The sequence below is a fragment of the Vulpes vulpes genome, chromosome 11 (assembly GCF_048418805.1).
Source record: "Vulpes vulpes isolate BD-2025 chromosome 11, VulVul3, whole genome shotgun sequence".
NCBI classification, from domain to species: domain Eukaryota; kingdom Metazoa; phylum Chordata; class Mammalia; order Carnivora; family Canidae; genus Vulpes; species Vulpes vulpes.
In genome coordinates this window covers 5,259,622-5,511,566 of record NC_132790.1, presented here as the reverse complement: position 1 = coordinate 5,511,566, position 251,945 = coordinate 5,259,622, and the positions used below count along the sequence as shown (strand labels likewise).

The 251,945-nt window shown below is 39.8% G+C and overlaps 4 protein-coding genes and 1 pseudogene across 9 annotated transcripts; 2 read left to right on the top strand and 3 right to left on the bottom strand.

Annotated features, from left to right (window-relative positions):
• Nucleotides 1-29,402: 29,402 nt before the first annotated feature.
• On the bottom strand, nt 29,403-32,315 carry FANCF (FA complementation group F). The gene has a single exon (XM_072725379.1). The coding sequence runs from the start codon at nt 32,300-32,302 to the stop codon at nt 31,283-31,285; it is 1,020 nt and encodes a 339-aa protein (XP_072581480.1). The 5' UTR covers nt 32,303-32,315; the 3' UTR covers nt 29,403-31,282.
• Nucleotides 32,316-49,750: 17,435 nt separating this feature from the next.
• On the top strand, nt 49,751-184,596 carry GAS2 (growth arrest specific 2). Of its 6 annotated transcripts, none has more exons than XM_072725384.1 (9): nt 54,918-55,027; nt 63,423-63,587; nt 74,965-75,086; nt 103,173-103,314; nt 115,369-115,432; nt 124,309-124,450; nt 131,326-131,433; nt 134,629-134,686; nt 183,401-184,596. In XM_072725384.1, the coding sequence occupies exons 2-9, from the start codon at nt 63,443-63,445 to the stop codon at nt 183,409-183,411; spliced, it is 792 nt and encodes a 263-aa protein (XP_072581485.1). In that variant the 5' UTR covers nt 54,918-55,027; nt 63,423-63,442; the 3' UTR covers nt 183,412-184,596. The 6 variants fall into 6 exon arrangements, with proteins under 6 accessions (XP_025873972.1, XP_072581481.1, XP_072581485.1 ...); XM_072725383.1 differs by lacking the exon at nt 54,918-55,027 and adding an exon at nt 56,418-56,660 and having other exon boundaries at nt 183,401-183,543; XM_026018187.2 differs by lacking the exons at nt 54,918-55,027; nt 134,629-134,686 and adding an exon at nt 49,751-52,233.
• Nucleotides 184,597-187,374: 2,778 nt separating this feature from the next.
• On the bottom strand, nt 187,375-196,196 carry SVIP (small VCP interacting protein). The gene is made up of 4 exons (XM_072725385.1): nt 196,010-196,196; nt 194,327-194,377; nt 193,744-193,857; nt 187,375-189,793 (listed from the first exon to the last, which is right to left on the bottom strand). The coding sequence occupies exons 1-4, from the start codon at nt 196,061-196,063 to the stop codon at nt 189,779-189,781; spliced, it is 234 nt and encodes a 77-aa protein (XP_072581486.1). The 5' UTR covers nt 196,064-196,196; the 3' UTR covers nt 187,375-189,778.
• LOC140594502 (glyceraldehyde-3-phosphate dehydrogenase-like) lies at nt 196,062-215,857 on the top strand (annotated as a pseudogene).
• A 162-nt stretch (nt 215,858-216,019) lies between these two features.
• Nucleotides 216,020-218,063, bottom strand: CCDC179 (coiled-coil domain containing 179). The gene is made up of 3 exons (XM_026018199.2): nt 218,019-218,063; nt 216,971-217,020; nt 216,020-216,134 (listed from the first exon to the last, which is right to left on the bottom strand). The coding sequence occupies exons 1-3, from the start codon at nt 218,061-218,063 to the stop codon at nt 216,020-216,022; spliced, it is 210 nt and encodes a 69-aa protein (XP_025873984.1).
• Nucleotides 218,064-251,945: the final 33,882 nt, after the last annotated feature.

Sequence of the window (251,945 nt, the reverse complement as noted above, 5' to 3'; positions counted from 1 at the left end):
TTGGGGTCGAAGCCAGGTTGATCCAACTATAAAATCTAAGCTCTTAAAATATTGCTGTAAGATCTGACCTTTCTAAGACCTAGTATATAGACACGTGTCTCACATGCTTACACTGAGCCTGCACAGACAATATATAATTTTTAGACTGAGTACTCAGATAGCCACTTTATGATCCTCCCAAGTCTCACAATGTGAGGGAAATGATGGTTTGCTTCACAAATGAATTTTAAAAATGGTTACAGATTATATTAAATATTTTCACACTATGAATGACTTTGAATGGATGTTAAGAATAATTTTTGGGGGGGGACGCCTGGGTGGCTCAGTGGTTGAGCATCTGCCTTTGGTTCAGGGCATGATCCTGGGGTCCCAGGATTGAGTCCCACACCGGGCTCCCTGTGGGGAGCCTGCCTCTCCCTCTGCCTAGGTCTCTGTCTCTCATGAATAAATAAAATTTTTTAAAAAAGAATAATTTTTTTCCTCTCAGATTAAATCCAGATTGTTAGGGCAGCCCAGGTGGTTCAGCGGTGTAGTGCTGCCTTCAGTCCAGGGCCTGGTCCTGGAGACCCAGGACTGAGTCCCGCATCGGGCTCCCTGCATGGAGCTTGTCTCTCTCTCTCTCTCTCTCTCTCTCTCTCTCTTTCTATTTCTGTATCTCTCATGAATAAACAAATAAAATCTTTAAAAAATCCAGATCATTAAAATAATTTGGTTTTCCAAAAAATTGCCTATGGTTTACACTACAAAGTACCAGCATTTTGATAGATCAGATTTTTCTCCCACTTTCAATTTTTCTAAGAAATTAGCTATTCAACCTGTCAGTTGTCCTTTTTCTGAGGTATCATTAAAAAATACTTTATAGAATTCTCCAAATCATTTTCTTCAGCATCTAAGGTACTTGAAATGGGAGTTGATATTTAGAGTGATGACCTGCAACACTATAAAATCACCATCATCAAAGATTTAATGATGCACCTCCATTTACTAATGCAGCGCTTGATCAAAAAAGAAAATCCATCCGATGAAAACACCTCATAATCTGGAAAGCATAACTATTCTGTTAGAAATTTAATAAAATTATGAGTAATAAAGATAAACTGGAAATGGGTAGGCAGAGAAAGCCATAGACGTGGAACCCAAACTCAACAATGGAGAATCAATCCAGGGTAAAATGGAATGTTCATTGCTTTGGCCAGAAACATCACGCAGGAAAAATAATCACTGTTATGAGAAAAGTGGAACCTAGGGAGCGAATTTTCCAAGCTTTACGCCAAGGTCTATAATGTTACTATTATTTTCTGTATAAATATATATTCTGTAAAATTGACCTAGAATGATTTGATATGAAGACCTGATTCATTAGCAATATCCAATAAATCACAGCTGTGACACAAACCCTCACAGAGTATCTAATCATGAGGCATATTTTATTTGCAACTTTGGCTCTAACCAGAAGTGTCAAGTTATTGGTTTTGAGATTTTATAGACTGGTTTTAGCAGATTCAATATAGCCAGGGGATACAAGTTGGTATTGGAACAACCCTATGGAATTTTCCATTGAAGCCTGAGGATAATCCTGGCAACTACATATTATAAATTCATGTGTATGAAGGTGTATGTGTAAAGCTTTCACAGAGAAAGTGAGAGCACCTGGCTAAAGATTCATGTATTCATTCATTTGAGGGATATTTATTGAGTGACTACTGTATGCCACACTTTGTTGTAGGCCCCAGAGAAACAAATGGGGAACAAGAGAGACAAAGCATCTGTGCTTAGATAGATAATGTTCTATTGGAAGGAATTGGATAATATACACCTAAGCAATAAATGAATAAGAGAACTGCTGACAGTGCTAAGGTATATGAAAAAATAAAACACGATACAATATAAAGTGGTCAATGTATGAGTAGCTTACTTCTGGAAGAGCTCGCTGAAGTGAAGACTGAAGTGAGATCTAAATGTTGAGGAAGAGCCAGATATGCCAAAAGCTGGGGGCATAAATTATGCATACTTCTTTTTTGCTCCACCTCTGCTTTTATGTTAGCCTTTTACCATTTTATTTTTCATGTAACAGCCTATGACTCTCTAAGTCTTGAAACCTCATGATGCCTGGATCTGGTGGTCATCCTTTCTAATTCCTTGCCTTAATAGTTAGGTTCATCCCCATAGCCAAGTTCCATATCTAGCAAGCCACCTCAAGGAATCAAGCAAGGGCACCTAGAATCTTCAGGGCAGTATACATCTTAGAGTGTGACTACGTGACTGTGTGACTTGATCAAGCTTCAGTTACATCCTTTGAGAGTATGATACTTTTGCCTTACCACCATGCTAAGCTTATAGTGAATACAAAATTGTAGGAAATAGTAGGGCACAGCTTCTCTAAAGAGGTGAGGAACCACAGATTAAATAATCCAGCTAGAAGAGCACTTCATTTTTCACATAGTAGAACATGGATGCCATTTTATCACAGGGGAACAAAGTGAATTGCAAATCCATTTTTTTTTTGCTTCCTTAGAAATCTGCATAGGATACAAAGAATTTTTAATTAAAGGAAAAATGAAAGCTTAATAGGAAAAAAATGAAGACATGATAGTTTTATTAAAAGATTCAGTTTAGGTATTCATGGCTATACCATATATTTCAGAACTGTGGAGTAAGGGTGGTTAGTAAGGGTGTTATCTGAGAACACAGATTCATGGCTCATATTTGCATCTTAAAATATGATCCACATTTATCCAGCATTGCCAGTCATTAAGATAGTTGAAATTCCTGCTCAGATAGTTATTACAGAAATCATTAAATCATGAAAAATGAAAAGATGTTCCCAAAAGCCCAGAACTCATCATGGAAAGTAAAATGAATAAAAAATATTTTTATTAATCATTCATACGCTTTTCTATAATGACTAAGGAAGCAGTATACTTAGAAGTTGAAACATGTTTCTTATTCTTGGTTTCTATAGTTTTGTCACTGACAGTTTCTGTAGCTTTTATTTTGGTACTTAAATTTCCCATGCTGTGTGTTTTTGCCAGGTATCTGAACTTTAACTTAATAATTTGCCATTTTCGGGGTGAGCACTGGGTGTTATTCTGTATGTTGGCAAATTGAACACCAATAAAAAATAAATTTATTCTTTAAAAAAATAATAATAATTTGTCATTTTAACTTCCTTTATAGTAAATGAAATAAGAAAAAAATAAACATAGAAATATTACATTTTAGTCATTAAGACATTCTTGGTTTTGTAGCAGCAGGGTTCTCTAAGCCTGGAGTGGACCACGTCCTATTCTCTAGATTGACTTACTCAACACCTCTTCTTTTTATAGTGTTTTCTTGTAGACAGAATCTGGAAAGGTGAAAGTGGAACTTCCCAGCCTCCCTTGAGGCTAGGGTTCCATATGTGATATTGGTTCTGCCGAACAGGTGAACCCTGAAGAGAGAATCAGGACCTGGAGCATCCATTTTACAGGTGCAGACCAGCAGGTAGAGAGCATGCATGGGAAGCCCAGAAGCCAATCTTTCCTCCAGGCTCCTCCCGACATCCATATCACTGCTGAGAAACAGTTTCCTGGGACAATGATGTAGTAGGTGTAGCACCTTCCTGAATGGATTGTGGATGAGGTAATGTAGTGCCAAGGCCAATAGTTGATATAACGGTTTCCTGATTCCCCAGCTTCCTTATTGTGGAAGAGCTAGCAATTCCCATAATAAACCAATCCTGTAGTTCATTCTGGGAGTCCTTCCTATGAGATCAAGGCTAGAGCTTGCCCCTCTAGCCCTTGTAGTGATTTCATAAGCACCTAAGAGGCTGGTTCAAATCTTCTGCTCAGAGACCAGGTAGCAGTAAATTTTCAATTTGGATGAAGATGAAAGATGGAAGCTCCACTGAAGCCTGTTAGCTCAAAGTAAACTCAATATTCCTGAACTTTTAAAGGGTGAAAGCAGAAATAGAATCCTAAAACAGGTAGATATTTATAACTTTAAGGGTAAAATAAAATATTTTTCTCCTTATTAAATCATTTATAATAATAATAGTGATTATAATAATAATAATATAATTATCATCATCATCATTATTATTTTAATTGTGGGAGGGGTCACTTTAGAGCTTCATGGTTAAGTTCCTACTCGATATCCTTGATTCACCTACTGATTTTGGTGGAGTTGATCAAATGGATGTACTCTGGATAAAGATGTCAAAAATTCTACTTGAAAAAGGTTGCTGTAATCCTTGAATGGGGAGGGAATTCTCTGCTGTCCTCCCTGCCAAGAAAAATTCCTCACTCTTCCAAAGGAATGTTTTCTATATAGATACAAATACAGTTACAGACACAGACAGAAACAGAAATAGGTGGATTATGGGTACTAATTGGGCTCATTTGCTACTTACTGGCTACTGGCAGAGTTAAGGGCACACGTGTGCATGTCAGGCCGGGGGGGAGGTAAACTGAGTCTGGTTTTGACAGCAGTTTCAACCATCTCCCCTGTGCTCTCTGCTAAATGCGCCAGTACTGTCACTTCTTCTGACTCAGAGGCCAGTTGGGGTGAGTTTTCAGCTGAACTAAGATGAAAGATAGAGATTCTATTTCAATTTCAAATCTAAGCTGATGACCCAACTGAACTACATTTAGTGATTCCAGGTCGTTGAGGAGTTAATAAAAAAACAATACCTATCCTGCTATTATTTGAATGTGGACGTTTCTATGGGGCTTCTTGGGTCATGGACAAGGCAATAGTCAGTTATTCACAAATTCTTGGTGATCATATAAAAAAGTTCGCCTTCAGTCCTAGACTGAGGAGTAGGGAGTAGAGGGCTTTTTTTTTTTTTATTGCTCTTCTGATAATCTAGTCATTTTCTGGACATCTGGCATCCCATGCCTTAAAACTATAAAATGGAAAGAAACAGTCTGTGTCCAAAATAAATATTCACACCTAACAAGATAATATTTGCATAAATCCTTGACCTACTTGGGTAAAGATAGTTTTAGAACTGTCAGGTATTCCGTTTAAACCACAAGGGAGTTAGTAAAAGCAAGCACCGAAATAACTTAGGACAACCTCACTTCTTGGGGAAAAGTACTGTTTTATCAAGTTCTCATTATTTTTAATGTTATTCTTCCTTCAAAATAGATACCGAGTTTCCACTTCCACCTCAAGGTAGCAACAAGTTCCCCCACTGGTAACCTAGGGTACATACCTCATAGGACAAGTACATTTTATCAAGTGTAAACAAATGCCAAAATGCTAAAGTCCTTTAAAACATGGTAGTTTTGGTCTAGAATCCAAGATCAGATGTATCATTCATTGATTGTTTTAAGATATTTTATAGATAGTAGATAGATAGGTGATAGATAATAGATGATAGATGATAGATAAATAGATAGATAGATAGATGATAGATATATGAGAGATAGTTAAATAGATGATAGATAAATAGATGATAGATAAACATATAAATAGATGATAGATGAGAGATAGTTAGATGATAGATGATAGATAGATGATAAATAGATGATAGATAAATATATAGATAGATAGATGATAGATAGATAGATAGATAGATGATAAATAGATGATAGATAAATATATAGATAGATAGATGATAGATAGATAGATAGATAGATAGATAGATAGATAGATAGATGTTAAGTGAGGTTAAATCTTGGGCTTAAATATTGCCAAGTTAGACTCGGCCAACCTCATGCAGAAATTGATAGCAAATGCAGGAGGCCTAGGGTTGAGAGGTAGATCTAAGTAAAAAGTGAGCCTAATGAAGATCAGGGTCAAACCTTTCTAGATGCTAGACTTCCCCACTCACTGTGACCAACTCCATAGTTTGCAGTGTTTCGCACACTGGTGCTCTGGCTGAGACTCCTGCTCCATCTCAGCGGTTGACTCATTTGAATCCCAGTTCATCCATAAACACCTTAAAGACAGGGATCCATCAATCTTAGCATCTGCCAAAGACGAAGCCTTGCTCGGCCATCGTAAAATGTCAATGGAAGTTTGTGGAATGAATTTAACTATTTGCCTTCCACCTAGATTGATTGCGTCAAGAGCTGTAGCCAAGTGCCTCTCAAAACAAATGTGAAGGATTACTTGAATTATGTCACAATTCAGATTCTGATTGAGGAGATGGAGGGTAGGGCTGGGGTTTCTGCACTTCTGAGAAGCTCCCAAGCTACTTAGGTGCTGCTGTTCTTCAGCCCGGACTTTCAGAAATGAGGATCTCACTCACTCCCGAAGGGTCTTACTTCTGTGAAGCGATGCTGCATGACAGTTAAAACTGGAAATGGAGTCAAAGAGACACGAGCCTAAGTTTTACTCCTGTACTTCTGAACTGAGCAAACCCAGGAAAATTATTAATTTCCCCACGCCTTAATTTCTTTATACATAAAATTTTTGATCAATATATCAAATTTTGTGGGCATCATAATAGTTTAATGAAATAATGTCTGCAAATGTTTAGCAGAGTGCCTAGCATGTGGCAAGCACTCAATGTGCATTCTCATGATTTTTCTCCCTGCCTGGGCCTAAGATCGTACTTTCAAAACGTCTTTGCAGGCTAAGTGAGGTTAAACCTCAAGCCAGTCTTGCCAAATTTGATTCCCCTGGCCCCCTGCAGAAATTGATAGCAAATGCAGGAGGCCCAGGGTTGTGAGGTAGGTCTGAGTGAGAAGGCAAGACTAATGAAAAGCAGAGACTTCGAGACACCGGACAGTAATGTGGAGTTAATTATTGGAAAACAGTGTTTTTATGGTAAAATAAAGAAGGAAAAGGGGCTAGAGAAGAGACATACAGAGACACTCTGTTTTATGGGGAAGATGGGAACTGTGTACACAACATAAAAATGGCATTTGATATGCTTTTATTTCCTGTCATCTTGGGTCACGTTGGCCACCAGAAAGATGGTGAGATGCATGAAGGTGGTTTAGTAAAGAAGCTGTTCTCAGGGAAAACAGGGAAGAGTGTGGGAAGCAGATAAGGGACAAGGAGAAAGCCAAACAGAGATGGACCAGCTCGCAGGCAAAGTCTCACAGAAGGAAACCAGCCAGATCTTCGGGAAATTCCTGAGTGTAACTTCGCCTCAAAGATGTCTTGACTTGAGGAGAGCGAGCTGGCTTTTTATTCACTGGTTTCAAGCTACCCCTGAGAAGTGCAAGACATAAATTTAAATCTCCACACATCTCTGTTTCTCCACAAGCACTGACAAAGCAGGCCCCGCGCCTGAGAGCAGTCTTTCAATAAAGAACCACAGGTCCTTGAGGTTTGAAGATAAACCCTACAGAAAGATGAGAGAGGACACAAAATGATAGATGCCAGACCACTGAAAATCAAATTATAAAGGCAACTTTATTGTTTATACCTTCCCAGGACAACTGCTAACAATGAAAGTAGTTCTTCTTCTCTGATTCTTTCAGTGCCTACGGCTTCTTATTAGGAGACATTAAACAGAAATGCCACTGTTCCCTGCAAGTCCGGTTGATTTTTCAACATTAAGTCTTGTCTTGTTTTATTTTTTTTTAAATAACTCTTTAGAACCAGAACTAGTGAAATCAAGCAAGATGAAGGAAGTGTTAGTAAGCACCAACGTACAGAGAAATTGGGATAAACATATACATCGCATATAAAATTTGGCTCAAAGATTAGCTGTAGTCAAGTTGCTTAAAACCTAGTGGTGTAGACCAGAAAGGAAAAAAATTTCCAGAAAGGACGTACTACGATGAAACAAAATATGGCACCAAAAAATATGGTTAGTCTCTATGACTTTAAAAAATTATTTCCTTCTTTCGCTTGCATTCTCATTTTCTGAGACGAGTAAGCTATCATGACGACTACGGAGCTGGACCAGCGATAGAATGAATAATGTCTAAAATAACTGTGCTGTTTTAAATTTCATAACTTGATTGGCAGGAACTTAGAGGTTGAACGGAGAACCAAGTGTCTTAGGGTAAAAATAAACTGCAGTGTTCTGGTAATGCAAGCACTCCTGTCTAACCCCATATTTCCCATTGCACACGAACTCAATCTGAGGTGAAAAACTAAAAATACTTGAATGTATTTTTTTGCACTTGTTACAGAAAATACTGAAACTGGAAGAAAAGGAAGAGTTGCCTTTTTTCAAGGACAAGAAATATAGAATATTTTCTTCTAAAATTTGGAGAGTTCAGTTAGATAAGGCAACCATTCGTTTAATACTCAAATAACGAAAATTTAAGAGATCAACAAACATGAGTATGTGGGCATATGTGTGTATGTATGATATAAATATATTTGTTGTCTCTACATGTATATAATGATATTTCTCAAATAAAAGATTTTATACGTAGTAAGATAAGAATATTGACTATAAGAAGTGACTAGCAGAAGTAAATGCCTCTTATTTAGGGTCCTTTCAAGTACTTTAGAAACAAAAAGCATTTCAAAAGAGCAACAAAAACTATAAAATAACTAGGAAGAAACTTAATAAGAAATGTCCAAGATCTATGAAGAACAAATTAAATAATACAAATTAAAAAAAAAAAAGCCCAAATGAAAGAAGAAAGATACAATTTCCCCAGATGGTAAAACCCAAAAATTATAGAGATGTCAGCCTAAATCAATATGTAAATTCTATATAATCAAAAGAGAAAGTCATTAAATTTTTAGATGGAAATTGGCGGGGTAATTCTAAAGTTCACCTGATTAGAAAATATGTCAGAATAACAGAGAGATTCTTGGTAAAAATATTGCAAGGAAACGTATCGGATATCAAATCTATAAAGACACAGATATTAAAAGAGTGGTTGTAATGAAAAGCTAGATTAGTCAAACAGAATATTCTAGAAGTATTTGCATGGGGATTTTAGTATGTAACAAGTTAACAAATCAGTGGGACAAATATGCATTACCTAATAAGTGGTGTTGGGATAATGGGATCGCCACTGTATTTACTAAAAGCAAAATATGCTCCATATGGAATACAGATCCATTTTAAATGAATTAAGTATACACAAGAAATATGCATAAGAAACATAAAAACCAAATACTATAACACTGTAAAAGAAAATAGAGGGAAATTCTTTTCATAATATTAGGGTAGGGGAAATTTTCCTAAGTGAGCAAATTAGAGACTGTTAAAAAGAAAAAAAAAAAAAAGCAGAGGTGGCTTTAAACACTTAAAACATCACTGTGATTAAAGATGGTATAAAAACAGTTAAAATTGGGTGCCTGGGGGCCCCAGTCGGTTAAACATCTGTCTTTGGCTCGGGCCATGATCCTGGGGTACTGGGATTGAGCCCCACATCAGGTGCCCTGCTCAGCGGGGAGTCTGCTTCTCCCTCTGCCACTCCCCATGCTTGGGCTCTCTCGCTTGCTCTCTCTCTCTCTCTCTCTTTCTGTGTCTCAAATAAATAAATAAAATATTTTTTAAAAAACACTTAAAATAAGGGTGAGTTTGGAGAGAAAGTATTTGTAACATTTTTAACATATAAAATACTAACATCTCAAATATATAAGGAGACCAAAAACCTACAAGATAAAACTAGAAGTAAAGAATAGATATTTCACTGAAAAAGAAATACCAATGGCCAGTTACCATATAAGAAATCCTCAATGTCACTGATAATCAGGAAATACATTATAAAATGAGGGGTGAGCATGTAAGATAAGAAGGAATTCATAAGACACCTGGTAGGGCAAATTATATATTTTTAATTAATATTTGAATAGGTAATATTGCATGTGGGGCAAAATGCACAAGTACAAAATGCTATATAATAAAATTCTTCCCACCCATGGCCCCTGTCAGCAGTTTATCTCTTATAGGCAATTAATTCAATTAGTCATCTATGTGTTTTTACAAAAATACTGTATGCAAATAAGCAAATACACAACACTTGCACTTTAATTTTCACATAAACATAGAGAGCTTTCTTTCTTTTTCATAGAGAGCTTTCTCATTCTTTTTTATGCCTTTATAGTATTCCATTGTATAGGTGTGACATAATTGTTGGCTATATAGGTTGATTGCAATGCTACCATAAACAAACAAACAAAAGAAAAACCCTGCTATACATAAATTGTATCACAAAGATGTGAATAGTTATGTAGGATAAATTGCTAGGAGTACAATTGCTGAATCAAATAATATTTGTACATTTGCAAGTGAGCGTAGCCTTTTGAGGAGGCAATTTGGAGACAGCTTTAAATTTTAAAATAGTTATGCCTTGGGACCTAGAACCCATCCTGTAGAAATACTTTTAATGTTACAAAATGATGTTTGTAGGGACTCCTGGGTGGCTCAGTGGTTGAGCGCCTGCCTTTGGCCCAGGGCGTGATCCTGGAGTCCTGGGATCGAGTCCCACATCAGGCTCCCTGCGTGGAGCCTGCTTCTCCCTCTGCCTGTGTCTCTGCCTCTCTCTCTCTCTCTCTGTGTCTCTCATGAATAAATAAAATCTTAAAAAAAAATGATGTTTGTGAAAGGATTCATACTGTAGTATTCTAATAGCAATAAATTGGAAATCTAAACATCCTTACTTTGGGAATGGTTTTGTATATTTAGAAAATATATATAGTGACCTATTCACATTCCCGAATAACATGCAGCTATTAGAAGAAATGAGTTACGTCCGTGTGAACAAAGCTGGAGATATCACCAAGAGGTATTTAATTAAGTGAGAAAAAGCAAATGACTGAACAATTTGTATCATGTGATTTGGTGTTGTTGTTTTTTAAATTATCCCTTTGGAAAATAAATAAATAAATAAATAAATAAATAAATAAATAATCTCTTTGGTCCGAAACAATACACACCGAGTTGTTAAAACTGATTATCTCTGAAAAATGAAGAAGAGACCAGGGATAGGTGATGAGGCAATGCGAAGGGGAGTATCATTATTTTTGCTGTATGTCAGGAATTAAATTACTTTATTACTTTTCAAATAAAAAAAAAATGAAAATGTTGACACCATATGAGTTGTGAGAGGCAGGGGGCTGGGTAAGCTCTCTACGTAAAGTCAGCCTCTCAAATCCTTCACAGGGCAGCCCCCCGAGATGCTGAGGTGCAGACTGCAGACTGCAACAGATGAGAAAGGTGTGTCCGCAGGGGTGACGGCCAGCCAGGCCGGCAGGGGCACGAAGGTAGCAGGGACATATGGCATTGCCATTAGAAAAGTGCCTTTTCAGCTAAAAGTCATAAATCTCATTTTAAACTCAAAAACAAAGAAAACATAGCCACAACCTTTGCAATTTTTAAATGATGAAATGCGATCACTTTGGCCGTATATATAAAATGCATTTTATGTAAAAAGGAAAATGTGGAACCAATATAAATAAATCACGTTTTACAAGTTATTTGCAACTGACTGCTTTATATGAATCTACCATATGAGCCTATACTTACACCTTATAAACATGAAAAATAACTAAATCAGCAGGAGGGATTCCTTTCCCTCAATAAAAGAACCATATGCCAGGTAGAAAGTAAAGTAATCACATCCACCAAATGTTGTTTCTGAACCTCTCGGTCCTTGCTGAGCAACAGTAAACAGCTGAACCTTGCTTACCATCCATCTCACATAATGACGTAATCTTTACTTGTGATGTGAATCCGAGGAACAGCTAAGTAGGGGGACTTTGTGTTCCTGATTCAGTCATGACAAATTACACGTAAAAATGTTCTTTTTTAAAGAAAGATTGATTGATTGACTAAATGATTGATTGATTGATTGAAGAGAGGGAGAAAGAGAGCCTGAGCAGGGAAGGGGCAGAGGGAGAAGGAGAGAGAGAACCCCAAGCAGGTGCCACATTGAGCCCATGAGCTCCATCTCACCACCCCAAGCTCACACCTGAGAACATGACCTGAGCTGCAACCAAGAGTCACCCAGGCGCCCCCACACAGAAATACTCTTGCTGAGACGTTGGACACAGCCCCTCCTAAAGACCTGGGATAAATGCCCCTATCCCATATCCTAGCGGGGCCCAGAGAAGGTGACCAGCAAGGCTGTGCCCAAGGTAGTCTCAGAATCCTCCGTGCAGCCTTCATGAGGGACAGCAGTCATGACCAATCAACCAAGATCATCCCCAAGCCACATGAAAGTCAAAAAATTCCACTTTTCCATTTGAATCTTTCTATTAAAATATTTGTGGTCGGTCAAGATATTCTGCTGTTGATTTCGCAAGGTTAATACTTTTGATCGTTGTGATGGTTGATGAGAGTAAAAAGAGAATCTGATCCAATAGAGGAATATTTTCACTGCTACTGACACAGGATTTTGTCCGTACACCTACTCTACCGTGTGTTCAATGGAATGTCAAGAATCTAAGGATTCGCCCGGTACTGGTTTTAGTACTCTACATTGGAAAACTAAAAAAAAAAAAAAAATACATTAATTTCTTTAAAATTTGTCTTATTTATACTCTCGAGGCCAGAAAAACCAGTCTTTTCCTCACTGTATTGAAACAAATCATTAGTTAATTTTTAGCATGTAACGTCACCTGCCTTCCAAGGCTCTCGACGGGGAAACACCATCCATAAATACCTCAGTACAAAAGCAAAGTTTAATATGAGGCTTCTACTTCTTCTGGCCTTTACCATTTCAGAGCTGGCCCTTAGGTATCCCCCCCCTTTTTTTTCCCTTTTTTCCTTTGTCTTTATAATAGCATTTATGCCTGCTTTGACTTCATTCTCAATATTTCCAGATAGAAAAAAATAACATTAAAGATTTCGGTACATTCTATTTATTACTTCTGCAATAACAAATACGTTAAGTCAAATTTTAAGAAAAGGAATAGATCAAATAAGTAAAACCTTACTTGATATAAACTTAACACTTCGCTAATCTACAACTTAGAGTCCTGGTTACACTTTCATTGTCAAAACTAATCAATTATTAAATTCTCTTAACCCTCTTAGTTTTAAGAGGGTCAGGAGTGGGTGAAATCGCTTTTTATCACTTTTTGTAACAAGCAACTCTAAATTTCATAGCTTAGTATCCATGCCAGAATTTAAGGTGATTTGAAGATTAATATAGTTTCGGTAAGTGAACAAGTCCCACAGTACAGAGTGGAAGTGTTCATCTTATTGTTGTTCCTTATCATGATCAGAGCCTTACCTAGTAGGAGTTACGGCAAGGTGTCAACTAACTGAAGAATTAAGTATGTGAATCAGAAAATGAATAAGGAGGACGCTCTTTTGATAAACAGGTGCTACGTATTAAAGTATACATTTATAGTCACTCAGTGGAAGATTCAGTATAGCATATTATGCATGATTTGTAAAATGTGTGTACTTATTATGCATATTGATGATGGAGTTACACCTCTCATTCTTTGTTGCCAACACAGATGCTCAGCAATTTGGAGAATCTTAACTGTTTTATCAGTGAAATAAATAAGACTAAAAAAAGTTACATATAAATAAATTCTAGTAAGTGCTAACTGTACTTCCTTGATTTAAAGTCACGTATTTCCCATGTGTAATGTGGTGGGGAACCTTTCAATTAATGGCTGATGTAGATCAGAAAAGAGATTATCTATGGAACCTGTCTCTGTCTTATAGTACTTCAAATATTCCTCTTTAGCCACCTCTTTATCTTAGAAACGTAAAAATGTGTCCAGAATTATGTGTAAACACACTCACACTCAACATTGAATCAACGATGAATGGTCTGCATGGCTTCATCAAAGAGCTGTTCCGGCAGGTAAAATATGAAGAAATTTGACATGTGGCATAAGTCACTAGAGATTTGGGTCCAAAAAGTTTTCTCAAATTCTATGCCCTGTATGATTCATATATACTCAATAGAAATATATCAACTCTCATGTAATCATTGTCCTTTCCTAGAAAAATAGACATATTAACCAGAAAAACCATTCAAAAGCAAAATATGTACAGAATAGGAAAACAACTTTTCTTAATGATGATCTGAAAAACTAGGACATATGTCCAAATGGTTTATTCTGTTGGATGTATTTTAATAAGCACTTAAGCTTCATCTTAAATGTTATCATTTACATTGTTAAAAATGACTTGATAATCTTTTCTAGACTCATAGGTATGTTAGGAGCACAATTAAACCATTGCAGTGGAATTTCACTGCCATTAATTTAATAAAATTTCATTAAAGGTAAAGTTTAAAAGATAATATATTTTTTAAAGATTTATTTATTTATTTATTTATTTATTTAAGAGCCAGGGAGAGAGAGAGCATGAGTGGGGAGCAGGGTAGTGGGAGAAGAAGAGGGAGAAGGAGAAGCAGACTCCACACTAAGCCGGGAGCCCCCCATGGGGCTTGACCCCAGGACCCGGGGATCATGACATGAGCCGAAGGCAGACACTTAATCGACTGAGCCACTCAGGTGCCCCCAAAAGATAATATATTAATCTACAAAAATGTGCTTCATATGTAATCTAGGATATTTATCATATTAAAACAAACAAAACCATAACAGCTTCATTTTAAGGATTTCCTCTGTGAATTTTTCACACCTGTGAATGGTTGCCTACATACATGTGTGTATATTTATGTGCTTATTTCACGTCTTTCCCATTAGTCTACGAATTCCACCATGGTGGGATTCACCTGGCAAAGATTCTCCTTGACAAAACTTTAGGCAGGCTCCTCTGAACTCACTTCTCAACTGAGCCCTGACGCTTGGGCTTCCTTGTTGGTCTCTGCATAGTCCAATTTTAAAAAGAATCCTGTTAAGTCAATTTCAGCAGAATCTCCTGCCCTTGATCGAGATCTGATCACACTCAAATCTGATCGGCTTGCTCATCTCCCATCACCCCTCAGGAGATGTCTGGTCAGCCTGGCCTGTACTCAATAGGAACCGGTTGGTTCCTATTAATCGGTTGGTTAAGCCAGAGTCCCCCTCACCCCTGATGCTTCCTCTCAGTAACTATCCACCCACTGACCTCTCCACCCTGCTCCTTGGCTGTAAAGTACTTGCTCTTCCTTGTAAGTTGGAGTGTCCTCAGGTTCTCTCCCCTACTACCGAAGTCCACTGCCGTGGCCCTACACCTTTCGTGATGCTGCTGACCAAAGTCGGCCTTACTGTCTTTACCAAGAATAGTTTTTTCCTTGACATAACAAAGAGTAGGCCCTCCACAATATCTTTCAAAATTTTTAAATAAAATTAAGATGTCCCTCAGTTCGAAGTCCATGATGTACACCACCGGATTACAAGTTCGGACGGACTCTTCAGTAAGGGAGACTGTGGAATTCTTAAATTTCTGTTTTGCAAGTTGCTGACATCCTTTGAATCCTGGAATTCATTTTGGGAAAGTGAAATGCTAAGCTAGTTGTGGCTTTCCAACTCTACCATGTAATGTAGTAGAAATGAAATATAAAGATAAGAAAAAAAATGGTTATGAGGATAGATACCTAAATCAAGACCTATATTTAAGGCAGAACTCATTTTGTAAACTATTGGGGCATTAAGCAAGCTGTGCTGCAAAAAATTATTATTATTTCCTATGGATTCAACTTGATTTTTAGTTACTTGAATCCCACACACATTGCTATGTATACGTCGGCAAGATATTGCCTTAATATTCTCTTATTTGTATATTTTTCCTGTGCATATGTATCTAAATTCTACTACATGAGCCATATTAGGTACTAGGCTCTCCCGCAATATTAGTAACATCTGTATGATAACTGATATATAGATATGATAATAACTTTCTTGTGTAAAGTTAACACATCATATTCCTGACTGAAAGTCATACTTCTCATTTGAATAACTTGTTTTTATGTAGGTTCAGCCACAGTCTTAATATTCTAGACGTTGAGATGAAGCCATTTTTAATAAATGATGTATATAATTATACATATACAATAAATACATCATAATATATGTGTAATCTTTTGCATTTTAATTTTCTACATCTACAGGTATCTTTCACATATTTTTCTAGTTTCTAGCCCAAACTGCTACTGCTACTAAACATATTTATTTGTATTGCTTAAAGTATAATTCCCAGGAGCAAAATTCTAAGAGATAATGCAAAATATTCTTTCAATGTTTCATCAGAATCTATTCAGTGGATATGTCAGTCAAATCAGCAAATCCTCCAAAGATAAGAATGAATCATTTCCCACAAAGTCAAGAAGTCTAAATTAAGTTAATTCAATCATAAGAAAATTCTCTGTGCTTTTAAGAAATCATATTCTTTCCCACTTGCATGAAAAATATTACAGATGTAGAAAACGTATATTTTGTATCATAATAAAAATAAGCTACTTATTTCTGCACTATTAAGTCTCTTATGGGAAATTAATCTTTGATTCTTTTTGCATAAGTCTAAGAAATTGAAGTTAATGGACTACTTAAATATTTCGTACACATAAGAGTCTCAGCAGATATGAATTCTTATCTCTCCATGTTTTATAATTCTAGCATGATCATTTGTATAACACCTTCATGGTTAGGAATATATTTTCTGTTTGCCACCTAAAATTTTATCAGGATGTCTCAATTTGAATTAATCTTGTCTTTCTCCATACTTTCTTACATGCCTTTTATTTTATTTTATTATTTTATTTTATTTATTTTTTAAAGATTTTATTTCTTTATTCATGAGACACACAGAGAGAGGGGGCAGAGACACAGGCAGGGAGAGAAGCCAACTCCTCGAGGGGAGCCCAATGTGGGACTCAATCCCAGGACCCCAGGATCATGCCCTGAGTCAAAAGTGGACACTCAACCACTGAGCCACCCAGACGTCCTCTTCTATGCCTTTTACTATTCTTATATAAAATTACTTATGCTATTTTCCCTATTTGATTAGATGTTTCTGGAAGCAAGAAAATCGCAAATATTACAGTTGCATCAATCGGTATATGAACCAGGATAGAAATATATCTGAATAATTTTTTCTCTGACCCCTACTCTCCGCTGCTGATATCTTACACTGAAACTATTTCTTAAACTTCAATACATAGTGTACGATTAAAATTATATGCGTTAAATTATCTTCAGTGATTATAGTGGTATTGATAATAGTTGTCCCCTTTAATTTCGAATTCAGAGATTTATCATTTTAACTTAAACTGGAAATATATGGCAACATTAGTATATGTAACAACAATTAGTGCACCTTTGCAAACAAATTAAAATTGCAATAGAATCCTAGTCGTTTTACCTGTTCTTAGATTATTATCTATACCACCCACTTGGATTATCTTGAACATTGCATGTATGATTTTAGAATATCACTAGATGAATAAAATACATATGGTGTAAAGTTGTACTGTCCAATACAGTAGCCACTAGTCAAATATGACTATTCAAATTTTACTTAATTAAAATTAACTTTTCACAAAATTAAAACTTCAGTTCCTCATTTGTGCTAGCATCCTTCAAGTACTCAGTAGACACGTGTGGCTGCCATACTGGACAGCACAGATCATGCATGCTAAAATTACCTTTGCCATTATAGAACATTCCATCATCCCAGAAGTTCTATTGCTCTGCTCTCGTCTAGTGAGTTGAGATCAAATCAGCTGGAAGAACTAGAAGGTATTTTTTCAGAAGTCATAGTCTTGCATATAAATAATTCAAGATTTGCCTTTTAATCTTCTCAATATTTCAATGGCAGAGGCAGCCAGTAAGTAATGTTTCCTGCACCTTTCTTACAGATGTGACATGGATGTGATTATTTTTCTGTTTCTTTAGGGCACGTCATGCTTGGAGTTTACTGTGGTACTAATTCCCAGGATTTCATTACTCTTTTACGCTCAAACATTTTACTGTGACTGAAAATCTAATTTTTTAACTTGGTTAATGTAAAGTAATTACTCTTCATCATCACTTGCTGCCAAAGAACCTGGATTAGTTGAGGCTCACTGATACTGGGAGGCTTTATCATAAGAAAAAAAAAAAAAAACCAGCATATTCAGTGCTCTCTCCCCTATGATTTAGTATGAACTTTTCCTATCAAGGCCTGAAAATTCTTCTAGTTTTATAAGTTCTCTCTTTCCAAAAGATTCCTAATTATGGTTCACACCTTCTTTCTTCCTAATGCCCTACTTCCTTTCCTCTGTCCTTAGAGCAAGCGACTACGTAATGTTTTCTTTACTGGGGTTAAGGCTACCTATCTGTGCTTCTATAAGCAAGCTCTCTCATATGTTTTGCACCCATACAATCTTGTCTACAGCTCTGTTCTCTCCCCTCCCTGATGTTGTAATCCTCTGGAAAGAGAGCCTACCTCGGCTCCAAAATAACTTTTCCATCCACTGTCTTTGACCTCTACCCACTCTTGTCCTTTCCCTAACGTCTTAAATCTCTAACTCCTTCCTGGTTCCTCTTTATATCCGATAAGATTATATGGTCACAAACAACAGAGATTATCCCCAGCCAACCTATGAAAAAGAAAATTTATTGGGAGTATATAAATTCCTTACAGACTTACAGGAATAGTTGGGAAAAAAAAAAAAAAAAAAAAAAAAAAAACAGGAAAGGGCCAGAAACTAGAGAAGCTCTAAGGATCCAGACGATGAGTTCAAGTCGGGCAGGACACCATGATTAAGATGAATCGATTCCAACCACGTGTTTCGTGTTTTGGTCTAGGGGAGAGCAGAGCACCTTAACCAGAGTGCTGCTGGGCTATATACAGAGGGTCAGTATAGTTTTCCCAAAGCAGAAGCAGGATGTTGTTCCTTGAGGGGGGCACTGCACGTTAGGAGGCATAAACTACAAATCTCCATTACACTTCCCTTGCAAACATGAACAAAACCACTTTAAATACACATGTGCACACAAATGCACACCCTAAAATATTATATCATTGGCCTCTTAAAATAGTCATTCCACAGTGATTTATACCATTCATTGGCCATTTACCATATGCAAACAGTATTCTAAATATTTTTCAGACGCTGTATTATTTGTCTTTACAAGGACTCTGCGGGTAGGTGCTGTGATGATTCTCATTTCTTTCAGGTGAAGAAACCAATTCTGTTGCTCCATAGGGTCCAGCTTGCATCTTTCTGATTCCAAATACTGGGTTCCAAGCAAATATGCTGGAATATTTCTAGTTGCAATGAGTTTTTCAAATCAGTCAGGGGTCTGTGGTCTGTTTTCTATGTTTTTCTTGCATTAATAACTTCCTTTAGTCTTCTGAAAACTGCCTTCTGTTCCTTTCAATCTTTGATAAACTACTGAGTCTCAGTGTATCAAAAATCTTCTTTTAGTCAAAAGCAAGGCAATTTCAATTCCTCTCAGCCTTCTGTTTCCAGATGACACCATGGATCATTCTCTTGTTAAAATATCCTTCAGTTTTTATGACATCATGCTCCTATTGTCCTCCTCCCATTTTCCTCTATGTCATCTCTGAAGATCATACTTCCTCCTTTTGCCCCATAACTGAATGACTTTCTCAGTGCATAAGGCATGAGCTCCAAAGACAAAGAGCCCAAGGCCAAGGACAGAAATATTATGCCAAATTTCTTAAAGAGCGAATCAAATCTTAGGGCCATCATTTCTCAATGCTATTTATGCCAAATGCTGTATACTAATTTCTAACTCTTTAAATTCTAATTTAATATTTGTAGCTGTCTGAAGACCATTAGACTTTCAAACCTCTACTTTTAAAGTGTATCTTAACTGGCCAACTTTTGGAACACGTCTATTTCTGTATTAGCACCATTAGGCCACTAAATCCTGCCAACTATTTAAATTATTTTAGGATTTTTGCCTAGACCACTGAAATTGCCTTTTAGATAATGGAATGATGATTGTTTAATTAATATTAGTCTTGTATTTTCTCCAGTCATCTGATCTCCAGAACCCAACACATCGAAATAGCATACCCTCCTCACTTACTTCCCCTGCTAATCCTCACCATGGAGCAGAGCTTGAGAAGAGATTTTAGTGGTCATAAACTTAGTACCGGCTACGCCTTTTTGAGTCATAAACATCCAACCTTGTGCCCATAAAACTCAACATCTTCGATTCCTGCTAAGGAAGGTGGTATTATGAAGCAGTCATAGATATGTAACTTGGACTGAGTTATTTAATTTTCTATTCCTCGGTTTCTTTATAAAATGAGGAAGATAATGCCACCTACATGGTGGTGTGAAGGAATATCAAGTAAATGAGCAAGAACTCCCAAACAGTGATAGGTGCTATGGCAAATATAGAACAAATTTATATAATAGAGTAAATCAAGTCTGTAGAGTGTGGATGGGGGAGAGAGGACTACTTCATACAATCAATGGACCCAACCAACAACCACCCAGCTCATGTTCCTCTATCTGGCACACAAAGATACCATGAAATATTTTGTCAAATATTTTACCCAAATCATGATACGTTTTGACTATGGCATTTCCAAGAATATTAGCCTAGTAAGCTTCACTTAAATAATTTTTGTTTCATGACTTTCCTTAGCGAATCTTTGCTGGCTGCCATTGGTTCATCAAATCATCTGTTCGATTATGGTTATGAATTTTAAAGTAAAAAGCATAACACTTGTTTCTATATTGTCTTACCTATGCTCAGACTACATAGAAAACCCTAGAAAACTACATCTTTAAGTCTGATTTGTCTTGCCATTGTGAATCTGTTGGAGAAAAAAATTATTCTGATGCTTGTTAAAATGGTAAGAAATACTTCACTTAATGCTATTGCAATAGGAGAGATGTGAGGCTCAACTCTGAATACAGCAAAGACAACCAGGGATCTATAGCAAACCAGCAGAGTGAGGGGGAAGTAGGTGGAAAATGACTAAGAGAAGACATCGAACACAGGGGGATTCTTGCTAAACTGGCCTTACGGTATTCTTGCTAAAGACAGGCCAAGGACCTAGACATTTAAAGTGGGAGATGAAGAACTTTATCAGATATCAAGGGTGATCAGATATCAAGGATGGGATTATTTTGCAGGATTATTTGCTAAGACTGGGCTGAGCAGGCCAAAGAGAACTGGACTGTGGTCAGGTTTGAAGATTGGTTGAAGAGAGAGTTCAGAGGAGCCTAACTAAAGTTTAGTTGGGGAGAGAGTGTTTATCTTCTTGGAGACACCCATTTTAGTTGTTAATTTCTCTGATATAATATGGGTTGGAAATTAAAAAGAAAATGAATCCTATTGAATGATGGCTGGCTAAAAACTGAATGAATGGCACTATTGTCAGTGACTTTTAAAAAATCGCTTCTTACCAATTTCTGGACTTAAAGCTTAACAACACCCAACTTTTGGAATAGGCTGAAGAAATCATCAGGGGGACAAATAATATCCTGTCTTCAAAATGTTATGAGTGTCCATTTTTTTGAAAGTTAATCTGTAACTGTGTTTTTGTTTAAATTATTCACCATGCATAAATATAACTTCAAGGAGCCATTGCAAAGCAAATATTGTTTACTCATACCAGAAATCTCAGAATAGAATATTTAAAGCATGATAAACAAATTTCTATTTATTCAATTATGTAAAACAGGACATTTGAGTAATTATTATGCTCTTCTTTCTTTCTTTCCTCTAAGCTTAATACTATAGATCTTTATGTATTATCCATAATTAGGATATCAAAAAAGCTAGAGATTTACTTGATAACAAATAAACGAATTGGTTGTTAACCTATGTGTTATCTTTTAAGACATGCCAGGGTGTCTGGGTGGCACAGTGAGTTAAACATCTGCCTTTGGCTCAGGTCATGATCCCAGGGCCCTGAGATTGAGCCCCATGTGGGGAATCTGCTTATCTCTTTCCCTCTGCCCCTCCCCCCTGCTTGTGTTCTCTCCCTCTCCCTCACCCTGTCTCTCAAATAAATAAGTAAAAATCTTTAAAAAAATAAGACATGCCAATAGTTTGCAACTTCTAGTTGCAGAAAAGTTATAATCATTTCCAATGTTCTATCAATATTTTCTGACTCAAAAGAAAGTTTATTTTTTTTTTAAGATTTTGTTTATTTATTCATGAGAGACACACAGAGAGAGAGGCAGAGGGAGAAGCAGGCTCCATGCAGGGATCCCGACATGGGACTCGATCCCAGGTCTCCAAGATCACACCCTGGGTCAAAGGTGGTGCTAAACCGCTGAGCCACCCAAGCTGAACTGGTTTGGTACCTCCATCTGAAAGTTACCAACAAATCATTTTCAATTAAAACATCTAATTATAAACAAAGTCTGTCATCCCTCTTAACTTCTTAAAAAGAAAAAACAACTTCTGGCAAAATAATTAATGATAAATAAATGAACAAGTAAGTTCAGTTGTTAATTATGTCATTTGTAATTTTTATAGCAACATACACACATTTTGTTTAATCATTTAGCCAATTGTCTAGTTTCTCTGAATTCTCTCATCTTTGTGCCTTCTGCTGTTATGTTATACATTAGTAGTCCAGTGAGAAAATATACCTGATTGCTGCACAATTGCTTTCAAAGAAGACATAAGTCAATTCCATAGAGTCTACAGATCCATTTAAAATTCTTCAAATCAATGCTCCACTGATAAGTATAAAATTAATGTGTCTAGTCATCTTGGCAATGGTTACCAAATCAATTGGATGGCGGCTATATTGACATATTTCCTTAATTGCATTCATAAAGATTATTTTTAAGAAAAATATTTGGCACTTTTATTGTCTATAAAAATTTTATATGCTTACTACTTTAATTCAACAAAAGCACAAATTAAAAAGTAAAAAATATTTCCCTATCCTACTACTTAGCAATAACAATCATTAAATTCAGCTGAACCGCCAGATACTTTTCTATGCATAGATCTACGTCTATATCCATGTTGATACCTGTGTCCATACCCACTTCTGTATAGATGTATACATAGTGAGTCAGGTAGGCAGATAATCAATAAGCAAGCAGATAGATAGTAGATGGTATCTACTATGTAGTAGACAAGTAGGTAAGTATAAGTAAGCAAGTAAATACTTTGATTCAGTGATTCTTTTATTGAATTAGAATTTACATACATTACAAAATAATAACAATACAAAAAATTGAATTTAGCAGAAAAATTATGGTGAAAGCCTCTGATCTTAACATCACAAATAAGGTCTTCTACTAGGCACCTAACTTTCAAGGGGCTACATTTTTCTTTCTCTTAGGTAGAAAAAATAAATCTGTCTCATCAAAATATATCCTTGAAAATTGAGAAAATACAATCAGTAGATACTACAACCAAAATGACACAAATGCTGGAATTACCTGACACGGATTTTAAAGCATCAGTCATATAAATGACTGAAAAATAAAAGTAAAATAAAATAAATGATAATAAAATATAAATAAATAAATAAATAAATAAATAAGCAATCACAAGCACTTAGAACAAATGGGAAAAAAGGAGGGGTCTCACTAAAGAAATAAAAGATATGGGATCCCTGGGTGGCTCAGTGGTTTAGCACCTGCCTTTGACCCAGGGCGTGATCCTGGAGACCCGGGATCGAGTCCCACGTCGGGCTCCCTGCATGGAGGCTACTTCTCCCTCTGCCTGTGTCTCTGCCCCTCTCTCTCTCTCTGTGTCTCTCATGAATAAATAAATAAATAAATAAAATCTTTAAAAAAATAAAAGATATAAAGAAGAACCATGTGAAAATATTAGAACTAAAAAATACACCCGAAATAGAAATTCAATGGAAGGACTCAACAACAGAGCAGAGGGACAGAGGAAAGAATTAGTATACACAAAGATAGAATTATAGATATTACCCAACATGAACAAAAGAGAAAACAGACGGCAGGGGAAAAAATTATGTGCAGAGCTCAGTGACCTGTTAAAGTAAAACAATATATTTAACATTATGTCATTAGATTCAAGGAAAGGGAGGAGAGTGTGGGACTGAAAAGTGTTCTAAGAAATAATGGCTAAAGTTTTTCCAAATTTGGCAAAAGACATAAGCCTATAGATTCAAACACGGATGGACCTCGAGGGTATTATGCTAATTGAAATAAGTCAGACCAAGAAAGACAAATATCATATGATTTCACTTATATGGGGAATCTAAAAAACAAAACAAGTGAAAGAACAAACAAAAAACAGAATCAGATTTATAAATACAGAGAACGCACTGATGGTTGTCAGAGGGAAGGGGTTGGGGGACCAAATGGGTAAAGGGGAGATTAAGAGATACAGGCTTCCAGTTATGGAATGGACTAGTCTGGAGAATAAAAGGCACAGCACAGGGAATGTAGTTCATGATATTATAACAGTGTTGTATGGTGACAGATGGCAGCTACACTTGCGGCAAGCACAGCATAATATAGAGAGAGTTGAATCTCGATGTCGGGCACCTGAAACTGATGTCATATTGTGTGTCAACTCCACTCAATTTTTTTTTTTTAATTTCAAAAGCTGAGCCAATTCCAAATGGGGTAAAGCCAAAGAAATCCACAAAGACACACCATAATCAACTATAGACAAAGAAAAAAATCTTAAAAGTGGAAAGAGAGAAATGACATTTTGCCTCTAGAGGTAAAACTATTTAAGTGACAGATTTGTCATCATAAAACACAAATGCCAAAGGAAAGTGGCACATTTTCAAATGCTGAAAGAAAAACATGTCAGCCCCACATTCTGTATCTGGTCCAAATCATCCTTCAGGAATTAAGGGGAAATCAAGACATTCTCAGATGAAGAAAAATGAAGAGAATGTGTATCACCAATAGACCTGCAAGAAGTTCTTGAATATCCATGCGTGCCCTTGATGGTTTTACTGAAGGAAGATGTAATCATTCTTACCCAAATTATATAAATGGAAAGTTGGAAGCTCAGAGCAATGAAAGAACGTATCCGAAGTTGTCCAGAGAGAGCGTTTTATGATTCAAAAAAAAAAAAAAATCAGTCATAAAGGAAAACCCATTTAACAAGGTTTTCATTTCCCCCTTTCTGTGTCCTGTGTTACACTTTTGTTGTCTCCCCATAAAAAAGTCGTTGTTTTCTTTAATCTTTTAAAACTCTTAAATGGAATTACAAATGTCTTCTTAATTGTAATATAAAGTGTAATAGTCCATTCATAGATCTAGACTATAAAAATGGGTATAATACCTTAAACAAATTACAGAGACCATATTCTTCAAATATCCTGCCTTAGCTAACGTCTATAATGACAAACAGTGAAATCATTTTGAATCTACTGGGGCCAATTTACTGGTGCGGTGCACAGGGTCCAGGGCTTCCAGCTATAATTAGAAAACGGCGCCGGCCCTCGATTAGTTTCGGTGACTATAGTAATTCCATATGCAACCTATGCCTGCTGACTAGTGAACTAGATCGTGTATCTTTTGTAAATTGCTCTTGTTAGTCACTTGTAATTTATTTTATGTTTCCAACAACAATTTCAAACCGGCAATGTCAGGAACACATGTTTTTGCAATTATTGGAAAAACAGACCAGAGAATGTGCGCCTCCAACCATATCCCCACTATTGGCTATCAATATTTACGTAAACTACTGAATATTTTTGAAAATCAACAAAGATTGTGAACATAGTTTCTCGTTTAAAATACAGGATAGAAAACATACTTCCTGTCTGGCTCAGGATATTTGTTTCAAAACTATGAGGTTGCTTTATCTCCAAAAGACACTATAATTTACAGTCTGCGCTGCTTTCCCTATTCTTTATTCTGATAGTCAATATATTCATAATAGATTACTTGAAACTTTATCTTAACATCCATTGTGGCTTCAAATTCAGTTGACATTTTTGAGGTGCCTAATGTTTCTAAGACTAGCAAACACCTTCTACCCATTCTTGTCCATGGCTGCATCTATAGTCAGTGAAAGCGAACAGTGTGCTGTTTTCTTATTCCATTTTGGCGTATTGTCAATGCTCATAAATGTATGCATAGTCTCAAACAGAATATTTTACAAAATGAGTATTGATAATGTGTCAGATGCTTGGTATAATAATGAATATTTCAACAGCTATCTCACAGAGTTTTGAACAATTATGGAAATAAAATATCCAATATTGATTTACACATATATCCATACATATTGCTTTCCAGACGTATCTTTTTAAGAAATAAAAAACTCGGTTCATAACATAAAAATATGTAAGTCAAATAAATTGGTTTGTAATCAATTGAATCACAGACCGACATATAAATAGGTGATCAAATGCTATTTAAATAAATAAATGAGTAAAAATTTGAAACACGTATACGAAACTGAAGGTTATAGTGAGGAAGCTTTGTTTGCAGTGATAAATAAATATGCCTTTAGGATAAATTTAAATATTGAATATGAAACCCACACCTTAGTACAAATTTCAAACATGTCCCTAACATTGAGATTATAATAGGCCTCATTCAGAAGTTGATAATACTCTCTGTAGTACATGTATAAATTTAAAATACACACTGATTATTCACTTTTTATATCCCTATGCTTATGCTTTTGAATTGCTGAATATAAAAATTTTCTAAGATTTAAGTCCCGATCGTCCATGAGATAAAAAGATAAAACCACAATGAGACTTTAAAACACTGGAAGCTCTTTTGAACTCAAACCTTTACCCCAATATTAAGAGTAATGGAGCTTCAAGAGACAGTTGAATACACATTAATTATTGTAATTATTCAAGCTGCTTTCCCTTAGGGCCATCAGATTTCTAAGCTGAAAGGGCATTCTTAGCCCACCATGACAATTAGCACCTGATAAATGATGCTACTGCCACACTTCTAAGATAGTGATTGATCATTTCCAATTAATTCCTAAGAGAAATCAATGCTTCCTTCCTAGAGCATTTATGTTAACTAATTTATGTTAATACAAATATTCTATATCCACAATTATCTAGGGAAGATGGGCCATTCTGTTCATAACGGGCTACTACTTTAGGGCATCAGTATACTGTTTCAGAGCTCCAAAAATGTGTAAAAGAGTTATAAAATCCAAGTGAAATTGAGCAATTTAACCACAGCAACTGAATCTTGACATTAATGAAGGTTGATCCATATCAAATGCAACAAAGAAGTTTTAGATGATTATTTAGGGACGCCTGGGTGGCTCAGTGGTTGAGCGTCTGCCTTCAGCCCACCCGGAGTCCTGGGATCAAGTCCCACATCTGGCTCCTTGCAGGGAGGCTGCTTCTCCCTCTGCCTGTGTCTCTGCCTCTCTCTCTCTCTTTCATGAATAAATAAATAAAAATATTTAAAAAAATAAAAGATTTTGCAGATTGTTGGGTTACAATTTGAAAATGCTACCACGTACTGAGTTCCCCACTCTTCTTGTTTAGATTTGTCCTCCCTGTAGCCACTAGAAAAAATATTTGTGTTTCTTAGAGATGTGATGCAAAGGGTAACTCTAATGAAATGTTCACTCCATTCCTATTCCTACCTTATTATGTGCTCCATTCTCATGCATTCATAAATAGTCATCAACTACTTAATATGCTAGTTTGTCTAACGTTATGGAGAGGACAAATAACTTGATACCATAAAACTATCCTTTAAAGTTGGCATCGAGTATTGAGAGCAGAAGTTAAGTGGTGTGGGTTAAAGGATAAAGGAAGACTTCCACTTCTGGCAAAGCCACAACTGTATTTTAGGTAGGACTCAACTGCTACAAACATTTAGATTCTCAACAAAACATACTTTTTTAATGCTTTGTTGGAATTTTAGGAAATAAAGGAAATTTCCAAGTCACCTTTCTTACCTTTCCTCACCCTACCCCCCTCCCCCAGCCCTCTGCCAAACATAGATCTCCAAAGGCAGAGAGATGTGAGTAGCATTCAAACATGGGGCTTCATCTTTAAGCCTATAGCAGTTGTTCCAGTCGCCTTCAACCATATGATTCAAAATAGCTCACTAGCATTGTACTGACATCCCAGGTCTTTGGAAGGGAGAAGCAAGGCCTAAGAGCAAATTAATTTCATATTCTTAGAGTGTGAATCTTAAGCTGTATGTATCAATTCTGCTTGTATACAGCTGGTCAAAACCTAGTGTGAGGACCATACCTAACTGCAAGAGAAATTGGGAATTTACTCTCTAATTGGGTGGCCATTTCTAGCTGAAATGTGGGGGTGAGATATTATTTTTTTTGAGATATTATTATATCTCAAAAAATATATATGTCAAAACATGAGACTTGCAGTGAAAGCAGAATTCAGAAGACAATTTAAATGTTATATAATAATACAAAAAGGAGCTACACATAGATTAAATGTTCTCACTTAAGAAGGAAAGGACAGAATAAAACAAAATAAGAGCAGAAGCCTTTGAAAAGGAAAAAATGTATAAGGTATTAATTCATTGGTAAAAATTATGTAACATTTAACATCTGAAGAGACTAATAAAAAAAGAGCATAAACAGGCTAAGTAAAAAAAAGAAACAGAACTTTATATAGATACTTATGATGAAAAAACAAAGAAATATTAGTGATCAAAAAAAATAAACCACTTTGTCCCAATAAATTTGAAAACTTAGATGAAATGAACTTTGATAGATGTAACTTACTAAAACTGACTTAAGAAGAAATAGAAGTATGAACGGCTATTACAACCATTAACAAAATTTAAATTTTAGTTAAGTAATTAAAAAAAAAAAAACATTCAGCTCAGATTGTAGTAGAGAATAATTCTACAAAACTCTCAAGGAGGGACGCCTGGGTGGCTCTGCAACTGAGTGATCCTGGAGTTCCGGGATTAGGTCTCGAGTCAGGCCAGGATTAGGTCTTGAGTCTGGCTCCTTGCAGGGAGCCTGCTTCTTCCTCTGCCTGTGTCTCTGCCTCTCTCTGTGTCTCTCATAAATAAATAAATAAAATCTTTAAAAAAACAAACTCTCAAGGAATTGGTCATTCCAATTTTATGAAACTCTTACATACAATAAGAAAAATAGAAACAGTCCGTAATTCAATTGTGGTATGGACAATATAATCTTAATTTCAAACAAAAGAATAAAAAATAACAGGCCAACCTCACTTAAGAATTGAGAATCAAAAATCTAAACAAAATATACATGGAATTAAGCAGAATATTAAAAAAATAATATATCTAAGTTGAATATCCCAGAAATGCAATAATTATCATTAGGAAGGTTAACATAATAAAGGTGGAAAAGACCTCAATATTCTCACCTCATTAAATGTATTCAACTGATATTTATTTAGGACTTAGTCTATACATTTTTTTTTTTTTTTTTTAGAGTATTTGTGTATTTGTTCATGAGAGACCCAGAGAGAGAGGCAGACACAGGCAGAGGGAGAAGCAGGCTCCATGCAGGGAGCCCGATGTGGGACTCGATCCGGCGACTCTGGAATCACGCTCTGAGCCACCCAGACACCCCAGACTTCGTCTATAATTACTGCAGATTTTCCTTATTTTATTTTTAAAGGCTAAACATGAGAATGTTTGATAACTTTATGAAATCTAGAAATGCTAAGTACATTTGCTATAGCTATATAAATAGTGGAATGTGACCAAAAGATGGAAAGGAATACAACACAGACATTAAAATAGTGCCAAGGTGACAGAATATTCCTTTAATATTGTTAACATATTATTTATACAACAAAACATATTACTATATTAAACTCTCAACCTCATTTTAACCGCATCTTATTTTTAAATTCATTTTAATGGTCAAATCTAAGTTTCATTCTTGGTCCTTGCTATATGGTCATGTATAGTTGCTTTTCACAAATTCTAATGGGTTAAATGTAGATCATAATTTACAGATATATATTTATGTGTATCGATCTAAAGAAGAGAAATGCCCATTTATAACTTGACATCACTTTCATACGCATTATCATTTTTATCTTTTAATTATGTTAAGTAGTAGAAAAGGTAGCATTTTTCCACTTAGCGGATGAATAAACTCTCATTCAGAGAGTGAAATAACCTAGTAAAAGTTACAGCAGGTGGTAATAACCCAAACTTAAAGAACATTGAAAAAATAGAGGGAACACACTGAGGAGGGGAGGTGGGTGGCAGTTTGGGGTAATTGGGTGATGGGCATTAAGGAGGGCAATTGATGGAAGGAGCACCCGGTTTATACACAAATAATGAACCACTAAATCCTACCCGTGAAACTAATAACACACATTAACTAAATTGAATTTCAATTAAAAATGTATATAGATACATATATCCCAATGTGCTAGGCCTTGTGTAGTTTGGAGTATACAATGATGATACAGACCTTACAACTGAATATTGGTTTCCAAATCAACAATCACCTAAAATCACCCAGATTTGTGGAGCAGTTTAAGTCAGAAAAGATCCAGGTGCATTGGCTTTACCAGTAGGAGCCATACAATGTTGGACAAATTGCTACCCTGATACTCAATCTGGAGTCTCAACTAATACAATCCAGAGCTCACAGCACACTGCCCTGCCTCAGAGACTCTGCTAGATGATCTGACCCTCAGACTTTGTAAACTATAGGACACCATAGATATGACACCATACATGGACCTTATTCTCCAAAAGCCAAAACTAAGGCATTTTCCATTAGAATCAGAACATTGTAAGTAGCCAGCACACAGATCAAACTTTCTAAATCGTCCCTACAGGGCAGCCATGAGAGGAAAAATGAGGAAACTCGGCTATTTTTAAACACTTCATTCAACAATTGAGGCAAGTGTAGCACCAAGATTGTGATTTATTAACCCAGTCCGTGGCTGAAGCACCAAAATCTGAGTCTTCGATCCATGTGGGGTTTCTTTTACCATCAAACGCTGAATCCAAGGGTGTATGTTTGCCGTTTACTATACTTGAAGCAGTTTTTTCTCTCTCTCATTCTTAAGTCCGTGCTTTAAAATACCGTTTGGGAAAAATGAATAAATAAAAGTACCGTTAGATTAAAAAAAAAAACAAACAAACATGTATACTCTTTGGTCTCTGGATTTCGGAGGGTAGTGATCTGCAGAAATAGGAAACAAACTGAGCATCCCGGGGCGGCTCAGCGGCTTGGGGCCTGCCTTGGGCGCAGGGCGTGGCCCTGGGGTCCTGGGATCGAGTCCCGCGTCGGGCTCCCTGCGTGGGGCCTGCTTCTCCCTCTGCAGGTGTCTCTCATACATAAATAAATAAAAATAAAATGCCTTCAAAAAAAGAACAAAAAAATAATAAATAAGAAAGAAACTTACTGAACGACGCAACCTTAATAATACATGTGGAGGCTGTTTAACACAGGTTGGGCCAAAAAGGCCAAAAACCCCAGCTTTGAACTGCAAATAGGCCGCTTAGCTTTCCAAACGAAGGGCTGTTGCTGTTTCTTTTGAGCACACCTGTTCCAGGTGACAAGCAGCAGTACCGAGAGGAGGTGCTGGCGGGAAGACCTACACAGTAAGGCACGGCGGTAGCAAAAAACAAGACAAAACAGGCGTTTACAGTCACTTTGGCAAGTGCGCGTGTTCGGGGCTGCGGGCCGGGCCGGGCCAGGCCACCCCCGCGGAGGCCGCAGCCCCCGGGCCCAGCGCCAGCAGCAGGTCGGTCCAGACGCTGAGGCCGCGCACTCGGAAGGCGCCGTCCCGCGCGCTCCAGGCCTCCAGCGCGGCCAGGGCGGCGTCCTTGAGCGGCGGCGGCGCCCGCGCGAGGCTCAGGAAGCGGCCGCGCAGCTCGGCCCAGGACACGTGCGCGGCGTCCTGCGCGGGCGCGGCGGCCTCCCAGCGGCCCGAGGGCAGGTCGTAGCGCAGTCGGCAGCCCCAGCGTGCGAGCTGGCGCAGGTAGGCGCGGCGCAGCGCCGGGTGGCGGGCGGCCAGCGCGGCCAGGCGCGCGGCGGGGAGGTCGCGGCACAGCGCGGCCAGGGCGTCGGCGCGGCCCAGCAGCCAGCGGAGCAGCCCGCCCGGCGCGGGGCCCGCGGGGTCCAGCAGCAGCGCGGCCGCCGCGGCGCGCAGGAAGGCGGCCCGCGGCGCGCGCGCCCACAGCCCGTCCAGGAGGCCGCCGGCCGGCCCGTCGCGCAGCCGCCGCAGCAGCAGCTCCGCCTGCGTGCGCAGCGCCGCGTCCTCGGCCGGGCCCCCGCGGAGCAGCAGGCGGACGGCGCCGCGGCGGCGGGCGAGGCGGGCGAGGCGGGCCTGCAGCGCGGCGGCGGGGGCGGCGGCGGGGGCGGGGGGCGCGGCGGGGCCCGGGAAGAGCAGGCGCAGCAGGCAGCGGTGCGCGGCGGCGCCGAGCGCGCGGTTCCCCAGCAGGCGCGCCGACAGCACCACGTCGCGGCCGCCCCAGGCCCCGAGGCGCGGCCCCGCCCGCCGCCGCCCCTCCAGAGCCGCGCGGAGCCGGCCGTGCGCGCGGCGCAGGTAGCGAGCCCACTGCACGGCCCTGCGCACGGCGGCGGGGCCCCAGGCGCTGACCGCCGCCGTGCGGGACACGGCCAGCACCTCCGAGAAGCGCTCCAGCTGCTGCAGCAGCGACTCCATGCGGCCGCGCGCGCTTCCGCTTCCGCGTCCGCGTCCGCCCGGGCACGCCGCGCCCCCGCGCGCCGATTGGGGCGCCCGCGGGAAGGCTCCGCCCCCCGTCCGGCGCCATTGGGCCCGCTCCCTGTCAATCGCACGGGGCTTCCATCCGGGCATCCTGGGCCCTTGAAGGCGGGAGCTGGGGGGAGCCCGCCGCTCTTAAGGGGGCCGCCGCCCTTAAGGGGGCGGTCGGGGTCGGCGGACAATAAACCCGGGGCGCCGCAGGTGGGGGCGGAGCATCCCGGGGAGATGCTCGGGGTCCCCGGCGTCTGCGCGCTTCCTTCCAGTTGGGAAGCAACCCCCGGTGGAAATTTCCTGAGCTCTGCCTGAGACGGTCTGCGGCGCGGGTAATGCCAGGCATGCTGCTCCACAGTGGACGAAATCCGTAGTTGATTCAGTTTAGTTTAAAAAAAAAAAAAAAAAAAAAGTGCTGACCTCCCATTAATTAATTAATTAATTAACTAACCAACTGTCTTCGATTCCGGGCCTTCATGTTGATGGTTCGTTGTATTAGCACTGGAGGCCCAGGTTCCTTGAAAGAAACCAGGAAATTTCAACCATTGATGCTTCATTAAAAATCTTTAAAAAAGAGCTTAAATTTTCTTTTTTTTAATTTTTTTTTATTTTTTATTTTTATTTATTTATTTTTTTTGAGCTTAAATTTTCATTGCAATATTGCACTTTTTTTTTTTATCGTTTTCATTATTTCCATGGCAAGGCAGCTTAGTGGAATTTTATTTCACGCAAACGACTAATGGAGCATAATGACAAGAGGGGTGTTTGACTAAGACTGGGGCAGGGCAGGGGGGAGAGGAGGAAGGATCTGTTTCTGGAGGGTCCCCTGGATTCTTCACCCATTCATGCACTCAGCAGATATGTATTTGCCACCTTCTAGAGGTTGCACTTTTTTTTTTTTTTTTAGAGGTTCATTGTAAATGCCCACAAGAATTTGTCACTTCCTGATGTTGGCGACATGGCTCAGGTGAGCAGAATTGACAGGCTTGAAGACACGGGCCAAAACTCTAATTTAAGCCGGCGCAACTGAGGTTTTGTCTCAACAAAAGGGAAAGAGAAATTTAAAAGGGGGAAGAAGCATGTTTCATTTATTAGAATGAGCATTCCTGCATCTTTTTTTTTTTAATGGACAAATAAAGCAGTGATGCTTATGTTGTTAATTCATTTTTTTTTTTTAAGATTTTATCCATTTATTAGAGAGAGCATGGGTCGAGGAGGAGGAGGAGAAGGAGGGGAAGAAGCAGGCCCCTGGCTGAGCGGGGAGCTCAAGGGGGGGACTTAGTCCAGGACCTGGGCCCACTGGGCCACCCAGACGCCCTTCAGTGTTTGATATTTATCAACCCACACTCATTTCGTCCTGTGGTATTACTTGATTATGCCCAGGATACCATATACCCTAAAATTCTTTGTATTGACTCCTAGACACTTTGAGCCCAACGTGCAGCCTGCCTTTGAGAAATGTACAGCCGTCACTCATTCGTTCATTTATTCCTTTATCGATCACTTATTATGTCTCCTCATGTAGACACTAGGGATTTAGTGATAAATGTAGCTCTTGTCCCAGTGGAGGGGTTCACCTCCTGACATGGAGGAGAGACCTTAAACAAATGGCCTGAAATGTGATAGGAGGATATAATAGAGACAAGTCAGGAAGACCTACCTGGTAGGGAGGCCTCCTGAAGAAACTGGCTCTTCACCTGAAAACTCAAAAGATGAGGGTTGAGAATTGTTTTCATGGCCGAGGGAACCGTTAGGTCGCAGGTACCTGAACTGAGAAGGTCTAATCCATTCGAGGAGGTGAAAGAAATTCAATAAAGATGCCTTTAGGGATCCCTGGGTGGCGCAGCGGTTTGGTGCCTGCCTTTGGCCCAGGGCGCGATCCTGGAGACCCAGGATCGAATCCCACATCGGGCTCCCGGTGCATGGAGCCTGCTTCTTCCTCTGCCTGTGTCTCTGCCTTTCTCTCTCTCTGTGACTATCATAAATAAATAAAAATTAAAAAAAAAAAAACAATTAAAGACGCCTTTAGTTCAGGATGGAGTGAGATGGCAAGTTGTGTTCATATTAACATTTCCAGTCTCCCACCTTTCCACTTACCTGTTTAAAATGCTATTTTATTGTAAGTCCTTACTTGAGCATTAAAATGTGTAAATTTATATATATTTCCCATTAGCCTATTTTCAGTAATCAAGGTCTAGGAAGCTTTCCCCTTTAGAAGAAAGAAAAAAAAAAAAAAACCTGGGGTTTAGAGCTTCTCTTTAATGTTCCGCTTAATTCAACAACCTTCAGTGAGCATTTACTGAACTTGTACGAAATGCAAAGTGTTGGGGATTGGAAGATGATGATGATGACAGGGCTTTCACTTAAACATACAGTCTTGAGGCAGGAGTGGGGAGGGACACGAAAACACACTTAACGGTAATGCAAATCACATGTCCTATGTTTTAAAAATTGTAAGAATGGTTCTGGGAGAGGCCAGTTGTAAACTGGGGAGTTTGAGGAAAGCTTTATAAAGGACCAGTACTTCATTTAGGCCTTAAGCTGTTTGAGCAATCATGGAATAAGGGAAAATTCAAATGAGAGAAATAGTAAGGTAAAACAACGTGTACAGTGTGGTCTACAATTACCAGGAGCAATCTCCCACTTCCTGGTTCTGATCCCTAAATTCCCAGGATAGCCGTAAATTAGGACAGCGGATAGAAGGCCGAGTTTCAGATTTTTGTTAAAACGTGGTAATCATTCAAACCGTGGCGGTTAAGCAACATCAACAGCTGAGGTTCAGAAAAGAGAGGCTTCCAGGAAAATCCTACCTCATGGGGTCTTGGGGAAGACAAAATGAGATAGCGAATGCAAAATGCCATACTTGGTTTCTTGACTGTCTCTTAATATCCATTCTACAGTCACTCCCACCCACTTTTTTTTTTTAAGTTTTTTTAAAAATTATTTATTTATTTATTTATTCATGAGAAACACACAAAGAGAGGCAGAGACACAGGCAGAGGGAGAAGCAGGCTCCATGCAGGGAGCTGGACATGGGACTCGATCCCGGGTCTCCAGGATCAGGCCCTGGGCTGAAGCCAGGAGCTAAAGGGCTGAGCCACTGGGGCTGCCCGGAAGTGGCAACAGGCCGAGCGTATACAAGGTGAGTAGCAGGCACGCTAGAGTTTCTGTCTTCCTCTTGATATTGTTATAGATTTATATGGAGCCCAAAGCTGCCACAGCCATCGACTTCCCAGGGCCTAAAGAATCTCAGAATCACAAAGACTACGTTGGATCACAACAATGCTAAGACTAACCCTGTTTGGGATCATAGCCCTAAATGTTCCCAGTTGTGGGGTTGTGTGGGTGTGTTATTTGTTTGGTTGTTTGGGTTTGTTGGTTTGCTTTTGGCACGTGTGCCAGTTTTAGTTTCCTTTTTGTCACTTTCAGCTACCTGCACCCAACTAGTACAAGTCTGCAGAACAGTGTATGACATATATAAACAACAAACACTGGCACTTGTTATTATATAAGCCTCCAAAGTATACATCTTCCCACATCTTCCCTAAATTCCACTCGTCCCAAATGTAAAAGAGCGACCACCGACACTGGTATGGGCAATGGTGAAGAAGACTTGATTGAAGAGAGATGCATCTTGCTGCTGCAATATTTACTCTTGGTCCCGCGAGTTTTCTAATACAATGTTGTTCAGTGGACTGTAAAGACTAGAAAAGTCGAATTGGGTTTAGTCTCTAGGTCAGGTCTACATTTTTGGTTCTTTTAAGCTATACAATCTGCCAGAAATTACAGGACACAGTGCAGCTGAGCAACCAACAGAAAAGAAATACTCTGATATCTCCTTATTCTACTCTGGAAAATGCCATATTTACACATCACCATATTAATTTCAGCTATCTGGTTGTTGAGATAATCTTTGTCTATATAAATAAGTAAACCTGGATGCCACATCTTCAGGCAAGACAGACATAGAGGGCTTTTCCTTCATCCAGGAACCTGCTTCATGGGAGGAAAGTGTTTTGACCTTTTTACAGTCCCTGGGGGGTAGGGGGGGGCAGATATGCTGGGCAATGATTACACCTCATCCTGACTCCATGACCTCATTCAAAAACAGGGGTAAGAATAGGTCTCTCTGTATGCTTCAGTAACAACAATAAATAACAAGCTGGCACACCTTTTAAAAAAATTTATTATTGAAATACAGCCGACATATAATGTTATATTAGTTTCAGATGTACAACTTAGGGAGCTGACAATTCCATACATTGAGCAGCGCTCACCACAATAAGTATAGTTACCATCTGTCAAGTTGGCACAACTTTTGAAGAGAGATCTCTCGTAAAAACTTTGCAGACACATTTGTCATTTTTTTCCAACAATGCAATCCATCTTTCTCGGGAAAACTGTCCCGGGTGAGGGGCCCAGGAAGTCAGCGGAAGGGTTCCAGATGTCCAGGAAGGACAGGGCGTCCTAGTGAATTCAGGGGAGTGTGTTGGAGAACTCACCTCGTAGGCACAGGTGTAGATGTCCACTCCATATCTCTTTTCCCACAAATTTGAGACACTCCTTTCCACTTGCACCATATGTGGCTTTAAGCAGCCTCAAAGCTGACAGTAGAAAGACCACTCTAACAATGCATCTATGTTCTGAAAACGGAACTTCCAGAAAAATTTTGAAATACTTGATACGAGAAATCTTCAGATTCAAAATTCATTTGCATCATCATAATAAGGTTTAACATTATGTTGCCTTTATAAGGAAAGAAGAGCTTTTCTTTAAAGACTGTCTCATTGTGGGGGTGCCTGGGTGGCTCAGCCCGTTAAGCGGCCAACTGTTGGTTGATCTCAGCTCAGGTCTTGAACTCAGGGTTGTGACTTCAAGCCCTGCACTGGACTCCACGCTGGGTGCCTATTAAAAAAAAAAAAAAGACTAAATATATCTCATTTCTTACAAATTTTGATTGGCCATAAAAGTGGTTTATCTGTTTCATTAACATTTTTAGTCAGTAGTGACTCTCAAGAATATGAAGAGAACTTAACGTCTTAAGCATTGTGACTGACCCTGCAAAACAAAACAAAAAATCATGGAATCAAGATTTTCTTGCTAAAAAATTTCAGAATTTTAAATGTCAGAAGTTTCACATAAATTTAATATGTAGGGATCCCTGGGTGGTGCAGCGGTTTGGCGCCTGCCTTTGGCCCAGGGCGCGATCCTGGAGACCCGGGATCGAATCCCACATTGGGCTCCCGGTGCATGGAGCCTGCTTCTCCCTCTGCCTGTGTCTCTGCCTCTCTCTCTCTCTCTGTGACTATCATAAGTAAATAAAAAATTAAAAAAAATTTAATATGTAGAATCATCTCTGTACTAGCGTTCTAAGATAAGAAAGTGAAAAAAAAAAAAAAAAAAAAAAAAAAGCTTTTCCCACCCAGTATTTTATGCATGGCTCCCGAACCCTCTTTGTTGACTGCTAGGTGCCACCATGTGAATAGGGTGGAAAAGATTGTTGCCCATAGGCATTCCAAGGCAGTTAGCTAAAGAAAGGGAAACAAAGAAGGGACATTGCAATTCTGCAATTCAAATTAGCCTTATGTTTTTGTAAATAGAATGGGGAGAAAGTTCCTTGGCTCCTTATTTTCCTTTTGTACTTCCCATTTCACTGCATCTGTTTTCTCTTCCTTTTCTGTGCTCTGCACAGAGGACGGGTCTGACCCTAGACTGTGTCCACCTGTCTCCTACCCTCTTTTTGCTGCTAAATTGACCAGTGAGAGGCATTAGCAAGCAGTCAGAAGGAGAAGAGACTTTTCTTTCTCTGCTCTCTGCGAAGGCCTCAGGATTCTTGTTCCTTCCTCTGAAAGTTCTAGAAGTGCCCCCTGAGTTTTGATAGCAACTATTGTTCCCTACGGCCCTGGGTACTTCCTGCTGCTACTAATCCCTGGATGCTTCCCCATGCCTTATTGATGCTCTTATCCCTGGCCATATCTTTGTAAATATTGCCCTGTTAGATTATTTTTTTTTGTTTGTTATTTTTTTTTCTGTTAGATTATTTTTAAAATCCCTGCTGACTGTGCCTGTTTCCTGCCAAGACCTTGATGGACACAGTTATTTGAATTCTCGGCCATTCCTATAATTAACAGAAGTCTGTGAATCCTAATACCATCAAGCAGTATATGTTTAGGGAACACTGAGTAGTCTAGCACCATGATTCCCAGATACCTTTCTTTGCCATACACTGCTGCTAATCTATGACAAAGTCATCATTATGACAGTGATACATGAAAAATATGACAGAAAATGTGAAATGTTTTCATAAACATAAGCAAAGGGGGGGGAAGCATTTCTTTGTAAAGCAGTGGTGATATTAAATGGTAATTTTGTGTTTTCGTTCTTTGGAAAGATTAAAGTTTGCCTCTATTATCTCAGAAACCTACTTTAAAATATATGTGTGAAAAAGAAAAAATAATAAAATAAAATATATGTGTGTGTGCGAATAGATGCATGTTTACATCTGGATACATAGACTATAAATCTGTGAAATCCAGAACTCCAAAAATCGCCTGTCTGGTGTAGGAAATGGTAGCAGAATTTGTGAAAACCTTGGATAGGATCTGTGTTCAATTGGCAATCAAATGCTATTGATAGTTTTGGAGCACAAGAATGCTCATGAATGCTCTAACATAATGTAGACAATTGGTGGTAGCCAACGGGGGCAAACGTCCAGTAGAAAAATATTGCAAAAGTCTGTAAAACGACAGTTTCACTAAGGAAACAGCTGAGGAAACATGAAGGAGGGGTGGGGAGAGGGTGGTAAATAGATTGGAAAATTCTTTGTGAAGAAGAATCAATTCCTTAATGGAGAGGAGAATCAAAATTACTAGGCATATTCTCTTGTAAGTGACTGGCGGAGTCTCTTTACCTTTGCAATGGAATGCTTGGACTGGTATTGATTTTGACTGATACAGTTTTGAGAAAAAAAAAAAGAGAAGAAAATAAAAACTCATAGCCAAACATGGCTAAGCAGAAATTTTTATGAACTTGTTATTTAATCCTAGGCTACTGTCATTCCTTACCCTTTTTAGGATCCCCTGGATTACGTATATTACGTAGTAGAACAAATGATTTTTGAGTAGTGTGATAACTCCAGGAGACATCTTGATTGCCTGAGGATGGAGTTATTGAAAACATGGGTTGAATTATGCAAAAAGAGGAATTTAAACCAGAATCTCTCTCCCCTTCTTTAAATAATCTCTACTGCAACTCCCAGAATCTGAACATTTACCTTGATATGTCTTGCATTCAGAAACTACTGAAATAATTGAATTAATCACAGTGGAAGAAGCTCTCTAGACTTTATCATTTTTTTTTAATTTATTTATGATAGTCACAGAAAGAGAGAGAGAGAGAGGCAGAGACACAGGCAGAAGGAGAAGCAGGCTCCATGCACCGGGAGCCCGATGTGGGATTCGATCCCGGGTCTCCAGGATCGCGCCCTGGGCCAAAGGCAGGCGCCAAACCGCTGCGCCACCCAGGGATCCCGACTTTATCATTTTTATATTTTGTCCACTGATTGACACGTTTTTGCTTTTGCTTTTTTTGTTTTTGTTTTTCCTTGGCACATGTTTTGAAAAGAAATTCTATCTGTAAGGGTCAGTGATGAAACTCATGTTGGCATTGGTTGAATATATCATTTAATATAAATATATCATTTAACACTATATGTTAATAGATTAAACACCCTTCTCTATTTTCTCTATTTATATGTGTATTTGTATAGAAGTAAATGAGATGAAATTTATTTTTTTAAAAAAGATTTTATTTATTTATTCATGAGAGACACACACACACACAGAGGCAGAGACCGAGGCAGAGGAAGAAGCAGGCTCCATGCAGGGAGCCCGACGTGGGACTCGACCCTGGGACCCCGGGATCATGCCCTGAGCCAAAGGCAGATGCTCAACCACTGAGCCACCTGGGTGCCCCCTAGATGAAATTTCTAGTAAGAAGATGCTTGAGCCAAATAATTGAATTACATTTATTTTTAAGATTTTTCTTTTACAATTGGTGATTTTTTTTTTCTAATGTCCAAACCAGAAAGAAAAAAAAAAATATGAATCAGTTTCTCTACTTTCGAATTAGGAGTTTGATTTCCATGCAGGAGAGCTCTGTAGTAATGTCTGGATGCCTGTATTCTTATCCCACAGTTATCAGTCTCTTGCTATATAACTACCTGCCAGGAAGGGCTTTTTTTTTTTTTTTCTGGTTCAATAACTTTTTAAATGTCTGTTGTTCCCATTTTCAAGTCTCCAAAACTTTTATGTGAATTCTTTCAGCACATTTTTTTCATTATTTCCCAACCTTCTTTTTTTTTTTTTTTTTTCTGGATGGCTGAAGTTTCCAGACATATAACCTGAAATGTCCTGAGAGAATTAACATATAAAAAAAATAAAGCTAAGGAAATGGAAAACAAAGTATACATGTATAATACATGCATATAGACACATAAAATCATTTTAAATTTTCCTTGAAAAAGCAATAGATAAATCTGATTTTTCTTATTAATATTCTCTCCACTGAGCAGCAAATATGGTAAAAAAGTCATCAAGAAACCTTCTTGTTTTTAATAACTTCCAGACCTAATCTTAGTTCTTAGATTGGGCTAGTCTGTTAATATCATTAATGTCAAGAAATGTTTTCCCCAAAGATTCCTAGCATTGCAAAATAAACTGGCTGAAATAAGCCAAATAAGTGATTAAAACAAAATTCACAGTATCACAGAAACGTTTTATTGGAAGGTAAAAATTCTTTCTGGTAATGCTTTTATCAGTAAGTTACACAATTTTAAATATAAAGGGAGGCTTTAAAGGGAATATTCCACCATCAGATTTGAGGGAAACACTCCATTCTGGGGGGGGGGGGGGGGGGGGGACGTTTGAAGCAAATGTGCCGTAGCTGATATTTCTTTTTTCTTGATTCTTTTGAATGGATTAATGAAAGTCATAATTTTCTACAGGTTGTGTATCTTTACTTACACCGACCCAGTGAGTAAAGGCCCCTACTTCTCGGTATCTTAGAGTATCATGAGTCTTCTTCACCTTTTCTCTAGTTGATGTATTTTGATGTTCATCTGTTCTATTGACACTGGGCATAGAGGATGAGATGTACACATCCGAACAGCATCTCTTCTTCCAGGATGTGTTCATAATACCTGTAGCCACTTAAAGACATTTCAGTATTCCTTAGACAATCCGGCATGTCAGAAAATGCCAAGAGTTCAGAACAAGACAGAATTGCTGAGGGAATTGTAGGGTAGGAGGAAAAAAGTAGTTATAATAATAAAGGCAAGGTTTCAGAAAATACATGTAGCAACTTAAATTTGACTATATAATGGGAAACATTGCGGAACGTTTTCTTCCAGGGAGATTTTTGCCTAAACGATAACGTTACTGAGATTCTACAAAGTCAGGGATTTCAACCAACAATATAATTTTTGAAGATTTTGAAAATGTCAAATTTTATAGTCAAAACTTTTTTTTTAAACTTTTGTTGATTAAACATTATAATTTTTAAAGCATGTCAACCTAAGTAAAGAGATAAACTGAGGCAAGCTCAAGTTCCCAGAAATTGAGTTTATTCGGGAATAGCAGAGGAATTACAGCTTGGGAAGGGGATGCTGTAGCAAGCTACATACAGGTGAATCCATTGGAGGTTTGGAGTGGGCTGCGTTTATGGCCCAGGAGCGCAGAGTGGGGAGTTCACTCATCGTCCAAGCAGTAAGTGCATTGGCTTGAAGATGGAGAAGGAGTCTTAGCAGATGTGAATTGGTCAGGAGGTAAATCTTCCTCTTCTGTAAAGCAGGCATTTATGGGAAATCAGTCTCTCGGCTCTTATTTTTTTTTTTTTTTTAATTTTTATTTATTTATGATAGTCATACAGAGAGAGAGAGAGAGAGAGAGAGAGAGGCAGAGACACAGGCAGAGGGAGAAGCAGGCTCCATGCACCGGGAGCCTGATGTGGGATTCGATCTCGGGTCTCCAGGATCGCGCCCTGGGCCAAAGGCAGGCGCCAAACCGCTGCGCCACTCAGGGATCCCTCTCTCGGCTCTTAAATTGGGTTCTTCTGAGGGTGCACTCGTGAAATTCCCCATTTCCTATTTCCTGGCTCCATTGTTGATTGGAATTCGTTCACCAAGGTATAATGTTCTTAACTTTTTCTAGCATTTTCTGTCGATGGTATTCTTGGTTGTAAAAATACAAAATACACATGATTTTACTCATCTAAGTGAGTAAAAACAATTTGATGTTTTTATCCTCTGCCCAACCAGGAGAATATCTGTGAATATTCACAATTCTGTAAAAGGAGAAATGATTGAAGTGAACTCTGTGTTCTCCTCTAACTTTGTAATGTGACAGTTCTAATTAGTTTTTTTTAGATAGATTTGAGTAAAAAGGAAAAAAAAAACGTAATTCAAACAGGATGCCTGAATATCTCTATAGCGTGCATGAGGATGGGCTTGCCTTCTTTTGCCTATGCCAGCTGCCAGGTTTTCCTTTACTTTCCTCAACTTTTTCAAACTTAAAGGACACTAAATCTAGCACTCAAGTTCTAGCAGTTCAAGTATTTCCAACTTTGGACCCATCGATGTGTTCTTGAATTTTGTAATCTCTTAAGGTATATATGGTTGAGGAACCTAAACTATGAATATTATTAATCTGATACCTAGGTGATAGGAAATTGGAAGGACTCCCCACACACCATTAAAGGAAATAAGCAATTGGAACTGCCAAAAGAAAAGTCTGTTTTGAGAAAGGTGGGGTGTTTGGGAAACACAGTCATAAAACATCTGACTGACTGTGTTAAATGGGTTTTGTGTGGCGTCTCTTTTAGAAGGTAATCCAGAAATCAAAAACCTCCTTCACACACCAGCTTAGTGAAGTAGTATGAGCACACTGCCAAGTTTGTCTTCTCTTTCTAAATTTTCTTCCCTCACTTCCTCTTCCTTCCCTCCTTTTCTTTTTGATATTGCTCTTGTTTCATTTCTTTTGTTCACTCCTTTGTTTTTATATATGGTCAGAGAAAGACTCACCAGCTTCTCTGAATACAAAGCACTCAGAAAAGGGAGGTAATACTATTTTGTGCAAATTGGAGCAGTGAGAAATACATGCAGACTTTATTTTATGATGTTCCCCCCCCCCCAAAAATGCACCTTACCTCTATCTTGACCAAAGTAATCTTATTTCTATTCCACAGCAGTCTTGTTCTTTCTTTCCTCAGCCACTATGGGACTAATGTTTCTTGCACCTGGAATCATCGTCTTCCCTTCTGCTTTGCGTGAAACACTCCCTACCATGCTACACAACCTAAGTCCAAGCCTCCCTCCTTTATGAGTCTTTCCTGATAGCTGCAGCTGAAAGTAATCTGTTTCACTTGCAGATTCCTATAACACTTGTGGTCGGACTGTTAATTTGTCATTTGCTATTTACTGCCTTTTACTACAAGCTAGGTTCCTTTTATGATGCAAACAGCATAATAGTTTAATGACATGAACCTCCTGGATCCATTACCAAGCTCCGTATATTGCTGCTACAAGGATTCAATAGTCCGGGTTCATCGTGTAGGGACTCTCCTCCACAAAAACGGCACAAATACACAAGCTGATCACATTTTCAAGCGGATGTGTGCACCTCAGCTCTAACTTTCACCTTTCTGAATGGGATGACTGTGTCTTAAGGACGTTTTTTAAAGTCCACAATAATGTTTATAGTACTTTGCAGAATGCAGGAATGCAAGATGATGGACTGGAAAGGATGTGCATTTTCTTACATGGTAAGACTTCTTTTCAACAGACGTTGAGCATCTAAGGAGGAGGGACTAAGGCTTTGAACCTCTGGTTCTTAGCATAATCACTGTTACATAGTTGGTACCAGTGTTGCTTTTACATTAGCCTTGGACAAGTTACTTAACTTTTCTGAGTCTGTTCCTTCATCTATAAAGAAAAGATAATAATATGTGTCATAAGGTTGTTAGGAGGACTCAGTAAAATCATGCTGCAAGGCTTCTAGCACGTTACTAGTACACCATCTACGTACAGTTCCTATTAGAGAGTTCTCTTTCCCTTTCTCTAATATATATATTAGAGATTTATATAAATATATATATTAACTATATATATTAACTATATATATATAATATATATATATTAATATATATATATATATATATGTATATATTATGTGGCAGTTTTCAACAAGATCCCAGGAATCTTTGACACTTCTCCTATTGAAAGGATAGACCAGTATTGCACAACTAAAAGGAGGCTCTGTGCCTCCTGAGGCTAGACCTGAAAACGCCGTGCAGCTTCCATGGTTCTCTCAGATGGCTTGCTCCAGGACATTCCTCTAGCAACACTCCCTCTAGGAATCTGGCCACCATGCTGTGAGCAGGCCAATTCACATGAAGAAGCCTTCAGTCATCCAAGCTCAGACACCAGATGTGTGCGAGTGGCCGAGTCTGCAGGATATTCCAATCCCTGAGTTTCCCTACCTGAAACCCCAGGCATCTTGGAACAGAGATAAGCCATCCCTGCAGTGCTCTGTGTGATATTTTCCATAGGGTTTGTGAGCAAAATTATGGGTGGTTGTTTTACATCGTTAAATCTGGGGTGGTTTGTTACACGGCAATAGAAACTAGAGCATGAGGTGTTACCTGGACGAAGGTGCTTAATTCAAAACCAGGCTAAAGACTATGAGGTCATTATCACTTAATGGTTCAATAACATTTTAAAACCCCTCCAGTTAGAATTATTTAAATACTTTCCTTCCTAAGTAAGTGTAAAATAACTTGTAAAGTAACTCATAGGTTCAAGTGATAGGAAATAAATAATAAATAATGTAAAAGTTGCCCCCCCTTTTTTTCTGATAAAAAGGGACATTTTTCCCAATGTGTAGTATCTCCCTGGACCTTTATTATGAAACTAATAGATAGATAGACTGTAAAGAGTTAAATGGTTAACTGTTTATTCCTCATGGTTAGAAAATAAAAATTTTCATTAGAGAAAAAAACCTATTGTGTGATGCGTACGTCTGAATTAATAACCACATCTGTTAGAAAATTAATTGAATCGAAACTTGAGTTATGTGTTTAAGAGTTCAAACTTTTAAATTTCGTATCCAACACTATCTAAAATCTGGTCAGAGCCTCATCCCAGCTTCTATAAACTGAACACCCAGACTCTCCAGACTCCTCTCATTTCCTGAAGACTGTACACTTTTGCACTTCTACTCCTGGGCTCACCTCCCCTCTATTATCCTGAAAGTCACCCCACCATGTCGCCTGCCCTGATTCCCAGAGACATGCTGCCCTTTCTTCACTTCGTTTTCCTGTAGATGGTCATTTGTATCAATATTTAGCATTTATTTCATTCCACATTAGGCTCGTTCTTCATGTCTGCTTCCTTCACCAATGGAAGATTTTTCAAGGGAAAGATTCATCTTTGCATTCCCACAGGACCTATCTTATGTACTTAATAAAGATTTCCTAAATGATAAAAAATACAGATAGAAAAATATTCAGAAGTAAGTTTATGTAATATGGCAGGAAGCCTTCCCAAAACACTATCCGAATCTCCATCTGTTCTTTAATTCCAAAATTTGTTCAAAGAACTTGAAAAGCAAGAACAACAAGAAAATTACTGAGCTTTGTTGGAATCATAAACTCCAAATTGTAAAAATTGCCAATTTGCTTTGGAAAAAATTAGTGTCTCAGGAAGACGTCTGTATAATTCCCATACATAACGTGGTTCCACAAGCTCTGCCTCAGTGAAAAAAATTAATGTACGGTTTGGCAGGCCTCACAAATGCCTCATCAGCTCACTCAGCAGAAGAAAAAAAGTTAAACCAAACCATAAAATGTAAATAATATTCCTTCTTGGTACAGAGCCTAGCTTTATTCCCTTACCTTCTGTGTGCCTGGCACAAATATTTAGGTTAAATATTAAATTTTCATTAGGAAAATTAGTGCAATCATTAAAGGTGAGTATGTGAGATTTTATAAGTCATTTAATAATTCCAAGGAGGAGTGTTAAGTAAACTTTTTGTCTGTAGCATGTTTTTGTACTTTCTGTGCCTCTTGGATCATACTTTTTCCCCTATTATTTCATAGAAATATTATTTAGTAAAAAATAAAAATATCTTTATGTGGCGTCATATTGTCTGAATAAGACTGCAGACCAAGGTTATTCATCAATAAGGAATGAAAAATGTTTCAAAACAAGTTGGAAATTTCTTATTTCAGTCACATCTATAATTTCTACAAACCTTAAACCAGAGCATATACTAGTTGTTGATGTCTCCTCTGATTCTTGACTTAGAACTTGGGTCTTAAACTTGGCTATATTTCCTGAAACTTGAAGCTTTCCCTAGTCTCCTTATGAGTTGCAGCAACATATGTCATTAATGAAGGGAGTTGGGTAACCTTCCTGCTATTGTTCTTAATTCAGCACATGACAGACACCAACCACCAATTAAGGCGGTCTGCCTAAGGCATAGAATGTTGAAAATAAATATCTGATGAAGCAAAGAGAATGATGTAAGAAAAAGAAAAAAAAATAGAATATAATCATGTAAAAAAGAGAAAAAAAATGGAATGAATGTGAAGAGAATGTTCACATGTTGGGGAAAAAAACCCAACAATGTATAATCCAGGTAAACTTTAAAAAAAAAAAATTACTGGAATTTAAAAAAAATAAATAAAAAGCACCGAGAAGGAAACCTTATGCTTTGACAAATCCACAACCAAGTGGTAAGGCAAGATTAACAAATGAAAATCATCCCCGTTCTTTGTTCATAGGCTGCAAGATATATGAGCTAAAGAAAATTGCTGACAGTGGAAATGGTCACAGGCAGTTCAAGTTACAGTGGATATCATGCAGAGGTATTGCTTATTACTTTCCCACCGGAGGTGTCGGTCATGAGTGTGTGTGTGTGTGTGTGTGTGTTACTTATAGTGCTTACATACATTTGTACTCTACACTGGGTATTTTCATTTTTATTCTATCAAAGCTTTAATATATTTTTTTTACTCTTCTTTAGTTTTCACTTTTAGAAAGTATTTTGAGATGACTTACAAATATTCATATGACATATGATTAGTAGATTTCTATGGAAAGGAGATAGCGGGAAGGAAGGAACAGTCTAAGAGAGGAGGACAACGAAGCACAAAGAATCTGGATATCACATAAGAATAATTCTGGAAATTGGAACAAGGTGAAGAAAGGGAAGTAGGATAAAACCAGAGTTTTCCCTCTCCTCCATCCGATTTTATAAATTTAACTTTTCATGGCAGGACACATCAGAACGTGGTGACCCTAGATGAAAGTCATAACTCTCTGTTACAATCCAAAGGAGAGGAGGGTGCTGGGCAAAGCCCCGCCAGGGCTTGCACCCTGGGACACGGTAAAGCAAACTGTTACGCGTGGAGGATGGCTGTACGGCAAGCTCAGTGGCTTTACAAAGCTTTTCAGAGCTCCCAGGGGACTGGATATTTGGAATAATTTTGCAAATGTAAGGTAAAGGGGCTCTGCTAATTGTCTGATACCTGGCCCCAGGGAGATTAGGGCAATTGTGGGTGGATATTTCCTCATCACCTCTTTCTCCTGTAATGGTTAATTTTATGTGTCAGCTTGACTAGGCCCAACTGTTGATCTGACATCATTCTGAGTGTTTCTGTGAGAATGTTTTTAGACGTTTTAAATGTTTTAATATTTAAATCGGTATATTGACTTCCCTACTGTGGATGGGTCTCGTCTAATCAGTTGAAGGCCTGGTTGACTAAAAAGAATGACTCTCTGTTGAGTAAGAGTGAATGCTTGACTGATCTTGAACTAGAATATGGCCTTTCTTTCTGCCTTCCTGGGTCTTGAGACTTCTGGACTTCATGTTGGACCTACACCCTCAGCTCTGCTGAGTCTCCAGCTTGCCAACTCAGCCCGTGGGTCTTGGGACTTGTCAGCCTCCATAATCACAAGAACCAGTTTCTTATAATCATCTCTTTCGGTCTCTGGGCTATTTGGCCTGCTTATGCTGTGGGGCCTAATTAGCAAGAAGCCTTCCCTAACTTACATCTATCCTCTCCTGCAGCCAAAGCCAAAAGGAAGGAAACTATTTCTAGATAGGGTTTGAAATCTTCTCTTGACTTTTCTTGGTTAGAAGCTTTATCATCGTATCTTCTGTGTTCCTTCAGTGAGTTCTTTATATTGCTATAGAGTATTTGACTTAATTCTTTGTGACGTGGAGCCCTCAGCCCCAGGGGAAGCTCATCTGGCCTTGAGTTAGGACACCTGACACAGATGGTCTCATCTTTTCAAAAATGATTCTGTTATTTTTCTGAGTATTCTATTACCGTATTTTAAAATTTGAACATCGGTTCATTCTAATTTTATCTCAGAAGTAAAACTATTAATGTATGGGCTCTTCCCTCTCTTTAAAAAGAAAGAAAAAAGAAAGCATGGTCAGAAGGAAAGAAGAAGAAAGGAGGAAAAGAAGGAAGAAAGGAAGGAAGAAGGAAGACATGAGGTCAGTCCCACCCCTGCTGTTCACTAGACCATCTTCCCTACTAGGTTGTGAGCTCCTGGAGAGCAGGCCCTGCAACTTCACGTTTATATAACAAGTGCACACACAAGGCTGGAGGATGGATGGATGGAGGGATGGATGGATGAATGGATAAACCATGAAGCCATTGGTATAAAATGGTATAAAATGGGAAGCCATAAAGTGAGGGGGAGAGAAAGATTCAGAGAAAGGTTCATAAAATTTTTCGATCTTCTGTGTATCTAATGACAGTAACGTTCTTATCCCGGGGTCGGGGAATGGATTGTTATCATGAGTCAATGAGATGATTTAGGGGCTCAGTAATAAAATACCTAACATTCACTTGACACCTGCTGTAGGTCAGACAGCAAACTAAATGCTTTATGGGAATTATATAGCACCTGAGTCATGCCTATGAGTGAGGAGCTATTTGATATCCTCACTTCATGGTTGTGGAAACTGATAACTCAAAAGGTTAGGTGATTTGCCCATAATTTTTAGGAACTAAGTGAAGACACTAGAACTTGACCTGGACCCTTAATTACAATGCTAACTATAATGACTATTATTTTTACAATTTAGCATGTCTCCTTCCTTGACAGCTCCAGTGGGGACAATGACTAGTGAAAGCTCTTTGCAAATCTCTTGAGTCCTTGTGGCCACTGTGACAGCAACAGTATTTTCCTCTGCCAGGAGAAGCCCCTGACCCCTTCCTGCGCTGCTCTCTCATTTTGGGGCTGTGACACCTTTTGTGACCTATTGCCTAGTCTAGAAAAGCCCTTCCGTGAGATAACTTTAAGAGCCATTTCTCTAAATGTTTGCTGTAAATCAGAGATTGGCAAAGATCCCATGTTCGTAAACTACGTTCTAGTTACAACAATGGAAATTTCAGCAAGTTTTCTCATCCCCCAACAAAGTACTCCTAAGTTTGTCATTATCGGTGTTCTTAAAAATTAATGGATAGCTCGACCAAAGTCTACCTGCGAGAGAGTCCCAAGGAAAGTGATTGTAAAATGTCACTTGTAAATTTTTCTATCCATGATGACGCAAAACCAACAGCTGCCACCATCTCTGCAGAATTTCCATTTAATTCTCTTTTGATGCACACACTTTTATCCGTTCCATCACCCAGTGAATACCACTTCTTCTCTTTCAGCTATTCCATGGTTTATGGCTCACTTATTCATTCACTCCATCATTCAACAACCTTTGGTTGGTACTGTGTTGAGTACTTGATATGCAAAGATGGATTTAACTGCTCTCAAGGGACTCACAGTTTAGTGGGGGGGTGGGGATAGAGATGCATAAGAAAATCACCGTGACTCTACATCATAAATGAGATACAAGAAATGGAAAAATTCTCAGAGCACAGCAATATTTCTGCCAGAGAGATCAGGAGAGCGACAAAAAAGACGACTATTAAGCTGGTCCTGGAAGAATGAATCTGATTTCTTCCAAGGGAGAAAGTAAAAGGTAAAAGATCATTCTAGTCAGCATGAGCAATGGCATGGAGGTGTGAGGGTGTATGATGTTTGGGATATTGTGACATGACGTCATGTCAAGTCCACTGCTCACAATATATACGCACATCTGGTTTGTAGTTTATAATGAAATCGTCTGTTCACTGATACCCTATCTTCATTTTGACTGATAGTTTAGTTTCCAGGTCGTTTTTTTTTTTTCAACTGTGGGTTGTGAAATATATTTAGCAGTTCTTCAACAGCATTTCTTTTCAACTGAATGGCATAGAAAGACTAGAATAAAGCCAAGTAGAAAAATATCAGAATAAAATTTTAAAAAAATATCCGAGTGCATTGATAGAGGAAGGTAAGTACTGTTCTGTGAAACCTGTTTTGGTCGTGGGTGTCTGAGTGTGTGTCTATGTGTCTGTTCCATAATGTATTTTTTATTATGGGTCACAATAAAAAAAAGTTTGAAAGCCACTGAGGTAGTAATTTTTTTCTATTACTTTTCATTGCACTCATATTATATTGGTTATGATTAAACCTTGAGTCCAAATCAACCTTGGGTTTTAATGAAGTGACAAGTGACACAGACTGACCTCATTTATAAGCCTGGCACACAGGCAAGCATCTGTTTTACTGAATGCTAGTTACATTTTACCAGATGAAATGATTCTAGCTTGGGAATGAAACCATCATTTATGATGTTATTTTAACATTATTTTTCTATTCTGAGTTCCAAACTACTAAATTAAAGACAATATATAAAAATCTAACCAATTAGTCGTAAGTTTCCTAAGAGACTGGCTTTTAATGTAATGGTCATTTTTTCATTCAACAATTATTTATTGAGTGCCTACTATATACCCATTGGCATTCCAGAAAGACAAGATTATCCAAATAAAAATATTTTACATTAAACACTCATTATTAAATTTGAGCTTGCAATTAGGATGGCATGATATTTTAACAGAAGTTTTAGGAACAAACCATAAGAATATTTAACGAAGGTAAAATAAAAAACCCAATTCCAACTTGAACGAGGAAAATCACACAACAGTATGTACTGTATAGGGGACTTAAAACTAGATGAGATAAATGGCATATTTCATGAAACGATTTTAATCTATCCCCTGTGTAAAAATGAGAAGACATGGCCTTATATATAGCACACATTTTGCAAAAATATGAGTCTTGAACAGTAGGGAACGAATATCGATGCTACTGTTGTGCTGTGCTTATAAAGTTTAAAGTTCTCCATTGAGAGTAAAGCAATAGATTTTTTTTTTTTTAAGTAGCATGTCAAACTGAGTAAACCTTGAACTTTTCCCATGAAATTTCTCACTTATTCTTTGTAGTTTTATATATGAGTGGTGATGAAAAGTCACAGCCTTTACCAGTTATCCCTAACAGTAGCCGTAATTACCATATTAGGACTTCTGTCTGCCTTAAGACATTAAAACATTTTATTTCAGTATATATCAATGGAAGGCCTACCCTGTGGGCCAAGCTGCTAGGGAGGGAAATATAAAGATGTTCGACATCACTGATAAAGGATTTCAGTAAAATGTAAGTGCTTTCACTTATTCCATCGCTTCATGTGCTTTCCAGCCCCTCTGCACGTCTTTATGCTGCTTCAGCATCATCATCCTCACTTGCTTCTCCAGCCATCATTTGCCACCGTTAAATGCCTTTCGCAGTTATTTAGAAATATAAGAATGCCTTGGTCACCTTTGCAAATTTATTTTACCCAGTATCTCTCCCCACGTGATTTAACGTCTTCCAACATGCCGACGGATCCCCATCATCCAGTGAAAGTTTGCCCTACGTTACACAATAAGTGAGTATTTATTATTTCTATGGGGGAGAGAGAAGAAGGAGAAAAAAGGGAGGGGGACGTGGAGGAGGAAGAGAGGCTATCCTAAAGACGAGGACAAAAATAATTGTATTGTTCATTTTCTGCATATATATTTTTTAAGAGAAAAGGTCCAGTTCATATGCGAGACAATATTGAAGGTTTAGAGTGCCCAAAACACATATTAACCCCTAAACTTTCAATATGAGAATCCTCTAAGCTGTGATAACTTACAAAAGAAAACTAAACTGAATCTGGCTTGACTTTTCTTCTTTATGCTGTCAAGCTTCAAGAATGTATTTAGACTTTTTTTTTTTTTTTACCTTGTTAGATGAGGAATTTATTTCCTTCACTTTCACACTGCAGAAGTTATAGTTGAGTCCGTTGGGCCATGGTTTCCCAAGATGAATACGTTCAGATTGAGACCAAGGCAGGAAAATTCTTGGACAAAGAGTGTCTGACAAATGTACCAGTGGCCAATTGGAATACATAAACAGAAATCTGATTTTGTAAATCACAAAATGAAATCAAACAGGAGTTGTTAAAAATGCTGAAAAAATGTCAAATGGAAATATTATTTTCATGCCTCTTTAGAAATATGTATTATTTCTCTTTTTTGAAATATTTTATTTATTTATTCTGAGAGAGAGCAAGAGTATATGAGCAGTGGGAGGAACAGAGGCAAAGGGAGAGAGAGAATTTCAAGCAGACTCCACAGAGTGCAGATCCCTACACAGGGTTTGATCTTACAACCCTGAGATCATGACCTGAGCGGAAATCAGGAAATCAAGAGTTGGTCGCTTAACTAACGGAGCCCTGTATTACTTCTCTTTTGACATCAAAAGAATATTCAACACAATGGTCAGATGTTAAGGGGGAAAAAAATGCATATTTCTCCTCCGCTTTTCCTTGTGGCTCTTGCTAAAAGGACAGAGGATCTGCTATAAGGCCAGTACTAACACTAAAAATACCCGGAAAGGAGGGCCTTGGAGGAGTCATTTGAATGACTATGCTTTCCCCATGCCTCTGTAAGCTTCCTTATTTTCCTACACTGGGTTGAGCATTGCTCCTAAACCAACAAAAATATTGCTTTTTATATTATCAATATTGAACAATGTGACAACAATATTTATATCTGCAGAAAAATAGGACATACAATTTTCAAAATTCATGGTGTTAGATTCTTTGAACTCTTATTATATACCTCGATGATACTTAAATTAACCATCTATCGGCTGATGATATCTTGATCATGAACAATCATGGAGGGTGTTTGGTCTTTTTCCTAAATGGCACAAATTCAGAAACTCAAGAGACTTTATTGGAATACTCAGATCTGGTTAAATTCTGAGAAACATCAGCATCATTTGCTCGAATTCATCACTAACCCGCTCTGTGTGCTTCGCTGTTGTCCTTCCTGTGCGTCTGAGCGACAACACGGGCTTTTTTTTAATGTCATTTCTCCTTCAAATGAGGAGTGGTTCTTTTCACTGGCTTGTGGGGAGCCCAGGAGGAACAGGGAGCTGCCAGCTGCAACATCAACCCGAACTAAGACGGAAAACCTCAGAGCTCAATGCCACCAAACTTCAAAATCCTTTGTCCCTTTCCTCTTTACTTGTACTACCAGCACCAGCAAGCAACTGATGCAGTTTCTGGATGTGTTTAGCAAGTAACCCCTTCCAGATGAGAGCAATAATGAGTGCAAAATGCCTTTTTGCAACTTTTGCAACCCTCGACATCACTTAGCTATATGGATCTACAGGTAGTTTCTATTTTGGGGGGGTGGGGGGGTGGGTAGGTTACTCACTACTCTAAAGGAGGTCCAGGAGAGGATCGGACTACCTGGGCCAAGGCCATCCCATGCGTCGGTCGGAGATGCACAGGCGACTGATGGACACACAAACGAAAGCAAACACAGAAAACGTGGTCATTGGGTCGGACTCTGGGCGGAAAGCGGTCACTGGCCGCTGTGGGGCCCCTGAGCGTGGGTAGCAGAGGTGGGGCGGGCCTCGCACCTCCGTGCACGCCACGGGAAGACAGACAGCAGTTGGAGAAGACAGACAGACAGACAGACAGCAGTTGGAGACAATGGCCCACGACATGCAACGTACAGCTGAGCTGCAGGCGCGGGGAGGGGAGGGCGGACTTGTGTTTCCTTTTGCAAAAGCGAAAACAGCCTTGAGCTGAGCGCTCGGCTCTTCTAGAACCTGCAGCTTAGAAAGAATCTAGGAAATCAGACCGTCCGGTCTGCAACGAGGGCGGCCGAAGGTGCTGGAAAGCTCTTGCTCCTGCGTCTGCAGAGCCCGCGGCCAGCGGGGCAGGACGTTTCCAACACCCGGTTTCAAAATCGAGCTAAAGCCCGGGCTGTGCTCAAGCCGCGGAGTTGAACGCGATCCCTCGGGCCCGGGCTGCCCCCCCCCCCCCCCCCCGCCCAGGGCGTGTACCGCGACCTCCCCCTGCGCAGGGGCATCGGCTCCCCGCGGGGCCGCCCACCCGAGACAGGGAGCCCCGAGCTTCCGCTCGCTCCACGCGGCCCGAGGAGCTGAAGAGGAGTTTCGGGCGGGGGCGGGGCGGGGGCAGGGGGGCGGGGGGCGGGGGCGGGGAGGGGGGAATCGTTTTCCCAAACAGCAGCGAGAGGAGCCACCAGAGAAGTATGAGGAGGGGCCGCGCGGCTGGAGCTGCCGCCGCCACGACCTGCGCCAGGGGCCCCGACACCCCGCGGGAGCCGAGCCCCCGCCCCGCGCCCCGGGGGCCGCCAGCAGCCAGCGCCGGACGCGGGGTGAGCCCGGAGGCCGAGCCGCTCCCCGCCGCCGCCGCCGGGGGTGCGGGAGCCCTGCTGCAGGGGCGCGGGTAGGGGGTCCAGGATGCCCCGACAGCCCAGGGGGCTCGTCCCGACGCGGCAGCCGCCCAGGAGCCCTGCTGCAGGGGCGCGGGGTGCGGGGTGGGGGGACGGGGGTGCCCCGACAGCCCAGGGGGCTCGTCCCGACGCGGCAGCCGCCCAGGAGCCCTGCTACAGGGGTGCGGGGTAGGGGGTCCAGGATGCCGGGACAGTCCAGGGGACTTGTCCCGATGCTGCAGCCTCACGGGAGCCCTGCTATAGGGGCGCGGGGCGCGGGGCGCGGGGTGGGGGGGACGGGGTGCCCCGACAGCCTAGGGGACTTGTCCCGACGCTGCAGCCCTCAGGAGCCCTGCTGCAGGGGTGCGGGGCTGCCCCGACAGCCCAGGGGGCTCGTCCTGACACTGCAGCCTCCCAGAGCCCTGCTGCAGGGGCGCGGGGTGGGGGGGGGCGGTGATGCTCTGACAGCCTAGGGGGCTCGTCCCGACGCTGCAGCCCCCAGGAGCCCTGTTGCAGGGGTGCGGGGTGGGGGGGGGCGCCGGGGATGCCCGGACAGCCCGGGAGCAGGGGTGCGGGGTGGGGGGTCCGGGCTGCCCCGACAGCCTGGGGGCTGGTCCCGACGCTGCAGCCTCCCGGAGCCCTGCTGCAGGGGCGCGGGGGGGGGGGGGGGCGCACGTGGGCTGCGGGGCGCGCGGCGGGCCTGGTGCGCGGGGGGCGGCGGGAGGGGCGCCGCACGGCGGGTTTGGGCAGATACTCGGGGTTTTCGCTGATGAGTTTCACAGCCGAGCGCTGCACCCCCTGGGGCGGGTTTCGCGGGGCGGCCGGGCTCTGCGCAGCCGGAGAGCGGCCTTCGGGGCTTCCGGGGGGGGGCGCCCTGCCCGAGGCTTGGGGGGCCCGGGGTTGCGCCCCTCCGCCGGGGGCCCGGGGGCCCGGGGACTTGTCCCGACGCGGAGGCGCAGGCGCCCGACGGCCCTTCCGCCCTGATTGGCCCGGCCCGGCCCGGCGCGGAGCGGAGCGCGGCGGCTTCACCGAGCCGGTGCGGTCCAGTCCGGGGGGAGGGGAGGGGAGGGGGGAGGGGGCTCGGCTGCACCTTTCTGGGGAGCAGCGCCGCCTCCCCGCCCTCTCCGCCGCCCCTGCCCCCTCCCCCTCGCCGCCGGCCGCGACTTGCAGACTTCAGGGCCCCCCTCCCGCCGAGCCAACCGCCCGCGCCTGGGAGCCCTTTTGTGGGGGAAATACGATCCGCGGGCGCCCGGGAACACCCCTGGCCTCCGAGCCTTAGGATAAAGGCCCCGAGCGAGCGAGGAGCCCGCAGGCGCCGGCCGTGCCCCGGGCAGCCCAGCCGAGCGCCCCTGCCCCCACCCGGCGCCCAGGCCCGGGCCTCCCCGCGCATCCCCCCCCCCCCGCGCCCTCAGCAGGTGGGCGCTGCTCCGCCGCCGGGCCTGGCCCCCCAGCGGGGCCGCAAGCCACGAGCCACGGGGGCCGCCTCCGAGAATGCGCCCCCCTGGCCGCGGAGGAGCAGGGCTGGTGCGGCGGCCTCGTCCGACATGGGCGCGCTGCTCCTGACCGCCTAGACCAGGTAGGCACGCGGGGCCGGGGGGGGGGGGGCGCAGCCGGCGCACCTGCCTCCCGGGACCCACGGGCAGCGGCAGGGGCGCCCCGGGCTGGTCGCTTCCCCTCTGCGCCCGCCGTGCAGCTTGGCCCCCCGGATTTCACCGGGGCCGCAGGTCACGGGGTCGCCGCTCAGCTCTCCAGACCCTCGGGCAGACCCGCCGCGGCGGGCAGGTGGGCAGGTGGGCAGGCGGGCAGGTGGGCAGGTGTGGGGCCTTGCATGACCGCAAGTCCCTGGGGGGCAGTCACCGTCTTGGCGCAAGGCTGCGAGTCTGTGTGGTGCAGACTTGTGGAGGCTCGGGAAGGCCCAGGGTGTCTTGGTTGGAAACCAGGTAACGAGGCTCTTGACAGCTTGTGAGTTTTGTGACAACTACAACCGATGGGAAGGCCACGTTGGTATCTCTGTGGGTTTCATATAGAGCTGCTTTTTTTTTCTTTTTTTTCCCCTCATTTCTCTCCAGCAACGCTCAAGGTTTTTCCGCTCAGTGTTTTCAGACTAGAGAAAAGGACCGAAGAGAAGGTAGATCATAGCTCTCGTCAAAAATGAGTAATGCTGTGTAAGGGTCTGTCCGAAATGTTGTTAGGGTCAATGGACTTTTTTTTGCTACTGTTCTCGCCCTATAGGAGACAATGCACAACGGATTTATGTGCGTAGATATAATCAATAGAGTGTAGATGGCTGGTAGCTCTCAACCACCTTGAGGTCAAGTGAAACAGAAATCTGTGTATCACGGCATCAGAGCCCCCGAAATGTTCTCATGAATTAAGGTTTCCTGAATCAACTTAGATGGAATTTTGAAGGAAACCCTTACATAGCCCAATTGATGAATGACTTTCAGATGGTTTCCTATTCAGATGATGTTTCAAGTTCATCTGGTAGAGATTCCATAAACCAGTGCTAACTTGTTTGGAAGAATAGAGGAGCAGGATTCTTAAAGACTTGAAAGAATTTCAAAGCCACAAAGATACAAGGATCCAGTACCCGCTCAGTGTTCATTTTTTGGTCATGACTTGAGAAGGAATCATTATCATTTAGCTCAAGACAGATCATCATGGAGCTGCGAGAAGAGAGACTTCCTGAAAAAAAAAAAAAAAAAAAGACCTTAACATTACTCGAAATTGGACACCAGGGTAGCTGAGTAGGATATTTTTAATGACTCTGTGACTAAATAACCTTGTTACTTTGGCCAAAATATCGTAGGCCTCCAGCCTCTTACTCAAAACCAGGAATTTGCTACATCTTCTAAGGTCCGTTTGAGTTTAGATTAGGAAAATCGACAATGAGTGTCATTTTATCTTTATTCTTGGTGCTTTTTAAAATTTGTGGACAAGTTGTGCCTCTTAGCTAGAGTGCAGGTCCATTTCTAAGATCTAGAGTAATCTTTCTGTTTAGATTTTAGACTTTTGTTTTCGAATTAGGCCCTTAGGTTAAGATTTGGCATTCGTGACATTGGTTGAGAATATGTCGCTTTGTAGAGATATTATTATTGGTTAGCCAAAATGAATCACATAGGAGGAGAGAACTCAGAATGATGGAAGAGCCATCTCGAGTGGTCCTTGGTTGTTAGTTCTTTGAATCTCAATTGAAGGATAGCATTTTCTCCTTCCAGATTTTGGAAGGGGGTTTGACTTGGGGTATTTTTTGTTTAATTTTTTAAAATGGTGTTATTGGCCTATACATTTTGTTTCTTCATTGTTTTACACTCATAACACAAAATTGAATAGAGATGAAAATCAGGGATCCCTGGGTGGCGCAGCGGTTTAACGCCTGCCTTTGGCCCAGGGCGCGATCCTGGAGACCCGGGATCGAATCCCACGTCGGGCTCCCGGTGCATGGAGCCTGCTTCTCCCTCTGCCTATGTTTTGCCTCTCTCTCTCTGTCTCTCTGTGTGACTATCATAAATAAATAAATAAAAATTTAAAAAAAAAAAAAGAGATGAAAATCAGAACAAAGTTGGCCTTTAGGCATGTGTCACTTGACTGTCGGTCCATTACCACTCTATTTTAAATAGTTACCACTAAGGAGCATGTGTGTGTGTTGGAGCGGGGTTGTGTAGTGACAACCTTTCTCATTTATTTTAGAGGCGTAGCATTCCTCTATCTTTAACTGGTGTCAAAAATGAAGTATAAATTGTTACCAAATTTTGCTGTTAAGAATACACGTGAACTTCTCATTTTAGAGCTTAACGTTTCATTCATCACCTTGGGGTTTCACGCCCCCCCCCCCATCAAGATGAAGAAAATTTGGATTTTCCATTATTTTGGGTTTTATTCATCAATACTTTGTTTTCATTTCTCTCCTTTTGGCTTTTTTGTTTTTTAAAGTGTAGTCCTATAAAATATTTGTTTTGTTACAGATTTTTTTTCTTTTTAAAATATGTCAATAGGAGTTTTATATTGGCACATTTTCTGCAAGGATGATTTAGGTTTAGCTAGTATTTACTGGATATGCCAAAAACCGGCCCAAGTATTTAATCTTCACAATTATATCTGAGGTATTTGCCTCCATTGTACGCACTGGGGAACACCAGCACCAAGAGGAGAAGTCGTCTAACTGGACCCCAGCACTTCTCATTCTGAATCTCATCTTCTATTCATTCTTTAAAAATATTTTTATTGATTAATTTATTTGTTTGAGAGACACGAGTGCACGGGAGTATAGGCAGGAATAGAGGGAGAGGGAGCGGGACAAGCAGACTCTGCACTGAGCGTGGAGCCCGATGTGGGGCTCAATCCCAGGACCTTGAGATCATGACCTGAGTTGAAACTCAACTGGTGGAGCCCCCCCCGGGCACCCGCAATGGTCTGTCCATTAATCAGGCTGCTGAGTGGATCTCATAGCAGACAGTAGTGATACAATATTTATCACTTTGTTCTTATTTTTCTTTCTTTCCGATTTATTTTCTGTGTGATACATTTTTTGATACCATGTCAGCAGTGCAGAGATAGGCTGGACACCACCTTGGTCCTAATCGAAGCACACCTCTAGGTGGCGTGAAAGAATATTATTTTTTTCGGAGTCAGAAAGAACTATGATGTCTTCGACTGGGATTCTGGAGCAACAGACTGAACATGTGATATTTTACTTATGGAGTCATTAATTTTGTTCTTTTTCCCCTGGGCTAGCTCAGTCTCATCATACTCATAATGGTTATTCCAGAATCGGTTCTACTATGGAAAGAAAGAAAAAAAATAATACACACACACATTCTTTGAAGAATTCTGTATTAAGTTTCTGCATGTTTTTCCCTTCAAGTTTTATTTTTCTGAATTCCAAATCCTAAGGGTTGAGTTATCCGTTTTTAGGTAGACCCATAGAGCTTGGAGAAGCCACAGTTCAGAGAGGCATAGAAGCATTTGAGTCCTTACTTCTGTTTCCACAGCAACTGGCTTTGCTTAGTAGTTACCAAGGTCATTTATCAAGCTTTTAAAATATTTGGATTATATGAATTTTCATGGTAACATCTTTCGGTGTTTAGATATATTATGCAAAACGTTTTCTTTCCCCCAAACCTAACTTTTTCCTTCAAATCTAGTGGACCCTTCATCATGTTATTTCCCATCTTTAAAAGCTATTCCTTGGCATCTCTTTTGGTTTTTGGAAACTTTTGAATGAATTCAAAGGATCAGAAGTTATCTTTTTTTGTTATGGTGTGTTATCTGTGATCTAATCCGACTCATCCGGTTGGTTAAAGTCGAAAAAGTATAGAAAGGCTACAATCCTGTAGTGATCTTTTTATCTGAGTAATCTAAATCTATCTGATAGTTATTCATTCCAGTTTAAGCATTTCAGTTAGAAACCACTTCACTGTGGGAAAGCTTCCGCACTCTAAATTTCGATCCTCGCCAGATTCATTTCTGTGTTTCCTATTCATGTCTCTGCCATATATAAATCAAAGACTTCCATGTAGTGACTTTCAACTAGACCACAAAATCATGCTAGGTTTGATGGTGATTTGCAATTCGGAAAATGGATCCGGAGAACTTGGGTTGAAATCCCAGTTGTTTGTTTGTTTTTTTTTTTTCCCAAGGCACATAAACAGAAAAGTCCCTATCTATGACAGTGGCTTTAGGTGTCCGCATATTTGGCATATGTTTGTTTCACTTTTGTCACCTGCTGATTACCCACTAAGCCTTCTTTCTCCCACTTTTGCTTCCTGGAAAAATATAATCCTATTACTGTTTTCTCCCCTTTGTATACAATTTGGATTATATCCGAAGCAGCAAAACGAAGATGGCTTAATTACTCTTACTGTTTTTGCTTAATGATCATCTATAAATATTAGAAGATAGTTTGAATTGCATTTCTGGCAAAATACAGGACAGACTACAGGAGAAATAAATGTGCCACTGTCAAGGAAAAGAAAAACTTCACTGTTTGGAAGCATTGAGGGGAAGGATTGTGTCCCTCTGGCTCATTGAAATTGTTACATGCCATTAGGCCTACTGTAAACTATCCCTCGATGAATTCTTTGCTGGACAATGAGCTTAAGAATCTGAGGTGTCTTCTTGCTTTTACAGAGCAAGGTAGGATTCTGGGGCTTAAATGGAAGTTTGCAGAGCACATAATAGGATGTAGGTAAGGTTACTGAAGTAGCACATCTCACTTTCAGGAAAGTAGTGGGAGAGATTGTGTCTTGAGAAGAAAGGCATTTTTGAGGTAACCCTTTTAAGATTTCAATTAGTTATTTAAACGTATGAATCATGTGCTTAAATGTATTATTACTTAAATGTTTGTTTTGGGGGCTGGCCAGCGTATAGGAATCCTAACTAGCCACAGGGAGATGTCTTGTTTTCTATTTTTAAAAGAACTGGAGCAAAAATGTTTTAGATTTCTGGTATTTAATCACAAGGTTTGGAGAAAGGTTCAGGACATTATATGAATAATGTGATGATAAACTGCAAAAAAGTAGGCAATGATGATACTCTGGCTCCTGAAATGATAATTTAGTAACATATGACAAATTGTATTAAAAATATTTCACATTTGCACTGGCTCACTTCAGATAATTAGATACTATAGAGACTTATAAAAGTATTTTCAAAGACAATTTATGATAATTTTTTTTTGCAAGAAGTTATACCAAAGCCTAATTGCTTTGGAAATAAAATTGCTTCTGATTTTAAATTATACATTTATTACGCTTTTTAGCTGATTACCCACTTCATCGGTCTTTTCTGATACTACAGCAGAATGTTTGGGAGACAGTCACGTTTTGCAACTTTCTGAACACTAGTGTGGTCTTATTTCTTTTTCAAAAGCAGTCTTGAAAAGGCAAAAAAAAATTAACCTATGCTAAGAGATTTAGAGTTTGATTTTAAGTAGAAAGGAATACTTTGTGAAGTCTCAAGGAATAAAACTGACAAAAAGTATATACAACTTGTATTGGTAAATTTAAAATATATAAATATAAATATATATTTTATGTATAATATAAATATATAAATACATGTATATATATCAATATATAAATATTGAAATACAGCTGGAAACTCCAGTTTATTCTATCATACTTCTTGCCAGCTGTAAATGTAAATGTGTTCATTTTCATTATCATTTCATAATACACTCGGTTGTTTCATATGCACTATTTGGGTACAGAATAGAGTCTTCCACATTGTTAAACTGATGGATTTTTTTACCTTAGCTACTTCAATATTACTTGCATAGTCTTAGGTCCTATAAATGCTGCATACTGAGTGCTATGTGTCGAGGCCACGTGTACGTTCAAACATCTTCTCTATGACCCATGCAGGCGACTGCGCCACTCATAAGGTGGCCAGGTTAATGAAATCATCACTCATTTTGTAGATCTAAGACATTTAACTACTTCTGCTCGAAAGATGATTGCAAGCAAAACTAGTCTGTAAAATATATAAGGTGGGAAGGTAAAAGTAAGATAAAAGAAAACCCTATGGCATTACTTATTAGAATTGTGCTGGATTCTTGTGTTATCATGTGGGTTCTTGATGAATCTATTTTGTGAAATATATCATTCTGGAAATAATGCTGAAGACCCAGGTTCAAGCCTCACTCTGCCATGATCTTCTATACATGATTTTAGTTAAGTCACCTATCCTCTCGTTCCTTTTTTCTTCTTCTTTTTTTTTTTGGTTAAGTGTAAAATGAGAAAAATGTAGTAGGTACTCTCTGAAGGCACCGTCTACCCTGTCTCCCCCTCAATTCTCTAAACATGACTCCACCTGCAAAGAACCAAGTGCTCTGTTTAAGCTTACAGGTAATAGTTTTAAGAGTAGTGACCTTATGTTTACAGTAAATTGTGCAAGTTATGTCCCTGCTTGCACTCAGTACTAAAATTCTGTGGAAATCTGTGGTTTCAAATATTAACCGAAACATTGGGAGTTTATGATTTAGATGCTAACATTTTAATCAAGCCATTTTTATTGCTTTTGAATCAGAGGACTTTCTTGCCTTACAAGCTGACTTCTCCCAGTATGATGTTTTATATGAGCTTAGAGCTCAGTGTTTGATTTTGCTAGTTGGCCTTAGATTGCTGCTGTTTCCTACCAGGTGGTTGGTCAAAAGTGATAGGCTCAGTACAGAAAAAAGCAAATAGTGTTTCATGGGGTTTAATAATTAATAACCTGACCTGTCATCAAAACGTCCCATGGACCTGGTTCCTTTCTCCGTCATTGGCAGAAAGATTTTAACAAGAGACATCTATATAAAAGGCAACTGCTTTTTTTTGTTTGTTTGTTTCCTAAACAGGTACTACAGGTGGATAAATAATGTGCACTGCTCTGAGCCCAAAGGTACGCAGTGGACCTGGCCTCTCTGATATGCATCAGTATAGCCAATGGCTGGCCAGCAGACATGAAGCTAATTTGCTCCCGATGAAAGAAGATCTGGCCTTGTGGTTAACCAATCTATTAGGTAAGGTTATAAGATCTCATTTGGGGAGCAAAGATAACAGGTTTGTTTTTTTCTTCCCTCATGTCGTGTCCTTCACCTAAGCATGTGACAGCTCCTTGGGAAGAAAGATTGCATTATTTGGATTTTGCATCTGGGAAACCTGAAGCATGTGGAAGATTTAAATGAATTTCTCAATATCTCTTATGTTAACTGGGCTTAGTAATTCCACTGTCATACCTTGAAATGTGGAAAAGTGTGGTCCAGTGGCTTGTTTCATCTGCATGTTGATCTGATTTATTTTTTATTTCTTTATTTATATCTCCGCTTACTTTCTCTCGTGCGGCTGACCAATTTGCCCTGTTCTTTTGACGTTGTACACAGGCCACAGTATGTGAAATCTGACTTCCAAAACTGGATTGCTTTGCCCTACTTTCATAGGACACCTTCTGAAACTGCTGAATACCCAGACTCTAGAACAAAAACATCTATCCTTTGTCTAAATGAGCTACCTGGGGTCATCCAGCCTTGAACTGAAATTTTTCTTTCTCATTTCACTTTTGGTTTTGAAGTAGTCTTCCAAAAGTTGTCTCTGAGAAAAAGGCTTGCCTCTTGTTAAGCCTGCCTCTTCTTTTCTGTTTCTATGGTGCTGCCATATTTGAGGGATAAAATTTCAACCATGTGCGAGATGGAATCATGCATTTAAAGGATCACCATGTACAACAGCACTGTTTTCACCGGCAGTTTTTGACAGTGAACAGAATGAAAACCTGAGGGAAGGATCCTTATAGACATCTGACATAGAAGATTTGAATATTGAGCAAACATAGAATTCATGTGGTGCTTTATCATTTGCAGAAGGGATTTCACTAATGTGATTTTCTTGTTTAAGGAATCCTTCAAGGCAAGTTTTTTTTTTTTTATCCCCACTTTCTAGCTGATGAAACTAAGGAGCTTAGTGGGGAGCATCCTGTTTATCTAAAGTCCTAGCAAGGTTTTAACAAGGTTCGGCAAGATTTTATCACATTTTAGCAAAATTTTCCTTTTGTTCACCATGGCTCTGGAGTTTTGCAGGTTTTTTTTTTTTTTTTTTTAAAGCCTTCATCCTAAGGGCAGATGTCTCCTTTTTTCCTCAGTGTGTACACTGTTTTTGACGACTCTATGTTGTGTAGCCAGAGCTACTGCGTATGGGTGTGCAGGTTATAGCCTTCACCAGGGGTCCCAGCCACAGGTAAAGGCAGAGATGCAGGAGGCATTCTCAGCAAGACCCTTTCCTGTGCTATGGCACTATATCTGCTAAAAGGAAGGGGCTATCCCCTTTTCGTAAGACATTGGTACAAAAAAAAAGGAGTTTTTATCTTCATCACATACAGGGAGTCAAGTTTGAACAGATGGATTTTTTTTCTCTTTCTCTCTTTTTTTTTTTAGAATTTTTTTGTCTTTCGAGGGTTCACTAGTGATCGTTACATAAGTAATTGGTTACTGACGTTGAGCTGTCCTCAGATACAGGCTGCGGCAAGGACAGCAGCATAGAAGGGAAGTTACAACCACTGCTCGTTGTGTTTGAACCCCAGATCTGCCACTGATTAGCAATATGATCTTGGGCAAGTTGCTTGACCTCTCTGTGTGCCTCAGTCTCCTCATTGGGAAAGTGGTAATAATAGTAGTGTCCCCTTGACAGGGCTGTTGTGGGCTTACATGGTTACAATATGTGTACTACTTAGTGCTGGGCATATTTTAAATACTGAAGGTTTTGTCGCTGTTATGCCATTTGTATATAGTTCAATGATAGCATCACTTTGATTTTGTGGGTAAGTCTGTGTATTCAACAAATATTTGAGTGCGCTGCAGCATATATTGGTCTAAAAAATAGACTCTGGAATCAGAATGCTTGAATTCAAATCTCCCCTCCGCAAGTTACCAGCCCTGTGATCCTAGGCAAGTGTCCTAATGCACTGTGCCCCAGCTTTGTCACCAGTAACATAACTATAGTACTGGTACCAACCTCATAGGATTGTTGGAAATTTGAATGAGATCACCAGCTTTAGAACAAGATCTGGCACATAATGATCAACTAGCTAGTAAATACTTAGCATTGTAATTAACTGTGTTTTAGGCACAGTCTGCTGAGTGATTAGGAATAAGAGTGCCTGTTCTTTTAGGGCTTGAAATAGATTGAAAAAGAAACGTATAAATATATAAATAATTCATGAATTGGGTTTGTTGTAAACACTAAAAGATACAGGTTACAATAATAATGTAAAAAGAGGGATGCCTGGGTGGCTCAGTTGGTCAAGCATCCGCCTTTGGCTCAAGTCATGATCTCAGGGTCCTAGGATCAAGTCTCCATGTCAGGATTCTATTCATCAGGGAGTCTGCTTCTCCTTCTGTGCTCTCTCTCTCTCTCTCTCAAATAAAATTAAAAAAAAAAAGAATGTAAAAAGAATGCCATGGGATTGGAATAAAACATCAGAGGGCTTGGGATGGGGGGGGAGGTCCTCTTTAAAAGATCTTTTTTAATAAAAGATTTTATTTATTTATTCATGAGAGGCCCCCTGGAGACAGGCAGAGACACAGGCAGAGGGAGACTCCATCCCAGGACCCCAGGATCACGACCTGAGCCAAAGGCAGATGCTCAACCACTGAGCCCCCCAGGTGCTCCTAAAAGGTTTTCTGTTTAACTAAGAACTAAAGAATAACTAATAGCTAGCCAGACAAAGCACGGGAGAAGAGCCTGAGTGGAGGGAATGGCATGTACTGAAACAGGAAGAACTGAATGAAGGCTGGCATCAATAGCAGTGATCAAGAGGGGGAGAATTTCATGCAACTTGTTGGGGGTGGGTCACATACTGCTTTGAAGATTGTGTTAAGGAGCTTAATAATTTATTGTACGGTCAAGGAGGAGTCATTGACATGTTCTAGGCAGGGAAAGATCATCATTAGAGTATAGCCTGATTGTATAGGCATGTTCCAAGGCCCCATGACTTGTCATCAGAGGTATTTTATTTGGTGAATGTAATCATTTACAAAGCAGTTTGATCAGGGTAAGCAGCCCAAGACATCCTCAAAGAATAGAGAGTCAGTGTGTGTGTAATGGAAAGATCCTTGGACTCAAAGTCAGGAGACCTGGCTCCTAAATGGGTGTCAGGAGACCTGGCTTCTGATTCTGGCTCTGCCACTCAGTAGGAAATTTGCCCAAAGTCACTCAGCTATCTTTTCTGGGCTCAGTGTCCTCAACCATAAAATGAAGGGCCTGGAGTGGATGATCTCTAATGTCCTTTCCAGTTCCAAAAGTCTAGGTTTCCAAGAAATCCATCTCTTGAGACCCAGTTTGAGATCATCAATATGCATAAACAGGGAGAACACAATTTACATAAGTGAATAATCTTTTTTTTTAAAGAATAAAAAGAAAAGAAAATAATGCTAGTAGTTGGTAACAAAAATGCAGCTGATGGCTTGTGAAATTTCCTCAGAAAAGGAATCTTAACTTCAAGACATAGTCAAGAAAGTCAACAACCCTGTGTTGACTTAAATTCATAGAAGTAGATAGATAATGACTTTCACATAAATATCCTCATGGTAACTTAGAAAGTAGACCAATAACTTGAGATTGTTTTAAAGTGGTAAAACATTTGGAGTTAAGAAAACTAAGTTGGCTTAACTTTGAAATGAATATAGTAATGTAAATGCTCTGAAATTGTTCATTTCACTTGTGTTTCTTTAATAATTTGAAAATAATGGTCTACCTCCATCTTCAAAAACTCAAAAAAGTATGGCTGTGGTAGAAGATATTTGTATTACACATAATAGATACATTTAGATTTTACATATTTTGGAAATGAGCCATTAAAGGAAATTTTAAAATTATTTATTAGTGACAGTTTTATCACCTCGAATATTTGCAAATTTACACTCTGTAGCTCTCTTTTAATTCTTGTTTTTCATCTACTTGAAAGGTAGAGATGTTTTGAAAATAGTTTCAAAGTTGGTACTGTCTCTGTGTAAAGTATCTGCATTTTTTGGAGAGGTAGACATTTACATACTAAATTAAAACTTTTAATTAGATGTTGCCATTATGATGTGACCTTACTTGTTTCTTTTGTTAATGGTTTTCTTTTGTTGTTGTTGTTTTTTTTAAAGATTTTATTTATTCATGAGAGATACACAGAGGCAGAGACATAGGCAGAGGGAGAACCAGGCTCCCTGCGGGGAGCCCGATGTGGGACTCCATCCCAGGACCCTGGGATCATGACCTGAGCCAAAGGCAGATGCTCAACCACTGACCTACCCAGGTGCCCCTGTTAGTGGTTTTCTAAATTCGTGTATTTCTGGTCCTATATATAAAATGTCACTTGTAATATGTAGATTCTTAAAGAACATTCAATATATTTAGACTTCTTTGGTAGTTAAAAATGTGTGATAGAGAAAAAATCGTTTCATTGGTTCATAGACTAATATTCACATTCATGCCATGTATGGAGGTATAATACATAATTTTCAGGTACTATTACTTATTTAATCAGTAACAATAATAAATACCACCCTATATTTAGGTATAGAATTAAATCAACAGTAGCAAACTTCTAGATTAAAATTTATATATTAGAATATTAAATGCCAACCATCTTGTGATAAATTAACTAGTTAGGATGAATAAATAGTTATGGTAGTTGGGATTTATTTATGAGATAGCATACCAACTTGATTCATGGCAAGATCATCATGTAATGTTTACTGACTACCCACATATCCTTGGAAATACCTACTGATCTTATCGAAAATATTCTTTGTAGTCCAAGTATGTTTTCCAAGGGCTGGCACCATGGAGCATTTATTACCAACTTTCAGAAAGGATCCCTTTATTCTTCCCTATAGAACATTTCTTTGGCCACTGTCCCCTGCTACACATTAAATATATACATTTCATATTTATTTGCAGTCTTATGTTTTGTTATTTTTGTTCATGAACTTGGTATTGGCCATGGTTATTTAACTGTGTCCTTAGGACATGTCTGAACATCAAATCATTGTACAAAAAAATCTTGAGTGATCATTTGGTTATCACTTTGAGTAAACAGCATATTATTAAATTAACAGTCCCAGATTATAGTATCCACCCATCATTCAAATAGATGAGGCACATTCTATGAATTTCCTGATTGCTCATGGAGTCTTGAAGATTGTTGTTGGCTTAACTTTGAAATGAGAATACTAATGTAAGTGCTCTCAAATGGTATATTTCACTGTGTTTCTTTAATCATTTGAAAATAATGGTCTACCTTTATCTTTAATCAGTATTTAGTTAATAACACTAATATGAACCATATGGCAATATATTTTTGAGAAAAGATTTTAGTTATTAAGTATCAAAGAAACTGACATTGTTTTTAAAGATTGTTTAAAGATATATGTATTTGGCTATATGCAGAGACTGAGTAAATCATAAAATCTATTACAAATTATGTTATGTTTAATTGATTTCACTTAAATTTAGAAATACATCATAATAATTGATATGATGATCATTTACCCTTTGTCTGACTTTCTTACATGCACAGAAAGAAAAATCTAGTTGTTATATGCTTAATGTGATCAATATATAATATTTTAGAATTTTCACTTATTTCTAAAATTAACCTATTTCAGCATTAAAAAGTTAAGCACCTATTTATTGGAGTTGCTGTTGTCAAATGCAACTGCTGTCTAATGAGTTCAGCTTTTCTTTCTTTTTTCTTAAAGCCCATTACCAGATCCTTATCATGCAGAGTTCCCATATTCTTGATCTAGTCAATAAAAATTCTTTAAGAAAGGTGGTAACTTATGCTGGTTCAAAAGTTTAAAGAATCAGATTCATGTTCACAAGTTGACAGCTTTGAGAGAGATACTGCCTCATTTTTTTTAACCCAACTTTTCAAACAGAAGCAGCTTTATCTTTTCTTCATATAAATGCAGGATGGAATCAGTGGGGAGCAGGTGCTGATCTAGGACTTCTGGGTATAATGAATGATATCCTATTTCCCAACCTTCAAAACACTGAATAATCTGAGTTAAGAAAAGAGATGAACAGATTGGTTTGAGTTCTCCAATTAGAGAAATCTGCTGGAAGGAAGTGCCCTTGAGTTTGGAATAGAGTTTGGTCCCGTCTGGATCAGCTGTAGAGATGATATACCCTAGTCTTCTTCCTCAATGAACCAGGCCACACATCAGAACATGCCTGAGTGACTCTCTCAGCCATTCTCCGGTCTACACCATGGACTTCTCTTCAGTTTTCAGCCCCAAGTGATTTTTGGTTGTTGTTATTGTTTCTGAAGGGCTTTTGGTGGAGTTTCTGCAGAGAAAAAAACTACAGAATTAGGGAGAACGCTTTATTGTAGAAAATAGTCTTTTATGTAGTTAGCAAAATACTTGTTTAAGTAGCCAAGCATAGTGGCTAAGAACACTAGACTCTAATGCTAGACATCATGGTTTAAAGATCCAGATTCACTGAGTAATTTTTAGCAGATTACTGAATCTAAAACTTCAGTTTTCATAATCTGTAAAATGGCTACAATAAAAAGCACCTGCTTTACAGATTGGTGAGGAGATTAAACAGATGAATAATTATAATGTGCCTGGCATATAGTTAAGTCTCAAATGTTAAATACCATTATTAGATGTTACCATATGTATTTAGGAACCTGAGTTTAGTACTGCTAATTTATTGGGAGGAAAACTTTTTTTTCTCAGCAAAGTAGAAGAGAAAAAGGATTCTTTTTCAGGTGGCTCCAGTCTAAAACACTACAGATTGATACTTAATCATTATGGAAATTATGGCAAGCTCGTATTTCTGGGAAGAATACACTGATGTGTATAAGCATGTGTTCTGATTTAGTTAGTTGACAAAGAAATTTCAGGCAGATCTTTACTTCATATGATTGTGCCCTGCCATTTTATGAGGAAATAACCACAATCTTTAACCAAATTCCTTGATCTTTGTCTATTGGCAGGCTGTCAGTCATGACTGAATTGATGGTAGGGAGATCAAAGTCCACAATTATGAACTCAAGAAGTAAAGGTATTACTTTTAGACTAGGCAATTTTTTTTTTAAGTAGGCTCCACACCCAGCATGGAGACCAACATGGGGCTTGAACTCATAATCCTGAGATCAAGACCTGAGCTGAGATCAAGAGTCAGAAGCTTACGCAACTGAGCCACCCAGACATCGTTAGACTAGGCTATTTTAGATTAACGTTCAAGTCAATAGTCTTTTTTTTTTTTTTAATTTTTTTTTTAATTAATTTTTATTGGTGTTCAATTTACCAACATACAGAAAAACACCCAGTGCTCATCCCGTCAAGTGTCCACCTCAGTGCCCGTCACCCATTCCCCTCCAACACCCGCCCTCCTCCCCCCTTCCACCACCCCTAGTTCGTTTCCCCGAGTTAGGAGTCTTTATGTTCTGTCTCCCTTCCTGATATTTCCCAACATTTCTTCTCCCTTCCTTTATATTCCCTTTCACTATTATTTATATTCCCCAAATGAATGAGAACATACACTGCTTGTCCTTCTCCGATTGACTTATTTCACTCAGCATAATACCCTCCAGTTCCATCCACGTTGAAGCAAATGGTGGGTATTTGTCGTTTCTAATTGCTGAGTAATATTCCATTGTATACATAAACCACATCTTCTTTATCCATTCAACGAAACGTCGGGACACCTGCACCCCGATGTTTCTATCAGCAATGGCCACAATAGCCAAACTGTGGAAGGAGCCTCGGTGTCCATCAATAGTCTTTTTGCTTCGGCGTGGATCAGTCGGTACTCCAAGATGATTTAATTGTATCTATGCATTGCCCTATCTTTTCCTAAACACACCAATAACACGGAAGGACAGAGCTGGGGAAGAAGTGATTCTATGGTTCTAGAATCCTACTGCATCTCATATTTATAATCTCATGTCTCAAAAGAGCCACACAATTCTGATTAAAGAAGATCTGGTTTTGCCTAACAGAGATAGTTAGCTTTTTACAATGTTTACTCAAGAAATTGTAATTACTGCTTCATATAGTTTGTTCTAATGGACTTCTCATGGTTAAATTGAGCTAACTTTTATGTAATGATTTTTTAAAAAATTGTTAGTAATATTAATGTAATAAGAGTGAGATAATATAACATTCCAAATAGAACTTATGTTGATTTCTTATGATTATAATGTATGTTTAATATGTGTATCTTATGATTCTTTGAGTGGAAAATATATTACATATGAAGATTAAAAAAAAAAAGAACTTCTCCATCTTGCATTTTTCCTTCATTTGAGGTAGTATGTTTCAACTGTAAAGTATGTACCAGTGTCTGTTTTAGCAAAAAAAAAAAAAAAAATCCACCCTTGGAGCTATAAAATACACAGAATTGAAAGCTGACACCTAATATATTTTTCATTAGATACAGATGTTTAATGTAAATTCTTTCTTCAAGTATTCATGAAAATCGGGATAACTAAAAATTTTCAGGTATAACACATAAAACGCAACAATCATACCTTTTGAGAAATTGCTAATAACCTTTTAATGCAAGGCATTTTTCTTTTTATACTTTACAAGTTCTTTTAAATTAATTGTAATCATCTTGTCACTTAACATTATGAATAGAATCTTTAAATTGCCATGAATATAATGAAATACAAATACCTAAAGACCTCTGTCAAATGTAGAGAATCTTATAAGTAATTTATAAAGGAATCATTTGACAATTTGGAGCAAAATTTACTTTCTTTACCTTGAAATTTAATTGGCAATTTGCAAATATTTCTAATATTTATTTTTCCAAAATACCTATTTCCAAAATAACTGTCTTATTAGCAAATGCAGGCCAATATGGTGAATGCATAATACAAATTTTGTTGTGCTGGCTTTTCGTATCTTGAGAATATTACTTTCATTCCTGAATGAAGTTGAGCTGCATACGATTTTGAAATAATAGTCGTTTTGTACAGGCTACTTCTGTGGTGAGTAGTTAGAGCTACTGATGTTTTGCCACCTGCAGAAGTCATTATCCTAACTGGGGGCTAAAATGTGAAGTATCCAGTAGGGAGAAAAGAACATTTTTAAAAAGGTGATTTTCTTTCCTTCTTTCCTTTCTTTTTTTTCCTTTCCTTCCTCCTTTACCTGCCCTTCCCCCAAAACGGTCAAAAAAAAATTTCAAACAGATGTTTCTTGCAATGCAAATATATTACATATCGTGAGAGTTTAACTTTAAGCCAGTAGTTTATCTGTGTTCCAGTTGGGTAGTATTTTTAAGTGTTCATGGAATTGAGCTGCATGCATTTTTCTTAAGATTAAAGCTAATACTGTGAGAGTCTCACTACAAAACTTTAAGGTGCTCCTTTTTTTTTTTCTTAGCTCCAACTTAACTACTTTTTACAAAAATAATACCCAACATTTTCTCAAAGTTTTTCAGCAGTTTATTTCTTCATTTGTTAATTTACATGCTCACTGGACACATTTCCTAGGTGCCTACGATGGTAATAACATTATATTTACCTCTGCAGGAATGTGCGTGTGTGCACACGCACACACACACACAACATGCCCCAAGAGGTTTGAGGAAGACAAGAACTTTACACAAGACATAATTATTAGCAATAGAGGAGGTTTGAGAAGTTGCCAGAATGAGTGTTGCCCTTGAGTGCCACCATATAGAAAAGAGATCAGAATGCACTGGGAAAATCTTTCTGGCTTTTTGATTAAGGCAAGATAGAACTTGGTGGGGCAGATACAAGGGAGGAGGACATCGTAGGCAGGGGCCAGGCCAGGAAAAAAGGCATGACAGTAGGAATGGGAAGGCCTTGCTGGAGGAACTGTGAAGGCAGGGTGCAAACTAAGAATCGGAGAGGGTATAAGGATGGTCGATTAGAGAGGTGGGTTAGAGGCATAGGGGTCAGCCTTTGGATATGTTCAAGTGGATAGATTTCATATTTTTGGTGGAAGAGAAGATTAGGGACTATGCAGTGAAGTAGTGTAATGCCCCAGTGAGGGCGGTGTTTAGCCACAGTAATTTTAGCAATGAGTGTGATACGTATTGGAGAGAGAAGTTGAGGGTACAAGGAATAGCCATTGCTTTCGTTGCTTGAGGTTTAGGTATCAAATCACAAACATTTTTATTGAGATTATGGTACCAGAAACAGGAGGAAGCATGAGTCTACAAGGACTTGTGACTACTAAGTTCTAGGAAATTAAGGCAGGAAAATAAAATATGCTGAAACTTAGAGAATTAGAGCACCAGGAAAAGGAGAGAGCTTTGGGAAAGATGAATTTGGGGAGTATGCAAGAAAAAAAAATAGTGGGTTTATAAGGCTGAGGGGAAGAAGGAGTCAGGGGTGATATAGATAAAGGAGATAGGGCTCCTTTGAGGGGTGATAAGATGTTCTGAAATTGGTGGTGGTGATGGTCACACAACTCTGAATGCACTAAAAGCCCCTGAATGACACACTTTAAATGGGTGAATTGTAAGGTGTGGGAGTTATATCGCAATGAAACCCTATAAAATAAAAGGAAAAAGAAGAAGCAAAAAAATACATTGTGGAAGATGATAGGAAAGAAAACAGCCTTGTCACTGGTTAAAATGTCAGGGACAGACAACTGTGAGTCATGTGCCTAAGAGCAGTAGTAGAAGCTGAGAGGGTTTGAGGGAAGAGAAGAACAGAGACTGGGCCTGAGGACCCACTGTTCAAAGGTGAGGGCACGAAGAGGAATGGTGAGCGATGGGGGGTTTCAGAGTCTATCACTCCTGTGGGTTTTGCCGGCCTCATCTTAATCAGGAAAACAAGCTCAGTAGAACCTAGAAATGTGGCTTCTGCATTGGCCACACTACTGCAGTTGCCAGTGGTGGTTGATTTTTGATGCACCACGACTCTACTTAAGAAACGAGAGCTCCGGGGTTCTTGTAATCCAAGATGTGAGCAGACCACAGGATGCCCGTTCTGCTTCTGCCTCCGCCCTGCAGGCCAGGGTGAGCACAGGGCCTGTTGAGGATGAGCCTTGAATGAACCTCAGAGGTCGGGTAGTGTGACCACTGGTAAAACTGTGTGGGTTTCATTGACTGGCTGGTTTTTATTCCTATTGCCAAGCGGTGGGACTCTCCCGTAGGGTATCATTTTGCTGCTTTTAACACGAAATAAAACTTTCTATGCGGTTGAAATTGTGTTATGAAAATATAAAACCCTGAGATTCATGCCACCGAAGGAAAATCTAAAATTCCAAAGAACCGTTCTGTCCTTGAGTTCCCATCCCAGAGATATGTAACTCAGCTGGAATAGAAATTTTGGTGATAAAAACCGTGTCAACTGTGTTGGCAGGCATGTCACATGTGCAACAGGGAATGATTGTGCTTTTATAACGCTTCTTTATGTCATTGCAGGGAAGGAGATTACAGCAGAAACTTTTATGGAGAAATTGGATAATGGTGCCTTGCTCTGTCAACTTGCAGAAACTGTGCAGGAGAAATTCAAAGAGGGCATGGATGCTAATAAGCCTCCAAAGGTAAGAGGTCCCCAGGCAGAATCATTCAGGAGGTGGATTACATTTCTAGTTGCTTATGAACAGAGTTTAATTTTAGTATTTTGTTGTCAATGGATATATTAAGGAAACACAGAGGGTGCATTTTAATTAGGCAGCATGTTATTTGCACTCTAATTACATAAATTACATAATCCTTTTGGTAAGTCTAATTAACTAGAAGGTTATGGAAATTGTTGGTGTTAATAACAAAACAAGTACTGTGTATAAGCTGGTTGAATCTGATGTATCGATTACAAATTTAGCCCAGAAATAATTCATGTCATCAAGGTGACGAAAAAGATGTGGCCAAGAAAGATTTATGAGATCGGTCTTTGTTTCTAAATAGATTATTATGGCAGGTTATTAGAACAACACATCTAGAGTGTGTACATTTTTGTTTTTTTTTAAATAAGGAGTAGCATTGAACTAAGTCACTTTGGACAATTTTTTTTTTCTTGACTGCTCAGATTTCTTTCTGCACTTCTTCTTTTTTCCTTCCTTCTTTTTTTTTAAAAAAAATTAATTAATGTATTTGAGAGAAAGAGAGAGATACTGGTAGCGAGCACACACCCTACACATGCACTTGGAGCCAGGAGTGTGGGAGGGATAGAGAGGGAGGGAGAGAGAGAATCTCAAGCAGACTCCACACTGAGCACAGAGACCCCCAGGGGGCTCGACCCCACGGCCCTGAGATCATGACCTGAGCCTGAATCAAGAGTCAGACACATAACCGACTGAGCCACCCAGCTGCCCCCATGTGTTCCTTTGTGATGATTATAAGCACATAATGAAAGCCTGGTGCTTGATCATTTTTGAAGGAAACAAGATAGGTGACACTTTTCTTAATTTTTAAAAGAGAAGGAAAAAGAGTAAGAAACAACTGAGAATAAAATAATGTTAAAAAATAGCTTTAAGTGAAAGGAAAATGAAAATTGAAATGAATAAGGTGAAGATTTCAAGAATTGTTAGATTGGCTATAATGCTGGCAAAAAAATAGAGTGACACTGATTACTTATGTATTTTTTTTTTAGTGATCGTTCAACTAAAATTCAAACAAAAATCAAGCTTCTTAAAATAATGTATTTTTTTTTACAGCATGTACTTCCTTTGGGGTTATATTTCACATCACTCTGTAAAGTATTATATGCTGTATACAAAGCCCCTCCATTTTCTTTTCCTCTTAAAAGGAGCTCTCTGAAAGTATTAGTTATTTCAGTGGCCCCCAAACGTCGCTGCACATTGGAATCATTGTGTATCTTTAAAAGTTACTCAGCCTGGGCTCCCGCGCCGGAACATCCTGAATCAATCCCTATGAGGGGGTGGTGCCTGGGTGGCTCAGTCGGTTGAGCATCTGCCTTCGACTCAGGTCGTGATCCCAGGGACCTGGGATCAAGTCCTGCGTGGGGCTCCCTGCTTTGTGGGGGGCCTGCTTCTCCCTTTCCCCTCTGCCTGCCACTACCCCCCCCCTTGTCCTCTTCCTCTCTCTGTGTCAAATCAATAGATAAAAATCTTAAAAAAAAAAATCCCTATGCGGTGCAACCTGGGGATGGGGATGTTTCCAAGCTCTGCCTAAATCTCCAGGATAATATGTGATGTTGAGAATAGCTATGGATCAAGATTTTGATAGCTGTTTTCCCTCTGAAACATTCATTTCAAATTATATAATTTTTATAATAAAACTATAAAATATAAAAAGAAACAGATTACGTTTTCCTTTCAAAGTGAGTAAAACTGCAGCAAGGATTTATTAAACTCAAAATACTTCCTTGACCCCAAGGAAGTATTTTTTAATTAAATATAAAGTCTAAATTTTTTCTGATTATGATAAATATATTTTAGTATATAACCTCAACTGTGGTAATTGAATAAACGTAGATTTAAAAGTACCCTTTATGACTCACTTTCAGTGCTCAAAAAATCGAATTTAATCTGAGTTAGAAGTTGACACAGTTACTCTTGACTGAATTACCTTCTGTGTCCTTGGCAGAATTATATATTTCACAACTTACTTCCAACAATATGCAGCTTAAATCAAAATAGCATGTGTCTTACTATATGAAAAAAATGCAAAGAAGGCTAGTTTTTTTTTTTTTTTTTTGCATTTTATGAGAGATTTTTCAATAGATGTGAAGCCAAATGGCTAATACTTCATAGCGATTATGGGTCATAAATATAATTTTGTCAACCCATCCAAGTTTGACATGAGCATTTTTGTAAGTCCAGTATAATTTTGTTTTCAATCCATCTTTTGTCTAAAATAGAAATAGACATTATATGAAATTATATAGCATTTGGCTGTTATTAAATCTAACTTTAAACAAGAGTAAATTTGCTAAAACTCAGGCAGTTAGGTTTACATTGCATATTATCCATAGAAAAAAAGGAGGCTTTCAAATTGCATATAAATAGCCTGTAGACTACAGTATTGCGTGCTTATGTGTGTGTGTGTGTGTGTGTGTGTGTGTGTGTGTTATTATTTTCCACCTTGGCATTTTAAAATCTAGGAACAATAGTGATAAAGACAGATAAGTTGGTCAATACCTTTGATGAATCAGTGTTAGGGAGATGCTAAAAAGGATTTACTTTAAAAAAAAAAAAAAAAACAACAACCACAAACCGGATCAAAAGTCATGTCACAGGAAGCCGTTTGTAATTTTCTCCTGGCACTTAAATCTCACATGCTCATTCTCACAGCAATATTGTTACTTTTCCTGATTGATCTTTAATTTGGGGATTTTTACACCTGTGTAAACACATTTGAACAAGGAAGTTATGCCCGGTATATGTGAGGTATGTCCATGTTAAGAGTGACTTACACACTCCTAATATTTGCAAGTATACTTAATAGATATGTTAGACGGTTTACATATTTAAAATTTTAGTTATAAATCCATGAATAATATCCTATTGTGGCTTGATAAAATACTCTGAATGAAAATAAATGATATCCTATGATTCTTCTAGGCTTCAGTAGCTCAGTAGAAATTGCCCCTTTGAGTTTGTTGACTATCAGTAGTTAATCCTAGCCTTTGTATTTTCTCACTTTGCATGGAAACAATGTAGAAATTTCACAGAATTAGGCAATAACTAGACACATTTGAGACTAGTGTGCAGCAGTTTACAATACAATCTGATTTTGATTAGTTTATATGTACCATAATATGATTAATTCACTCTTAACTACAAAATATTCTTGGAGCACAGGACCTTGAAAGGTAAAAATCTAACCCAAACTAATCTTTCCAGTATCCTATTGGGGTGAGAAAACCAAAATAAGCGATAAGTCCAAGGTCAGATTTTATTCTTTTTGACCCCTGGTTACCTGACTCAAAGTTGGCATCTCCGATCAAGACAGCATAATCGCTACACTGATGTATGAACTTTCACTTCCTGGTCCAGATAGAATTCAGCTGCATGAACCGCTTGTTATTATCTATTTACTGTGTTCTTTTTCCACCAGTCATGACTTTCTGATTTGTGTACAAGATTCAACCACTGGGGCATGAACACGGTGCACGACATTCAAAGGGTTCAACCTCTCTTTTTCTCCTAACATTCCTTTCTGTTTGTCTCATTTATCTTGAGAGTCCCTGCCCCAGACATCAGAGTTTCCCTGGGTTCAGAGCTTCCTTTGACTTCAAAGAGCCCTGGGTGGTTAGATCAGTTTTGAAGCACATGAAGGGAAAAGACAAAAAAAGAAGTTCTGTTACCTAGTAGAATGCTACATTATGCTCCAAGGAAGGAACTGAACATTCACCATCTAAATGTAGAATTCAGTCCTTGTTTGGGGGAAAGAACATCCTAGTCAGATAGAATGTCCATAGCACATTTGCCCATCAAGAATATCTAGTTCTCTGGGCTGCAAGATAACACTACCTCAGGATGTTTTACCATCCAGGAATTAAATAAAACATAGAGATTAGAGTTTTTACCCTCAAAAATCAATAGCACATTTTGTTTAGAGAACATCTTATCAAGATTGATTTCAGAGAAATCCAGAAATGTGTGTTTACTCCTGATACCTCTGAGAGAACAAGAGAGTGTGGTAGAAGTAAATAAAAGGTTTTTCTTGAAAAGAAAATCTCAGCTGTGAATAATCTCGAGTCATCTATATGTGGCTACACAACTAAAATGACTGTGTTTTCCTTAATAAATTCATGGTTTTTTTCAATGCAAATGTAATGCTAGGACTATATAAGCCAACCAAGGGAGTCATGGTAAATGGAAGGAATACAGGTGTCATCATGTGGAAATAAATGATTTTTTATGGGTCATTTTGCTGCCTGGGACTGAGAGGAAAAGGAAAACAAGAAAACTTAGTAAGAAAGTCCAGTTCCTCAGGATTTAAAAAAAATACAAATATCTTCAAGTTTTAAATATATAAAATAAATTATTTCCCAGTATAAAATTAATTCCCCTGTCACCATTTCTCTAAGTTCTGGACCACGGGGAAAATCTTTCATCTTTTAGTCAGAAACAATGAAATATCTTGCTGAGGTTTTTTTTCCCTATTCATAGTCAACTAGTCATAAGAGACTTGATATGGGCCTTGATCTGGGTTGCTATATGTGTGGGCTAAGGAAAGCAAAAAGTAGACATAATAGAAAGTGAGTGATGTATTTATGGAATTTACCTGAATCTCAATCTAATTGAACTAGTGCCAATGCGACAGAATTTCTGTAGGTGATGGAATATTGCTGGGCACAACTAAAAATGTGGCCAAGTTGATCATCTGGCACTAAGTTCATAATGAACATCTCAAGTTCCATGGTCCTTTGTGTCCCAAGATGGAGATTCAGTCTCCATCAGACAATTGAGGAACATTTGCATGATATCTTCTACAAAGAAGGCAATGTTCCTACATGGCCCCTCCTACTGGACCTAGAAACTTCATTGAGTTGGGTTGTCACATGATTTATCTCCTGCCCTCTGGAGTCCATGGATGTTATGAAGCCATCTGGTTTGCCTGCTTTTCCTGCTCTGTAATATCAAGTCTGCAAAATACCATGATCTAACAGAAGAATGTGTTGTGTGGTGTTGACATGTTCCTATAGGTTATGTCACAGAGCCTGAGCTGATGTACAGGATAGTAAGACACCTCTGTTATTTTTGTCAATTGTATGCAAACCGCTTCTGGAATTCTCTATTTATCAGGATTAAGAAAATTGCATTTTCCAGACCAATAGATGCATGTTAAGTACTAGAATATTTTCTTTTATCCTTTTGTAGGGTTTTATTTATTTATTTTGAGAGAGAGGGAGAGAAAGGGAGTGAGGAGCAGAGACAGAGGGAGAGAGAGGTTCTCTAGCAGACTCCACACTCAGCATGAAGCCTGACATGGGGCTCAATCTCATGACCCTGAAATCATGACCTGAGCCTAAATCAAGAGTCAGACACTTAAACCTACTGAGCCACCCAGGTGCCCCTAGGATGTTTTCTAATACGTATGCTTCAGCGGAAACACCACTTCTGGGACAGCAACTCTGATTAAAACTATTATTCATGATAATTTCCCTGCTGTTGCCCACGTCGCATCCATCTTTTGTATTGGCTTGAGTTGAGTGGAGATGTGATGGGAATCACTTTCCTTGCAATGTTCAGGTCATTGACAGTAGCATGAATCTCTGCCTTTCTGAGTTGTGGTATTTTATCCTAAATGTTAGGGAATAAAAATTATGAGAGTTGCTGAGATTACCCTTGCCAATTGCGCATTCAGGGAAAAATATAAAAATAACTTCTATATGTATAAAGGCACAATAGTCATAGTGTAACTTATAACTTAGGCTTGGGTCAAAAATCCATCTGCCACTTGATCTCCATAAGGTACTTCCCTTTCCCTAATGGATAGCAAACTATCAGGTCCCTTTAAAGATTAGGAGAAGGCTTTATAGGAAAGGCTTGAGATCATTACTCCTTGTATTCAGTGGGTCCTGGGTATCTACAGATCAGCTCTAGTCTAAGAACTGGGTCATCAGAAATATTCTCTCATTTTGTTGCTGGTGGTGTTTCTGTCATACAAATCAAGAACTTAGGCAATTTACAGCTAAAAGCCCCATGATTAATACACCATAGTCAGGTCTCCTGACGGACTGGGTTATCCTGAGATCTGATTAGTCTACTTTGCCTTCTGGCAACCACATCCACCTTGCCTGTGAAAGTTAAGTGTCACTATGTATGTATTCCTGCCACCTCGAGAGTCCCCATTCACATTAACAAGACAAAACTCTTGTTACCAGCGTCCTCTTTCTGGAGCGAAAAGTCACATTAGGAACTTCTGGAACTTTCCTCACCAACCTGTTCTTCCTATCTTAGTAAAATGTAGAGCCTCTTTGGGCCCCACCGAGTGACGCTGTAAGAAGTATGCTTAGGTGAGGTGCACATTACAAATTGCATGCGACATTTCTTTTCCAAGTCCTGAATTCCTTTCTCTATATTTTCCAAGTGATTCTGGCCTTTTAGAGCCACTTAGCGTGTGCTAGTATTGCATCTGCGTTTGTGTTAGCAAATCTAGCAGGCTATTAACAGGTCATCTGTAGCTGTCCATGCTAGCACACTGAATTCTAGTTAGTGCAGTTAAATTTCATTAAATCTGCCAAATCTAAAATTACATCCTGCTTTCTTCAAACTAACACCGTCAAAGTCTACTTCATAAGTAGAGAAAAACCCTGCCATAATACACTCAGTGGCACGCAAGGTTTTAAATGTATGTTGAGACCATGTCCCCAGTCAGCCAAGAATTCCTGTATTGGCTACGAGTCATGCTCTGAGATGGATCGAAGTCCAGCCTAATCCAGGCTGCAATGTTTTGATACCTGGTGGAGATCATCAGCTCTGACTATGGCTAGCTGAGGCTTTAAGGACAGAGCCATGGTTCCAGGAATGTCCAGGTTGGTTGATACTCCTCTTAGCCTGGTCCAGGAGAACACCGAGGTACGGGAATCCACCAGGTACCTTCCCTACTTCCTGAGGGGGAGTCCCAGGTCTCTGTCCCCTCCCCCCAAGATAAGAAGTCACCTCTTTCCCATTTGGAAACAAACTGGTTAGGGGACAGGAATTAAGCAAAGGACAGGACCCAATGCCAAATGCAAATCATATTTGAGTTCTTTATACCACGTCTATTCTGTGAAACAGTCTTCTGCGTCCAAAAGCTCACGTGTAAAAGAAACTTGATCGATTTCTCTCACTAGGACAACAGACTTTTTGTAGATTTCAAAATTAATGGTATTTATCAATAATGAATTATGAGATTGAAACAGATTATTCTAAAATATTAAAAAGACTTGCTTAATCATGCTAAAAGATTCGGTTATCTCTATATTCTCCCTATGAAAATATTTCTAAATTATTGTTTGTGAAGAGGTAACCAGAAAGTATAGGGCTAAAATCTATACGGAAAAGTAAAATAGGGCAGCCCCGGTGGCACAGCGGTTTAGCGCCACCTGCAGCCCAGGGCCTGATCCTGGAGACCCTGGATCGAGTCCCACGTCAGGCTCCCTGCATGGAGCCTGCTTCTCCCTTTGCTTGTGTCTCTGCCTCTCTCTCTCTCTGCATCTCTAAGAATAAATAAAAAATATTTTTAAAAAAGAAAAGTAAAATAGAGTTATGTCAGGCAGTTAATTAAAATATTATGTCTTTTTTGTGTGCTTTTGATAGTTCTAGTGTATATTATCTTTTAAAAGTTATTTATTTATTGTGCCTTCTTTTATTTCCTAAATAAGTAACTAATTCCATATCTACTTTTATATTCATAATCCTATATTCTTTTTCATAAAAAGGATGCCAAAACAGGGTAAACTTAAAAGCCCACAAAAACAGTTTATTCTCCAAAAAGAGAGTGCTCGTTTTCCATTCCGGTTTTGTTCCAGTATTAGCATCAACATCAATTCCATATATCTCATATTTTTCTAATGCCCAATGCCTGAACTTTATTCTCTGATATTAAAGAAATAAAAACCAATAGCTTTGGAGGACCTAGGAATTATACCAAATCCTAAGGCTATAAAATATAGATACTTGGGCAGCCACTTCAGAGTACCACCGCCAGAATGAATAATTTTAAACACTTTTTGAGAGCTCAGCTAAGCAGCATGGTTTATCATGTGGACCCAACAGCTACACTTCCTGGGTTTAAATCATGACTCCACTGTTAATTAGCTTGGGAAAATTGCTTAATTTCTCTTTGCCTTAATTTCCTCATTTGTAACATGTTGCTAATAATAAGTTGTTATAGAGGCTAAATTTAATCTACGTAAGCACTGAGTAATACCTGGTACATATGGGTGCTCATTAACATGAAGCTATTAAATCCATTTATCATTTCTCTCAAGTTTCAAATTTTAGCAAGAGGGATCTGATTCGTGTGATTAACAGCCAACCCTCCAGCCAGGTCATGGCCTCACCTTGATTGACACCTTCTCAGAGTGAATAAAATGAGAGGGGGATCATTTCCTAAAGGAAGAGGGATCTTGGAAGAGTAGAGGTTTTTATTTTATTTATTTATTTATTTTTTTAAATTTTTATTTATTTATGATAGTCACACAGAGAGAGAGAGAGAGAGAGGCAGAGGCACAGGCAGAGGGAGAAGCAGGTTCCATGCACTGGGAGCCCGATGTGGGACTCGATCCCAGGTCTCCAGGATCGCGCCTGGGCCAAAGGCAGGTGCTAAACCGCTGGGCCACCCAGGGATCCCAAGAGTAGAGGTTTTTAATGATCATACTGTGTAGGTAGTTCGGCCTCCATATTTATGGTTTCTCCATCCATCAGAGCACCTGTACCATATTGTTATACTTAATTGTTAGCTTCCTTTTATCCCTTTATAGGACTCTAAGATCTTCGAGAACATGGTTAATGTTTTATTTGTATATCAGTCTTCCATAAAATCTGATATATAGGTGCTCAGTAGATATTTTTGAATGAATGAATGAATGAATGAATGAATGAATGAATGGTCCAGTGTAGATGCCTACTTGTAGATTCAGAATTTTGTTGTCAGTGCGTTTCAGCAATTCTTGATTTGAAATCATGAAGACTTTTATTCTCATCAAGTTTGAAATTTCTCCCTCGGCTGGTTTTTAACCCAAAAGTCTTTGATGTTCAAAATTTTTAATGATGTTTAAGTAATGGGAAAGACAGAGAACTGGAGAATTTTGGGGTGGCTCAGGGAAAGAAAAAGGATCTGAGGACATTTGAAGTGCTGGCAAAAGATTGGTGAAGTAATAGACCATGGAAGTAAGAGAGTTCTGGAGGTTGGTCATTTAAGCTAATTGAAAATGTTATTATACAGTCACATGGTATGTTATTATTTGAGTTTAGGGCATTTTATAAAGGTAAAAATGATGACAAAATGAGCACATTAATATCCAAGTGTTTCATTCTATTTGTTTTTTTTTTTTTTAATTTTTGTTTTTTTTGTTTTTTTGTTTCATTCCATTTGAGGAGTATCTTTCAAGACCTGCTTTTAGTGTTTACCATGGTTCCAATAAAATAAGGATCGGATGAATGATAACTAGTGGTTTTATGAATTTGTTCATCATGGATAATTAAGAAAAAGAATAATTGTAGGTCCTTTCATGGAATAAGTTCTCAAGAGATATTTTGACCTGAAATGAGGTATTACTATAGTAATTAAGGGTTGTGTCTTTCAATTACTGAAGGAGCTGTAAAGATGAAATCACTGAGGAAGTGTTTTCTTTGCATCTTTTTCTCAATAACTTCCCCCTTTGTCCAATAAAATAGTTGGTGAGTGAAATGGGAATGTAAAAACCATTGTTTCTTCTCAGAAGCTCTAATTAGCCATTGACCAAAACAGTCTCTAACAACCACGGTAGAAATACAGTTTCTGTAGAACTGCAGGAGGGAATCAGAGCGTTCCAGTGCATAGGAGCAATGAAGAATAAATGCTATCAGTTTGCCAGAAATGTGCTTTTTTTATCGGCTAGGGGGTAACTCAGAAAAGGAGATGAAAATTATGAAAGTGTGTAGCAAGATCATCATTTTAACAACTTTTAATAATACAGAATATTATAAACTACAAGCATTTTGTGATAACTGAGTCTTTACTCATATATATGTTATTTTATAATTTGATAGATGATTGGTGAGTATATGTTAGGAATGAGAGATGATGTGATTTTCTATGAATATTTATGTGCATACATGTTGTTGGTGAGAAAGGTCGTGGTGTAAAGGTAGACACAATCTCCTCAAGGAATTTACTCTGTATTGGGGAGAAATAAGGTATATGTGGTATTACATAGGTTTTGAGATCAAGCTTACAAAGGGATTTGAAAACAATTTAATTTTAAGCAGTCATAGGTTAAATGAAAGAAAGGCAATATTTTATCATGTGGCTGAATTTAGAATTTAAAACATTTAGTTATTGTTGATATGGTTGTTGTGTGATAAAACCTTGAAAAGTTTTCCTACATGTAGCTGTTTACCATTTTTATTTCAAGTGTGTGTCATCTGCTTCCTAAATCAAAGGTACACCAGTTAAAATGCTTTATAAAATATAATGGCTACACACATCTCAGTGCCCAGTGTGCCTATATATGAGGCTATTGCAATGATTTTAAGTGGATTTCAGTATATTAATTTGACCATTCCTGCTACCCACACATTATTATTGTATCTCTTTCCTCTTGTATTATCACAAAGTCAAAATTTAAATCATTCTCATTTGGTTGTCCTCAGTAAACCATAGAATTGCCACTGTTCCTCTTATATAATTCTTTTGGTAGGAGCCAAGATAGCCACTGTCTAAGAAGGTGGGCTGAGGTTATTTGGGGAAATTACTTAAAATGCTATACAGTTTGTTGAATTATCTGTTTGATGAAATTAGAAGCATATTTGCGTACTTAACAATTATTATTTGGACAAGTGTACAGGTCCTAGCCAAATGGAATATAACCAGGTACAAAGCATGGAATTAACCTTTGGGGCAAGCACTCAGGTTTTCTTTTTATGTATGAAGAAACAAAGGAATCAGAATTATTTTAGAATTTCTCTCAGATAACAAGAGAATAAAATGTAATCTGCTATTATTATGTTTGGCTCCTTACTTGTTATAGACCACTATTGCCAACCTTCTTGATATGAGCAAGAGGAGGTCATTTTCCCAAATTCTACTGTTCTTTTCATATTGGAGTTTGCTTCTGATGAGCCAAGATGCGGGAGGGCATTTCTAGCCTTATTCAGTACTTTGCTGAGGATCCCCACATTCTGGAGCAGTGAGGGGGAGAGGGTAAAGGCTAGGTGGCAGCATTAAACCTAGAAAATTGGGACGCCTGGGTGGCTCAGTGGTTGAGCACCTGCCTTCAGTTCAGGGCATGATCCTGGAGACCCGGGATCAAGTCCCACGTCGGGCTCCCTGCATGGAGCCTGCTTCTCCCTCTGCCTGTGTCTCTGCCTCTCTCTCTCTCTCTCTCTCTCTCTCTCTCTGTCTCTCATGAATAAATAAATAAAATCTTAAGAAAAAAAAACATACAATCTAGAAATTTAAAGTTTCAGAGGCTAAAAGTTTCTGTGAATCTGCTGAGATAGGACCTTCCTTTAACACTGCTCAGCAGTTCTAGCTTTTCAAAAACTAAAACTGTGAGCTATTGTTTGGTAGTGTCAATAATGGTTGCATTAGAAGCATATGAAGCATAAGACTAAAAATAAAACAGGTCGAACTGAAATTCCGAAAGCGTGGAAAACAATTAAAACAAAATCTGCATTGGAAGGAGGAGGAGAACACACACGCACAAATGCACACACACATTTTTCATCTACATAATTTCATAGCATCAGCAGAACGTTGCCCCCTGAGCTTAAAAGTAAACCTGATCGAATTTTTCCACAATGACCTCATCTCTTCCACGTACAGGCTCACATCCTGCATTTAACCACATGCAGGCACATGGGCAAGGCGTGTAACTGGGGAGCTGTTTTCCTGATACTTGATCGCACTGACTGTGGCCACTGCTGTTTCAAAGCACTGTGGGTATCGAATACTATGTCAAGAAAAGTCACTCTCACCATATGGAGAATAGAAAATTAATTGCTTTAAAATGAGCTGTTACTAAATGCTTTGGAGAAATCCAGGTCACTGAAACAACTCAAATAGTGATCATGCATGCCACTTCTTAAAGTAGAGCGTTTACAGATTTTAGAACAAGAACCTTTTTTTTTTAAGGGCCTGGAAATTTGAGGGGGAAAATGTTTCTTCTTAATTTGAAAATGTCTGAGGATGGCTAGACGACTTACAATGTAAGTTCTCACCATCTATATGTGCGTGTGGTCCAAAGTATGTGGCACTGGTACGTTACAGAGTAATGGCATAATGTTTTTTAGATGAGGTAATCGAGTTTATGGTGTATGGGGCTCTTCAGCTGTATCTTAAGCTTTTAGGGGCTGACTGTATGAATACCTGCTATTGTTTTGCTGAGCAGTTTGAAAATGCATTACCTGTCGTGCGTGAAGCTGTGTAGTGTGTATTTTGTGTTTATGCTGCTTTGCTAGTCATGTCTGATTTCACACAGTGTAGGCTGTTCATCTAATGGGTGCCCCGCTAGCATCACTGCTCCATCTGAGAAATAAATAATGCACTAATTCCTGTATCTTGAAGCCAAAACTAAAATCTAAACAGAACAAAAACTTCGCTCTATCGACAGTTGTTAAAAAGAATCTGCCTATGTCTCTGCGTCTCTCTCTCTCTGTGTCTCATGAATAAATACATAAAATCTTTAAAAAGAAGAAGAATTGAACCCTCTCATCTTAAAATGGGAGTGAACTAACTTCTGAATAAGCGCAGGGACTCCAGCGAGAGTCAGTTATGTACTAGATGTCATGAAGGACGTGAAGGCCCATAAGTCATAGACTCTTCGTCCTAGATGAGAAATACTTCTTTGTTTTTGTACCATGCCTCCTTCAGCCACTGGGCGAAGCCTGCCGATCCTTTTCCATGACCACGTCTTTAGAGACATGAAATAAAGTACGGAGTACAAACACACAAGACAGAGAATCAATTTTATTGAAATATGGTTACTACAGCCTTAAAAATAAATATCAAAGCACAAGTGAAAAAATAAGCAGTATGATCGCTCATTTTATTAACCTGGAATTGGTTTTGAAAATAGTATTGTTTTATTTTTTAAAAAATTTTAATTAACATACAGTGCTGCATTAGCTTCAGATGTACAGTGTAGTGATTCAGCAATTCAGTACATCACTCAGTGCTCATCAAGATAAGTGCACTCTTAGTAAGCCCTGGGTGTTATATGCAAGTGATGAATCACAGAATTTTACTCCTGAAACCGATATTATGCTCCATGTTAACTAACTAGAATTTAAGTGAAAAATTGAAACAACAACACAACAAGAAAAAGATAAGTGTAGTGTCCTCTTATTCTCCTTCACCTGTTTCACCCACCCCACCCCACCCCCACCTCCTCTCTGGTAACCTTTTGTTTGTCACTATAGTTAAGAGTCTGTTTTTTGGTTTGTCTCTTCTTTTTCCCCTTTATTCATTTGTTTTCTTAAATTCCACGTATGAGTGAAATTATAGGGTATTTGTCTTTTTCTGACTAGTTTATTTCACTTAGAATTAAACTCTCTAGGTCTGTCCACATTGTTGGAAATGACAAGAGCTCAATTTTTTATGGCTGAGAAATATTCCATTGTATACATACACATCTTTTTTATCCATTCATTTTTCATTTTTTAAAAAAAGATTTTATTTATTTATTCATGAGAGACACACAGAGAGAGAGAGGCAGAGACACAGGCAGAGGGAGAAGCAGGCTCCATGCAGGGAGCCCGACGCGGGACTCAATCCCGGGACCTCAGGATCATGCCCTGGGCCAAAGGCAGGTGCCAAACCACTGAGCCACCCAACCTGCCCCTCCATTCATTTTTCAATGGACACTTATGCTGCTTCCATAATTTGGCTGTTGTAAATAATGCTGCAGTAACCATAAGAGTTCATATACCCTTTCGATTTAGTGTTTTTGTAGTCTTTGGGTAAATACCCAATAGTGCAATTACTGGATCATAGGGTGGTTCTATATTTAATTTTTTGAGGAACCTCCATACTGTCTTCCACACCAGTTTGCATTCCTACCGACAGTGGAAGAGGGTTCCGAAAAATGCTGTAGTTTTAAAGCATAGGAGAGGGTAAACGTAATATTTCCAGACATATGCAACATTTGTAATATAAAATAAAAACATGTACAATTTCTGTTGGTGAGAAAGCTATGTAGTTTGATTTTGTTCATAATAAAATAATATTAAAATTCAGATAGAGGAGACTAAAAGATCATTTTTGCTCATCTCAAGTCGTGGTCTTCCCAGACCAAGAACTTATTCTGAATGATCACAATCTAGTGAGAATAATATTATAGACATGTAAAACTCAGAATAAACAGATTTTAAATAACTACAGTGAGAAAATTAGGACAAGAGAGATTAATCTTTATATTTTTATGTATATAATAAATACAAGTGCAAACATATAAAAATATATATGTATAATTTATATATATTGAAAATCATAAATGAGGAAGCAACCCATGTTTTGTTCCATGTTGTCATATTTGCTATATTTAAACATTGTTTAAAGTTGGAGAGGTAGCTATCTGATCTTTTTCTCAGACTTCCTGAATGCCATGAGGTATCATAATAAAGCAGGCATTTGCTAGGTACTTATTCTGCGTCAGAACTTTAACGTGGATTAAATCATCAAGTAATTTAAAACTTAAATCAGATCATGCCACTTCTTAGTGCAAAATTATCTAATGGCACCATTTTTTCAACTAAAAGCCGAAGTCCTTATGACCGCCTCCAGGCCCTACGTATTCTGTTCCCCAGCTAACTATCTGATCCCATTTCCTCTGACATTCCCCTCACTCTACTGTGTGATGCCCTCATAATGACCTCCTTGTTCTTTGAACCCAACGAGCAGGTCCCAACTACCACAGGCCCTTTGCAATTGTTCTTCTATCTTCTTACTCTTTCCTCAGATATGTGTATGAGTTGTCCCTCATTCGCTTTAGGTCTCTGCTCAAGTGTCTTTCGGTCATAATGTCTCCCCTGACCTCCCTATGTAAAGTCTTTCACAGATGATCCTGAATTTTCAACTGATAGACATTTTCGAGTGCTATATTCAAGACACTGATAGATAACAAGAAGAGCGGGCATTCCTGTCCCCTCTCAAAGGGCTTACCACCTAGTTAAGAAAGTAAAATATGAACATATAAAAAAACAGATACCAGCAGGTGCTGTTGTATCGCCGTAGCATACATTATATTGATGACATTCAATCAACTATTCAAAAGCATTTAAACATCTAAAATGTGCAGGACTGGGTGCCTTATAGAGTAGCAGGAAAGGAAGAATAACATCAAGCTAATAATTAAGCTAACAGTGAATAATAACTGTGTTATGTATAAATATAGGAAAATCCAAGCTGACGAGTGGCTTTAGGCAGGCAGCCTGACTTAGTCTTGTAAAAGGGACTTTTATATTATTCCTTTTTTAAAACAATTTTATTTATTATTTATTCTTGAGAGACACAGGGAGAGAGGCAGAGACACAGGCAGAGGGAGAAGGAGGCTCCCCATGGGGAGCTTGATGCAGGACTCGATCCTAGGACCCTGCAGTCACGACCTGAGCCAAAGGCAGACGCTCAACCACTGAGCCACCTAGGTGCGCCAGGACTTTTATATTATTCTGAAGCAGGAATGGTAAATAGAGAGGAATCTAGGACATTCCAAACACAGAAATTGCACCTCAGATGTGGAGGTGCATGGTGACTTTGAGGAACTAAAGGAAGGCTGGTGTTTGGATGCCAGCATGTAATACTGGTGTCCGGAGATGAGACCAGAGCTAAATCTACTGGATATTGGCCTCTATATTAAGAACAACATTATGCTCTTGAAGTATTTTAAATAGGAGCATGATAAAATCTTTTAAAAAGATAACATTTGCAGAGTGGTAAATGGATTGGGATGGAGAGGTGAATGCGGAAGGGAAGAGCTCTCCTAGGAAGCTATTGCCCTGGTCAGGTGAGAGATGATGACCATTAGCCTAAGATGCTAGTGTAGTACTGGGAAGAAGCGCATGGTTCTGAGATCTATTGAAACTTGGTGGGATCGGGATAGGAAACTGTTTCCCTTCTTCCTTTGTAGGTTCTTTGGCTAGTCTAATAATTAAACTGACATAAGGCAGATTAAGAGGAGAAAAACAAATTTAATTTCATACTTTGAAAGTTCCATAAAAATATATGACTCAAAGAAGGGACCAAAGCAGGAAGCTTTTATGCCTTTTAGACAAAGAAACAATACCTTTGTGAAGAATTGACAAGACAAAAGGGTTTGGATTTGGGGTAGTATATTGATGAAGAAGTAAAGAAGCATAAGATTTGTTTATAGAGACTCCTTAGCCCTAAACTTCCATTCTCTGGTGATAAGGATACCATCTGCCCTCCTGGAACAGGGACGGTACATTTTACATGGGAGATTTATCTCCTCCTCTCTGAAGGTTTGTCCATGTTCTGGCTGTTTCTCAAGTACTTTTAATTCAAGAGTCAATATGTCAAAAGTGGCATATGCTGGGGTGACATATCTGCTCCCCTTTCCTTTGGCTTGGCAGGATTTGGTGATGAATTGGGTAGCAAAAGTGAGGGAGATTGGTCCCCGGTTTCAGATGTGAAGAAATGGATGGTGATGCTTTATTTTACAATTGCAAAGGCAGAGGAAAGAGTAGGAATGGGAGAAAAATCATGGGTTTCTATGCATTATGCCTGCATGGGTACCCAAGGATTATGAGCCCTGTGGGCTCCTTCTCATACCACTCCTTACATTTCCGCTCAAGAAAAAATATAAGCAAATGAGTATGCAGATTTAGTTGGGCAAAGAGGTAAGAGAAAGGTAGAGAGAACCCTTATACGTCAGGGCTGTGTGGTGGGAGGGAGCATGGGGAACGTGCAAGAGTGGGAGCAAAAGCTAGTGGGCCTGTAGGGGAGATTGAGAGGTCATGGTGCTAGGTCAGCAGGTAGGAACAAGGCTAATACAAACAGTGGAAGCTGAATTATAGGGAGCTTTGCCTATATCCTAAAAGCACTGGGAAGCTACATTTGCCTTTTGAAAAGTCCACTCTAGAGTGTGGCGAACAGATATGAACGCACAGCGTAATAATAATGACAAAAATTAGAAGATGGATAAAAACAAATCATAATTAGATCACCATACAAATGTGGACCATCTGTTTAAAATTTTTTTCCCCTAAATACATGTGGGCTTATTATAGAAATTACAGATGTGACAATGTAACTATTTTTCAGCTCTCCTAGGGACATTCTTTGTAAATAGAACCGAATGTAGACAAGTATCTGAAAACATTAACAATAATTGAAGATAAGCGATGATCTAGTATTGGTATTAGGCACTTTCCAAAACATTTAGCCCTCAAAACATGTTACGGATGATAGATCTCAGGTTCGAAAAGGCTAAATAGTTTAAGCAACTGTTCTTTTTTTTTAATAATAAATTTATTTTTTATTGGTGTTCAATTTGCAAGTAACTGTTCTTGATGACTGCGTCTTATTGCTGGTGAGTGGTAGTTTCGAGGCATAAGCCTTGCCTCTTTGATTTAGTATAAGTTTAACATTCTTATCTTTCAAATTTACTGAGAGTCCAGAGAGTATCTCTGTTGATGAACACGTACAGCGTGCCCCAAGTCTGCAGTGCAGTGAGGTTAGCAAAGCAAAACGAGAGAGAGACAGAGAGAGAGAGACAGGGAGAGAGAGGGAGAGAGAGGGAGGGGGAGAGAGAGAGAATCTTTGCTCAAAAAGTGTTTGGAAGTATGTTAGCCACTAAAATAAGTTGGGTTTCCTGGAATCCATTCAGAAAACAATCTTAGGACTCCTGATAATGCTTTTTCTTTGTTGACTATTCTACAGATGCCTACCAAAAAGTAGTTTTAATTAAAATATTAGAATCAGTGACTATGTGAACTCAGAATTTGCTGCCAATGGTTATAAATCGTGATGTCTTGACATGCACAAAATGTTTGCTGGGAAGGAAAAATTCAAGGCACATTTTAAAAAGAGTTTTCTTGCTGGTTTCCTTAATGTAATATCTTAATTTTAGAAGGGACGTAGAAAAAAAAAAAAAAAAAGAAGGGACCCAAAACATGTATTCTCAAAAATGTCTTTAAAACTATCATCATTTCATTTAAGCCACTGTAATTAATTCATAGTTAACAATTACTGTTAATTTTGTTGAGAATCCAGGGGACTGCTGTGCCTGGTATCCCACAGCCCTTTCTCTGAGAAATTTTCCATGTTCACAGAGTAAGCCTCTCTTCTTCCCATGGAAGCCTTACTCATGCAGTCCTGATACTCCAGCTCTGAAGATGTGTGTAGCAGAACAAAAAGACCTTTTTTTTTTTAAACTTCCATAGAATTACCGAAAATTTTTTCCTCATTCCTTCCATTCACCCTTAACAATAAATGACATATAATTATTTTTCCAAAGGACGCGTATCATTGGATTCCTTCTTCGTTTAAAACGTCAAAATCTTTTCATTACTCCCCAGTGGGAACACTGAGATTTTAAGCAGGCAACCACATGCATCTATCTATTCAGTTATTCAGCATCCAGAAGTTTTCACATTAAAATATCTGGATTTCCAAATTCATATAAAAAAAATGAAAGGTCTGACAACATTGAGACTGTATTTATGGTAACAACTTAGAATTAAATAGATACGGCTGCCCCTCCTGGACATGGCATGAGCTCTTCAGTTTTGCACAGTCCCCACCACTCCTTACAGTCCCCTGGAGCTAGCACTTCATTCCTTTATTTGATCTGCGTGGCCACTTCTGAGCCTTTGACCTTATAACCCTGGTTGGGATTATAATGTTGGTAATTCCTGTTAGGTATAAAATACCCTTTGTGATTCTGGCCCAGTTGACATTTCAGGTTTCGTTTTTCTCTTCTACATGCATTTCCCCGCTCATCTAGAACACCCATGCTTCTCCAGGTCGTGTCAGAGCTTTCTCCTCACGGAATGTACTGCCCTTCATTTCTATGCCTGTTAAGCATTTGATATCCTTCAATTTTGCACATTGCTGCTCCTTTGTAAGGCCTTCCTGGGATGAGGTGCGATCTGCCCCTCCCCACAGTTGAATGCACACCTTGAAATTTCCCACAGAGTTAAATTTTAACTACCACGTAAATACTTGAGCTTCCATTGTATTTCTTACCCTATAAAACATTGATTTCAAAGTAGGACACTGAGGGTTTCCAGAAAGGAAACTTGGCCTTATCTTTTTTCTATTTCAGTCTCCCGATGCTAAGTGTCACAGCTGATATGGGGTTGTGATTTAATGCAGATGGGCTGAAGTGAATCCGATTAAATTATTTCTACTTAAAATTACTAGCCATACCAATTAACCGAATTTTAATGTGTAGGACTAGACTTCTGAAATTTTTAAGAAGCTAGTCTCTGTCCAGTCATATGTGAATACTTAGTTGGGAGAACAGAAGCTTCCCATAGTAGTGTAGCATTTCTATAATGATTGCCATATGGGTGTATATGTAAAATTAGGCACAATGCACATAAAAATGGAAAGAATGCATTTTTGTTTAACACCATGTTTTTTTTCTCTTTGTGAAGCATTCGATACTTGTAAACAACTATCAATAACATAATAACGCTTTTATATACTTTAATTTTTAGAGCAGTTTTAAATTCATAGCACAATTGAGCAGGAAATGCAAGAGAATGGTAGCTTGGTTACAAATACTACGCCTACTTTGACATCATTATCACTTGAAGTCTACGGTTACATTGGGATTTGCTCTTGGGGCTGAGCATTCTATGGGTTTTCGCCAATGTGTGATGATGTATGTCCACCATGATAGTATCTTAGAATAGTGTCACGGCCCCGAAAATTCTGTGTGGTGAATCTCATGATGAATCTCCTATGCATCCCTCCCTTTTCCCTAACCTTTAATTATTTGACTGTCTCTATAATTTTACCTTTTCTAGAATGTCATGTAGTTGGACTCATGCAATATAGAGCCTTTTCAGATTGGCTTCTTTCACTTAGTAATATACATTGGAGGTTCAGATATATCTTTTATAGCTTCATAGCTCATTTTTTTTTAGTGCTGAATAATATTCCATTGTCTGGATGTATGACAGTTCACCTATTGAAGGGCATCTTGCTTGCTTCCTAGTTTTGGCAATTATGAATTAAGCATGTTTAAATAAATAAATGCTTTAAATAATAAAGCGTGCTATGAATAGCCAGGTGGTTTTCATTTGGATGTAAGTTTTTAACTCATTTTTATCTTTTCATCATCGATCTCATCCTTTAAGCCTCACGTTTGAGCACTAAGCTTGAACTTCATTACCAGCATCATTTACATAATGACAGATAATTTCAGATAATTCAAATTCTTAACATATTTTTCTGTCCTTGTTATTCAAGTGATTTCCTCATGATTTGACTGGGTATACCAGAATTCTGATATGAGAAACTTTTTTTTTCATAGTTTTAAAATTTATGTGAATATTTGTAGGGCATCAGAACATGAAGATCACACTAAATTTTGCTATAAGACCTGTTCTCTCTAGAGTGGAATATATCTGGAGAAGGAAAGGAGAGGAGAGGTCTAGTTTGGATCCAATCAAGTGAGTTCATCTGCTACTGTACTAAATCACAGCTCACCCTGTCTGAGGCATGAGGCCCTATCGCAAAATCCCCTGCAGAGGTTGGTGGCACCAGAAAGTGTTTTCGCCCTATTTTTTGTTTTAATGATTTTGATCTTAAGGAATACATTTTCATTCTTTCTAAAGCCACTTGGTAGTTATTTTTAGATACCTTGATACCGTGAATGTTCAAATAATTTTGTTGAGAGATTTTCCCCAGTAAAATATATAGGGAACTAAAAGCAGCAAGACAATGCAAGTGGAAACATTCTTTCCATCATGGAAAGAGTGACTTTATTGCCTGCATATTTGAACAGTACATTCTATATGCCCTTTGGAAAAAGAAAGATATTAGTTCTTGGCAATTTCCACATCTTCTTTAATGTATCTCTTCTGTTTTATATCTAAAATGTCTACTCGATGCAATCAAAGGGAGTAGCTTGCCTCAAACTTTGGTGAAGAATGGATTATTTAAACTACTAGTATTAAATGTTCAGTTCGTTGCATGTGGAGAAGTGGAGAGGGCATTCTCTCAATTTTCTTTGTAGTTTGAATAGGGGAAAGAGAGCACATATTCTTTATTTTAATGTTACCTGGCCAAAAAAAGGAGGAATAAATCAACTGCTGAAATATATTAACTTCCAGGCACTGGTGAGCTGTCAGAGAACGGTTAGAAGTCTATGGGCATAAGAGATTGAATGATTTGACTTTAATTATGTATGAGCTCAATTTTTTCATCTTGGAAAAAATAGAAAAACTATTACCTACCTAATTCAGGGCATCAATTTTTTGAGAATCAAATAGGATAATCTATATGAAAGTAAGTTTTGTGTGCCTAAGGCATGGTTTACACTCATAGTGTTAATTCCCTCCTTTCCCACCCATCATATGATTCAGGAAAAAAAAAGTCAGTACTGCTAATAGGTGAAACACTATATTTGGTGCAATGGCAGTAAAACGGTAAATAAGATCCTGGTTCTCTAGCTGTAGGCTATTATAAGAATTATAAATAGATCTATAAGTACTATAAATAATCACTACTGCCCTTTTGAAGCTGTAACGCTCACAACCTTAACTAGGACATACAAAGGTTGAACTCTGCAGCATAGAAGTAAACTCTTTGTAAGTGACCAACATAGTTTTGTGTCTCAGTAGCTATATCCAGGGGAATTATTGGATTTGAGGGTAGTTAAAAGACATGGGAATGGTATTAGTTCAAGGGAAACTAGTCCAGTGGTCAAATATTGGACTCTCAAACCCCAAATACTGGCTTTCCTCTCCCGATTATGCATGTGCTAACAGGATAGCCACAAACCACATGGCTATTTAAGTTTAAATGGGTCTTTTCCCAGTATTAGTGAGAAATACTTGACATACATTACTGTATATGTTTAAGGCATATGGCATGATGGTTTGATTCGCATAAATTGTGAAATGAATCCCATGATAGGTTCAACTACATTCATCATTTCACATAGATTAAAGTGAAGTAAAATTTACAATCACAGTTCCAGTGTTCAACAGCCCCATGTCACTAGTACTTACTAGTGGGGATACAAAACATTGCCACCAGCACAGAAAGTTCTATGGGAAAACTATTCAAAAGGGTGAGGTTCAAGTTTTTGGGTGAAGATAGAAGGAAATTGTTTGTCAGTCTTTTCCTGAGTCCTAGTACCCATAACAGCAACAACAACAAAAAGAAATATTTGCGAGAAGATATGAAAGAAGGAAATCATAGGTAATTCGGCATATTTTTATGTGCATTGATCACAGGGATAATAAATCATCTGCATGGAACATTTAATTCTGTACTTGAGTTATATTATTTAATTCACATTCACACACACATAGCTGATGAGATGCATTGTTTTCTGTGTACATTGGAGAGTGACATACAGAAACATTAAGTAATTTTCCCAAAGTATCGTCCTAAGAAGGTGAGATAGCTGAGTCTGAACTCAGGAATTGGACTCCAAAACCCCAGCAGATAATGGATTAAATTAAAAGCCTTTGGAACTAAATTTAAATTCTTTTTGCTACCTAACTTGCTTATTGCCTGAAAGGAAAGGGAAGGCACTTTTGGAATTCAAACCATTTTTTGTATGTTAATCATCCAGTCTATAAGTATATTGGGGGTCATGAGTACATATCCTGAGTTAGTCCCCCTGAGAGAAATAAGGTAAACATTAGATTCTTGATAATAGAAAAATTAATGTGCACCTGTGTGATGGTTTACTAGTAGTCACTTCTCATTTTGCTAATGCGAAAAATTGAATCCCACACCATGGAGGCTGGGCAACAGTAGTGTGACTCCTGCCAGTAAGTGAGCCTAAATTTTTACCCAATCTCAGTTCAGCGTGGCAGTTATTCTCTACTCATCATTCTATATTCATTAACTTTCAAAAATAGTTCAGAGGTGTCACTTAAATTTTTCAGTTATACATATCTTAATTTGTGGAAATCATTTAATGTAGAAGTTACGTTATGAATTTAGTGAATTTTGAAGGCCCTGTAAATGTGTCCCCTGGGAATGTAAAAACTCTAATACAGTGTTAACTCCTGCTCCATGTTGATTACAATCTAGTTTGAGGGGTCAAGTCTTACCGTTCATGCATGCATTCATCAGTCAGGTTTTGAGGACATAATATGTAACAGCGCTGTCTGGAAAAAATTACATAGGTAAATAACTGAAGATGGTCTATTGCTGTAGGAGTTGTTTGAAGAGGTGAACAGTGAAGGGGAAAGTAATATGGAAGGTATATCAGATGAGGCATGTGGGGGAGGTTCCCTTTCGAATCTCCATATCTTTAGATCAGAAGTATTCCTCACCATATCTGTAGTTAGTTCTCAGCTTTTCAGGTATACACATCCATGAGTTTTAGGGCAGTTCTGTATTCTAAAACTCATCCTCAGGATTCCCTTGGCAAGGAAATCAGCAAGAAAATAGTTGTCACTCAATCTATTGGTTTTTATTGCATTTGCTGATACCGAAGAGATCCAGAGCTGGCTTCCTCCCCCCCCCACCCCCCCACCCCCCAGGATTTTCATGAGAACCTGGAGAAATTAACAAATTAAAAAAAAGATCACAGACCTGGAAGAGATATACTTTCCAGGATTTTGAGAACTTTATAAAGACTTTTGTGTAAAAGATGTCAAAAATACATTTAAGTTCTAACGGTATTGAGTGCTGATATTATTGAATCATTTGTTCTTGAATTCAAATGAAGTCAAACTTTTGCCCTTAGGCTCTTAATTATAAATGGCACCATAACCCTGGAAAGCCCTTTGATTTGGGGTTGGTGTTCAACCAGGAGGAATATTAGATCCTACAAGCATGCTACTGCTCTTTGCCAAGCACAGAGATCCTTACTTCTGGCTATGTGTAACGAGCTTTATAGGTACTGTGAGGCGGGGGAGGGGGGGTAGGGGCTCAGTTCATTAGTCATCTGGACTAATGAGGATGACTTGGAACAATTTTACCAAATAAAACATTTCATCTGGTTGAGGACTGGAAGCTTCCATCCACACTATTTACAGTGTCCTAAGTCTTCAGGGGACATGGAAGCACTAAATCTGACCTCCAGAACAGAAACAGATATCCCATAAATCACTTAACTACCACTTTGTTCAATTGCTGTTGCTATTGACTTCCTCTGCATTGGGAATCCCTAAGTTATGAACTATCAATAGCCGACTTTTGTTTTATTTGTCCTAAAATAACCTCCGTGTCTTTGAATAGGAATGAATTTTAAATACTTATCCTCAGATGTGTGTTATGTAAATAACTTTGTGCAGATCACAAGCTCGTAAGGGAAGAATGCCATTTTCACTTCTATGCTCAGTGCTTGTCCTTGTAAGTTTTTAAACAGTAGACTGAATGATTTTTGAGGGCTTGTTGCTTGTGGGTATTCTCTCAAAATGTGTCCCTTGATAGATTAAGTGTCACATCAATCTCTAGCTTCTTGAGTGCAATATGGATATTGTATTCCTTTCCACTACACAAGCCATGAGCCTTATGTCCTTAGGTGCCCTTAGCAGTGTCAAAGAGTTTATAATTCTAGGTTATACTTCCTATATGCAAACTCATTTCTGGGCTTTAAGTGGCTTTACATGTTTTTTTTCTTTCCCCACCCAGGGATAGAGGTGGTAAATCTTAACATGGCTCTGTATTTTTTTTTTTCATGGCTCTGTATTTTAATCTATTTATGTTCTTTTCTTAGAGATGACCTTGGCTTTAGTCATATCATAAAAAAGCTTTATAGTCATCGTGTAGAGATTTTTGTTTCCAGCAAATCCTCTCTTGTGTTTTGTCTGACACAGTTTACCAATTTTAATTATTTAATCTGAAAATACTGATAAGATTTAAAAGTCATTTAAAATCCTCCTACTTATTTTGGAATTATGTAACGAGGTAAATGAAACTCTATGCATCAATCACCTTCCTCCAAGGTAATTAGTATCAATTTGGTGCATGTTCTTCTTGCAAATTTTCCTGAAACTAACATTATAAAAATGAGTACAATATTCATATTTATAAATATATTTATATGCAACTTAATCTTATATATCACCTATATATGTATACACACACACATTATAGTGTGTATGTATACACATTTTTTATTCAAATAAGTCTCAATTTTAATAAGATCCTCTACATACACATTTGCTACTAAAAATTGAAATAGCACATCAAAAAAATTACAGTTCAATTTCTGAAAACCAGAAAAATCTACCTATGCATACCCTCCCCTAATTATACTCTAACTAAACCACCCCAAGTTTTCTGTGTATTCCTTCTGCACAAGTTACTTGGCTTCCAATTTTTTGATGTTACGTTTTATCTTAATGACTTTAGGCTTCTCAAACACCTAGGCAACACTCAAAACCTAGTAGTGCTTCCTTAGGTCAAATTGAAAAGTGGACATATAGTGTGTGTGTGTGTGTGTGTGTGTGTGTATGTGTCACATATACATATGACCACAAAATGAAATTGTGATATACATATCTGTTTGCAATTTTTTTGTTTCTGCCTACAGGTACATGCTGAACATCTATATGATTCAACATATATACATTTATCTTACTCTTTTTAAAAGATTGCATAGAATTCCATTGTATGTATACTATATATTATTCCATCAGCCCTCTTTTGACATATTCTTATTTCTATATTTTTTGTTCAGTCATTGTTGTAACAAATATATATATGTATAAATATGTATATAAAATATATACATATATTTTATTTTAAGCACTAATGCTATGATGTCTTTGGGATATATTCTTAGAAGTGAATTGCTAGATTTAAGGATATATATTTTTTAATTTTAATAAATACTGATGTTTGTGAATATTTTATAACGGAGATCTTATGCTATTTCTGATGATTTTTACAACTTATGTAAAAAATCATTTTGAAAACCATTACTTAACTAAAATGGTTAAGGAGGCATTACTACACAAGTAACCTCATATATGATTTGTAAATCAGTCATGCCTAAAATATATAGCTATACAAATACTTGTGTATTCATGCAAAAATCTTGATTATGTCTCCTCTAAATTAAATTCAGTCAGCAAGAAAGAAATAGACCTTTGAGATTGGACAAACACAGACATTAAGTGATATAGTAATTGAATGTTTTAGTTATGTGGCCATAAAATCGTTGGACATGAAGAACTCTAGTAATAGTATGATGTTAGCAAGACTTCACCAATCCTCTAAGGCCACTATCTCATTTTCTACAACCATTCTTGCGAATGAGTTCAACAATCAACAACATTTTGCTTCTGTTTGTTGGTTCTCAGTGAATGGAGGAAACATTTTATGAACTTAAGTCATTAAGTGCTTCTCCCTTTATCTTTCCTCTCTTTGAGGTGAAGCCCTATGTAACCCACATCATCCAAATCTGTTGCTCAGTCTTTCACATCACAGAGAATTGCATTCTGTGACTTCCTGGAATGCCATGGAAACTGGTTATGCTCTGTTAAAAAAAAAAAAAAAAAAAGACCATACAAACAACTCTTTATAACAATTGGTATGGTGCCAGTGGAGATTTCCTGGCTAAAATTTGTGACAGACTCTTATTAAAAAACTCTGTCCAGGTTCACACCCTCCCTTAAGTATTTTCTTTTTTTAAAAAAATATTTATTTATTTATTTATTTATTTATTTATTTATTTATTTATTATATATAGAGAGAGCGAGAGCACGTGCAGGAGGAGGAGCAAAGGGAGAAGCAGGCTCCCCACTGAGCAGGAAGCCCAATGCAGGGCTTGATCCCAAGACTCTGGGGTCATGACCTGAGCCGAAGGCAGATGCTTAACCAGCTGAACCATCCAGGTTCCCCTTAAGCATTTTCTTATCCCAGGAGAAAAATGATGCAGAATGCCAATATATTTCAAGGTCAGATAGCAGGAATCCAACAGAATTACATTTTATAATGTAAATCATTAATAATATAACATATTGATATGTGTATGTTTGTATGCACATAAGAATGCAGGCTTGTGTGTTACATATTGTGTAAATTCATATAGTCGTGCTTCATTCTTCTTTCACAAATGGAAAATACATTTATAAATAATTTTTGAAAAATTATGGTGGAATATTTGGATGAAACGTAAGACCAAAAAACAAAACAAAAATAGAAAAGCAAGAAAAGAGGCAATATGAGCTGGGGAAGGAACTTAACATGTATTTATTACTAGATAGCAAAAAGGCAAGGATTTGTTTACTTACACAGATCTTTTATAGTTTTTTTTTTAAGATTTTATTTATTTATTTGAGAGTGAAAGAGAGAGCGAATGAGTAGGGGGTGAGGCAGAGGGAGAAGCAGACTCCCTGTGGAGTAGGGAGCCTGATCTGAGCCAAAGGCAGATGCTTAACCAATTGACCAAACCAAGCACCTTCTTTTATAGTTTCTTTTCTTTTTTTCTTTTCTTCTTTTCTTTTCTTTTCTTTTCTTTTCTTTTCTTTCTTTCTTTTCTTTTCTTTTTTTAAAGATTTTATTTATTTATTCATGAGAGAGACACAGAGAGAGCGAGGCAGAGTCACAGGCAGAGGGAGAAGCAGGCTCCATGCAGGGAGCCTGACGTGGGACTCGATCCCGGGTCTCCAGGATCACACCCCGGGCTGAAGGCGGCGCTAAACCGCTGAGCCACCCGGACTGCCCTCTTTTATAGTTTCTTAATGACCAGTAAGTTTCATGTGCATTTCACTTCTTTTTCTATATTTCTCCATTGACCTGTTTATTGACATGAGGTCATTCCAAACATTTTGTTGAGAGCATAAATGTATATTTAATGTGTCGCTGTAATGACTTTGCTAGACATTCCATCAGAGTGAGCTTTCTTTGTTTTTCAGAATCTACCCTTGAAGAAGATTCCATGCAAAGCCACTGCACCCTCAGGCTCCTTTTTTGCCCGAGACAATACAGCAAATTTCTTATCCTGGTGCCGAGATTTAGGGGTAGATGAAACATGTCTATTTGAATCGGAAGGTTTGGGTATGTATTTCCTTCAGAATTTTAGCTGATGAAATTATTATGTATCTTCGTCAGTGTAACTATCAAAATTTTTTTGTGTGATGTCATTTCATAGATTGTTAACTTTGAAAAATTCAGTTTGTTGTAAATTTACGGGTTGGTTGTAAACTTAATCTTTGAAGGTAGAAAAATGCATGCCCTTTTACTATTGGTCACTTTGTGCATGAAAAGGTAGGAATATAAGTAGCACAAGTCTTTCTAAGCTGAAATCAAGTATGTGTATATGCAAAATTGGGGATATTGGGAAAATGTAGGCTTATATTTTACCATTAGGCTCAAACTGGACTTGAAGGGGAGCTGTATATGCTCCAGACATAAAGGCACTATTGTCTTACCTCTACAGAAGGATGAAACACCATTTCCTATAAAGTCTATCTTTGTTGAAATTGAACTCTACTCATTGATCTATTTTTAGTGAGTTAAAAATCAGGTACGGAAGCAGGAGATTGGGATAATTGAAGATGGTGAAACAAAAGATAGATACCTTAGCGTCTAAACCTGCCCAGATAATTGTGGGGTTCTTGTCTTATTTTACCTTAAGATTGAATTTTGGCAAAGCCATTTCCAGACCATAAAACAAGCTTTTGTATTTCCTTGGGGGAAAACGTACATTGTTCAACAGTGTTTCGACATTCCTTGTTAGGCTACTGTTAAATGTCCAGCCCTCCTGTATCAGCTCTGACCAGGACGGCTCCCATATGGAGAGTATTGGGATTAAAGTCCCATTCTAATGAAATAGAACTGAGTGGAGAAAGGAGACCTCTGTGGGAAAAGGAGGGGAGCCTAGGTTGTTTTGCCTGAGGCTTTAAAAAATCAGTTCACCAAATCACATCATACCAAATATTAGCGTGGAAGTAAACTGAGGATCCTTCAAAGAGAATGAGTATACAATTTCTGAGAATTCTCTCAACAGAGAAGATGATATGAATTTAGACTAGGAGAACACTTTATACCTGAAAGAAAAAATAAACTAGAGTAATTGCACAATAGACTACTATGTACGCAGTGTGCTCCTGAAATGATTGCTATAGAAAAGGGACTTTGACTGCTCTTACTATTTTCTCACATTAAAATTAACCAAACTTAGTGGAAGATGTGTGTGGAGGGACGTAGCCCTATTTCAATCTGATGGCAATTTTACAAATAAATTTTAACTTTCAGGTTTATAGGAAACTAATGAGTGAAGAATTATAGGGAGGGAGTATGATGGAATTATTTGCAAAAAAAATAAAAAAATAAAAACCTCTGAAAGATCAAATGAATGAGTAATAAATAAATAATTCAGATCTTAGTCACTAGGGATATACTTTTCATACGTGGGCAAACAACATCATGATTTAGAATTCTAAAGTGCCCCTGCATTGCTTAAAGAACTGCCACATGGGAAAACTGTTGGTTTTTTTTTTTTAAGATTTTATTTATTTATTCATGAGAGACACAGAAGGAGAGGCAGAGACACAGGCAGAGGGAGAAGCAGGCTCCATGCAGGGAGTGGGACTTGATCCCAGGACCCCAGATCATGCTCAATCGCTGAGCCACCCAGATGCCCCTGGGAAACTGCTCTATTGTTCATGAATGTGTTTATTGAACAGGTTTTCATTTAAGAAGCATCTTTGAGAAACAACATAGATGAATGTAGGGGAACATGGGGGAATAAAAGTCATTAGAGACTTCTAACCACAGAGAACAAACTGGGAGTCGCTGGAGGGGAGGTTGGTGGGAAATGGGCAAAGTGGGTGATGGGCATTAAGGGAGGCACTTGTGTTGAGCACTGGGGGTTATAGGTAAGTAATGAATCACTAAATTGTCCTCCTGAAGCCGATATTACATTAGGTAGTAACTAACTACAATTTACATAAAATGTTGAAAAAGGCAAAAATACGAAGCACCTACCATAGGCCAAGGTGGGTGACTAGAAGCTGTCAGTGGGAATAGGATCTTATCTCAATTTTCTCACTGCCTCTGAGTTCTTTTGTTAGTTGAACCTATAAAACTTTCAGCTGGAAACCAAGAGGCTTGGATGGCTTTTTAAAACCTCCTTCAGATAAGTAATACATTTTATCTTGAAACAATAAAGCCTAAAGCAACTGTATAATAATGGCCCTGGTATATAAATACATACTTTGCAGCATATAAAATTATGTCAGGATGAACTTTGAGATGGCCTAGTTCTTCACTCTGTTTGGAAAAAAAAAAAAAACCCTGACTTTATAAAAAGAAAGTCCAAGATAATTCATACATGATAGCTACTGAGTATTTTTTTTTTGCTACTGAGTATTTTGTTTAAGCATCTTTCATTTTAATTATCGTCTATATTATAACTTAGCTTATAACTTGCAATTAAGATGTATTTATATATCCAAGAAGGTTTAAGGAGACCAAGTTTTCAAGTAGTTTTTAATCCACTCAGCACCAAACTAAAGCAGATAGTTAGGCTTTCTGGTTTGCTGCTCAGTGAAAAGACAGATTTGAGATTTCTGCTGCTCAGAATAGGACACGAGGTGAGGTGTAATAGGCCCTGTGGAGAGAGAAGAAGGGAGCCAATATTATAGCATTGACTTTAGGATTATTCAGAGAAAGGAAACAGCTGTGCCCATAGATGCTAATGATAATCAAGAGGAAGGACAACGAGAAATTCCATTTCCCCGAGTGGAACCCTTTCTTCTTGGATTTTTCTTATTATTCACTGTAGGTAAGGAAGTGATTGAGTCACTGCTGATGGCCTTGGACTCTGTATTGCAGAATTGACTTTCTTGCAACAATAACACTGTGTACTCTGCTTGATGTCTTTTCACACTTCACTTTTGAAAGGGAATTTAGGACAAGGGTTTTTCTTTTTTCCTACCTCAAGATTTCATTTCAGTAGCACACAAGATGAAGTGCATCCTTTGTGTCCCAGTGTTTTGAACAGCAAATAAAATGAAAAGATGCCCCGATGAAGGGGAAAAATCTGTTTGAGTGAATGATAAAGTAGATCACTGTACCGAGTGTGTATCAAGAGGCTTCTGTCTTTAGCTGTTCAAAGGTCTTTGCCTGCATAAAGCATTCTTATCTTTGTGGCAACTGATATGCTCCCCTCTGTTGCAGTGCTTTTTTGTACGGTTATTTGCAAGGGGATCTTGATTCACAACTCACTCAATCTGTCCTCTCTCCCCAATGGCTAATGACGAGAAATCTCAGTGGTGGGGAAGGTATGCCAGGGATGAACTGGGGAGTATGGATCGCACCCCATTCCATATGCTTCTCTCATGTTTCTTACCTTTTTTGATTCTTGGCAGATAACTTCTGAGGCCACACAATACAATCTCACACAGAGTATAACCCGTAGTTTATCTTCTATGAAATTCTTGATAATTTTTCCTCTGTGAAATGTCAAGTCTCAGATCGTAAATTCACTATATTCCTGAATAGTGTTTCCAAAATGAGTCAATAGAAAATGGGTGAGGGTCGTGAACAGCCCCGTCATAGAAGACTTAGAAATATCTAATAAAGATATGAAAATGTTGGACACTTAGCAGTAAATTAATGAAAATAAAAGCTATAAAAAATTAATGGAGATTAAGAAAATTAAACATTTTTTGTTCAGTACTTAGGAAAATAGGATCTTCTATACATTGCTGAAGAAAACTAGAAATTGGTATGCCTTCCTTAGAGGGCAATTTGACATGTATCAATGACCTCACAAGTGTTCATGTCCTTTTGTCAAACTGGCGTACTTCTAAAAGTTTATTCAAAGGAAATAAGTAGAGGCAGGCACCAGAATGTCCACTGAAATGTTTTTTATAATAGTAAAACAAATGGAAATGAATGGAATCGATGACGTTTAGTGGAATCTTAAACTAGAGTCATCCGTGGATACCAACCAAAAGTAATATTCTTTAGACTACTTAAGAGTATAGAAAACTAAAAATAAATAAATGAATAAATAAATAAATAAATAAATAAATAAATAAATAAATAAAATAGAAAACTTACATTATACTATGAACATGAGGCTGCAAATTTATATCTAGTAAGTAACAGTAAAATATATTCAGAATTTGAAGGAAAGATAAATAGTAATTACGCCGTAAGTTGTATCATTTTCTTTTTCCATTATCAACAAAATTTGGACAGCAAAACAGGTGTGGCATGTAATGTGAAGCACGAACAATTAATTTTATTTATACTAAGATACAATTTGAACCAATTGGCATAGAAGATAGCTATTTGTTGACGTAAAATTTTACATAGTGAGAGTTATAATGGCTATTTTGCACTACTGAGGTTAAACTGACATTTCCAGGGATTATAGACTTTGATGCCACTATAAGAACAGATGACATGGACCTTTGTGTGCTCTGTGGAACATGCTTAACATTTCGGGTCTACACGTCCTGCTCAGCCACAACCCCCATTGTTCAAACCAGGCTGATTATCAGTGACTAACGGAGATTTTTTTTTTTTCATATTTTGTAATTGGTTTCGCTGGATTCCTTAAAAATGTTTAGGATATGCTTTAGGTTAAAGAGATGAACATGAATGTTTCCTTGAATATAATAGTATGTGGTTTATCAGCCTAAAGGCAAAACGCTCCCCCAAAAATTATTGTAAAAGAAGTGAACTTTACTTTTAATGGTGAAGAAAACATAAAAATATTTAGAAGACTCCAGGTGTGAAAGTATTTCTGTTTTCAGTTTGACAGAGGTATAAAAGTTAATAGAATGTATCAATATTCCTCCTGATAGTAAATGTATATTTTTCCAAGGTTAAATGCTTTAATAGCCTATTCTAACATAATGCTGAATATTTTGATTTGGCTCATTTTTTATCATTTAAGACCAAAACTTTATGATTGATTCTAAATCTTAAAAAATTGGGATCCCTGGGTGGCGCAGTGGTTTGGCGCTTGCCTTTGGCCCAGGGCGCGATCCTGGAGACCCGGGATCGAATCCCACATCAGGCTCCCGGTGCATGGAGCCTGCTTCTCCCTCTGCCTATGTCTCTGCCTTTCTCTCTCTCTCTCTGTGACTATCATAAATAAATAAAAATTAAAAAAAAAAAAATTTTAAAAAAAAAATAAATAAAAAAAATAAATCTTAAAAAATTGAGTAATGAATCCTAAAGTTGATGTTCTTATATGAATCTTTCTAAGATAATTTAAGTAAGAAACTCTTTCCTTCAATTAGTGATATTCTTTTGTCGAGGATTATTTGTAATTTACGTTAGTGTACTAATTTAGAAATTTGTCAAATATAATTATTTCTCCCCGAGCTTGTTTACATTACTTAATTTGTACGCGTTGTGGTGAGCTGGGAGATGGGGAAGAAAAAGGGATGGGAGGGAAATACTTTAAAAATGCATAATTTTTACTTGCTCTAATTGTGTCAATATCATGATGTTATTGGATGATTGTAGGATTTGGAGGCCAGTGACTATTCTTCATCTATTTCTCAGAGAAAGAATCTACTCAGCAAGAAAAGGGTTTGCTCTCTGCTGTGCTAGCATGCAAATGTGTGTGATTTGTTCTTTGTTTTTATTTTCTGTGTTCGTGTTTGCTGTGTGGCACTGTCTCCTGTTGATGCATGACTCTGATGAGCAGTTTTTACAAAATCCTCTGTTTTATTGAACATTGATCAAGCACTGATCTAGCTGCAGTATTAGTTTGGTATTGCTGCCGAAACGTAAGGATTATGTGTAGATTTGTAAGCAGCGTTTTCTATTTTATACTTTAAAGTCACCTGATATGTCAGAAAAAAAAATCTCTGCCTACCTTCCAGTGTTTGATAAGTCATTTCTTGTTTGTATTGAGGACTCTTAGAGTATTTCTGTGGAAAAAAAGCTATGCTACTTTTATTAGTATGGGACAGCAATTTCAAAATACCCAGTCAGCACTTGGGTTATTCATATTCAGTTTCTTTACCAGGGACAATTTATTTTAGACTTTAGTTTTTTTAACACTTGTTCTTAAAGTTGATTGATTGGCATCTCGATTCACTTTTTTACTTTTGAACTCAGATATTCTTCCCAAATTTAGCCATTTGCCATATGCCAGAGCAAATGTAAGAGAAAACAATATAGAATCTGATTGAGGGCTAAATGTCTCCTTGGAATGATAATCATATCAAGACTCAATGGAGGCAGAGTTGAGTGAGGGAAGTGGATGGCTTTCCAGCTTTTCCAGAATCAAATTTTTGCTGCACAATATTCAATAATAGTAGCTATGTGCTCAATAATGGTTACCAAGTAGCACACACATTATCGTATCTATTGCTCCAACAATCATCATTTCATAAATGAGAATGCTGGAACCCAGAGAATTAAATCACTTTCCCCATGTCCACTTCTCAAGGGCCCAGCTGCAATTTGAATTCTGCTCCATTTACCTCCAGGGATCATGCCCCTGTGTTATAGGAAGTTATGCTCTGTTTGAATAATTTTAGTTCATATGATTATTTCAAGGAGGAGGAAAAATAAAACATAAACATAAACCAAATTAGAAAAGATTCTTGCCTCTTATTGCTGTTCTGAGTATTTGTGGCTTTATCTATTAATTTAACATAAGATTTGGGTCTGGAGAAAGGAAGGGCACTACTTGTTCCAGGACATTTCCCAACTTAGTGGCATAGGCAATTAACTACATTTTATTCTATATATCCTCCATAACTGATGAGAATATAAGTGAATATTCTTGTTTACCTGAATATATGTCTATTATAGCCTATTCTAAATGTGACTGGTGGTTCTGAGAAATCTGGATACACACACACTCATCATTCATGAGCTGGTGAGCTTCTTTGCCTTTTCTTCTCGTTAGCCTCCCCAAGATCAGTTTTAAGGCCCCTAAATTGCCTCTTACCTTGAAACTCAAAGGTTTCTGCAGGAGTCTTATCAGGGATGACATGATATAGGGAGCAGTTTGTGACTAGCCCTTCACTTTTTGGGAAGCATCTTTTGTACCTTATTAATCCTAGGCAGGAGCCCATGATACTCATTAAGGCCTAATCCAAAGCATGAATTATTTTCCTTCTGTTCATCATCATCATCACCAACTATTATCTGAAACATTTTATCTGAAACATTTGCAGGGCACATTTGAATGTTTTTAACAAAGCAGAGGAATCATAACTGATGTTTATTATAATACGCAGCATTGGTTAGTACAGTTCTTCACCAGCATTGAAGTACATACGCATCACCTGGAGAGCTTGTTTAAATGGAGATTTCTGATGAATAAGTTTTGGGAGGGACTCAATAATTTGTATTTTTATTCAGCTCCCCACTGAGGCCAGAGCTGCTGGTCAGTGGACCCTACTTATGTACCAAGGGAGTAACATTTATTGAGTGCTTGTCTTGTGTACCAAGTACTTTTAACCATAAAACCAACTCATGAGGAAGAGTAAGTAGAAGGCAAGATGCCTGTTTGAGAGATGAACAATTATACGGCCTCGACTAGAACCCATCCTTGGGTTGTATTTTCTATCATACCACTCTTTCTTTCTGAGTATTTGAACTTGTTCTCTATTCTAGGAAGATAGACAACTATTAATTCATGGTACTTTCATAGTTCAATGATATTCACCTAAAAATATTTTTTTTCAATTTCTTTCCTAAATACAAATCTAAAAACCCGTTTCCTTCAAAACCAGTGTGAATATTGTAGTCTCTATTGTATAGATATCAAATAGGCATTACAGCTTTTCATGCTTTCATTTCTTTGCCCATGTGTTAAAACTTAATATGTTTAGCTAAATTATACATTTATGGTTGAATGCATTTTATCCTTGCAAAATTGTGACATTGAAACTCTACCCTTTGCTTTAGTGGAAGACCTCATTTTCTATTCCTGGAGCTAGCAGCATCCATTTGACATTTGATGCCCATGAGATTTTTATAGAATCTAGGTTATACGATTGAGTCTCTTGTCACATATTTTTGAATAGGGATCTGTGTTACTGTCCCCAGAGGTGTTCTGCATTATGCCTCTCTTTGAGATGGCTTTGATTATTTTTAAAAAATCCAATGATAAATCCTTTTGCATAATAACTACCATCGACAGCAGAGCTTTTTATTTGTTTCAAAAAGAATTTTTTAGAGCAAAGAAAGCAAGCAATCCTCTCTTCTAACTCAAAGCAAAAGACCATATGAATGTTTCAGTGATAGAGTGAAAAAAAATGTTTTCTACTGTAAACTTTAGTATAAGTAAAAGTTTTCTTGTTTTTTTAATGAAAAGATGAATCATTAAAATGATTTAAGTTGAGTATATTTATGACTCAATAAAAAGGCTTTAGTTCAATTGCAATAGACTAAAAGTTTTCTTTTTAATCATTCTGACAAAGACAAGCACTCAATTATTTGATCTTCTAAAATATATAGTGCATAATCCACCTAAGTAATTTATTAGAGATGGACTCATCTAAATTATTGTATTCTCAGAGCCAGGAAAATTAATGGTAAGGTGTTTGCCATTTCACAAAATGACACATTTTAATATAATTGTTACCTAAGCCTTATACTTAGCACAAACTTGTGGTAGCTGTAGAATATCTGCTTTCTGTTTCTGTATGTGCTGGTTAAATTGGCCTAAACTGGCACTTGATTTAGATTGATTTATAATTAGTGGTCTCCGATATAGTATAAATGATAAAATATTTAATATATACTCATTATAATTGGACTGCTTTAAATTATGCGTATTATACAAGCAGTAATTTTTTTTATTCCAGAGTTTTTGTAGTGCTTAGTATAGGCACTGAGACCTAATTGGTCTACACATGGAAAAATGTTTTAGAAAAAAAAAATAAACTAATTATTATCGACTAAGCTGAATGAAGACAATCTTAAGTAATTTATAATAAAAAATTTAAAAAATAATGAAGTTAACCTTGGGCAAATCTTTCCTATGTGCCATACAATGTGCTAAGAATAAGAATAAATATTATTCTGTTTGATTATCCTCACCAAAACATTGCAAGGTATACGCTTTTGTCTCTCTTCAGAAAAATTAGATTTTATAGAATAACCTCCCAAGATAATGCAACCAGTAAGCCTTAGAGTTAATACTCACACCCAGGTCTTTGAGGTTTGAATCCCATGGCCACTGTACTCTATTAACTTTAGAACTTGGTTGAGTGCAAAAACCAAACAAAGTCAACTCTTTGGCAAATTTAGATGCTATTTAAAGACTCTTGAATTTTTTGAGATAGCAATAGGCAAGAGTATTTGTTTTTAAATTAAATAAACATTGTCATTATTTTTTTAAGACATTAGGTAAGATTTTAGTCTGTATTTAGCTTATTCATTGTCACAACTACCATCATCACCAGATGATTGTCATGCACCTCTACAGATTCAACTCATTCATTGCTCACAGTCATGAGTTTGTTTTTTTGTAGCGTTTTCTGGTCATTATGAGCCAGACATAATACACCTGCTGTTTAAAAAGCCATTAATGTGTGAGACACTAACACGGGGATGTTTTTTGAAACAATTTTTTTCCTTTATGAAAAATAATATTTCCAAGAAAATTGATATGTAAAATATTATTATTCTATTAGTCATTCCTAAGAAATAATGCTGAGGGAGAGGTTAATTTCTCTTAAATTTTATAGGATATAAAATGAAGAATCATGCAATTACTTTTTAGTTTGCCAAAATTGATTTTCTAATGAGTCCATGATAGATTCAATGTTTGAGTTTGGGCATGCCAAAGCCGTTTTAAGTTGATGGCTCAGTTGAGGAAGCAAAGAAGTACGCAGTAGTAATGTGTCTTACATATCACTTTGTCCTTATTATCTGCTTTATTGTTTTTCTTCAGGATGAATTTTATTTTCTATAACATGTGTCTATTCCAATGCTTATATAGTCCTCAAACTATATGTATAATGAGTTGGTTAAGGAATCATTATACTTAGGTCAGACCCTGCTTTTTATAGTTGGCTATTGACTGCACATTGACATAATTTGGTCAACTCACTAGTAATTTTTAAAATTTCACACTGTTTCTGTCAAGGAATGCATGAGATTGCATTCAGGTCTTGCAGAGCTGTAGCCACTTGCTTCACACAGCTTTCGCTGAAGATGAGGGCCTAAACAAATCTTCCTCTCCTCAGTTTTTATGTATTTGTTTTTCCACTCAAAATTCCTGCTTATTGTTTTGTTCCATGGATAAGATTTTTTTTTTAAGGGCAGAATCGGAAAGAATTGATTATCTAGACAGAAAGACTGATTTTCATCTGCTTCCGTTTTGTGATGTTTGTTATTCTTTTTTTGAAATTGATGCCTATGTGATATTACAGTTCGTAAGTTACATTGCATTGAAGTGGATTTAATGAAGTTGTGAAGTTTTTCTAGCCAGAGTCAACCAGTAGTGCACTTGAAATTGGTGTTATTAAATACCCTCATTTTGAGATCCTGTATTTAGAAATAATTTTAGGCTCCTTGATTAGATGAATTCACTAAAGGTCAGCTAAAACTAAACTTTCTATTACCAAGAATTGAAATCCTCTGTAACTGAGATTTTCCATAATTCTATTTTAATGAGCATTGCTGCTGGGAATAGAATTTATTTTGTAAGCTTTAAAGGTGACATTTTATAACAAGATAATAAAATTGTGTCCGTTTAAAGCCAATTATATACTTTTATAGTCCAAGTAAATGTTCTCTTTTTTATTCACCATAAACTCCTAACAAATTCTATTCTGGTATCAGTGGACCAAATATTGCCACTACGATCTGTGGAGTGAAAGAATTAGATATTTAAGTTAAAGGAATAGAATAATGCTGGGAAATGGAATTATTACATGAGTCTATCTTTAACAATTAAAGCAATATTCCTATTTCTCTTAAAATTTGTCAATAAGATATCAATAAGCTAGTATTTTCTTTTATCAGGATATTGTCTATGTAAAGACCATATTCAATGCAATATATTTTTTTCAATATCTATTGGCTTTATTAGATGTCGTATATGACAATATTCTAAAAATTCTCTAATCTTGGTTAAAAAGAGGGCAATATAAGCAGGACATACATTTTTGGTAGGCTCAACAAATGCAAGTATGATTTGTCAGCATTACTGAATGTGTCCAGAGCAATTAGTAAAGCAAGGTTTATTTTTTATTTTTATTTTGAAAGATTTTATTTATCCATGAGAGAGAGAGAGACAGAGAGAGAGAGAGAGGGAGGCAGAGACACAGGCAGAGGGAGAAGCAGACTCCTCCACGCAGGGAGCCCGATGCAGGACTCCATCCCGGGTCTCCAGGATCACACCCCAGGCTGAAGGTGGCGCTAACCTCTAAGCCACTGGGCTGCCCTAAAGCAAGATTTATGAAGTCATCAGATTATATTAGAATCTGATCAATACAAAGAAGAGTCTTCTAACTTGCTCTTTTTAGGGGCAAAGCTGGCTGATGCTATATATTGATACATATTTACAAATCCATTCAGTTTAAGATATGTCTTTCTAAAGTATCATTTAACTAGATTTGATTAGGAGAGGACATCAAGTTTCAGAGTCTCACTTGATGTCATCTTCTTTGATGTCCTTGCTTGGAGGATAACAAAGGGCTGTGGTGTATAATTTTTATCCTTATTCATTGCATTATTTCTGCGCAAATCACTGGTGGAGATAGACTCAGGATTTTGCAAAGTCCTGTCTTGCTCCATAGTCTACTGTGTGCTATGTATCTTAAAACATCAACCATTTATGTCATCATGACAGCTACACGTTTTCCAGTATTGACTTAACTAATATTACCGACTAAGAGAAAACATTTTTCAGGATGAGATTTACTCAGGGAGAGATTTCCAGGGACTCGTGACTTTGAGAAGTGAGGTTAGGCAGAGAGTTTTGAGAGTTGCCTCAAGACTTTAGTAGAGCGCAGGGATGGGATGGTTTCTGCGAAGGTGAGAATGAAGACTAGCTCATTCACTGGAAGCATGAGGGATGAGGGGTCATTGGCAAGCCTGTTCACTATTGAGCTGCTTTACAATCCCTTCTATTGTAAAGGTGTCCACCTCTGTCTTGTCTTTCAGTCCTCCACAAGCAACCCAGAGAAGTGTGTCTCTGTTTGCTAGAGCTTGGCCGGATTGCAGCCAGGTAGGTCACACCGCTGCCACTATGTCAAGACGTGGACCATCTCAGCACTGAAGTAACTGAAAAGCTTGCTGGCTTTTCATTGCTAATTTAACCTGCGTATTGAGAAGCTACTTTTTCTAATATAATCAGTACAAACATCTCAAGAGCGGTTGTTCACACTAAAAGCGTGCCACCCATATTCTTAGCACCGCGATCTTGTCAAAGCCACGACGTCCAGAGAGCATTTACCAAAAGCCTGTCATCTAATCTAATACATTTTCCCTCCAACCTTTTCTTGGGGCGGGGATGGGGGTAGGTGTCTTATACACGAAGTTGTGTGTGACAATTACTCTTTCCATTGAAGTCTATTCCCGTTATGCCTCTCTCTCTTCCAACTCCTTTACCTCTTCTCTCCCTGTTTACTCTTTATAACTTAATTCTTTAAAAAATCCCTAATATCATCTATTAATATTTAATAAATTTATTAAAATTTAATAATTGTAATACTTGTATCCTCTCTTGTTCCTTTTCTCTCATTTTCCCTCACCCAGCATCCCATCTCTCACGTCTTTTAGCTTCTACTTCTGGGTAGGGGGGTAGTTTTTAAATTATCCTTCCTATTTCAATTAGAGAAAGAAGTAGAATATTATCCTTCATATGTGGAGATATGTTTGGAATCATTTTGTTCTCGGAAAAAAGAAGTAATTGTAAAGGTCATAATCATAGCTAAATAGGCAGAGAAAGGGGCTTTATTACCTCAGCTGACTTGTTTGGGTTTCATGTTTTATATTTTATTATCTGACAAATGACCAAGCAGAAATTCTGACAGCCCTGTGAAGCCCAAAGATTTAGAAATGAGGCTATAAATGGATGAAGAAGTCTTGATTCAAAATAAACATTTTTAAAAAATCAGAATTAATTATATGATTTTCATCTAGATCTAGGTATATTTTTAAGATAGAGATCAGATGAGCCAATAAGATAAGTGAGAGCCAGCTCTGGGTAGAAAATCAGAGTAAAGAAAATACAAAGTATATACACCAGCAAACTACAGCAATGGGTAGAAAGCTTGCTGCCGGTGAATAGATGTGGGTTTGATTTTTTTGTCGTTGTTTTTGATCCAGTGGAAAATCCACCTGCAATCAGAAGTAACTCCAAGTTCTGTAAAACATGATAGCCAACATAGTTTCAACAAATTGTACGTCAGGTGTGGATTTTACTTTACCACAATAAGTGGATACAAGGAAGAGTCTTTAAAAAAATTTCAAATTCAAATATGATTGAGGCTTCACTCAGAGTGGAAAAGCCAATTTGAGACATTTGGAGGCTTCCCTGTTCTCTCCCATATTGTTCCCAGATACTGTGGGAAGGCCTTGAGGGGGGCTCCCCTCGCCCTCTGTCCACCAGGTCTCTACTGCTGGGTCTTGGTTTGAGCTTGTAGTGTTCCAGCTGTTTCAACCCCACTTCCCTACAGTGCTGCCCCCTTCTTGGGTTCTATGAGAGAGCAAGACAAAGGTATCAGTTGCTTCTAGCCCCAGTGTTGGGGCTTCTGAGCTGTGGGGCAGACAACCTGGAGTCCAAAGAATACCAAGGACTCTACAGATATCCCCTAAGAAGGAGAAGGTTAAAAACACAGGGGGAAGGAAACACAACAAAGTGAAATCTCAATAAATGAGTAACTGCCACTGAAATGTTAGAGTGAGAGAAACACGGGTGGTCTAGAGTTCCTATTTAACAGGAAATTGTGCAGAACACTATTTGTTAAGTTGTCTATTTTAATTATACTGCTAGAATATTCTGACGCGCCAAATTCCATTTTGTTGCTTTAGTAATCTAAATATATGAGTCAAATCAGCGTTGCAATTCTGAAAGTCGTTGATAGACAGGTAAGGAGAAGGGGTTGCACCACCTGCAGAGTTAGCTGCGAGACGTCATTATCCTCTTCTTTAGAGTTTTTATTTTTTGCCTCTTTTCTGGGTTTATTTTATTTTTTTGTAATTACACTTTTTATTACTGGAACGCACCAATTAGGAATCCTGCCGACTAGACTCTCTAACTGTGATGGAGTCATCAAAGGAGAAGACATGCTACCCAGTGACAAAATCCCTTTAGAAATCCCCTTTCATGGTGAAGGATCATGTCAACTTTTGTGGAGGGTTTTTTTTTTTTTTCCCCCAGATATTTTGAAATTGAGATTCTGAGTTGCTCTTTTTCTTTCTTCTTTTTCTTAACCAGTTTGTTGGGTATGATTGACATACAAAATACTGTACATTTTTAATGTATACAAGTTGATGAGTTTGGAGGTAAGTATACATCTGTGAAACCATACTGCAATCTATGTCGTGAATCTGTCCATAACCCCCCAAATTATCATCCTCTGATGACTATTATTATCACCATCATTGTTATTTTATGATAAGAATGGGTTGCTCCATTTCTGAGCACACTTATGACCATGTGAGCTGGCTAAAGCAGTAATTATTCATATTACAAAAATATTATGGGGCACGTGGTGGTTAAGTGGCGAAGTCTCTGCCTTCAGCTCAACTCATGACTCCAGGACCCTGGGATCCAGCCCCACGTCAGGCTCCCTGAGCCTGCTTCTCCCTCTCCCTCTGCCTGCCACTCCCCCTGCTTATGTGCGCGCTCTCTCTCTCTCTCCCTATCTCTCTGTTAAATAAATAAATAAATAAATAAATAAATAAATAAATAAATAAATTCTAAAAAAAAAAAATTACTAATTTCACAAAGAAATTATCTAAGGATTAAGATAACCCCTATGTTACAGTGCTCAGTTTGTAAACATTGTTATTTATTTTCTTCACCTACTTGAGTGGTGTGAAGTATTGCACACCTAAGCTGAAAACCGGAAAATAAGCCAAGATTAATTAGGCTGTTGTTTTTGTTGTGTGCAGCATAAAGTAAATATAAACATCTACTTAAGTTTCTATCTGTACACATTTGAAGATCTTTCTAAAAAAAAAAAAATGTTAATGGAAGCTCAACTGTGCTTTACAGACAAACCCTATAAGCCCAAATTTCACTACCTAAGCTGTATGTGAGAACATATTAGTTAAAGGGAAAAAAAGGAAAATTCAACCACGTGAGCTAATTTTACTCCTAAATATTTCTTTGAAGATATTAAAACTATGTCTGCATCTTTATTTTGTGCTTCCTCCTTTCCCCACTCCTCCACAGAGGGCTCCAGAAATTGTTGAGTTACGACAGCATTAGCCAAAACTAGAAGCGATTCGAGGAGAGCTCTTAGAAATCCCTACATTACTTCGTATACACAGGAGAGGAGCTTTGACCATAACAAAATCCCCAGCACAATCTTGAGTTGTGAGCATTTTTAAAAATCACTGATAGATGATGTGGGTTTTTTTTTTTACATTTGATTCTGAACATTTACTTCTTAAAGTTACATAAATGTCATCTTAAAAGCATCAACATCACTTCAGATATGATTCTCAAGATGTTGCTGATTGTCTGCCGCCTTCTCCTGCCTGGGAACACTCAGCGAGGCTCCTTTGAGAGCTGTGGGCCTCTCTGAGTTCTGAGTTGGGAGACTGAGACCACTTATTTTTTGTTCTCAGGGGTAAAACTTCCTTTTATTTTCAACTAAATAGAGCTATCATCACTGGAGAGTGAAATCCCACTGTTAATATTTCAGAAACCATGTCAGTTTCTGAGTGTAAAATATGCATGTTTTCCTTTTGAAAAGCAAAACACTCAGCAAAAGCAGGTCAATACAATAAAACCCGAAAGATCTTTTTAATGACAATGCTTTGATGTTCATTGCTGAAAAATTTGCCTATGAGTTCAGCCTTTTTTCAGACTACAGAATTAAGATCAGCTTTATGCTAAAAATTGAAAACTTTTGATATTTTTATTTGGGGCCATAATCAAGAATTAATATCTTAGGAGAGCTTTTGATATTTTAATTTTTGGGTACTTCCTTAGTTTTGAACAAAATTTATGACCATTTGAAAGAAATATACTTGGTGAACATCTTCCCTCGTCTCCTGTTTCAATCTGTAGCCTAACAGAGTGTTGCTTAATATAAAACTGTTCTTCGACAAGGTTTGTTAATTAACACATCCTATTTAAAGGATTTGACTCTGCTAAGACTATCACATGTGTTCACATGGGTGAAATTTCCTTCCCAATGTAAATCTATCTTTAAGTTACTTCAAAACAGAATAGAAATGGAGCAAAACTATCTTGCAAGAGTCTATATAAACTGTCTGTTAAATATCAACTTATCTGCTTATCTATAAACTTATCTGCCTTAAAAAGGAGGGGGGCTTCTAAAAATGTATCCCCCTAACTCTAGTGAAATAGGCCCCAGATGTCTTTTGTTTGAAAACTCTACTCAAGTCTACTTAAGTAGTGTACTTAGTCTGTTTAGTCTGCTAAATAGTTTGAGTAAATTCTATAGTTCAGGGCTCAGTTTGGAAGCTCAATTATGTCATCTAGACACATCTCAAAAATTGTGTCACATGCCAGAAAAATGAAAAGGTCACTCCTAGAAACTTCACAAAGTTATTAACCAGAAGACCCTTTCCCTAGCATGTTGCATTTTTTTTTTTTTCCAATCAGACAAAACCAAAGTCATTGCCCTTTCATTCTTCACTCCACTCTCCTATCAATGGGGTATTCAGATGGGAGGGTTTGGTTTTAGTGGATTCAACCTTCTTGCTATCTTTAGTTTGACCCTGATTCCAGTGTGAGAGCAACAAATTCTCTCTCCTAAAACTCTAAAATTTTGTAGCCAGAAAGAAGTAGAAAACACTATAGATTTGGGAAAACCTTACAGACAAAGTGGTATAGAATTAATCATGGAAACCAGAATGAAGCAGCCTTTTGGAGAGTAGGAAAAAAGACCTATTTGGTGACTAAGTTGGCTTGCAGGTGCGAGCCCTGAGCCCCAGGGGAATGTCATGATTTACAGCCTGTTGACATCTCCAGACAGACAGGAAGCCAATGAATCGTATTTAAGTGTGCATTTTGGGGCTGGCTGACTCTACCTTAGGCAGCTTGAAGTATTTAAAAGCCAATATAAGCAGAGATTTGGAGCTTAGTGTTGATTTTCTATGTTCAGTGGCAGAGCTAATTTTCAGCATTCCCAGATAAAGAAAAATTCTCCAGGGCAAGTTTTCCATGGATGACTTTGTTACCAACTTCATTCAAACTTAGTTTGCTCAAACTTGGTAGCAGACATGGTGAAGCCTGTTGTTTCTCTAGGAACATCTAATTATTTTACTTTGAAAAAAAAAAAAAGAAAGAGGAGAGAGAAAAAAGAAAAAATTATGCACCGTATTCCTGAGAGGTGGCCTGAATCCACCGACAATTACAAATGAAATCATATTTTCCAATTGGCTTAATTTATGCATTCAAATACGATGCTTTTACTTAGGATTGACTTTTAATTGGCTGTGAATTCTAGTGTGTTACATTCCTCTCACTTCACTGCTCAGTTTGTGTTATTCTCTTAAGAATATTAAATATAACAAAATTTTATACCTTGATGGACCAAGAATTCGAAGAAGTCTAAGGAGATTAAAAACTTCAGTTGCCTGCTGAAGTTCATCCAGTGAGTTAGTGGCAAAGCTGAATTTCTAACTTGCTTGGCTACATCCAGCACTGACTTATTTCTGCTGTTCCATAATTCTAGGAAAACTGGTATAGAGAAGGCCTGTAATAAGTTCTTTTGTAAAGGTTACAAACAATAGTAATAATATAAACAGTAGTAATCTTACTACTTTACATCTTAATTTTCATGCCGTTACATTATTTTCTCTTGGTGGTATAATATATTTTTCAAAAAGCGTTGGCAAAAGCACGTTAGTGCAGCAGTCTCTTAGTGGTAAAAGCTTTGATACATCACTTATCACGGCAATTTCAGAGGCTAGGCCATGTGTTAGACACTGTACCGAGCATGTAACGGGCACTCTTTTAATTTCTTCTAATAACATTAAAACACAGGAGTTAGAATTCCCATTTACATTGAACTTACAAGGAGGCTCAGAAATAATGCATTGCATGATGCCCAACTGTGCTGTTACACTGAAGAGGTCCAACAGTGGTTGCTGTTCCCACATCCTCCCCACCTCCCGCACCAACCATTACATCAGACTTCTAGGGCAGGCCATTTTCCTTTCTACTTTTCCTGATAGAAAACAGACTTCTAGAGGTTAAGTGATTCGCTAAATTTAAAGAGCAGGTTAATGGCACAGTGAGCTCAAGTCTACCTCGGGGAAGAATGATACACAAATCTCCATGTGAGTGTTGTTGGAACTTGTCAACAGTAGTGAGATGCTGGGTTGAGTTCAGTGTAATTAATGAAGTACTAGAAAGGGTGAAAAAAAAAAAGTATTTGCTTTGGTTTTGGATAGGGTTTAAAATCTTCTGGGAAAACTTTTGATAAAGCATTTATGTGCACGTAATATTGACATGTCTTATTAAAGTGGTAAGCATTTGGGGCGTCTGGATGGCTCAGTCGGTTAAGCGTTCGACTCTTGCTTTGGGCTCAGGTCATGATCTCAGGGTTGTGAGACGGAGCCCCCATCATGAGCTCTATGCTCATCTGGGGAGTCTGCTTATGATTCCCTCTCCTTCTCCCTGTGTCCTTCCCCCTTGCTCATGTGCACTCTAAATGCATAAGTAAATACCTTAAAATATAAAGTGATGTGCATTTAAAGATCCAGAACAATGAAACCAAATTCATATTTGGAACCACAAATCATCATCATATAATACTAGGAGATATTTTTTTCATTCACACAGTAGCTCTTAAGTACCTACTGTGTGCCAGGATGTATGCTAGCTCTTGGGATGCTGTGAATTAGACAGTGGTCTCTGCTGTTACAGATTTCCAGTCAGGTGCATGTTTCCATTATGTCCTATTAACTGGATAATATATAGAAGACATTAGAAATATGATGAACGGCACCTAGGTCTTTTAGCTAATGACTTACTTAACTAAAAATTATTCTGTTCATTAGAGTCAGTTCTCAGAAAAGCAGTTGTTCAGCTGTTAGGACAGCCTAAACTGTTTTGTACTAAATTCTACGTTTTCAGCTTTCAAAGAGCATCTGACACAATATGCATCCTTACCCTCTAAGCTCTGAAGAAAAATTAGAAAATGAAATAAAAGAGTTGCAGATGGAACATCAAATATCAGCTTTACTACAGATAAGATCCAAGGTGACAGACAAGCTTAGTGTCTTTGACCTCCAGAAGTAGGCCAATGAACGACCGAATTGCAAACAAGAATGAACAGGGTGGAGTTTCCTCTGGAGGCCTTCCTGTGGGCTGCCTCCTGGAAGAGGGGCAACTGAATCAAGCATGCTCAGCTGAGTCTTAGAGTCTACAATTCGATACACCCCTTCATCTTGTTGGAGAGGAATGAGCAATGAGAGACAGAGGCCAGGGATTAAACTAATTGAGCACCCTTGACCAGAACAAGACATCAAGGGTGGGGAAATTGCTTCCTCTGGAAGTGTGTCCTGAACACATGTCTGATGATGTAAGTTAACATAATAAGCCATTAGAACGGGATGATAATCCAAGCTTTTGCATTTAATGACATTTTATTTATTTTTATTTTTATTTTTTAAGATTTTATTGATTCATTAGAGACACAGAGAGAAAGAGAGGCAGAGACAGAAGCAGGCTCCATGCAAGGAGCCTGACATGAGACTGGATCCCAGGACTCTGGGATCACACCCTGGGCCGAAGGCAGGCGCTAAACCACTGAGCCACCCAGGGATCCCCTTAATGATCTTTTAAATACATTACTCACTCTAAGGTAGTGGACATACCATGTACTTATTAGTTCTCTCTATGTAGATGATTTTCTTTGCAGATTATCCATTACCTATATTTTAGCTTTCCAAACGACTTGTTCCCCCTCCTTTCTAACATGGAATCACCTGATTAAAATGTCAGGGAAAAAAAGAGCCTCAACCCCACATTCAGAAAATCCGGATTTGCATCTTTGTCTTACTTCTCGCCAATTCTGTGCCCTTTCTGGATCTTTAAATTCTTTATTCTGTAAAGAGTATAACCGGATGATCCCAAAGGCCCTTCACAACTCTCAAATTCTGGAATTACCTTTGGTCTTCTCCACCTAGGTAAACTAATATCCATCCAAGAAACCAAACCAATTTTAAATTTAGCCTAAGAAAAACATGATTATGGGAGGTAAAGAATGCAAATAACAACTGCATCTCTTTCTCTCTTTGAACTTCTATGGTGTTGATAATTTACAACACATACTTTTTAACATATCGTTATTCTAAATTATTTCTGTTTCCTCTCTTTTCGTTTTCCTTCACTGTGCCCCTATCCATGCTTTCATTATGTTGTTTCTAGGTGTGTAACCCCACACTGCATTGCCCTGGGCTCAGAGGGGGTGTACCATTAACAGTGAATTTCTTCTCTGTTAAATCATTTAAGGATGTTTGTTTTGGGGGGTTTGCTATTTTCATCTTTAACACGCTCGTGTTCCAAATAGGGATTCAATTACAAATCTCAAAGCTAGTAAATCTAAAAGCTGAAGACTGAATTTTGCATGATAATTCATGTTATTTCCTCAATATATTCTGTGGAGTATTTTTATTCTTAATATGTCCAGGTGTCTATTCATGTGTCTACGTATACATCCAAACCTACATATGTGTGTGTATGTAACTATATCAAAATCAGATCTGTGTGTGTTTTTTTTTTCCTGCTTAGAAGGAGGCTGTTTTAAGAACTTACTGTTTCTGTGCCAGAGAAAATGAGTTTTAACAGTCAGCAGTTTGGCCCTATGGTGTTCATGATCAAATGTAACATATGATAAATGTACCGTTATTAGTCATGCGTGTGTATTGATCTGGTGTCTTTCAAAGGTATGGTGTGGAGCCTCCTGGTTTGATAAAATTGGAAAAAGAGATTGAACAGGAAGAAACACTTTCTGCTCCTTCTCCTTCACCTTCTCCTTCATCAAAGTCTTCTGGAAAAAAGAGTACGGGGAACCTCCTGGATGATGCGGTCAGTACAATTGGTTGAATTTCTTACTAGCACTTAGTCGTTTTTGGACTTCAAAACCCATTCTACACGATATTTTGTCAGTCTGACCTTTACCTATTGCAGTTTCACTGAAATTCACTTTTAAGTCTGATGAAAAAGTCTGTAGTCCTACAACGACAGAAGTAGTCATTTTGAGGTTCGAAACTGAGCCGGTCATTTCAAATTCAGTGTCACTGGACTCTACTGAGTCTATCTACAATTTTAGGATTACAAGTTAACTTCCTAAAAATTCTCTTTGCGAAATTCTCTTGATGGTTTTGGTTCACGGTTCTTGTCTCACAGATGAGAAGCCTGAGGCGGGAGAAGAGGACACAAACATACCACAGAGAACATAATTGCCCTTTGCCACCTGCCTGCCATGGGCCAGAACCCATCATTGGTTTTCAAATGCTCTTGTCATAGGGCTCATTTCTTGTTGAAAAAACTGAAACAGGGGATCCCTGGGTGGTGCAGCGGTTTAGCGCCTGCCTTTGGCCCAGGGCGCGATCCTGGAGACCCAGGATCGAGTCCCACGTCGGGCTCCCGGTGCATGGAGCCTGCTTCTCCCTCTGCCTGTGTCTCTGCCGCTCTCTCTCTCTCTCTCTCTGTGACTATCATAAATAAATAAAAATTAAAAAAAAAAAAACTTTAAAAAAAGAAAAAACTGAAACAGGAGTCGAATCACCTGCTGCAGGGAGAGGAGCTTCGATTCCAACCCACTTTTGCTGTCTGGGATCCCCAGCGCTCTACTTAGCAGAGTAATTGAGTCACGGTCTTTGGCAGATTAGGGAATGTTTCCACGTAGCCTCGTAATCCCAGAGAACAGATTAGGCTGAGAAGCAGCCCTGACCCTTAGCTGAGAGCTTCCTTCTCTAGGCCCTGAGCTACAAAGGGCTGGGAAGGGGCCGCCTGACTCTAGGATGTGGAAGAGAGATGGCCTCACCCTTTGCTTTTCCCTGGGCCACACTGTGACTGTCTTGCCGAGTCAGATAAGCAGAAGTACAACAGTTTGACAGACTGAGAATTTCCATTTCTGAGGGCAGCAGACCTAAACTTAGCTTGTCAAGGCTTCTTAGCCAATACCAATTTAATTTTGTTTCTTTTGTTCAATCCCCTCAGGAATTAAAGACGAGGCAGGGCATTTTAATGCAATGCCATCTACAAGGATTTTAAAGTCAAGGACTCTTTTAGGATGCCTTGCTTGTCATATTATTTCACTTTTATTGTGTAAGGAAATTGAATGACATGTTGTTTTAACACTAGGCAAAGGCATATTATTTATATATTGATGAGCACAATGTTCCTTCTCTGCCAGTCACGCTTTTCTGATTCAACTTAACTTTCGAATAAGATGTTCCTTTAGTCTTTCTTAGGAATGGGTTCCTCTGCGGCTGCTACACTTGATTTTTCTCCTTCTCCTCTTAGCTGTCACCTCTGTTCACTTTCTCCAGTGCATTATAGACAGAGTTCTGGCCAATGTCACCCCTTAGCCTTTTAATGAATGAATTACTGAATCAAATGAAAATTTTTTAAGGATTTTATTTTTATTTATTTATCTTAGAGAGAGAGAGAGAGAGAGAGCACACACCAGGGAGAGGCAGAGAGAGGCAGGGAGAGAGAGGGACGTCCTCCATCTCACGACCCTGAGATCATGACCTGAGTTGAAATCAAGAGTCAGGACGCTTCCCCACTTCACCGATTGAACCGCCCAGGTGCTCCCTCAAATTATTATTATTATTATTATTATTATTATTATTTTGTTTAGTTTGCAAATTATGAGACCACTTTCTGCTGTTTGATACTGTTTGTCCTTCAGATTCTCCCACCAGAACATTATTGCTACCTGAATGGTCAGCCAAAAGATGCAGCTCAGATTTGATCAAAATGTTTACAGGGGTGCCCTGCAGCATTCCGGGGTAACGCCCAAGCTCATTTACGTGTTGCATAAGCCCTCCGTGTTCTGGCCCATTTTGTCTTCCCTGGATTTTTACCCCGTGGAGTTATTCTTGCCTGTGATGTACCCATGCCGATCCCAGGTTTCTCGGGTAATCCTAACCCTGGCTTTTCCGTGCTGGCTTCCCTCATCACACTGCTTGCTTACTCACCATTTGAAGTTTCCTATGAGCCCTCTTTCACCTTTTAGAACTCAGGTTGCACAGCCTCCTATGTGAAGTTTTTGTCAGCGTCTCTCATCCCAGGCAGAGCCGACAAGCTAGTTCTTGATCCCCCAAAGTTTTGTGGGTATTTAATGAGGTACGTGCTTTTTGGGCATCAATGCCCATTCTTCATCACAGGATCATATCTTATTTTCTTTCATCTGTGTCTATCCAACACCAGGCATCCTGGATAAATTACCCGTATAGGTGATACAAGTTTTTAAAAAGCTTCTGCCTTTTTCCATGTGTCGGGAAGAGCCATGTGCTCTGCAAATATGTGTGCTACTCAATGGGGCTGTGGCTCAAAGGTTGTGGCTTTGCAGAGGGTGCGGAGGTTGCCACTCGAAGCTGTTCACATGAACCTGGTGCAGTCGCTAGAAGGAAGCTGGGTCCTTTTCTTCACCAGCTTGTCCCCCATGTGGCCACCCCTCATCCTCGAGTAGGGGAGTAAAAGGATGGGAGAGAGAAGGTGGTGCGAAGAGTGGAAGGGATTTGGGGAGAGTCTTGCCAGTCCTGCAGCTGGGGAGGTGATGAGTTGGGTACTCCCTTCAGGATGGCAGCGCTGTCGCTCTGCGGCTGTTCCCTCTACCCCAGCTCCTGTTCTCTCTGCTGCAAACAGTGCAGGGGATTCCAAAAGGGCTTTAAACCCCCTGTGACGCTTACCAAATGGAGTTTGGGAACACAACTATCTGTTTAGTTTAGGGGTTTTAATCGATTGTAGGAAATGTATGAACTGGGTTATGTCTGTGCTATTGCCTCCTTAGAATACTATGTTCTGAAAGTCTTTGAATCCATATTTCTCAAATAATGTTTAATCAGACACACTGCCAGATGCCCCATGAGGAAAAGAATTCCATGGTTATGTTACTTTGAGAAATATAGCTTACTATAGTCCCTAACTAGAATGTGGCAATGCACTTTGCCATATCAGAGACAATAGTGAGTTCTCCGAGAGGATCTTCTTTATTTTTTTTAATGTTTTAATTTTTATTTTTATTTATTTGTTCACGAGAGACACAGAGAGAGAGAGAGAAAGAGAAAGAGAGAGGCAGAGACACAGGCAGAGGGAGAAGCAGGCTCCATGCAGGGAGCCCGATGTGGGACTCGATCCCAGGACTCCAGGATCAGGCCCTGGGCTGAAGGTGGCGCTAAACCGCTGAGCCACTCTGGCTGCCCTTTTTATTATTTTTTAAAGAATTGATTTATTCATGAGAGATACAGAGAGAGGCAGAGACACAGGCAGAGGGAGAAGCAGGCTCCCTGGAGGGGGCCCGATGCGGGACTTGATCCCAGGACCCAGGTTCATGACCTGAGTCCAAGGCAGATGCTCAACTGCTGAGCCGCCCAGTTGCCCCTGAGAGGATTTTGTTTAATATTAAATTTTCTAAACTTATTTAGCCACAGCAGTCTTTTGTAGTCTCCCTCAGTCTATGTTGGCAAAATTGCACCTAATATCCACATTCTGTTTGAGTGATAGTTTTTTCATTGGTATGTTTTATTTCAGGGACAGTGGAACAAAGAGAAGAATAATTTGTGCCTCACCTATGGTTTAGATCAGAGCTTCATATGTCAAGTATAAGAAAGTAGAGTCCCTATGGCAACTGTTTCACTACTTGTGAGGCATATACAGCTGTTGGGGAGTTGAAATTCATAAGCTGCAGTGTGTGCTGTAGAATAGGGTATAATAGGGGCCCCTGGGTGGCTCAGTGATTGAGCACCTGCCTTTGGATCAGGTCGTGATCCCCGGGGTCTTGGGATCGAGTCCCACATCAGGCTCCCTGCATAGAGCCTGCTTCTCCCTCTGCCTGTGTCTCTACCTCTGTCTCTCATGAATAAATAAATAAAATCTTTAAAAAAATAGGGTGTAAGATAGAGATTGCTTGCAAAGTCCCTGTGGTTAATTAATACTATTGGATATATTGGATATTTTTACTCTAGCAAAGTTATTATTTCACAAAAAAAAAGAGAAGAAAGGAAGGAAGGAAAAGGAGAATAAGGGGGGAGATCAAAAGAAGAAGGGGGAAAAAGACAAAAGAATAAAGAAAAAGAAGCTGACCTAAGATATATTCCATTTTCCAGTTTCAACAATAACTTCCAGTTTGCAACTTTCAATATATCCTCCCATTTTCTTAGGGGTTGTGAAAAATTGAAAAAAAAAATAGATGACCCTTTATGCCAATAATTCATGCCACCTTCTTTAATCAAGATATCATCCGAGAAACACACTGAATGTGGCGTCTATTCAGATTAATATATTCTCCAGATGTCCTGATAGAGGGCATCAGCTGTGATTAAAAAAAAATAAAATAGGGGTGTGTTGAGTTCTGTGTTTGCCTTCCCTCCCGGTGAGCGTGTTCCCACACAGTGCAATGAATACAGTTCTAAGAAACCATTCTTACTTTCTTCCTCTTCTCCACCAACTTCCTCAGTCTGGGGATGAAAGATAGTATAATTCTGAGCAATCAAGCTCCTCTTGAAATCCTGTTTCAGCAGAAAATTGGCTGAGTTCCTGGCCAGAACCAGAGCACCTGCCAGGCTGACTTGTCCCAAGGTAATAGAAGAAGCACAGATGTCATCGGTCACTGTTGACTTAACAATATATTTCCACTACCCACAGTCTGGCCTTGTCTCTTCTATTTCTGCCTCTACCTCTCACACAACTACAAAAAAGCCCTTGATTAAAAAAAAAAAAAAAAAAAAAAACGAGTCCAATTTCAAAGCTCAGAAGGCAATGGAGAAGGGCAGGTCACTTGAGAATATGTTTCTTGTCTTTTACTCCATTTGATGCCAGCCAGGGGTTTCTGTGTTTCATCTAGGACACTTCAAGATGGAACCACTTTCCATGCATAATCATGATTGTCTTGTCCTAGCAGAGGAACCACTTGAACACCAATATACCATCTTGCCCACTTCCCCTGTGGCAGTGAAGCTCTGTCAAGCATGGCTCTCCTAGTTTGGGCCAAGTGTTTTTATGAAGCTATCTGATTTTCTGCTGGATGGCGAAAGTCCTTCTCCATCTCTCCCTTCCTGCCCTCTCTCTCTTCTTTCCTTTCTCCTGGAAGCCCTTATTGAGGTGAAAAGATATGGTATAAATTAAACATTTTTAAAATTTTTTAGTCCCCCTGGGGGACTCCGTCGGTTAAGCGTCTGCCTTGGGCTCAGGTCATGGTCCCAGGATCCTGGGATCGAGCCTTGCATCCGGTTCCCGGAGCCTGCTTCTCCCTTTCCTGCTCCCCCTGCTTGTGTGCTTTCTCTCACTCTCAAATAAATAAATAAAATCTTTAATAAAAAATGAAAGAATTAGGGATTCTAAGACTGATGACAATCTGCGTCCTGAGATTGGTTCTCTTTCCCTCAGCGGTAGTGTTGGTTCTTCTTTATTGATCTTCACTGAGGCATTAATGGTTTAGTTCTTAAGGTAAGTTTTGCTTCCGAATTCCTCCGTCCTTTCTGGTTTTCCCTCTAGTGTCTTATGCTTCCGTTCTTTCTAAAACCTCTCTTATTCTAGGGAAACCAAGGTACTTGAGTCCTTCACATCAACATGCAAGTGTGTGCATGTGTCACTCTTCCCAATGGTTTTTACTAATTGAAGTCGACATTGAATCAAGGGACTGTTTGAGTTTCTTTCCTTTTTTTTTTTTTTTTTTTTTTTGAGTTTCTTTAATGAAAAAACTCCAGGAACCATTTCTTTGCGGTAAAAAGAATTTGAGTGAGGGGAGCCCAAGCGTATTCCTGTAGAATCTCAACTAACTCTATCTCGCTTCTCAAATGCATGCTATGCATTATTTAGATCTTTCTTCCATGGCAACTTTGACTCAGGGAATTATTGTTCTGGGTTGGCTGGTTGGTTGGTTGGTTGGTTGAACAGAGGGCAGTCATGAGATACAACATGGTAGCTTCTCAACCCAGGAAAACATAAATATAAACTTATTCCTAAAATCATGGGCTACTCATGATCTTCTAAGAGCCACAACTATTTTTAAGAATTGTGTGCATCTCACTTAGATTATGTATTTTTTAAGGTGTAAGGAGATGGATAAAATAGAAATGAAGTCTAATATTCACACATAGATTCTAGACAGCATGTACATTGTAAGGCATTGCCACAGAGGTAGGTTTTGGTAGGTGAGATTTACTGAGATGGGGAGAAATGCTGGGTGACTCTGGGTGAAGAAGAGATGACTTCCTCAAGGAAATCTTAGAGTTCAAAATAATATGAAATAGTAGGCTCATTTTTGAAAAATTAATTCTCATTTATTTTAGAAATGGCAAGATTCATATCACTAACATTGTAATGAGGACAATGTACCCTGTTAACATACATTCTAGTCTAGCTTTCAGGATATTTATCTTGGCAATGCAACACATACGATCTTTTTAATTCTTCCCAAATGAGAAACTAGCTCATTATTCCTATACTGCCAATTGGTTTGCTCATCATTATCCTCCAGCATTATTATTATTGTCATCATCCAACTTATGCCTTAGTGCTGTTATTGACCTTCAGAAAATGCCCCCAGGGCCTGACTTTTACCTAGTTAGGATTGAATGTGATATTTCTGTGCTCATATCATGTCCATAGTTTGATCTAGAACAAATTTAAAAGCATTAATGGTCCAGGGGCCTTTAAACCCATGGAACAAATTAATCTAAATGGAACCTGATTAAGGAAAATTGAACTTGTCTGCTCTTTTCTTTTAGGTGAAGCGAATTTCTGAAGATCCTCCTTGCAAATGCCCAAACAAATTCTGTGTGGAGAGGCTCTCTCAAGGAAGATACCGAGTGGGAGAAAAGATCCTCTTCATTAGGGTAAAGTTTTACTTTTCACTTGTTCTCTAGTGCCTTATGAGACTATTCAGGACTTGAGTTGGGAATTACAGGGGAAATATGACCCGTCACTAAGCAGGAACTTCCCTTATGCTGCTTACAGTTGGAGTTGAAGATACGAGGTATGAACATTTGTTAATATATTATACATAATTACTACTGAGGGCTAAATAAACAGAACTGTCTTTGTCTTTTTACACGTATATGAACACACATGCCAAACAGATCATAGAGATCAACTGCAATGAGAAAAAGAGAAACCAAATTCCTTTTTTGTTGCATTTAGTTTCAAAAGAACTAGACACCTTGCCCTGTCCCCAAGGCCCCAAACCCCACGGGAAACAGAAAGAGTTTTCTTCTTGGGTCTTCCATATCCCAAGTTTGGGAAATGATCATCCTGTTGATCCTGGTAACTTTGAAATGATTTGAAAAGGCTTTTTTTCAAGAAGCTTGGGTCATGAACCAGAGTGAGAATGCAAACTCATTACAAAGGCTTGGTTAAGTTGTGACGGCCATTTCTCACTTCGTTTTCTGGGTTAGAATAATGAAGCATGGATGCGTGCCAATGAATGCTCTGGTGATCTCTGTCCATTTTACAATCATTAATGTCCACTTTACTAATGAAAACTCTGACTAGACATCATGAGAAGTTTTAGGTTATTAGTGGCTCAAAGTAACATTTCATGCTTTTCACTTGTGATCCTTTTTTTGCTAATAATCAAGATAATTTGATCTCAAAATAAGTTTGTGACATTTCCTAAGGCCAAGCTTCTTCTTTTCAAACGTAAGAAAATGAAAATATAGCACTCATATAATCCTAGAAATCTGCAATTAATAAGTATTTTCTACTGTAGTCTTAGTCATTTCCTGAGGAACAGCTTATGGTTCAAAGGAATTGTATTCTTTCATTTGAATAAGTTAAAATATCTTGCTTGTTAATCTGTTTGGTAGAGCAGATTGAATGTGTGCAGCAAGTACCATCAATGAAAATTCTTAACAATACTCAAAATCAATGATGAGTGTAAATTTTGTCAGTGTAAAGTTGTCTTAATTTCAACTTTTGACTGACATTTATATGACAAATTTTTTAAGGCTCTACGACATGTTAGTTGAAGAAAAGTTTGACTGTAATTTGCCTTCAAAAATAATGTTGATCATTTTGTTTTTTTAATCTAACATTAGGGCCATGTTTATTGATTTTTAAAAAAATTTCCAGGTAGTAATTGCTATTTTGCTGTGGAATGACAATGAGAAAAATATAATGATATATAATGATTAGGGGTTTGAGAAAAAATCTAGAAGAATGGCCTCACTAATATAGACAGTTGCCCTGGTATTTGCTTATTATTCTCTTGGTTTTTATTACAAAAATTATGTATGTGTTTATTTTTGCCAAGCTACCTTCTTTTGCTTTTGTACATTAAAAAATAATAATTGTATTAAAAATTTTTGAGTTTTACTAGGTTGACCTTTCTCCGATCAACCTTTCTGGAGACTCAGACTTCTTGAGAATATTAGGCCATTGAGCCTAGAATCAAAACCTAGGGCTTCATTTATTTAATTATTGCTTTTTATAATAGAAGTGTTGACAAGCACATGATTAATAAATTAGATCCTTCTCCCTATAATGTAACCTAATATCTTTGAGCAAGAATATATATCACATATGGTTGTTTGTGTCAGGTCTTCCATATTTAGTTAATGGTCAGAGAATTTGATATCCACATTTATGAAAAATATAAATTTATATCATATTGGACATTAAGGTATTTTTTGATGTTCTGTTTTTCTGTTCAGAAGATGGTTTCCTTTTGGTGAAATCTTTTCATGTATTATTTATAGAAGAATTGAGATTTGCTTTGCTAAAAAAAATTGCATCCAAGTCCTGAGTGAGAGCATTTGAATTTAATATCAGTTAACACAGCATAACATATTGCACACATTCAGTTTCATGCTTCTGGTGTTCCACGTGAGCTGCAATAAGAGAATTAACTGGAATATGATCATTCCCTGATTGGCCCAGCAAGTTATGGGATCACTCAGCTATGACAAGTACTGTAGAATGGTGTGGTAACGACCTGTACTAAACCCTTTCTCTTTTTACACTGTCCACAGATAATTTATACTGGGTTTTTTTTTTTTTTTTTTTTTTTGCAACAGGTTTTACTTTAAAAGTGGCCCATTTTTTTTCAATCCTTTTAAAAAGAAACTTACTATCACTGCATAAATTGGAAGCTAAAACTATTTATCAAAAAAGGAAAATATCCATTAATATGTATTCATTGAAATTCCTATCCTTCAGCTTTCTAGGGCTCCATTCCCACCCTGATGGAGTAAACTGATTTTTAAAAGGTCCTTCTCCTTGTCTCTGTTTTCCCTAGAGGCCTTTCCCTCCCATTCTATTGAGTTTAGGAGCTGAAATTTCACATGAAGACCATCTGCACCTTTCATTACATGTTATCTCCCTATTTCTTCTCTTCGCTGAATGGACAAGCTAAAAAAGCCTTACTGATGCGTATACACTTTGGCTAGTACTTTTTGATTTGTGGCTTGGACTATATTTGTCATTCTGCACTCACTGTAAGGAGCTGACAGTTATGACTCAAAAATGCTTAGAGGTATTGGTTTTCAAGTGATCACATGGTTGTTGCTGCTAATATTGTAATTTTAGTTTGCTCTGAACACCTGAATTCAAGTACTAAGTGCCTATAGTCAGAATCTCAAACACACAAGGGGAGTGACTGCCTCACTGTCTCTGCATCGCAGTCCTGTGTTTCTTATGTTTGCGTTTTTAACATTTGCATATTTTAAAATTTGCCATATCTCTTTAGAGGATGCAAGGTGTGGCCATATTTACTACATAATATAAGTAGATGCAATTATGCATTTTTATTGTAGAAAACATACCTACGGTGAAATATACGTGGTATGTTATATTAGCGTTTATCTCCTAGTTTTCTGTCCATTCTGAGAGCAGCGGTGTGTTCATATGGCCATAATGAACCTGTCCATGCAAAGAACAATTTAGAGTCAATTAAGGCTGTTAGGACTATTGACTTAGCTCTGACTTAAAGATAACGCAATTACCAAAATGCTAACTCAGTAAAAACCATCCCTTAGGAAGTCATAAATACAAGATTCCCTTACTCTTAAACGATTCTCATATTTTTACTCTAGATCTACTCTTTTCAACACGAGCCAGAGTTAACAAGTTCATTGCTGACTAGATTTCAAGGTTTGTTGACAACACCCAATCACTTTACTTATGTATGGTTTTATGATTATTATGTATCTGGACACAGTTTTTCTTTAAATATACATTCAGAGAGCTACAATAACAAGTGAAAAATATAAGAATGTTTGCAGATTACAGTGAAAGAGCCCAGAAGACATTTTCTGCAGAAGATATCTTTGCTAAGCATATGTTTTATCTGTGGGTTTCTAGAAACCAGTGTGTGCATAGCTACTTTGCATCTCTGGCTATCTAATATTTACTTATATACACACGTCCATATGCTTATGTGAGCATGTTTATTTATATGCATATGTCTCTATTTAACGGTGGGGGATTAATCTCTACCCAAATATGAAGAATCTTTTCGTACAAGAGAGAACCTCTGAGCTTTTTTACCGTGGCTTTTAGGCAAACATGCTAATAATCCCCTGCCAAAGTCAGAATGCTTTTCTGACTTTCTAACTTTTCAAAAACTATTTCTTGAAGCCAGATTTTTGCCCTACATCTTCCAGTGAGTGACACTGTTTTTGCACTGTCTGGTGGACAAGCAAGCTAGGTGCAGCGATTTTGCATCTGCACGGGGCAGATGCACATTTACTCTCCTCCAAGGTAGGAGTATTTCAGTTAGTTTTCAGTGACTATTGAAATTGGACAATGGTGATAGCAGCTCTTCGTTGATATCTATGGTAACAGATATTTGAATCTTACCATTTAGCCATGCTATGTATATTTGAAATATAAATAGATGGATCTGAGGCTTCAAGTTGTCATTTTGAGGAGAAAAGTACCAATTTTCTATTGTTTTATTTCATTCAGTTAGTTGGTTCCTACCCAGGCTTTTGAATATCAAGAAGTCAGGTGGTAATATAAATCTGTATAAGCTTGTAGGACAGGTTTTCAGAAATATGTCTTGGATGCCGTAAAAAAGTACTATTTGATTTGTCAATCCCAACTCAATGATGATAATATTCTATATAAATAAGAGTAATTAAAGTGATCTCCCTGCGGCACACCTGGCTGGCTCAGTTGGTAGAGCATGTGACTCTTGATCCATGGGGTCATGAGTTCAAGCCCATCCTGGGCATAGAGCTTAGTTAAAAAAAAAAAAGAAAAGAAAAGAAAAATTACACTTCAAAAAAAAAATGTGATCTCCCAGAAAAGCAGCCATGGGCATCATCTGGGAACTTGTTGGAATTGCAAATTCTTAGGCCTCACCTGAGGTGGGGCCCAGCCACCTGTGCACTAACAAGCCATCCAGGTAATTCTGATGTGTGCTGAAATTTGAAATCACTAATCTAAAAGATGGGAAGAACTATATGAAGGAAGAGGTTGTTGTACCACAGCACAATTACAAATAATTTGCATGTCTGACCCTGGAAAAATGTAACCATTCTGATACTAGACATGATCATTTTAAAGACTTCTACGTATCATTGTGAGGAAATTAGACATAATGTTAAGTAGAAAAAGCTAGACTTTTAAATTATATTTATATGTAAATTATCTCTCTATAAAAATTATATATAATTATGATTAAGGCTTGAAGGGAAAAGAAATAATTATTAAAAAAATTTTAATTGCCGAGAGCATGGAATTATGAGTGAGCTTGTTTTTTTTTCGTTCTGCATTTATTTCTGATGATGACATTAAAATATGAACTCTTTAAAAGAAGAAAAGCCAGCAACTTGATACAATTGCAAATCTGAAAATAAAGAGACTTCTAAAAGGTGTCAGACTAATTAGCTGACGGCTCATTTTTCTGGTCATTGGCGGAACTTCCCATGTTTTGGAAAAGGGTCAGGAGGTTTATTGGAATTGTGGTGTTATTTAGATGAGGGAGGACTTTACATCTTGCTGTGCACTTGCAGCATATTGTTTTCTTGTATGAAGCTCTCACCTTTTCTTATCTTTCTTCACTATTTTATCTCTCCGTTTTGAAAATTGACTCAAATTATTTCGGGTTCATGCTAGGAAGCAAGCAAACATCGGGATAATGTCCCTTCTCTTTGCAAACCCAATCAGTGAGCCATATACTCAATTTTCTCTCAACTTGTTATTAAACCTTTAATCCTTTTTTTGTCCCTTTCCCTTATGGCTCAATTTTTAGTGACATGCAAATGGCCTAATATGATGAACTGATCTCTGCTAATACATGAAATAAATGTGAATGGCTCTAATGAGTAGAGCATCCAGGGGGCAGGAGCTTTACACTTAACACAGTTGCTCTAATGTTCAGGTATTAGGACTTTCTGGCAAGAAATAGCAAGCCAGTGGGATCACATGGTGAGGCAGCTGATTTTCTGTGCTACTTGATTTGGCCACTAAGATGCTGAATAGTCTCTTACTTAATTACAGTTTGTCACCACCCTAACATTGTACAGAGTGTGCTCCAAGGAATAATAGTTCCCGAAGGTATCCAGAGAGATTATTTGGGAAGAACAGTCATCATGCTAGAGCGTTTAAATAGGCTTCTTTAAGAACCCTTTTTATTGAACTGACTTTATTAGCCTCTGTCTGGGCACAGGGCAGATCTCATTTTAACCTCCCATCGGGTGAGGTAGACACGTTCCCATTTTACAGTTGAGGAAGCTGAAGCTTGGAAGTTGAATAACTTCCCAAAGCCATAAGCTCGTAAGCAGCAAAAGCAGCATTCACAGGCCTAACTCCCACTCAGTGCTCTTTACCACAGAGCAACATTGATTTCTTTATCTGAGATTATCTGGGATTTCTCGGAGGGTTGGATGTGTTCATGTGACCTATTAATTCTTAGAGCGAGATGTACTAAGGCTAAGTACATCTGAGCATAGAAATGTTCCCTCTCCTGCCATTTTTGTCCCCCCAGAGCATCATCCTAAACTAGGAGGCCACGGAAATATGCTTTGGGAAAAACATTATCCATTGAAGCAGATTAAAAAAATAATTTGTAACATAGAGTTATAGTGAAAGTTTCTTACCTTTTGCCAGAATTACAACCCATCTATCTTAAAGTACTGCTAAGAAACCTTGCATTTATACCCATTTTGCCCTTCAACTTCCATTTGGAAGCAATGATTCAAGGAAATGACTGGAAAATCCTTAAAAGAAAGGCAGCTAAAATGTAAAAAGTATTAAAATCACGTAAAAGGTATCATTTGTACCAGCGTTTCCCCGGGGGCTTTCTATGCATTGTCTCACTGGATTCTCTCCACCTCACAGCTGGTTTTGAAACTGCTTTATCTTTTCATTGCAGATGAAAATACAAAGTCTTAGAGAGTTTAATGTCTCGAGTAAGTAGTATGATGAACAAACTGAAGTCCCAACTGCCGAACACATTACACACTCCACTCCAGGCTGCCTCCCTGGGGCATGTCCATTAAATGCAGATATTTTATTCACAAGGTTAATCTTCCAAAAAGGACCTGCCCCTTTTACAGTACATTTAAGGCTCAGCACATAGTGGTGTATCCTATATCACTTTTACTTAAAAAATACTCTGAATGCAGAGGTCACTACAACTGCATAATCAGTAGTGCCTACTGTAAAGAAAGGGGTATAACGTGTATTATGATAGTGAAAAAAATCCTAACAGTGTTTATTAGGATTAGGTGCTTACTTGTATGCCAGCCAGATGCTTTATATGGCCTATGCTGTTTAATAGGCAAATGAAGTAGAACCCTCTATATTTTAAGATATATTATCTGTCCTGGTATCTTTTTCATAGACGTTAGAATTTAATTTTTCTCTATTACCCATAGAGTCTCGTTGAATCTTCCTCCTAATTTTAGATATTTTTTAAAGTAGATTAATATTATTTCAAGACATTTTTATAGCAGACCTTCACTGTTGGGTAAAACCAGATGAAGTTCCATGCTAGCAGTCTGATGGTTCAAGGTGTTACCCTCCCCACCCCCCAACGTTTTGAGAAATGTGACTACTTAAGGATCCTAAAGACAAGACAATGAATAATTTAGTTGGAAGTCAGCAGAGGAATTTGAAATCTTAGGGAGTCCACCTTCTTAATACTACTTTTGAATTAGATCGTCCCGATCAATGGAAAGGTCAAACACCTTGTTATCGATTCTTTGTAATTTCTTATTTACCATAAGAATTCTTCAGGTTTATACCTGCGTGGTAAAGATCAATTCGTTGTAACAAACCAAGCCAGAGAGGCCCACACGAGCTCGGTTGCTATAGCAACCCAACCTGGCAGTGTCTTCTGGGACTGGCTCTAAGGGAAGGTCCAATGATAGCGAGTGATATTACTTTCTTTTCTGCTCTTATGACACATATTGATTTACTGTGAGTTAAAAGTAGCATGGTTCAAATTGCATACCTTTCCTGGTAATGAAAAATGGGCTGTTGTGTAAAAATGCAAAGGAGTTTTAAACAAGTAGCAGGGAAAATAAAACTTTCATTTATCTTAGCGGAAACATTGCACAAACAGCCATTACTCAGCAACTGGATGTGGAAAATTCATTTTTTGAGTACCATGAATATAAACCTTTCCTCTAATTTAGCAATTTATGGGAGCATTGATTATGATTTCAGAACTATCCAATGGCTTTTATTCTTTTCTATGCAAAAAAATACGGCCACGTTTGCCTCTGACATAAGTAAGATCTCAGGCAGTGTTTATAGTGCTCTGATCCATGGTGAGAGAAGCATGGCTGTTATTAGAATGCGAATATTTCCAAATTGGGTCCTTTTCTTGGCCCAGCTGCCTCAAAATTGAACACTGATTCAGGAAAAACAAGCAATGGCATTTAAAATTAATGCAAACACTTTAATTTCATATTTTAAATTATTTTTGTGTAATAGTGTTGCTCCATTAAAGGCACTTTCATTTGTTTGTAATTTATTCATGTTCAATGAGGCTGGGTTAATAACATGGATATAATTTACACTTTGGTAACACATCTCTCAAAGGACTTTGCAAATGTTAATAAGTTCTCTTCACCTCTTTTTCCTGAGAAAGGCTTAGATCTTGGATGAATGCACAATAAATAGTGATTAACCACTGCTGTGAAAAATTTAGCTGATGGAGTACTATCTTTCTGAGATTTATCCCTTGAGTTTGAAAACCTTTAAACATGGAGAAATTCAAACTTGACTTTGTCCAAAATTGCACCCATTATGACACGTGACACCACTTTTGAAAGCAAGAATTGCATTTTAAAAAAATGCAATTTAATATCTCTTACAAGAATGGAAAGATTCATTAACATATTGGGACAGTTCTCTATACTCTTTCTTACTGGAGAATCCACTGCTCCTTTCATTGAACTGTTAAAAAGGTTTATCAAGTATGAAGAACAATAAATACATGAGAACTCAAAAACCAAAGATGCCCTTTCCCTGCGAATTTGCCACTATTGGCCACTTAGCATTAAGAAGGTTTTTTAAAATTGCGTCTGCTTTTCAGCTGACCTGATAAACATTTTTATTCATCTCCAACGGGATTTACCATAGATTTACCAAGCCTTTAAATTGTACAATGCATGTGTGACCATATTTCACCTTGAATCACTTCCTTTTGCCATCGTCCTGCATCTAAAGAAATGGACAATTTTTTCCCCCCACTGGCCACAAATCAAAATTATTTGAACTTACAAAAGCATTGGAAAATCAAATGGCTTAATTGAAGAAAAGCACAGGTTCTATGATCTGCATTGCTGTAGCCTTCCTGCCATCAAGATGAATTTGTGTGTGTGTGTGTGCCTTATATAGTAACGTGTGTGCCTATGGGTATACACACATGCATGTATGCACATGTATATGTAAGGAAAAGGCGCAATATTGAGTTGAATTAGTTCAGTGATTTGGCATTTTGATTGTTAAAATGTTCTCAAGTTGATTTTTCTGTGCCTAAAAGCTCTAGTCAAGGATTTTATGAAAAAAAATAAACCTCTTATTTTGTCTGTATTTCTTTACATATACTATTTAACACTCACTGAATGTTTTCTGCATGTTAGATGCTTCTCTAAGTATTTTCCTTGGATTCTTTTTTTTTTTCCTTTGGATTCTTTTATTTAGCCCTCATAACTGTTTGAAATAGGCACTACTATTATCTCTGCTTTATCGGTAAGGAAACCAAGCACTAGGGAGTTAACTGCTTGCCAAAAGTCACAAAGCTTTAGCAGTCAGACTTTCTTTGAATTCAACATATCCGATATCAGGGCCCTGATTTTAACTATACATTATTCATTCTGTTTCAGACCATCTAGTCATTTGGCAAGTCATGTTGTGAGTATTGCCGCTCAACTTTTCAGCATTCGTTACTAAGTGATGCTCTGACAAATGGAATTGAATAGCTAATCCCTGTTGGAGTGTCAGAAGAGTGCCCAGGAAACAAAACATCATATAAAACAATAACAGTCCCCCTCCCCCCCCCCCCAAAAAATAGAGAGAAACCAGCCAGAGTGATTTTCACATTTTCAACGTATTCATTGATTTTCAATATATTGACCAGGTTTGAGAAGCCTTCTCAAAGCAAAAGTTTATTCTGGGAATGAGGAAATTTAGAAATATTTCCAAGTTACTGTAAATATACATTGCCATATTTCCATTTCCAGTTTGCTTTATGCAGTTAAAAGTAAGACCCTTAGTCTGATTATGTATGAAAGGATTTCCTACACATGCTATGGTGGAGTAGGGATTTGAAATTGTCTTTTGAACCTTTTTATACTTTTATTAAAGGATCTAAATTAGACTTATGGTGAAGTACAACCTGAACATTTTTGGCATAGCTGTTGATGCTTTTGAAAGCAAGTTCCTTAAAAATGGATGCCAAGTAACTTTTAAATAACATTTATTCTTTAATTTCTATCCTGGTACTTCACAGTGGTTGAGTACATCTTACTTTTATATGATTTGTAAAGTACATTCACCTATACATTATCTTATATTATTTTCATTACTACTCAGTGAGAAACATCAGTGTGATTGTTAATTTATACCACTTATTGATGAGGAAACTGTAGGTAATGGAGATTTAACAACTTTCCCAAGGTAATCCAGTTAGCAAATGGTTGATCCAGGATTCAATCATATCATTTTTTTTTATATATTAAATTCTGTATATTTTAAGTTTCACACAATAAAATGTCCCTTTGAGTTTTTGTTTTTGTTTTTTTTTTAAATCTTAACATGAGTGAAAACACTTAGTTGTTCACTGTGTTTTTACTTTAAGGATCACTGGCCTTGTTTGCAAAGTAGACATTTCATAGTAATGAGATTGTAAAGTTTGTAAGATTTTTATCTTCCTTCCTTTTGTCATCATCCCCACAAGAACATTTCTTGGTTTATATGTACAATGCTGATATAAATGAGAATAATTTTTAGTGATTAGTATCAACGGATTTTTACAAAAGGGAAACAGATGAAACAATTACGCATAATATATCATGTTCTTGAATGATTGATGAGTCATCTAGAAGGCAAAGAACAAACCAGTGAAATATCCGTCATTGTAAATTAAATTGTACATAATTAGGGGTGCCCGGCTGGCTCGAGCAGCTAGCTAGTAGAGCATAGAGCTTTTCTTCTCAGTGTCATAAGTTCAAGCTCCATGTGGGCATGGAGCCTACTTGAAAATAAATAATTAAATAATTGTACATAATTATCCTGTGGGCTCAAGTACCATAACCAGGTTGTAGCGAGATGCATTAAGAGACACTTTGCAAATGTGGCCATCCTGAGTTTGTATCGAATGTAGTCAATCAAGATGTTGGAATTTCATTATGAAGGTCGACTACAATAAATTAGGATTCATTTATTTAGTGGTATCTCTTTCATAAAATCAGTCAAGTGTCTGCATGACTTGGTCGTTCTAGACTGCCTTGCATTTCTCCTCTAAACTTGGCATTTTGAATTTCAGTTGCTCAGTAAAAACATGAATTCTCAGTCCTGGACCCAGCAGGTACCATCATTACCTAACTGCCAAGCCTTTGCTTGCAAGAGCCTTTCTGATTCACATCAAATTTTAGTTCACTGGAGTAGCATGTTCCAATTTTACTAGTATCAACATTTTCACTTCAAGCTGGGTTGTGTGTTGTTTTAGAATACATTCGGCCCAATTCCTGCCATCTTGTTACAAGCATACTAAGATCTTGAGGAAGTCCTTGTGCAGATTTGGGGGAGGAACAAAGTATAAGAATTTCATTTTAATGTTGGCCTCAGGGTAGGTATATACTCAATTTGCTTTATAATAAAAATCTCGTTGTTGCCAAAAAAATCCAAATCCTGATGACTTCTTTGGCAATATTTTCCCTGTCTCCCTAAAAGAACACCGGCAAGAAATCAGTACATTATGACATTGGTCTTCTAGTTGCAGCTTTCTTTTACATTGTCATTTCTTCTACACGTTTGCTTCTCTCACCAACTTCCAATCCTCCTGCATTACACTCAATGGGTGAGTACCCATTGTTCTCCTAATGCTCCTGGCTATTATAAAGAAATGCCTTCTTTTCACCCCAAGTTCTTATAATCTACCTGTGTTATAGACAAATTTTAGGGGCCTGTAAACTATATGGAAAAAAAAATGATGATTACTTGAGATAATCACCATGCAAAGGGCTTTTTCATCCTTTTTTTTTTTTTAAACCAACCCATTCAATGTTAGATCCTTTCATTTTACCCTTGGTTAACAGTCTTTTTTATTCTGAATGTGCCATTTGTCATGTTTTTCTTGAAATCCAGCTTCATAGAATATGTCAGGCAGAGATAATTAAATAGTCTGTCTGAAACCTCATTTCAAGGCAGGTAAAGGGCAGGGATGATTTCAAATCTGTCTTCTAACTTTGGCATCAGGCAGAAGGCCTCCAAGAGTCACATTCTAAAATGGCAACACCAAGACAAATAGTTACCCGTTAATTTGTCATCATCCACCAGTGTGTTAGCCATGATAATGTTACCCGGTCCAGGATTTTTTTTTTTTTTTAATAAGCATGGCATTTTGAAGTCCTGGGTTGACAGAAAAAAATATGGAAGCTTATATGGCACACAGAACCTTAGGAATATTGCTAATGTCTCATTGCCTGCCCACCTGATGGGACTAAGGCTAAGGTGGGTTCAGTCATGCACAGCAAAGCACTTTGGACCCCAAAGTATATGTCACCGAATTCCTTTCCCATCACAATGTCCACAAAATGCCTTTCTATCTCCTTTATGTCTGCAGCCAACATGACAAGGAACTAGGAATGTAGTGTTCTTGGAAGCAAAGGGAGGAACGTCTCACATATCAACCTTGAAAATCTTATCTATCTCCCGTATTTACTCAGTAGCTGAACAAAAAGAAATTTTCCAGTGAGCTCCGAAAGAATTCCAGAGAAACCTGAATTTTAATTGACATCTTGGCACCAAAGATTGACTAGGATCTTCCCTCAGGTGTACAGCATCCTTAGAGCTGATGAATAACACATTGAAGTATATCAACTAGGGGAAAGGTGAGGATGGAATATTCTAAGCCTATCAGTTCCCTCTTTGACTAATAAAGAGTTACAGCCATGATAGTATCCAGTATCCATGGGAAGGGAAACAAGTGTGTCCCAAGAGTGACTTTACTTGGAACTCTGATGCTCAGGGCAGAGAATCTAGATACATCCTTCAATGCTGAGGAAAGAATTTTCGCTAAGTGACTTTTCAGGTAAGGTAGGTGTCTCCTTGTGAGTGTGAGTGACAATTGTGAGATCAGAAGTCTACCTACATTTTAAATCACAGTGGAAGGAAGGGGTAGAGTAACTTGTGCATCACACAATTTCCTGAGGGCGAATATTGTGGTAGGGCCTTGAGGAAAAGCAAGAGGCCAAACAAGGAGAATGGGCACCAGCGAAGCCAGAACAAGATGGCAGGATGTTCCCTTAAAATAGGAAGTTTCATACAGAAAATAAACACTTTGTTTACTTAACCACTTTCTCTAGGATTTCATTAGATATTCTCTAGGGTGTGGTACGTTCTCATGGAATCGAGACACAGACTTGATGTCTGTTTCCCCGGCAAACTTACTTCCTTGCACAAATCTCTTGTATGAGAGCTCTGAGCGAGGAGCAGAAGACTGAAGGACACCACAAAATAGATCATTCTAGTATGTATGTTTTACAATGCCGATGGCCGGCACAGTCCACAATTGTCAGTCTGGCTGTGTTTCAGGAGTCACTGAGTGTGGGTTATTAGGCAACAGACGTTCCCTTCACTATAGGATACGAGGAAATGCAGGAATAGTTCTTACTGCAGCTTGACAAAACCGGTGTTCTCTAATCTTGTCGCAAAAGATCACAGTTTGCATTTTCAGGTGATGTTCGTGTGCCTTTCTGCAACGGAGACGAAGAGCATTTTATGAACTTCGTATCTTCTTGTTTTCAGTAGGGTCTTCATGGTTGTGACTATGTCTCCACAGCCAAAGCAAAGCAGACATTTAAGGTAATTACTTAGATAATTAAGGGGAAAAGCTCTCCACTTTGCTTTCACTGTGGAGCCTTGGCCTCAAATCAAACGAGGGGAGTTGGGCACCCAAACGTGAATATTGTACCTGCTTTAAAACTCAGCGAGGTGTTAAAATGCTGTTTCTTCTTTGGTTTTCCCATAATACCTGGTAAAAATAGCAATGCGGGGCTTGTTGTGCATGGGTGGCAGGCAGTAACCTGGTGATTTCTGTCTTTTCTTAGCACAATTTCCCTGCTCCAGCGTGTTCCTCGACTGAGCTTATTATTAGAATTCTTGGAAAGTATTAACCTGGGTTTGGCTTCTGTATGCAGCATCAGCTTAACTTTGCTTTAAAATATTTAAGATAATACACTTGTGGAATAAACATGAAACACAATATAATTCCATAATATTTCCATACTATTCCCATTGCACAAATTGCCCTTTGTGGTTGAACACATGGAAACTCGTGGACCTCTGCCAAATTTTTGTATCTGACACCACACCTAACCTCCCAACGTATCAGCAGTGCTTTAACGAACACATGTGAGTTCCCACTTTAGTACAATAAAAAGTTAAAGAGGTTGGGACTGGAATAAGGCCTGAATTTGATGCCTTGAGGTTGCCAGTGTAAACAGACATGTTGGATCATCTTTAGTTTTTAAATATCAACAGTTATGATCTAGAAAAAACAGCTTACTCAAGTATCTATTCCACATAAACATAAAATGGCTGTTAGAAAAGCCCCATTTGGTGAATTCTCTTTTAAACCGGATGACTATATCTGGAAGCTAATTATGAGAATTATTTTAGATCTCTAAAGTATTGTTAAATGCATTTCTTGATCTGTAATTTGCCTCATTATTCATGCACCAAGTACATGAGTGTGCGCTGTGTGCAAAGAACTCCCAGAAATCCTGAGGATACAGCTTCTCTACTCCTTTGTAAGAATCATGCTTAACGATATAAATAATGGCTCATATATACTGCTAATAATTCTGAAGATGAAATATAATTTAATTGGTTGTCCATGTTAATAACTGACAAGGAAGAGAGATGGATGAGTTCCCTTAAAGTCACTTCTGAAATCTTCTCAACGAACCTGAGAATGTTACAGGACATCAGATGGGGGACCGAGCCGAGTGGCAGAAATACCAGGTGTGACTTTTTTTGGACCTGTTGCGAGACATTGCATAAGGTCTTTGTGAAGCAAGTTACTACTAAAGTGAGGGTGAAATCTGGATTGGTTGTGCTAACCCGGCTGTCACAGCCTTGACCCGCATCTATCACCAAAGTTGATTGAACCGCTCCTGCTGTCTGGGTGCACTTTCCTTCATCAATATTCAGATGTCGCTGAATGTGACATGTCAGAAGTTGTCCTACAGGTTTTCTTCTTTTAAAAACATGAGTGACTGTGTGTTCTTTTCGCTGCTTAAATTGTTACACCTCTCCTTGCTTCCCTGGGAATTTTTTTTTTTCCGAAGTTAAAAAAAAAATCCACGATGCCTCTTGAGATCACAGTAAGTTCGAAGATTTTTTTTTTTAAGGGGCATGTAGATTGCACTGGAAAGTCAGCAAGATGATTACCTGCTCACCCACATCATGATCATTCATATTTTCAGGGTGAACCTCTATAGAAAATCTTTGAAGTTAGCGTGATCTCAGAAGGCCTTGCAGATTTTATGGGAGAGTTTTGTAATGAAGCTGGCATGCCAGTTCTTGGGGGGGGGGGGGGGGCGTGGAGTTTGCATCTCCCTTTGGGGAGGCTAAAAGCTGTGCAGAGCTCTCTTCTCCCTTTTTCTCTGCCTTCTCATCTATCCCCGGAGAAGAGGCATGGAGGAAGGGAGTGTACTTTGCCAAATTTTTAAAGGTGGCGTCCCTGTCCTGGTTCCTTGTTCTTCCTTCTGTGTAAGTATGGACATAGAATGACAACACTGGCATTGTCCTAACAGGAGTGAAATGAGCTAAATTCAGCAGCCAGACTTGCTTCCTGGAGGCATTTCTCAAAGACCCTGTAGTGCCTAAAGAAAGAGTTTTGAATTAAGCTTTAGTTGCTCAACACTTGGTAGGTATGGCCCTTTCAGGAGTTATTTCTCCTTTCTCTTGAACCCAGGAGGTTCTGGGAGAGTACTAAGAGCTTCCTCGACAGTGGCAAACAGGATTTAGGAAGCTTTGTCACAGCGTGGCCCCAAGGGCTGGTATACCTGGAGGCCGGCCCGGGCCAACCGCCTCTCCTGGAGGCTGCAGTCTGCTTCTTGTGGTCCCACTTTGCTTTCACACTGTTCTCTAGAGGAAGCTCAAGCTGTGGCTTTTCTAACTCCTGTAGGGGAGGCTGTCAAGCTGTTTTCTTTCTTGACTCTCATTAGCCAAGCCTTTACCCTCGGTCCAGTGTTCCCTGCCTTATTTCAAACACCTTTCCACAGGAGGGATTTAATGCTCTAATCCTCCTCCCTCTTCATATCCAAGGCCACACCTCAATCCTCGTCTCTCCAGTTCGGACCACCTTCAAATCTTGCCAGATCTGTAGAGGCCGAGAATTGGCCACCTGCCTTGGGACTTATTTGCTATGAACTGTTGTTCTCTCTGAAGCAAGATTATCTATTCTGCTTGCTGCTGTTGGCACTTGGTAGATCAATCCTTTTTACCCCCCAGATTTTACTTGCCACGCCAGGTTATAAAAAAGATGACAGGCATCATTGTAACCATTTAGATTACAGCACCTCCTACATAACCAGAGGCTATTGCAGGAGGTGTTGATGTGCCCAGTGTTTGCAGCCCAGAGGTTGCTAGTTGAATACATCAAAGTCCATTTTCATTTTTTGTGCAATTTCATATTCAGTGATCTTCAAACCTGTGCACTCTGTAACAAGTATCTCTCCAGAATACCGCAGTGCCTTCTCATACTGCCAGGTGTTGGAGCCACTCAAGTGGTTTATCTTCATCCGTGTTCTCTCCCTGATTTCTTGGAAGTGAAAGATTTCAAGGCAAGTGTTATGTCTTTGATTGCAGTATATTTAGTATGCATTTTGAATAGAACACTTGTACCGTATTTTAGAAGGACAATTCCTGGACTTTCTGTTTGTCTGATAGCAAAGGATTTGAACATTTATCTAGGAGGCCCATAGTTGAATTGCTTTGGGAGCATACTTAAGGCAGAACTTGTACATTGACTTTAAGAATTTAGACCATGTTCGGGGTGACATCAAAATAAGTTAGATTTTTGACATCAAAATAAGTTAGAGATCTACCTTTCATTAATCTGTCTTTTTTAAATATTTTTTTAAGATTTTTAAAATTTATTTATTCATGAGAGACACGCAGAGAGAGGCAGAGACACAGGCAGAGGGAGAAGCAGGCTCCATGCAGGGAGCCTGACGTGGGACTTGATCCTGGGACCCCAGGATTGTGCCCTGGGCCAAAGGCAGACGCTAAACCGCTGAGCCACCCAGGGATCCCCTCTTTAATCTTTCATGTGATACATTCTTTGGGATTCGATTTGGAGTTCCTAGTAGAGTGTTACTTAGTTCCTTAGAGTGTTACTCCTGAGATTTTTCTGTTAATCTGGACTTTGAGAATCCAGAAAGGCTATTAGGGAGAAATCTGAGGTGAGACTCAGGGAGTAAACTGAGGTTAGCCAGACAAGAGAAGGAAAAGTGCTTCAAGCAGAAGCAGAAAGGAAAGAGCAAGTGCAAAGGCTCAGAAGCCCCAGAGGGAAGAGAAAAGGAGAAAGAGAAAGGGACAAAAGGAAGAAAGAGAATGAGACATTATCAAAACTCCTAGAAGTCCTGCCTTTAGACCAGAGGGGAAGGGGAGGAGAGGGCGAAGAGGGGCACATGGCAAGGGGAGACGGGTCAGCAGGCACACAAAGGCAATTCATGAAGATCCTCCTGTGTTATGAGAGCTTTGGCTTTCCCCTGAAGGCAGTACAGAGATTTGAAGAATTTTTCAATGGGAAAAGATAAGGATAGATTACATTCTAAATCCCTCAGGCCATAGCACAGGGAATGAATAGAGAGGGTGTACGCTGGGGAGTACTGGTCAACCAGGTTGGCCTGGGAAGTGGGCGGGTCACGGCAAGGCAGCTCAGCCCGGAGACCTAGCTGATAAAAATCTGAAATATAAGGTTGTGGTCTCCTGGGTGAGGCTGTCCATCTTGGTATATAGGTTACTCAGAACTGAAACACTGTTTGCCCCTAAACAGAATATCTAAAAACCAGCATGTTGATTTTGGCTTGTTCTGCTACCTCTGCCTGGCATTGGCTGGGTTTCAGTAGGTCAGAATTTCTGCCTGTTAATAAAGAGTTTCTTTGGTATGAATTTTACATAGAACAAAATTGTAAGTTACTCATGGAAACTGAAAAAAGAAGGACGGGAAATGGTGTTTTTATATTTTACAACCATGGCGGGGTTTTTTTTTTTTTTCTTTTTCTTTTTCTTTTTCTTTTTTTTCTTTTTCTTTTTCTTTTTTTAAACCTCTGGGTAATATCAATTGACAGGAGTCAAATAAATTAATAAAAAGCCCAGGTTGGTGCTCCTATCAACAAGTTTTTAGAAGTTTGTTACCCTAAGCTCTTATTTTCCAGATGTTACCCAGTTTCTCAGTTCCAGGCCCGCCTGGTGATTTAGTACATATTTCATTTAGCGTAGCAGGGCTATAAAAAATACGGTGCTCTGTCCCCAAATAAGCCCAGCAGTGAGACCAAGGCATTTTCAGTGAAAACTATTCCTTGGGCCAAGAATCCTCCCCAGAGTATTCTTTGGCCATTTACAAATTTCTTTACATGAGTTCATTACCTATATGCCCAGAAAGCAGTGATTCCAGATGTGTGGCCAGATTCAGAGCTTTCCGAGGTCCATGTTAATGCAAGTTATCCTCCTCTCCTGTCAAGTCTATGAGTGGTCAGCAACAGATATTAAGCACCTACTATGTCCCAGATATACGTCTCGCTGTCAGAACAGCGAACAAAACGGTCTCCCTTCGTATTCTGTTGTGAAAAGTCAGACAATAAACAGGTGGGCCATGGGGCAGACAGTAAAAAGCCAGATGTAAATGTCTTAGGCTCTGTGGGCCATACAGTGTCTGTCACAACTACTCAATTCTATTGTTTTAGCACAAACGCAGGTGGAGACAATGTAAAATGGATGAGTGTAGCTGTATTCCAATAAAACTTTGTTTATAAAAGTAAAGTAGAATGGGTGCTAGATTTGTCCCATGGGCCATATTTCGCTGACCCCGACATAGATCAGTAAATAAGTAGGCTGTTCTCACGTACAAATAATGAGAGAGAAAATTGAATGGGATGATGTAGAAGAGACGTCTGCGTGTGGCTGCTTTGGCATCCGTGGTTCCTTGTGACTGGATTAAATCGGCATCCGAATGATTAAAGAGCAAGTTGACAACATCATCTATCTTTCTCTTAGAATATACCTAAAGCTATTAAAGGTAAGTTACAGATCACAAAGTTCTAGAAGGTAGGAACTGTAGAGAGCAGCCTGACATGTGCAGGGACTTAATAATTGTTGGAGTCTTGTTGATGACAGTTTCAGATGGCTTCCCGTACTGTCCCAGTCTTCATTAATTTGTAATTCCTCTGAATTTCCGTGGCACTTATTAAATGATGGTACTAAGTTAACATTGAGAAAATGCAATATTGGTCAGTATGTCTTCAGTGGATACTCACCAATACTGGTCAGTCGCCTTTTGCTGCTCTGAAGTGTCTGAACCTGTTTTGTACTAGTTTCTATGTTAAGTGCCTAGTTTGGTGCCCCTATGTTGTTGACACACACTATTAGGTTATCGAATCGTGAGGATCAGAAAAGTCAAATTAAGGAACACAGCGAGGTGTTCCAACAAGAAAGGGCCCCTGCTTGATAATTTGCTTTCACATCGTATCAATGATGGTAGAACATTAATTGAAGAAAAGAAAGAGAAGAGATAGACTTTTGATTCCCAAGGGGTCTCTCAGATAAGGTCGGTAGGATTTATTGTTTTCTGGGCAGTTATTAAATTCTGAACCATCCCAGAAATCAGAGATTACAAGTTTATCAATAATACTATTGATAGTTAAAGCATGTGGAATTAGTTCCAAGAGCTTAGGGTAACAGAGAAAAGATATAAGGAGCTGAATAGAAGTTATGACTCAGACCTCAAACATCCAGTTGGGATGGGATCCAAGAATTAATACCACAAAGGAAATAAAAGAGAAAATAAAGGTAGCCGTAAGACAGGGCCTGATTTCAACTACGGATTCAGCAATTCATTTGACAAAAATGTGCTGAGCACCAACAATGAGCTGGACGCTGTTCTAGGCCCTGATGAACTTAGAGACAGGTGGATCCGTGTGCGTGGGATGTATCTGGAAAGCTTTCAGAGAGAAGGTGGAAATTGTCCAGTGTTTTGAGAAATGAATGGGATTTGGTTGTGGGAGAGCATTTTTGGAGGACAATAGGGTCAGTGTCGCTGGTGGAAGAATAGGAGAAATTCAAGAGAGGTTTAAGTAATGAATGGGCCAGGGTAGCGGGAGCCCACAGAGGGAGTTTAAGTAGGGACTAGTGTGAGAAAGGTACTACGCTGGGGGCAACAGACTTGAAAATAAAGCCAAAAACTCTCCATTTTGACCTGAAGGCATTGGACAGACCTGGAAGGTGTTGATCAATAGCCTAATAAAATTGAAATGTAAGGCAATTAATTTGGGAGAGGTTTATATATAGGATTATTGATCGCAGCAGGAAGAAACTAAAGGCAAATGCAACTAAATAAAAAAAGGTTATTCTTAGGAGATGAGCATTAATTAAAATGGTGGCAGGAGGAGTGGAAAAAATAATGTGAACAGTATTTTGAGGGTAGGCTTGACTGGATATTCGTAGAATACAGGAAAGAGGCAGGGAAGAAACTAGATTTTTGAAAATGGGGATTTTCTTATGAGAAATTACCTCCCCCCCCAAAAAAAAATATAAAAAGAAACATAGAGCTTGAAAGAGTCTCTGAGGTCAACGTGATTCTGCTGTCGACTTGCTGCATGACTTTGATCGTGACCTTCTGAGGTCTCTGTAAGGCATCTGTACTGGGAACCACGATAGTGCTCATTTTCGAGGACTGAGCGTGCATTCGTTCGGTCAGCAGGTAAGACACAAATCATTTTCTAGCTCCTGGGAGGAGAGCGGTGACTAAGGCACAGTCACTCACTGCCTTTAAGGAGCATGCTCTGTCGTAGGGACAGATTATTTTCAAGTAAGCAAGCGCTCAGGGTAGTTTGGGGATTTGGGTAACGTGAAAGGGAAACATGCAATAGAGAACAGTGGGATTCAGGAGGGGTTGCCTAGATAAAGGCCTAAAGGATGGCGTCTCCAAGGAGGTGATCTTTGAAGAAAGACCATGAGAAGGAGCCTGGCTTGAGAGGAGCAGGGACAAGATGACAGGGAGAGCAAGTGCAAAGCTCAGCTTCTTTGAGGAGCAGTGGAGCAGAATCAATCAATCAATTTATTTATTTATTTATTCATTCATTCATTCATTCATTCATTCATTCATTTATCTATTTATTACCTTGTGTTATAACAGTTCTGGAAAAGGAGACCAATTTAGGTCTGCATCCCTACAGTCTTAGTGATGGGCCGTGGGGCTGTGGGTGGAAATTGTAGCAGATTTAAAGGGGACACCTGCCCTCTAGTGTCCTCCCCGGGTTATTTAAGCCTTTAATAGGATTTTCCTTACCTCTTCTCAGTGCCTGGGGGATGTTAAAAGTGGTTCTGCATTCAGTGAAATGCGTTCACGTATGTAGGAAACAAAGAAAACAAATTTCTGAGAAGCCAGCTTCTGTCAAAGAGCAGATTTATATTCATTTCTTTATATTTGCAAATGAGAAGCCTTGGAGACGGAGGGGAACAAGAAGTGTTCTGTTGAGAGGGATGACTTGCATATTTTGGTCTGGTCTGTTCATTCTTATATAAACTAGGGCAAGACAATGGTCCCATTAAGGGTTGTCGTTTCTCACTTCAGTGTTTTTCCTTTTTGGTGGGGGTGGGGGTGGGGGTGTGGGCAGAGAAACCAGAATCAGGGAATGCTTCGATTCCGTGGTGTGGGTGTAAATTCTAACTCCTCACCCAGGAGAAAAATTCTGAAAAAATGGGCCATAGAATTTTCTTCTTGATGAACTCTTGTCCTCATTCGTATTTTTCGGCCCATGTCCCTAGTTTAGAACGCGATGGGGAGACAGTAGAGAAGATAGTGGAAGGTTTTGGACTCTAACTTCCTCAACCCTTCCTTCCGGTGTCCTTCTTGCTCTGCTCCAGTCACTGGACTTCTCTTCTTTCAACACATCATGTTGTTTCCTCAAAGGTCTTTGGAAATATTATTCTTTTTATTTTATTATTCTTTTAAATACTGTTCTTTTTAATGGAATGAGCTTCCTCTCTCTGCCCGTTACCTAACATTTCCTTTTTAAGTCATTACTCCTAATGCCTGTCACCCGACGAAACTTCCGTCCTCCCCACGCTGGGCCCCCATTCAGTGAGGTTCCTCTGTTGAGGTGCACTGATCCCAAGCACCCTGTGCTTCTCCTTCACCGTTAAGGACCTTAGGGGTATGACTCGTGTGGTAGTTGCTCACTGATTTCTCTCCGGTGCTTGGTCTTGCCTACGACACTTGCATAACATCTTCAGCCGCATTGCACTGCAATAGACAGATACTGTTGAGGCACCGTGCAGTTCTTGAAGGTTGAGGGACTCTGAACACAAAGATGTGGGGAAGTAATTTCACTGCCTGGGAACCAACATCAGCAATGGAAACCAACATCAGTGATGGGAACCAACATCAGTGACTTAGAGAAGATAGACGCGTGTCTCTCTATTGTGAATGTCCAGGGCTGGTTGGGGGACTCTGCTCCTCCCAGTCCTCAGGGACTCAGGCTTTCTCCAGCTCAACCCTCTGCCACCACTGGGGGTGGGTCTCAGACATGTGGTCTCCGATGTCTCTGTGCCCCAGGGGGAAACACGGAGGAAAAGATGAAGAAGGGACAAAGTGCTTGTGCCACTTATGGGAAGTTCCTGACTCACTGGACTCACCCACCTGCATGGGAGACCAAGTAGGCAGCCTTTATACTGGGCGGATATTGCCCACCTCCATTCCTGCTGCTCTAAAGGGAGATAGGAGGTCCCATACAGATGGACTTTTTCTTTGCCAGGAGGTCGGAGTAAACATCCCAGAGACCGGGTGTATGCTGAGTGACCACACACCTGCTCTCAAGCATGAATCGTGGCCTTGGATTTAAGGCTTCGAGTCTGTAATTTGTAATAAAAGTGAAAAGGCGCAGGGGTTACTGATACCAAAACAATCCATTCTTTTGAGTAGCGGCTTCTGTTTTTGTTTTACTGGAGTCCATACAGGAGACACATATATCAAGGAATGTTTTCAAAAAGAAATAGCGCGCTTTTCGCATGGAATGGGTTGACTTGCAAGCAGTTTCGCTGTAACTTGGAATTCGAGATTCAGTTCCATCAGCCGTGTAGGTCTCTAACTTGCAAAAAGCAGGATAAAGAAGAGGAAGCGAAGTTTAGAAACAAAGGGGAGAAAATAGTCACGACACTTGGTGTGTGTTTGATGCATGACCGTTGACAAAGCAGGTTGAGTGAAGGCCATGTGGCCCCCAGCAGCCCCCCAAAAGTGAGGTCATGGATGGATAGGAACCATGGAAATGAACAGACCGGGCCAGGGCCGGGCAACTCGTGAGAGATGGGGTTAAGGCTGAGCTTTGCCCCTATCCTGGTAAGGCCAGGCTCCTCCCCCTGTCCCCAGAGGCCTGCGGAAACCAGGTGAGGGAACATGGGGACTAGGGACAAGAAGAGACACACCTCCTAAATGCCTTATTGGCAAAGCAGGCGATAGGAGAGGGACGGTTCATCATGACATTTACAGGGATGGCTATTATTCCGGAATCATAGGCCTGAGAGAATCTTTCATGGAATCTTCCATGGCCGGGGCTTTTCGTCAGTTAATTACTGCAGCAGAGCCAGCAGCCTGCCAGGGTGTACGGCCTTTCAGCAAACAAGGGACAGCACACGCACACACACACACACACGCACACGCACACGCACACGCTCACACACGCACTAAGGATGCTGTGGTCCACACTCTGCTGTCACTAAGCAACCAAGAGCAGATTTCTTTGTATTCTGAGCTATTCACTCTGCTGGTGGGGCGGTGGGGGGTGGGGGAGGCTCCCAGAAGGCCCTTCAGAGCTAGACCTTTCCGAGATCCAGATGAAATGAAATTCAAGGATATTATGGCTGTTCTCACAGGATATCCATTTCCTGACGTGGGTCCCGCCTCTGCTGTTACAGCAGGTCACGTCTGACTGCAGCTGCCACTTGGCCTGATTCAGAATTTTTCACTCACAGGTTTAATTAAAATTTCTAGCAGGCACCATCTATCATTTCTCTTTTGTAATTTTTTTTTTTTCTCTCTCTCTCAGAGAGAGAGAAGCTTGGTGCTCGTTACCCCATGTGTGTTTATGGTGCTCGTGTTTGTGTAGGAAGAGATTCATAACCCCTTTAACAACGCATAGATTTTCCCTGGGAGCCTCAGTGGAAAGCAAATCATAATCGTTGGCCTGCGCTTTTAGTTACAGACGTATGCGTAAACTCCCTGAGGTTTATTGTTCGACTCGGTGTAATGGTTTATAAAATAGAATAGAATATTAATAGGGACTATTTTTTTTTTTGTATTAATGTAACAAAGTGGTTCCTACCTTGAGGCATCTCGGTCCCCAGGTCTTTGCTGGTGGAAGTGGGGGTTTGTAGGCCAATCTCCGTATCCCAGAAAGCACAATGGAACTGCTCTCTTCACCACTAGCAGGGGGCTCACCAAACTATCAGGTCTTAGGTCAGATCGGTGGAATAATTGTGTCTTTGTACTAATCAATTTGTGTTCTGTTTAGCACAGCTTCGTTTTTGATTAATTAGAATGGGTCTAAGCCATTTCTTAACGAATAGGTTTGGCAGACAGGCTTTCTCGGCGTGAGATGTATAAAGAATGCGGATTTTAGAATAAAATATCCGATGCAGCCCTGGCACTGCCATGTCACTTTGAGTAGGCCGTGCAGCTTCTGTGACAAGGAATTCTCTCATGGGTACAAAGGGGCTCTGTGGCGTCTGTGACAAAGTTGTTGGGAGACTAGGGCTCATCCCTGGCCCCCTGAGCCAGTGGGAGAGGTAGAGCTCATCCCTGGTCCCGTAAGCCAGTTGGGAGAGGTAGAGCTCGTCCCTGGTCCCGTAAGCCAGTTGGGAGAGGTAGAGCTCGTCCCTGGTCCCGTAAGCCAGTTGGGAGAGGTAGAGCTCATCCCTGGCCCCCTGAGCCAGTGGGAGAGGTAGAGCTCATCCTTGGCCCCTGAGCCAGTTGGGAGAGGTAGAGCTCATCCCTGGTCCCGTAAGCCAGTTGGGAGAGGTAGAGCTCGTCCCTGGTCCCGTAAGCCAGTTGGGAGAGGTAGAGCTCATCCCTGGCCCCCTGAGCCAGTTGGGAGAGGTAGAGCTCATCCCTGGCCCCTGAGCCAGTTGGGAGAGGTAGAGCTCATCCCTGGTCCCGTAAGCCAGTTGGGAGAGGTAGAGCTCATCCCTGGCCCCCTGAGCCAGTGGGAGAGGTAGAGCTCATCCCTGGCCCCCTGAGCCAGTGGGAGAGGTAGAGCTCATCCTTGGCCCCTGAGCCAGTTGGGAGAGGTAGAGCTCATCCCTGGCCCCTGAGCCAGTTGGGAGAGGTAGAGCTCATCCCTGGTCCCGTAAGCCAGTTGGGAGAGGTAGAGCTCATCCCTGGCCCCCTGAGCCAGTTGGGAGAGGTAGAGCTCATCCTTGGCCCCTGAGCCAGTTGGGAGAGGTAGAGCTCATCCCTGGCCCCTGAGCCTGTGGGAGAGGTAAAGCTCATCCTTGGCCCCTGAGCCAGTTGGGAGAGGTAGAGCTCATCCCTGGTCCCGTAAGCCAGTTGGGAGAGGTAGAGCTCATCCCTGGTCCCGTAAGCCAGTTGGGAGAGGTAGAGCTCATCCTTGGCCCCTGAGCCAGTTGGGAGAGGTAGAGCTCATTCCTGGTCCCGTAAGCCAGTTGGGAGAGGTAGAGCTCATCCCTGGCCCCCTGAGCCAGTGGGAGAGGTAGAGCTCATCCTTGGCCCCTGAGCCAGTTGGGAGAGGTAGAGCTCATCCCTGGCCCCTGAGCCAGTTGGGAGAGGTAGAGCTCATCCCTGGTCCCGTAAGCCAGTTGGGAGAGGTAGAGCTCATCCCTGGTCCCGTAAGCCAGTTGGGAGAGGTAGAGCTCATCCTTGGCCCCTGAGCCAGTTGGGAGAGGTAGAGCTCATCCCTGGTCCCGTAAGCCAGTGGGAGAGGTAGAGCTCATCCCTGGCCCCTGAGCCAGTTGGGAGAGGTAGAGCTCATCCCTGGTCCCGTAAGCCAGTTGGGAGAGGTAGAGCTCATCCCTGGTCCCGTAAGCCAGTTGGGAGAGGTAGAGCTCATCCTTGGCCCCTGAGCCAGTTGGGAGAGGTAGAGCTCATCCCTGGTCCCGTAAGCCAGTTGGGAGAGGTAGAGCTCATTCCTGGCCCCTGAGCCAGTGGGAGAGGTAGAGCTTATCCCTGGTCCTGTAAGCCAGTTGGGAGGCCTAGGGCTCATCCTTGGCCCCCTGAGCAGCACATGGCAAGCAGACTGTTCGGAGGCTCACCAAAGTTAGGACTGAGTCACTCTGGGGAAAGCCGGCTGGAGCAAGCCACAGTAGCATTGCAGAGATCCTTATCATCTGTGGGGGGAAAGGGGGGAAAGCACTGGATTGCTTGTCTCTAAGATCCGTTTTCTAGCTTAGATCATCTGTATTCGGCACCAGCCAACCGAGATGTCCCCTCCCCGGCTCGGCTATAGGCACTGCTCCTCTGTGAGCCTGTTTCCTTTGTCTGCACAACGGAGATGGAAACATCTGCTTTCTGGAGCATATAGGAAAAGCCTGGCACGTATGAAGTTGGTTCAGAGCAAGTGGCAGCCTGTATCTCAACGGCGTTCGCTCAGCCCTTCCCACAAGCAAGGTTTCCCGGGTCCTTCACCATCCTGGCCACGCTCTCTGCAGATGGGCCACATGGCCCACGTCCTTCCTCCAAGGCCTGGAAACCCAACCCAGTCCTGCACCCTGTTCTCCTAAGCCCTCCCCTCTCCCTACTCTTCGGCAATGACGTTCACCCTTCATTTCTGAGGTCATCTCTCTTGATTCTTTTCCCACCTGGTTTTCTCCACTGGTTGTTGACTCTGTAAGGCCTGAGGTCGTGGGGCAGATCCCTTTGTAGACCATTCTTGCGTCTTCTGGTGTGGCCACAGAAAGCTCCGGGAAACCTGACATAGGCAAACCCCCCGTGGCTCCATCGCAAGGACGTCCTCCCTCTCAGAGAACAAAAAAGGGAGGAAGATAAGGAAAACTCCAAGGTTCCGCTGTCTCACTCTACATGCTCCATCTCCAGGGCTTCTGACCGCCAGGGACAGCCTGTTTGACCTGTGCAAGTGGTTATCCTGCTGTCGTCCAGGTCCAACCTACTCTCTGGATCACAGGCCCATGCTTCACAACATCATTGCTAAGGGAGAAAACCCCCACAGCCCTCGGAAAGCACATCATTCATTCATTCATTCATTCATTCATTCATTCATTTGGAAAGCACATCCTGCGTGGCTGCGTGGACAAAGAGGGTCAGTGGCACAAAGCATTAGGTACCCTACCCGCCCCTCGTTTTCTATTCATCCTGAATGAGTGGGTCTTCCAGCTTCCCCCACACTCTCACCCAGCCTCCCTGAGTCATCCTGACACATTATCCTCCCTGGAAACGCTCTTCCCTTCCTCCGGACACATTCCTACTGTATCAGAGCCCTGCTTAACCAGGAAGTGCCAGATGGCACTGAATCACCAGCTGCTTAATATTCAAGAACAATGTTATAGGCGGAATAGAACAATGTACGTGCTGATTAAAGGACTTTGCTGATGTCTTGGGACTCAGGGAATGCCCCAGTCACCTCCACAGCTGTGCCTTGACAATCCGTATGGATTCCAAGCTTCTTGGGGGGACTCTTTGCTACGTGTGTCTCCACCTTCACTTTTGTTACTGCACCTGCATGCAGCCCTTGGGTTTTTTGCTCTGAGCTTTCTGCCGTTCAGAGTCCTGGATGGTGTGTCCCCGTCCCTGGCAGGGTTGTTTGTCTCCCAAGAACCAAGTGCCAGGCTGCAGGATGGTGTCTACGGGAAGGCAAATACAAAAACGAACTAGCTATTAAAACAGATGATTTTACTTTTTTTTTTTTTAAGATTCTATTTATTTTTCATGAGAGAGAGAGAGAGAGAGGCAGAGACACAGGCAGAGGGAGAAGCAGGCTCCATGCAGGGAGCCCAAAGTGGGACTCGATCCCCAGTCTCCAGGATCATGCCCTGGGCTGAAGGCGGCGCCAAACCGCTGAGCCACCCGGGCTGCCCCAGATGGTTTTACTTTTATGGAGGGATTGACATTAGCACTCTGGAAGATGTCCGCACGCTGGCACGTCCACGGATTGCTTTTATGCCACGAGTTACATGTAGTGATCTGAGTTGATTCTGAACATGAAGGAGCAGAACACGAAATGAAGCAGACCTCCTCTCAGCTAAGTCCTGCAGAAGGACTTCGTTTTCCATGAAAGCTTTGGTGGAAACCCAAAGCAAAGCAAACCAACCCACCAACAACAGTAAAACCCCCACTCACTTTTATTTTATCTTTCCAGAGGCAAGCCACTTTGGCTGTGGCCCCCTCAGAGTGGCATAAAGTGGTCCTGATCATATCTCACGGTGAGGCCTAAAAAAATCACAGAGCTTGCCAGACCCTCAGTTCTGAAAACATATCTGCATTCAAATCAGTTGGCTTAAAAAAAAATGTGAAAGGAGAAACTTAGCTGAGGTGTCTGCCTCGGTCTTTATTGTGTTTTAAATAACTGGCTAGATAGAGAGACCGGCAAAGATTATCAAGCAAGCCTTGAAGCGGGTTTTGAAGATTAACCAAGAAAACCAGCCCTAAGTGTCCTCACTTAACAGGTCACCCTCCGTCCACTTACCCACATACTCAGGTAGCAGTAGGTCATCACTTGGCCATTGTGTGCAAGGGTCTGTGCTCAATAACTGTGATTTAGAGTTGGTACTAATAGTAAATCACATCTCGGGATACGTCCTGAACATCTTGCTGAGATCCTGGAAGACAATCCGCGGTGTAGCACGAAGAGGATTCTAACTGTATATACCACTGACTTCTGTGACGGTCGGCCTCGCGTGGAAGTGTTCTTCGTGAAAACAGGCAAAAAAGAGATTCCCATCTTTGTCACTGAAGTCACAGGATCCATCACACGATACAATACAAGTGGGCAGGACGTTCCTCAGTGTTGGTGGGCTGCACATGTGGATCTCCTTCAGTGCCAAACATCTTCTTTTTTTTTTTTTTAAGATTATATTTATTTATTCCTGAGAGACACAGAGAGAGAGAGAGAGAGGCAGAGACACAGGCAGAGGGAGAAGCAGGCTCCACACAGGGAGCCCGACATGGGACTTGATCCCAGGTCTCCAGGATCAGGCCCTGGGCCGAAGGCAGGCACTAAACTGCTGAGCCACCCGGGCTGCCCAAACATCGTTTTCATAACCTTCTCCAAGCTCTTTCACATTTTCCATCCTGTGTTTGAGGGCTCATCAAAAAGAGGCAAGAAAAACCTTCCAAGACTGCTCAAGACTCTTCTCTCAGTCACGACTGTACAATAGCTGCCTGTTAGAATCACCTGGAGACCTTTAAGAAAACTACTCTCGTAAGAGTTCTGATTTAATTAGTCTGGGCTGGGGCTTGGTGATCCCCCCCCACCCCTTTTAAGAAAGATTTTATTTATTTTTAGTGTCCGGGGAGGGGCAGAGGGTGACACAGAGAGAAACCCAAGTAGACTCTGTGCTGAGCACAGAGTGTCTCCATCTGGTGTCTCCATCTCAGGACCCTGAGATCAAGACCTGCACTGACATCAAGAGGTGGGTGCTTGGGGCGCCTGGGGGGGCTCAGCGGTTGAGCATCTGCCTTCAGCCCAGGGTGTGACCCCAGGGTGCTGGGATCGAGTCCTGTATCGGGTTCCCCGCAGGGAGCCTGCTTCTCCCTCTGCCTGTGTCTCTGCCTCATGAATAAATAAACAAATAACCTTAAAAAAAAAAAAAAAAGGTGAGTGCTTAACCAGCTGCGCCACCCAGGCACCCAGGGAATCTGCATTTCAACATGCATCCCGGGAACTGCTTTCCTTGTTCCCACGTGAACTGTGGCTCCTTAACACCACCGAATAGGCACCAGCTAGTCTTACAGCTGACACAACACAGGTGCAGCACGTATCCGTGTTTGGTAAGGGACAAGGGACCAGAACTTAAGAGCAGACCCCCGATCTCAGAAACCTCGCAGACTTGGAGCTCTCTGAATGCCACGTCTGCAGCCCCTTACGCTGCGGGAGTCTGGCCAAGCTGTCCGACCTCCCTGCTCCTTGGCAGTGACACTGCGGGGGGAGGAAGCTAATACCCTCCCCTAAGGTGGCTGGAAGTACTACATGGGAGAACGTGTGCACCAGAAAGCGACTGACGTGATGATCATTTCGTGGTGACTGTCCCTCCTCTTGTCAACTGAAAGTGTGTCACTTATGCAATCACGATATACGCGACTCTGTGCATGCAGCGTGACTGTGTGTGTATACGTGTGTACAGGGCGTGTGGCACGTGCACACCTAACAATTGTTACTTTCACATGGAGAACTATTCTGGAATGAAAAGTAGGCTTCTTTGGAAAAAATAAGGAACCTCATGATGTTTTTTCAGTCCAGTAAATGAAATAAAAGTCAATGGTGGGAGACCCTGGGGAGAAGGAAACGCAACCCCCCCCCCCATCCTAGCAGTGGGGCTGGCCCAGGCCCTCCGCCCTGCAGGTGGGGACGGGTGATCACGCACCTGTGAGCTGCACCTGGTGCCGGGGTGCGTGGCTGCAGCTCCGCCGCTGGGCCCTGGCCTCGGTCTTCCAGGTTGGAGAACAGCTCGCCTCCTCGCTAGTCGTTTGGAAACAGACGTCAGATAATATTGGGATGTGTCTCTGGGAATCTCCTCGTCCCCTGCCCTCCGGGATCGTGTCCCAGGGAACCGCCGCTGGCCCACCTGGCCTGGCTTCCTGACTTCCTGCTGGGCACCCGGTCGGTGGGTCCCTCAGGTGTGCAAGGCGCTCTCTGCGCACCATGAAGTGGTGTGCATGGCCACTGCTCAGCCCTGCAAGAGGAATGGATGTTGCCACCACTGGGATCTCCTCGGTTGTTCCTAGAGTGAATGCTCCTTTGGGAGTTGGAGAAAAAGCAGCAGGAGAAACAAGAAATGATGGCTGAGGCTGGGTCAGTGATTGGCGTGTGTGCGTGTGTGTGCGTGTGTGTGCGCGTTGCAGGGAGGGTTTCGGTGTGATCTGACCTCACGTGAGCAGCCGTACATTAAGAACAAGGCCCCTCGGATCTGGCACCAACGACTCCCCAGGCTGGTAGGTCTCTGCAGTGGGGGGCTGACCTGTGCAGCAGAGGAGGCGGAGCAGGCCCTGTGGCCTCTACCCACCAGGTGCCAGTGCTGGGCTGGGCTCCCCCTGGGCTGTCCAAACGTCCCCTGGTGGAGAATAACTAGGGTGAAAGCAGACTACGGTAATTACATATAAACAGGTGATTTTTATACTTATTAGCCTAGGGTTTGTACTAATTGGGGGCAAGATTTATAATCCCTGGTGCATCAGCAGCAAATTCAGTCAGTCGGCTCCTGGATTTATTCACTCATTCATATATTCAAGAGAGGCGGTGTCATGTATTAATAAGTGCTCTGAATTCGAATCCCAGCTCTGCAACCTACTAAATACTGTGATTAAATAAATAACGTCTCTCAGTTTCATTTCCCTCGACTCTAAGCTGGTAATTGTATCTGCTTCATAAGATTAATGTGAAAATCAAATGAGATATTGTATTTAAAGCCTTTAGCACAGTGTTTACTAATGAGTAGTTACATGATGATTATTAGTTATCGCGTAATAGATATTTTTAATTAACGCTCTATGCCATGGATCGTGCCACCCACTAGGGAGATAGTGCTGGCTAACCTATTTTTTTCCAAAATGAAGTTGTGAAAGGAGTTACATAAAGGCGTGCCTAGTTATTTTGATTACTATTGTGATAGATGAAGGAGCACACGGCCCTCTTAGAGGTCATTTTTATTGAGATCGCCAGTAGCATGACGGAGATGCTTTTAGAGAATCACCTGCTAGTCAATAATTAATCAGCTGAAGCAGAGAAAAACCCAACACCCTGGAGCAGTATTTCGACCCCTGGATTTAAGAAAATTATATCACTGTACATACTCTGAAATTAATTAGCAGGAACGAAATATGTGGTACCTCTGAAATATGCTTCACCTGTGTTTATAGCTCAGTTTTAGGCTGAGTTATAAACTATGAAGCAATTTAAAGTGAAGGTTGATTGGGGCACCTGGGCAGCTCAGTAGCTTCACTGTCCAGCTCTTGATTTCGGGTCAGGTCATGATCTCAGGGCTCCTTATGTCAGGCTCCCTCTCTAAAAAAATTAAAAAATAGAAAAATAAAAATAAAGTGAAGGTTGATGATGATGCACTAATTATTTCAGTGTTTTTCTTACCTGACTTCTTTTTTTCTAAAGATTTATTTTAGAGAGAGAGCATGAAGGAAAGCAGGGTCAAGAACAGAGGGAGAGGGAGGCATCTCAAGCAGACTGAGTATGGAGCCATCATGGGGCTAAATCTCACACCCTGAGATGATGATCTGAGCCCAAATCAAGAGCTGGGCGCTTAGCTGACTGAGCCACCCAAGCGCCCCATTTGATGTCTTTCCACCATGATATACAGACCTGGGTCTGAGCGGCTGTTCTGGAAGCTGCTCTAAAGTCATGAACTGTTTGGTGAGGCATTTTGCCTTCCATGTCTCACTTTTTTCCATCACACGGGGAATGTGCACCTTCCTCTCTCCACCTTCCTCACACGGTGTAGAGAGGAAGACATGATTCCCACCTGTGCATCAGGGGTATGTTCTGGGAAGAAGATAAATGTCCACCCTAGGGGGAAATGAGGTGAGAATGAGATAATTGGGCTACAATAGGAAATATTCAGGGAGGCATCCACCACCTTGCCCTGGCAGCCATCTTCGGCCTGGCCCACCGCTCTGGCCTCCAGACTGGCCATCTACTATATCTCCTCTTTCTATCTGGTCATCACAGCGCAGCTAGAATGAGCTAGTAAAAGTGTAAACACATTATTTCTCCCCTCAGAGTCCTTGAAAGGTTTTGCATTGAATTTAGATACCGGAATCCTTAAGTGGCTCAACAGGACTCCTGCCTGGTTCCCCAGGCTGGTACGCTGACACTCTCCTCCTTGTTTTCGTCACCATTGTCACCATGTGCGCTTCTGCAGCATCTGCAGGGAGCCAGGTGCTCCGCATCAGCACCCACCTTGATTCCTGCGGCTGGAATGTTCTCTGCCTGCTGCTGCCCCCAGCTTCCTTTGACAGATCAACGCACACACACACATCCCTTCAAGGCTCATCTTCCAGGCAGCCTTCTTGGGCTTCCCAACACTGTTACTTTTCCTTTGGGTCCATTTGGATTGCATTTGGTTAGATGTAACAAAAAACTGTGTTGACAATGGCTTGAACGTCACAAAAAGAGAGGTTCAGAAGTTGATTACTACTGCTGTTCGTCGACCACCACACTGATCCCATCAGGGGACAAGGGTTTTTCTCGTCTTCAGCTCTGCTGAAGTGCCTTGGCTTCCATGTGCACATCTCTTCCCTCATGGTTCTAAGATGGCTGTTGAGAGCTGGGGCCAGTGTGTCTGAGTTTAAGGCTGGAAGGAGGTGGAAAGAGTGGTGCCAGTCATGGCCTCTTTTTGCAGAATGTGTTACTACTTGTTGGCCAGTAGAGTGATAGCCATCCCACTGCAAGGAAAGCAGAGAAAGTACTTTGACTTATTAATGCCTAGCATAGAAGCAAAAGAGCAGGGGATTGAGAATGGACTCTGGGTCACTGAACCTAAACTGACTTTTAGAACGTGTTCTTTGATCCTTAGCTCCCTGCAGTCATCCTCTATGGCACCCATCACATTTGCATTTATTGGGTTAATGTCTATTTCTTCAGTCGACTCTAAGCTCCATGAAGGCAGGGGAATGTTGGATTTATTCTATATGAATCGTTTCCAGTGGTTATTATCTGCCATATAGTAGTTTGTTAGCGTTTTGTGGGAGAAAGAATAAAGAGTACAAAGAACCTATTTTTGCCACTGTGAGGATAAAATGTTGGGTGAGACTCCAGTTCACAGTAAGCATTTATTTTTCCCTTTTCTTCATTTTGTAAGAGATGAGGGAAATAAGCAAGTAATTATAATTTAAAAATTCCAGGAGAGTGGAATTTTCTCAGAGGAGGGGCAAATGGCATCTGATTTGTGATAGGAAGGTATGAAAGCCAGGAAAACATCCAGGAAAGGAACAGATTTAGGATTGCTTTCTGCATGTTATCAAGGAGGGCGTATTCTATTTAAAGAAAATGATAACATCCAGGAACCAGTTGTTTGGCTGATGGCTGTGTCAGGTGGGTGTCTAAGAGGAAGAAGGCTAAAAACAAAACAAGATGAAACAAAAATAAGAGGATGAAGGCTTAAAGAGTTGAGTTCAGGCCATATCTGAAAAGACCTAGAATGTACATGTCACGGATTTCCAGGTAAAGGCTAATAGGTTCAGTCTTACAGCACTGTGTACCCAGGCCCCGGAAAAGAAAGTCGAGCAACGAGAAGCAACCATTGCTCATTCCAGAAAGAGAACAAAGACCTGATAATGGCCTATGGGAATAGGAAAGCCTGGAACCGATTTGAGAAGCATCGGAAGTTCAAGCCTATTGGGCATGGCGACTGCCTAGCGTGGGCTGGCTTTTTAGCTTCTGGGTCCCATTTTGAGTCTGTCCTGCCCATCCCTTGTCCAGAGCCGTGTGTCCTGAGATATTCCTAAATCATCCTTTCCTCCTGAGATTTCTTCTGGTTCATCTCTATGAACAAACTCTTTCCAATCCTGGGATCCTGTAACCAGGTGGTGTCCAGCCCTGGGCTAGAAGAGATTTCAAGATGAACCATTGAGACCTAATGCCCATCATGTCCTGTTGTCTCCCATAACAGGAGCTGGAATGGATATCGTATAAAGTTACTTGGTGGTCAAAGGACCCTAGAAAGTTCACCTCAAGGGGTCCCTTTCTCTTCATCTTCATGAAAATCTCAGTCTTCTCTACCTCTTTCCTATGTACTGTAGACGTCTCTTAGCTAATCTCTTGCTCCAAGTCTTGACTCTTCTGTGGGTCAATGGAAAATCTTTGTGCAGTAGAAATCCTGCCAGGCCAATCTTTGGCCAAAAATCTGTCAGGGACCCTTGTTGCCTCATGTGCCTAGAAAGGGATTCACGGTCATCTTATGTGTGCTCCCTTTCTACCTCACTGGCTGAGTCTCCTAGCAGTCTCTCCTCTCCCTCTCGCATCTCAGCCGTGGAAGTAGTAAACTACTCAGTGTTACATACAGACCATGCTGCTTCATGTGCCTGTCCCTTTGCACGTGCTTTTCCCGCAGCCTGGGTGTCCTTCTGTTGCTCCTTTATCCAGCGAAACCTCGAGAGTGCTCTTTGAGACTCGGATGACTTCCTCCAAGAAATATTCACAAGAACCCTCGCCCCTCAAAGACTAGGCTGAAAGTATTTCTAGTTGGCGTTCATAGCATCCTTTATCAGAGCAAGCTTGACGAGGGTACGTGGGAGATGATTCAAATTGTGTTGGAATAAAAAGAAATTTAAAACATGGTACATGTAGAGAAGACCTGTTTTTGCTCCAGAGTGTCAAGGAACATGGAAGTAAAACAACCTACAAAAATGTACCTCCGGGAGGAGTAAAAATAACATGAGGACGTAGACAGCAACAAGACTCCTACAAAGGTGTAGACATTTGAGCAGGAACAGCTTCCCTCAAAGATCACATAGTCTCTGGATGAAAAGTAAAGACCGATCAGGCAAGATTAAATCCCCTTGGTGAAGACCTCTTAGGATTTGGGAGAGACAGAGAAGAAGGGGGAGACGTCTGAGATTTAAGAATGAATGATGGTCAAAGTGTGAGAGTCTGGATAATGGAGTTTCGTGAGGCTGTGTAAGAGGCTAGAAAGGATAGAGGGGGAAGGAGTGTCCTCTACATGAATGAGGCAAGCAGGGAAGAGTGGGGGTTAGGTCCTGGTGTCACACTTCAAAGACCATGGCCAGGTTGGTGTTGATGGATAGCACATCCCAGCTGGAAGGCCGCGTGCTGAGGCTTCGAGACCTCAGACAGTCATGCTTTTAATCAGTACTTTAGAAGCTAATGGGCAAAATATGGAGTATCCACTTCCATTAAATAATTTGTATTAATCACGTACAAAAGGAGAAAGGAGAGGTCTCAAATCTGGAGGCCACTGATGGGACTTTAACATTAATTATAAAATTTTTGTTTTGATCTTGCCGTAGAAGTTTGTTAGGTGCTGGGGGACACGAATCACAAAGTGACAGGAAATAGCTTTGCGTGGCCTCATGAAATAGTAGAACAAACAAAAGAGGACATTAAAAACCAAAGAAGGAGCAGAATCAGAGCGAGTCATACTGTCATCAGCTCGGCTGCCTTGGACCCACACTTCTGAGAAGGGGATGGCTTTGGGCTGTCGACGGCGGGGATGTTCCTGTTAGCAAGCAGAGGGGGGGCTTTATGCAAGGCCCTGACGTGAACGAGCACTTTACTGGAGGCTTAGCTGAATTCGAATCAGGGTGTTAGGAAGGATAGGTTCTACCTGCCGGTGAGGAGTAGATGGATCTTGTTCCTCTGTCATAATTTAACTTAGAATAAAAGGGACGCGGGAAAGGGTTTGTCAGAAAAACAGTAAATTCTTGTCGACATGCAGAGAGATAGCTGTGCTGGAAAGTTCTTCAAATATATGAAGATGTTTGAACAAACAGAAATAGGCCATCACATGCCGTGGGTTGTTGAGAGCGAAGCAAGTGGCCAGGGGACCCACCTGGCTGAGGATGTGCTCTGTGGATTTTGTCACAAGAAAATGTACATTCTGAGAGCAGGACTAAACAGATAGATGGTCATTCCCTTGGGTAGGCCAGCCAGGCCTTCATTAGGCAAATGATATCCGTCTAATAATAGTTGAGGGGGGAAAACTATATGGGGATGGCGATGCATCCCCATATATTTATGTATATATTTATATGTATGTATATATTTATATGACATGGGATAAATTTGGGGAAGTTATTTCCCAAACTATATGTGTGTATATAACACACCCACCCCCCCATGCCCAAACAGAATTACTTATGAAAGACTTGAAAAAGCAAAATTACAGAAATGAGAGAATAGGGATATAAAATTATAAAAAACATAAAGCTGAGAGATGGGCTGGTGAAAATTTTAGTGTAAACTTTGACATGAGACGTAACTAGCATTCTTGGAGGCGAAAGTAAATGTAAAAGCAAAGAAAGTCAACGTGGGAGTTTGGAGACTTCATATCTGAAAATGGTGAATTTGAGCAAGTGGTTTCCAGTGATCATTTTTTAAGGCATTCGTTATGTGTGGCTTTTATCAAGAGAGTTTGTGTCATCCTCCCTCCTGGGACCTCTGGGTGGCCCCATGGAACAATAGTCTCCTTTGTAAGTGAGCATGTGACCTGTTCCTGAAGCAAGAAGGGATGGTCAGTCTGTGGTGAATTGTTTAATTCTTCTGGACTTCATCTTTAGGAAGACTGGATCATGGGAAGTGAGCTCCGAACTTCACCTACTCATTTTGGAGAATGAAAGTTGGAAATAGAATATTCAGCGAAGCAAGATGTTTGAATCAAAATAGCACCGTCTATTTAAAAGATGTGGCCGAGGGTACGGCTGTGTGAAAGAGAAAGACAAAGGTTTTTTAAAAGCCATCTCCAAAAGTAATATTTTATGGGTTTATTGATAACTGAGATTGGTTTTTATTATTTTTCTATATTCTTGAGCTGTGTAAGTAGCATAAGAAACCGAGTTAGGGGGGGATCCCTGGGTGGCTCAGCGGTTTGGCGCCTGCCTTTGGCCCAGGGCGCGATCCTGGAGTCCCGGGATCGAGTCCCACGTCGGGCTCCCTGCATGGAGCCTGCTTCTCCCTCTGCCTGTGTCTCTGCCTCTCTCTCTCTCTCTTTATGTCTATCATGAATAAATAAATAAATAAATCTTTAAAAATTAAAAAAAAATAACGGGAAGAGGGACACTTTTGCATCTCAGAGAAGGTTTTGGGAGTCAATTAGGATTATAGGGACAACAACAGGCATTTTATTAGAGCGTCGCATGAAGTAGGAAGAATTAGCAGTCATGATCTTGGAAAGGAAGCTTCTGGAAGGGAAATGCTAAGGTTTATAACCTAACTGTTCAAGACTCAGAAATATAGGAGAGAGGGGATAAAACAAACCAAAGGAAAACCATGCAAATCGGAGAGCTTTTTCCTAAGTTCATGTCATGCATGGTCTTACCTGAGGATATTGTGATGATTTGGTGTGATTGTTGGGAGAAATCCAAAAATGCATAATATGAAAATAATCTGAACAGTGGCTTTAGAGGGTAACATGAAACGATGTCATAAAGTACTACTAAAATGTTAGAAAACACATGTGAGATGAGGTAGCCAGGTTGTACCTGAGGTCTGCATGTTCGTCCATAAAGTATGTGAAAGGGGAAAAAGCTCATCATTAATCCTGCTGTGATTCCAGGTAAAGGTGCGTCCTGGTATCAGGAAGCATGTGAGAGCCTGCCAGCTAGTTTTCAGAGAAGGAAAAGGTTTTCATAGCAATAAAATAATTTTCTGCATGATTAAATATGTATTTTTTCCCTGTGTTTTGGAAATTTGATTTCTTTTCTCTTTTCTTTGGTTTTCTTAAATTTAATTTTCATTTTTATAAGGAAAAATATCTACAGGTATGTAGGTAATAAAATGGTGCTGTAAGAGTTATGATCCCAACCCGCAAGCCTGCCCCACCCTCTTCCCCCCTTCCCCGTCCTTCTCTCCCTGGAGTTCTCCCAGAAGGAGCTTTGTTTCATCTTTCACAGCTGTCTCTTCTGTTATTTATCTCCAAGTTTCCAAATTATATAATTATGCTAGTCTATCTTCGTGTTGACACGTTGGGCATTTTTCTATGGGATTCTCCTACACACAGGGTAGCGGGGGTAGGAAGATGATGATTTGGCAGTCTCCTGCCCCCTATCCCCCTCGCCCCCCCCCCCCCCCCCCCCCCGCACATGGGTTTTCCTTCCTCGTTTGCCCAGCATCATTGGTGATACCAGCGTTGGTCAAATCAGTATTCAGTGTTTACTTTATAACACTCACGTAAATATTGTCGTGGGCCATGATTATCTTTCCTTTTTATGGCCATTCCTTTTTTTTTTTTTTTTTTGGAGTTCAATTTGCTAACATTTAGCATAACAGCCAGTGCTCATCCCGCCAAGTGCCCCCCTCAGTGCCCATCACCCAGTCACCCCAACCACCCGCCCACCTCCCTTTCCACTACCCCTTGTTCGTTTCCCAGAGTTAGGAGTCTCTCATGTTTGTCACCTTCATTGATATTTTCGCTCATTTTCTCCTTCTCCTTTATTCCCTTTCATTAATTTTTATATTCCCCAAATGAATGAGACCATATGATGTTTGTCCTTCTCCTATTGACTTACTTCATTCAGCATAATACCCTCCAGTTCCATCCACGTCGAAGCCAATGGTGGGTATTTGTCATTTCTGATGGCTGAGGAATATTCCATTGTATACATAGACCACAGCTTCTTTTCCAAAGTAGGAACTAAGACGCCCTTACCAGATCCCCTTAGAGAACTATGAAACCTGTGGCAATGGTCGGTGTCCTAGGCAGAGATACTAACTAATCTAGGAGTCTCATTTCTGTCCCTCCGTGTCTGTCCTTCCCCAGGTTGGCCTCGCAGTATCAACCGACACTTCAGTTTGCCCTTATGTTGCAGCCCCGTCTCCTGGATCGCAGGTCTTCAGGGGATTGCTCCCTTGTCTTCTTAGGGGTCATCCTGAGAAAATGCGTAATCGTTCATTCATTCAACAGCTATTGCCTGAACATATATTATGAAATAAGCACTGTTTGAAGAGCTAAAGATGTATCAGGGAAAAACCACAGCTGAGCCCTGACTTCCTTAAAGACTTGAGGGCCTTTATGTTACTCTGTGTGTGTCTGTGTGTTGGCGGGGTTGGGGGTAGGGGTGGCGGTGGGGGGAGATGTCAGGTTGCCAGATCAAATACCAATAATGTATTTAATGTCAGGCAAACAACAAATGCTTTTTAATATGTTATGTCCCAGGGGATCCCTGGGTGGCGCAGCGGTTTGGCGCCTGCCTTTGGCCCAGGGCGCGATCCTGGAGACCCGGGATCGAATCCCACATCGGGTTCCCGGTGCATGGAGCCTGCTTCTCCCTCTGCCTGTGTCTCTGCCTCTCTCTCTCTCTCTCTCTCTCTCTCTCTCTCTCTCTGTGTATCTATCATAAATAAAAAATTTAAAAAAAAATATGTTATGTCCCAAATCTTGCAGGGGACATACTTACACTGAGAGAATGTTTGTTGTTTATCGGACATTCAAATTTAACCGGGCTTCTTGTATTTTTGTATGATCAATCTGGCAACCTTAATTTGGAAGGAGTATATTGTATAGACAGTGAACATAATAAATATGCAAATACTTGCTGGAAAGTGATAAAATCCATGTGAGGGTGGGAAAGGAGAAGCGGGGCAGGGTAAGGCAGGTTGGGAGGGCCAGGAGCAGAGATGACAATTTTAAAAGGGCGGTTAGGGTAGCCTCCTTGAGAAAGGGAGAGCTTGTCAGGGCATGAAGGAGGTGAGGGGTTATCTTTGCGGTTATCGGGGCAAAGCGTCTTCTGAACAGAAGGGACACCAAGTCGAGAGCATGCTGGGAGTAGCCTTGGCGTGTTTGAGAAATAGCCGGGAGGCCAGGATGGCTAAATCAGAGCATGGGCCGGGCTCTGCGGCGGGACGTGACGTCAGAGGTAACAGGAGTCCAGATCATACGGGGACTTAGAGGCCTTTGGAAGGACTCTGTAGTTTAGTGTCAGTGAAGGGGGAGCCACCCAGGGTTTTGAGCCGAGCTGTAGCATGAGGTGACTTCTGTTGAAACAAGATCCCCCAGGTTCTCCGTCAAGAATTTACTAAGGTTCCAAGGGCAGATGCAGGAGGAGCAGTTGGAGGTACCGTAATGCAGGTAAAATGGAGGAGATTTGGGCGTAAGGAGATAGGAGGGGAGCTGGGGAGGACAGATGGGATTCAGGATGAACCTTTAACACTTTCTTGCGAAAATGTTCAAACATACGGAAAATACCCACGGAACCACTTTCTGGGTTCTATAATGGACACTTTGCCGTATTTGCTGTATCGGTGTGTTTATCCATCTCTCCATCCGGGTCCTGTATCATCCCCTGGTTGGGAGCATCCCTGATTCAATTTCTGCAAAGATAAACCTTCGCTGTCCTGCTGGGGTAACAGAGTCACTTGCGCTATGGGCTACTCAACGGGCGCGGCGAACCCGGAGGGGGGCGCAGCAGATCTGGGGCCTCGCCAAGCCTTCGACTGACTTCCAACCAGTTCTCCTTTCTCCGGCTGCACATCGCTCCTCACCTGATGGAAGGACCTGAGGATTCCAAAACCTGCATGTCCTATCGTTTCGAGGCATGGTCTGACTTGCTTCTTCTTGGCAGAGCTGTTATTTCAGGTTTCAAGTTTCAGCTCTCTCCACCCGTGGTCGGACACGATTCATCCCTCTGTTTTCCATCTTCTAAGAATGTGTTGACCTTTCTTATCTACCGTCTGCCCTCTCAGTCTCCCTCTGTCCTGTGGTTTCAGGACGTTTTTATTCCTGGCCTTTCACTTGAATGGGCCCCTGAGAAGACAGAGACTCATGTTGTCAACTATTTTGCTGATAGAGAAGAGCTAACTGTGTTTATTCATACTTTGTTTTCCATTTTGATGGATCTACCAGTACCAAGGGTCCATTAAGAACAGTAGCAAAGTAATAGTTTTTCCGGTGTCTGCGTTACGGACGCTGTTGTTGCCTTTCAGGACCCAGGAGGACCCCAGGTTGGGAACCACTGATGTGCACCATTGTCGTGAAAGGTTAGCCTTTGGCTCTCTCTGGGCTGTTGGGTTCTGGTATCAGTGTTCAGGCGAGAGAATGTGAGCTCAGGCTGAGTCGGACAAACGTGACCCCATCTGATTAGCAGAAGGAACGGGTTCTCGTTGCCCCTCGGAGCCCAGCTCCCTCTGCTGAAGCTCTTAGATCTTAGGGGTAGATGAAGCCTAGTTTCAATCGACCGATACCACCTACAGATCCTTCCCCTAGTCAGCTCTTCTCCTGCCGCCACCAGCCGTTTCACCTCATTGCTTTCACTCTGCTGAGTGTTCTATGAAATATTTATCATAACTTTGCCTTTCCTGGCTGAAATGGTGCCGTAGACTGGTAATTAGACTGCAGCTAAGGCTTCTTAATTGCATTTGGTGCAGAGCTGAGATAATGGAGACCTTACATAACAAGTCGATAAGAACTGGCAGGCAGTTGGCATTAAGTGCTCCTACACATATTTCCAAGCCGATGCAAATGGAACTTTTTGCCAGTCGATCGTTACATTCATCTGCAAGCTGCTCTTCTCATGTTTGCTTCCAGAAAGAAGCTACTGACAGTCATTTGTCTACGATGAGCCTGGGAAGTGAACTGTTCCCTCCCCTTCTCGCAACAACAGCAGGCCAGGGATGTTTTTTGTTTTTTTTTTTTTTTTTTTTTCTGGCCAGTCTCAGTAGCCAGATTTCTGACTCAAGGCCCTATTCGTGTTGAAGGATTGTTTGTCACCATGCAGGGCACTGCAGTAGTTCATCCTTCACCTGAGGGTTTGAGGATTGTGTTCTCGCTAATGTACGATTTTACTATGGAAGACAACAAATCACAAAACTGGGAACCCAAGCACCAGGGCCACATTCCTGCTCTGTCTCTGTGGGCCACCTGCTTAGCCTCTCCGAGCCTCGATTTCTCCATTTATGCAATGGGAACAGTAATACTGGCCTGCTGAACTACTGGGCACGTGTGATAACCAAGTGAAATAATTTAAGAGAAAGTACTTTGCAGACTGTCAGGGGCCTCCTCTCTTAGTTTCCTTGTAGAGTGTAGGACCCACGGCCAAGCACTCTGGGGGGGGGGGGCTAATTTCAACATTTCTGTATGGGTGAAACATCAAATTCAAATTCAAGTAAGCCCTTCTGAACACTTGTTAAAACACCTTCTATTTTTCTGGGACAAGGGCACATTTAGAGCTGAGCAATATGATCATCAGTGGAGACACCATAAAGCGACAACACGTATTCCTAGAAAAAGGGGGCGTTGCCCGCAGAAATAGTCTAGATAAGAAGTCCAACAACCATAGCCCCTTGGCAAAGCCTCTTGAGGGGGTGTGTGTGTAAGTGATAATGAGCACTGTCTTTTAGGTGGGAGAGAGACTCAGGTTCAAGTCTAAACTTTGTCATTTCCTAGCTACGTGACTTTGGGCAATTTACTTAACCTTCCTGGAGCTGCCATTTTCCCATCTGTCCGTGTGGCTAACAATGCGACCCACTCAGAGGTGCTGCAAGAATTAGCTGAAATGGAGCCTGCGAGGAGCTTACTTACCATCATCATCACAATAACAACGTTATGGTTGGAAAAATAACAACAACCAAAACGATGGCAGGCAATGTTACTACACGCTCACACCGATCTTTGTCCAAAAAACTCTGTTATAGACATTCTCCAGATGACAGGGCGAGGCACAGAGAGATTGAATAGTATCTTTGGGCTCTATCTCCAGATGGTTCGTGGCAACCACATCCAGGCCGTCTGGTGAAGACAAAGACATGGCAGGTTCTGCTCCGCTGTCACGCGTCTCTTTGCAGCTTAGTCTAAGGAAAGTGCAGGAAGGACTATTAGGAAGAGGAAAATGAAGCAGTGCCTATGAAAAATGTTTTGCAGGCAATAACGTGATAATTCCAGAAGCTTGTCCGTTTGGATAGTATTTAACCACTTACAATTTCGGAGAGCTGGAAAGGTTGAGCTGAGTCTCCAGCCTTTGACTAAGAAGTCTTCACGTGGCCTCTGCGGTCGGTCACCAGGGCCTCACTCGCCCTGCTGACAGGTGACCTTATCACTTGCCTTGAAGATGCAGGGAGCAGGCTTTGAACATGGCAAACTAGCGACTGAACACCTGTCACCTCGCTCCTCCATGTGTCCACGAACCTCAGGCAGCCAGCTGAATTCCCAGTCATCCAATTTTGAGCATATGCCATTTCAGGGTAATATCAGTTGACGACAGTGTCTGTTGTCCTATAAATTAATTTAACACTCTCTCTCTGGAGAGCAGATGACTGCGTTCTAAAACCAATATTTTCACTCAAGTTATGACGGCTTGTAAAAACACGCAGTGAGCGGGGTTGACGAGGAGGTGTTAGGAAGCATATGATGTCCCAGGAGGCTCAACTGATTTAAATTTAGGTGGCTTGCTCCTCGAGGCAGCCGGTGTCAGAGCCAGTCGTCTCTCTCAGGGATGGCTGTGGTGGGGAGCAGCTAACAGACTGGGCAGGAATAGGAGCCCTGGTGCCGGTTGTGGGGGGCGGGGGACGGCCTGGTGAGAGCCAGAGTTGTGCTGAGGGACTCCGCACACTTAAGCATTAAAACAGAGAGAGGACTCTGGGCCTGTTCAAATTTTCCACTTCTTCCCGTTTCCATTTTGGTGGTTCCTGTGTTTCTGGGATTTATCCATTTCTTCCAGATTGCCCAGTTAGTTGCCAGATAATTGTCCATAATATTCTCTTATAATTGCATTTCTGCGTTGTTGGTTGTGATCTCTCCTGTTTCATTTGTGATTTTATTTGGGTCCTTTCTCTTTTCTTTTTTGACAAGTCTGGCTAGGGGTTTATCAATTTTGTTAATTCTCTCGAAGAACCAGCTTCTAGTTTCGTTGATCTGTTCTACTGTTGTTGTTTCTTATTTCTGTATCATTTGTTTCTGATTCTAATCTCTATTATTTCCCTTCTCCTGCTGGATTTAGGCTTTATTTGCTGTTCTTTTCCCAGCTCCTTTAGGTGTGAGGTTAGGTTGTATATTTAGAGGAAGCAAAATTTTTATTAAGTAATCTGTTACTATAGTGAATGATATTTCCTAAACACTGAATTCTGGATGTAATGAAAATCTGTGAAGGGAGATAATGAAGAGAATAATACACTTGATTCTGGATCCATTCAGGATATTTCCTTCTTTCCTCCTCCCTTCCCCCTTCTCCTCTCTGTCTCTCCTGCCCATTGCTCTCTCCTCTCTCCTGTATGATTCCTGCTTCTTTATTCTTTGACCCAAAATGCATCTTTATCTCAAAGGAATTCTCTAAGCAGTGGTCCATGTGGACTTTCATTCACATTCTAGTTTTTCCAGACTGTCCCTCCTACAGACAAATCATTTCATCTTTTCCTTGTTCTTTTCTGTAAATAAGTAATGTCTTTCTTCTACATATTATACATTGTCATTGTTGCCAGGTTTCCAAAGCTGAATAGGATGTGACCGTTTAAAGCGGTCACAGCGAATTAGAGAAAGATGGACAAGAAAATAAGGCATCAGGGCGCCTGGTGGCTCAGTCAGTGAAGCGTCTGCCTTTGGCTCAGTTCATGATCCCGGGGTCCTGGGAGTTGGGCTCCCTGCTCAGTGGGGAGCCTGCTTCTCCCTCTGCCTCTTCCCTCACTCGTGCTCTCTCACTCTCTCAAATAAATAAATAAATAAAATATATATATATTTTTTAAAGAAAAGGCAACAAAATATGATAGATACTCTGCTTGAAGTCTGTGCAGGAAAATCTCAAGGTTACCCCCCCCCCCAAAAAAATAATCTAAAGGTTGGAGAAAGCAAAAATATTTCATAAAGGCAGGGATGCCTAAGTGGAGCATTAGTAGGCATTAACACTATTTATTCATTAATTGAGCAAGCATTTATTGAGTGCCCATTGTATACTTGGAACTGCACTAGGGCCCCAGGGCATGAAATTTACCCAGGCATAACCTTGCCTGGCACTCAGTAAATACTCGTCAAATGGCCCAAGGAAGGGGCTCACTCTGATTTACCTGGGGAGTATGGAGCAGCCCTCTGCCTTCTCTGTAGATAGACATGAAACTTTTAGGGGACTTCCAAGGAGCCCAGAATATTTGTGGGTTAGGTAATTTAGAGTGCAGGCATGAGCACGGACAAGGAGGGCCACCCAATAGCTGCATCGTTGTACAGTGCACAACCTGGAAAACAGTGTGGTCATGAAGGCATAGTGAGAAAGCAGGTGGGGAAGGAAGAGTAGCCAAACCGACCAGTGTTTTGTGCGTCAGGCTGGTTGTTCTCAGAGCTGGCAGGGGAGGGTCAGAGGTCACAGAGGGGATATCAGAATCGCTGGGAAATTGTTTCTTCCAATTTGCAGTGTTTGCAGCAGCTCAGATCTGCTTAAACTTCATCAAGGCCATTGGGAGAAATGTTGAGACAGATTTTTATTTGTCTTGTTGTCTTGTTTCTGCGTTTTTTTTTTTTTTTTCTTTTCCCTTCAGCACTGAGAGATGTTGCTAAGTCTGTAATGAATCTTCTTTCTTTTGGTAGGATCGAAGGCACAGTGAGGCATGAGGCTGATTGTAAAAACTATTAACAGCCAGCATAGGCCTAACGTGCAAACACTACCGCTTCCCAGCATAACAGTATTGGAGAAGATTTGTAGTAATTCTAACTTATTTTTCTTTGCTTGAGAAGAAACACATCAAACAACAGCATAGAAAACCAATATTAAATACTCAGTTGACATGTGCATGGCTGCTTCCAGTCGAGAGGGGCTATCTTCGGGAACGGAGAACACAAGATTGTTCGATATGGGGGAGCATTAAAAAGAATGGCAGTGGGATCCCTGGGTGACGCAGCGGTTTGGCGCCTGCCTTTGGCCCAGGGCGCGATCCTGGAGACCCGGGATCGAGTCCCACGTCGGGCTCCCGGTGCATGGAGCCTGCTTCTCCCTCTGCCTGTGTCTCTGCCTCTCTCTCTCTCTCTCTCTGTGACTATCATAAATAAATTTAAAAAAAATTAAAAAAAAAAAAAAGAAAGGCAGTGTAACTGAACAGAGAATCAAAGCCCAGTCCTACTTAAACCTACAGCTATCTGGCTAGAAACACATTCCATCCTAGTACCTGCACTTGACACATGTTTATTTCTGAAATCCTCGGGACCACAGCAAATTAAGCTTCTGAAATGAAATTTGATGATTATATAGGCTTTATTAGAACGTAGCACCATAAATCATTTTACATGGGCATTTAATTTGCTTGGGCTGCTTATTACTACTCCTGACATTGATGGTTCCTTCCTTGCCTGTGCTAAATTTCACCTGGTAAGGAAGCAGCTAGGAAAATCCAAATCTAAGAGTTTTACAGAAACTAGTGGGTGTGGCGTAACGGGAAAAACGATTCTTGCTCAGTTCTGTCATTGATTCGGGCTGTGATCTTGCACAGCTTGCTTAAGGGCATCAGTTCTTCTCAAAGCATCCGTTTTCCCATCTCATAAAATGGAGCAATGCTGAAAATGACATTATCGGTTAAGTAAAATCAAGTAGAGGCTGTGGAAGCATATGTGAAAAAGGGTATTAAAAATTTTTTTAAAAATAAAAATAAAAAGGGATCCCTGGGTGGCACAGCGGTTTGGTGCCTGCCTTTGGCCCAGGGCGCGATCCTGGGGACCCGGGATCGAGTCCCATGTCGGGCTCCTGGTGCATGGAGCCTGCTTCTCCCTCTGCCTCTCTCTCTCTCTCTCTCTCTCTCTCTCTCTCTCTCTCTCTCTCTCTCGTAAATAAATAAATTTTAAAAAAATTAAAAAAAAAAGAAAAAGGGTATTAATGCGATTGCATTATTGCTACTGTTCTGAGCTCGCATATGGGAGACTTAAGAAATGAGAACCACGTCATCACTGTCTTCGGAGAGCTCACGTGTTATTAACAGAGGCGGGCAGTGCAGGTAGATGGGCAGTTACAGGACACTGAGCCAAACACTGAGATCACCAGTAATCTAAACGGCACAGCAGCAAGGAAGCATTCACTTATCTAGTTGACGAAGGTGATGGTGGAGAATTCTTCAGACAGAGGTGAGGTTTGAAATAATGTCTGGGGTCCTGGCAAGTAGGGAGGGCAAAGCAGAAAGGACACTCCACATTTAGGGACAAACATGCAAAAGCAAGACAAACAGGCAAGTTCCCTGCTGTTGTCAGGGAACACAGAACTAAAATAATTCACTGGTCCCTGAGCTCAGGGAGGGGCAGGGGAGGCCAGCAGGAGGGGTCTTGGTGAATAATGTATGCAAATAAAGGGGAATGAACAGGAGCCCAAGGGAGAGCAGGGAGCTAGGGAAGGCATTTAGGCCTGAAACCATCCGACAGGCATTCCCTGTTTGACTCCAAAGGCATTGGAATTCCCTTCGAGGGAAATAGATTTACTAAATGGATCAGAATCAGCAAGGCTAGAGGCAGTGGGATCCTCAGGGTGGCCCATGGAAACGATGAGATGCCTAGATGAATAGCAGCCACAATAGCATAGACCCTGAGACACATCTTGGGGAGAAATGAATGCTTTTGGTGTCTGACTAGTTACGGAGAATGCCCATCCTCCCAACTCTTTTAGAAAAAGGCCTGCGGAGCTAGAAGGTGGAAGGTGGCCGGCCCGTTATGCCCTTGCATTTATTTGGAAGCTCAGGGAAGCAGCAAGGACCAGAACTATAATTTGAGAGACAAAAGCAGAGAAAACTATGAGATTCCAAGTACAGAGTGGTCAGAGTGAGAAACGCAGTGGAGAAAGGACTGAATCCTTCAGAATCATTTGCAACAGCAAAGCTTAAAAGTAGGCAGAAGAAATGGAACCTGTGAGAGAGGCAGAGAAAGTACAAGGAGGGAGGCAGGAGGACGTCCAGGAAAGAGAATTAAAGAGTAGCGAGTTTCACAGAAGGAGTGGTCCACACTATCAGACCCCTTAGTTGAGTGATCCAGAAACATAAGGATTAAGGACCATCCATTCTATTTGACGATTCTAGAAGACATCCGATTCCCTTCAGTGTGCGGTGGGTTAACAGGTGGCGGCAGCAGCAGTGGGTAGTGCACCGGACAATGAATAGGAAGTTGGAAGTGAGGGCATCACGTGTAAGTTTACCAGAAACCTCAGATGTAAGGTTAAAGGTGGGAAAACGAAGGAGCCTTAGGTGGAAGGAGGAGAGTTTTGCTTTGTACAAGAGTGGGAGAGGCTTGGGCACGAAGGATAAAGATCATCATACGTTAAGTTGGAGACAGAGAGGAGAGACGTGATGTTTGATGCAGGAGCTTCTGCATGGAGGTAATGGGAGATAGGACATATGGGGAGGGGTTGACTTTAGACGGAAGGACTTCTTTCTGTGATGAGGACAATGGAGAAAAGGACCAACGTAGATTGGCCAAAATTAGCCAGTGGAGGAAGCTAAGCCCGATGATGGTGAGGCCCTCAGTAGAATGATGGGGACAGAGCTGAGTAGCATGTTTGAGAGGAACAGGGAGGAATAGGAAATGGAGCTGACCAAAACCTCAGGGTTCAATTAATTGCAACTGGCCTCACGTCACTAAGCCCTGAGATGAAAAGAGTTCTTCCAGCAGGAGCTCAGCTGCTCTACCCTGATTTAGAAGGAAGATTATACCCTTAAACCAAAGCTGGGGTTTTGTAGGGCGCGCCCTGTGGGAGGTGGGAGGGAAGAGTTGAAAGTGGTTTGGTTTATAGCAGGTTGATTTGATTTTAGGTTAAACTGTAGGGGTTATGTTTATGGAGATGGGGATGAGTATTATTATTATTTTTTATCCTGAAATTTAGGATGTATGAAGATAAGGCATGGGATTTAAATCTCCATAATCAAGGATGTAAACGCTTATGACCCTGAAATCTTAATCCCATGCTTGAAACTTGTTCAGTTTGACCACTGGCCTCCTTAGCGAGGTATAGACTGCTGATTACCTCTCAAAGGATATGGAAGAGGAGGGGGGCAGAAATCGATTCCTACGTTGTTCACATTCAGCATGACTCTGTTTCACGTTGGATCCACTCTGCATGTGCGGATTCCTTAAAGAATCTGCAAGAAGGGTTTGTACCGAAATGATCACATACGCCAGGCAGAAAAAAAAAAAAATCACATTTCTTTCGATGTTTTCCAGAGTTAGCGAATTGTCTACAAACTGTAGATGGGAGGTTTTTTCCGGTGGAAATAGCCTGCTCGTGGTCAAGTGAATTTGGGTGTTATGTCAGGCTTCATACCAAGGATGTTTGGAGGCAACTCCTAAGTGTAATTTGCAGGGCTGGGAGGTGCTGGAACGTCAACAATAGGTAAAGCTGTTCTCCAGAACATGGGAAAAGGGGTCAGAGTACTGTTTTGATTACAATTTTTGTCCCAGTAAGTCCACATTTTGGAAGCAGGCAGTAGAGACACACACAGGAGCTTGTGGGAATGGAAGTAGGTCAGTCAAGTTATAAAAGCCTTGATGGATTTTGTTTTACGATGGACTGTTGTGGGACAAGTATTGGACTAGAGTCAGGAAATCTGGGCGCTAGTCTGAGCGACCCCAAAGATCTGGGCCTCAGGATCTTCATCTGAAAATCAAGATCGTGGTGCCACTGGCAGGACCAGGGGAGGCAATAGGGTTACGGCTGAATCCTGACTCCTTTTGTTTGCTTTTTATTACGGGGGTTCCCGTTGAGATTTTAATGAATAGATTCTCATGCCATAAGTTTAAAAACTTCTAGCTAGATGTTTCTGAAGACCCTTTCAATTCTGATTCTATTCTCAGTTTTATTCTCTAAATGAGAATAACCAGTAGAGTAAAATTTAACTACAATTTTTTTCATGAGTCTCAGTTTTTATTGATATCTAGCACAATTACAATTTTATTACGTTGCACAACACCTGAAACTGCTTCACGTCAACCACATGAATCAGGATTTTGTAACTTGAGTCCATGGATGGATTTCTGGGAGTCTGTGAAACCCCTAAACACACATACAAAATTTCGTGAACACAAGCATTCGAAAAGAGAGTCCAGAATTTCCATCAGATTCTCAACAGGTAAATGAAAGCAGTCAGCACAAATCACCTTCCACTTGATGGGTGTAAAAATACTCCAGATCCCAAACCGACACAGCAAGAGGAATTCAAATAGATTTTATAGTCTCTGCAATGAAAATGACTCCCCAGATCCCCTCACACCACCCTATGTCCTTCCCAAGGTCACATTGCCAGTGCGTATGCAGAATATTGTGCGCAGGGAACAGAGTCAGCAGGGTCTTTGATGATGGAGCAGCATCTCTCCATCACCTTATATTTTCTGATAATTGAAAGAAGCCAAGATCAAATTCTTTGGCTCTCCATGCCAAACCTCTACAGCTCCGACATGTTTTTACTAGATAAAAAGAACCATATATTCTTCACTTTCTTAATCTGTAGCTTTGTTAATCTGGAACTCTAGATGGCCCGTAGGCCGGAAGGTAAGTTATTTCTTAAGTAATTAGAAGAATAGGAGTAAAGGAAAACGAATGTTTGGCCATTCAGCAACATCTTGCCTTGAAGGCCTCAGTGACTGGGGAAGACTTGGATGCTCCTGAGTGCATTTCTGTTCTAGTTCATGTTGATTATTTGTGTGATTATTCACATTACATACAGTAGCAGACATTTCCACGCTCTTTTGAGTCCTGGTTCAAAGGGATATAACCTGGGGGCAAGAACAGAGCACTTATCCGAGGCAGAGGACAGAAAACAGGGGCAGTGATGAGGCTGTCTTGGAACATCAGATGTCAGAGAGAAGCCCCTGGACATATTCAACCAAACAAGGGATTATACATGGATCCGGATTCCCATGGCAGGGTGAAGCTGGATCCCGGGGACGTGTGCCCATGGTCCACTTGCATGGGAAAAACAAAGCTTCTTTCATAAACTATATGCTAACTCAGACACTGTGCACCAAGTAGGAAAACAAGGGGGCATGAAAAGCCAGACAGACACAAAAACCCCTAACAGTGCTAGGAATGAAGGCCGATTTGAGATACTGTAAGAATTCTCAGAAATGAATCTTTCTGCTCTTCTTTCGTTTCAGATGCTGCATAACAAACATGTCATGGTCCGTGTGGGCGGAGGATGGGAAACTTTTGCAGGGTATTTGTTGAAACACGACCCCTGCCGGATGCTGCAGATCTCCCGTGTGGATGGCAAAACATCCCCCATCCAGAGCAAATCTCCGACCCTTAAGGACATGAATCCAGATAATTACTTGGTGGTCTCTGCCAATTATAAGGCCAAGAAGGAGATTAAATGAAACTAGTTGGTCGCTGCAAGGGGACTCTCATAATGGCCTGTACCCACTCCTCCAGTGTAGTCAGTTTAGTTCACACGCTCTGAAAATTACTTTGGAAAAAGGCATAACAGACAGAAAAACGTCATTACTGAAAAACGTTCAGAGAGTAGCACTATTTATTTTGATGCTTCTGTAGACAATGACCAATTAAAAGAAATTCTAAGCTCAGATTTAAATTAGAGAAAGTGTAGGCAAATTATTATTTCTCAATTATGTGAACACAGTATTTAGTACACGATACTAGAAATACAATTCTAGCTAGAGATTAAAACTGCTATTAGGAGAAAATATTTAGGATTTCTAGGTAAGTCAACAGGAAGTGCCTGCCTTATGTCTACAAAAGGCACCCCAGACTTTTATCATTGCAGGATTTTTAAGATAATTTTTAAAAAGCGACAATTAATGTGATAATGTGCTACTAAAAAATATTCAACAGCACTATTAAGTACAGAGTGTTCACGACAGTAATACTTTAATGGAAAGGCCACTTCAGAAAAGTTTACATTCACTTGGAAGATTGCCTTAAAGTTTATCCTTTACCTTTGACCAAATATCTGGGGTACTTTTGGAAATTTTCAGTACACCCCTTAGAGAATCGCTTATGGAGTGTTTCACACATTCCTAAGCACCTGGTTGTGTTGAGACTGACTTAGTGTAATCCACACACATAAGCTGCCATACGTTTATATTTTGACAGAGTAAACTGTACAGTCAAATGTTCATTGACTTCATGTTATCTTAAAGCATTTTCTTATGAAAATATATCTTTAGTTAATCCTACTTTGCTATGCTGTCTAGTAAAGTAAATTCACTGTAGCTGATGATGTTACAGACTTATGTATACCCTTGTATACCTAGGACAGGGCTGTTCTGTACCCATAAGCAGCACGCTATTGTCCTCACTGATTCAAGAATTAAAAAGATAAATTTAAAAAAAATCATCTGTCTCCATATCAATGCTTCATTCTGAAATAAAGCTGATCTTTAAATGGCAACTTCCTAGGAAGTTCTAGGAAGAGTCAAATTAGGGTCACCTAGTACTTCTTTGTGTTGGGCAGCTGGGTGATGACACTGTTTGTTCCCCTAGCAGAAAATTGAAATATTATCATAGATAACCCCTTAAGTGTTACCCTGAGTGTAAGTATAGGCAGAGTTAAATTTTCATCTCCTCATTTTTCGACAACAGCAGCAAAAATCCACCTTTCTTGTTGCAGAAAGTTAGGAAGTAGCTCATTTTGTCACATGACTGATTTAGTCAAAGTACACACAACCTGCTAATTGTGAAGTTTTTAAACAAAAGATATTGTACTGGAATGTGGTACTGGAAGTGATAATAATCATTCTGGGGAAACAAAGTTTTATCAGAAATAAAATCACCTTGGAACAGTAATAATTGTAGTATCTTTTAAAACGCAGATGTTGAGCCATTTGATTTTTGTTACTAGCCTAATATTAGCACTGCATTTCTATTGGCAATAATGTTTTCTTTTTTTTTTTTTAAAGATTTTATTTATGAGAGAGAGAGAGGAGAGAGAGAGAGAGAGAGAGACCCAGGCAGAGGGAGAAGCAGGCTCCATGCAGGGAGCCTGACGTGGGACTCAATCCCGGGTCTCTAGGATCACGCCCTGGGCGGAAGGCAGGCGCTAAACCGCTGAGCCACCCAGGGATCCTGGCAATAATGTTTTCATCAAAACTTTCTCCTATGCTTAAATTCTCTCCATAAACGTATCTATGTCTTCAATAATAAAATTAATTTCATTAATTTGGTTTAAAAATGCATAGGTTAACAAAAATAATACTAATCCCTTCATCTATTTTGTTTTCTATGCTAATGTACCAAATCACCAGGAACTTAGTGTCTTAAACAACACACATTTATTATGTTATAGTTCCCAGAACTATAGGTCAGAAACTTGAGATTGTCTCATGGGGCTAAAATCAAGATGTCAGCAGGACTGTGCTCCCTTCTGGGAGCCTAGGAGCGAATCCGTTTCTTTGGGTTTTCCACTTTCTGGAGGCTGCCCCATTTCCTTGGCTCATGTCCTCCTTTCTTTATCTTTAAAGCCAGCAATACAATATCTCACTGATACTTCTTTTATTTACACCTTTTTGACCACAGGTTGGAAGGATTTTCTGCTTTTGAGGATCCAGATGGTTAGATTGGGTCCACCTAGAAAATGCAATACAATCTCCCTATTTTAAGGTCATTAACTGAATCACATTTGAAAAATACTTTTGCCATAAACATGCAAAAACCATTTAGATTTTTTTTTTTAATTTCTCAACTGTGTTTTATAGCTTTTAGTTCAGATCTTTTACTTCTTTTTTTTCCTAAGAATTTTATTCTATGTGATACTATGATTGAAATTATTTCTTAATTTTCAGATTATTACTTGCATACAGAAATAGAACTGACATTTTCTTATTGATTTGGTATTCTGCAAACTTGCTAAAACTCATTAGTTCTACGAATTTGTGTATAGATACTTAAGAATTGTCTACATGAGATGCTTGGTATTTTTTAACCTACTTTAAGTAGGTCTGTAACTTATAACCTCTCTATCTGAGAAATGTAGAATGAGAAAAGAGTTAATTAGAAAAGAGCCTAATTAGGAATTAGGCAGAGTAAGGAGTTAGGATAACTCCTTGACTTCTAACTTACGTGACGAAACAGATTTCAGAAAAATAGCCTAGAAAGAGTCAATTTGTGGGCAAAACTAATTAGTTCCACTTGAGTGTATGTTTGACGTACTTGCAAAAAGTTGGCTCAAACCTGTCTGACTAGAGGATGCTAATTTGAAACTCAAGTCAGGTATGGTGCTATAAAAATAGGCAATGCAATCCAGAATATAATAAAGTAACTGGCCAGTTAACTTATGAGTATTCAGTTCTAAGACCATAATAATCATATTTAGAGGCAGCATTTGCAAGATGAAACATATCTAGATCACGGAGAACAGGTTAATAAAAAGTTATGTCATATGAAAAATTTAAACTGTTTGAGTTGTTGAAACAAACTTCTCTGATTTAACCCAAAATGTGTTTAAAGCCTGTAAAATAAACAAATGCCTTCTCGGTGGCTTTTGAGAAAATCAAAGAAAATGCCTATGGAGCCATATTTGAATCAACCCAAAACACATGTAGTAGTCATTGGAATTTGAGATGCTTGTCTGAAAACGTTCTTTTTAAAAAAGCACCAAACACGTTATATATACGTCAACACAGATACGAATGCCTATCTGCCTACGTCTCTCTTATCGACCTATTTATGCAGATATTATTCAAAGCTAAAACTGAAAAAAAAGTTACTTTTTCTTCTAAGGGTATAGTATAAATTCTTAGTAAAGATAAATAAGTCAAACTGTTGGAAGAGAAAAGGAAAATTCAAAGCTTGTGTCGATTCTCCTGGGGTACCAGGGATGATAGCTAGAATCTTCATATTACTTTGCAATTTCTCAATGAACACAGAACACTAAAATGTCATTTTTAGTCATTTACAGAAAAAGAAGCATACTTATCTATAAATTTGTAAGAATTTTATATTCCTATAAATTCAGGGATTGTATGGACATACCAAACAGCCTTTATTTAGTTCTCTTGTTCTCGTTCATCCCAAAGAGCTGAAAGTATCATGGTTTCCATAACCTTTCACCCAAGTTCTAATTATTTAATACTCAGTAAAGATAAAATTTTGTTAAAGAGATGGCCAAAGTCAATTTTTATATAGGAAAAAAGTATATTTGTGTCCCCATAAAGCAATACAGAATTTATAACAAACCACGTGTGTGAAAACTATTAATTACATTCCAAATACAGTCGGTGGAACCAAAGTATCACATACAGATGTTTTAAAAGACATGCAGCATGTCAACAAAAGGGCTGTGTGATTATAACAACTTTTTGTTATCATATTAATTTGACTATTAGAATCAAGAAGCAGTAGTTAAAAAAGCAGTGGTTTTAGCATTTTACATTTTAACATGACAGTTAACATATATGCACTTTACTGTTTCAGTTATATCTTAGTAATCTGTTGGAGGGCTTGGGTGACATATTAAGCATTACCGTGTTTTTCTATTTAAATTATGATTTATGGGAAGCTGGCTCCAAGTTAAGGATTTCATCAGGAACTGATTCATAACTTGATGAGGGAGATGCTTGGATATATATGTACAATTTTTTTTCTAGTAGTCACTTGTTTTCCTATCAAGCATCTAGTCTCCTCTTTTCCCTTCCCCTTCCTTAAACTATTCTTAATGCTTTTGTATCACCCATTGGCCTCTGCGTCCCATGTGGTTTTTGGGAAAGTGGACTACACCCATGGAGGCAGGCCATGCATGACTGGTGGAGCAGCATATCCCACTCTTCCTAGAAAGCAAAATACATCAACATCTCATTCAAGGTTCAACAGTAAATAAACCTGGTATTTGGATATGAACTTTGTTAGAAATAGGGCATTATCCCTGGATGTAAACCTTTGTTTACACCAACCCAAGTTGTAATTCTTTAAATATACTACAGTTAAAATTGTTCTTTCTATATTAAAGCAGAAGGAGGGATTTGCACAGTTCAAGGATAATATGCTTTGGTTCTATGTTCAGCTACTGAGGATCTTTTTCCCTTGGAGAAATTAACATGTTCATAAAGTCAAGAATTTTATCTCTAAGATACAGTTTAATGATTTCACTATCCTTTGTGAACAAAAAGAGCACTCATCTTCTAAAGGATGAAGAAAATTGAGCCTATCTATCTAAATATATATCTTGACTGGATATTCATAACCCATTTTACACCATAATAGAAAAAAAGTAATTTTTCCAATGAAGAGTCAAGAGATTTGTATTAGAGTTCAAATTCTTTAAAATTAGCATATACAACATACTGCCATATAACATAAGTCTTGTGGGATGAGCACAATAATGGCTCATCGAATGTAAATCGAATGAGCTGGTCTATTTAACTTATAATCTCTATTGGTACTGTCTATGAATTCTGATTTAGGGCTCAGATTGTGGCCCTGTCATCCAAAAGAGTTAGCAACCAAATTAGAAGATACAGCAATTCTTCTATTGTAGCTTATTATATATACTAGAAAGAAAACTCAGAAAGCAAAAATGCTGTAAACTAATGTTACTAATAAACAAAAATCTGGAAAGTTTAGAACTCTGCATCACATAGAATTACCTCATATATTTTTATGTTTAAAGTAGACCTTTTAAAATACAACACCTATTTCTATTTCATACATTCACATTTACCTTGGCAATTACGCATCTGTATAAATAAATACAAAAGAATAAAAACACCTGTGAAATTTGGACAAATATATTACTACTCAGTATAGCCCATCCAGATTCTTAGTTTAACCTCATTCGTTTCCCACAAAGATCTTCAGAGCTGAATCTGGTATTGTGCAATAGTACATCACTGCCCTCTGATGGCACTGCTAACATATAATTTCAAATTCAGCAAGCAAAAAAAACCCACTTTTATTGCAATGTAAAATACTATATGTTAATTTTATAAGCCACAGAAATAGAAAATAAATTAGGAGAAATTTATCATTTTCTACAAATTTTCATTACTTAGTAAGTTATAAAAGTTTACAGTGTTCCTTCACATAAGCCCTTCAAGATTTTCCCTGATGATCAGTTTAAAGGCACAAAGTCCATAAGTTTAAGCAAAAGCCTTCATAGATAATGAAATAAAAGGAGATATAAGGCTAAGCAGAAAACTACAGACTGCGAGGTCATTAATAGAGGAGAGAAAATACAACGGCAAACTTTAATGTCTGAGATGTATGCAGACTTTACATGCGATATATATTCATTCACTATTAAGGTCCATATTTTAAGTACTAAAAAAGGCGAATCACCTGCCACCTGCAGAAGAGCAAATATAAGAAAGTAAGTATTTAATGAAAAGTCTGGCCGTTTTCTATGTTAGGAAATCAAAAGCATTTTCAGTACATCAATATTGAAAAAGCACTGACTGCATTTAATGGCACTAAAATTACAAAGTCTAAATATTCGTTTATTCAAGAGAAGAAATTAAGCTGAGGACGTCCACTTGATTGCAGATAGTAGTTACTGGCAGTAGACTCTTCCACTCATGCTATGCTTATGAGACTGTCCACTAGAAAAGATAAAAATATATGGAGAAAAGTAAATTTTATGTAAAGTGATGGAAAAATAAAAATATCCTAGTGAACAGAAATAGGAATAAGGGCTATAGAAATGCAAAATGATTTCTGCACGTAGCAGTGGTTAGTATAATTTTACATTATGGTCAAACGTCTGAATCAAGACACGTGATCGTTTAAAAACCTAACGAAGTAAAACGAAATCTCTAGGCAGATTAATGAGTAGCTAAATCCCAGATATCCAGGTCAGCTCAGGAAAAACACAACAAGAGACCACAAAATAAAACACAATGAACCCTTAAAATAAAAACAGAGGAATTCCCACTTGCGGCAGGGAGCCCAGCTATGGCAGAAATTATGTAATGGTTTGGCAAGGTCTTTTCCTTGCTTGACTCGAGAAACTTGTTCTGTTCACTGAGGTCTATTAAATCTGCAGCAGTAAATCCTGAAAAGAGCCACTGGGATGGTACCAGGGATTTACCAGTCTCCCGAGGACTGGTTTTCATGTACATCCAAGGAATTTTATTGGGTGTTATGTATTTTCTAAAAATCTGTATTTAAAGTTTTAAGAATTAAGGGTTCATCCAAGTAAAGTTGCTTTTGTTTATCTTAGGGCTTCTAGGAGACTCCAACATTGTGCCTTTTGTAATCTCTAAGAAAGGGATTCAGTGCACAATGTGGTGTCCAGGATTTAAATTTGGTTTGTTTTTTACCACGGTACTCTGTTTCCCACAATATATCTCTGAAGATGAGTGTTAAAAACACCGGAGCAGTGATTCTCGATCTGGTTTGGCTTTAGGCTCCCTTGAGGAGCTTAAAGAAGTCCTGATGACTAAAGCTCACTCTCAGAGGTTCCAACTGGTATGGGGTGGGATCCGGGGGTCAACCGTTTTTTGAAAGCTCCTCCTGACATTCTCCCATGTGGCCAAGGTTGAGAGCCACTGCGTGCGCCGTCTACCACTAGTCCCGTCCTGTCTGACCTCTGAATATAAGGCTGCCTTGCTGTGAAAGACAGTATGGGGGGGAGGGGTCCTCAAGAAATGAAAAACAGAAATACCATATGATCTGGTAATTCTACTAGTGGGTATTTACCCAAAGAAAATGAAAACACCAATTTGAAGAGATATATGCACGCGTATATTTATCGCAACACGCTTACAATAACCAAGATATGCAAGCAATCTAAGAGTCTATCAATAGATGAATGGATAAAGGTGTGCTGTGTACGTACACACACACACACACACACACACACACACACACACACACCCCTGTGGAATATTACTCAGCCATAAAAAAGGATGAGATCTTGCCATTTGCAACAACCTGGGTGGGCCTCGAGGGTATTATGCAAGGTGAAATTAATCAGATAAAGACAAATACTACATGATTTCCCTTATATGTGGAATCTAAAAAACAAAACAAATTTTAAAAAGCAGAAAACAGAGTCGTTAAGTACAGAGAACAAGCTGCTGGCTGCTGGGAGGGAGGAGCAGGAGGATGGGGAAAACGGGTGAGGGTTAGTGGGAGATACAGGCTTCCCATCACGGAACGAGCAGGTCACGGGGGGAAAGGTATGGCACGGAGAACACAGTCCACGTACGGTGACAGATGGCAGCTGCACTCGTGGTGAGCACAGTGTAACGTGGAGATTGTGGGTCACTCTGCTGCACGCCTGAATCTGACATCACATTGTGTGTCCATAAAAAGAAATTAAAAAGGTAAAAAAATAAGATTGCCTTTCCAATTATCCTAGGCAGAGACAGGGAGAGGACAGGTTTTCCTCGTAGTATAGAGTCCAGTTAGGAAGAATCTAGCTACAGAACAGGATCTCCAGGCCTGGCAGCAGCTATTAGGACCCTAGGCCAAGGGGTTTGAAAATTAAAGTTACACTCTGCCTTATGCTTTCCCTTCTGTTAGCTCTGAGCCTCTAAAATTTATTTTGAACGTCACTGTTTGCTTTCGATGCTCTGCGCAGGTGGTCAAGGAGAAAGGAGCACGTCCCTTAAAGCTAGTGTATTTATGGTGGCTCGTTAGGAATATTCCAAGGGAAAATGACACAGCGTGCAACAGCCGTTGTTTATCAGAATGAGCCACGGTCCAACTTTGATGGCGATTTTTATTAACGGAGCCAGAGAGCTTTCTTGTAAGAACCGTCCACAGAGAAAAACAGGTACTTAATTTAAAACTGAGATGATTTATTTTAATTCTGAGCGTTTCTGGAGGGATCAGCAGCTGTACGTGGCCTAATTTACTTCTAATCTATAGGCTGCTGGCCATGCTTCAGGTTTAATTAAGAAGGCTCCTTTCTTTCTTAGAGTTTAAAAGCTGATGTGAAATTTGTTAGGTTAGAGTATGTCAAGTAAGTACCTTCTTAATTCTGGCTACACATAAAGTATCTTTTTCTTATAACATTATATGTGATTTTGATTGTCAGCCAGCACTTCTATTTCTTCTATTATGAAACACTGAAACTCAGCATTATTTCCAGTCCTACAATTTAATTTGTAAAACCCAACAGAATTGAGAAAACAGTAAATCAAAATCAGAAATTATGAAAATTAATTTCTGTCTTTGCACTTTGAGAACCTTCTATGAAGTGGCATAGACCTGTACCTCAGCAGAATAATTCAACATCTATACTTCTGATAAACATTTGCCTTTGTATCAACCAACTGTTTTACTTTACAGATTTCTCTATTCTATTCTGGAAGTATATAAAAAAAAATGTTAGCACAATGGTCACAGCTATTTACCTTAACATTGAAACCAATCATCCTACACGTTGTTAAGTTAATGATTAAGAAATTTGTTTTCTTTTAATTTCATTTATTATACAAAATTAGATGAAGTAATATATCATGGTAAAAAACACATAGACAACTCTTATCTTTATGTGATATTCTAAGAAGCCAGAATCACCTCTGCTCAGGAAGTTCCTAAATTGCCTGCCCCACAGGCTAGAAGGATATATATATGGTATTTACATAGTTTTAAGAGCAAAGAAAAGCCAGCGGTGTTGTGATGCTGTTGTATGGGTAGCTAAGTTGAAGTGAAGATAGCAAAACACCTGGAGGAGACGAATCACTATGTAGTACACCAAAACTAAGGTAATGTTGTGTATTAACTAGACTTAATAAAACTATGTTAAAAAAAACCCAACAGAATTGAGAAAATAGTAAATCAGCTAAATAAGTGCTAATAAGTCACTGACAAGTTAAATATAAATGACTGAAATTCAGGACATTGTCCTTTTCACAAATATTAAAAATGGACCAAAGAATAAAATCTTAGTATCTGGACAATTATTTTCTTGAGCTTTAACATATAAAACAAAATCTTCATAGTCCTGCAGACCGTCAAGAACTGCAACTGCTGCTACCTTGGGAGGTGGGAGGTACACGTATCACATGCACATCCCCTCCCCCACCCCCGTATTGTCCAAATTGACAGTTGCTTAACCATGATAATGAGTGACAGCGGAAAGCTCGAAAACCTCAAACCACTGAGTGAAAAAATAAAGGTTATTTGCAAAAAGGGATCCCTCGTGTAATCCAATTTAATAAGATTAATGTACAAATGGAGATTAGAAATGTCTGTAAAATGACACTGAATTGGGGAAATTTTTATGTTCTTCTTCATACTCTTCATAGTAAGTTTCCCATGTGTTAGTATTAATTATATAAAGTACTAAGATAGCCTTAAGGTAATCAAGAAAAGCAATCTATTTTCATTTTGGGGAAAAAAAAAAGGCAGATCTACTACAACAAATGTTGGAATGTCCAAATAAATTGCCACTTCTTCCTATCTCTATTATTCATGCTTTTAAATTAATTCAAAATTTTCTGATAATCCATTGCAAGAGGAAATTATTCAACAGACTGCTACTGAAGTTTTTAAAAACTCCAGATAAATTAAACCTTAAGTAAATTTTAATACTTACCCTAAGTCCACCTTCTGGTGGGGGCCCAGATTCAGCCATTTGTTTTTCTATTTTTTCCTTTTTCTTTCTTTTTTCTTCCACAGACCGAACATCCAGAATGCCCCGAGATGCAGCCTTTAGAAAATGTATTAAGTGGTACAGAGAAACAACAAAATCAGTATTCAATATCCAAAAGGTGTGGGTTTGTTGCTTTTTGGGTTTTTCTTGGAAGGTGAGGGGTTTTAATTCTGGCTATAAAGAGTTAGACTATTTCTATAACAGCTTCATAGAAAACATCTTACTATTTCTTCATTGGGTATTTTTTTCTGTAAATCTCACATCTGTCAGTGTTTTAAAAGTCAAGGTAGCATTATCCCAGGGAAGGAGGTCACTTAAGGGCCAATCTTACGTTACAGAAGACGTCTGTAATCTTCATGTATTAAATGATATAAATGCATTAATGTAACCTACAGAAATCATTTTGAAAAATGACTACATGTAAATTTACACGTTAGCGGACAGCATTCTCATTAGAGAACACTAGTAATAAATAAAATAAAGTACACAGTTACCTCTGTGGGCAGAATTTTATGTCTACTCTTACCTCCTTCTGTCTTCTCTCTGCAGCCTCTGCAAGCTTTGCTCTTTTCTCTTCCTAAAGAAAATGTGTAAAAGCAGGTTTTTAGAAAGAATCAAAGCAAACGTTATCACGGAGAAGTCCTATCTTAGAGGCGATGTAATTTACAAAAATATTTAGTATTTGTTCAAAATGTCCACTAAGACTGTCGCTATTTACACTGTTTAGGAGATCCTCAACTTCCTGAATGTCATCCTCCCAGTTGATTTTATCTTCAGGTAAGCACATTAACATAATAAATGTTTACGTAATACATAATAAATGTACATTTACATGATAAATGTTTTATATGCATATAAGACATATACAAAATCGGGTTGGCCTGTAAAATTATTTATTATTTTTTAAAAAAGGGGCTTATACGCTAGTCAGGGCAAGAATATAGAACAAATGACTTTTAGTAAGACAAGGAGCAGAATGCGTGGTTTGAAGTAGGCTGAGGTTTCCAGGAAATGTCCACGGATGACCAGGGCTAATGCCATCGTGCAGAACACCAAGCCCGAAGGAAACTTGTTAGGAGGCACGGGGCGGGGGGCGGGGGGCGGGGGGGGGTCCTCTTTCCATCATGTACTTCTGGCCTTAAAAAGTTCTTTAAAATCTCTAAGGCAGTAAATAGAATTCTCTGGGCTGCCGTGTTAATCATCCCTTTGTTTTCCATGCCACAATAAGCACAGCCATTCCTCCACTGCACCCACAGTTCCTGGGCAACTACCTGCCCCAGGACCTTATTCCATGCGCTGAGGATGCAGCAGTGAAAACGCGCTGATGTGTCCACACACGGTGAGCGGACGGAGGTGAATGCAACCGGGTGGCTGCAGGTGTGCACAGCCGTGGGCGCTTTGAGGGGATGCACCGGGGCGTGCGGGGGATCAGGATGGGGCCCGGGGTCTGCTTCAGCTGGGGTGGCCCCCAGCCAACTGCACAGGTGGGTGACATGCGGGTGCCGAGCCCTGTGCCCAGCTGGGGGAGGGGAGGGCCTAGCCCACGCCGGCGGGCAGGGCAGCAGCGGGGCGGCAGCGGGGTCACCGGGGGCAGCAGCGGGGTCACCGGGGGCAGCAGCGGGGTCACCGGGGGCGGCAGCGGGGCAAGCCCTCCCCCCACAGCTCGCTTCCTCCACCGCCTTCTCGTCGGGGCGACGCAAGGGGCGGGGTGTCCGTGGTCAGCAGCCGGGGCCGCGCTGTCCCGCGGAGCTACGGCCGCTCCCCGGCGCCTGACCCCGGCCCGGCCCCGCCGCGATCGCTGCCGCGTGAGCGCGTCCCCAGCACGTGACCCGGGCCCCGGGATCGAGCCCCGCCCCGCGCCCCGCGCCCCGGCCTCCCTCCCTCTCTCTCTGCGTCTCACGAATAAATGAATAATGTCTTAAGGAAAATAAAATTCAAAAAAACAACAACTTGGAATTTAAGTGGGCACCTGCACTTTGTATTCGTAAATGTGGCAACGTCACAAATCGTCCGCTCGTGACCGCGTACAGCGCGTGGTCCTCAGAGGAGGGAGGGCTCAGCCCTGGGGCGCGGGTCCGGGGGCGCCCCCGCCCCCCCCGCCCGCGGAGGCCCAGCGGCCGCACCGCCTCCCGCCGCCCGGGGCCTCCCCTCCCCCGAGCAGGTGCGCGGTCGGCGGACGCGAGCTAGGGGCCGGCCGCGGCCTACTCACCAGGGCCGGCGACGGGGGCGCGGACTCCCCGGGACACGGAAAGCACAGCCCCATGGGGACGGCGGCTGGGGGCCCGCGGGCCCGCCCCGACCCGCAGTGCGAGCGGCGCCCGGAGCGCGGCGGCCCAGGTTCCTGCGCTCGCCCCGCCCCCCCGCCCGGCCCGGCGCCCCGCCCCGCCCCGGCGGCAACGCCCCGCCCCCGGCTCCGCCCCCAGGGCAACGCCCCGCCCCTTGTGGCGACGCTCCGCCCCGCCCATCTGCGGCTTCGCCCCGCCCACTCCGCCCCCTCTCGCTGCTCCGTCCCGCCCACCTGCGGCAACGCTCCGCCTCTCTACGATAACGCTCCGCCCGTGGCCACGCCCCCACCACGGACCGCTCTGGCCCCGCCCCACGTCACGGCTCCGCCCCCATCTGCGACAACGCCCCACCCCTGGCCCCGCCCCCACTCCGTCCCTCTGCGGCAACGCTCCGCCGTGGCCCCGCCCCTCTCGCGGCCTCCCGCCCCGCCCTGGCTCCGCCCCCTCCCGTCCTGGCTCCGCCCCCTCCCGCCCCGCTGCTCCAGACCAATGCCCGGGGGCAGACGAGGCCTCCGCCCCAGGTGGCGGGGAGCCTGCTGCCGCGTTTGCGCAGAGAGCGGGAGGGAGACAGAAATAGATGCCCCACATTCTCTTTATTCGTTTGTCAGTGGACAGATTGTTGTCATCGGTTGCCTTTTTAATACCGCCATGAACTTGGGGTTACAGGTACCTCTTCTTGATCATGCTTTGGTGACCTCGTCCATATACCCAAAAATGAGATTCCTGGGTCATTTACAGAGCAGTGTTAATTTTAATTGCTAAGGAATCTCCATAATGCTTTCCATGGTGGCTGCGCCAGTTGACCATCCCAGCAGCAGCTACAGGGCTCCCTTTTCTCCACATCCTTGCCAGCAAGGCCCTCTTGTCTTCTTGGAAAAAGACATCATAGCAGGTGTGACTCGAGACCTCGTCGTGGTTTTGATTTGAATTCCCTGATAATTAATGATGTTGAGCGCATTTCAGTGGCCATTCATATACTGTTGGAAAAATTTAGGTACTTTGCTCATTTTTAAAAATTGGGTCATTTATGGCTTTTTGCTCCAATTGTAGGATTTACTTGTATATTTTAGATGTTAACCCATCATCCAAGTATTTGGAGATATTTTCTCCATTCCCTAGGTTGCCTTTTCACTTTGTAGCTTCCTTTGCTGTGCAGAAGGGTTGTTTAGCATCATGTTTATTTTTTGCTTTTGTTGCCTTGCTGTTGGTGTCAAACCCAAAAGATCACCAAGACCAAGGTCAGTGAGCTTACTGCTTGTATTTTCTTCTAGGAGTTTTATGGTTTAAGGTCTTATGTTCAGATCTCTCATCCATTTGACTTGACTTTTGTGTATGGTGTTAAGACCATTTTTTGTTCTCTTGCATGTGGTTGTGCAGTTTTCCAAGCACCAGTTATTGAAGACACGACCCTTTTCCCATTGTATGTTCTAGCATCCTTTGTCAAAAAATTAACAGGCCATATGTATGTGGATTTATTTCTGGGCTTTCTAGTCTGCTCCATTGACCTTTATGTCTGTTTTTATGCCAAACTGTACAGTCTTGACTACAATAGTTTTGGAATACAGTTTGAAATCAGGAAATGTGAGGATTCTAGCCTCCTTCTTTCTTAAGAATGCTTTGGCAATTCAGGGTCTTTGTGGTTCCATACAAATTTTAGGATGTTTTCCTATTTCTGTGAAAAATGACATTGGAATTTTGATAGAGATTGCAATGGATCTGTAGATCGCTTTTGACAGTATAGACATTTTAACAGTATTAATTCTTACCTACGAACAGGATATTTTCTCATTTATTTGTGTCCATGGTGAACACTGATTGCTTTCTGTCCCTAGAGGTTGATGATATTTTCTAGAATTTCGGATAAATGGAATATCATATATGCCTTATCTTTAGATAGTTATCTAACTAAAAAGAGAGCTTTTAAAGTTCATCAGTATGATTGTAGGTTCCTTCAATAATATTCCATTGCTGTAAATATACCTCATTTTATTTTATTTTAAATCCGATATAGTTAACATAGTTTTAATTTCTAGTGTACAATACAGTGATTCAACAATTCTGTTGAATCTCAGTGCTCATCAGATAAGTAAATATACCACAGGTTTTCATTTTTTTAAAGATTATTATTTACTTGAGAGAATGTGAGCAGGAGGAAGGACAGAGGGAGAGAGAGAGAGAGAATCCCAAGCAGACTCTGCACTGACCCAACTCATGACCCAAGCCAAAACCCAGAGCCAGGTGCCCCAATATACTACATTTTAAAACTCAGTTTTCCTACCCATGGACTTAATGGGCTGTTTGCATTTTGAGGCTGTTCTGAACAAAGCTGTGTACATATTCATGTACAATTCTTTGTGTGAACATGTTTATTTCTTTTTAGTGAACACCTGAGTGGAATAACTGGATCATATCTCACATGTATGGAAAACTGTCAGGAATTTCTTTTCGTAGGTCACAGTGCTTATGCCGTTTCCATTCATAGCAATGATGGAAGTAAGGAAGTGCCAGTTATTTCTTATCCTAGCCAAAGTTGATATGGTCAGCTTTTTAAATTTTACCAATTCAAATAGGTGTATAGGGGTATTAATTTGCATTTACCATCTCCTCATGTACATCTTGGCTATTTGTATATCTTTTTAGAAATAGTTCAAATCTTTTGTCCACTTTATGGAATGTTTATATTCTTTAGATCGAAAAGTTGTTTTGCTTTTTTTTTTTTCTTGTAGTCAAAGAACATATTATCACTTCAATTCTGTGTCATCTGAGAGTTACTTTAAGGTCCAGCAGACGGTCTATTTTATTGTTCCATGGGGTACTTTAAAGAATGTGTGTTCTCTTTATGTTGGAGTATGCTTTATCAGTAAGATTATTGGCTGGTAATGTCATTTAAATCTCCTGTCTCTACTGATTTTCTCAATTTCTAAGACAGGAAGGTCATATTTCAGTTATAGTTGTGGCTTTGTCTCTGCATTATCTGGTTTTGCTTAACATATTTTGATGCTCTGTTATTGGGTGCATATGCTTATGATTATTATTATTTTGTGTGAGCCTTTCATTATAAAATCTATACGCTTATATACAGCCTATCATCTATACATTGATAATATGACTTGTTCTGACAACCAATGTATGTCATGAATACAGCCATTATAGTTTTCTTAAGAGTGTTTTTATTGTATATGTCTAATATTTAAACCTAAATATTTATATACAAAGTGTGTTTCTAATACTTTGTAGTTGTTTTTGCATCTTAGAAATGCAGTTTGATAGTCTCTGCCTGTTTGGGGAAAATTTTCTAGGGGTCTTTCATGTTTTTGTTTTCTAAGCAAAGGTTTTAATATTTTTTTGTTCTAGATGTTCTTTTCAAAATATAGTAGATTTGTTTACTGTCTAGTATAATAGAGATAATGTCTCCTCAAGAGCAAAAGTTGGGGAGGTTTGCTAGTAACCTCTTATATAAGACTGGGGCTTCCTTGCCTGGGTACAAACCCACTGTGTGCACAGCATCCACCTGGCATACCTCCCATTACTCCCATGGGGCTTGGGAGTCAAGGGAAACCAGGGTAAGCGTGCCCTTGAGGTAACAAAGTCCTTTGTTTTCTGCCAGCCTCCGTGAAAATAAAATCTAAAATCCTTCACAGTTCTTGCGACTTCCTTTTACTTGGAGTGTTTAGACCATTTGCATTTAATGTAGCTATTGATCAGTTTGGGATTGATCATCTTGCCATTTGTTTATTTTCAAATCTCTTCTTTTTTCTTCTTTTTCTATCTTTTTTGGATGGATTTTCAGCATCCCATTTTTATCTCCACCAATAGCTGTATCTCTTTGTGTGTATGTGTGTGTGTGTGTGGCGGGGGGGTTCTATGGTATTTACAATACGTATCTTTAATATATCTGAGTCCCCCTTCAAACAATATACTTCTTCATGGAAAATATAAGCTTTCAATGAATTCTACTTCCATTAACCTTCTCCCATCCTTTCTTATTATTGTCATACATTTTATCCCTGCATATTATTAATACCAAAATACATTAGTTTTGCATAAAACAGCCAGTTATTTTTTAAAATTAGAATAAAATTCTCTTATATTGACATATGCATGTATCGTTTCCAGAGCTCTTAGTTGTTTTGTGAAGATCCAAAAATTTATCTGATATAATTTTTCTTCCACCTAAAGAACTTTCTCCTGCAAGTCTCCTAGTGATAAATTTTTTTTTGGCTCTTATTTTCTGAAGAAAACATTCTGCATTTTTGCTTTCAGTTTTGAAGGATATTTTTTTTTTTAAATATTTTTTCTTTCTTTATTTATGATAGTCACAGAGAGAGAGAGAGAGAAGCAGAGACACAGGCAGAGGGAGAAGCAGGCTCCATGCACCGGGAGCCCGACGTGGGATTCGATGCCGGGTCTCCAGGATCGCCCCTGGGCCAAAGGCAGGCGCCAAACCACTGCGCCACCCAGGGATCCCCTGAAGGATATTTTTGATCCATATAAAACTTAGGCTTTTTTTTTTTTCTTTAATGATGCCATTCTGGTTTACTTGGTTTCTAATGTGGTTTGTTTTTTCTTATACTTATTTCTTAGTATTTAATGTACCCCAGTCCTCCCTGATGTTTTCCTTCTCTTTTGGGTGTTTTTCAGCAGTTTATCAGGTAATTTGCTAAGGTTTGGTCTTCATCTTGCATGGTGTTCATTAAAATTTGTGTATCTGTGGGATTCATTTTCATTAAATTTGGAAACATTTTGGGATTATTTTTTACTCAAATCCTCCTTCTTTCAGACATTCCCAATTATTCATATGTTAGACTACTTGATATTATTTCACAGTTCATCAAGGAGCTGATCTTTTCCTAGTTTTTTTTTTCTCTTTGCCTCAGTTGGAACCATTTTATTGCTATATCCCCCATATCTTAAATTTCAGTGACTTTTTTCTTTTAACATCAAATGCACTGTTAATATCACTTCGTGAATTTTAAACTTTCAGATATTTTTCAGTTCTAAAAGTTCCATTTAGTTGTTTTTAATAGCTTTCATTTTTGTCCTTGAAATGTCCTGTGAAATGCATTCACATTTTCCTCTAAATTGCTGTGCGTAGCCAACATTTTTGTAACAGATGTTTAATTCTTCTAAGTCTGTCATCTCTTTTCATTCTGTATCTCTTTCAATCGACCTGATTTCCTTTTGATTATGTGTTACAATTTGCTATTTCTCGGCATGCCTAATTTTGATTGGATAATAGACATTGGATATTGATAGTAGACAAGGAGTAAACAGATCTGACCATTCTGAGTTTCACTGTATACATATGCAGTTTAGCTTTCATCAAAGACTCAATGCAAACCACTACAGATCTACAAAGTACTTTGAATAGTTCCTTACTTTTGGAATTTGGCCCTACAACTTCCAGTTACTCCAAGACTCCTGAATTCTTATCTCTGTTCCTCAGTTTATCCTTAACTCAGGAAAACTACTCTGCTCTGCTTATGATTGTCTTCCCTTCATCCAGATCTGGAAAAATTTCATTTCTCCTCTCTTTATTTTGGAAACTGCAAATCAGTAACTGAATGTAATGTTTTCATTAATTCACAGTCAATAATTTGTTTATGAAATAATTTTGATAATTGCATTTGCATGTTAGAAATTATTTTTGTAATTAAGATAGCATTTTACAGAGACAGATGGGATTATAATTTCATATGTAAAAGTAAAATTCAATTCAATATTCAAATGTTACCTTAAATGGAAATTTTAACTACATGATAGCTTATTTGCAATATCGAGATATAACATACCCAGTAGTTACAGTATAACCTTTTCCTAGGACTGTGTAAAGATTTTAAATATTTTGTTTAAACACAAGTCATTATAAATATACAACAAAAGAAATCTGTTTCCCTGTATCTTTTTTTTTTCTCTTTTTGTTTTGTTTTAGATTTTTACTTAAATTTAAGTTTATTGGGCAGCCCGGGTGGCTCAGTGGTTTAGCGCCACCTTCAGCCCAGAACGTGATCCTGGAGACCTGGGATCAAGTCCCAGTCAAGTTCCCTGCACGGAGCCTGCTTCTCCCTCTGCCTGTGTCTCTGCCTCTCTCTTTCTCTCTGTGTCTCTCATGAAAAAATAAAATCTTTAAAAAAAAATTTAAGTTTATTAACTTATAGTGTATTATTAGTTTCGGGGTGAAAATTTAGTGATTCATCATTTGCATATAACACCCATTGTTCATTGCAAGTGCCCTCCATAATGCCATCACCAAGTTACCCTCTCCTCCCAATCCTGCTCACCTCCAGCAACCTTGTTTGTTTCCTATAGTTAAGAATCTCTTATGGTTTACCTCCCTCTCTGTTTTTATCTTATTTTTTTTTCTTCCCTTCCTCTGTGTTCATCTGTTTTGTTTCTTAAATTCCACGTATGAGTGAAATCATATATTTGTCTTTGTCTTATTTTGCTTAGCATAATACACTCTAGTTCCATCCATGTAATTGCAAACAGCAAGATTTCATTCTTTTTGATGGCTGAGCCAATATTACATTATGTATATATATATGTATATATATATAATATAATAAGCATAATATATGTATACACACACCTTCTTTATCCATTCATCAGTCAACAGACATCTGGGCTCTTTCCATATTTTGGCTATTGTTAATAGTGCTGCTATAAATATAAATATTGTGCCCCTTCCAATCACTCTGTATTTTTTGGATAAATACCCACAAGGGCAATTGTTAGGTCATAGAGTAGCTCTATTTTTAACTTTTTGATGAACTTCTATACTGTTTTCTAGAGGGGCTGCACCGGTTTGCATTTTCACCAACAGTGCAAGAGGGTTCCCCTTTCCCTTGCCAACATCTGTTGTTTCCTGACTTGTTAATTTTAGCCATTCTGTCTGGTGTGAGGTGGTATCTCATTGTGGTTTTCATTTGTATTTCTCTGATGCATGGTGATGTTTTGCATCTTTTCATGTGTCTATTGCCCATTTGTAGTTCTTCTTTGAGAAATGTCTGTTCATGTCTTCTGCCCATTTCATAATGGTTTTTTTTTTTTTACTTTTTGAATATTGAGTTTGTTAAGTTCTTTAGATTTTGAATACTAGCCCTTTATCCAATATGTCACTTGCAAATATTTTCTCCCATTTTGTAGGTTACCCTTTAGTTTTGTTGATTGTTTCCTTTGCTGTGCAGAAGCTTTTTATCTTGAGCAAGTCTCAATAGTTTATTTTTTGCTTTTGTTCCCTTGTTTCTGGAGATGTGGCTAGTAAGAAGTTGCTATGGCTGAATTCAGAGAGATTGCTGCCTGTGTTCTCCTCTTGGATTTTGATGGATTCCTGTCTCACATTTAGGTCTTTCATCAATTTTGAGTTTATTTTTGTATATGGTGTAAGAAAGTGGTCCAGTTTCATTCTTCTGCATGTGGCTACCCAATTTTCCCAACACCATTTATTGAAGAGACTGTCTTTTCTCCATTGGATATTCTTTCCTGCTTTGTCAAAGATTAGTTGACCACAGAGTTGAGGGTCCATTTCTGAATTCTCTATTCTGTTCCATTGATCTGTGTGTTTTTGTGCCAGTACAATACTGTCTTGATGATTACAGCTTTGTAATACAATTTGAATTCTGTAATACAGCAGACTTGTGATGCTTCCAGCTTTTACGTTTCTTTGGCTATTCAGGGCCTTTTCTTGTTCCATACAAATTTTAGAATTGCTTTTTCTGGCTCTGTGAAAAATGCTGGTGGTATTTTGACAGGAATTGGATTGAATGTATAGATTGCTTTGGGTAGTGTAGACATTTTTGACAGTATTTGTTCTTCTGATCCATGAGCATGGAATCTTTTTCCCTTTCTTTGTGTTTTCCTTAATTTCTTTCATAAGTGTAATATAGTTTTCAGAGCACAGATCTTTTATGTCTTTGGTTAGATTTATTCCTAGGTATCTTAAAATTTTTGGTGAAATTATAAATGGGATAAATTCCTTGATTTCCCCCTCTGCTGCTTCATTATTGATGTATAAAAATGCAACAGACTTTTGTGCATTGATTTTATATCCTGCAACTGCTGAATTCCTGTATAAGTTCTAGCAATTTTTTGGTAGAGTCTTTGGGTTTTCTGCAGAGAGTATCATGTTGTCTGCAAAAGTGAAAGTTTGGCTTCTTCCTTCCTGATTTGGATGCCTTCTGTTTCTTTCTGTTGTCTAATTGCTGAGGCAAGGACTTCCAGTTCTATGTCGAATGACAGTGAGAGTGGACCTCTCTGTTGTGTTCCTGACCTTGTGGGTTGAGACCTGATGTGTGGCCCAGTATGTGATATATTCTGGAAAATGTCCCATGTGCACTGAAAAAAAATGTGTATTTTGCTGCTTTGGGATGGAATGCTCTGAATACATCTGTTAAGTCCATTTGGTCCAATGTGTCATTCAGAGCCCTTGTTTCCTTGTTGATCTTCTGCTTTGATGATCTGTCCATTGCTGTGAATGGGGTGTTAAAATCCCCTACTCTTATTTCTTTAAGTTTGTTTTTAATTGATTTATATATTTGGCTGCTTCTAAGTTAGGGGCATTTCCCCTATTATTAAAGCATAATTCTAAATCTTTAGATAAGTCATAAATTTAATTGTAAAACTTTAAAGAGGTGTATATCACTTTTAAAGGCCTGTACATATTGTTTGTTGAAAAGCAGCAAATCTCAAATTTACCACAGAAAAGAAAGTGGTAATTAGTTATGATAATTAATAAAATTTTAGACTCAATGTCTTGGATGTCAGATGGTTGCACTGCTTTTATTTTGCTGAAACAACAGAGAGGTGTCTTCATTTTTCAAATGAAGTCAAATTATGAAATGCCACTTGATGTCATAAATGCACATATTTTGGTCTGGCATGATTTCTTCCATACAGACTTCATTCAGCTTTATGTCCACTGGAAGAAATGAAAATACATAAATATAAATTCAATTAAAATGTATATAAGGAAACTTATACAAAGTTTATACAAAGTAATAAATCATCTGGAAAAGATCTCAAAGGGAGTAGGCTTTCTTACACAAAGGAATTTTTATAAAGAGCTAGAAGTGCTATTCTAAATTATTGTAACATCACATTAAGATAATAGCCAGATATGAAAAGCACTTTTATGAAATAACTCATATCTGTGATTGAGTATGATATAAATTTTTTTTTCTTCTATGAGTCAGATAACAAACACTACAAAGAGGAAGAATTTGTAGAAACCAAAAACAACAGGTTGGAGAAAAGGTTAAAGTCATTTCTAAACATAATGGATGTGACAGGGATGTTAAACGGAGTTTTCTTTTCCAGTCTTATGATCTGTGGTTGGCCAAGAAAGCATATTATTATATGTATCCGTTGAGAGTTTTTAAGTCTTGAAATGAGTTGAAGTGAGCAACAGGGACAAATAAGTAAAAATAGAAATATCAGTATTGGCCGGAATTTAACCATAAGAGAATATTTCATGATTATGTTAATACTCATGATTAAGATTATTAATAAAGTAATTAAAAATAAAATAATTAAAATATTTAAAATAAATAAATAAAATAATTAATACTCATGATTAAGATTATTAATAAAATAATTAAAATATTTAAATAAATAAATAAAATAATTAAAATACACAGTTTTGGTATAGAGACTTTAGACAGACAAATATCAAAACAAAAATACTTTGTCAAACTTTTTACAACTGAGTGCTCTATCATCCTCTTCCCCTGTTCTACTGGGCCCAACCCATATGTTAAAAATACTTATACATATGGACTCAGATTTTTATTTTCATCCCAAACCATTTAAGTTGTATAAATACTGCTATATTTTTTGGAGCCAAAGATCAGGTTAAGAAGAAAGAAAAATAGAAGAGGGTTCTAGTACGGATGCTGCTTATAACTCAACAATTTGCAAAAGGTATAGAGGGAAAAACAGTGAAAGGATCAGTACAGTTTAAAGATGTGTTATTCTGCGTGGCCTGGTTTTAGTGCTAGTCTAACAGTCATTACAACTTTGCAACAAGATTAGTTAGACAAATGGGGAATAAATAATTATGTTCATTTATAACAATTTGACATTGCTGTGACATTCTGATCATATGTTACACAATGACAGTCCACAATGATTTGGAAATCAAACCAAACCAAATGAAACAAAACTGGTCCTGACCAAATTTGAGAAGTACTGAGAGTTCAAGCTTAAATATGACACATTACACATCTTGGTCAATATATAGAAGAAACACTAGAATAGAGTGTTCACAGTACCTCCTTGCTATTATTATTCTTTGGTGAGTCCTGAGAGGCCCTTTAGCATAGTGTGTACTTTGGGGCTTTGAGCCCCTGATGTTCTTTCTTGGGAAAAGTGTGTATTTTCTCTTCTACAGGATATCTGAACTTTCATTCTGCGTAATACGGCCACAGGAAAAATATCTAGATGTTTTGAAGACAATTCCAAGAATCCGTGTAGTAAGGAGAATAAGTACTAAGTACCAGATTGAACTCAGGCTTCTCACGTATCATGCGTTTTGTTTTTTTATATTTTTATAGAGACATTTTATTTGTCTTTGAGAGCTCAAGTGTGTTGTCTGTATAATTGAGATAATTATCTCTAATTGAGATAGAACAATTCTGTAGGCATTTCTACATAAAACTGGTAGCTCAAGAAAGAAAGGAGGGAGCTTTTTAATGGAAAAATCCTAAATGGTTTGGTGTTGAGGAGTAAGTCATGAGGAGAGAAGATTGATGGCACAAGACATCTGAACTGGCAGTGAGATAGAAAAATTAGGCAAATTAATGTGTGGAAATTAGTCAAAAGTTTAAAGGGCTCAGAAGTGGTAATTGCCATACTCAACAGAAAGATGGTCTCAAGAATCACTGCTCCCTCCCCCCCCATATCCCATATAATTATATTTTACTAAGGGATAACTATACGGATGTAAGATACATTGTGCAGACATATCTTAATGCATATCTGAGAGACCATGATTATGTGGATTGTATTTCAAACACTAACTTATCTGCAAGAGAAGAACTGTAGATATTTAAGACAGTGTAGTAACTCTAGAAGCTTGAGGATCCTGAGTTTCTAGGTGGCAATGCATAAGGCCCCTTGACTATGCAAAGATAAATAGAAGAAAAAAAAGCTGAAGGGCTGAACCATTACTCATAATTTGTCTTTACTCCAAAATTAAGAGAGGAGGGTGAATTATGAAAGGAGGACCATCACAGCCCGAATAAAGAAAGTACTTTGTTCCACACTAATGGAACCTCAATTCTTGTCAGAGCAGCAAAGAAGCCAGTTCATCATTTCACTACTCTAAATGTACTTGCAGCTTGGGGCGGCCAGAGACTCAGTTTTGACCAAAGAAATATAAGTGGGGTTTCCAGTCTGACATGTCAAAGAACTTGGAAATCATCAGTCCCATCCTCACAAGAAAAATGCAGAACAAATGGAAAATCAACCTCTCTTCTTGGATCCATTAGAGAATTGAGATCATGGGACAAGCGGCTGTGCTGGAAACTGGAGACACAACGATGCTGCTGGAGCTGATAACTGTTCCAGTAGGAACACTCAAACCTCAACAGATGAATTGCTGAACCTCACGATGGATTAGCTTCAAAGTTAAAAACTTAAGAGTGCGGAGGTCAGTCTTAGGGAGGCCCCCGTATTTCCCTGAGTCTTACCTCCAGGAGCCCCACCAGGTCTTACTGCGATAATCAGGAGGAAAAATCTCCTTTTGCTTCCAGCAGTGGAAGGGGAAAAGCAACTATTTTGAAATTCTTCCAAGCTCTCCTCCTTAATAGGGACTGTCCTCAAGGGAAGCCATTTTATCACGACTTAATGAACCTGGGTTTTATTAAACCCTTACTGACCTAGGGAAGGGAAACAGCCAAATCTATACTCTTCTACATAGCAGAGGGAAATACCCAACTCTAGTCCCCTGTAGCCTTCCTGTTTCACTGAAGGGTAAGGGTAGCTAAGTAGTTGTTGAGAAAGTCATGTCCTAGGGACACAGGCTCACTAAAATGTTAAAATCTACTCATAGGCCTATAATATGCTTCTCTTGCTCCAACAACTTGCCACCACATCAGTAAGTCTCCTATATAACATCGAGGAGGTCAGCTTAAAGAACTGCAAGCCTCAGATCTTATTTAAGAAAGAGGCTACAGGGGAACCCAAATATAAGAGGAGACACAAAAACCAGGAATGAATTTTTACCTCTGAAACCACAGCTACAGAAAACAAAAAAACAGCCTAAATCCTAGCCAGATAAACACAAAACCTCATATTAAAGACTTACGTATCTTATTTTCTAACTTAATTGATCATGTCTGGCTCTTAACAATAACAAAAATATAAGACATGCTAAAAAGTAAAAACAAAACCAAAAAAGAAAACTGTCTAAAGAGACAAAGCAAGCATCCAATCCAGACTCAGTTATAATAGAGATTTTGAAATGATCAGACTGGAAATTTAAAATAATTATGATAATTATGCTAAGGGCTCTAATGGAAAAGTGGACAAGATGCAAGAACAGTTTGATAATGTAAAGAGAAAAGGAAACTAAGAAATAATCAGAAGCAAATGCTAGTAATTCAACATTTCTATTCAACATCATCTAGAAGTCCTAGCTAATGCAATATAAAAGAAAAGAAAAAGGTATACAGATTGGGAAGGAAGAAATAAAACTATTATTCACAGATGATATTTATTTATTTATTTATTTATTTATTTATTTATTTATTTATGTAGTAAATCCCAATGAATCAACAATAAGAAAAACAAAAAAATCCTGGAACTATTGGGCAAGGTTGCAGGAATTAAGTCTACTACAGAAGAGTCATTTGACTTCCTATATACCGGTAATGAACAATTTGAATTTGAAGTTAACAACAGAATACCATTTACATTAATACCAAAAAAAGGAAATACTTAGATATAAATCTAACAAAATATGTACAGAGTCTGAATGAGGAAAACTATAAAAATTTGATGAAAAAAGTCGATGATCTAAATAAATAGGAGAAGCCCAATGTTCATTTACAGGAAGACTCAATTCTTTCCAAATGGATCTATAGATTCAACACAATTTAAATCACTCAAGCAAGTTACATTGTGGATTTTGACAAGCTGAATCTAAATTTTATATAGTAAAGCAAAAATATACAGAGTTGCTAACACAGCATTGAAGTGAAAGAACCAAATTGGAAGACTGACACTGCCAGACTTCAAGATTTACAGTAAAGTTATAGTAATCAACACAGTATAGTAATGGTGAAAGAACAGATAAATATTTTATTCAATGGAATAGAATAGACAGCCTGGAAATAGACCTAAATAGTTAGTCAACAGATCTTTAACAAAGGAGCAAAGGCAATACAATAGAGAAAGGACAGTCTTTTCAACAAATGGTACTAAAACAAATGGAACAACACCATATGCCAAAAAAAAAAAAAAAATCTAGATACCTTGTACTTTCAAAAAGTGACTCAAAATGTATCATAGACCTAAATGTAAAATGCAAAATTGTAAAGCTTCTTGATAACACAAGAGAAAAATCTATGTGACCTTGGAGTTTTTAGATATGATACTAAAAGCATGATCCATGAAAGAAATAATTAATAAATTAGACTTCATTAAAGTTGAAAACTTCTACTCTGGGAAAGATACTATTAGAATAATGAAAACAGTGGGAAAAAATATTTGCAAAAACACATATCTTATAAAGAACTGGTATCCAAAATATAAAAATGGCTGTTAAACTCAATAAGAAAGTGGATTCAATTAAAAAGTGGGCAGAACATTGAAATAGACATTGTGCCAGAGAAGTTATACAGATAGCAGACAAACATATGAAGATATTATCAATAGTATATGTCAACAAGGAATTGCAAATTAAAACAATGAAATATCACTACACACCTGTCAGAATGGCTAAAATCCAAAACACTGATAACATCAAATGTTGGCAAGAATGTTGTGGAACAGCAGAAACTCTCATTCATTACTGGTAGGGATGCAAAATTAACAGGTACTTTGGAAGACAATTTTCCAATTTCTTACAAAACTCAACATAGTTTTACCATATGATCCAGTAACTGTACTCCTATTTAGCCAAATGAGTTGAAAATTTATGTCCATGCAAAAATCTGCATATGAATATTTATAGCAGCTTTATTCATGATTACCCAAAATTGGAAACAACCAAGGTGTCTTTGAATAGGTGCATGACTAAACCATTGGAATCATATAAACAATGAAATATTATTCAGTGACAAAAAGAAACGGGTTGTCAAGCCATGAAAAGATATGGGGGGATCTTAAATACACATTACTGAGTGAAAGAAGCCAATCTCAAAGGCTCCATACTATAAGATTGCAACTATATGACATTCTGAAAAGGCAAAGCTATAGAGACAGTAAAAAGTTCAGTGATTGCTAGGGCCTTGAGGCAGGTGAAGGAAGAGCAAAGGGTCAAGGTGGTGCACAGAGATTTTTAGGGCAGTGAAACTATTCTGTATGGTACTGTCATGGTGGATAAAGACATTATGCATTTGTCAAAACCCATAGAATTATACAATTCAAAGAGTGAACCCAATGTAACATATAAATATATATATTATCAGCTTTATTGAAGGAAAGTTGACATACAGTGACTTTTGCATATTTAAAGTGTGCAATTTTAAAATATTTTGGCACATGTATACCCATGAAACCATTACCACAACCAAGATTATATATATTTTATATATGTATATAAAATATATATAACATATTTCTAAATATATAATATACATACAATATATAAAAATATATAAATTGTATATAAGTTTATAAAATATAAATGTATTTTATATTTTTATTTGTATATAAATATATATTTGTATATATATTTGTATATAAATATATATTTGTATATAATGTATATTTATATATTTATATTTATATATTTTACATTGTATATAAATATATATTTATATATAAAGGAGGCTCTTTTTCTGCTTAAAGAGGAGTTGACTCAGCTGCTGGCATATGTTTCCTGCCTTTTGTCCTATACTGTTTTCTCCTGGAATGTAAACGCAATGTCTCCTATTGTAGAAGCCTTTGTGAGACCATGCAAATGACAGCCACGTGAAAAGTTTGAAGGATCATAGAGACAGAGAGGACCTGGAACTTCTTTAGTGATTTTTGGAACCACCATGTCAGCCATAGACTGCCTAGGTCAGGAGTTCTTCTTTGAAGAAAAACTATACTCCTATTTGGTTAAGCCACTGAAGTTGAGTTTCTCTTATTAGAACCTAAAGTCAGCAAATTACTGATTGCCATAGCTATCCATTAGCTGTGCTTATAATTTTTTTTTCTAAAAGAAAACCAACAGAAAAAAAAATCTTAATTCTTAGAAATATATTTTTTCCCAAATCTTTTCATAATAAAATATAATTCTGATCCTGAAGATTGCCTGAATCAGGGCTCAGTACAAAGTTGAAAAGGAATGGATGAGGAAATGGGGATTTTCACCCTGAAAAAAAGCCTGAATATGAAGGAAGGTAATAGTTTTGCTCAAATACCTGAAGGGCTTTAAAATGGGGGGCCTTTGGATTTATATTTGACTATGAGAAATATAATTAACACTACCAGTAAAAAACTCATGGAAGCAATATGACAGGTTATGTGGAAGGACTTTTAAATCCATGTCAAAGCATATTTTCAGACCATAATGCTTTGAAACTAGACCTCAATCACAAGAAGAAATTTGAAAGAAACTCAAACATGTGGAGGTTAAAGAGCATCCTACTAAATGATGAAAGGGTCAACCAGGAATTTAGAGAATTAAAAAGATTCATGGAAACTAATGAAAATGAAGATACAACTATTCAAAATCTTTGGGATACAGCAAAAGCAGTCCTAAGAGGGAAATACATCGCAGTACAAGCATCCCTCAAAAAATTGTAAAAAACTCAAGTACACAAGCTAACCTCGTACCTAAAGGAACTGGAGAAAGAACAGCAAATAAAACCTACACCAAACAGAAGAAGAGGGTTAATAAAGATTTGAGCAGAACTCAATGAAATAGAGACCAGAAGAACTGTAGAAGACATCAACAAAATGAGTAGTTGGTTCTTTGAATGAATTAATAAGATAGATAAACCGTTAGTCACCCTTTAAAAAAGAAAAAAAGACTCAAATGAATAAAATCATGAATGAAAGAGGAGAGATCACAACCAATACCAAGGAAATACAAACGGTTTTAAAAACATATTATGAGCAGCTATACGTTAATAAATTAGGCAATCTAGAAGAAATGGATGCATTTCTGGAAAACCACAAACTATCAAAACTGAAACAGGAAGAAATAGAAAACCTGAACAGGCCAATAACCAGGGAGGAGATTGAAGCAGTCATCAAAAACCTCCCAAGACACAAACGTCCAGGGCCAGATGGCTTCCCTGGGGAATTCTATCAAATGTTTAAAGAAATAATACCTACTACTAAAGCTGTTCTGACAGATAGAAAGGGACAGAAAATTCCAAACTTGTTCTATGAGGCCACATTACCTTAATTCCAAAACCCAGACAAAGACCCCACCAAAAAGGAGAATTATAGACTAATATCCCTGATGAAAATAGATGCAAAAATTCTCAACAAGATACTAGCCAATAGGATCCAACAGTCCATTAAGAAGATTATTCACCATGACCAAGTGGGATTTATCCCCGGGATGCAAGGCTGGTTCAACACTCATAAAACAATCAACGTGATAGATCATATCAACAAGAGAAAAAAACAAGAACCATATGATCCTCTCAATAGATGCAGAGAAAGCATTTGACAAAAGACAGCATCCATTCCTGATCAAAACTCTTCAGAGTGTAAGGATAGAGGGAACATTCCTCAGCATCTTAAAAGCCATCTACGAAAAGCCCACAGCAAATATCATTCTCAGTGGGGAAACACTGGGAGCCTTTCCCCTAAGATCAGGAACATGACAGGGATGTCCACTCTCACCACTGCTATTCAACATAGTACTGGAAGTCCTCGCCTCAGCAATCAGACAACAAAAATAAAAGGCATTTAAATTGGCAAAGAAGAAGTCAAACTCTCCCTCTTCACAGATGACATGATCCTGTACATAGAAAACCCAAAAGACTCCACCCCAACATTGCTAGAACTCATACAGCAATTGAGCAATATGGCAGGATACAAAATCAAGGCCGAGAAATCAGTGGCATTTCTATACACTAACAACAAGACTGAAGAAAGAGAAATTAAGGAGTCAATCCCATTTACAATTGCACCTAAAAGCATAAGATACCTAGGAATATACCTAACCAAAGAGGTAAAGGATCTATACCCTAAAAACTACAGAACACTTCTGAAAGAAATTGAGGAAGACACAAAAAGATGGAAAAATATTCCATGTTCATGGATTAGAAGAGTTAATATTGTGAAAATGTCAATGCTACCCAGGGCAATTTACACATTTAATGCAATCCCTATCAAAATACCATGGACTTTCTTCAGAGAGTTGGAACAAATCATCTTAAGATTTGTATGGAATCAGAAAAGACACTGAATAGCCAGGCGAATGTTGAAAAAGAAAACCAGAGCTGGGGGCATCACAATGCCAGATTTCAGGTTGTACTACAAAGCTGTGGTCATCAAGACAGTGTGGTACTGGCACAAAAACAGACACATAGATGAATGGAACAGAATAGAGAACCCAGAAATGGACCCCCAGCTCTCTGGTTAACTAATATTTGACAAAGCAGGAAAGACTATCCACTGGAAAAAGTACAGTCTCTTCAATAAATGGTGCCGGGAAAATTGGACAGCCACATGCAGAAGAATGAAACTGGACCACTCTCTTACACCAGACACCAAGATCAACTCAAAATGGATGAAAGATCTAAATGTGAGACAAGATTCCATCAAAATCCTAGAGGAGAACACAGGCAACACCCTTTTTGAACTTGGCCACAGTGACTTCTTGCAAGATACATCCACGAAGGCAAAAGAAACAAAAGCAAAAATGAACTATTGGGACTTCATCAAGATAAGAAGCTTTTGCACAGCAAAAGAAACAGTCAATAAAACTAAAAGACAACCTACAGATGGGAGAAGATATTTGCAAATGACACATCAGATAAAGGGATAGTATCCAAGATCTAAAAAGAACTTATTAAACTCAACAGCAAAGAAACAAACAATCCAATCATGAAATGGGCAAAATAAATGAATAGAAATTTCACCAAAGAAGACCTACACATGGCCAACAAGCACATGAGAACATGCTCCACATCACTGGCCATCAGGGAAATACAAATCAAAACCACAATGAGATCCCACCTCACACCAGTGAGAATGGGTGAAATTAACAAGACAGGAAACCAAAAATGGTGGAGAGGATGTGGAGAAAGGGGAACCCTCCTGCACTGTTGGTGGGAATGGGAGCTGGTGCAGCCACTCCTGAAAACTGTGTGGAGGCTCCTCAAGGAGTTAGAAATAGACCTGCCCTACGACCCAGCCATTGCACTGCTGGGGATTTACCCCAAAGACACAGATGCAGTGAAAGACCAAGACACCTGCACCCCGATGTTTACAGCAGCAATGTCCACAATAGCCAAACTGTGGAAGGAGCTACAGTTCACTTTGAAAAACTGGATGTTGTCACCATCTATGACTGCTTCATTGACCTCAACTACATGGTCTGCATGTTCCAGTAGGATTCCATCCTGGCAAATTCAATGGCACAGTCAAGGCTGAGAACTGGAAACATGGCATCAATGGAAAGCCCATCTCCATCTTGAAGGAGCAAAAGCCCACCAATATCAAACAGGGTGATGTTCTTGCTCAATATGTTGTGGGGTTCACTGGTGTCTTCAGTACTATGGAGAAAGCTGGGGCTCACTAGAAGGGTGGAGCCAAGAAGGTTATTATCTCTGACCCTTTTGGTAATGCTCCATGTTTGTGATGAATGTGAACCATGAGAAGTATGGCAACTCCCTCAAGATTATCAGCAGTACCTGCTGCATCACCAGCTGCACGGCCCCTGTGGCCAAGGTCATCCATGACAACTTTGGCATTATGGAGAGAATTATGACCACAGTCCCTGCTATCACTGCCCAGAAGACCGTGGGTGAGCTCTCTGGGAAGCTGTATCATGACGGCCAAGGGGCCGCCCAGAACATCATTCCTGCTTCTATTGGGGAAGACAAAGCCATCCCTGAGCTGAATAGGAAGCTCATTGGCATGGTCTTCAATGTGCCCACCCCCAATGTATTAGTTACAGATCTGACCTGCTGCCTGGAGACAGCTGCCAAACATGCTGACTTCTAGAAGATGGTGAAGCAGGCATCAGAGGGCCCCCTCAATGGCACCGTGGGCTACACCAACCTGGTTGTCTCCTGAGACTTCAACAGTGACACTCTTCTACCTTTGATGCTGGGGCTGGCATTGCTCTCAATGACCACTTTGCCAACTTCATTTCCTGGTATGACCATGAATTGGTTACAGCATCTGGGTGGTGGACCTATATTTTCGGTTACGCCCTCCTATGGTCCTCACGCCCCTCCCCTAAATCCAGGGAGAGTACAAGAGGAAGAAAGAAGCCCTCAGTTGCTATAGAGTCCTTGCCTCAATTCATTTGCCAATGCACTGAGAATCAATCTCCTGGCCTGGAATCCGTCTCGGACTCCCTAAAGAAGGGTTTAGAGAGCCCTACCTTGTCATGTCCCATCAGTAAAGTTTACCCAGACAAAGAGATTTAAATGATAGTTGAGATTTTGATTAGAGGAGTTTTAACGTAATCTCTCAGACTACACCTACACTATTTCTCAAAGGAAAGAGGAAAGCCAACATTTAGAGTACTACATAAGTTAAAAATGAAGATATCTTTTGCATTTAAGGACCTGTTACTTTTAGTGAAGTCTCTATATTGTACTTACTAGGAGTCCTGGTTCTGGAAGAGGAGCAGGTCTTGAAAACCGTTTATTAAATTTCCTCTTCTCTTTCCTTATGTTTTTCATATTCTCAATACGTTTATCTCTGGACTTTAGGGAAATTAAAGGGAAGGAAGACAAATTATACTTTTTATAACATAAAAAGTTAACATGCTGGTTATATTTTTGGTTAGTGCCAATAAAAAAAGATAAACACAGTCAGTGGATATGGTTTACATAGCTACATAAAAGTAGGAACAAATCTTTTTTTTTTTCAAATACGGGGTTCATAGATGAAGAAAACCCATCGGAGCATCTCTAGAGTTTTCAAGCGAGACTATTTACTTTTGATTCCCACTTCAGCAACGGTAGGATCTAAGGCTCATGGATATATATGTTTACTTTTGTCTTAAAAGTAATGTTCGTTAAAAAAAACCCGAAGGGATTTTCTTTATAGAAATAAGAAAACAAAACTCATGCACATTCTGTAGTTCTCTTAAATGCAGCGATTTTTATGTCCCCAATTGTGTGGCCTCCATAAGTAGCAGAGATCTCAGGGTCTAACTGGAATGCTTTGAAGATAATGGAGCATCGGGGTGCAGGTTATATGAATAATAGAAACTTTTATCCATTTCCATTGGGAGTACACTTGGCATAATGGCTTTGAAAACTACGTCATATTACTTTATAACAATGAAGAAATTGCGTTCCCTACGATCCAGCCATTCTATTCCTATTACGTTAAAAAATAAGAATATTAAGTATTTAAGTTATCCTAGTTAAGACTCATTCTCATAGTGGTCTCAAGATCCCAGAGTCCCATGAAAGGTGACACTGAAGCATCTAAATAATAGACGTTCTACCATATTGGAGACCACAAGGCATAAAGGAACATAACAAAGGTACAATTTTGAACTTATTTATTGAATTATTTATTGAAACATTACCTGCCTTGCAGTGACTTCTGAAGGATGCTGCCATCTTGGCCCTTCCTACACAAAAGGTAAAATGAAATTAAAACAAAACAAACCACACACACACACACAAAACATGAGCAAATAGAAATACTAGTTATTATAATAGGAAGCCTATGCTACTTTTTTTTTAAATTTATGTAACATATGGATATTATCTCAATGGCAAGACGCAGGCTCAGAATAAGAACATTAGGGATCCCTGGGTGGCGCAGCAGTTTAGCGCCTGCCTTTGGCCCAGGGCGCAATCCTGGAGACCCGGGATCGAATCCCAAGTTGGGCTCCCGGTGCATGGAGCCTGCTTCTCCCTCTGCCTATGTCTCTGCCTCTCTCTCTCTCTCTCTCTGTGACTATCATAAATAAATAAAAATTAAAAAAAAATAAAAGGAATGACTTTATATAAAAAAAAAAAGAATAAGAACATTAAGGTAAAAATCAGGGTGGAGGATGGCAATAGTGTCATGAACCACATGGAGGGAGCATGTAGAGTACTGAGATTTATCATGAAGGAAAGGGTGGACAAGAAATAAAAACATGTTTCTGCCGGTCCTTGGGGTGACCGAGGAACCCCAGCAAGTGGCATGGTTTTCTGAGATACGGGGAGCTTGGCTGTTTAGTTTGTGGGGTTCCCACACCTTCTGCTGATTTCTAAATTGTACCTTAAATACCTCCCCCTCACCTCATTTTGATCCACTTGTTTAATCCAAAGAGCCAGAAGCAATGTCCTGCCCCCATCCTCCCCAATATTGAGAAACTTCCTGCCTCCCCCCTCTGTCAGCCCGATGCCACCTCTGGGGCAGAGCAGTGGGTCAGTCAACACCCCGCTGACTGCCTGACTTCTAGAAGGCCTTGAAGTGGGGGCTTTCCCTGTTCCTAAGTGGGTCCTGCAACCCAGGATCTCGTCTGTCTACTTCCCGGGGACCCCCAAACCTGCGCCCCAGGACCACCCGCTGTGGTCACAACCTGATGGTGGGAATCGCAGGGCCCCAGGGCGAAGTGGGGCCCTGGGCACTCACGGGGTTCACTTGGATGGCATCATCTTCTGTGCAGCACAGGCACATGCTGCTAAGGCCCAGGCCGGACACCCCCTGCAGTGACCAGGGCTCACCCTGCCCCCTGCCTGGCCTTGCTAGGGCCCCACCCGGCCCCATCACAATTCCCTTTGTCCCAGGGCCACGCCCTTGCCCTTGCCCCCAGCTCCCTGCCAGACCCATCACAATTCCCTTTGTCCCCAAGCCTCACCCTTCCCCAGCCCTCACTCCCACCCCCAGCTCCCCGCCTGGCCCCGCAGGCAAGGGCCAGGGCCCAGGTTGCCACAGTTCTCCCAGCAGGCCTGCTTCCACCAGCCCGAAAATGGTCGTTCCATTGTTTTCTTACTTCTCAGCCTCTGCCCTCTTCCCGGGGAGCCCCCTGGCTCTGGTCCCTGGCCCTGCCCCTCAGCCTGCTGTTGGGGCTCCCCATTCCCTCCCCTCACTCTTGGCCCACCACAGCATTCGCTGGCCCCATCCCCCTGCCTTCTCCCTGTGGACTGCTGGCCTGAAGGAAGGGAAGTGGGCTTTGACAGATGCCCCAATTACAGGCTGCCCATGACCACCAACTTTTTCTCATTTGAAGATTTTATTTATTTGAGAGAGAAAGCGCACAAAAGCAGGGGTGAGGGGCAGAGGGAGAGGGAGAAGCAGACCCCCCTGCTGAGCGGGGAGCCCAATGTAGGGGCTCCATCCCAGGGCCCTGGGGTCATGACCTGAGCAAAGGCAGACGCTTCACCAGTGGAGCCACCCAGGCACCCCCATGATCGCCAGCTGGAACCGGGTCTTCACCATTGCCTCCCACCTCTTTTATGTTTGCCTGGATCTTCCTTTTTTTGTGTGTTCTCTTCAAACTGTCTCTCCTCTGTTGAAACGTCTGAGCCCACACAGCTGTTGCTTCACACACGGAGCTTGGCTAACAGGACACCAGAGCTTGTGCTCAGCACTGTTGGATGAATGTACGTGCATTAAGTTGTCAACTCCTTACAACAACCGGAGAGAGTAAGAGCCTGATTATTATCATCTGGGAAATGAGGCATTAGCGTTATTAGGGATTATCCTGCCTGAGGTTACGCCATTAGAAGCTCTGCTGGGACTTAGATCCACAAAGCCGCTTCCCAGGCCTGTGCTCTTCCACCTCCGTCTATGCCACCAATTGCTTCGAAAAGCCCAGACTGGAGCTGCCTCACTTCCTTACCACCTTTAAGTCTATCACCTCATTTGTACCCATATTATCCTTTCCCTGTAATCCTGTGAAATTGAAAAAGTTAGTTGCCCCTCTTTTTGTCCCCAGTAAATCTGTTCATTTTTGTTCCCATCTTCTCAGAGATCCCGTGTAAGACTATTCCCTCCCCTTGTTACCCTCTCTTTATTGTCTGTTTAAACAATTAAGGGCAATACGCTCAAGTCATCCCCTATTTAAACTAATAAACCAAAGCCCTTTGAAAAGCAACTGGTTGTGACCATTGCCCATTTCTTGTATTTACAGTAAATAATCATAAGCACCCCCTGTGGTTCCCCTCTCCTCTTCTTTACATAAATCCAGTGCAATATTGCTCTGCAACCTGCTTCCACTCTTCCTACCCCCACTGGTACTTGTTTTAAAGTGGTCACTGGTGATCTTCCTACTCAATTCAACGGACACTTTTTACCTTGTGGCTTTTGCGCAGTGTCAGGAACCGCAGCCAGTTCTCTTGGGAGAGTTAGGCTACGGAAAGTGAGATAATCTTGCCCACAGATAGTGCTTGAATCCACTGACCACTTCCTTCCTGAAGTTCTCCTGTCTGGGAAGAATACGACTTTATTTTTATTTATTTATTTTTATTTTTTTAAGACTACGACTTTAAAGAATTATGTAATCTCGCTCATGTTCACAATCCAGGAAATGACTTGAAATCCTGTGCTGTCTTCACTATCTCATGTTACCTCAAGAACATATGTTTCGGATACTTACTATTATATATCTTGCTAGGTCCTGGGAATATAAAAATGAATAAACTGAATTACTGCCCCGAAGGCAAGTCAGATAAAATAGCAACAAAAAAATAGTAAAACAGCGTAATTGGGAACAGTAATAGGGGACACGTGTTGTGCAGAAATGCAGGAGCCTCTGATTCCGTCTAAAGATGAAGCCTTCAGGATCATGCCAACATCATTGCGACTGGGGCAGCCAGGCTGGCCGCGGATAATGGTTCCATCCTTCTGAGTTCCTCATCTACCTTGGCCTTCCAGGAATGATGCGTCCACAGGTGGATTCGCCTGGTGCCGCCCCTGGGTTGGGTAATACCTTTAAAGCAGTTGCATTGGGTTAAGGACAGAACCTGAAAGTGCCCGTGGAAGTGCCTGAGCTGTACTTTAAAGGATGTGTGGGGGTTCTAGAGCCAGAGCGCTCCTGATGGACGGAGCAGCCTGTCCAGATGGCAGGAGTAGGGCTTTGATGGGATTTGATGAACGAGTAACTACCGTCAAGGTGTTATCACTCTTCATTCATCAACTTCTCATTGCCTTTCCTCCTCCTTTCTCCTGCAGAGCAAACAAAGCAAGCCACCAGGGCTGAGGTTGAAATTTATTTGTTTGTGTGTTTTTTATTTATTTATTTATTATTTACTTATTTATTATTTATTTATTTATTTATTTATTTATTTATTTCAAATGTATTTCACAGGACTCAGGCCCTCTGAGACGGCTGCAAGGGAATGTCTCCTAGTGTGATGTCGGAGGCTTATGGGGACTCGGGTGGTGGGACTCACAGGGAGCCCACATTCTGCCCTCATCGCCTTCACTTGAAAACTCTGTAATCCTGGCCTATTAATGGTCTCGCATCAGCTTCCATTCTCCTGTCTACATTTATAAGACGGGGATGATAGTATCTAACAACATAGGTGTTGGTTCAAAAACTCGGGAATTTCCCTGGTGAAATCTGAACCTGACCCCTGTTCCTGGGAGACAAGGAGAGGCAGGCGGGAGAGGCGGCCCCTGGCCACTCCAGGTTGGCAGGTGGCAGGTTCAGTAGGTAAGAAAACTTACATGTGAGGCTCGCCTTGGGCGCTCAAAAGATGAGTAGGTCTCTGCACTTGCCCACTTGAATCTTGGAGGTTTGACTAGACGTCTTAATGGGGTTTGGGTACCTCATAAGCCTGTAGGGTCTCAAAAGCACCTTACTCTCTCGCAAGGCTGTGTCCTTGACGATGGCTTTCACTGTAGAAACAGTAGCTGGAACGTACGCATTCCCAAGACAAAGGAGGGGGTGAGAAGCCTCCCGCATTTTCAGGGTCCAGCTCTCCAGTCGACTGTAGTCACATCCTTTCCACGAGCTCCTCCAACAACAGAGTTGCTTATGAGCATTAAGAATATTAGAAGTTGGGATCCAGTCCCACATCGGGCTCCCTGCATGGAGCCTGCTTCTCCCTCTGCCTGTGTCTCTGCCTCTCTGTCTGTGTTTGTCATGAATAAATAATTTTTTTAAAAGAATATTACAAGTAAGGAATTGGGGAGTTCATTCCTTACTAACTGGGGAGTTGCTTAATAATCATAGTTACCTTTTACTATTCAATCATCCAACTGGAAAGAACCTCGTATCTCATCCAGTCCAGTCTCCCATCTGATGCTTTCACTTCTGTCCATGTGTTGATTCTGTGGCAGAGCCTTCTTTTGGTTGAATGACTGGATTGGAAACTCAGGGCAGTTCCTTCAGTTTTTTGTTGTCTCTAATTATAGGAACCTGTTACTTCGCTGGTGCTAGGTCTGTCCACATGGGCCTCACACAATAAACTAATTCTCCTCCGCCTGGTGATGAGGTTGGGGAAGAGGTTGAGATTGTCAGACTCCACAGCCTTGGAAGAGGGGCCCCCAGAGGGTGGGAATAGACCTCCGAGGAGGGGAATATTGCCAGGCTGAAGTGGTACCGCAGGACACCGGAGGAGGGGAATCCTTTCGGAGCTGAGGCTCAGAGATCTCTTAGGAAGGGGCACTCTCAGCTGGCAGGGGCTGTATGATTAAGGATGAGCAATCAGGGATCCCTGGGTGGTGCAGCGGTTTGGCGCCTGCCTTTGGCCCAGGGCACGATCCTGGAGACCCGGGATCGAATCCCACATCGGGCTCCCAGTGCATGGAGCCTGCTTCTCCCTCTGCCTGTGTCTCTCTGCCTCTCTCTCTCTCTCTGTGACTATCATAAATAAATAAAAATTAAAAAAAAAAAAAAAGGACGAGCAATCAAACCATCTCTGGGTTGTAGAAAAAATAGAAACTGGAAACAACTGCTGGTCGAGACAAATGCTAGTGCCAGGTGGAGCGTCACCACTGGCGTGACACGGAGAGCAGAAACCGGGCACCAGGAAGATCCTCCTCCACTCCACTCACCTTCCAGTCTCACCTTCCAGTCTTCCTCCAGCATCCTCACCTCCCCCGCCCCCCGCCACTGGCTGAACCTACCAGAACTTGAGCTGGCTAAATTCCCAACTTTTTAATTCTAAAGAGAAAAAAATATACAAAGTCCCGTAATACCGTATCATAAGGTAGGCCACGGAGGGGCAGGTCTAGAGCTGAAAGGCAACCTGTGAATGTAGCACAGCAACCAGCATGGCCCTGGATCACCTGGGATGGTTCAAATCTCCCCACTATCCAGGTCGACAGCGGTGTTGCAGGACGGTCATCACTGTGCTGCATGAGCACAGAGCTCAGAGTGTGATACGACTGAGAGTAAAGGGGCCAAAGCATTACCTTCCCAAGTCTGGTCAGCACCTTTGCATAAAAACTGTCCTTGCAAAAATGGATAAATTTCAGCTATCAAATAAATTATGAAAACTCCTTCTGTTTGTCATGTTTAATTAGTAGAGAGCTGCTTTTCTCAAGGTCAACTCCAGAAACTATGGGCATTCCAAAATGTTTATAGTTTTATGTGAGAAACAAAACAAGTAAACAAGCACCTCTTCTCTTCATGCAAACGTGGATACCAGGTTCATAGAAGTTTGGAACCTTGTAGGTTAAACAAAGTTAAACACGTATCTCTGCTGCCAGACAATGCAGAACCTATAATAAAGGATTATGAATTTCTAGAAGGATATATATTATACATTGTTTCTCCAACTTATTTGCTTTTGGGACCCTCTTTTCAGGGTGCCATCTATAATCTTATATAGAGAGAATTCTAGATTAAAGATAGCAGTTATTTTTGAATAGCTAAGTATTATTTTATATTACTTTAAGTACGGCCTTGGGGTTTTTAAAATGATTTTTTTCCAGTTTTAGTGAGGTATAAATGACAAAATCAAATACATTTAAAATGTACAATATATTTCGATATATGTATGCATTATGAGATATTTACACAGTTAACACAAGCATCTTGCAGTTACCTTTTTTAAAAATTTAAATTCAGTTTGCCAACATATAGTATTAATTATTTTTCTGATGCAGTTTTTGATAATTTGTCAGTTGGGTAAAACTCAACGCTCATTGCAGCACATCCGTGCCCTCCCTAATGCCCTTACCCCATCCTCCCACCCACCTCCCCTCCAGCACCCCTGTTTCCAGAGTTAGGCAAGCCTGGCCTTGTTATGTCATAAACTACATTGATGATTCTGGATATCAATATGTAAATCACAATTTTGTCACATCCAATGACTTTTCTCCTTTTCTATCTAAGGAATGTTTGCTCATTTATTTATGTCTAAAATGTCTGTTGCATAATGCAAGGAAGATTACCTGTTAGGATGTTTCCAGAAGGTAGCTGGTGTTTTTATTCTCTTTCCCTGAGTATTTGATAAACAAATATAAACTGATGAAGCCGGTCAAAGCAACATGGCACCAATGAATGCTATATCTGTCCTAGGTAGATGAATAAGATAGGATTTGTGAAATTGAACAGTGACACATTTTTCCTTAGTTTAAATATTAAGTATTTCTTTCATTTTTTTGCAAATGAAATCATTTGGTCCTTCACTTTTCTTCTGCCATCCCCAGGATTTTAATAAAACTTGGTTATTAGCAACAGGGTTTATAGAAATATTTTAATATTTCATTTACACCTTAAGAAAAAACAGCTCATCCTACTTGTTTGATGTTTCCATAATTAGATTTTGTTTTCGTAAATTTGTACAAAAATAGTGCAGGTTCTTAAAGAATTAAGTTGTAGGCTTTTCTCCGTAAATGAAACAACTTGTTGCAGAAACACAAATGGAGTATCAACATTGGTTTATTTTGTACCGTTATTCACAGATTTTCTGTTTTATCTATTTTCTGAGTTCCCAGAGGGTCATGGAACCTATGCTGGGGCATTAAGAAAATTTAATTATTTGCTTTGACTTCACAGTTTACCTTTTGTTCTGAAACTGTTTTATAAGGTAAATGGGACATGTGTGACTATTTTTACATTCAGGGTTTCCCCATGACTTTATTTTTTTAAATAAAGTTCGAGGAGGAAATCCTTTTCAAGTCCTAAGAGTTCAAACACTGAAAATATTTCTTATGGTTAAAGCCTGTTCCTTTTCCACAATAAAATGCTGTTTGTCTGCTTAGTAAGTAGGACGCGGACAGATTCACCACCCTTTTGGACCATTCTTTCATTCAACTGATCTCTGTATCCACCGAGTCCTCTTTTTGTTCTAGAATCTGTGCCTTGTGCTGAGGTTTTTGTACTGAGTGGGCAGATAATGAATCTTCTGTGAATGGGACCCCTTTAAAATAATACCAGGGTGCAGCCAACTTCATGGTTGTAGGGTCTGTGCAGATACACAGGGAGTCATGCCTTGAAAGATGAATGCTCTGTTCTTGTGGTCTTAAACCTCTTAATTTTTAATAGCTCTGAGTTTTTATTTGGCACTGGGACCTGCAAATCACCTAAGTGGTCTTGAACCCACCTTCCAAAGTTTTTGAGAAATTGTCTGTCTGTCTTTCATTGCCATGTATGAGTTTATAACAGATTTTTTTTTCTGTACTTGGGCAATTATATGGTGAAATCTAGGTTATAGACTTTAAATTTGTCTCTATAATAAGTTACATGTTTTTAGACTCAACTTAGTCCATCCTGTCAGGAGCATTTTTTGTTCTTCTTTATAGCACCACACCTCCCTGTCATATGCCATGAACCCTGCTGCCACTCAAACTTGCTCCTAGGTTGTTTTGCATTTATCTGCATTTCAGCCTCTTTACCTTTGCTGACTCTGCACCTATCATGACTGCCCCAATATAAAACTAGGTCTTTCCTCAAAATTATTCCTCAGAAGAGATTAAGTCACTTTATGCCAAAACATTTATGAAGTCTCTGTGTTTTAGAGCTATTTTTCAATTACTTGAGCTTGAAAAAGTAAAGTTTTTCAGAAAAATGTATTAGTTAGGAATGGCCTTGGTTTCTTATCTCCATCATCCTGAAAGGCAGATCTTCACACACAAGAATAGGGTGGATCTTCAGCGTTGTCCAAATGCCATTATTAACAACACAAAAAAGACTTGTCGTGCTACTGGTGATCAACTTTCACAGCAAAATTTAAACAATCTTTTCCCTACTAAGGGTGATCTTCAGAAAGGGGCAGAAAAACCCCTAGTGGCTTAATTTCTAACTGGAGAAATCTTCCAAAGGTGCCGATATTTTCATGTTTCCTCTTGGAAATGTTACAAATCGAAAGATAACCTAATAGTGGATTATTTAGCAGGATTGGCAGTTAACTGTCTTGGAAAAAAACAACCCCGAATTGAAGAATCTAACACTAATTTTCAGGAAATTATTAAAGCAAAGGTGAAATGAATGACTTATAGTCATACTTTTTAACTGTTGGGTACTTAACTTTTCATCTCAATAGGGCATGCCTTAAATGGCTGTACCGGGTGCATCTTTATTAGATAGAATCAATTTCTAGGAATTATCTATTGAAAGTAACTGGATGTGGGCAGCCCGGGTGGGTCAGCGGTTTAGCCTTCAGCCCAGGGCCTGATCCTGGAGATCCGGGATCCAGTCCTGCGTCAGGCTCCCTGCAAGGAGCCTGCTTCTCCCTCTGCCTGTATTTCTGCCTCTCTCTCTCTGTGTGTGTCTTTCATGAAAAAAATAAGTAAAATCTTAAAAAAAAAAAAAAAGTAACTGGATGTGAGTGTCAGTAATGTTCGAGACTCATGGTCTCTTGTAGTAAGTCATAGCTCCTCGTTACTCTCCATTTCCTCTATGTTTACACTGTTTTATTTGAATTTACAGGGACAAAAAAATTAAAGGACTTACTTGAAGACTCTTCTTTTTTTTTTTTTTTTTTGAAGACTCTTCTTATTCAATTTTTTTTTTTTTTGCAGTCTTTGGTTTATTTAGTTTATACTTATTGGAAAAAAGTACGAGCAATTTGTTTTTAGAGCAAAGGTTAATTAAGAGTTGAGTTGTAGTAATAAAGAAAGAGTATTTAAAAAGTCTTAAAATTTCAAATGATGAGGAAAGCTGAGCACCCTAAAACTATCATCCCACATAAGAGGAGATGATTGGGGATCCCTGGGTGGCGCAGGGGTTTGGCGCCTGCCTTTGGCCCAGGGCGCGATCCTGGAGACCCGGGATCGAATCCCACATCGGGCTCCCAGTGCATGGAGCCTGCTTCTCCCTCTGCCTGTGTCTCTGCCTCTCTCTCTCTCTCTGTGACTATCATAAATAAATAAAAATTAAAAAAAAAAAAGAGGAGATGATTGTATTCAAGTTCACAAGGGCAACAAATCTCTTCTGCATATATTCTCTAGTTTTGGCTATCTTACAATTTTCTAGACGAGGTTGCTATTTTGAGGACACATGAAAATACATAGTAAAGAATTGGGGGTTCAAACAGAGCACGGACCTATTTGTTAAGCAAGACAATGTAACCTTGTTGAAGTTACACTCATCTCTACTGAAGACCATTATTTCAAGACATCTGATTCCATCTTACCTTAGATCTTTAATTAGTCTACCAAAACTTAGCATCATAGAGATAAACATGAATTGCTCTTGCAATTCTTTGTACAATCACAGGAACATTAAGAGCTGCATCAGTATTTCATGGAAGTCGTTTTCCAGGTAGCAGGAACTGAAAACTCAGCGTGGGAAATGATTCCCACTTTGTATTGATAGACATAATGACTTGACTTTTCTAGGAAAGAGAAGAAGATGTAAATGCAATGTGTTTCCTTATTTTCTTTCAAGTGCCCATTGAATGACAAATACAGATGCCAGTGATTGTTATACGGATACGCAAACTTAACTTACTTGGTCACAACAGTGAGGAATAGTGTTGTATTAAATAATAAGTCCTTTGGAAAGCCCCCCATTCCTATGTTCATGTGTTAGAACTGACACAGCAAGCAGGTTAAACTTTATTGAACATATACCATATTTAAGAAGCACTCTTCTGGGCTCGTGGATTGATTTCTTCAATAGGATGGCAGGTTTATATATATATATATATTTATAGGTTTATATAAACCTGCCATATATATACATATATATATACATATATATACATATTTTTTTGTATTTTTTTATTGGAGTTCAATTCAGGTTTATATTTATATTATATTCATATAAATGATATGAAGAGATCTTGACATTTATAATACGTTTCTAAGTTTTTCAATTAGAACTCTTTCAGAGGGTGTTCATTTCACTTGAGCCCCATAAAGCTTGAGAGGAAAGTATAGTATATATGAATCCCTTTATTTTAGGATTGAATTGGCTTGTTTATTATTATTATATTTTAGAGAGAGCGTGTGAGTGTGAGGTGGGGAGCAGAGGGAGAGGGAGAGAAAGAATCGTAAGCGGACTCCATGCTTGGCATGGAGGGGCTCAATCTCATCACCCTGAGATCATCACCTGAGTCAAAATCAAGAGTTGGATGCTCAACCTCCTCAGCGACCCAGGTGCCCCTATAATTGAATTTTAAAAATGGAAGCTCAGAGACCTTAGGGGAACTAATGGAGGCCATTGCATCCAACATTAATTAAGTCAATACATATTTCTGGAGTATTGTATTAGTATTCCTTTATTTGCAAGAACAGAAACAAAGTGAAAGGGATTCTTTTTCAGTCTGCATGCTTGGGAAATACAGGAGGAGATCTCCTTCAGTCAAATAATAATTATTGGTTTCTATTAGCATTGCTTCCTTCTGTAAGTTGGCCTTTGTCTTGCTGCAAATAGGTTTTCTGCAGATAATGGGGACCCCTAGCACCTGCCTCCATCCTGCTAAGCTACTATCCTTTGTACAATTTGACCCACAATCTAAGAGAAAGTCCTTTTGATGAGAATTCTGATTGGCATATATATTGCCAGTTAAGAGAACATTTGAAATGCATAATTAAAAAGCTCAGGTTAAATCACATTAAATATGATTAGTGTTAGGAGAGTAATAGCATTTTTTTTTTTTAACTCAGAAATTTTAGCATTCTTATTTTTAGGTTCAATGTAATCAACACTTTAGAAAAAGTGACAAGCTATTCTGTCCAAATACCAATATGGAAAATTTGAATTTGTGGTTGATTTTAGAGATACCCAGGCAGAAAGAAGGCCATGGTGACAGATAGAAAATGTGGTGTTTAGCCTGTGGAAAAGTTAATAAAAGGATATGAAGTGATCTTGACTGAAAGCTGGAAAGTTCCGACAAGGAAACATATTATGGAGATTAGAAGACCTTTTAATAGGCTTTAAATAATCATATTTATGGACAGTCCACATTTACCTAAACCTCATTAAGTAGCAATGAAAACAAATGGTGTAGAAAAAGCAGAGGCTTCAGTGTAAAAATGAAGTGTAAAAATTAAAATTGGTTCACAATTCTCTGTGTTCATGCGGCGCCTGGGTGACTCAGCTGGTTAAACATCTGCCTTCCGCTCAGGTCGTGATCCCAGGGTGTTGGGATAGAAACCCTGCATCAGGCTCCCTGCTCTATGGGGGGTCTGCTTCTCCTTCTGCCCCTCTCCCTGCTTATGTTTTCTCTCTCTCAAATAAAAAATAATTTAAAAAAACCCAAATTCTCTGTGTTCCACTTTAATAAAACATATTTTATTTTTAAAAAAAGATTATATTTATTTACTTGAGTGAGCACAAGCAGGGGGAGCAGCAGAGGGAGAGGGAGAAGCAGGCTCCCCACCAAGCAGGGAGCCTGGCACAGGGCTCGATCCCCGGACACCAGGACCATGACCTGAGCCAAAGGCAGACACTTAACCAACTGAGCCACCCAGGTGCCCCTGATAATAGATATTTTAGATGTGACTAAATTACATCTCTGTTTTCCAGTGGGGCTAATACCATTTCTCAGCGTGATAAAATTTAAGAAATAACATATTCAGGTTTGCTCAAGTGTTATTTTATTTTCCACTTAACTAATGGGTAGGTAATTTCTCATGTGTCTAAAGATTGTGTGGGGACAGCAAAAGGAACTACCAAAGTGAGTTACCAAAGGGATATATAGCCTCTTTGTCCATAGTAGAATACATTATCATGGTTTAGGATATTAGAATATTATGTGTGGACAATTTATAATAATTCTTAGAATCAGGAGGTCTAGCTGTTTGCGTATATCTTTCTTTTCTAGGGTGAGTAGAAGTTATGCCCTTGCAGGTAATTATTTAATGCCTTGGCAACTCTTCAGGGTTATATAGTTTTTAGACAAAAATATATATATATTTTTATATACATAAAAATGGGGATCCCTGGGTGGCGCAGCGGTTTGGTGCCTGCCCTTGGCCCAGGGCGCGATCCTGGAGACCCGGGATCGAATCCCATGTCGGGCTCCCGGTGCATGGAGCCTGCTTCTCCCTCTGCCTGTGTCTCTGCCTCTGTCTCTCTCTCTGTGACTATCATAAATAAAAAAAAAAAAATTATATACATAAAAATGTTTTTATGTTTAAATGTTTTTATGTATATAAAAATATATACATATATGTACATATATATGTATATATTATATATATATATCCAGCAGGTGGCACCACAATCATAATATTTATACAATAAGTATTTGAAGGGAGGGAGAAAACAAAAATTACATGTAGCCAGAAGATGGTGCTAGGTGACCAATCTTTAAAAAAGCATTGTCTGCTTTTGAAATAAGCAACTTCAGTTCCGATTTCCAGGGTTTATAATCAGGGTATTGTTGACACCATTGTTTGAGATTCTTTAGTATATCCAGTGGCTTCAAATTTAAACTTCCGATGTATTATTTTTACAATAAAAGGATCCTGACCAGCACATAAAAGGAAGAATTACTTCCTGGCTCTACTTTTTATCTCTTGCAGTCTTTCCAAAGAAAGATTATCTTTAAATTATTTTATTTTATTTTTTTTACCGTTCTTCTATTTTCATAGGCTTCATGATTATACCTTTTTTAAAAAATATAAGCACTTATCCATCCCTAAATTCCTTGCTGTTTTCCTTTCATTCTTCCTCTAAGATTCTTTTAAGAAGATGAAACACTAAATTAAAATCTGCAGATACACTTTCTGACGTGTCCGAATTAGAAAAAAGAAATGCTTCAAACGTTTCTTGGGCTTTTAAAAATTATTGTTTAATTTTTGTATCTTTGTATATTCAGCGTTCAAGTCCGTAATCCTCCAAAATAATAGGAAATTAAAATTAAACTGCTTTGTGACTTTGTTTTAAACTTTTATCTTAGCAGAAACTTCTAAAAATTGTTACTGGTTCATTTGGCATTCTTTCAGGTCATTTCCTACGGGCTTGCTATACTGCCTTCCTCAGGCTTTGCTCCCTCCTTCTAAAAATCTGGCAAAAGTCTTCTTTCAGTTAGGAAGGCTGCTTTTCTGTGTCTCTACCCATGTGTCTCTTAAGTGTTCTTCAGATCAGAGCTCACACATCCCTTTCTCCAGAAAGCCCACGGTCACCGAGGGCTAGGTCAAGGCTCTCTACCATGTGCTCCCAACAGCACTGAACACCTCTTCTTTACAGCCCTCCCCTCCGTACCTGGACATGATTTATAGCAGATACATCAGTCAATGCCTTTTTTTGCCCAAACTCTCAGGTAAGCTTCATGAAGTTTGCTTTTCTCACTGTGGTATTCACAGGGAGTAAAGTGTCATGCTTGACAAGTGGGAAGCTGTCGATCGGTACTAGTGGGTTGATAAAACGAATAAAGATCAATGATGAAGATCAGAGGCTTCTGGAAAGTGTAATTGACTTGGTGGGTTCAGAATAGTTTCCACTGGCAAGACGTTTACCCTTAAGAGAACGTCAGGAAGGAGGTGATAACTGCCCTTCAGATATCTCTAAGATTGTTGTGTCACGGGAGGGCTCCATGGTTGATCTAAAACCAAAAGTTCACAGGAGGAGCTAAATCCAGGATTTGAAAACAGGACAAGATTCCGTGGTAGGTAAGGAACGGCCTGCGGCATCAGCTAGTAGTCCTAGTAGGGAGCAGCTAAGGGAATTCCAAGGCCAGTGGGGTAGGTGGCCTTTGAGCTTTGAGGTTCCATGGAGGTCTGATCTGTCTTCCCCCTGCTGATTGCCTTTTGAGGCCACTGCTAACTGGGGAGGGGATTAGAGTTCTCCGGATTAAGTATCATTGTGTTTAGGGCTTTCAAGAATAAGTGATTTCCTAGCGTGATCTGTACCACGAAGTTCAGCTTAAACTCTTATTTTCAGCCACTTCTTGGGATATGTTTGAAACAAAATATGAGTAGAACTTGTTTCAGATGTATTTATTACTTTCTCTGATAACTGAAATCATCTATTTCAAATTACATGTTTAATTAACTTTTTACTGAATCACTGATAATATTTACTTCTTAAAATACTTTCAGATTTTGATTTTGTTCAATTTCCTTTTAGGAGGTGGATACATCCTGTATTTCAAATATATTAATCTTCTTAATTTCATTTATGAACACAAGTGGCTAATGGGATCTTTGTTCCATGAATTTATTTTCAGTTTACTGTAGGAAAGAGGTTCATGATCTTTACACTTAATACACTAACTCATAACTTTGCCTACCCAGATTTTATATCAAACTACAAATAAAAGTATTAATTTATCCTCAGGCCTCATAATATATAAATTAAATAGTTCTTAAAATTTTTCTTGGTAGATGACACATAAAACCTTCCTTTGAGTTTTTTTTTTTCAATCAAGCAAACTCCAACCGCACTAAGATACAGATTGCCTCATTGTTTTCATTAATCAAAATGAGGAAATGATCTCAAAGTTGATTAATAGGATAAAGGTTAAATAAACTACATAAAGTAGGCCACATGCAGCCTTTTAAAAGAGTGAGACAGTATAATTAACACTGACACAGAAATGTGTCCATGATATATTTTTAAGAGAAAATATCAAGTAGCAAACAGTATGTACAGTGTTTCACATTAAAAAAAAAAAAAAAAGGTAATGTATGTCAATACATCAAAAGAGGTCACAAAAGCTTTATCCAAACTGGTGGCAGTGATTATCCCTGGGCAGAGGGATTGCCTGGGGATGGTCAGAAACTCCCTTTTTACCCATTTGACATACTTTTGGTAGCTCAGACTTTTCCCATATGCATTTACCTTTAAAAAAAAAAAAAAAAAAAAACCTAAGAAGGACACTAAATAATACCATCTGATGTTAACTTTCTTCTATAAGAAGAAAGAGGAGGAAATGAATCATAGCCAAACAGACATCAATGATTTTCAGTTCCAGGGTGCACTGTCAAAATTCAGAGTTCTGTTGAGAGAAGAATGATAATGAAATCATACGTAGAGATGAGAATATATAAGCACATGCTTCTGAATCATCCTGGCTCTTGTTTTTATCAGCTCAAGGGGAAGCTCTAGACTTTGGAAAAAGTCTCTTAGCACCTCAACTTTTTTATGGGCTCAGAGGATTTCCAGCCACACCATCCTGCTACACCTTTGTCCTGTCATATTGAACACTACCGTTTCCCTACACAGATTGCAGTTGCTTTATTGGGCATGGGGCTGGGGGGCGGCGGGGGGGGGGATGTGGCAGGAATGTTAGAACCCTTTGCTGCTGCACCATGTGCCAAAGGGGAGACGCAGACAACGCAAATGCATACACAGAAGAATGAACAGAGGGCATTTTTAGACCACCTTAAATAAGTTTGTGTTGGAGAGGAGTGGAATGAGATTCAGAAGAAATATTTTTGTTATACAAGATGGGTGTACTAACAGTCACCATATGGTGAAATATAGGTGAATCAGTAGGGCCATATGCAGGGAAAAAAAATTAGGTATTTCAAGCAGAAAGGAATTTAAAGACAAGCTATTAGGTACTTATTCGATTTTTGGAAGGGCTGACGGAAGTATTCCTGGGCCAGACTTTCTGCACTGGTTTCCAGAATAATACAGAGTTGATCCACAAGGGGAGCTCCTATCTCTGAAGCAGCCACGATTATAGTGGAGACACTGGGACAACTGCCTCTCACAGTGGAGAAAGAGCAGCTGAAGCTGTGATCCAGGTATTAGGAAGATAGACCAGGGGGTGGCTCAGTGGGTTAAGTCTGCCTTTGGCTAGGGTCATGATCTTGGGGCCCACATGAGGCTCTCTGCTCAGCAGGAATTCTGCTTTTTCCCTCGGTCTCTAGCTGCAAGAATATCGGGGGGATCTAGGTGATAGCTTTCTAGAACCTCCAAATTGAAGAAGAGTAGAATGGGGGTTGAGAGTCAAAGTATCCACCACATGTAGAGAATGTCCAAGAAGGAAAAAAAAAATAACTATCCAGATATGACCATCCACATAAAATAGCTGTTAATATGCGTCACATATCTATTATTTTTTCCATGTGTGCGCTAGTCTGTTTATCTAACCATCTATCTGTCTGTTTCATCTATTCAGTTGGAAGTAGTTATTATTTTCCTGGCTTGTTCAGCAGAATTTCCAACCCTTCTTTAGGTAAAAACAGCATCTATTTTTCTTTTAAGAAACTCTACTTCAATCCTTCTACATTTTTCTGGACAACAAACCTTGTGGCCTCCAACCGTAGCACCCCTAAGTCCCATTTATAGGTTATAGGAAACAAAACGTTCATTTCTTTAAAGATTTAAAAAAATTATTAGAGATAGAGAGAGAGAGCTAGAGAGGACAAGTTGGGGGAGCAGCAGAGGGAGAAGTAGGCTCCTCACTGAGCAGGTTGCCCAACTCGGGGCTTGATCCCAGGACCCTGGATCATGACCTAAGCCAAAGGCAGACACTTAATGGATGGAGCCACCCAGGTACCCCAGGTTCATTTTTTTTTCTAATCATTATTCACCTTAGTTTTTGTCAGTGGTATCTGATAACTCCTGATTTGTGATGTGTGTGTGTGTGTGTGTGTGTGCACGCGTCATATATGTGATCATAGACTAGGACATACTTTGCAACCTGTGCTTTTCACGTATAAATATGGAGGGAGAGAAGAAAGGAGGGAGAGAGAGAGGGTTTATTATGAACAATTGGCTCACATGACTATGGAAGCTGAGAATTTCCTACATCTGTGACCTATAAGCTGTAGACCCGGGGAGAACTGGTCATATAATTCAGTCCCAGTCTGAAGGCCCAAGCACTAGGGGCTGATGGTTTAAACCCCAGTCTGAGGGCCGGAGAAGATAAAATGAGATATCCCAAACTCAAGCAGGCAGGAAGGAGGCAAAAAGGGGTGAATTCCTCCTTCCTCCACCTTTTGTTCTACTCAGGTCCTCAACAGATTAGATGATGCCCAACCTCACTGGGGAGGCCAATCTACTGAGTCCACTGACTCAGACGCTACTCTCATCTGAAAACACCCTCACAGACACATCCAGAAATAGCTTCGAGATATTTCTATGTTCATTGGAATGAGGAAAATCTAGAACTTCAGTGTAATGATATGAAATGCTTTATGAATATTGCCAGTGTTAAGATTCAGCAGCAAAAATATTCCGTGTTGTTTTAATTTTCTTGATTTACTCTTCCCCACTACCTATAGCAGCACTTCTTAATAGTCAGTCCTCCTATTATGGGGACTTTTTTTTTTAAGATTTTATTGATTTATTTGACAGAGAAAGAGCACAAGCAGGGGGAGTAGCAGAGGGAGAGGGAGAAGCAGACTCCCCGCTGAGCAGGGAGCCCAGTGGGAGGCTCCATCCCAGGACTTGCTGGGATCTCTGCCAAAGTAGAAGGACCTGATGATGCTTACCCCACTGAGCCACCCAGGTGCTCCTCTGAGGCCCTTTGAATCAGTCTTTTACCCCTGCCCTTTCTGTGCCTCTCACAGGATTAGATTCAGCTCCTCCTCTCTGTGGCTCTTGTCCTCTTTCCCTCTTCCTCACGTTTGGCATTTTTGATGGCCTGAAGTCTCGCTGGTTTTATGAGGAATACTAGCACATATGAAATAGTGCAGGAGGAGATAGCAAATGGGCTTTAGCATCAGACAGACTTGGGTTCGAAGACCAGCCCCATCCTGCATGAGCTGTGTCATCCCGGGAAAATCTCTCTGAACCTCATTTATTATTTTTTTTAATTTTTATTTATTTATGATAGTCACAGAGAGACAGAGAGAGAGGCAGAGACACAGGCAGAGGGAGAAGCAGGCCCCATGCACCGGGAGCCCGATGTGGGATTCGATCCCGGGTCTCCAGGATCGCGCCCTGGGCCAAAGGCAAGCGCCAAACCACTGCACCACCCAGGGATCCCTATTTAGTTATCTGTAAGGATTTTCACAACCAGAGATCATGCATCAAAGCAAGGCGTTCAGCACACAAGAGGTTAAGATTCAAAAGACAGACTGTGAACATGCTCAGTACCCATGTTCTGCGGTGGGACGGACACAGCACTGCTGAAAGCTTTTCCTATACCTTCCTAGAGAATTAGGGGGGGCCTCATTCTCTTTCTTAAAAGAGCAGTTGCTACTCCCAGCGCCCAGCTGGGTTTTTTCACACGAAGGCTTAGAAGATGTACTTATTCTGTTTCCAAACTTCTTGACTTTTTTCCAGTTATTTTTTGGGAAAAAGGTGGAAAGAACGAGGATAGCACCCACACTGCCCTGCCTTTCTCCACCCTGCTCTGTGATGGGGGGCAGACTTTTTCGATTGCACATCCAAGTGCTTCTCTTCCTCTGTCGCTAACAGGATCCCATATGCATTTGGGTGCTGGGGTGCCCAGCATCGTGGTATTTTTTTGGTCTGGGAGTTGGAGGCCAGTGAGATGTAAGGTAATCCTGAGGGGGATGTCCTGGGAATACTGGCCTTCCTGGGAAATCAGCTATGTAAGCAGAAACCTATTTTGTCCACACTGCTTTTTCCTTTCTTTTTATCAGGGTCAAAACACCTTTTTTTTTTTTTTTTTTAAAAAAAGAAATTTTGATTACAGCACAGCTGACAAGCAGTGACATATCAGTTTCAGGTGTACGATGCGGTTAATCAACAATCCCATATATTATTTAGTGTTCATTGTGTTGAGCTCACTCTTAATCCCATTTGCCTACTTCAACCATCCCCCTCCCCTGCCCCATAACCCTGTTTGTTTGCTATAGTTGAGAGTCTGTTTTTTGATTTGTCTCGTTTTTCCATTGTTCATGTGTTTTGTTTCTTAAATTCCACGAAAGAGTGAAATCACATGGTATTTGTCTTTCTCTGACTGGCTTATTTTGCTTAGAATCTTACACTCTAGGTCAATCCATGCAGTTGCAAATGGCAAGATTTTGTTCCTTTCTACGGCTGAGTAATATTCCGGTGTGTGTGTGTGTGTGTGTGTGTGTGTGTGTGTGTGTGTGTGTATGTGTGTGTGTGTTTATGTTCTTTATCCATCCATCCCTTGGGCTGCTTACGTAATTTGGCTGTGGCCAATCATGCTGCTACAAACACAGCGATGCACATATCCCTTCAAATTAGGATTTTGTGCTCTTCAGGTAAATACTCTAGGAGTAACTGTCCCATGATAGTTCTATTTTTAATGTTTCGAGGAGCCTGCATACCGTTTGCCATGGTGGCTGCACCAGTTTGCATCCCAAATCAGTGCGCAAGGGTTGCTTTTTCTCCACATCCTCGCTGACACTTGTTTCCTGATTTTTTTATTTTAGCCACCCTGATAAGTGTGAGGTGATTATTCACTGTACTTTTGATTTATATTTTCCTGATGATGAGTGATGTTGAGCATCTTTTCATGTGTCCTTTGGCCATCTGTATTGTATGTCTTTGGAGAAATGTCTGTTGGTGTCTTCTGCCAATTTTTTATTGTATTATTTGGAGGGTTTGGGTGTTGTGTTGTATAAATTCTTTATGTATTTTTAAAGATTTTATTTATTCATGAAAGACACACACAGAGAGAGAGAGAGAGAGAGAGAGAGGCAGAGACACAGGCAGAGGGAGAAGCAGGCCCCCCACGGGCGCCCCATGCAGGGCCGGATCCCGAGACCCCAGGAGCGCGCCCTGAGCTGAAGGCAGACACTCAACCACTGAGCCCCTCTTTATGTATTTTGGCTACCAATCCTGTATCTGATATGTTATTTGCAAATGCGACTATCTTCTCCCACATTTCATAGGCTGTCTTTTAGTTTTCTTGGGTATATCCTTTGCTGTGCAGAAGCTTTTTTATTTTGATTTATTTTGATGTAGTTTTATTTTTGCTTTTATTTCCCTTGCCTCAGGAGACATCATCTAGAAGGATGTGGTGGCCAATGTCAGAGAAATTACTGTCTGTGTTCCCTTCTAGGATTTTTATGGTTTCAGGTCTCACACTCAGATCCTTAATCCATTTTCAGTTTATTTTCAGGTATGGGTATAAGACAGTGGTCTAGTTTCATTTTTTTGCAAGTAGCTGTCCAGTTTTTCCAACACAATTTGTTGAAGGGACTGTCTTTTTCCCATTGGATATTCTTTTCTCTTTTGTTGAAGATTAATTGACCATACACTGTGGGCCTACTTCTGGGCTTTCTATCCTGTTCCATTGATCTGTGTGTCTATTTTTGTGCCTGGACCATACTCTTTTGATTAGTATAGCTTTCTAATATAACTTGAAGTCTAAATTCTGATACCTCCATTTTTATTTTTATTTTTATTTTTATTTTTTTTTAATTATTTATTTTTGATAGTCATAGAGAGAGAGAGAGGCAGAGACACAGGCAGAGGGAGAAGCAGGCTCCATGCACCGGGAGCCCGACGTGGGATTCAATCCCGGGTCTCCAGGATCGCGCCCTGGGCCAAAGGCAGGCGCCAAACCGCTGCGCCACCCAGGGATCCCCTTATTTTTATTTTTAAAGATTGTTTTGGCTATTCAGGGTCTTTTATGGTTCCAAACAAATTTTAGGATTGTTTATTCTAGTTCTATGAAAAATGCTGTTGGTATTTTGATTTGATTGTGTTAAATGTGTGGATTGCTTTGGGTAGTATAGAGATTTTAATAATATTTGTTCTTCCAATCAGTGAGTATAGAATGTCTTTCCATTCTTTTGTGTGTTGTCTTCAATTTTTTTCATCAGTGTTTTATGGTTTTCAGAATATAGTTCTTAACTTGGTTAAGTTTATTCCTAGGTGTTTTATTCTTTTTGGTGCAATTGTAAATGGGATTGTTCTCTTAATTTCACTTCTGGTGCTTCATTATTAGTGTATAGAAATACAACAGATTTCTGCACACTAATTTTGTATCCTGTGACGCTAGGGCATTCATTTGTCAGTTCTAGTAGTCTTGTGGTGGAGTCTTCTGGGTTTTCCAAATACAGGATCATGTCATCTGCGAATAGTGAAAGTCTTACTTCTTCCTTACCAATTTGGATGCCTCTTCCTCCTTTTTCTTCTCGGATTGCTGTGGCTAGGCCTTCCAGTGCTATGTTAAATAAAAGGGGTGAGAGTGGACATCCATGTCTTTGGGGGAAAAGCTCTCATTTTTTCCCCATTAAGTATGATGTTAGCTGTGGGTTTTTCATGAAGTTCTTTATTATGTTCAGTTGTTTCTTCTAAACCTAGTTTGTTGAGTTTTTTTTTTATCATGAATAACTTCAATTCTGTTGTACTTTGTCAAATGCCTTTTCTGCATCTATTGAAATGACCATGTGGTTTTTATCCTTTCTCTTATTGGGTGATGTCTCATGTTGATTAGTTTGCAAATATTGGACTACTCTCATATCCCAGGAAAAAAAATCTCGCTTGATCACTGTGAATGATTTTTTTTTTTGGTGTATTCGGTTTACTAATATTTTGTTGAGGATGTTTTCATCTGTATTTATCACAGATGTTGACTTGTAGTTCTCTTTTTTTGGGTGTCTTTATCTGATTTTGGTTAAGGGGTAATGCTGGGCTCATAGAATTTGGAAGTTTTGTTTCCTCTTCTAGTTTTCAGAAAAGTTTCAGAAGACTAGGTATTAACTCTTTAAATGCTTGATAGAATTCACCTGTAAAGCCATCTGGCTTTGGAGTTTTCTTTTTTGGGAGTTTTTGATGGGTGATTCAATTTCATTGCCGATATTCAATCTATTCAAATTTTCTATTTCTTCCTGCTTCAGTTTTGGTAGGTTATATGTTTCTAGGTACTCATACCTTTCTTCTAGGTTATCAATTTTTTTTTTGGCATGTAATTTCTCATAATATTCTCTTAAATTATTTGTATTTCTGTGGTGTTGGTTGTTATTTCTCATCTTTCATTTCTGATTTTGTTTGTTTGAGTTCTCTCTTTTCTTTGGTGATTCTGACTACAGGTTTACCAATTTCCTTGATCTTTTCAAAGAACAAGCCCCTGGTTTCATTGATCCGTTCTACTGGTTTATTGTTGTTGTGTTTTTAGTTTCTCTATCATTTATTTCTTCTCTGATCTTCATTATATCCTTCCTTCTGCTGGCTTGGGGTGTTGTTTGTTATTTTTTCTAGCTCCTTTAGGTAGTTTGCATTCTTTATTTGAGATTTTTCTTGCTTCTTGATGTAGGCCTAACTTGCTATAAACTTCTCTCTTAGAACTGTTTTTGTTCTAAGTTTGTTCAAAGTTTTTGGATTGTTGTGTTTTCATTTTCAGTTGTTTCCATGTATTTTTAATTTCTTCTTTAATTTCATGGTTGACCCATTCATTGTTTAGTATCATGTTATTTAGCCGCCACCTATTTGTGCTCTTTCCAGATTTTTTTCTTATGGTTGATTTCTAGTTTCATAGCATTGTGGTCAGAAAAAATGCATTATATGACTTTAATCTTTGAATTTGTTGAAACTTGTTCTGTGGCCTAATATGTGATCTATTCTGGAGCATGTTCCATATGCACTTGAAAAGAGTGTGTATTACGCTGTTTTAGAGTGGAATGTTCTGAACATATCTGTTGAATCCATCTGGTCCAGTATGTTATTCAAAGCCATCGTTTCCTTGTTGATTTTCAGTCAGTGTAGTCGACTTTTGCCTTCAGTCAAGTGTCTGCAGTGACTTTCTTCGCCTGTTGTGGGCAGTGTTTGGTCCCTGAGGTCAGAGTGGGCCAGTCTGGTGCTGTCCTGGACTTGGTTGAGTCAGACCAGGCATTTCAGAGATGTAGTAGCAGAAAAGCTGTCTGCACCCAGGTCCACTGCTGAAGCCTCAGTCTGATAGGTGTGTGTGTGCTTATCTTTCCTTCTCTGCATGGCAGGAGTCCCTTTGGAGCAGTACTGGCCCTTGTTGGGGCTGCTTGCACACTGCTGGCCTTGCGGATCTACTTTGAATGAGCTCTGGCCAAGGGGGTATTGTTGGGAGGGCCGGGGGGCAGATACAATGTGCTGGGGAGAGGGGCACACAGTCCCTGCAGGGCTTGTGTACCAGTGAGAGGGTCTGTGCCACCATTGTTGAGACCAGGGCGAGCTGGGTCGATCCACAAAGTGTGTATGGGCAGAGTGTGCACTTTTAACAAGGTGCATGCCTGTCCTATGTGGGAGGGGACCCACCACAGAGGAGCAGCAGCCAACATTTCAGAGGCTACAGTGGGGTCTTGAAAAGGGTGTGGGTCGGGACTTAGGATGTTTGCAAGGTTGATGCTGGTCTTCTAAGGGATGGGACTTATAGGGCTGGGGCTGAGGCAAGTGTGAGTGGAAAAAGTGGATGGGGAAGAGGGGAGGCAGCGATGGTAGCAAGTCAGGCAGTGAGTGTCAGCCCAGGCTGGTTTTCACAGGTTGCAGTGTGTTTACACTGGTGGGTGGGGGAGGGAAACAGTGCCTGTCCACTCCTTTGTTCCTGGAACAGTCTCTCAGGGATCTCTGTCCCTCTGGGACCTGCCCTGAGATTTAGCAAAATAACTCTCCTTCCCGTGGGCCCCAGGCTGCCTCTATGCTGTATCTCCACGGACTGTTGGTTGTGTTGTCTCTTCAAGGGTGGGGACTCAGGTTTGGGTGCTCTCCCTGCCGTTCCAGAAGCAAGCCTGCTGAATTTCAACATTCCAGGCTGTAAGTCACCCTGATGGTAAGGACTCTAGGACGTTGGCCCCTCCAGTTTTCAAGGCCAGATGTTATGGAGATTCATCTTGCTGTGTGGACTCCCCAGAAGGATGGTCTTTTTCTCTCTCTCCCCCAGCCTGTGGGCCCCTCCCTGTGGGTCTCATGGTCTGTTCGCTCCCCACTGTGTCTCTGCCCCTCCTAGTCTCCGCGATGTGTTCTCTTCTCTAAGTCTGATTTTGACGTTCTGCTAGTTTCTGGGTTATTTTCTGGGCTGTTTACACCGATGCAAGCTTCGTCTAATTGTATCCTCGGGATGATGTAGGCTTAGGGTCCTCCTACTCTTCCATCTTCCTGGCCACCAATTCACCTCTGCTCCTCTTTTTCTGCTTTGAAAGGCTGCTGTGCCCCAGGCTGTCAGCAACCTCCCTGCCCCATGGGACTCATTGCCAGCACAGGGGTGGCAGAGAGAAAATCTGGAAAGACTTTGGATCGTTGACAACAATGCTGAATATCTGCTCTAAGGCTAGCTCCTCCCACCCTAGCCTTATGGTAGAAAGTGCCAGTGTTGTTTTAACTCGTTTCAGTTGGAGACTGCATTCTTTCAAGGCCAGAGCATGGCATTTGATGCCCTTTTTGATTTTTTGAACTGGGTCATCATTTTGATATGGGAGAACTTGGTTCTTGTCTCATGGAGTCCAAGAATGAATCTTGCAGACAAAGGAGAGTGAGTAAAGCCATAGAAGTTTTAGTAAGCAAAGCTACACAGAGAGCTCTTAAGAGTGAGAGGGGTCCCCACAGGGTTGCCACTGAGGGCTTGTAAGGTTGGTCTTTTATTGAAAGCCAACCAGGGAACCTAAATCCTTTTAACGTTATCTATTGATATCACTGTTGAGTAAGGACTAGTGATAACATCTTTCATGGCTCACTTCTTCTTTGGGGGTCTGGTTATTCATTGTTGATCACAGATGATGTCATAAAAAAGACACCCTCCCACCCCACCCACACCTAGGGCAGGGTGATCTGGCCTCTTCCCTCATCTCTGGTTTCCTTACACCTCAGCATTTTGGGGGTTTCTGTGAGCCTGCTTCCATGGCCCCGTACCTAGCCCTGCCTAGCCCCATTTGTTCCTAACTCAATTCCCCTGAATTTGTGCCAGGGTACAGTAGAATAAAATTGAGTCAGAAGGAAGGGGCATCTGAAGCATCCGGATGAGGAAAAAATGTTCACATGAGTGCAAGTCAATTTCCAAGGAGCTTAGAGATTCAAAGCCAAAGAAAATCCTAACGTCCAAGTACACCCGAAGCTGAAAATAAAGCCTAAGACACAAAAGATCTGAAGTCCCTGGATGGGACAGTAGAAGCTAAGACTATGGGTCAAATGAGATAATTAAGTGTATTTTCATGAAAGAGATAAGATGCCCAAGGCTGGTAGTTATTGGATGCTCTCTTGCACCCTAAGGAGTGTGTGATTGTGGCTTAAAAGCACAACTTCAGACAGATAAATGAGTCTTCTTTCTAACATCCCAGCATCTTTTCAATTCCCCTTTCCCTGAGCTCTGAACTACAGAAGGCATCTTGTGTTAAGAAGCGGATTTGTAGGTCTCTGAATGAGAAGTTCTGGTATGTGATTTTCTACAGAATAGCTCTTATTCTAAAATCACCAGGCAAAGCAACATTCTGTTCAGAAACTGGTAAAAAAAATATGATTAGGGAATGTTCATATACTGTGCTTCATATAGTCAAATTAAGAAGCTTCTCCTAAGAGCCCTTTATGAGTTTGGCACTGGACCAGTTACCATCTTTCAGGGATTACAGCGCCATGTTGTACAGGAACCTTATAAAATTTGCACCAAAATATAGCAAAGGGCATACTTTCTTTTTCTGTCAAGCTAGCTTTTCCCTTTAAAGGCAATCCTTCTCTATCAGAACCAGTAGAATCTGTTTCTCTAATACAACATGAAATACCTATCTATGATGTTTCTGTTTCAACAAGTAGATGTCAGGAAGGGGTTGGCCAGTCTCTCTAGAGGATGGAGCAAGAACACTCACCTGAAAACAGGTTATATATATTTCATAGTCATTTGTCAAGGCTTCCTGAAACATCTGGATTTATGCATTAGCTACTGTATCAGTCAGGATTATTAAGTATAAGCAACAGTAATAACTACTCTGAAAAGAAGATTTATTGAAAGCTTATTGGCAGCTGTCAGAATCTCAGAAAATGGTACAAAACCAAGGATAGAAACTATTCTCCAAAGGACACTGAAGAATGGGTCTAGATACCCACTGACTTGGTCATAGTTACCTCAGTTTACTCTGCAGACACCACCAACACTGATCTATGACACTATCTTAGATCTGCAATGTAGCTTAGCAATGATGGAACCTTTCTGCTGATGGCATCCCTGCAAAATAGACTCTATGTAGTTACTGGGTTTTGCACTACTAACATATGATTCAAAATCTAGGATGGGTATACGTGATTGGAGGAGCGTGGGCTACATCCCTGAGCCTCAATTTCCAGAAAGGCCAGGACAACAAGCATTTGAAATTTTTGCTTTTTATAATAGAAAATGGGTTTTGTCTCATTAGATAAGGATTTCCTAAAGCTGTGATTTAGGGAGGCGTTTAGTTATGTCTGTAGACATTTTTTATTGTTTGTGCTTTGGCTTGGAAGGCATCTAGTATTTTTCCAGTCAATCTCTAAATCCTTATGCCAGTGAAGAGCTGAGTGTTTATCACTTTGAGAATTCTAATAGAGAATTTGCAGCTGCTGTGGCCACACCTTGGATTTGAATCAAGTCTACCTGACTTTAAAGTTCATGACCAAAAAAAAAAAAAAAAAAAAAAAAGTTCATGACCTTTCATTGGAAGAGTTCATAGTATTTTACATGTATATAGGATGCTGGGAATATTTTTGACTACCATAGTTTGTTCCTGGAGTGCCAACTTTTAAAATCTTTCATTGCCAGTTCATATCATGTTTTTTTTTTTTTAAAGATTTTATTTATTTATTCATCAGAGAGAGAGAGAAAGAGAGAGAGAGAAGCAGAGACACAGGCAGAGGGAGAAGCAGGCTCCTTGCGGGGAGCCTGACGTGGGACTCGATCCCGGGTCTCCAAGATCATGCCCTGGGCTGAAGGCCAGCGCTAAACTGCTGAGCCACCCGGGCTGCCCCCATATCTTGTTTTGTGCAATGAAGTGAATGATATAGTTGTTCCCCTTAAAACACAGGAAGAAAGAAGCACTTGGGGTTTATAGAGAATGGCTTTACTCGGAAAGTACTGCACTTCTGAGTATAAGCCACGTTGGCGTCTGCTAATTTTGCCAGCTCTGGTGCTAGTGTCCCTGGTTTCAAATCCTGACTTTTCAGGTCATTAACTGGGTAGACTTGATCAAATTACCTATCTTCTTTGTGTCTCCTTTTGTTCATCTATAAAGTATAGATAGTTATTTCTCTCACAAAGTATGCTGTAAAAATTAATTAATGCATGGAAAGCACTCAGAATAGTGCCTAGATGTGATAAATATCAAAGCATGTTGATTATTATTATTTTCCTGCAGTCCTGTTTTCATCTTTGTGTGTGTGTGTGTGTGAAAAATCTCTCTTCCAATAGAATCTTCACTGAAAGCCCAAAATAGAAACTGAATAATAGTAGAGCTGAGGTAAGATGGAAGTCCTCATTTCACTGAGTCTCAGGTCTCCTCTAAGACATGTCCATTAGGTGGTAGCAGTCCAGACTTGTCAAGATTTTACTCTGTACCAGGTTTTGTGCTCAGTTTGCTTGCATTTTTTTTCATGCCTAGATAAATACAATGACCCTGTGGGGTGGATATTTTCTCCATATACAGATTTTGTTTACAGCTTTGAAACTGGGACTCTTTGAATGTCAGTAACCTGCCAAGAGACACACATACAATAATTGTCAAAGTCAAGACTGGATTCATATCTGCCTGATGACCCTGAATCAAATGTTCTTAACTATCTCATTGCACTGCCTACCCTTGTGGTCCAGGTGCCTGACTTTAAAACCTCTATTATAGATGAATCAGGTCATTCTTGTATCTTGCAATGATGAAATATGGGTCAGACTCCTGGATTTTACCCAGGAATCAATTTGGAGAACACTTATTTTTTTTAATGTGTTTGAAATCTCTACAGTATTAAACTATGTGAGATATGAATCCAAAGAAGCTGGATCTACTGGGATGAGTATAGCTATCAGGCATGGGAGTGAAACAAACACTATGCATGATTATAAAAGATACCTAATTAACAAACAAGCAATAAAATGTTCAGTTTATAAGATTGAAGTTTTATTGAAGCTTATTTTCTTTGGGTCAATGTTTAGCATCATAAAAATCACAGGAAGCTACTAGAAACTCTTGTGTGGAGAAATTTGTACTTGTCTGAATGCAGAACCTTTCTGATATCTGGTGATGGGCAACCTCTTGCTCAGAGTAGGTGTTTTCATGGTAGTCCCCTTGATAATTATTTATCTCCTTTCTGTAATGAATCTTTCAGCAAGAAGGGACTCCCTTATTCCTAAGAGTAGCCACCTTGTATTCTCTTTCCCAATGATATCTGGAAGCTTGTCAGGGGAAGATACTGTTTTTCCTTTATTCCCCCTTCCTACTGCTACTAAGGTGGGAGAAAAGAAACTTCCAGACTTCTTGCATCATAAGGATCACAAAGTGATTTCCCATCTTTCTGGTCCATGCCTACAGGGAGAATTGGAAGAAATTGTGGGAAGGCATTGTTACAGGACCATGGACAGAGTCAAATAAGATGTTCATGGTGATCGGAGAAAGGATCTTTATTAAGAGATACAAGTTACCTGAAAGGAGATAACTACTGGAATCAGTGCCATGATTTTACTCTCCTTCGGCAACTTTACCCTTTGGGTAAATCTAAGTGGAAGCCAGAAGATACTAAGAGCTGTTGATGTAGCTTGTGCAAGTCAGCCTCTGAAGGCATCAATTCAGAGGATGGGTAATAACTGGACCAAATGAAGGAATATGTGTGCACGGACACATACATGCTTAATGAAAATCTCCTTCATGCCAGTTAGTGCAAAACTCACTCCTTGGCTACAATGAAGCAATTTTTTTATTATCAGTGGAGCTGGCCTTGGCAAAAAGTTTCTTGTATTCCATTGCAATTAGTTATAACTCGAAATCAGCCGGGTAGAAAAATTGAAAAGTAAGCTAATTTACTTCTCAAAGTTTGCAAATAATTGTATCAGATGAAATTGCAGAACAAAAATCTCAGTAGTCTCACAGGAAACAATTTTTGTAATAACATAATTAAAGTCATAGGTACTGGAGCAAACGATCAGGAATATATTATTCCTCAGCATAATATAGTCCTTCAGCATGGATGCTTTTCAGGCCAACCCATACTTTTTTTTTTCTATTTTTCTAGAATACATTTTTATTCTACATATTTTTTTTCATTTTTATTCTACATATTAACTTTAGTGATCTACAGTAGGTCTAGCTATAGAGTGAACCCATGAATTTTTATCATGAGGGGTAGTCCAGCTGATTTAAATGCACTTCCAAGGGAATTCAAGCACATAGTCCCTACGGCTGGGAAAAATGTGTTTCTTTCTGGATATCATGTATATGTAGCTGCAAGTTTGCACTGAAGGAGATTTTCAAGGTTCCTGCTAAAGAGACGTACATTTCAAAAGTTACACCTTACAGTGAATTCAGATTCACTGTCCCTGAGGCTTTTAACCTTTTCCAGTTTTTAAAATGGTCATTAATGGATGTGCATATAACTTGTTAAATGTATTATGAGAGAAACTTGCCCCTGAGTTTGAGGGTGTTGAAGATAATTTGGTGACTTGTTTGTTTAGCTGACTGTATTGGAAGGTATCAGCTTCCCTGAAACCATGCCCTCCCTGGTCAACTCTTGGAGGGAGACTGAACGAACCAAGGAAAATTCTCACAGGACTTTCAGTTCAGCCTTCCAGCTCAGATTCCCAGCTCTTAGGTGATATGGACATCTCACCTGGCTCCAAAACCCTGCTCATTAAAACCAGTAGCACTATATCTGGTCAGAAACAGGAAAGGGAACTCTTTGAGCAGCTGATCTATCAGAGAAGTTAAAATAGGAAGGTATTTGTTAGAATAGCACCCCAACTTCTCAGAACCAGCTTTCCTAGTCTATTTGGGCTGTTATAACAAAATACCACAGATTCGGTAGCTCAGAAACAACAGTGAGACGTGACTGACAAAAAATGTCTTTCTCACAGTGCTAGAGTCTGGAAGTCCAAGATCAAACACCTGTTATGTTAAGTCATTATTTGTTAAGGTTTCAGTTGTTTATGGCTCAATAAATTTTAAAATTCCATGAGTCTCTTAAGATCACTTATTCTTTACTTTAAAAAGTCACATAAAGATGATCGTGCACCCAAAATGTTTACTTCTACTAATTGCAAGAAATATATCATTGATAAATATCAACGTAATGGACAATATATATTAGATATTTGTTGTTATTGTTGTTGTTGAAGGCTATCTCAACCTCTCCTGACTGATAAAAGATGACTACAGTAAAAGTCTTATATTGGAAATTTCATTGATATGTACCTTATCATACATATCAGTGGATAAAATGGTAATAAATATAACTGCGGAATTTACCAAAACACAGTTAGAAATATCCAAGAAACAGATCCTTGTTATGGACGTGAACAGAGACATAATCCCTAGGCATATGGGGATTGAGAGACGAAAATCTACAATGACGTCTAATTATATTGGTCATTGATTTGAGGGCTGCTCTTTTGGGTATCTGTGTGTTATGCACCTGGCCCTTGTGGTATGTCATAAAATGAGGGACTGAAACTTGATGGGCCATCTGATCATTTGAGTGCTTTGGTTTTAATTCACCAGATATGAAAGTACATAATTTAATTACAACATGTTATTGACCTGTGCTTTTAGCAAAAGCTCCATTTCCCAAACAACATACTAAGAATAAAGCAAATGATTAGAATGTTTTGATCGTTAGTGCATTTAAAATGATTTCTCCAAGCTCTATTTACACTTTTGCTTAATAATGAACAGAGTAAGGAAAGCAGATCTACGCCCCAGCTGCTCAGGAAGTCTCAATTGTGTGCAACCAGGACATGCTGTTCAGTCAGCTGCAGCTGCCAAGATAAGAGGAATATGGGGATAGGAATGATTCTCTTTGGCTTTCAGTATAGGTTATACCTTTCATTTTGCCTTCTATCTCCAAACAGGAGTAGGTTTCCCAGCTGGATATGGTTTTTCTATAGAAGACTGGGTTGTGACCCACATGCGATGGCTCCTTGCCATCCCTACTGCTCTGTTGTTTGCCAACCCTGGAACGTAAGGCCGCCTTTTTGGTTTTGCCCAGTGGAAACTCAGGTATCACATTCTGGTATTTATTGGGATTCTAGTAACACATGCCTGATGGAAGTTGAATGCTGGAATGACAATATTATTTCATTCCTTTAAATGGATTCAGTTTTTCATATCTCCATTGTTTTTATGTAAGGCAGGAGAACAAAGAGGGGGAGAGGGACAAAGAGAAAGAGGAAGAGAATAGTGAAATAACTAGGAGGGAGAGGGAGACAGCTAGTTTTATTCCCTTGTGAGCAAGCGGACTTGGGAAATGTAAGAACCTGAGCCTTGCTATCCTCATCTGAGAAATGGAGCCTCTCATACTTACCTCAGGGTGGTTGTTTAGAAAAAATGGTATCACGTATGCGAGATAGAAAGCTCACAAGGGACACTCAGAAATTAATCACTTCCTTTCTCTCTCCTGTGAAGGGCCAAAATATACACAAGCGGACAATACTTACCCTCCTTTGGTTCAGCTTCCTCAGCTACAGGGAGGTTTGTAGTCCGGGTGACCAACAGTGAGTGACTCAGCGTTCACATGTGTCACCAGGCAGTGTATAATCAGGCTCAGACTATGAGGCTCTTCCTGTTTTAGACCTAGAATTTCTGTGAAAGTTTTCTCATTTTTGGTTTGCATGACTAATACGACTTTTGGCAATATGCATGATTAAAGCATAATCACGAGAGAGAGAGAAAGAGAGAGAGAGAGATTGAGTATAACTGGATATTTAGAGAGGATTCTGAGTTTCCATTGGGTTCTCATGTTCTGTCTTCATGAACACACACGTGTATTTAATTATAATCTTGTCTGCTCTATGTTTTAATCTTTTTATATCATAAAGTTTGGCTAATCTTTACTTATCACTTTCTACTTCCACATGTATAAAAAGCACTTCATAAAGCCCTGGAAACGCATGCTCTTTAATTTTTCCCTCAGCTTATAGTATATTGAGACAGATCTTGAATAAAAGTAACCAAAATTGAATTCTGTTCATTCATTCATTCGTTCATTCATTCACTCAGGCTAACTAGCCTCTTGCTGCTATTTTCGTTTGCTGCCAGACATACTGTCGACTGTTTCCTCTCAAGGGTAAATGTTTTCTAAAGTAAGTTAAGTTATGTATGAGTTACATTGCCTAAATTTATTTTCTTTTTCCTAAAAGCGACTGTTTTGCCTGTCGATCTCCTGGAAGGCACTCATTTTTAAGAATTTATTTTATTTTATTTTATTTATTATTTTAAAGATTTTATTTATTTTAATCACGAGAGACACAGAAAGAGAGGCAGAAATACAGGCAGCAGGAGAAGCAGGCTCCTCGTGGGGAGCCCGAAGGAATTTATTTTAAAGTAAATTATTATAATCACCATAGTTTTCAAGATAGAAAATACCTTGGTGCATGCAAGTTTATGAATTAGTCAGCCAGATATACTCTAAATTGAAGTGCTTTCTGTTATCATTGGAGGTAGAAATATAGCAAATTGAATATTTTCGGAAAGAAGAAAAAAGCTTCCAGAATTTTGCTCTCCTGATGACCTTCTCTCTTTCACAGAAGTCGCTTTCCAATCCGCATACCTATGCACATTTTAAATAGTTGTCGTCATAACGTCGACAGCATTTCTGATTTTGAAGTCTTACTATACATTTCTCCTGTGTCTTTAGAGACTTCGTAACTATGAATGACTATATTACACTGTTGACTTAGCCTATCACCTTTTTTTTTTATCAGACATTCATGGGGCTTTTATTTACATTCATCCCTCCCTCATGCCCCCCTTCCTCCCGTCCATCTATTAATTAATTATTAATTTTTACAGTTGCTACTTTTAGAAGTAATCGACAAATGAAATATTTGTACTTTTTATTTATTTATTTTTATTTTTTTAAATTTATTTATGATAGTCACACAGAGAGAGAAAGAGAGAGAGAGAGAAAGAGGCAGAGACATAGGCAGAGGGAGAAGCAGGCTCCATGCACCGGGAGCCCCGACGTGGGATTTGATCCTGGGTCTCCAGGATCACACCCTGGGCCAAAGGCAGGCGCCAAACCGCTGTGCCACCCAGGGATCCCTATTTGTACTTTTTAAAGATGCTTCTCGTTATTTCATTTCCATCAACGTTAGTTCAGAAGGCTTTCGCAGAGTACCGTAAAATGGGAAGCTTATAAACAACAGAAATTTATTTCTCACAGTTATGGAGACTGGGAAGTCCAAGATCAGGGCACTGGGGAGTCAGTGTCTACTCTTCCGGTCATACAGTTCTAGAAATTCCACTATGTATGTATATATATTTGTTTGACTACAACCACTATCAGGATACAGGAAAATGCCATCACCTCTCCAAATGGCCTTGTGCTATGGCTTTTTATTTACACCCTCCTGCCAACTTGAACTCCAGATGACGACTGCAGTTTTGTTAGCTCAAGAATATCATAAAAACGTAATCATATAAAATGTAAAAGACTGAGTTATTCAGCATTAGATTTCCTATTTCCTTCCTCTCTATATCATTGGTCTAGATCCTCTTTCATTTTCTTTCGATTTGAACATCTTTGTTATCACATTTAAGTTTGTCATTAGTATATTTGATAGGTATCAACACATTTTTTTTTTAGAGCGAGAAAGAGATAGCAAGAGAGCGTACTCAAATTGGGGGTAAGGAGGCGCAGAGGGAGAGGAAGGAAGGGAGAGAATCTTAAGCAGGCTTCACACCCAGCACAGAGCCCTGTGTAGGGCTCGATCTCACAACCCTCAGGTCGCGACCTGAGCACTTCAATTTAGAGCACTTTAGAGCAATTTAAAGCACTTCAATTTAGAGTACATTTGGCTGCCTAATTCATAACCTTGCATGCACAGAGGTATTTTCTATCTTGAAAACTATGGTGATTATAATAGTTTACTTTAAAATAAATTCCTTCGGGCTCCCCTCTTGAGCTGAAATCAAGAGTCAGATGCTTAACCAACTGAGCCACCCAGGTGCCCCTTGACGTAACTTGTTAAAAGAGCAGGTCTGCTGGGAACAATTCTTATTATTTCCTCATTTGGGAATGTCTTTATTTCATCTTCCTTTCTGGTGGATGTTTTCACTGAATGTAGGATTCTGGGTAGGCAATTCTTTGCATTTAAAATAGTTTCACTCCTTTCTGGCCTCCATGGTTTCTGATAAATTCTCAGTCATGTGAATGGGTTTCCTCCCCCTGTGAGCGAGGTTTCTCAACTCCAGCATTATTGATACTTGGGGCCCAACTGGTCTTTGTTTTGGGGAGGCTGTCCT

Coding starts and splice junctions, on each gene's coding strand:
- SVIP (XM_072725385.1), bottom strand. CDS start 196,063: ATGGGGCTGTGCTTTCCGTGTCCCGGGGAGTCCGCGCCCCCGTCGCCG. Junction 194,378..196,009: donor CGCCCCCGTCGCCGGCCCTG/GTGAGTAGGCCG, acceptor CATTTTCTTTAG/GAAGAGAAAAGAGCAAAGCT. Junction 193,858..194,326: donor CAGAGAGAAGACAGAAGGAG/GTAAGAGTAGAC, acceptor CATTTTCTAAAG/GCTGCATCTCGGGGCATTCT.
- GAS2 (XM_026018187.2), top strand. CDS start 63,443: ATGTGCACTGCTCTGAGCCCAAAGGTACGCAGTGGACCTGGCCTCTCT. Junction 115,433..124,308: donor CTTGGCCGGATTGCAGCCAG/GTAGGTCACACC, acceptor TGTCTTTCAAAG/GTATGGTGTGGAGCCTCCTG. Junction 131,434..183,400: donor AAAAGATCCTCTTCATTAGG/GTAAAGTTTTAC, acceptor CTTTCGTTTCAG/ATGCTGCATAACAAACATGT.
- CCDC179 (XM_026018199.2), bottom strand. CDS start 218,063: ATGTGCCTGTGCTGCACAGAAGATGATGCCATCCAAGTGAACCCC. Junction 217,021..218,018: donor ATGCCATCCAAGTGAACCCC/GTGAGTGCCCAG, acceptor CCTTTTGTGTAG/GAAGGGCCAAGATGGCAGCA. Junction 216,135..216,970: donor GTCACTGCAAGGCAGGTAAT/GTTTCAATAAAT, acceptor CCTAAAGTCCAG/AGATAAACGTATTGAGAATA.
- FANCF (XM_072725379.1), bottom strand. CDS start 32,302: ATGGAGTCGCTGCTGCAGCAGCTGGAGCGCTTCTCGGAGGTGCTGGCC.